Consider the following 230,831-nt stretch of genomic DNA (forward strand, 5'->3'; position numbering starts at 1 on the left):
AAAAATTGAAAGCAGGGACTCAAACAGATACTTGTACATCCGTGTCTATGGAAATATTATTCACAGTAGCCAAAAGGTGGAAAAAACCTGAATATTCCTCAACACATAAATGGATAAACAAAATGTGGTCTGTACATACAATGCAATATTGTTCACCCTTAAAAAGGAAAGCATTTCTGACACATGTTGCAACATGGATGAATCTTAAAAACATTATGCTAAGTGACATAAGCCAGTAGCAAAAGGACATGTTATATAATTCCACCTATATGGGGTACCTGGAGGATTCAAATTCACAGACACAGAAAATAGAATGGTGGCTGCTAGGGGCTGGGAGAGACAGGCATGGAGAGTTATTATTTAATAGGTAGATTTTCGGTTTGGGAAGATGAGAAAGTTCTGGAGATGGGTAATGGTGACAGTCACACAATAACCTAAGTGTACTTATTGCCACTAAACTGTACGCTTAAAAATGGTTAAAAGTGGTCAATTTTACGCTATGTACATTTTACCACATTTTAAAACATCTTATAAAAGAAATAGCTGTAAGCCATGCAAAATTGAGAAAATTCAGATAAGCAAAATGTTCCTATAATTTTAAAACTTAATATAACTACTTTTACCATTGTGGGGGAGACCCCAATACCAACGATTATGAAGGTAACATGACTATTCACATTCCTCAAGGAAAAAAAGTGAAACAGTTTAAAAAGAATCAAGTTGGATGATGTCTTAAAACTCTTATCTTTTACATATGAAAAAAAAAAAAAAAACAGAACTCCAGAGGGGTTAAGGGACTTCTCTCAAATTCACACAACTCAAAATAATCTTGACTCTCCGTTAGTGCTCATTAATGCAAAATATCTACTTTGTAATTATTTTATCTTACCTAGGAAGAAGCTAATTGAGTCCCGAACAAGTGAAATCTATCCACGGTAGCCAGTGTGTTTTGCATTTAAAGGCTTGCTGAATAGATATAATAGCACAAGGCTAGAGCAGCTGATAATTGTCAGACAGGAAGGAGGTGGGGGAAGGATTTAAATGACAGCAGAGCTTCGATCAGATGCGCCAGAGCCAGAGATGAAGCACATCTGAGTGAAACATTACTCTGACGCTCTGTGTTTTCATCTCTTTTTTCCCCATAACATGGATTACTCATTATCATATGGCTTCTCAAAAGCCTGAAAGTTAATCTCTACTGGGGAAAGAGAAATGGATGAACCACACACACGTTGACAGCATGCACATGCTCTCAATATTTCACATGGGCTCCCTGCAAGCAAAGGGAAAGAATCCACTGGAACCAGAATAGCACCTGTGGAAATCCAGCCCGACTGGAATTTTCCTTATATACGCACACACATGGACACACTCTTTAGGTGTGCACTCTTCAAAGTTGAGGGTTATTAGCAGTATGTTTCTAGTGACCACGTGACAAAGAGCTTGTGGGGTTTTTACATGCACACCTGCACTGCTTGGCTCACAAACTCACCCCAACCTGTTTCTTGTCCCTGTGGCTAGTTCCTGTCACATCCCAGAGAAAGGCTAAGTTATTTGTTATTTCAATAAAAGAAGTCATGGCTGGGCACGGTGGCTCACGCCTGTCATCCCAGCACTCTGGGAGGCCGAGACTGGAGGATCGCTCAAGGTCAGGAGTTCGAGACCAGCCTGAACAAGAGCGAGACCTGGTCTCTACTAAAAATAGGAAGAAATTATATGGGCAGCTAAAAATATATATAGAAAAAATTAGCCGGGCATGGTGGCGCATGCCTGTAGTCCCAGCTACTCGGGAGGCTGAGGCAGGAGGATGGTTTGAGCCCAGGAGTTTGAGGTTGCTGTGAGCTAGGCTGATGCCACGGCACTCTAGCCCGGGTGACAGAGTGAGACTCTGTCTCAAAAAAAAAGAATACTATGGTTACATCAGCCCAGCTGAAAGGTAGTGAGTACCATTGAGAGGAGCCGAGGACCTGACCTGAGCAGTGGAAATGAAATGGGATGGATGGAAGGAAAGTTAACGATTAGTATTTGCTCCGATTCTGTAATGATTGGATTCTAATGGGTATCACGAAGAAATTTTTCACCTCTGTTCACATGATGGTTATCCAGGAGTATATTTTTTCATATAGTTTATAAATTCCTCCACTGCGGGTACTATGGCTGGTTCTGTGTGTTTCTCTTGGAGTATCGCAGATATTTAATCAATATTATAGACTTTAATTCAGGGGTCCCCAACCTATGGCGAGTTGTGTAATTATTTCATTATATATGACAATGTAATAGTAATGGAAATTAAGTGCACGATAAATGTAATGTGCTTGAATCATCCCGAAACCATCCCCTCTGCCCCTTGGGCTGCAGAAAAATTGTCTTCCATGAAAACGGTCTCTGGTGCCCAAAAGGTTGGGGACCGCTGCTTGAATTCTCAAATCAGTTTTTACTGGTTTTATTGCTTTTTATCTTCTTCAAATATGTGCTTATGATTAATTGACAAAGTGACATTGTTTGGATTACTATAAAGTCAATAAGAAAATGAGTTCAGGCCAGGCACGGTGGCTCACGCCTGTAATCCTAACACTCTGGGAGGCCGAGGCGGGAGGATCCCTCAAGGTCAGGAGTTCGAGACCAGCCTGAGCAAGAGTGAGACCCCGTCTCTACTAAAAATAGAAAGAAATGATCTGGACAGCTAAAAAAATATATATAGAAAAAATTAGCCAGGCATGGTGGTGCATGCCTGTAGTCCCAGCTACTCGGGAGGCTGAGGCAGGAGGATCACTTGAGCCCGGGAGTTGGAGGTTGCTGTGAGCTAGGCTGACGCCACGGCACTCTAGCCCGGGTGACAGAGTGAGACTCTGTCTCAAAAAAAAAAAAAAAAAAGAAAGCAAATGAGTTCAATACGGTATTGGTCCAGGAGAGAGAATACACAGTGATTATATTATTATTTACTAAAGAACTATAAGGATGTATGTAATCTCACTTACCTGTTAAAGTCTTCCAAGGTGAAAAATGAGAATGTTCTTTTCTAAAACACTTGGACACTTCGGATTAAAAACACGAAGGAGGAAGAAGAAACAGGTCCCATCCTCCAGAAATGCACAAGGGGGAAATGAAGACAGCAATATAACAACACAGATCATTCTCTTAAACTTAGGATTCTGATATATTCTAAGTCCAGGCGATTTGAGGGTTTCTGGAGGAGACCTATGGTGGTTTAATAAGTAAATAAGATGTTGCTTTCACGTGTATTTTCTTTTACCCAGCTTCAGCTGATGCCCTGAGTTTCCACAGCTGATAGAACAAAGATTCTCAATCTTTAATGGAGCAATTGCAGACTACATCTCCAGAGATTCTGATTCAACAGAGCTGGGGTGGGGATCTTTTGTTGATCACATTCTAGATGATTCTGAAGCAGGAGGTCCATGTCCCACGGTTGGAAAATCACTTGCTATCTAGGTTTCTTAGGTCATCAATATCTGGAGTCACAGTGTGAATCTGACTGTGAGAGAGGGGTTCTGATCGAGGTTTAGAGGCATAGATGAGAGAAAAATTTGCTCGATGAAACGGGATAGCAGAAGAAGGGTAAGAGAGATCTCTAGAGAGAAGCTAATAACTGACGTGTAATTTCAAAGATGAGAAGAAATCTTCCAACTAGGAAGAGGCAAGGAGAGAAAGAGCAAGGGGAGAGGAAGTGCATGCAGAAGGGTGGCAGGTACAGATGGCAAAATATGAAACTCCAAGGACAGATGTGGGACCAGCTTATGCAGAGCTTTGTGTTCTGCTCAGAGGAGGAGTTTAGCTTGTGGGCTGGTGGTTCCCAAGTGCGATAGCTGCACCAGAAATCGGAGGCATTTATTAAAGTGTGAGTCTCAGTCCTCCAGCAGACCCACTGAATGGAATCCCTTGAGGAGACACCTGGGTATCTGGAGTTTTAACAAGGGTCCCCAGGAAGTCTGAGAAGCAGCCAGCGTGGGAACCACTTGCAGACCAAAGGATTGTTCAGCCTGAGACGTGGGAACCACTTGCAGACCAAAGGATTGTCCAGCCTGAGACTCTAGATCTTTCAGAGGATGCAGCATCTGCAAGCTGATGGCAGGGACAGATCCGGCCGGGGGAGGACATCACAGCCAGGAAGCTCCATAGCCAGAAATAGGTCAACACCAGAAAAGTTCCACAGAGAAAAGCCCAGATGACAAAGGAGAGAGTTAGGTGAATGGGCAGGCACACAGCAGGCAGTTGCTCAAAATAAAGACAAAGTAGGCACAGTGGTGTCTTACGTGAGATGGGGCAGAGGTGGACTTCCGATCTCTACAAGGTGCCACCCTTAATCTAGCTAATGACCTCCCCTGGAGTCGAAAAGCCATCCAGTTCAAGCAGCAGTTGAAAATGCAAAGCTGGGGAAAAACTCAGGAGAAAAAAAAATCAGGGTTGGAGTTGGACATTACGGTTCAGCAGAAACTACAAAAGTAGATGACATTACTCACGGAGGCAAGAACTGACTTTTAAGGGACAGAGTAGAGAAAAGAGGCACTGAATGTCAAGAGGAGAAGAGGGTAGCGTGAGCCGCCTCTCTTGGTCATGTAAATACTCGGGACGTGGAATTCAACTCAGTTTCCCCTCATCGAAGCTTGTAGAACTGTTCTTTCTGTTACCAGTAGATGGTGCCATGGTTTGGGAAAATAATAAGGGTAAACAAAGCCAATGACGTTAAGTTTAAAACCATGTTTTAAAAAACAAAACAAAATAGACTTGGGATAAGGAAAAGCGAAAACCACATTAAGATACCGGGTCAATATCTGAAGGCTGACTTATTGGCCAAGACTTTGTTACTCAGGATTTTACACTCCACTCTAGTTTTAACTTGTGGCCAATAAACCGCATAACCTGGGCCAGAAATATAACAGGAAATGGTTCACATGATCACCAAACCCATAACATAAAAACTCAGGAATATGAAATGTGGCTGTCAGTTGTAAAATATTCGTTGGCTATAAAGCAGCTAGCTGCCTTCGGGGTATGACTCAAGGGCTCTGGGCCCGTTTACCTTTATATATAATTATATTTTATGACTGCTTTGGTATATGCTCCAGAATGCATTAATTAGCAAACATCATTATTACATCTCTTTCCTTCTGAATTTAAAATAAAATTCATATATTTTTGTGGACCCCTAAAAATAACCTGGGCCCTACATATTGTGCCTAGTGGATGAATCCACACAGGGGATAAGTCTGGCTACTTTAAGCTACCAGAAGAAATGAAACTTAAACATTGAGTAAAAGTGAAGGGAGAGAATGAGTTGGAGGAAGAAAGTAGACCACGTTGTCCATGGCAAAAGTGAAATTGCTTTAAAGGTTCATGTGTTATCTTAAAATTATTTTCAAATATTACAAAAAAAAAATATGTTTTCAATTGCTTCCCATCAGGGAAAAAAAAAAAGGAAAACAAAATTTCTTACCTGATTCATTGGTTAATGGATAAAGGACAATTATAGAATTGATTTGTCCCTGAAGGTCATTACCCAGGAACTTGTGGCTGAGGGATGCAGAATTAAGTGTGTCCACAAGACATTGATCGGGTGAAGTTGCAACAGCAAGTAGAGCCAATTTCTGCCAAAGAATATTTTCATTTTGAGCACTCTAGGTTTCTTTTTTATCAGGAAGGGAAGGATAGAAGCAGAAGAGAGCTGCTATTATTTTTCCAAGGATCTAATTCTGAAAAAGGAAGTGTATGGCAGCAACGTTTGAGAACCTAAAGCTTTAAATCAGGACCTACACAGTACAATAACAGCAACTTTAAATATAACCCAAAATCCAAAAGTAGGAGAGCTGGAGAGTAGAAGGGACCAGTAATAGAGGTTCAAGGAGAAGCAAGGAGAGACATTCTAGAACATTCTGAGAGACGTGAAGCAGGGTGACGCAGCTTTGGTTGTCCAGGAGCCAGGGATCCAGGGTCAGGGGTGGGGACCACTCTCCCAGTGGATGATGCCTTTGAACCCCATCCTTGCAGTGAGAATTGCTTTAATTGAGCCTATGTCCCATCATTTTTGCTAGACTTCAGGTACAAGTATTTGATGGGGACTATTTTAGCTTTTAATTTGTCCTTAGTGGGTTATGTATTAAAATAATAATTCATCAAAATCTTTCTATGCTGTCCAACAAAAAAGTTCTTCATTCAAATTGGAATGGCATGATTTGCTTTTTTTTTGAACTCTAATTTCTCTTTCGATGTTCACACTTCATAAAGATGGGGCGATGAATGTTCATTTCCATAGCTGATTGTACCCCAAAACCTTTTCCAAGAGCTTAGAGCAAGTAAAAAAATAAAAATAAAAAAAACAGTAGAAAAGGGGGAAATAGTAGGTATCTTGATTTCCTGCTGTAATAAATAATGAGTTAAAGTAAAGTTGGGATTTATTCAAATTCTAACACAAATGATTATTAAAAACCCAACTGAAAGACTTTTGGCACAGAAGTACCCATATAGGCAGAGACCTTCCAGAACCTTCCATAGTAATAGTTCAGGAAAAAAAAAAAAAACACTTGAAGGGGTACCACTATTTATTCGGGGATAATTCTCAGAGGATGTGAGTCCAGTACAGGGTCCCAGAGAGTTGATGGTGAAAGAATAACCCCATCATACCCTCTATTTTTCTCAGAGAGCTTTATCCCCTCTTTACTCCATAAGAGCTGGAGAAGGAGGGAAATAATAGTTGCCTGCTAGTTGCAGCACTTGCAGACTTCTGAGCAACATGTCACAAAGTTGCTTTAGTGGCAGTGCTCCAGTTCCAGTTCCCAAGCCTGAGGATCAGATTTGGGGTGGGTAGGCAATAGGATGCTCAGTGAGCCCTTTGCACATTGAGAATGAGCAGCGTAGAATTTTTATGCGCCTCCAAACAATTCTGACTTTTGGCAGCTTCACTCTCCCTTGAGTAAGTCTAATGCAGGTCGTGTAGCATTTAACATTTGCCACTGTATATGTTACACGTCTGCCGTCCCTTGTGTTCAGTAAGCTTGCACTCCACCCACCATGGAGAGCGAACTCCCTGATGGCTGGCCATTAAGAGAGGTCCTGCAGGGTTTAGAATCAAATTGTCTGGGTCCAGATACGGTCGCTGCTACTTAATAGTTACATAACCTTCCGCAAGAGACTCAGTTTGTCTAAGCCTCAGTTTTGTTATCCATAAAATGGGGATAATAATGCCAACATTATAAACATCTAATGAGGATTAAGTGAGATAACCCACACATAAGCTCTCAGCTCATAGCACTTGGCACAGAATGAAAGTTCAAAGTTGGGTATTAGGCGTATTATTAATATTTGCTATTCCAGGAAGCAGCACTTCGGGACATGTCTGCCAAGGACGGCTGAGGCTTTGTGTGCTAACCGGAAGGAGCTGGGGCAGACGACATCCCCCAGTGTCGCTGCCAGAAGCAACTTGAAAGCTGAACTTCAGTCTTTGTCTATTGGCCATGAACAAGAACTCAAGGTCAACAGCTATTTCCCCAGCGATCTGGCGTGTGATGTGACATCCGGGAATTGGCTCAGCTTGTGGTAGAAACAGACAGATCTTCCTCCCTACAACCTTACATACCTACCTTTATTCTAACCCTCCTCTCTACCTAACCCCCTTCCCAAAAATATGCAAAATAATTGCCTTGTGCGAATAGACGTTGTTCAGGTATGGTCTTAAGTAGCAAGGATGCATGTCATTCTGTGAATGCTGAATATTTCTGTTTCCATTGTAGGTTTTGGTGACAATGACGAAGAACATGCTATGCATTGAAACAACAAGTAACCCCTTGATTTTTAAATTTGGCCTTTTTTCTTTTTTTGCATACCATTTCTTATTCCACAGTGCATCACTATGCTGTTATTCACAAAGCATTCTTAGTCAATATTTCTTTGGTTCAAAATCCTTGCCAAGAATAGATGTAAGTCTCCCATAATTTCCGTGCTACGTATAGTCACTGTACATAGTTTGTTTCAAACACAAGGGAAAAATCCCCATCCTCCTGCTCTCATCGCCCTTTCTAAGTGAGAATGGGTCATTTCATATGTGTCATTTACAGCAGCTCAGAGATGAAAAGTCAAGGAGCATAAGAAATGAAGCCTGTTCCACAATTAGTATCCAGCTCTTTTTCATTAGGGCTACTTGGAGAATTTTTTAAAATCCCCGGCCCCAAGCCTATGCTTCTATCCCTTCATTTATACGGCATGTCTCCTACATTGAAGTTGCCTAGATATTCGTCCTCTAAATTATTCATTCTGTCTCTCCATATTAGTAGCCTGATAATGCCAGCCGAATCAAAAAAAAAAAAAAGGGCTTGAGAAATACCATGAATGTTTCAGTAGAATCAAACAGTCACTTTGATTTATTCATTGATTCAAAAAAGACTCACTACATACCCTCTATGTTTCAGGCATTGCCCTAGATGTTGCTTATATAGTGAGTAATGAAACAAGTATCGTCTCACCCTTACGAGGCATACCATTTAGTGAAGGAATCACACGCGAGACAAATAAACACAAAAAATATGTATATAATTAAAAATTACAAGTGATCTCAAAAAAAGACAGAAAAACAAAGGGGAACATCTGTGATTAGGAAAAGGAAGTACCTAATGTATGCTGAGGGATCAGAGACAACCTCTCTAACACAGGATATATAATTTGAGGCCTAAGGGATTCACAGGGGTCAGCTAGGTGAAGATTTGGGGAGAAATTCTTCTAAACAGAACATATACAGCATTCTTAGGACAACAAAGAGCTTGGTACAGTAAGAAACTGAGAATGTCCAATATGGTAGATCTTAGTGAACAACAGGGAAAATCATATAAGATGGACTTAATATCATATAACTTCTCTGATTTTTTTTCCAATCTGGAATGTCTACTCAAACAAGCACATGGCTGGCCAGGTGCGGTGGCTCACGCTTGTGATCCTAGCACTCTGGGAAGGCTGAGGTAGAAGGATGGCTTGAGCTCCAGGAGTTTGAGACCAGCCTGAGCAAGAGCGAGACCCCATCTCTACTAAAAAAATACGAAAATTTGCCAGGCATGGTGGTGCATGCCTGCAGTCCCAGCTACTTGGGAGGCTGAGGTAGGAGGATCACTTGAGCCCAGGAGTTGGAGGTTGCTGTGAGCTAGGCTGACGCCACGGCACTCTAGCTCCTGCAACAGAGTGAGACTCTGTCTCAAAAAGAAAAAAAAGCATATGGCCAGATAATTTACAATGTCAATTTAAATTTCAAGTTCCCAGCAAAATTATACAAATAAGCATCTTCCTGGCATCTTCCACACTCTCCCACACACCACTCCCCTAAGCCCTGTCCCTGCTAAACTGTGGCTACATCTTTTAACCAAATTTATCAAGCCGTCTAAACTTAGAAGAGTACAAATATGAAAACTTTTTTTCTCTCCTTTTAACCATGATCTATAAAATTTCTCTTTCCTACATTATGACATCTTGAGCAGATGACATAGGTTGGGAGTTACTTTCCGTTATTAACGTCTAGGCTGTTCTGATCTAATTTTTAAAACTTCCGTCTCGATCCAATTTTGTGTTGGTTTCTTTTCCTCCAGGTATCAGCCAAGTTTGGCCTGAAGGATTTGGGAAGGAAAAGGGTGAGTTCTGCTCGTTCACTCCTCCCTGCTGGGTTCCTTTGCCCTCCATATTGGTGAGAGACCCTGAAGCATCTTCTAGGTCAAACTAAAGAACTTGGGCCCCATCCTTTAAAGGAGATACAGGAAACATTGCAGGGGAATGATACACATAGTTTTCCATTTTGGAATGGCCTTCGCCACACTGTGAAGAGTCACTTAGAGAGGAACAAGGCAAGGATTTGGATTATAAAAAGAACACTGGCCTCTTGAAATGTCATTGACCTGTGACCTTCATAAGGCTTTTCCCACAAGCTGCTTTTTTTTTTTTTTTTTTTTTTGAGACAGAGTGTCACTTTGTTGCCCAGGCTAGAGTGAGTGCTGTGGTGTCAACCTAGCTCACAGCAACCTCAACCTCCTGGGCTCAAACGATCCTCCTGCCTCAGCCTCCCGAGTAGCTGGGACTACAGGCATGCGCCACCATGCCCGGCTAATTTTTTCTATATATATATATTTTAGTTGGCCAGATAATTTCTTTCTATTTTTAGTAGAGACGGGGTCTCGCTCTTGCTCAGGCTGGTCTCGAACTCCTGACCTCGAGCGATCCTCCCGCCTCGGCCTCCCAGAATACTAGGATTACAGGCATGAGCCACCGCGCCTGGCCCCCACAAGCTTCTTTTAAAATGCCACGCAACCTCGTTAGTTTTGAAATACTCCTGAAATTCCTTCCTCTAAACTTGGGCAAGCCTAACCAATCACTTTCGGGACTTATTAAACACCACGATGGGCAAAGTGGCATTTCTGCCTGATCAATATTGGCGAAGGGTAGCCGGATATTAAAATAGGACTCTTTGGTCTTGGAGTTTCTTTCACCTGAGGCTCCAAAGACTGAGAACAATCTAAACTGATGTGCTAGACCACCGAAGCGATACATCCTAAGGATTGTGAAACTGATTCCACCAACGTTGCCCAAACTCCGACCCATCTCAATAAATGCTGAAGCCAAAGAAGCCTCTAGAGAGATTCCTTTGGAAAGACTACCGGGTGCTGTCGAGGAAATGAGCTGGGGGAATGGAGGAGAAAGTTCTTTCTCTCACCTCCATCCTGGTGACAGGAGCTTCCGAGAACCTCTCAAAGAACTTGACCTACAACCTCTGCAGATTGAAGACCCCGAGACTGGTCTCTGCCTTTGCTGTTGGAAGTCTGCAGACTAGCAGGGCTGGGACTAGAGCCGCCCGACAGTGAAGAGCAAAGAGCAAAGGGCTCGGTTAGATGAGACTAAGCTTCCAAGGACAGTGAGCAAAGACGTCTGTCTCTTAGGACCCAGATGTGGATCCTGGGACAAAGAGGCAGCCTAAGGTCTGAGAGGTCAACTGGAGAAGCCAAAGGTTCACCATGGAGAGATGTCTTATTAGAAGCTTAGGGCTAACGACACAGAACATTCCTTGTTTAAAGGCAACTGCAGTTTAAAGGGACAAAAAGCACCCTAACAAAAGGAGTCAACAATTGTCTATCTATCATCGTTGACACTTTTGTTTCTAATCTGTGTTTCCTGACCTTGACTCTGGGTGTGCATGTGACAAACTTCTCTCCAATAGAATGCAGCATCGGTGACATTGCAGGACTTCCAAGCTCCCACTTTGTCACCGGAGACAACAGTATCAGTCAAATAAAACCTTTCTTCTCCGGAGGAGGAGGAAATCATACCTAGGAATAGAAGAGGAAGCAGAATTAGGATATCATGAAGAGGCAGAGCATGCTTTTCCCAGTCAGGCCTCAACTGGCAGACAGGAGATCATAAATTAGATAAGAATCCTAAATTTTAACACTCTACCTGTTTGGAATTTTTACCAGCTACAATGAGACTTCCTGGTGATTGAAGCAACCCGAAAGCTATCATACCTGCCAAATATTTCATCCAGGGCAGGATGATTAAGTCCAAAGGTAGGTTTGAAAGGTAAGACTAGAAAATAATTTGTTCCCTACGGAGTCTAGCTTGTTTGATAAAATGGCAACACAAGTTATAATGTGTTTTGAAGCAGGGATAAGAAAATAACTACGGAGTCAACAGAGAGCTGGAATTACATAGAAAGTGAAGGCCATCTGGTGGCTGTATCGAGGCCAGTTAAAATTCATAGTCTGTTCAGGGTTTATATGAAATAAATAAATTAGCTAGTGCAATCATTTGGACAAGTCATGAAACCTCTCCCCCGCAAAGAAAAAGCCTGGGTTATACTTACTCTTCTTGATTTTATATTTTTCTGTTAAAAACTTATTAGAGGCCAGGCGCGGTGGCTCACGCCTGTAATCCTAGCACTCTGGGAGGCTGAGGCGGGAGGATCACTCAAGGTCAGGAGTTCAAGACCAGCCTGAGCAAGAACGAGACCCCGTCTCTACTAAAAATAAAAAGAATTTATATGGACAGCTAAAAATATATAGAAAAAATTAGCCAGGCATGGTGGCACATGCCTGTAGTCCCAGCTACTCGGGAGGCTGAGGCAGGAGGATCGCTGGAGCCCAGGAGTTGGAGGTTGCTGTGAGCGAGGCTGACGCCATGGCACTCTAGCCTGAGCAACAGAGTGAGACTCTGACTCAAAAAAAAAAAAAACTTATTAGAATTCTTTTTTCCCCCGCCCCTTTGCTGTTTGGTTTTTTGTAATTCCTAAAAGCCCAGTGGATGTTGAAGAGTGTGAGATCAAAGGCAAAAATTGTTCTATGTTGTGGGAAGACGCACATGACCAGTAGATGAGCTGGCCTTAGGAAGCCAGAGGAAGGCCCAGGAAGGCCTCTTTTTTCTGCACAAAGTCTGTCTTCTATTGCTTCCTGAAAGCAAGACAAGCGAAGCTTGTTTTTCTCGTAGGAAGTCTTTCACAATATGTTCTACAATTTACATTCTCTTTAAATAGCGATGTGTTCTTTTTTTATCATAGTCAGAAATTCTCTTGTCAAGAGAAACATAGGGCCTGTATTCGTTCTTAACCAATCGAATGCAGCACAAATGGCATTTTGTGACCTCCAAGGCTAGGTTAGAAAAGACAACACTTCCTCTGTTTTGTTTTGTGTTTTTTCTGAGACACTAACTTCAGAAGTCCTGGCTATTTGGAGGTTGCTGTTCTTTGAGGAAGCCCAGGCAGCAATAAGAGGCCATATGTAGGTATTTTAATTGATGCGTCTACTGACGTTCCAGCTGACACGTGACTTCAACCACCAGACAAGTGTGTGAAGATACCTCCGGGTGAGTCCAGTCCCCAGCCCTTGAGTCTAAGCAGGGACAAGTCATTTGAACTACGCCTTGTCCAAATTCCTGATCTACAGAATCGGTGAGGACAATACAATGTTTGTTCTAAGCTGCTAATAGTAAATACAACAATAGAAATTTTGCAAAATTTTGACTGGTCGGGCTAATTCCTAACATTCATGAGCTCTACCAGTCTCTTTATCCTATAAGTCCAATTTTCCTTCATACATCTGTTAGGACTTGAATTATGGCCCCCCCCGCCCCCCAAATTCATATATAGTCTTAACCCCTAGGACCTCAGAAAGTGACCTTATTTGAAGACAAAGGCCTTACAGAGGTAACCAGGTTAAAATGAGGTCATTGGGGTAAGCCCTAATCCAATATGATAGTGTCCTTGTAGAATGGAAATTTGGAGGCAGAAAGCCATTGAACATAAAGGGAGCTATCTATAAGCCAGGGATAGAATCCTGGAAGGGATCCTTCACTCATAGACCTCAAAAGGAACCAACACTGCCAGCAACTTGATTTCGGACTTCTTGCCTTTGGAACTGTCACACAAGAAATTTCTGTTGTTAGGCCAACCAGTTGGTGGTCCTTCATATCACATCCTGAGAAAACTAATCCAGCATGCAAGCTGGGGCCAGCAGGCAGGGAGGATCCCCAGGGGCCAGGAACAGATGGAAGTTAGAGGGAGGCAGATCTCATCGGGTCACCTAATCTATTGTTGGAACTGGACCAATGCATGAGCATCATCTACAGCAGCTCCACCGAGTGGCCTGCTACCCTGTTTCTCCCTGCTGTGGTCAGGATCTTACTATCGCCCAAAGCAGCCGTTCTATCCTTAGCCGATTCTGTTAAGAACACCTTTAGTAAGCCAAAGCCACCTTTGGGATCCAACAGACTGGACTTAATCCACCTTACATAGGACAGTCCTTTACATACTCTTGCAGATGGCTGTCTGCTTCCCCTGAATAGATACTCTTCAACAAAAACATCCCCAGACTCTTGCAAACATTCTTTCCATGATGTGACCCCACGTCCCTCCGCTACCATGATTATCCTTCTCTGAATTTGAGTCCATTTAGGCCAAAATGAGAAAGACATTTCCTATATAATAAAAACGGTCTAGCACTATCGTTGATTGACTACCTTCTAAAGAAGAGAGTTTACTGTCATTGAAGAAAGAGCTTTGAAGACTCACTTAAGGATGTTGTGAAGAGATTACTAAATCAGAAAAGACATTAGACTGATTGTCCTAAGGATGCCTTTCAATTTTCTGATTTTGTAACAATTCAGGCCCCTGACACTCAGTTTATATTCTCTCATAAACTGCATAGTAAATGAAGTACAGCGGGGACGCACAGGAGAAAACTTGGATAATAGTATATTTTAGTAAGGTTTCACAGGAAGGAAAACTGCAGAAAAAGCACTAAGAGCATTCTGAACAGGAAGCAAGCTAGTTGTTTATCACAGCATCTCACCTTCTTGCATAGCTAGGTCTTCACTTAATCCTGCTACCATAGATGCTCATGAGACTATTTTTACCAAAGCAAGTTTTATGAAATTATATCTACTTGCTTGATTCTTTGTGTCAATATTGAGATAAGAAGTCTCAGAGGAAGATTTCTTTCGTATGGCTAGTCCCATGACATTTTCATACAAACCTGTCTACAGATCCATCTCTGAAATATGGTTGTTTCAGGATAACATATTTGAACAAAGATTTTTATCCTTGAATAAATAATGAAAAGGTTAAAAAGGACTTTCCTGTGCCTGACCCGATGCCCAACTAAGCTGTGAGTGTTTCTAAGCTGCTCAGCTTCCTGCCAGTTTCCTTAAGGGAGCCGCTAAACCAGAGAGCTAGCCTACAGACTGGAGATTTCTGAGATTTTATGTGTCTGCATCCAAACTTTTATTCTACTTATAAAGTTCATAAATGAGCTTCCACTGTGACCTACAGAAAATGAATTCCAGATGGATTGCAGAGTTGACTGCGAAACAGGAAGAAAAGTAAGCTTCTAAAGGAAAGCATGGAAGAATATCTTTGAAACTTAAAGTAGCAAAAGATTCCTTAAACAGGACTTAAAGACTGTTAAAAAATTTTTTGAAATATTGGATAATATTAAAATTAGGAACTTTTCTCTTTCAAAGACACTAGTAATAGAGTAAAAAGACAATTCATATATGGAGTGAGAGAAGATATTCACAATGAATATATCTGGCAAAGGACCAATATCCCGAATATATAGAGAACTCCTGCAAATCAGGATAAAAAAAAAAATCAGACAACCCACAGGAAGAATGGACAAATGGCCTGAATAGACATTTTACAAAAAGGTATACCAAAGTCGCCAATAAATTTATATAGATCTGCTGAACTTCATTAGTTGTCAGGGAAATGCAAATAAAATCACAATGAGATGCCACTGCACACCCACGAGAATAGCTAAAATGATAGCATGTATGTGAAGCAGCTGGGACTTTCATATACTTCTGGTGAGAATCTATAAGTTGGTGTAACTTTGAAAACTGTTTAAGAATATCTACTGAAACTAAATATATGCATAGTCTGTGAACCGGCAGTTATGGTCCTGGATATAAACCCGAGAGAACTGTACACATGTTTATCAAAGTGCATGTGCTAGAATATTCAAGGCAGCACTATTGATGCTTTGATCAGGATGTTTGTGTACCTTGAAAATCCGTATGCTGAAACCTCAATGTGCTGGTATTGGGAGGCGGGGCCTTTAGAACATGACTAAGTCATGAGGGCAGTCCCTCATGAATGGGATTAGTGTCCCTATAAAGGGGCCTGTGGGAGCCTGCTTGTCCCTTCCTCCATGTGAGGACACATAGAAGGTGTCATCTTTGAAGCAGAGAGAGAGCCCTCCCCAGACACCAAATCTGTTGGCACCTTGATCTTGGAATTCCCAGCCTCCAGAACCATGAGCAATAAATTCCTGTTTTCTATAAATTACCCAGTTTCAGATGTTCTGTTATAGCAATAGTCCCCAGGGGACTGAGACAATTGGTGGTAGCTAAAACCTAGAAACTACACGTGCTCGTTTTCCAGTTAGTGTGTTCAGCTCCAAAACTACCACGTTGCCTTGTAACGCTAAGGCAGGAATTCTGCAAACCGTGTGTCTACTCTCTTGGGTAAGTCTATGTTAGGTTCTACCAAGGGAAATGGCAAAGAGAGACTAGAGGATGGGAAGAGGGAGAAGGGACTAGATTCCTTCCTGTTTTGCTCCCTGTTTCTGTCAGCATCATCCCAACAATGATTCTTCGCTCTGGCATTGGCAATCGGTTGCAGTTTCCGGTGTTTTCCACACTCCCAGAGCTAGCATCCTCTTTACCCTCAGATACATCAGCAGCACCCAGGTCCCTTAGAGACCCCTGCTCCAAGGCACCAGTACCAGCTGAGCCACAAGCCTTCTTCAGAAGTCTTGACTGCAACCCTGCCGAACTACTCCCCCAAACTTTTAGGTTCTAATAATTTCAACTTCTTGCCTTTGTCTACAAGCCTTCCAGGTGCTCCCTGCAGTTACTATCTTCGTATTACCTTAATGTTCCCTTTGTCTTTTCAGTCCTCCAACACCTATTTAACCAATTCTTTATAATTAAATTTTCTCTTTTTAAAGAACTGGTATGTTTATAGCCCACCGACAATAGAATGGATAAAGTGTAATATAGTCTCAATGTGGGAAAGTATGCAGAAATGAGAATGAATGACTTATACTGTGCCTAATGACACGGATGGATCTCATAAACAATGGGGAGTAAAAGAAGCCAAACACACAAACAGTGGCGAATATGATTCTATTAATACAAAGTATAAAAACAGGTAAAACTAGAGCAAAAGGTTTACCAGTCAGGATAGCAGTTGCTCTTGGTGGGATGGCAGGAGGGCGGGTTAGTGGCTTCAGAGCACAAGGAGAGCTTCTGCAATGATGCTAGCATTCTGTCTTGGTCTGGGTTTCATGAACAAAAGCATTCAGTTTGCAAAAATTCAGTAAGTTTTGCAATTATAATATGAATTGCTTTTCTGTATGTTTATCATACTTTCATAAAACATTTAAACACGAATGCAGCTATCAGTTGTAAGCTAAAGTCTGCAATCCTATTAGACATTGTCAGTAACTGTATTTATGTCACAAAATATTTTTATGTATTCGAAAAAGTGAAAGGATCAGGAGTAAGTTATATTTTTAAAAATTAAAATGGTCTCAAATTAAAATAGGACATAAAAATAAGCACAGAATTTGCTCTTAGCAGTCTTCTACTTAACACATCATGTTTGTTTTTGTCCTCTTGTCTCGTTTCTTTTATAAACTATTATGTGTGAACTAAAACATCCGTCATACCTTTAGAGCACCCAAGCTAGTTTTAGCACCACAGTTGTATAAGGATAGGAGAAAACTGGAGATGGTTGTAGAAATTAATCATAAATTTATTTTTGAAAGCCTGCCAACACTTTAGATCTTATTTCCTGTCTTCCCTTCCAGGATGTAGGCCTAATATCTGCTAATATTGTACAACACACTTTTTATCTGCTTTAGTTCTAGCTTTTTATATTCCTTTTCCCCCACTCCACCGGCTTAACCACACTTGTGACATATTCAGTCTCAATGGGCCTAGAATACGTTATTTAAACTTTCTGGGTCTCAATTTCTGTATATGTGAAAATGTATTAAAATATATTTCTAAAGTGTCCTAATGACCTAAGGAAAATCAAATGAGCCATACTGAGAAAATACGGGTTGTGAGGAAAAAAGCACAAACGTGCAGTTAGTACAGCTAATTGAACGTGTTTCTATTTCTTCTTTTTTCACAAATCCCACAAAAATGGAGGGAGAAAAGGGAAGGATCGAAAGGAGATAAAGTATAAGAAAAAAAAGAAAAGAATGGACAACAGGAGATGGGAAATAGCAAATTCAGTGGAGAAGGGGAGGGAGCAGAAGTGACTCATTTATTAATAGCAGTGTGACCTCAGGGTCCACAGAGAGGGACACTAGGAAAAAGAGCCAGTTTGTTCCCTGAGCTCAGGGCTAGGACATTGAGGTTCCCATGGGAAGTGGGGAAGGCTGAGGCTGAAATCAGGCCACTCTGGAAGTCTGTCTGGTTTGTCTATGTACCAAGAAGTCGGAAGTCTAGGTCCCCTTCAAACCTGATCTCACCCACCCAGGACCAGCAATTGACCCAGAGAAGCACTAGACTAGTGGAACCAAAGCACAGCATGGGGGCTGGGCAGCTGGAAATAGAAGAGGGAATTAAGTGAAAATCTGAATACTGAAAGTAGAGACTTTCAGTTGCTTTTTCTGCTCTATTTCCAGAACAGTTGTTCTCAAAACAGCAGTGAGACTTAGACACCACCTCCCTCACATTTATTCCTCCGGCCCTAATTCACGCTGCATTTAAGTATATTCAAAACAGTGTGTGGAGAGGCATGTGACAGTGACTGCCCTGAGATTTGGAAAAATCAGCCAGAGGATCTTAACAAACTTGGCAAATGACAAGCTGAGAGAATTATTAACTGCAGGAAAAAAAGCAGTATGTGAGAAAGAGGTGTGGTGTTGTGCACAACAGTGCATAACATTTTCACAGTCTCGATAAGGTACACAATGAGTGTTGGCTGAGCCAAAAACGATAGTGCAACTATGTTGGGGGATGGGGGAAGGAAAGTGGTGGGACACGGGAATGTTCTAGATAGGATCACTTGGCCATTAACGTATATTCTCACCCTTTTCATGTACTCCCTTAATCACAGAGGCTGGGCAGCTAAAAACACCACATTTCCCAAAAAGTCTTACAGCTACGGCTCTGGACAGGATTTAAATTCTGTCGTGAGATGCAATCATTCGAGATTTGGAAGGCAGAAGTGAGGCAAAGGCTGTTTCCTTGTGGCTGTGGTTGCTGGTAAACAAGGTTAGACAGATAAGAATGTTTGCTGTGGGCAAGCTGCACATTCCAACATCTCTCCAGGACTTCATGGGTGCAGGGCATCTGCAGAGGTGACAGCAGTACCTTCTTGACCTCTGTGTCAACATGACAGGGTATGGACCCAGTAGCCCTGTGGCAGTCTGTGTGTCCCATTCAACTGCTGCTTTTCCCACTCCCTTACCCCCAACAATTTGGTAATCACCGAATTCCCTACACCGAATTCCCAGCACGGTTGCAGTTCCCTAAATTGAACACTCACTGATACAGAGAGAGAAAACTAATTCCCAAATGACAAATTGAGAAAGAGCATTATGAGCACATTATTTCGAAATCCGGAATTACCAGGGCAATGAGCTCGCAGACTAGACGTGATTAACCTTGCAGAGCAAGACTGGGAATACGAAGAAGTGAATGTAATTTATAAATTATATTAATTAAATTATAGGTTATATTTAGGTATCCTAAAAGGATAACTTGGATCTGACCTCATTCATATAATCTTGTTGTAATGTTAAGAATAATATGACCGCAGGGCAGTTTTAAACGCATTCACATATGTCAATTTTCTTCTCTGAAAGTTTTTATGTCAGGTTTATTGTAGGAATATGGCCTAAGGAAGAAGTAGATCCAAGCCTTTCACAATATACGTCTCACCATACATTCCTTTACTGGCCTCTGAAAACAAAATAAATAATCAGTCTGTGTTAATACAAACACGATGTTTTGATGCTTTCTTTTTAACCCACATACGGGTAGCCTAACGCTTCCTCTGTATTTCTAAGGATTTTCAGGAAGCTTACGTTTCTCTGATCACTTTTGGTTCTCTTTCTACTGAAAGAGTTGCATTTTCTAACTCTTGTCAGCCTGGACAAGTTCACACAAGGAGCTCGGCTACTTTTCTTACTTTTCTCCATCCTACCCCTGGACCCCCAATAAAAAACACATGCTTTCCCACAAGCTTTTGAGAGAAGTTGACTTTGCTGAAGCTTTAGGAAAATGGAAGGAATTTACTTCGGAGAAATAGAAACATCTAGAGCAATAAAGTTTTAGATTCCTATTCCTAAAAAGTCTTGTAATCATTTCTGCAACTTGGCGGACAAACTCCTGCCGTGAGAAACTCAGGCTTCTAGCTATTCTTTCTTCTGGGCTCCACCCTTCATAGAAAAAAGAAAGTCATATTTTCTTATACAGAACAATTGAAGTCACTCCAACCTTCCCCTTCAAACTCATCTGATGGTCTCCCAGTACATAAAGGGTGAATGGAAACTTTGAAATTGCTGCTGTCGGGTCAGCCAAAGCACATTTTCAGAACAGATCCAAATATTTCCCCATTTTTGATCCCAAGGTAGTTACAGGAAGAGAGGTTTTAATGCAAATTACATGAAGACTGACCTCCTGGTTGTCAGAAAAATCAAATAATAAAAGTAATGCCAAGAAGAAATTATAATGTGCTGTATTTGAACATATTATGAGAAGATAAATAGCATTCTCTCCTACATGGAGCACATAAAATAAGATTAGGTAAAGAAATCCAACATTATTCTCGAAAATAAACTTCTTACTGTGTATGTTTATGCATTTCCATGTGTTTTTATTTAATCATGTCTTTAGATCATTAAAAGTTTGTCCACTTTGGCAAACATATCATCGACAATATCTCTCAATTTTGTTTGTGATGGTTAATTTCCGTGTAAACAGTCAGTGGACTATAACATAACTCTAAAATATTTTCATTCTGTAGGCTAGATTCTGAAACTGAAGAAGAGTAAATATCTTTTTCTTTTGAAAATTGTACACGTGCAATATTTCTGGATTCACTTTCCTCATCAAAGATTGAAGCATGCAGATGAAGGCAGCTGAAAACTGAAAGCTTAAACTCCTTGAATACTTATTAATTCATTTTACTTATTAGTGAGAAATATGTAAGTGAATTTGTGACTTCTGGGCTTTTTTTGTGTGTGTGTGTGGAGACAGAGTCTCACTCTGTTGCCCGGGCTAGAGAGCTGTGGCGTCAGCCTAGCTCACAGCAACCTCAAACTCCTGGGCTCAAGTGATCCTCCTGCCTCAGCCTCCCGAGTAGCTGGGACTATAGGCATGCACCACCAGCCACCATGCCCGGCTGATTTTTTCTATATATTTTTAGTTGTCCAGTTAATTTCTTTCTATTTTTAGTAGAGACGGGGTCTTGCTCTTGCTCAGGCTGGTCTGGAACTCCTGAGCTCAAACAATCTGCCCACCTCGGCCTCCCAGAGTGCTAGGATTACAGGCATGAGCTACCGTGCTCGGCCTCAAGTGAAATCTTAATAGAAGCCTTCTCAAACTTTAGTGTCCACGTGTATCGCCTGGAGAGCGAGTTAAAACATACATTCAGGGCCCCACCTCCTCAGATTCTAATCCAATAAGTCCAAGATGGGGCCCCAAAATTTGCTTTTTTTAATAAGCTCCCAAATGATGCTGATTCTGCTGGTCCAGGAACCATGCTTGGAATAGCCCTGCAAAGCATAATTATTTATTAGATATTTTTGAAGAGATGAAAGAAAATCAAAAGGCTTTGGCAAGCAAAAAAAAGTGAAAAGTAATGTATACTTGGCATTCATATCGGAAATAAGATAGTGTGATGACTACTTCAAAGGGGAAAAAAAAATCCTTCCAAAATATAGACCACATCTACCCAACAGTATGAAAACATTTGGAAAGGAAATTAATTGGTACATATGGCTGTGGGTGTTCATTTCTAACCACACGAAACATTGCATCAAAGCCTTTCTTTCAAACATTTGATTAAGTAATTCCAAGAAGATGATGCCATTTAAAAATCTTCTGTTTGGGGGTCAGGGACCCACTTGAGCTCAAGTATCTCTTCCACTTGTCTCTAAGGCCTTCTCTAGCAACTCCACCCAGACCACTGACAAAACCCAGGGAGAGTCTGTCAGTTAGGAGTGAACGAAGAGAGTTTTTTGCGACAAATAGTACAATTCAGTTTGTGGCTGTCTTTACCCTTGAAGTGGAGATCTGAGGCAATCATCTTAAAAATTTAAGCTCTTCAGTGTCAAGTTCAAAGGAAATCCTTATCCGTCTTTCAAGGTTCATCTTAGAGCGCACTCCATCATTAAACCCTTCCTGATTCCATCAACAGACTGTGAGCTACAAATCCTAATCTCACTTTCAGATCTCTTAAGATGGTACCTACTAATTCTGACTTTTAACGTTACGTGGATCTAATCATGCAGGGGGTGAAACAGACGTATAATACAAAGAATTATTAAACTCTGATAAATGACGATACAGAAACAAATACAGTATCAGAAAACTATGAGGTACCCCAAGGCCGACGGAGAGTAGCCCAGGAAGAACAAAGTTGGAAGGGGCCCTCTCCCCAAAGCTGGGGTTCACACCTCGCTGAGGAAAGTGCAGTTCAGCCTGAGGGCAGACAAAGAAAAGTTCAATATCATTAATTATTAGGGAAATGCACACATATCAAAACCTCAATGATCGGCAACTTCACATCCACTAAGATGGCTGTAATCAAAAAACACTAACAAGTGTTGGGGAGAGAAGTTGGAACCCTCATGAATTGCTGAGGGGAATGTGAAATGGTACAATCACTTCAGGAAATAATCTGGCGCTTTCTCAAAATGTTAACCGTAGAATTGCCATGTGACCGACCCATCAATTCCACTCCTAGGCATACGCAACAAGAGAATCAAAAAAAAAATGTCCACACAAACACTTGACATGAATGTTTATAGCAGCATTATTCACAATAGTCAAAAAGTGGAAACAACTCAAAAGTCCATTAATTGATGAATGGCTGAACAAAATGTTGTACGTCGCATACAATGGAATACTTTTGTGTGACCATTAAAAGGACTTAAGTCCTGAGACATGCCACACACGAAAGGCTACGTATTGTATGACTCCATTTCTATCAAATGTGACAGGAGGTGGGGAGGGAGAATAACTGTGAGTGGATGTGGGATTTGGGGAGGGAGAGACAAAAAAATGTTCTGGAAATTAGAAGAAATGATGCCTGTACACTAACAACTATTGAATTGCACACTTTAAAAGAAGCCCTGGACTTCCAATTCCTCAACTGTGAAATAGCAAAGTTGGGGCAGATGACCTCAGTCCCAACTGAGGTCATTTGCTCTAGAAAATTAGCTTTAAAATCAAAATTGCAAAGACCTTTAATGTTTATAAAGACACAAATTATAACAGGAATTATTTTCTGCCAAAAATAATTCTCATGAAGTGTGGGGACAACTGCATGCTGTGGTTTCCTTTGTCTCCTGATACAGCCCGTGTCTCTTTCTCACTGGGTGAAAATATATAATTCTAGGTGAAATATTATCATATGTGAATTTTTCGATATTATCTGAAGGAATTCTTTACCCACTTAACAACTTAGGCCTTCTAATTCTATACATATTTGTATATACTTTGATTATATAGAGTTCATTTTTCTCTGAATAAAGTTAAAAGACAGGCAGCTAAAAAAAGCAAGAGCTATTTCTGCCAACCATCTCCAGGGACTCGGCTCCCTCGTTAGACAGTTATTTAAAATTGAGCAATTTTACTGTCTTTTTTCCTAATAGCTATCATTTTTAAAACTCGTTGCACTTTTCTTTAAAGAAACACAGACTCTCAAACAAATCTCGCTCGAGCGGTCAGTGTGCTCTGCTGAAACACAGCAGATACCTCTTCTGTCTGTCTATATTTGGATTTAAGTATATATTTAGAGTCTTTATCCTAGGGAACTAAGTGATTTGCACTCTGAAAGCATGTGCTCTTCTGTTAGTCATTTTAAGAAAATTTTTTTTTCCTTCCCACTTCAAAAAAATATATATATATGGGGGCTAAGAATGAAGAAATAATTTGATTAGGAGCAGGAAGGGAGGGTCACCAGAGAGAAAAAAAATCACATCGCAGCAAATCAAGTTCCTCAATCTGTTGTATCCATCCATCTGCTCCCCACAATCCTGTTGTTCACAGCCTGCTCATCAAGCCCCCCAATTTTCCTCTGTGTCCCCACAGCATGCTACTTAATGCTTGCTTTATTCTGCTGTGTGTTATATTAGTTAAATGTCTGTCTCTCCGACTAGAACTGTATTTTCTTGAGTATTGACCAGGATCGCGAGTCAACCTGAATAAAAATCTCCTCATTTCCCAATTTAAAACACTCCTAATTCTCCTAAAATGGGAAGGGACATATATTCCTTGAATGGCCCTCTGTACAATGATTTCATAAAGTGGGGTTTCGATATGATTTGTTGAATTAAATTCACCCGTGAGATCACTCAGAACATAGGAAATGGTCCTATTCTCAGGTCAAAATCTGGCAAGAATTCTACTACCGTGGAGCAGAGGAATTTCAGAAACCTGTTATTCAGTGTTGCCTTCTTCCTCTCTTGGAAAGGAGCTCTCCTGTCAAGCACCTCAACTTCAAGGGATTTTGCCCAAATTCCATATGGTTCATTTTAATCTTTTTCACTGAAGAGTCTTAAATTTGTAGATGTATATTAATTATAAAAGCACTCTTTGAAATTAATTTTCTCCTGTCTCTTACAGATTTGACGATAAAGACCAAAACAGGGCAACAGAGGCCGGGAATTTGTGAAAAGGAACGTAAGGTAGAGCGTTGGTTCTTAGTCCTTTAGGGTATCACAGAACCTTTGAGAATCTAACAGAAGATACGGACACGGCTTGCCAGGAAAAATGCTCACATACACACTCACCATTTTGTATTTAACTCCAGCAGGTTACTAGAACTTTCTATCCCCACCAAGCCATTAATTAATAATCCCTCTTCTAGAAGACTACCCTCAGAAGATGAAGGAAGTGTTGAGCAATTGCCCAGTAATTCCAGCTATTCTCCAGTTTTAGAACAAGAAAAAAACACAGTCTATTTTGGGATCTACCCAGTCCACAATTTACCAGATGGTTGCTATTCTTTGCCTGTACAAACACAATCCAACAGGAAGAACACATAATATATTATCGAAACTGAGACAGTTTTGAGGGTGAAAGGGGCGTTGGTAATAGTGACACCAAGACAACAGAAATATGGTCTATCTAAAGGAAATATTAATTATTTGGAGAGTTTATTTTGAAAAATGTACCATATCTCTGTTTTCCAGATGACTGTCCCATTTTTCCACTTTCCATAAGGGGCTAATATCCACGACCATGAAATATAATGATCAAAGTCATATATTTCTCCCTTTTATACTTCAGTTTTGAGTCAGTTAAATACTACAGGGCTCAGCCTCCTCACCAATAAATGTATAGACAGAATAAATGTCCTTTTAAGGTTTTTATTCAAGCTCAACCATCCTCTAAATTCAATTTTAAAAATAAAGATTTTTATCAAAAATGTTTCTATTATAAGTAAATGTTTCTAAGCCTTCTGCTTGGAAAAAAAAAGATTTTAGAATCACAGTATTTTTATGAAATGCAAATGAACTTAATTCACTAAAAGTTCCTAGTAGTTTATAATCTACAATATAAATACTGTTTATAATTTTGAAGTGTAAATTTTACTGTGCTAAAGCACATTATATATTTTCTCCTGTAATGACCACAATGAGGTAGGTACCTTAGTCTCATTCTACAGATAAGGAAAACAGAACTTAGAAGCTTGACTGAGGTTACACTGCTGATAAATGACAAAATCAAAGTTAAAATCTAGTCCAACTGCAGAGCTTGGGCTTTTCATTGCTGAACTAAAGTTCGTGAATTTACCAAGTACTATCCTTGCTTTAAACTTAGCTATCATTCTACCTGTAGCCCAGATGTACCCAAAAATATCATATTTTCTAGACTTCGTAACAGATATCTTCTTGCACGATGACTCAGTTGCTTATTATCACAATAAAAGATAATAGTTTTGGGTTTAGATAGAGAGGAAAGTGTATTCAATATTTGTTAGTACATATTAAAAATATCAAGTCTGCTGAGGAATAGTTCATAATGAACTCTGCCCTCAAATATGAAACAACTGCAATTCTGAGAGCTATGACTCCGTTTGAAAATGATTTTTAAATGACAACCCAAAACCTATGCTCTGCATTTTTACATGGGATACTTAAAAGCAGCTGCTATCAAGGTTTTTTAAAAAATATCTTAAAATATAATTTTAAATATGTATATAAAATACACATATGTGTAAAACTGACAATTGCTTTCAGCACTGAGAAAGAACATTAAGAACACGTATGACTCCTACTGCTACTTTAAATGACATCAACTTATATTATCTAAATACTACTTGGAGAAAATCATAGATCTGTATGGATTTTTACACCTAACTAATGATAGGTTTAAATGTTTTAAACGTGGAGTCTAATGTTGTAAGTTAGCATGCAAGATTAGAATGCAGATTTTCCTGGAGATACACGGGAAAGTCAAGCAAAATTTGGGATATTTCATTAAATAACCAAAGTGAACCACTTCACCAACACTTAAAAATTGTTGAAGAGTGTGCCATTTTATATGCTCAGGTCTATGCAATAACCAATTAACAAACAAACAATCATAGGGTAGCTACCTGAAATTGCCCTCCTGTCCTTACATGAACCAGCCAGTTTAGGGCTGGGAAGATGGTCTTTCAGAATAGAAATCTTTGAAGACCCTAGAGATGTTCCATTAACTTATTTTGACGCTTTCTCAACTCCAAAACGTTTATTCTTAGTTGTGTAAATACTTCATCGTTACTATTGGATTTTAAGCACTTGAGAACAAGGAGAGTCTCTCAAACACACTTAAAATGTGTTGTTAGCTAGCAACAGAAAACAAAAATAAAAATAGTATAAGGTGTAAATTTTAAATTAGTCAATATTCTTGGTGACCTGAAATTATACGCTTCAGAAAAAAAAAATGGAAAAAAAAATTATTTTGTGCCTTTTATCTAGAATGTAACATAAGATCACATAAATCATAATACTAAGGAAATTATAACAAATTCATTTCCCCCCCACACACACACACAATTAGGGAAAGAGTAATATACACTTCTATTGGGAAATCATTGGATTTGTATTGAATTGCATAATCAAAACTAAAAATAGTAGACATTTGCATAAAATGTATCTAATGAAAACCAAAGCCAGAGATATAACTGTCTTGTAGACTGCATCAAAATATAGGCCCAAAACCAACGGCAATCTTTAACGCAGGCCTGAAATCCTATTAAATCAAAGGTAACACTTGAAGGTTGTTTAGCGCTACCATTCGGAAATGGAAAACCAGCTGGGTACAAGAAAAACAGAGGGAGATTTCTTCAACACCACCCACACAGTGGCTGTCTTCCTGCTCCTAGGTCTGGCGGTGCAGACCAGCTTCCTGCTCAAGCATGAGGAGCACACGGTGCATATGGACAACAGCAGAGTCAGCCAAATTCCCGCCCACACGGGCTCCTCTCCTTGGAGTCACCCTGACAACCCACAGAGACCGATCAGCTTCATGTGATGCCAAGAAGAAACCCAGGACCTGCTTCCCTCCTAAATGGAAATCTTTGGGTGCATTGCGAAGACTCAACCAACCCACAGAGCAGTTGAATGAAGTATCACAGGTTCGAGAAAGCAAAGGCTGAACAGCTACGTTTCATCAGGAAAAGAGACTTGAGATACAAAGGAATGGAGTTTTCCTAATTATAGGAGAAAGGGGCACAAGATGTTAAGCAGCAGTTGCACAAAGACAACCAATAGAAGAAATGAAATCCAGCCGGGCACGGTGGCTCACGCCTGTAATCCCAGCACTCTGGGAGGCCAAGGCGGGAGGATCGCTCGAGGTCAGGAGTTCGAGACCAGCTTGAGCAAGAGTGAGACCCCGTCTCTACTAAAAATAGAAAGAAATGATGTGGACAGCTAAAAATCTATATAGAAAAATTTAGCCAGGCACGGTGGTGTATGCCTGTAGTCCCAGCTACTCAGGAGGCTGAGGCAGGAGGATCGCTTGAGCCCAGAAGTTTGAGGTTGCTGTGAGCTAGGCTGACCCACGGCACTCTAGCCCAGGCAACAAAGTGAGACTCTGTCTCAAAAAAAAAAACAAAAACAAAAAAAACCAGAAAAAGAAATGAAATCCATCTCAGAGAAGCTAGGAAAGGAAGAAATATACATAATTGAGTGATATAAACACAAATGAAAATCTTGTCTCCCCAGAATCATGAGTGAATGAATTAGTATGACGTGCAGAGTTTTCTGGAGAGCTGAGGTTTATCCTTCAGCTCTGTGGTCCCCAATCCCCAGGCCGTGGCTGGTACCCTGAGCCTCTAAGCGAACTTCTAATTCTAAAAGTCTATGAATTATTACAATACTGATTACTATATTACTCAATGATGTCCTCAAAGCTTTTTAACGTTGGCCCTATACTAGTGGCTCCTGGACATTTTAAGTTGAGGTCCCTGCTGTCTAAAGTACTGCTGAATTCTCCCCTTGAGGTTAACTTGTCAGTGGTAACAGCAGCTGCTGGTGTCACACCTGCTCATGGCAGTCCCCTCTTCTGTTAATAAATTTGCTATTTCAGTTGCATTCTATAGGTATGGACGTCAGATAACTAAGGAGTCTTCCCATCTTCTGCACTACGAGGCACTTCATTTGTAATTCCCTGTGAGACTTTCCTGGTTCTACATTGCTTTACTTTTAGTTGTGTATGTGCTTTCTATCTCCTGTTAGGGCTTAAGCATCTGAGAACAGAAAGGATCTCTTAATATTCTTTGTGCCCCTTCATATAACTCATCTCCTACAGCGCCTTGCACGCAGAACTTAAACAATATATAGGTGTCTTTTTGCACCCAGACTGTTAGAATCGTGACTAGATTATGAAGAAACAACTCGGAGTGAGGACCCAAGAAGCATTTTTTTTTCTGCGTAGATGAATAATGCTCAGCTGGTTCCAAAGTCATTCAGAATACCTTTCGCTTAGTTCCTTGTTCTTAACTTTCTTCTAGATAGATAAGGAATTTAGATAGATTAGAGGCAGAGGTATGGAACAGCAAGATACTATTAAAGCAGGAAAAACTGACGATAATTCAAGTACACTTCGGCAGCTACCACAGAAAAATAAAAACAAGCAGTCATCTACCTTTTAATATAATGGATTTTGGACGATCTATGTGAGAGTCAAATGTGTACAGAGTCAGAAGGCTAATAACTATAAAATCTTTTAGGGAATCTCATAGGTGTGATTTGGAGATATATGTCTAGCAATTTGTATCAGCTCTTTAATTTCATTATCTTCCCTAATAACTAAAACACATAGATAAACAAGTTAAGGCAAAAGAGTGTATGTTAACACCAAACTTGTGTCACTGGGGACAGCCCTAGTGATTTTGACCTTTGCTCAACTTCAGTTAAGTTTATGAGGCCTACACCTCTTACACAGGTTTCAACAGAATTTTTATAGCACGTTGCCTTGTATGTCTATAAAAGTTTATGACAAAATCAAATTAAATACTTAAATTGTCACTATTCAGAAAAAGAAGGCTGTGAGGCCAAAACTGAGCAATTGGCTCCCTTCCTCTGATGGCTCAAAATAATCATTCTGCACCAGCTGAATACAATGGTACACATTTTTTTAGGAGTGCCAATTAATGATGTGGAAATGCTAAGTTTGACAAAATTTTAGAAACTGAGAGTTAAGGACTGCTTATAATTTAGATATCTGAGAAGACAAAGAAGCATAGAATTTTGATTTTGGTTTTTAGTTTCTAACGGGTTGCAGAAACAGAAAGGAGCTGGTTAGTATTCACAGATGATCTAAAATTTATGTCTCTAGGGGGTCTTTATGTCTCTCTATTCCCTACCAAACTTCTACCCTACATGAGTTCTTGGCTTAGCGATCATGGTCTAAGCACATAGCTCTTTCTCTATGTTGATTAAAGTTTGGCACGTATCTTTTTGCTCTTCATTTACTTAAAATAATATTGGACTTTTCCAAAGATATTTTTAATTGGAAATTAAGCAGGCTTCAGAATAAGCATAAAAATGAGATGTGTTTTACAAGGTAAGGACTTTCAGCCCAAACCTAATCAAAATTTAGATATAGCTGAATCAGCTCCAACATTGATTGTGTACCTACTACATTGATTGTGAAACAATGGGATAGTAGTGGATCCTCCCTCCAGAAACTTATAGTCTAATTAGACAGAGGAAAACAAAAACAAAGGAGTTGCTATAATGTGGCAAACACTAGGATAGGTGGATACACATAGTACTGGTTTACTAACAGGCTTGATGGAATACTTTATTTCAACCTACTAATTTTTTTTCTCTCCTCTTAGCCTTGACAGCATTTACTAGCCAGTAGTCAAGTTCACTCCCTATTCCTGAAACTTGCCTTCTTTGCCTTTCATACCTAGACTAGAATTGGCAAATCCATGTGTCTTAGTCCATTTGTGCTGCTATAACGAAATACCTGACACTAGCTAAGTCATAAATAATAGAAATTTATTTCTCACCGTTCTGGTGATGGCAAAGTCCAGGATGAAGGCACTGGGAAGTTCATTGTCTGGGGAGGGCCCAGTCTTTTCTTCCAACGTGGTGTCTTGAACACTGTGCGGCAGAAGGTGGAGGAGCCAAGGGAATGAACACTGTCCTTTCATGGTGGAAAAGCAGAAGAGAACAAACTCACTCCTCCCAAGTCCTTTTATAAAGGGCCCTAATCCCATCCACGAGAGTTCTGCCCTCATGACTTAATTGCCTTCGAAAGGCCCTACCTCTCACTACTATCACATTGACCATTACTGGACACATTCAGACCCTAACGACATGCATTATGCCATCACTTCTATCTCAATACCATGGCAATCATTCTTTCCCAATAAACTCTCACAAGCCCTCTTATACAGCATGCCAGGCAGCCGCTACCGTTAATTGGCATACGAGATTAAACCCATCTGCCTCCCTGGATCTAGACTTACGTCTGCTGGTACCCTGTTGGCAGATAGTATTTGGGATCTGATTTCTTGCCCAGCTAGAAATACATGCAGTATTATTTAATCTTGTTTCAGCTTTTTGCATTCCCTTTGAAGTCAATCACTAATTTATTTCCTATATAAGGAAACTCAAGATCCAAACCCATTTGCAGAGCAGAGATAAATAAGTTTTCCCATATAAAATTAAAACATCAAGAACACCTCATGTTATCTGCTCCACTCACATAATATTAATGTTAACTATTAGGTTTTGAGTATGAACTTAGGTGCAAATAATACCTGTATTTGCATATAAGAAAATGGATGATTAGAGAGAGCCAGGATTGGAAGGCAGAGTCAAGTCTTAGAATTGTTTTTTGTTTTTTTGAGACAGGTCTCACTCTGTTGCCCAGGCTAGAGTGCCGTGGCATCAGCCTCGCTCACAGCAACTTCAAATTCCTGGGCTCAAGCGATCCTCCTGCCTCAGCCTCCCGAGTAGCTGGGACTATAAGTGCACCACCACACCCATCCAGCTAAGTTTTCTATTTTTAGTACAGGTGGGGTCTTACTCTTGCTCAGGCTGGTCTTGAACTCCTGACCTCAAGGGATCCTCCTGCCTCGGCCTCCCAGAGTGCTAGGATTACAGGCGTGAGCCACTGCACCACTTCCACTTCTCCAGATCCTTCTAAATGTCCCCAGAGAAAGGTAACACTCCTCTCAAAAGTGCAATTCTCTTCATACGTGCAATTTTAAAAACTCATTGAGAGTAACAGACTTAGGAAAACACACATAGGAAAGCAAACACAGAAAAATATTAACAATTGGCCATTCTAAGTGAAAACTCCATGAACGTTTGCAGTGCCATTCTTGCAACTTTTCTGAAGATGTGAATTTTTTCAGAATAAAAATTTGCAGGTAAAAGAGTAATAGGCCTAATTGTTATTGGGTAAAAGGGTTTATTTCACTGAAGAGTATTAATATACATGTCTTAGAATTATAATGGTACAGCTTATACACACATCAAAACATTTAGAAAGATCTTTGGGGATGGTGACAGGGGAAAATAAGCCTAGATAATTTAATTGTGAGTGATAAAGGAAAACAATGCAGGAGAAAAGGAGTTATCCTTTTAATTTTGAGAATTAACATCTACAATCAGAACTCAAATAATTGGAATAAATGTGACAGACTGCAGCCAATACACTTTAGATCTAATACTCAGGTTAGATCTAAAAGCAAAGTCATAAAGAAATCATAGAATTTTAAAGCAGAAAGAGATTTTTCAAATTGTCTGGTTCAACCTGCTTATCTTAGTGATGATGAAATTCAGTAGCAGAGACTTTGAATGAACTGCCCCAATTTCCGCAGCCTGATAGTAGCTGAACTATTTATTTCTCTTGTATCCCAGTTTAGAGCTTGTATCATTCTGACTCCTTTTGTAAGTGATGAAAAGTCAACAGCATGGCTTATAAGGAGGAAAAAAAAAAGAAGGGCAGCATTATGATGATAGATTTACTGGCTAATGTAACTGATAAAAGCATACAGGGGTAACTGTAACTTTTGGAGTAGCTGGCTAGAATGTTCTTCTCTCAATCATGTATTCTGCTGTGTCGACTTCATTCTTAGGCTTTACAAGGTGGTCCTGCAGTTCCAAGCTCATATTATCACAGGCCAATCCTACAGACAAGACGTTGCTTTTCCTACGATACAAACAAAAGTCCCCAAATTGAGCTACATTGGCCCTAATTAGCCTGATTTGTGCCCATTCTTGAACCAATCACAGTGGCCATGGGAGGTGGGGAGTGTGAAATGCATTTGGTTTACTAAGTAAAGATCATATTGTCCACTTCTGGACCCAGGAATAGAGTCATTTCACTGAAATCACAGACTGAGAGTGGAAGAGAGATGGATCAATAAGAAAAGCTGGGGTACTGTTAACACAAGAAGTAGGCGCATCTTGCTGCATATCTGTAATAAATATGCGTTGCCCAAAAAAAGAAAGTAGGTACAGATAACAATAGCAAAAGCCAAAGTCTATGCATAAATAACAGTTGAAAGAACGAAGTGTAAAAAAAGACAGAATCACTTTGTAAAAAAAATTTGAAAGGACTATCATGAGGGGAAAAAAAAAGATTAATTTGTTCTCTTGTACTTCAGGAATGCATTAAGACCAACAGGCAGAGAAAATGAGGATACAGATTCAATTCAGTAGATGGAAAGAACTTTCTAACAAGTAGAGGCATCCAGGAATTGAGTAGGTGGTATCATGAAGTAATGAGTTTCCCAGAGTTGGAGGCCTTCAATCGGAAGGAGGTGACCATATGCCAGAAATGTTACAGAAGGGATCCCTGCATTGGGTGGGAGTCTGCTCTAAACTGCCTCTTAGTTTCCTTCCCAATCTAAGATTCTAAATTATTGAGAACAGCATGAATAAAAGATCCAAACTCACTCAAGAAACTAAATTATTCAGCAAAAGGTAATAGAACTTACAGCTAGGAAGTTGAAACAACCAGCAATCCCATTTTACAAGGAAAGCAGATACAGATCTTTAGAAATGATTTATTTTTAAGTTGCAACATTAAAATTAACTTTACAAGAAAACAGATCACCCACAATTACATCAGCCGAAAAACTGTTTTAAAAATTTGTCTTCCCAATTTGACCTATATATTCATATAATTTCACTTCTGTAATACTTATTCCCTCAGCTGAGCAAAGACTAAGTCCCACCTTACTCTTTTTACCTGCCTTGCTCCTGGGGTACGGAAGAGCCGAGTGGCTCTGCTGCTACCAGTCTTCACTTTTTCACTTAACATTATGCTAAAAATATATATTAATGTTTATCACATTAACACAAAATCTTTCCTGTTTTAAGGCCTCACACGTTTGTGCTGGTATACCATAGTTTACTCAGGTATCTTCCTACTAGAGAACATTTATGCTACTTTTAGCTTTTCTCTCCAATTCTGCCTTGAACATCTTTATACATACAACTTTTTCCCTCCTTTTTTAATAATTTTTGTTTTTAATTGACAAATAATAATTGTATATATTTATGAAGTTCAATGTGATGTTTTGATATATATATATACATTGTGGAATGATTATAGCAAAGTAATTAACATATCCATCACCCTGACACACTTACCATTTTTTTGCAGTGAGAACATTTTAAATGCACTCTTGTAGCAATTTTGAAATATACAGTGCAATATTATTAAGTATGGTCGCTACACTATTCAATAGATCTCAGAAACTTATTCCTCCTGTCTAACTGAAACTTTGTACCGTTTGACCAACATCTTTGTACCCTGAGACCAATATCTCCCCACTCCCCACCCCAACCCCTTTTGAATTATTTCCTAGGTCTGGGGTTAGTGGGCCAATGGATATGGATATCTTTATGTTTCAAAACATGTACCGCCAAAAGAATGCTATCAGTTTGCAGAGTAACTAGCAATGACTGAGTTTAACCATTTCCCTAAAGTATTGTCCACATTAGGTTTTATTCAAAATTTTAAAAGTTGCCACAGATATTAAATAGTGCTTTATAATTGTTTGCATTTTCATTTTTTTTTCTCTAGTAGTGAATTTGAATAGACTTCTTAATTTTTTTTTAAATGAAAACAACTCTTAATCTACATTCCTAATGTAGGGAGAACTCAGCAGTGCATCTAGACACAGAGAAATCGCAACAGAGAAAGTGGATAAAGCAGAGATGAAAATTAATTTCAAGAGGGTTAGATCCCCCTGATACAGCTTCCTGAAACTGAAGTGACACTAAAAGAAGTGAGGGTTCCCCAATAAGATCTTTTTCCTTTAAATTCACATAAGTTGTGCAAAGACCATAGAGTTTCCTGGATTTTTGGTTGAGATTCCAAACATCTCAAAAATAATTTCCCATGCCGAAGGCCCTACTAAATAGGAAGCAGATGAAAAATTATATGAAAGGCAAAAATTAAAGCATAGGAAGCTTATAATAAAATAACATCACAATCTGTGAAAAATCTAACTGACAAACGAAGTTTGGGGTAGTTTTCACACATAGCTGCATTTGTTTTTCTAAGATTATACTTCTAAGGGAATACAGATCTCTCTGATTTGATCATTTTTCCCTCTGAAAAGATGTACAAATGAAATGAGTAGAAGAACATTAAAAATTAAGAGAATAAAACCATGAAAGTGAGGGATTAAAATCCTTGTTTCCATAGTAACTGCACAAGCCACGTTTGCACTAGACAGGCCACTCCTTAGACATGCATGTGTTTCCTGCCACTTGTTAATTCCTAGGAAAGCACAAGATAAATACACGAATATAATCACAATTCAACTACATACAATTTGGGACCAACATGTTATAGTTGCCTAGGTAATAGTAATCTTCTATTTCCCATGGGAAACTGGCAGTTCTAGCTTTATGGGTATATTATTTATTAATACATTGTGCAGCAGAGTGAAAACAGCCATCTCCTTCCATACGATGCGCTTGAAAGTGTATTATAATCTGAGTAATATCTTTTGTGTAAAATGCTATTAGATTTGCTTAAAGAGGTGGTTCTCTAGATCTCTAGGGAAAACCAAAGTCTCTATGAAAAAAAGAATAACAGTTCAAAGAAAAACTCACTCACTAAATGAAAGGTAGATGATACTAGGAAAAAGAAGAGGTCTGACTTCAGTTCTAGGAATCACAAGATTCTGGCCACTCCTTGGTGAAAGTTCTTGGCTTTTGTCAAGAGAAACAGACAAGAATTAGGAGGAGATTAAAATGGAAGCTTCATGAGAGTAGGGACCCAGAGCTGGGTCCTAAGGACCTAAGGCCTGGTAGTGTTCAATAAATACCTGCTAAAATGCTGAATGAAAATACTTCTCAAAGAATTGAGAATCCTAAATCTACAAAAGACTGGATAGTATATTCTAGACTAAAGGACTTCTGTAAGACTTGTCCCCTAAACTGAACAAAGCTAAGTCTATATTAATCTTTTTACATTCCCAGATATGTATATTCTGTGCCTTTTGAGTCCTCATACATATAAGGAGTTTTTGTTCACTTTTTAGCCTAATTGATCATTTATCAAGTTAATAGACACGAGCCAAATGACAGAGAATTTCAAAATGCTCCTTAAGTTCACAGGATTGGCAGCAAAGAACTGATGTTCTCTGTGCCACTGTATTAATCGTAAAGTGTTATATAAAAAAACATAAGGTCATTTTTATAAGAAACATTACTAATAGACAAACTAAAATTTCAAGAATGAAAATGTTGTCATTAGAGGAAAGAAGTGAAGCCCATCAGGGAAGTTTCTGGGTTCCCATGGAGCCATTTGTTTCTGATCATTCGTATGTATTAAATACTGTCCTCTGGGGTCTTAAAGGCTTTTAATAAAGGAAATAAATGATATTCTTTTTTTCTGGTTTGTGACATCCAAAAACATATCTTCTAGTCCCCTGGGGAGATTGTGCGTGGGGGAGAGGTAATTAGAGAGGGTTTGTGTGACACAGAGAGACTACGTGTGAGAGGCTGTGTGTATGTGAGATCATGATCATATGTGTGAGAGTGTGATTATGGGTGTATGAGATCATGATCATGTGTGTGAGAGAGGCTGTATGTGAGATCATGATCATGTGTGTGAGAGAGAGATTGTGGGTGTGTGAGATCATGATCATGTGTGTGAGAGATTGTGAGTGTGTGAGATCATGATCATGTGTGTGAGAGCACAATTGTGGGTATGTGAGATCATGATCATGCGATTGTGGGTGTGTGAGAGAGACTCTGAGAGTCTCCCGACTACAAAAAACAGGAAACAGGTCTATAAAATAAGCCTATGGGCCGGGCGCAGTGGCTCACGCCTGTCATCCTAGCACTCTGGGAGGCCGAGGCGGGAGGATCGCTCGAGGTCAGGAGTTCGAGACCAGCCTGAGCAAGAGCAAGACCTCGTCTCTACTAAAAATAGAAAGAAATTATATGGACAACTAAAAATATATACAGAAAAAATTAGCCCGGCATGGTGGTGCATGCCTGTAGTCCCAGCTACTCGGGAGGCTGAGGCAGGAGGATCGCTTGAGCCCAGGAGTTGGAGGTTGCTGTGAGCGAGGCTGACGCCACGGCACTCTAGCCCAGGTGACAGAGCGAGATTCTGTCTCAAAAAAAAAATAAAAATAAATAAAATAAAATAAAATAAGCCTATGACTTTCTGCCTCTTTCAATTCCCTCTCTGAGCCTAAAAACTTTTAATAGAAGACCCTGAATAACTCTTATCCTTCTCCACACCAATGCATATTTACTTTGCATTGACGGATAGCCTGATATGTTCTCTAAATGATAGTCATTTTGTCAACATACAGGTGACAGAGACACACAAAAATTTGATATTTTATTTACATTGCGATCTCCCGCCATTTCCCTTAACAAAATGGATGGGTTAGTAAAAAAAAAAAAAAAAAATTATAGATTGGATGTGTCCCCCTTGTCACGCACTGAGACATACTCTTGCCCGTTTCTAGAAATACACACGAAGTCACACACAATCAAATAATCCCAAGGCTCCAAAACCAACACGCGACAGGAAGCGTCCGGCAGCGGGAGACAGACACAGACCTTCAGGGGGACAGTGTGAGGGGAGCCACAAGGAACAAAAGGGACAGAAATGTGTTTTCCCTGCAAAGGACGGACGGGGATGGGGACATGCAGACAGGACACAGCCAGGTGCCAGGCGACACAGAGAGACCCCGCTGGGGAACGCGACTGGGGGGCGAGGGGGGGTGTGTTTGCCTCTCTCACACCACACGCTCCCTCCTCCCCTACAAATGTCGTCTCCGTCACACACACACTGTCCTCCACACACTGTCCCTCACACACACTGTCCCTCACACACACTGTCCCTCTCACACACTGTCCCTCACACACACTGTCTCTAACACACTGTCCCTCACACACACCGTCCCTGTCACACACACTGTCCCTCACACACACTGTCCCTCTCACACACTGTCCCTCTCACACACTGTCCCTCTCACACACTGTCTCTAACACACTGTCCCTCTCACACACACCGTCCCTCTCTCACACCGTCCCTCTCACACACACCGTCCCTGTCACACACACTGTCTGTCACACACTGTCCCTCACACACACTGTCCCTCTCACACACACTGTCCCTCTCACACACTGTCCCTCTCACACACACTGTCCCTCTCACACACTGTCCCTCTCACACACACTGTCCCTCTCACACACTGTCCCTCTCACACACACTGTCCCTCTCACACACTGTCCCTCTCACACACACTGTCCCTCTCACACACCGTCCCTCTCACACACACTGTCCCTCTCACACACTGTCCCTCTCACACACACTGTCCCTCTCACACACCGTCCCTCTCACACACACTGTCCCTCTCTCACACCGTCCCTCTCACACACACTGTCCCTCTCACACACTGTCCCTCTCACACACTGTCCCTCTCACACACACTGTCCCTCTCACACACTGTCCCTCTCACACACTGTCCCTCTCACACACTGTCCCTCACACACACTGTCCCTCTCACACACACTGTCCCTCTCTCACACCATCCCTCTCACACACACTGTCCCTCTCACACACACTGTCCCTCACACACACTGTCCCTCACACACACACCGTCCCTCTCACACACCGTCCCTCTCTCACACCGTCCCTCTCACACACACTGTCCCTCTCACACACTGTCCCTCTCACACACACACTGTCCCTCACACACACTGTCCCTCACACACACTGTCCCTCTCACACACACTGTCCCTCACACACACTGTCCCTCACACACACTGTCCCTCTCACACACTGTCCCTCACACACACTGTCCCTCTCACACACTGTCCCTCTCACACACTGTCCCTCTCACACGCACCGTCCCTCTCACACACTGTCCCTCACACACACTGTCCCTCTCACACACACTGTCCCTCTCACACACACTGTCCCTCTCACACACACTGTCCCTCTCACACACTGTCCCTCTCACACACACTGTCCCTCACACACACTGTCCCTCACACACACTGTCCCTCTCACACACACTGTCCCTCTCACACACACTGTCCCTCTCACACACTGTCCCTCTCACACACACTGTCCCTCTCACACACACTGTCCCTCACACACACTGTCCCTCACACACACTGTCCGTCTCACACACACACTGTCCCTCTCACACACACTGTCCCTCTCACACACACTGTCCCTCACACACACTGTCCCTCACACACACTGTCCCTCTCACACACTGTCCCTCACACACACTGTCCCTCTCACACACTGTCCCTCTCACACACACTGTCCCTCACACACACTGTCCCTCTCACACACTGTCCCTCTCACACACTGTCCCTCACACACACTGTCCCTCTCACACACTGTCCCTCTCACACACACTGTCCCTCACACACACTGTCCCTCACACACACTGTCCCTCTCACACACTGTCCCTCACACACACTGTCCCTCTCACACACTGTCCCTCTCACACACACTGTCCCTCACACACACTGTCCCTCTCACACACTGTCCCTCACACACACTGTCCCTCTCACACACACTGTCCCTCACACACACTGTCCCTCTCACACACACTGTCCCTCACACACACTGTCCCTCTCACACACTGTCCCTCACACACACTGTCCCTCTCACACACACTGTCCCTCTCACACACACTGTCCCTCACACACACTGTCCCTCTCACACACTGTCCCTCACACACACACTGTCCCTCTCACACACACTGTCCCTCTCACACACACTGTCCCTCACACACACACTGTCCCTCACACACACTGTCCCTCTCACACACACTGTCCCTCACACACACTGTCCCTCACACACACTGTCCCTCACACACACACACTGTCCCTCACACACACTGTCCCTCACACACACTGTCCCTCACACACACACACTGTCCCTCACACACACTGTCCCTCACACACACACTGTCCCTCACACACACACTGTCCCTCACACACACTGTCCCTCACACACACACACTGTCCGTCACACACACTGTCCCTCTCACACACACTGTCCCTCTCACACACACTGTCCCTCACACACACTGTCCCTCTCACACACACTGTCCCTCTCACACACTGTCCCTCTCACACACACTGTCCCTCACACACACTGTCCCTCTCACACACACTGTCCCTCTCACATACTGTCCCTCACACACACACTGTCCCTCACACACACTGTCCCTCTCACACACACTGTCCCTCACACACACTGTCCCTCACACACACTGTCCCTCACACACACACACTGTCCCTCACACACACTGTCCCTCACACACACACTGTCCCTCACACACACACTGTCCCTCACACACACTGTCCCTCACACACACACACTGTCCCTCACACACACTGTCCCTCTCACACACACTGTCCCTCACACACACTGTCCCTCTCACACACACTGTCCCTCACACACACTGTCCCTCACACACACTGTCCCTCACACACACACACTGTCCCTCACACACACTGTCCCTCACACACACACTGTCCCTCACACACACACTGTCCCTCACACACACTGTCCCTCACACACACACACTGTCCGTCACACACACTGTCCCTCTCACACACACTGTCCCTCACACACACACTGTCCCTCACACACACTGTCCCTCTCACACACACTGTCCCTCTCACACACACTGTCCCTCACACACACACTGTCCCTCACACACACTGTCCCTCACACACACACACTGTCCGTCACACACACTGTCCCTCTCACACACACTGTCCCTCTCACACACACTGTCCCTCACACACACACTGTCCCTCTCACACACACTGTCCCTCTCACATACTGTCCCTCACACACACTGTCCCTCACACACACACTGTCCCTCTCACACACACTGTCCCTCTCACATACTGTCCCTCACACACACTGTCCCTCACACACACTGTCCCTCTCACACACACTGTCCCTCACACACACTGTCCCTCACACACACTGTCCCTCACACACACACACTGTCCCTCACACACACTGTCCCTCACACACACTGTCCCTCACACACACACACTGTCCCTCACACACACTGTCCCTCACACACACACTGTCCCTCACACACACACTGTCCGTCACACACACTGTCCCTCTCACACACACTGTCCCTCTCACACACACTGTCCCTCACACACACTGTCCCTCTCACACACACTGTCCCTCACACACACTGTCCCTCTCACACACACTGTCCCTCTCACACACTGTCCCTCTCACACACACTGTCCCTCTCACACACACTGTCCCTCACACACACTGTCCCTCTCACACACACTGTCCGTCACACACACTGTCCCTCTCACACACACTGTCCCTCTCACACACACTGTCCCTCACACACACACTGTCCCTCACACACACTGTCCCTCTCACACACTGTCCCTCTCACACACTGTCCCTCACACACACTGTCCCTCTCACACACACTGTCCCTCTCACACACTGTCCCTCACACACACTGTCCCTCTCACACACACTGTCCCTCTCACACACTGTCCCTCACACACACTGTCCCTCTCACACACACTGTCCCTCTCACACACTGTCCCTCTCACACACACTGTCCCTCACACACACACACTGTCCCTCACACACACTGTCCCTCTCACACACTGTCCCTCTCTCACACACTGTCCCTCTCACACACTGTCCCTATCACACAGGTACATTCTCTTTCACACCTAGTCTCCTTCACAGTGTCTCTCACAGTCTCACACGCGTGATGTCACCCACACAGTCTCTCTTGTGCACACTGGTCTTTCTTACGCAGAGTCACACACAGTGTCTCTCTCACACACACACACACACACACACACACACACACACACACACACACGGTCTCTCGCGCGCCCCCCAGCTCCGCGCGCCCCACACGCCCTGTTGGCCCCGCCCCGATATGGCCCCGCCCCCGCCGTGGCCCCGCCCCCGCCGTGGCTCCGCCCCCGCATGGGCTCCGCCCGGCGGCCGGGGGCGGGGCGAGCCAGTGACAGGAGGGGCCGGGCCGGCTGTGGAGGCGCCCGGGCGGGTGGCGGGGCGCGCTCCGGCGGTTCCTGTCAGCGGCCGGCGCGGCGGAGCCCACAGCGGCCCTCAGGCGGCGGTGGCGGCGGCGCCGCCGGGAGCGTCGCGGCGTGGCCCTCCGGGGGCCGCACCGGGCGGCCGGAGTCGGTGGCGGGATGTGCTCAGCCGGGGAGCTGCTGCGGGGCGGCGGCGGCGGCGGGGAGCGCGACGAGGACGGGGACGCGCTGGCGGAGCGGGCGGCGGCGGGGACGGAGCGGGAGCCCGGGGCGAGCCCGCGGCGGCGGCGGCGGCGGCAGGAGGAAAGTGAGCAGGTGAGCGCGGACGGGGGGCGGCGGGACGCGGCCCGGGCGGGGCGGCGGCGTCGCGCGAGTGCCGGCCCGGGTCGCGCGTGCGGCGGGGGCAGCACGGCCGTTCCGCTGCCGTCGGGCCGGTGACGCCCGGGGACTCTGCGCAGATGCCCCGCGTAGCGGTCGCGGGTTGAGAAACCTTACACCTGTGAACGCCTCTTTGCAACTTGCAGCGGGTCCCCCTTGTGTCGCGGCGAGGGGACAGCCGCCCCCCTCCGCCCTCCGTGTTGCGTGCGCCGGCGCTCACCTGGGTCCGCGGGGGGCGGCGGCCCCTCCCCGGGGGTCCCCGTCGCGGCACGTGGCGCGCTGCGCGGGGACCCGCCAGTCGCCGGGGCACGTGCGCAGCGGGCGCGAAACTTCGCCTGAAAAGTGAAAAGGCGAGAAAATTGCCTTCGGGTGGCGCCGAAAGGAGAGCGGTGGAAGAGGCCAGCCGTGGTAAGGAAAAAAGGGAAGTTGAGTCATTTTTTTTTTTTTTTTATAAACTCTAGAGTTTGAGGTCATTAAACGAGGTGTGATCGTGGGCATGATGACATCGCATTTGTTCAAGATTAGGCAAGAAGGTTGATTTAAAAACTTGAATTACACGTGGGGTGAATTCTGGCCAGCAAATACAGGAATTATTATTTTTTCTTATTCTTATTTCAGCGTATTGTGGGGGAAATACAGGAATTATTACTTGAATTACACGTGGGGTGAATTCTCGCCAGCAAATACAGGAATTATTATTTGAATTACACGTGGGGTGAATTCTGACCAGCAAATACAGGAATTATTAATTTTTTTTATTTTTATTTCAGCATATTGTGGGGGAAATACAGGAATTAGACCTTCAAAAATACCCGAGATAAGCCCAACTTTAGAATCACGTGAAGGGGTAGGAATTCAAGTGATTATTGGCCTTAACTGCAGCCTGTGCTATTGGGACAAGCATTAATACCTGTCTCTTCTCATCCTTCTCCATCGGTCCTTCTGGTCCCATTCCCTAAACTCCAGTGTCATCAGTAAATGCATCAGTAAAAGAAATATAACTTGTATTATTGCAATGTTACTTAAGAAACAAATGACAGCATGTGGCCCACAAAATATGCCTTGGCGTTAGGTCTGATCACCACAGAGGAGTGTGATTTTTCAGGTGTGACAATAGAAGAGATGATGACTGAAGCAAATAATTGTAGCTAGAAGATTTTCCTGATGCCCCTCCTGGTGGTTTTTCCGGTTAACTGTACCATGACTCAGTAGCTGAAAGGCTTGGTTTCCTCTTACCTAAGTTGCTCAACTGGAAAAGTGAAGAAAACAGCAACAAGAACTCCTTTGGGGGTGGGGGGGGGATAAACGTGAGCAGGAGTTTCCAAAGTAAATTTGCAAATGACTGTAAAGGAGCGTGTAAAATACAAAATTTAAGATGTGGATTTTACCAATATGACAATGTGTACAACATCAGCAGCTGTGGTCTTTCCAAAATTGCGTATGGTACAAAGAAAAAGGATGAAAAAAAAAAGGATGAAATGTATATCCTAAAAAACAGACATCACTTTGCATACCTGCTTCCTTCATTGCATGTCATGAAAATCCATTTTCCTAAACTCCTTTGAAAGTGTTATTTTTATCATTTTATTTTGACTTCATGATTTACTAATGTACTCTAAGCCTACATACACAATAACTGGAAATCACACCTGAGATAGGTATTTCCTACTATATCAGCACCAAAGAAGAGCTGCCTATCAAGAAGCCAAAAAATAAGCCAAAAATTGGTGCAACCCAAACCATTGGTGTAAGAAACATGCTTTTGTGAAAACTCATTTCTTGGTAAAATTATCACTAAGCCTTGTTTTCTAGTTTTTTTTCAAGTTCTGCAAATGAAATTTAAAATTGTTGTGCACAACCATGTAATGATAGTGGAGATAATTTTACATGTATAAAGACATGTGAGGGAGAAGTAAATGAAATTAACTATCAAACATATGCCAAGGAGTTGTGAGATGACTTTTTTGTTTATTTTGTTTGTTTTGTTGGTTATCTTAAGGATACAAGGACTCCAAATTGTAAATGGAGTATTTCTGAAAAATTGATTCCTAAGCTAGTGATTTAGAACTTAAAGTGAAACTCTCCGTAAAAACAATGACATACACAGAGACAGAAGCAAAACTAATTAGCTGGAAATGAGGCAGAGGCTGTCTTCCTGCTGGCCTTTCTGCTTGTCACGCTCACTTGATGTTCCAGAGTCTTAGTAGCCTCATGGATGTTGAGAGGGATTTCTCGGCAGCAGCCAGCAGAGCCTGCCTCCAGCCTGGGTCAGGACCACGGTGCTGGTGTGCCCTTGAACTCAGCACCTGCAGAGGTACCTGACTTGTGCTCCTTCAGCCCTCTCAATTTTGTCAGCACCTAATTTTCTATATTAAATCCCTTTGTATTCCTATTTCCTTCACAGAGTTTTGCCCTCTCCTGATAATTTGATGAAGCCGATTTCTTTCTTGGGCTATTTCCCAGGCTAAAGGCTCCTCCACATACCGATTTCCTTCACTGGTTTTTCTTTCCACTCCTATCCGAAAGGCTCATTCTTTCCCGTCAATCTGGAAGCCTCTTGTGCCAGCTTTGACTATACAGAATCTATCTTTGGCTTATTGTTTTTATAATACCAGATCAAAATGTATCTGTATTTTGGTATTTATTTTATATATTAATAATACCGAGATACTAGTATTAATACAGGTGCTCTATTGTAATAAGATACGTCATTTTTTACAATTTGTCCTTAGATGCTACTCCATTTGAGACAAAACTAAGGTTCCTTTATTCTTCTGGCCAGGGTCCTTTCAGGTAGGATGATTGACAAAGGAGGCCTGGTTAAAATCAAGTATCCAAAGAAAGGAGGCCTTGAGAGACTAGATCAGGTACCCTAGATGAGGGAACTGTGTTGGGTTTGATGTAGGAATCAGGCCTCTGAGAGAGATGAGCAAGGGAGAGAAGCAATTTCAGGGGATGCCCAAGGAACTGCAGGGACAGGACACAGCTGTTCCATGTATGTGTTGGTAACTGTGTACACGAGACATGATCCAAGTATGTTCATGATGGTGAATGCCAGGTGGTTTTATGTGTGAGATTCTGTGCCCTGCTGCATAGCTGGAAGGCCAAACATCACCAGTCCTTTTATTGTAAGTCTGTCATACCAATGGCATCTGCTCAGATGAGGCACGCAGGTCACAGCGTGAATAACCTAAGATGGCCCCGCTTACGTAGAGCACAGGGAGTTCCCATTATTCTTAGATTTCTTAGATTGACTTTAGAATCATTAACTCTAGCTTTACGGTCTTTCTTTATGATTATAAAAAGTAATATATACTTTAGAAAATTAAAAATGTAGGAAGATATAAAGAAGAAAATAAAAGCGTTTGAAATCTCACTCTGGGTAATATTTTGATATTAAATATCAAACATTTGGCATTACTACAGTATATTCATACATTAATATCTCTCCATAGGTGTATATATACATTTATACACACATATTTTTAAGATGCTTTAATATAAACAGGATTTTGTATCTTCTTTTATCTACTTGGAAGGTTGTGTCATTTTCCATGTTATGAAAATTCTATGTGAAAACTGTGTCTCTTATGGCTGCCTAATATTCATTCTCCTAACAGTGCACATTTGAGTTGCTTCAAACTTTCTCTTACAAATAATGCTGTATGAAAATCTTTGCTTATAATTCCTCACACTTATTCCTTGGAATAGATTCCTAGCAGTGGAAGAACTAGGTCACTGAGTCAAACTCTTTGAAGCTTCTTAAACATCCTAAAGAATTTCATTCAAGAAAGGTTGTACCCATGTATGCTTCCAGCGTTGGTGTGTAAGAGTGCCAATTGGAAACCATCCATGCCAGCAATGAACAATAAGATTTGTAGGTTAATCTTTGTCAATTTAATAGGCTAAAATTTTATCTTATTGTTGTAAGATACTGCTGGAGAGGTTTACTAGAACATTCATATATTTATTGGGTATTTGTATGTCTTTTTAATCATGTTCTTTGATCATTTTTTTCCTTTTGGTATTATTATAAGGATATTAATCCGTTATTTCACATTAATTGTAAATATTTTCCCTGCTTGCTATTTACCTTATAACCTTATTTATGATATTTGTAATTTAGAAATGCTTTAAATTTTTATTAGCAAAGGAATTTCTTTTTTGATAATTTCATACACACATACACATACACACACATATCTCTCTATATATTTGTTTAGAAATTCTTTCTAATCCTACAATCAGTTAAATGTCTACCTATATTTTCTTTTGTATATGTTCACTTTTGGTTTTTTTTAAAACTCTTACGTATTTAATCTCTTTAGAATGACTCTATGTATTGTGTGAGGTGTGGAGCTAGTCTTTTTTTTCCTAATCATTGAATAATCCATTTTCTCCCTTGCTTGGCAATCCTTTATAATAGGTATATATATGCTATATATAATCTGCTTAGGCTATATATACATACATACATTTATATATATATTCACTATAAGTCTATATTAAGTTTTTATATTTTTGTTGGTATTATGGAAGGGATTTTTTTCCATGTCATGTTTTCTTGCCACTGGTCTCTGGATATTGGCTTTTATGTACTCAGTTTTTAACTGGCTACCTTTCTAAATTTTATTCCAATACTAATAAATAATAGTATCTCTTAGACTTGATTCTTTTGCATTTTCTAGGTATATAATCATCCAATCTATAGATAAGAATGCTTTTGTTTCCTTTCATTACGTCTTGATGCCTCATTTCTATTTCTTGCCTTTTGCAGTGCCTGGAACTTTCAGAACAATGCTGGTTCATAGATATTTCAGTAAATAAGTGAAAGAAATTCTATAACAGCATATATCAAATTGTGTTCCACAAGATGATCTGTAAAAGAAAAAGCTAAAAGCAAAAATCAAAATGGTGGACAGGGGTTACATATCCTCTTTGATCTGTCAGTAGAAATATGATTAACAGTATGGAGTCTAGCTCAAGAATACCTAGGTTTGCCACTTACTAACTGTAGGTGATTTAATTGATCCCTCTGGGCTGCAGCTTCTTCATTCATATAATGGGAATAATAATTATATCAACCTCATGGGATTATTGGGAGGATTGCATGAGTTAATAATATATAAAAAGTGCTTAGAGAAGTCCCTAGCATGTAGCTAGCATGTGAGTGTTGGCTGTTGGACCTAACTGAAAAGAAATCTGAGAAAGGTACTTTTAAGTATCACAGCCAATGCAAGCACCCTAGGAGGAAAGCAGAATGGAATGGTGCTTCTCAACTTTAATGTGCATAAGAATCATCTCTTATTAAATGCGTATTTTGATTCAGTTGGTGTTAGGTAAGGTTTGAGATTTTGCATCTCTGACAAACTCCTAAATGAATCTGATGCTGTGCTCACAAGCCATACTTTGGCAAGGAAATAGAGGATAAGCAAGCCGATACACAGTATTCACCATACTTGCCCTTCAACATAGTATCAGTAATAGATAATACATAGGGGAGTTATTTAACTGTTTCCTCAGAAGTGTATATTTGAACTCGTGGTAAGGTATGAGAAGCCAACAGTTGTTCCCTTAGGCCAAGTGATTTGCTGTAGGTCCTACAACTCACTCATGCTAGAGCAGACCGGAACCAGGTCTCTGAACTTCAAAGCCAATGTTCTTTTTATATATACAAAGAGCCCGTCAGATGATGGGAGAACAGTCTGGCAAGTCTGCTGCCCTCCTTTAGATTGTGTAGTTCAAAACTAGATAATCGTTTATGCCCACTTCCTTTCACATCTTTTAAAAGTCGTTTGCAAGCAATACTGTAAGTGATGCTATCCTAACTTAACCTCATCTTGTTCTAGTCACTAGAGTAGCTCAAGTAATAATTTTGTGTATGGTAGGCATCCTTTTTTCATTTTTTATCATTTCCAGAGTGGAACCTCCTAAGTTAATGACTCTCAACTGGGGGCATTTGGCAACATCTACAATTTTCATTGTTAAGGCTAAGGGGTTGGACTGGCATCTAATGGGAAGAGGCCGGGGATACTACTAAACATCCTATAATGCACAGAATGGTCCCCTACAGTAAGATGCTATCTGTCCCAAAATATCAATGGTGCCAGAGTTGAGAAAACATACTCAAAATATATAAGCGTTACAGTTCTTTGAGTTGGCAAAAGTAATTACTGTGCTAGTAGATATTCCAACAGATAGGTAAAAATGGTTTATTTTCTGGAAGCCTACATTCGAAACAGGTAGTCTCCCAAGTGACCGCTTCCCTCTGTGTCTCTTCTTTCAGCAACTCCTCATGTGCACCTTGCTCTATGTCGCTCTCCCTCTCACTTTCCTTTTCTGCCTCGCTTTCCTCCTATGCCATCTCTTTTCCACCCCTGCTGAGCCTCATTCTCCCGCATGCTTTATTCTTCCCGACTCATCACAGCCACTTTCTCTTTTTCTCCATATCTTTCCCCCCTACCTCTTCCTCTTCTCTGTAGAAGCAGAGTGTTATGGAACAATGAAAAAGGGTTTGGGATGTGTGACAGTTCCAATTTTGAATCTTGTCTTTACTGTTATACTTTATTAGCCCTGTGATCCTGATTAGTTATCCCTCAGAGACTCAGTTTCCTCATTTGGTATGGGTGTACTGCTCCCCTCCTCTTTAAAGGTCTTATGAGGATTCTGTGAAATTTTGCATGCAAAACGCCTAACACATAGTAGGTATGCCCTCAGTAAATGTTAGCTCCCTATTTCTCCCTCAACGTTTTCTGTTTCTCATCTTTTTCTCTGGTTCTCCTCTTATTTTCCTCCACTAACCACATTATAAACTGTATTTTTAGTAGTAATTCTCAGATTTATAGAGTAAATATTACTTATTGAATAAAGTATTAATATTTTCTATTCTAAAATTCAGACAAATTGTTTCATATTAAATAATTTCTAAGGGAAACAAAAAAACCTAAATCTGAATTATGTTGCTTTTTATGTAGATCTTTGGTAGATTTTTTTTTTTCCTCTCTCCTTGGTAAAAGTTATTCTCAATCTCTTGTTCAAAAGAAGTGATAAACCAGTGTTCAAGGGAAAAATTAAAAGTACCGTGACATCAGGCTTGCCCTAAGAGGCTTAAGTAGAAACTGCATCTTTGTTTTTAATTTCAGCATATTGTGGGGGTACAAAAGTTTAGGTTACATATATTGCCCTTACCCCCCCACCCCCACCCCCCAAGTCAGAGCCTCAAGTGTGTCCATCCCCAAGACAGTGTGCGTCACACTCATTATGTAGATATACACCCTTCCCCTCCCCCACCCACATCTGCCCGACACCCGATCAATGTTATTCCTAAATGTGCTCTTAGGTGATGATCAGTGAAACCAATTTGATGGTGAGTACATGTGGTGCTTATTTTTCCATTCTTGGGATACTTCACTTAGTAGAATGGGTTCCAACTCTATACAAGAGAACATAAGAGATTCTATATCCCCATTATTTCTTATAGCTAAGTAATACTCCATGGTATACATATACCACATTTTATTATTCCACTCATGTATTGATGGGCACTTGGGTTGTTTCCACATCTTTGCAATTGTGAATTGTGCTGCTGTAAACATTCGGATGCAGGTGTCTTTTTTATAGACTGTCTTTGTTCTTTTGGGTAGATGCCCAATAATGGGATTGCTGGATCAGAAGCTCTGCATCTTTATTTGTACTTCCTTTAAGCCTGTGACCACACTATCTTCAGTGTCTGTCTTCTCTACAGTCACAATCTTATCTTGCAATAGCAGCCACCTATCTTCAAAAACCTTAAGAGTTCCTCCTAGTTATATTTTGGTACATTAAATGTGTTTGTGTGTGTTCAAGGGAATTAATGAGACATTTGAAGTATGGCTTCCTTTGAGCAGAAAACTGAATTTCCAATTAACTTTATGCAGGGGATACTTTCTATCTTCTGATCTAATTTTTTCCCCATATCCAGTGGGTGTTTTTTTGTTTTGTTTTTCATTTAACTTCATTGGCTGCTGAGCCTTATCTTGGCATAGGAAGAAGAAATGACTGGCTTAATTTGGTGTTGCTGGCCGGGTACAGGGGCTCACATCTGTAATCCTAGCACTCTGGGAGGCCCAGGTGAGAGGATCCCTTGAGGTCAGGAGTTTGAGACCAGCCTGAGCAAGAGCAAGACCCCATTTCTACTAAAAATTAAAAAAAAAAAAAAGAATTTGGTGTTACTGTTTTCTTCAAGCAACAATTATAGCTTATAGGAGTTCCGATCAAAGAGAAAGCATGGTGCAAATGTTTTGAACTTCGTGGAAAAGGAAGGATAAAATTATTATTAATACTTAATATCTAAACAATGTTAAAAATATAAATAAATTCCCATTTGTGGTTTTTACTATATTTTCTTTGTTATATTGTTTCTAATATCTATGTTTGTGGATTTTTTCATTCCCTCTTCCAGTTAATCCAAAAAAATTGTTTTCTGTTTTTTATTCTTGATGAAATTTTTACTTGGATGCCTACAGACCATCTACAGAGGTATAAGTTTGATGTCCCGTGAACTGCAAATTCTGTCAGTCTGACTGAATTCACAATTCCTTATTCTGTGATTTTTAGAGGTAGTAACATAGCAGAAGCAAAATTTTCACAGCTACAAATTGAAAATTGAGAAGCAAAGTCATTTCTTAGGAAAGATGGTTGATTCTGGCTGCTTTCAATAGATAAGCTCACCCATCTTGTGGCATAATCATCCTGCACACACAAGGTACTCAGCAATGTCATCAGACATTTTATTTTTTTAAAAAAGAAGTAGATTTTTGGAAAAGTACAAAATGTAGAAATTTTTTAACCTGCAGTTTGAATTAAGAGAGAGGCTTGAATTAGTCATATTCTTTACTTCATGGCCCACTGTTGTCTATCATTAGTTCATGCAAAGTCCTTCTCTTACTTAATTTATTTTTGCATTGCCTATTTCCTTCCGCTGTCATAGCCAGCTGTTTTAATATGTTTGATAGATATCACTGAAATTGAGTGTTTGCCTTTTTTAATATCTGGTGGTTTCATTTCTGTATGTTTGCATCTATCACTCATGATTTTAAAAACATTGAATTATCTTAGTTAAAATGAAAAAATGAATAAAAATTTTGATATTTTTCAGTTTATAATCATTTCAAAGACTAAGTTTCTCTTCCTCATAGCTCTTCTCACTGTTTGAAATTATCTTATTTGCTTGTTAATATATGTATTCTCTGCCACTCCCTGCTCCCCCCACCTCAGGCATACTCTAAAACACAATCTCCATGAGAACAGAGATTACATTATACAGCAAATGCTGCAGAAAATTATTTTGGCATCCCTGAGGTAGTAGAAATGAGTTTGTAAAAACTTCTATCCAAAACACACTGCTGGTAAAAACTCAGTTGACGTTTTCTGCTGAAGCAGTATGTCTTCCCACATGAAATTACCATGACAAATTAGTTTGCAAGAAGGGGAAACTTGAAATTTGTATATAACAAGGACGTACTCTGTTTTCAGAATAAACAGAAAAGAACTAGTGATGTTAGTTGTACATTGAGCTTAAATGATCCCTATGAAACAGTTGTAAAAATCGGCAAAGATTATAGTCCTTGATATGCTGTATTTAAAAACCACCACAATGTAAAGAAGATGAAAGGCTAACAAACATAGAAACTGGGAATATTAACTGATATGTAATTGGTCTAAATTTGCAATTCTGATTTTTATTTTTCTTGAACACAGGATAGTAAGAAATCCAGACAGTCAATGAAACCCAGAGCTAAGAGATAGTAAATGAAACCAAAGTAAAATTCAGGTCAACCATTTCAATTGTGATGATGTTAAAGCATAATTTTCAAAAAGAGGTAAAATTATGGCTCCCAAACATAAAATGAACTTGGGTTAAAAATTTTACTTAACTCATCATTAATGAGGGAACCCAGCAAATGTTACAGCAGGGTCAAAGGTGAAATCAAAAAACCAAAAATGTTTGCAGAGAATGTATGTTGAAATGGATTTACAAACTGGCTTTTTCCACAGGCAGAGGAGGAAGTCAGTTGAGCCTCCACTGGAACAGAAGTTATTCTTACAGATAAGAATAATTTTGCATTGCTCTCAATTATCTGTAACTTACAGACTGTGAAACAGCTCAAAGACTATGAAGGCTAAACAATGTTCTAAACAATGCTTAGTTTTCCATGGAGACAATCAGTAGTGTTTTTCCCCCTCTTATTCTAAATAGAGAAGAAAGACAATACAGTAATAGAAAAAGATAATTTCTTAAATTTGCTACACAAAGTAGATTAATGTGTGGCTGGTGAGGGTACTTAATCTCTTCCTCTACAGTGTTTTGAGCTACTAGAAAATATTAATCCTATTTCCATCTTCTTCCCTGGTATCATTGAATGCATACATTCAATATATATGTGAAAATGCATGGTTGATATATGTGTGAAAAGCAAGTATTGATTACTTTTTGGCATTCTTTCTGTTGAGTTATATAACTAAAATTAACCTGACACTGAGATCACTCATGAAAAAACAAATGTTGATGAGAACAGGATTGCTGCTCCAAAGATTCCACATCTATGTCTAGTTTTTATATTTCACAGAAATCCCAATCGCTTGTTCATGTCATCCTAGTGTATTTCTTCATGTGTTGAGTGGTAACTGGTTTCAGAGACAACTTTGTCTCCTCAAGAGTTTCACAGGAGTGTACAAGCATATTTAGGTTAAGCTTGTAAATTTAAAAAAGGGCAAGAACGAAGTGATTTTTTTCATAGAGAATTAACCAATTAGCATGACCGTCCTTGCTATCAATAAAAATACCCAGTGTGAAACACTTGAGAAAAATTATATGAAGAAAAAAATTCAATACCAAACTTTGTTTGTCATCATTTATTTTATTAGTTATAATTATTATAGTTTATTTAACAGTAATATAATGAAAAGGCATAATAGTTCTGCCATTTCTAGATGATAATACTTATTTCTTGGAGTTTAAATAATTAGCTATTTGGAAATGAAAGTCTTTGGGCACTCTATATTTGGCTACTATTTTAAGACTTCAGTTGCTCTAACCATCTGGCCATATACTGAAGATATTTTCTTTCTCCATTTATATCACATTGAACATCAATTGCTTTAACAACTGATTATAACCATTGTATTATAGAAAGATTTTTTTGTATTTACCATTTGTTCATTATTTTTTTGGCTAGCATGTACTTTCTTAATAGTTTTTCATCCATTCATTTAAAAAATTCATTGAGCTCTTATTATTTTCCAGGCACTGTGCTAGGCAGAATACAAAGAAACAAAAAAAAACAGGCCCAGATTTCTCCTCTCATTAATCTTGTGTTGTAGTTGGGAGAGAAAGACAATGAATAAATGAACAAGTACATCGGCGAACAAGCACATCAGTGGGGTTATAAGTGCTATAAAAAAAACTAAAAGCAGGGAATGTGGGTACCGGGTAGAGTTGCTATTTTTAAATTGTTATTTCTTTTTTTTATTGATGCATAGTATTTGAACATAGTTATAGGGTACATTGTGATGGGGTGATATTTTGATACATGCATACAATGCATAACAATCAAATCAAAGTATTTAGGATATCTATCACCTCAAACATTTATTTCTTCATGTTGGAAACATTCCAAATCTCTTCTAGCTATTTTGAAATACACACTATACTGCTGTTAAATACAGTCATCCCACAGTGCCACTGAAGACTGGAACTTAGTCCTTCTATCTAACTGTACGTTCATACCCACTAATTAAACTCTCTTCATACCCCCTACACAGGCACGCACACGCACACACACACACACAGTTTTGCCAGCCTCTGGCAACCATCATTCTACTCTCTACCTCCACGAAATCAACTTTTTTAGCTCCTGCATATGAGTGAGAACATGCAATATTTGCCTTTCTGTACCTGGCTTATTTCACTTTTATGTAAGGTAGTCATGGAATTGCTCACTGAGGTGATAGTTGAGCAAAGACCTAAAGGAAGTGAAAATTACCTACTTGCCGATGCCTCTTGTTTTGCTTTGACTTGGAGGAGGGTAGAGCCAAGTTCGAGGCCCAGTCTTAGTAATTGTGGTAACATATCTTTCTCCAATCTAGATTCTCAATTCTTTCTCACCCACCCCCACTTCCAGTTCTCTGTATTTTATTCATTTGTTCCTACTGTAAGCAAATGCAAGTCCTTTGTGAAACAATGAAAGGAAAAAATAAATTAATTAATTATGGACTTATTTTAGTTAGCAAATTTCATCTTTTAGAAAGTATATTTCTTAAGGAGGATTATGTAATCACACCTTATAATGAATTTATTTAAAGATTTTGCTTTGTTTTTAATACTTGGTTCAATTCCTTTGCAATAAGAGATTTAGAGGTTTGATTACGTGATATGAAGAGGTGAGGATAAGAAGGACGATGTAAGTTATTTAGATTAAGCACATTTTCCAAAAAGGTATTTTCAAAAAAACTATGCTAAAGTTTATTAGAATGAGCTCAGAATTTGTTGTCAGAATACTCCTGGCTGGCTGTCTGATTCTGGAGAAGTCCCAGAGTCTATTAGCACCAACCTCACTGCATTTTTGTGAGGAGCAAATGCTTGGAATATATGTATTTAATAAGTTTATTGAACAAATGGGTAATAAGTAAAGGAAAATGGGAAAGAAAATTAAATTAAAACTACAAAGATTTTTTTTCTGAAAACATCAAAACTATAGTTTCTTCACTGAAGCCAAGGAGTTTGAGGCCAGTCTGAGTGATATAACAAGACCCCATCCCTCCTCCAAAAAAAATAGCCAGATGTGGTAGCATGCCCCATGTAATCTCAGCTACTTGGGAGGCTGAGGCAGGAGGATCACTTGAGTCCAGGAGTTTGAGGCTGCAGTGAACTATGATTGCTCCACTCCACTCCATCCTGGGTGACAGAGCAAGACCTCATTTCTATTAAAAAAAAGAAAAGTACTTCACTAGTACTTTTCTCTTGGCCAAGGTATGATTTCAAAATTAAGAGTCTTTCAGCATATAAACTATATATCAAAAAATCATTGGAGAAGGTGAAATCTCCATCAGAAGAGAATATAGAGTAGAATGATAAGGTGGCCTACAGATAAGTCCCTGAGAAGTTTTAACACATAAACTCAGAGGGAACTGAGCCAGCAAAAATAAACCAAAGTGGACAAAGGAGATCAAGACATTTAGAATGAGTAGCAGGTTTTTGGCTTGCACTGTGGGTTGTGCCATTCACGGAGGCAGCGGATCCTAGAGGAAGACCTAATTTAGGGCAGATGATTCTGAATTTGGTTCTAGGCATGTTGAATTTGAGGTTCCTACAAGACATCCACGTGGAAATGTTGAATATGTAGCTGAGCACAGAAGTCTAGAAACCTGAAAAGTTGCCTGAGCTGAGAAGTAATGCTCAGAAAGATAATAAGAAAACTATGAATCTTTTATAAAACATGGGTCATTTTAATTAGGAAGCAATGGTGCAGCAGTGTTTTGGGCTGCGTATCTTTCCTTATACATTAAGCAGCTTAATAGGGAATATGGGTTATTTATTTTGTGCTACTGAAAAACACTTACCTTGCTCATGGTAGGCATTCAATTATTATTTGTTGAATTGAACTGAATTGACTAACGTGTTTTGTAAGCCAACATATTCTGTAAATCAAGGATTATGAATTATTGGAGTTGGAGTTGAGTAATCAAAGGTCCGTGGTACTCAGGGAGGACGTGACTCATACCAAGAACCAGAGTGTGGTTTCCTGAAAGTAAGCAGCCATCAGTCAGTCTGGCAGATCAGTCAGGTCTGTGCTGGCTTGCCACAAGCAGGGCACAACACAGCTTGCATAAAACGCAGGTGCAAAACTTGCTGAGAGGAGAGGATCATAACCTTGGAGTGTGAGTACAGACTTTATCACAGTAAGCAGAAAACTTCTAGTAATTTTCACTGTATCACCTAGTTCATCTAAAATTAAAATAACTAATATACTTTGTTTTAAAATAAGGCTTTATGTAGGTATAATGTTTTTCAAAGAATTTCTTCCATAAGAAATGTCATAGACACATCCTTTTTTAATCTAGAAGACTAGATTCCTATAGATTCTTTAGTGCTATAAATAATGAAAAGCAATTAAACTTGTTTCCTTACTTAGTCCAAATGATGGATAACTTAATAGACATTTCATTTAATAAGAATTACACAGCGGTGATTATTTCAGAACTGCAAAGAAAAAAAATTAGCCAACTCACTGGATATGACAAAAAGTGCAATGTACAAAACAAGAAGCTATTATTGTGCAGGACACAATAAACAACTCCCAAACATTTGAGATATACGAATGGCATCTCCATAGCTTTTGGAAAAATTGTCAAATTCATATGTACTGTTAACTTTGCTATGAGACAAAATTCCATTATAGATCTTAGTAAGAAATTAATGCCAAGTTAATTTTAAAGGAAACTTAATTCTAACAAGCATGATTCATGTATTTGCATATGGAAAAGATATATAACAGCACAGGCAAATAGAGTTTTCAAACTTCCATAAAGCTATACTTCTTTGTCCTAGATACAAACTTAAAACTCCTATCCTAAAATTTAATTTCGAAGAGAGTATTCACAAAGTCGTAAATGTTGATGATTCTTTCAATAGATTATTGTCAAACAACCAGAACAGCAGCATCAGTGATACACTCACTGTTTTAAAAACCAGTCCTCATCTAGTTAGCACCTCACATTCTGTGTGGTACCTATGACTTTGAATATCTTTGCTTTTCATGGTTTGGTCCTAAAAGGAAGTATGACTTGCCTAATACACAAATGTTCCAGTTCCGATGAGGATCTGTATTTTGCTTCTTTTGTCTTAGAAATTAAAAAGTATATGTTACAGTATAAAATCCTTTTTGTACTTAGATGAATGAATAAGAGGATTTAGGATTATGAATAAAAGTTAACCTTGAAATGAAATATCAATCTCTCTAGGAAGGAGTGGATAAAAGAGTGGGAAAGATTTGAAACTGTCATCAGAAATTGGATGCACAATTATCCAGAGGTGACTGAAAGGATTTGGGAGTAGAGAAAGAATACCAGGAACACTGACACGTGATTTTATTATGAGGCATCCAAGTTCAATATTTATCAACACTTAGCAGCCTGGAAGAGGAAGGAGGAAACCTGGAGACTGCTGCAAGTCAGGGAGTGGGGAAGAACATGTGACTGTGAATTCATGGTTGAAATTGTAGACTATAGATTCTAAACTACAAGGAGAAAATAAAAGCCAGAAGGGCTAACTATAATATATAACTAATCCGGAGGCTTTAAAAATGCATAACTGCTTCTTTCTTACTATATATTTTCATGTATTTATCTTCCCTTTCTGTATGATACTGTCTCACTGGTGTTTCACAGATGTAAGACTCCTACCCTTTTATAAGAAGGTAACAAGGCTTTTTTCAAAAACCTTCTCTTTGAGAGGTTGAGTAGGATGGTGGAGTGGATTAAGTGGAACTAAGTTCCAGTTATTTTGGAGGAAAAGATTTTTTAGTCTAAAAATTCCTCTGAGACTGACTGCCAACTTATTTCTTTCTTTCATTCTCCTTCCTCCTCCTTTTGGTCTCTCCATAACTATATTCAATCAAAAATTGTATTCTCTATAAAGGCAGCCTTTTCATGATCATTGGAGCACATTCTGCTCATATTATTACAGAAGTTCATTGTTCTTTGTTCTTAGTCATTAGGTACATGCAGTACTCCTCCCTTATTCACAGCTACATGTTCTCCCTACTCCCTGACTTGCAGCAACCTCCAGGTTCCCTCCTGCCTCTTCCAGGCTGCTAAGTGTTGATAAAAATTGAACTTGGATTCCTCATAATAAAATCATGTGTCAGTTTTCCTGCTACTCCTTCTGTACTCCCAAATCCTCATCAAGGGATACATTTCAAGACTTTCATTGGATGCCTGGAACTGAGAATAGTACCAAACCCTATATATACTGTTTTTTCATACACACACACACACACACACACACACACACACAAACCTATGATAAAGTTTAATTTATAAATTAGTCACAGTAAGAGATTAACAAGAATAACAAAATAGAACAATTATAACAATATACTGTAATAAAAGTTGTGTAAATGTGCACTCTCTCTGCCTGTCTCTCTCGAAATATCTTACTGTACTGTACTCACCCTTCTTCTTGAGATCTGTCAGTCTGATGGCTAAGCAACTAATGGGTGAGTAGCGTCTGCAGTGTGGATACACTGGACAAAGGGATGATTCATGTTCAGAGCAGGACAGAGTGGGATGACGTGAGGTTTCATCACACTACTCAGAATGGCCCAGAATTTAAAACTTATGCATTATTTCTGGAATTTTCCCTTTAATGTTTTCAGACCATGGTTGATCACAGGTAACTGAAATAGCAGAGAGTGAAACTACGGATAAGGGGAGGGCTACTGTACTACTAAGGCAACAAAATTTCAGGGAGAAAAACAGAGGTTATTTTCTAACCAAAAAAAGATACAGTTTTCTCTCTTAATTGGATATAGTTAGAAATATGGAAGAAAATATCCCCCTATGAAGTGTTCTAGGAGGTACTGAGTCTTTATGCCAACTTCTGTTGCTTTTCTTTTCTTCCTGGGGGCAGAGGGAGTATTAAAAGATTATAAATTGGCTTTGGGTTTTATTTTTGAGAAAAGGTGAAAAACTTTAAATCCTGGTCAAATAGTAAGTATCACAATTGAGACCAGGTGCTATATTATATATTGAGCCCAATACAAAAAACACAAAACCATTTTTTAAATTAATTATTATTTTTGCTGAAGAGAAGTCAATCAAGACAAGTGTATCTGTTTGAACTGCTATTAAAAACTGATATATTAGAACAAAAGAATATATATCATCACAAGATTGATTTTATATTCCTAAGAAAGCATATAATGTAGGGCTTTAGAGCCAAATTGCCTAAATGTGTGTCTTCACTCCACCAATTACTAGATGATCTTTACCAAATTACATAATCTTCCTTCTTCCATTTCCTTTATGTTTTGAAGATCATAGTACTTAAAACATTGCCCAGCACATACTAGAATTCAGTGAATCTTAGTAAGTTTTATTAATAAATGTGTTGTGAAATCAGTTACAAACTTCATTTAAACATTACTTATTTGTTGTTTTCAAAGCATACATATTTCAGAGCATATCCACATAGGGCCAGCCTTTCAGATAAAGAGGATTAGAAAGCAAGAAATGAGGCTTTGCAGGTGACTAAATGCTGAAGGTGTTTCTGAAACCACAGAATCAGTTTGTGGTATATCGGTAGTATAAACAGCTATCCTATTATATAACAATACAAAAGCAGTTAAACATATGATATCGCTTTTTAAAAATGTTATTTAACTAAATATTTGAAAATATTGCATTAATGGCTTTTTTTGCCAACTCTCCTGATTTTTGACCAAATTGACCTTTTTTGAACTGAATGCCAAGCATTTTGCAACTCTTAAACACTGTCATCACATTTTGCCTTAAAATATACTTATTTGTATATATATGGTAACCACCATACTAGACTGTTAACTTCTTGAAGTTAGGAATGTAATCTTATTTATCTAATACATTATATAGGCACCAAGAAAATGTTTGTTGAATTAAATTGGTTCCGTAAAATAAAAGCGTTGTTAAAGCAAAATAATTATATATGTTGTATTGAATATAAATGACAGTTTCATGTGGTTTTATTTGTTCTTAGGTGTGTTGGTATGTTTATTTCTGTGTTGTTTTTTTTCTTTCTGGGCTGCCAGGGATTTAATGTGAGGAGTAGAAAGGAGACCATTTAATGGTCACAGAGCATTCTTGACTTACTGCTGACATTTCTACATTTTTAAAAAACTTCTCCAGAGGATTATAAATAATGATAGATAGTATTTTAATTATTCTACAAATTGTTCTAAAAGACATACTTGGGTGTGATATTTAATGTATTGAAAGCAAGTAAGGAAAAATCAGGACTATTCTGAGATTTGAATTTCTGGTTAACTTTTCTTAGGCTTAATGGAAAAAATGAGTTAATTACCAGCTAAAGTACGTGGTAGGCTCTGCTGAACAAAGAAGGAAAATTGCCTATTTAATGCTATGTGTCAAAGGATAATGAGGAAGGAGAAAAAGGAAGCTGTTGGTTTTTATTCATTTAAACTTTAAGTAAATATTTAAGACTTTTTTATTTTTATTTTTTTTACTGTGAAAGGGGGAGTGATGAGGACGGTTCAATTTCTTTTTTCTTTTTTTTTTTTTTTTGAGACAGAATCTCACTCTGTTGCCCTGGCTAGCATCCTCTGATTCAGCCTTACAGAAATTGTCCTACAATTCACCATCAAAAGTTATTAATGTCCAAAAACAGCCAAGGCAGGGTTTCAAGAGTAATGAAGTAAGGAATTCAGCAGACTCTCTCCCAAGCAAAACAGCAATTTAACTCGTGAAAATTATTAAGCAAAACGAAATAAAACTATTTGTTAAAGTCTATTGGAATCATCCTCAAGGCATACAGCAAATGGAGAAACATTCATTCAAGAAAATCTACTAAATCTCAGTAAGAACAGTGAGTATTTGTGCCATTTATTTGAACCACAGCCCACTCCATTACCGCCCCCTCACCATGCTGTGTTATAGACGTTCTACCTCAGCATATGTAGCCAAAAAGAGGGAGTTCACTATCCCCCCAATTCCCAGTATAAGGCTATAGTTTCACCCTGCAGGGGTAGGCCTCTGGTGTTCCTCATCCCTTCCCCCTCTCCTCCCAGCTTCATGTTATAGAAGCTCTATTCCAGGTAGGCATGGCTGAGAAAATCAAATATCTCTTCCCACAACCAGCCCCTACTGTAGGCACAGCAAGCTAAGAACACTGAGGCCCAGTCCCCGCTGCTCACCCCCAACCCCCTGTAGGGCAGAGGTTCCACACCAGGAGAGGAAACCTAGGAAGCCCAAAACAGATCAAACATTTGCATGTAGTGCAAGTCATCATGTGCCATCAGATAACCCATGTTATGTTAATGATGCTATACTTTTGTACTAGGTGGGGATTTTAGTATTATAATTAACTAAAAGGTATTTTAGGGCAACTAAAGCAGTTCTAAAGCAGTCAGGGCTGGTTTGAGGCAGCCACCTCCAGCCAAAAAGTGCTGAAGAACATCTCCTGTGCGTGGGGTTATCTTACTCTATTGTGTGACAATTTTGTTGAATGCTCCCAAGCAACATAGTGGTTTTCTCTGTGTGGTGGGGAATTTGTATTTTTTCCTCATAGATGAAGAGAAATTAGAGGTCAGTAGAGTATAACCTCAGCAAAGTTGAAAAATAGTCAGTGTAAGTAGTTGAAACTATGCTGTCTATAAATTGTTTCCCTTTTGCTTGGCATGCATCCTGACATGTATACTGTGGTAAATTCACCTTCCTAGTTATGATTTCCATGGGCTGGCACTGCATGGTAGCTAGAGAAAGCCAGCTAAAATGGCAAGGAGAAAGCAACATCTCAGTTTTTACTCTGCATTCTTTTGTGTTGTCTGAATATTTGCAATAGCGATTTATCCATGTATTCTTATGTAGGTTTTTTTTTTTTTTTTTTTTTTGAGACAGAGTCTCACTCTGTTGCCCGGGCTAGAGTGAGTGCCGTGGCATCAGCCTAGCTCACAGCAACCTCAAACTCCTGGGCTTAAGCATCCTCCTGCCTCAGCCTCCTGAGTAGCTGGGACTACAGGCATGCACCACCATGCCCGGATAATTTTTTCTATATAGATTTTTAGTTGGCCAGATAATTTGTTTCTATTTTTTAGTAGAGACGGGGTCTCACTCTTGCTCAGGCTGGTCTCGAACTCCTGACCTCGCGCGATCCACCCACCTCGGCCTCCCAGAGTGCTGGGATTACAGGCGTGAGCCACCACGCCCGGCCTCTTATGTAGTTTTAAAAACAAGTTTTTGAAGTTGTGTCTAAAATTTTCCACTTGGCTAACCCCCATTAATTTCTTTAATATTAGTAATACATTCTTCACATTAATTATTGCTAGTAACAATAAAACCAAATGAATGAGGAAGCACTTGAGCACTGTAGTTAAGAACACAGGCTTTGGAATTACCTAAAAAATACCTACTGTAATAAATAAGATTAAATAGCATAAAGAATATAAAGTGCTTAGCACAGTATCTAGCATATGATAAACATTTGATGAATGGTAACTATTATTATTATTGTCATTATCATCATCATCTATAGTCAGAACTCTTGGTTTCAAGTGAGAAAAGTTCAACTCCTACTAGATTTTGGAAAATAGGAATTTATTGGCTCATGTTATTAAAAAGACCAGAGGCAGATGCACTAGCTGGATCCAGGTACTCCACCTGTATCAGTGAGACTCTGTGTCTATCCATTTGTTGACTTTTCTTTTTGTTGGCTTCATTCTTAACAAGCTTTCTCCACATCGTAATAAGATGCCCTACATTTTACCAGCTAACTAAGCATAGTTTTGTTTTAAAGCGTCTCTCTTTTAATAGATGTGATACAGCTTTTATTGGCCTGTCTTGGGTTACATGCACACTCCTTAATTAATCATGTGCCCAAGAAAATGAAATGGTCTTATTGGACAGACATGGAGCTAGGGAATGGGAACATCTTCAGCCTACACGTGGACTAAGAGCAGGTCAGGGATGCTTTCTCCAAAGTTAAATCAAGGTGCTACAAGTAGAGGAAAGTGAAATAAATACCAGGCAGGCAAAAACAGCAGATTTCCAATATTGCATATGTAATAACGTGAATTAATACAACGTGTAATACTAGACACAGGAAACCAGTTAAATGTGAATCTTAAATTGTTACCCACTCAAGGAAAGCCTGTTTATAGAATGTAGCTTGTGCCCTTCTAAAAGTAAGTGAACAGAAGTTCCCCATGCTAACGTGCACAAATTGTTCCATGGGTAAGGATGTTCCATTGAAAACATCCCACCTCAATTTCTATGTAATTAAATTGTCATAACAGTTGAAGAAAAATACAACTGAATTTAATTATCATGAGAGAGATGATCACTATGGTATTAATTACTCAGGCAACGTGGTACGAAAGAAAGAGAAGTAGAAATCACAAGACATAAATTCTACCAAAAATATAGTAATAATAATAGTTACCATATATTGAATACTTACTGTGTTATTCAAAAAGCTTTTTATCTGTTTCCTTATATTATTATTGCAACAACTCTATGAGGTAGGTATTGTTAGTCTCCTTTTATGGATGGAGAAACTGAGGGTCAGTGTGTAAGTAATTTGCCCAGTGTCACATAGCTGATACATGACAGAGCAGGAGTTGATTCTGTCATATTTCCTTCCAAAGCCTGTGTTTTTTGTTAATAGGCTGTGTTACTTAAACTCTTTATTCCTTGTTTCTAAAATAAGAGACTTTGGTCAGGCATGGTAGCTCATACCTGTAAACCCACCTCTTTGGGAAGCTGAAGTGGGAGGATCATTTGAGGCCAGGAGTTGGAGACCAGCCTGGGCCACAGACCCTGTCTTGGCAAAATTTCTTTAAAAACATTAGCTGGACATGGTGGTGCTTGCATGTTGTCCCAGCTACTTGGGAGGCTGAGGCAGGAGGATCCCTTGAACCCAGGAGTTCAAGGCTGCAGTGAGCTCTGATCGTGCCACTGAATTGCAGTCTAGGGCAACAGAACAAGACCCTGCCTCAAAAAAAAAAAAAAAAAAAAAAAGACTTTGATATAATTATCTTTAAGAATCCTTCCCAAAAATTCCATGATTATTTAAGGGTTCACCTTTAATTTCTCATCAGTAATTTTGGGTATCTTTTAAGAAGGATTTTGAATTAATTAGAATACCCCTTTAATCATGGAGAAAAAATATCATAATTTTTATGAAAACACTCTTCAATGTGCATGTCGTAGTCAATACTCTCTGTGTAACCATAAAGGAAACATATTTGATAAATGTTCTTCCATGGGAGCCTCACATGCAGAGAATAAAATTTGGCAAGGACAAAGTGATTCATGTTAGAACAGGGGAAAAAGCTCCATCCGCATTTCCACACCATTGTACTGTTATGAAGTATTATGGGTGGGGTTTTTTTGTTTGTTTATTTTGCCCTGTTTCAATTTTGCTAAACATCTCTTCATTCTGGCGTGGAGTCTTTTTTTTCACATTTGAATCTAAATTCTACTCACTACTTAAAAAGCTATGAAAATGTATTAACATGCTGCAAATAGCTTCACTTTGTTTAAATTTTTATAGAAGATTAAAATAAAAATTTGAGCAACTTTTCTGCTTGATAAACTTATTTCTAAGTATATTATAAACTGAGAAAAAATGTAAAACAATAAAGATATTGATTGATGTTCATTTTGCTGTGTTAAATGTTCTCATTTTGTGTAAAATGAAAGTGTGTTTCATACCTTTTCCTTTTTCAGAGATATGTAAAATTTCTCTGAAAACTGAGCAGCATTAGACAGATGTTATGTATTCACATAAAGATAACTGGCGGGTGTATAATATGGGGATTAATGATGTGGACTCTGGACTAAGAATGCCTGGTTTCATCTCTCAGATCCTTCAGTTCCTAAGTATAAGTCAATGTGTAGACACTTAATTCCTCTTAAACCTTATGGTTTCCTTATCTGTAAATGGGAAATCATAGTGCCTTGCTCACAGGTAGTTGGAAAGATCAAACAGGATAATGCATGTAAAGCACAGTGCCTGTATTGCATAGTAGGCATGCAGTGTTAGCTCTTCTATTACACCATTAATAACGCTATCACTGCTATTACTCTGAAAATCACAAACATCTTGAGAGAGAATCTGGACCCTAAGAACTCATCTTTTCATAATAGTCTCTGCTCTTCAAATGCAATGGTTTAGGGGTTAAGCTTAGCATGTAAATGTTAGCTAGCAGCTGTCATATCCTATAATTCAGTCCAGAATTTATATACAAATATTTGAAAAAATTTACAACTGTGCTTATGGGAGAATAAATATTGATGTTACATTTAAGTTTGTTTTTAATTTATGCAGGGTTTTTCTGCCTAAGATGTTATTATTGTAGACTATTTCTGTTGTTCATCCAACAAATATTTATTATGAGCCTACAATGAGCCAGGCACCGTGCAATATACTAAGTACTAATGTACAATTTATAAGACATAGTTTCTTGCCCTTAATAACCTTAACAAGTTCTCCTTACTTAAAGAGTGTATTTGTGGAGAAATAGAAGAAGATAAGGATCACTTTCCAAAGTTGTCCCAGAATTTCTAGGAAGAATTTTTTCAGAAGACATACAAAACTCATCGTTCCAAAGTGAATCACGTGTGCTTTTCCCAAACCAGCGTCTGGCAAAGAAAACGTTACTCTTAGACCTGTCATCTCTGGAGCCGTAGGTGGGATCACCTCACCTGAAGATTGTGGACTGGATTAAGATTCTGATAAGAGAAAAGAAGGAATGGATACTAAATAATGACCACATCAGAAAAACTGCTAGTCCCATAAAAATCTATACATTGTTTTGAGACTACTATAATAAATAACTCTTTGGAAAATAAAGACCCTCTTTTGTTTAGCAAAAAGTGAGCAAGGTAGAAAATCTATCAAGTATTGCCCTAATGCTTGCCAGAAAGACACATGAGAAATTCTTCTTATTTATTGAACAAATTTTTTGTTTTTTTTTTTTTTGAGACAGAGTCTCACTTTGTTGCCCAGGCTAGAGTGAGTGCTGTGGCATCAGCCTTGCTCACAGCAACCTCAGACTCCTGGGCTCAAGCGATCCTCCTGCCTCAGCCTCCCGAGTAGCAGGGACTACAGGCATGCGCCACCATGCCCGGCTAATTTTCATATGTATATTTTTAGTTGTCCAGATAATTTATTTCTATTTTTAGTAGAGATGGGGTCTCGCTCAGGCTGGTCTCGAACTCCTGACCTTGAGCGATCCACCCGCCTTGGCCTCCCAGAGTGCTAGGATTACAGGTGTGAGCCACCGCGCCCGGCCTGAACAAATATATTTATTGAGCTCCTTCTGTGTGGTGCTATTCCCAGGACATAGCCCCTGTTATATACTGATATCAGAGGATATCAGTGACCAGCAAAAATAGATATTGCCCTTACCTCATGGAGTTTACATTATGGTTGGAGAGGCATCAAATAATCACACACATATTTACACTGAATGTGAATTAAAATGCATTGAAAGAGCATTGTCTGATTATATGAGACTGAGCTGAGGTTTAAAGTAAGACTAAAAGAAGAGCATGACTTAACAAAGCAAAGCAGAGAGGAAAGAGTGTTTTAGGCAAAGAAAACACGTGCAAATCCCTGTGGCGGGCAGGAGCACGGCCTATTTAAGAAGCTGAAAGAAAGATCTGTGTGGCTGAAACGGAAAGAGGGAGGCTGATGACAGAATGAGGCCAGAGACCCAGATAGAAGCCAGACTAAGCAGGGCCTCATAGATCATGTTAAAGATTTTGGCCTTGATCCTAAAAGCAGGGTGGAGATGGCATGATTGCATTTGCAGTTTGAATCACTGTGGCTGCACTGTGGTCTATAGATCATAGGGGAGCTAATGGATGCATGCAAGAGCAGTGTTAGGAACGCATTGGACTAGTCCAGGCAAGAGATGGTAGTGCATTGTTTTAGGATTATAGCAGATGGAATGGTGTACTCACTTTAAGGAAATATTTAGAAGGTAAAACAAAGAGGATATGGTCATAGGCTGGATATGGGACATATGGAAGAAGGAGGAGGAGGTCAAGAATCCCTCATGTTTGTGCCCCTTGGATCTGGCATATGGATGGTGGTGCCATTCACTGAGCTAGGGACCACTGGGAGAGTACTGCCTCCTCACAAGTCATCCAGGTGGTTTAAATGTTATTTTAAATAAGAGTGTCTAAAAATTATTGAATTGAATGCCCTTTTGACATCTACATGAGACAGACTAGAAAAAGCAAAATGCTGTTACTTGTAGCGGTTTTGTGTCACTTACACGCATTTCATTCAATCTAACCACAGTCACTATTCATCATAAAATATTTATTTCTTTATGCAGTTTTCCATTTGTAATGTAGTGATTCTACTTAATTATCCCAACTCGTCCATTTCATAAACTTAAAAAAAAACCATAAAAATGTACCAGTTGATGGAAACAAGAGAGGGATCAAAATCATCGATTGTAAACATGCAAGTCTTTATCTCAACTTATCTCAAGTACTGTTCCCACATGGAAGTGCTGGTGTGGGCTCCTATCAGATCTTAAAAGTTAATTGTTAAATTTTCAGAAACCTTGTGAGCTGGTTGTCAATAGTTTGAAATTGGCCACAGTTGGGAGCATTAAAACTATACAAACTGGAAAACATTACAGAATTGGCAAAAAGGGCTTCCCCCCGGTCCTCTACAAGGCCCATTGTTAAGCATTTATCAGCACGCCACCAATGTACCCTTTAGAATTGTGGTATTTGAGGGACTAGCCTAGAAACATAGAATACTGTACTGATACAAAAATACTGCCCATTTTCTTTTCCCTATTCTTAATGTCTTCTTTTAGAATTGTTTCAACTCCTTGTCCAATTCATTGCTAGATATCTTCGCTGTTTCTATAGAATTTCATTTGTGGAGATATGTTACTTTTAGGCATTCTAGTGATTTTTTTTCTTTTTTTTTTTTCTTTTTACTTTTTCCTCTCTATTAGATTGTCCAGATTAAGAAATACTTCGCTAAGGAGGCAAAATTTTGGTAGTTACTGAATCTGGCTGATAGATATATAGGGGGTTATTGTATTATTCTCTCTAATTTTGTGTGTGCTTGAAATTTTTTATAATAATAAAAAAAGAAGAAGCCAGCTGCAACAGCCACAGCTTGCCCACACCAGTCCCCACTGGGTGTTCGGCTTCCAGTCTCCATCCCACGAGCTGTTCCCAGGATCTGAGATGATGTGGTCCTCACCTGGCCTGAGCTAACTGACTCCCTATCTTGATTTAAGTGTTGCAACACCCACTTCTTCCCCTGAAAAACCCACAAGCATTTGTAAACTTAATTCATTTTACAAAGAATTTAAAGTAAACCTTCAGAGAGTACCTACTGTAATCAGATTAGGGTAATTTCTCTGTACTAAAACCACAAAAATACTGAAAAAAAAAAAAGTCTTAAAAAGCTTCAGTAACAACAGAAAACCCCAAAGTAAAATGAGTGCATAACAAGAAATTGGGAAGAGTAAAAAAAATTTTTTTAAGAACTTTAATAAAAAATAAAAAAGGCCAGAAACAATACCAACAATGCTAAACACTAGAGGAGTAGGGAGGAGTAAAGGACCAGAAGAATCACAGATTAAACAAAGGACTCTGCAGATTCTACCCTGAAGAAAAGAAAGGCTTAGTATCAGGCAAGAGCAAGTTTGTTTTTTTTTTTTTTAAGGTAGTATATTATCATGGAACACATAAAAGTATAGGAAACCCAGAAACATAAAATAGACCCAATCACAGCATATTAGTGAAGGAAAAACTAATTTAGAAATAAAAGTTTTCTTTAAAAAGGGAAGATTATCAAATTACAATTTAATGGAAAACTATCAGTAACAAAAAAAGATCATATAAATACATTTTATGGATTAGAAAACCTAGGCTCAAGAAAGTGAAGTAGTCTGCCCAAGTCACTTAGCTAGTTTAAGTGCTGCAGCCTGGACTTGAACTACATCATTTTGTTTTTCCCACTCTTTTTTTGGTAGACACAAGTGAAAATCCAAAAGTAATTTCTAAAATTATATAAAAGTATAGCTCAAAAGTAAATCTGGCTAGAACACATACACTTAGCAATGATGTCTCCCCATTGAGTCTCCTTTTCTGTTACCTCATCAGTCTCCCAAAGTACTGTGTGCTTTACATAAATTACTAGTATATGGGAAAAGCCCACTGCTTATAGTCATACTGAAAATCATTTTTTCTGACTATTTCAAACGGAAGTTAAATTTTCTTCACTCTGTCTTCCCTTGAAGATGTATTTTTTTTTTTTTTTTTTTTTTGAGACAGAGTCTCACTCTGTTGCCCAGGCTAGAGTGAGTGCTGTGGCGTCAGCCTCGCTCACAGCAACCTCCAACTCCTGGGCTCAGGTGATCCTCCTGCCTCAGCCTCCCGAGTAGCTGGGACTATAGGCATGCACCACCATGCCTGGCTAATTTTTTCTATATATTTTAGTTGTTTGGCTAATTTCTTTCTATTTTTAGTAGAGATGGGGTCTCACTCTTGCTCAGGCTGGTGAAGATGTATTTTTAACTATATGTGTAGAATAGAAAATAATGCTTTTTGTAGCCCTCATTTTTAAAATGAAAAAATATTTTTAGTAATTTATTGACTTATAACTGAAATGACCAAGCCTTGGTTTCTACTAAGGGATGTAAGTTTGATTCGGATGGTTGAAGAGTGTCTTTAAAACTTCCTCGAATTCACTGGCTCTTTGTAGCATGTGATTTTTACGGCAGTCTCTTTTTAAGATAATTTTGCTCTCCTTTGGCTTGGACAGCCTAATTAATGTTATTTAACACTTACTGACTTGTTATTCTGTGAAACTCTGTATCTAAAGGCCATTTTTCAACATATGAGGAATTCTCCATCTTGCACCTACTATGAGCAAGTAGATGTTCAATAATTATTTGAATTATGACTCCTAAAATATATTTAATAAATTATAATTGCAATTATGGCACCTCCATAACATAGTTTTTGTTTTGTGACTGTACTAAGAGTCTAGTGAGAAGAGAGAAACTATACCAATTATTTTAACAAAGATAAAATAAATAATTGTTAACTAGGTATTAAAGCATGGAAAAGGCAGAAAGAAAACATAAAGTCAGTGTTTTCAAAGGATGGTCACCAGTCCAGCATTATATGCACCACTTGGAAACTTACTAGAAATGCAAATTCTCAGATTCCAAGCCTCACCCCTGACTTACTGAATCAGAAACTCTGGTAGCGGGCTAAGCAAGCTGTGCTTTACCAAGCCCTCCGAGGGATTCTAATGTATGCTAACGTTTAAAAAACACTGCACTAAAATATCACCAAGACAACAGCTGAGAGCAGCCACCACTCCTAGGACTGGGCAGCAAAGAAAAACGATGGAATTATTAACATTGAGAAGATTGAGAAAAGGCCCCCAAGGAGGTGAAATTCAGACTTGCAAGGGTGGGTCACTGCTCACCTGGTGCTGGTGTCTCTAAGTTCAGAGGAGAGACCCCATAGACCTGGGAACCAGATATCTGAGGACGGAGCACCCATGAGTTGGAGCTGATGTCTCAACAAGGCACGTGGAGACTGGTTCTACAAGCGTTAGAAAACCCTGCAAGTTGCAATTGGCTGCTGCTACTAGAAAGAACTACTGCTGCCACAGTGAGGAAGTGTTTGCTAGAGTGAGACTAACAGGATCAAGGAGCCCATCCGAAGGAAACAAGAGCAAATCCCTTCTTCCTTCTCTGCCTGTGCAGGGTCCCTGTGGTACCTGTATTGCAGAGCTAACCCGGAGGCAGAAATGTTTGCAGAATTCCAAAGGGTGGGTTTGAAGCCGGGAGACAGTAGCTTAATAGCTGGCATGATGGCCTTAATTGTAATAAGACTGGGAGATAATGGAAATAATAAATATTTTTGGTATGTATAATGAGGTAAACAGAGACATTTTTGGGGACACTAAGTTCCAGGTGGGCTTTTGGCCTTATTGTAAAAAATTATTCCTATTTAAAAACTAGTTGTTTCTCCTGATGAGATTAATAAGAGGCATTTAAGACATTTGTAGAATGGACAGGAAATTATGCAAAGGCTTACACTGGAGTCCATTTAGCTGGGCCTAAGAATAAAAGCTCACAGCAGTAATGGGTGAGGATTGCTCAAGAGTAACACCAAGACATGCTTCGGTGAACTGAGGCTTGGTTTCTTAAAGTCTTAGTGTCAAGGGAACACCCTAAAAAGCTTACTAGGACACAGCAACCGGGGACCCTGCCTCATAAAACAGGAGGGTGGCAGAAAAGGTTGTTCTGAAATCATGGTCGCTGCCAAGAGAAACATAAACATGATTCTTCATTTAAGCAGCTGTCTTTGCAATTCCAGGATCAAAAAGAACATTCCCATTGTTTTTAGTTAATAAGTATTTATTGGATAATTAACAGAAGTAAGCCCAGTGCCTTGGGAGATAAAGAACTATAAGATATAAGATAGTTGTTACTCTTAAAGACCTTTACCTATTTCTCATTTTATGTTCATTTTTTTTTTTTTTTTAAGGATGTTGAAGAATCACAAAACCACACTGGTGAGCCTGTTGGAGATGACTACAAAAAGATGGGAACACTTTTTGGCGAACTAAACAAAAGTCTCATCAACATGGGCTTCACACGGATGTATTTTGGAGAACGAATTGTGGAACCAGTAGTAGTCATTTTCTTTTGGGTTATGCTGTGGTTCCTTGGCCTACAAGCCCTTGGACTGGTTGCTGTCCTCTGTCTTGTCATTATTTATGTACAACAGTAAACATGGCTGAATGAGCTGTCGTTTCACAATTGGTAGCCATATATGTAATTGAAGAAGTTATGTATTTCACTATTTGACAACCAAAAAAGTTTGCCTTGTTTCAAATTATACTAGCTGTTTGTAATTAAATTTATATGTGGATGTTGTTTAAAACTAAACTCAACTCTTGATTATAACAGGATTGAATATATGTATTTTGAATATACATTAGCTTATTCAAAACTCTTCTTTCACTACTGTGATCTCTGTCCCCTTTAGATATCTTTATCTCCCTGCCAAATCTTAAATAACACCACCAAAAAGTGAGCAGGGAAAATAACAGGATATGGAATTCAAATCAAGCAATAGAATTCTTGTAAAAAGTTCCGGTAAAATGTTTTTGAAGAAAAAGAATGAAACAAGTTAAAAATAAGTTTTAATTGGAAAACGGCTCCCCAAGTACCCCCACCAAATAATCTCATATTATTTGGGCAATACCTGGATTTCTATTGTCCCTGCTCAGCCCAAACCAAGGTAAATGATAATTAGCATACACTACCTTAATATTGTAGTAAAAATCAGTAAAGCTAGCTCGTTTTCTAAAAGTTGAAAAGATATATTTATTATTGTCAGGGAAAGTTTCCAGGTTAAATATAACTTTTTTATAATGTAACACTGGGGCCTGGAACTACTTCAGTATATCATTTGAAGTTTTAGACAATTTTGGTGCTAATTACTTTTTGTGAGTTTTTTAAGTCTCCTAAGCCTAGTTGATTGCACCCTATGGTAATGCTATATTTTGTTTCTGACAAGTTATGTATTTTTTTCCTAGAGAGACATTTTCAGTGTAACTTTTTTTCAGAAATTTATAATTTTGTACTTTTTAATAACAATTATTCTGAGATTTGAAACAATGTATTTCCTATCTTGGCATGGATATTTTTCTGCAAAAAAATTATTTATACTTTACTGTTGTTTTCAGAAAAAAAATCAGATCAGTTTTCTTTGATATCTATATTGGGAAGTACAATATTACAGTATAAAACCGAACATTTAAATTTGGAACTTAACAGCCAATCGTAATAATAATCTTCTAAGGCTAAAGCAAACTCAGTAGTTGGCTAACCATGTTATTAATGTATCTTAATTCAGCACTTTGAGGTTTTATATTGAAATAAGCATTTCCTTAAATATACTTTGAAAGCAGAAAATGGCTTTAGTGATATTTTGGGTTTTATGGGAGCACCTAAAATCTTTACAATTTTGTCTCAAAGACTGTATAAACAAAGGACAGGTAGTTAAGATAAATAAGAAATTAAATACAAGAAAAATGGGGCAGTGTGGCATTTTTATCTTTGGTAGGGCAATAGTTAAAGCATGTAGAGTGCTTACTACCCCACTTCATAAAGTTTTTACCTAATCCTATTTTTAAAATTTATTCTCTGAGTTCTCAGTGTCTTCCCATTCTGAAGCAGAAAATAATGAGAAACATTTAACTTAGATTTCTAAAACCAGAAAATCTTAAATAGAAATATCAGTCAGGGGGGTACCAATAAATATTGTGTATTTGTATAAATACAGGCCTTTTAAAATTTGACTTTTTAAAAACAAAAGAATTTGTACCATATCATTGTGTTTTTATTGGGTTTGCAATATTTTTATAGTAACTTTTATGAACTCAGTATATGTGTAAGTTGTTTGAAAAGGTGTTTTCATTTGTGCACAGTAGAATTGTGCGGTTTTCAGAAGTCATGAGATTTTGTATATCTGCATAAAATATTAACAAATATATTCTTTTCTAATGCTACCAGGAATTTTAATTTTCCTTTGGAATGCTAACAAAGATAGAGTGTACAAAATAACAGCTCTGGTTCCACCAGTGCCTAATGTTGAAAATATTTTAAAAGTAAATTTTAATAGTAATTATTTAATATACTGTTGATACTATGCATCTGCACACTGCTGTTAATAGGGCGTATATTAAATTATATAAAGAAATACGATATTTTGCTGGTATTCTTTCTACATATGTTATTGGTTAGTGCAGTGTACCATCAAATCTTTTGCTTTGAAATAGAAAAAACAAACTTTGCTTATTTAATGGAGATAAAATATTTTCTTTTGTGATATACGTTAGAGTGCAGATTATACTAATATCCTGAAACGAAACTGATAATTTCTTTGGTTCATGGTATACGGAATTAGGTTGAAAACAATTCGTGCTCATTTCAATCTCATATACAAGCCAATTTTAGAAGCTGTTATTGCTTATGAATAAAGAAATAAAAGTTATAATGCTAAGGTTATTAGATTATATAATGTATATTCATACTTCCAGCCCTCAGTTCAAAAGAAAAGGTCAAGGTCTACAAATAAACTGACTGTAGATGAGTAAATCAATTTTTCTTAAAGTAAAAAGTTCGTATTTTGTAGAACTCAGTTCTCTCATATCTTAAGCTATCATATACAAGGTGTATTCCTATTCCTGGCTACCAGTCAGATCATTTTTAGTTCAGTAGTGCACTGTAGCCAGCTTGTAGAGGCTTACAAGAGCCAACTGCATACATTTTTTCTGCCTTTAGTGACATCAAGTTGGTAGTTTGAAACTGGCTATGATGGGAATATTTATACCAAAAAAAAATTGTCACACACTACAAATCAGGGCTCTTTTTTCCTGGAGAGCCAGTTATTAAACACACATCAGCACATCACTGATTAGCCACCCTACAGCCCACATTCCCATTTCTACTCCTACCAATATAAAAAGAAAATACATTTTGTGTAATAAGAGAAAGCACATGAGGTAAATCGCCATCGACCCATCCAAAACTGTATTTGGATCTTTTCAATGTGGGGGTTATGGGCCATGGTTATCTTCTGACCAGCATATCTCTATTCAATCACATGGGCGGTTGGGGGGGGGTTAAATAATTTTTAATTTTTTTCTTTATTTTTTCTATCAGACTCTGCTTGATATAATCACGTTTTGATCAGAGAAAATCTCTCTGGGTTGCCACTGAGCTGCAAATCCATTAAAGACTATCCAGACAATCGGCAAAGGAGAAACTGGTCCAGCACTAATGGAGGGCAAATTACAGTATAAGTAAAGGTCTGTTGTGATACAGAAAGCTCAAAATAGTCAAAGCTAGGAATTGAGCCACCAGGAGCTGTTTGTTTGGTTTGTAGATTATATTGTAAAAGTTATTTTACAAATGTTTATTGATGTAAGCTTATTTACAATGTTTTCATTACCAATTCATGGCTTTACAAGGTGAAGGAAGAAGAAAAAAAATCAAAACTTTCGTACCTATTAGTCCCTCTAGTAATGGACTTGGCCAAGAAGAATATAAGCTAGTATACAAATTATGGCTTCAGGATTATTGGTGGATTTGGGGTCTTTTGTAAGTCCTATTTCTCTGCCCAACATTTAATTTTTGGTGTGCCCACTATTTGTACTTGGTTATTCCATAGACCTCAAGTTCAGCATAGCAAATGACACAATCCTGTCCCTAACTGCTCAAGCAGGAATTGTAGATGGTATCTGTGACTCTTGTCTCTCTTATGCCGCCTACATATAACCAATTACCAAGTCCTGTCTGTTTTATTTCTAAACATTTCTTTAATCTATTAATACTTCTCTTCATTCCCAGTCTCAGTTCATGCTACCACGTCTCACCTGGAATGCTATCTCAGAATCCTGATTGGCCTCCCTGCCTTCATTTTCCACTTCATGGCTACAGTAATCTTTCTAAAACCTGACTCTGATCTCCTTGACCTAAATCTTTTCAATGACTTTCTGTTGCCACTCTGATAAAGTCCTTATTCCTTAATATGTTTCACAGGGCTCTTCATGTACCGGTTCTTGGATACCTCACCTCTATATTAGCACCCTCCGTTTCCAAGATTCAGCTACACTGAACACTTTTTTTTTTTCCAGTTCCTTGAAAGAGACATGCTTTCTTATTCCCAGAACTTTGTACATACTTTACCTTCTTTGTTTAACCTCTCCCCACCAGACTGATCAACACCCATACAGTCTTAAGACCTCAACTTAGACAAAATGTGCTCCAGGAAAACTTGGCTGACACCTTTAAATCCAGTTTGAGTAGCTCATTGTGTGCTTGGTTTCTCATTACATGGAACCCTGTACTTACCCTATTAGCACTTCTCACGTTATATTACTTCTTTGTCAGCTTCTTCCATTAAACAAGGGGCTTCACAGGGAAGAGACTATGTCTATCAAATCCATAACTGCATTGCTAGTGCCTAACACAATGCCTGACACATCATGGGTGCTCAACATATTTGTCAAATGAATAAATCAACTCCATTTACTTATGTTCTCTCTATCGTCCACTAACAAAGAAGATCCAGAGTTGGCTGTATTGTAGAGTTTCTTTGACTCCAAAAATGCACTTATGCATAAAGAGAGTGTATTGATGGATACATTATAAAGCTTATCCACTTTTGATAAAAGAACAGTGCTGTTATTTGTATACACACACAGTATTGCTACTATATACTTGCATTTTTTTAGGAGAAAATGTATTTTCAGTGTTGTGCCTGCTTGAGTCACTATTTCTTTAAAAAAAGATATTTTACAATACATACGGTCACTGCTGCTACCAAAATTTTATATTTTTTCAGTATTTTTCAATAGACCTTTATCTACTAAATTTTAATTTTTTATTTAAAAAAACTCTGAAGCTGTAATAGGAATTCTCAAGTCTGTTATACTTGGTATTTTAGGCTCCAGAATAAATTAACCACTAGAATGTCCTAGTAACCCAAACCTATATGTTAAATAATATGCATATAAAGTACTCTGTTATTCTTTCTAATAAATAATACTCTTTGACAACCCTGTATTCCGAATATCCCTTCTGACTCCCTATAGCATGTCCTATTTATCAGTTAGTGGCTGCCACATCCAGTTTGGAAACTGCCAAAGCAACAACACACCTGAGAGTGAACAGAGCTTGTCTGTTTTCCTCATTCCTCATGCTGGAGCAGAATGCCACGACCTGACATGTATGGCTTCCCAGGCAAAGAGAAGTAGGAAAAACAAGATCAAGATCAACCTCTGCCTTCAAGCTGTGTTTTTTCTTTCTGTTGCCGTGACTATTGCGTAAGTTAGAATTATTGGATGAACCCTTCAGAAGCCAGCTAAAGACCAGAACGTCGTCATTTATATTCTTGTTAAATTTATCTTTTCAGCAATTAAAGTTTTCTCATTTAACATTTTGTTTTCCCCAGGTATTATTTGTTTGTTTATTTATTTATTTATTTATTTTTGGCTTGAGGCAAAGGCTCAAAACTTTACATTTTATATTAACTCTGTGTCTTTGATTTTTTTTTTTTTTTTTTTTAGTATTTGAGCTCGGAGGATGTTGTGTTACAGCTTCAGGTATTTTGGGTTCATCTTTGATTCATCTCTGGCAGGGCCCAGAATCCAAGCACTGGGAGGAGACAGAAGCATGTGTATTGTGTTTGTTTTCCACCCTGTCCTCCACAACTGCTTTTGTGGCAGTACTTGGATATGGTGGTGCGTGGGAAGGGAAAAATGCTCCAGTTGAGTAATTTATTTTCAGATCTGGGGCTCATTCTGATCATTTAATGCTCTATCACACAATATCTCAACTTTAGCAGTTTAAACATTTGAGATGAAGAAATTTCAATTGAAGTAAAACATTTAAAATAAAACAAAACATTTTATTATGCTCAAGGATTAGATGGACAGGCTGGAGGTGAGCCAAAGGCAAGGAGCAGGAATCTTCTGGAGCTGGCTCTAATCACATACTGGCTGACTGATGCTGACTGCTGGCTGGGACCTCAACTAGGGATGACCCAGAGCATCTTCATATGACCTCTTCTCACACCATGGCAGCTATGGACTCCTTCCTTACATTACAGCCAGGTTTGCAAAGTCATGTGTCCCTTACCACTTTTTATGACCTAGCCTCAGAATTAACATGTCGTTATTTCTGCCATTGTCACAAACTTGACATTCAACAGAGGGATCATGGACCCTGCAACGCAATGGGAGGAATGTCAATGTCACATGGTAGAAGAGAATGCAAGATAGGAGGTATTGTGGAGGACATTTTTGGAAAACTCAGTCTACTACAGACTTCTTCCAGATTCTAGTGCATCCCACAAGCCCACACTGCTGTCTAAATCTTGGTTGGTTTCTCCTCATCTCCATCTTTAGCAGGCCAACTGTCCATCGGCCCATATTTAGACCAGGCATCCACTTCCAAGTAGGAAGCTGCTGCGGCTTTCTATGTATTTGCTTCATTTCTCTTTGAAAATCAGTTCATCTAGGCTCTCTTTTATTCATCACTCCTTGCTAACTTCATAGAAAAATATGACTTTAATTTTGTTGGAGTTTGTCTTGTTACCATGTGTCTTTCATGTCCTACGTATTATTAACTGGAAGCAGAAATCTCCCCATTAATTGTTTAATTTCAACACCTTTATTTTTCATTGCTATTCGTTCTGTTTTATTTTAATTAACAATTCTTTTGTATTTCCTTGCCTTCTTTTTTTATGACATTAACTATTGTAAACATGCTTATAGTGCCCATCTGATTGCTTTGCTATATTTATTCTGTAAAATTTATGGGCGTTCATCCCCCCTGCTATTCCTTAATGTCTGCCAATACGCAGTCGCAGCATTTTGTTTGTAGTATGTGACTGCAAGCTCATTTTCAGTGTGGCTTTGTATCTATGGGAATCCTGTGCAACCTAGATGGAACATACGTCCTCCCAGAGTGACTCTGTTTTTGCTTTCCAAGAAATCTCAAGGACATCGCTGCTCCCAAACCACCTTTTAGGTTAATTTTTTGGCCTGGCGTTCTAAGGCTCTGAGGTTAATATAAATTCCAACTCCTTAACTAGAAAGAAAGCAGGCCTTTTCCCCCAACCCTGATCGCATCAATATTAACAAACTTCTTTTTTATCTCCCAGTAGTGGACTGTGTAGCTTCCCCCCAGTCCCCAACCTCCACCCCCCCATCATTTCCTTAAGGCTGAGTGAAATCTAAGGGTTCTGGCTTTCCACAGGTTCTCAGTCTCAACTCCTCCCCTTGTGTGGGTCCAAGGCTTTGTCTCTCGTCCCAAAGTGGATGTTGAAATTTGTGCCAGTTATTTATTACCCAACCTTCCTTGCCCTGACTTTTGATTCTAGAACCCACTCTGCAGACAACCTTTCTCTTTTACAGGCTGGTTCTATGTTAAGATCATCCACTAGAGGGTGCTGCAGGGCCATTGTAACGGTGGAAGAAGTAACATTCTTTTTCCACTGTGCTGTTGATACAGTGGCAAGAGGATCAGCGGGAAGGAGTCCTGGCAGTGTTTCCCACTGTGGCCACAGCCTTCCTGCGTCAGTGGTGAGTGCCCCCTGGCCCACACAGGTGGGTTCACAGGTGGGCATCTTCCATTACGCTTCTCCCTTACCACACTGGCAGGCGGCATGTTTCTATGGCATCCATACATCTCAGAAACTTGAATATCTACCTTACAGGGCCTTCCTCTAAATTTTAAAATTCCTTCCTTGTTCACTTTTCCTTAGTTCAGGGACGGTAGGTGTCCCCTGCCATGGCTAGATCTGTTCGTCTTTAGAGTTTCCTCCTAGCATTAACCACCACTGACCTACTTCATGATTCCCTATGTTAATTTTCCCTGTTCCAATTACTCATGTGTTTTCTGACTAAGCAAGAGAGATATGAAACAAACTCTGCCCAGTGGAAGGACTGTATGTTAATCATATAACTGTTTCTATTTATCTCTCTCTTTGTGAAATGTAAATGTTGGGTAAGCAAAGAAGGAAGCAAATCACTTAGTGTGCACTGTGCTCAGTGGTCCTGACCAATCAATGAAGCTTACCACAAACCCAAAAGCCAGAAAAAATGGGTTGCTGGTGATTGAGCCAAGAGTTAAGTAATTTTCCCTTTTATCTTTAAGCACACCTTTGTGTGCCTTTTTTCTTGGAAAATCACTCAAATGGCCCCTTGACCATTTAGTTATGCAAAAGTAAAGAAAAAGAACATCATAAGAAATAAAGGCATTTGAGAGCAGTGATTTTAAAGAGCTAAATGCTCTGTATGGTTATGTAACAAGTTATTTACATTACAGGAAGCATTAGTTCTCTTTTTTTTTGGAGACACGTTTGTTTTTTCAGTAAGAATTTAAGTTGTGAGGTGCCTGCAAAGTGTTATTGATTGTTGTGAAAATGTGCTCTTGTACAAGCCATTATTGGGTGCTACGAGCAGCTGAAACTAGACTTAGTGCACCTAAATTCTCGCTTATAATAGAGGTAAATACATACAAAAGAATTAGGCAGTGCTGGGGCTGGGTTCATTTAAACCTGAACTGGTCCATTGATTTTTCACATGGTATTATTTATTTAAGACTGAATAAATAAGACTTTTAGAACAATAATGTTACTGGATTGTCATATTAAGATGAAATGATTCTATTTGGGTTCCCAGGACAAGATACTGCTAATTGGTAAGGAACAAGGTTTTCCCTTACATCACTGATGCCTGTGAGTTAGGAAACTTTTTTCTTCTATCTAGGCCACATTATCTTGGAGTCTAGCTTCTCAAGGAGTGGTGTGGAGTGTGCCTGGGGGCATGTTTAAGAGGTTGAATTTTGAAGCCACTAGCATTTTTCCCAGGATGCCAGGGATGCAGTTACAAAGGAAAGTATAATTTGTTGATGGGAATCTCCTTCAGTCTGTGGATAATAACAGCTAACATTTATATGTGTAGTATTATAGATAATTATAGTATGTGTAGCATACTATCATGTATATATATTATAGGAATGGTACTATATTATACTAAGCGTTTGATAGGTGCTTAATCATTTATCCTGACAACAAAGGTTAATTTTATTATCCCATTATTTCCATTTTATAGTGGTCATATCTAGTACCCTGCGTAAATTTTGGTAATCTAAACTATGCCCCAATAAAGTAAAAAGATGAGTTTATGTTCATGTTTGGACCAGTGTGGTAATGGAAAGCACAGAATTGTTCCCTGTGCAGGGACCACAACCTCTAGTACAAAGATAGTATCAACTAATCTCAAAATGATAAAAGTAAATAGGCCAGGCACAGTGGCTCACGCCTATAAGCCTAGCACTCTGGTAGGCTGAGGTGGGAGGACTGTTTGAGCTCAGGAGTTCAAGACCAGCCTGAGCAAGAGCAAGACCCATCTCTACCAAAAAGTTAAAAAAAATTAGCCAGGTGCAGTGGTGTATGTCTGTAGTCCCAGCTACTCGGGAGGCTGAGGCAGGAGGATCACCTGAGCCCAGGAGTTTGAGGTTGCTGTGAGCTGTGCTGACACCACTGCACTCTAGCAGGGTGACAGAATGACTCTGTCTCAAAAAAAAAAAAAAAAAAAAAAGTAATAAATAGCCACTAGAGAAGAAATTCTGAGCAAAGAGAAGAGATTCAGATTTGGAACCACATAATCCAGAAGGCAGTTGGAGGTACACATTGGGTCCCGACTGACTCCAGAGCGTTTATGAGAAAAACTCCCCCGTCAACTTCAGAATAAAATACTAGAGAGAAGGGAATTCTGAAAGGGATGGGGAAGGAGAGAGGTTCTGCCACCTGGAAGGTGGGCAGGTGAGGCGTCTTTAGCAAGCTGACATTAAGTGGTCATCACTGTAGCTTATCTAGTGTGTGTGTCTCTTACTGGTAAATCGAATATTCTGCCTGGCCAATCGTCACATCAATGAACTCTCTATAGGTGATGAATTAAACACATAAATCTTATCAGAATGTAGCTGACTATGGTCTTTACCGATTTTATACCCATGCCCAAACATAAGGGTTGGGTAAGCAGTACTGTACCATGGCAGGGACACAAGTCAGGAGGCCTGAGTTTCCTTCATGTTATTCTTTTAATTCATTGTATGACATTGGAAAAACCATTTAATTCCTCTGAGAGTACTCTTTCTCATGTGCAAAACAAAGGAGTTCATATACCTCACGAATATCCCTTCTAGGTATGGGGTTTCTCTTCCTGCTAATTTTGCTTAATTAATAGCAGATCATCAATCATAACTGAATGATTAAAAAGCTTAACGCTACATTAAATGAAGATAAGATTCCTGATGTCAAATTTGGTGAAAAAGTGCATGATGATAAATTTCAATAACCTCTTAGATTACCTTGGTAATTTATCTACTACATTTCTATCCTGATTTTTCCATACATTATTCAGCCAGCATTTTCCACATTAAAGTTTTTCCAAAAATATTTGATGGCTACACAAGGTTACAAGAATATACCAGCTAATTTAACCATCCTTCAATTCTTGAGCTTTTAGTTTGTTTCTGACTCTTGATAAATATTTCCAAATGATTTTTCAGAATGAGTTTCACTATCTGCAGCAGTTTAGGAGAGTACCTTTTCACTGTACCCTTGCAAATACTGAACAATTCATTGTAAATCTTTGTTACCCTGACAAGTGAACAATGACTTCTCATTGCATTTTAATTTGCATTATTTTGCTTAGTGAATTTGATTTTTTCTAAATTATTTTTAAAATGAGATTTACTTTTAATAAAGGTTTATAAGAATGCCCTACCAAGTCCATAGCTATATTTTTTAATCAAACTTATTTTGAGATAATTGTGGCGTCACATGCAGTAAAAAATAATATAGAGAGATCACCACATGTACCCTTAACCTAGTTTCACCCAATAGTAACATCTTGCAAGGCCACAGTGCAAGATCACAACCAGGATATTGACAATATAGCCAAGATGCAGGATTTCCAGCACACGGATCCACTCCCATTCCCCAACCTCCAGCAACCACTTATTCTGTTGTCCATTTCTATAATTTCTTCATTTCTAGAATGTTATATAAATAGAATTATACAACGTGTAAGCTTTAGAGATTGGCTTTTTCTTTCAGCAGTTTCCTGGAGATGCATCCAAGGTGTGTTCATTAAGAGTGTGCTTTTTTTTGTTGCTGAATGGTATTCCATAGGATGAATACACCAGTTTCTTTAAACATCTATAGTTGAATTGTAAAGACTATTTTATCAATATATTTGCCTGATTTCACAGATTGGAAGGGGAAAGAAAATGCAGTCACTATTCAGGAAGCTATTCGGCCATTCCACAAACATTCACTGAGAGCAGACCACTGGGCCAAATAATAACCTATGCTCTTGATTATAAAGATAACTAAGATCCAAAGAAAATCAAAATTAGTTAAGTAGGTCTGGATTTCAAGAAGCAAGAAAATGAGTAGTTCAAAGGACATTTTTATCATTAATGACAATTTTCTAAACTATAACAATCTCTCTAGGTTTAATTAAAACAGGCTAAAAATCGATGTGTCTCTTTAGTCCCTAAGAGCATCTTCGTATCCACTGGACTGGGCGTCCACTAAACCATGCCTTATGTCCGACTTGAAGGCCAACTGCTGACAAAAACTGAGTTTTAAAGCAGCACTTGAGGACGGGGCTGCAGAGGTCAGGTCGGAGCAGCTTTCTCTTCTCGTCTACAACAAACAGTGCTGGGCCGCAGGCTTGGGTTAGCGAGGCTGACGCCCCCGGAAAACCCCGGCTCTCTTGCCGATTTCTTCTGGACCCTAAATTATTGGAAAATGTGATTTTAATAAAAGAAAATAAGGCCAGTGGTGCACCATGAATAAGTCTCCCTACAATGTCGACAGTATGAAGACTGAAACACAAACCGGAGATTGGGAGAAAAAAAAAAAAATCCTTGGTGCGTTCAGAGTAACTTCCATCAGCTCCCGTGACTCCGTTTCCCCCTTGCGGTGCAACAGTAGCAAAAACTAATAATAAGCACGCGCCGCAGAGAGCAATGCCCCTGCACACCGCCCGTGCCCTCCCCAGGCTCTAGGCAAGTCGCTCCCGAGACTTTGGCACAAAGTCCGAAGGTTAAGCCTGAACCTTGCGACACCCGGCGCGCTCGCGACTACGAGGCTGGTAACAGCACGGAGAGGAGGAAACTCCAGGCAGCGCAAGGTCCAGCAAACAACGTCCACATCCAGGACAAAACGAGCCACTTCCGGTTGAGGCACGCGCTGGCGGAAGTGACGTAAGGACCGCTCTCCGGAAGAGGCGGGGCCTCCGGGAAAGCGCGCCCAATTGGGGCCTGGGAGAGGCGGGGCGTGTGGCGGCTGCGGCGGCGGGGCCTGGGCGCGCGGGAAGGCGGGGCTGGGCGCTCGGCTCGTGGGGACCGGCGTCCGCTGCGGGTGGAGGCGGTCACCGGGGCTGGCCCGGGAGCCGAGGCGACACGGGGCCATGCGGAGAGCGAGGGGCTCCAGTGCCCGCGGCCCTGCGCTCGTCCCTCGCGCGGCGGCGGCTCGGCTCCCGCCGGAGTAGGCGCCGCCTTTGTTCCGGGCGCCTCTTCCCTCAGGTCCCCTCGGACCCCCGCGCCGCCCTCGGTCCCCGGACCCCGCTTTGGCTCGCGCCGCGCGGATGCGGCTGCCGGGCCCGGGCCCGGGCTCCGAGCGGGAGGAGGACGAGCAGCGCAGCGCCGGGGCGGCATGCGATGGGGAACTGCTGCTGGGCGCGGTGCTTCGGGCTGCTCCGCAAGGCGGCGGGGCGGCTGCGGCGCGCGGGCGGCGGCGGCGGCGGGTAAGACCGCGGGGACGGGCCCGGGGCTCCTCCCGCTCGGCTGCGGCCCGGGAACCCCCTGCCCCGTCCCGCGGCGAGCGGGGGGTCGTCGCGGAGGCCCCGGGCAGGGCGGGGGCCGGGTCTCGGGGCCTCCCCCGGGAACACGCAGAGGACGGGCCGGGCTGTCGCTCGTGTCGCCCCCGCGGGGCTCCTGCCGGGCGCCCGGGCACGCGGGGACGGAGTCACGGGGGGCGTCACCTCGGGGAAGCGAGGGGCAGCCCGCGCCGGTGGGCGGCGGGTCCCCCGGACACGCCCTGCGTGGGGCCGGGGTTTAACGCTGGGGCCTCTGCCTTTGACCCTGTCGTCAGCCCGGGCCGGGCAGGGGGGACCCGGCTCTGCAGTCGATGCCCCAGATGGGTTTAATGGAGAAGCCGGTTGTTTGGGAGCTGGAGTAAAACAAGGCTCCAGACGCTCATGAACTCCTTGATGGGTGCAAAGACTTGCCAAGTGGCCGGGTTTGCAGAGAGCATTCAGATTCTCGGTGCTGACAGCAGGAGAGGCAGTGTGCACTTTTTCCCTATTAATTTTTTGAAATTTCAAGAGGAATGCCGTGTCCTGACTGCTCCCCACACGCTGTAACTCTAGGGGAATCGCAGTCCTGAGCTCGCTCTACTTGAGTGCAACTGGGCAATGCTTGGGTGTTTCTGTGCACACCGTACACGGAATAGCAGAATTTCAGAATTCCATTTTTGTGGGTTTTTTTTTTTATTTCGTGGGATATTGGAAAAGTGAGAATAGATTCCTTTGGGGTCGGCCTTGTTGTCGCTGTTATTAAATATCCCCCAGGAATTCAAACCCAGAATTGAAAATCTGAGTCAAGCCACTTTGGGTAAGGAATAAGAGTATTTTCACTTTCTGAAACGGATTCCTACAGTTTCGGGATTTGTCCCATTTAATCAGCATTGTTAGGTGATAAGGTGTCCAGCATAAACAAAGTAAGACTAAATGATGTATAATTTGAATCATTTGGTAATGGAGATCTTAAAATGTGATTTTCTCATTCATTCATTGGGCACTGTGACACACCTTTTTGATACAAAGTAGCTAAGGTTTTACACTAAGTATTCCTAGAATGGAAGAGTAAGGATTTTCAGATTTTGTGCTTAGTTTAATATTTTGATTTCCCTGATTTATGAGCTCTTGTTGTTCATGGGGACATGGCAGTTGTTCTATCTTGTCATCTAATATATGTACTTCTAATTTTTGTGTGTTAATACAACCATAAAGTCAAGCTGCTTAAGTAGACTTGCCTGAGATGGCACACAATCTTTGGCTTTATTATAATCTGTAGTTGTGTTGTACTGAATTCTAACACAACTTGTGTTAAATTCTAACTTTTAAAAAAGTTTCTTACATTGTAAATGGTTAAGAAAAAAACTATAGTTGGCATCATATGTTATCTGTGGGATTTTTGGCTTTTTTCATGTAATTTTACAAACTAATTATGTTTTCCTTAGAGTATAGCATTGAAATTGTAGATTCTGCTCCCTGAGCACATGAGCTTGGCAGAGTAGGGAAGCAGCAGGAGGAAATCAGTGAATCACTGAGTGTTAATTGTCTGTAGATGTGCCATAAAAACATAATACAGGTTGGGTATCTCCTATCTGAAATGCTTGGGGACCAGAAGTGTTTTGGATTTTGAATTTTTTCAGATTTTGGAATGTTTGCATTATCTGAAAATCCAAAATCCAGAATTTTCCAATTAGCATTTCCTTTGAGCATCATGTTGGCACTCAAAAAAAAATAATTTTGGAGCATTTTGGATTTTGGATTTTTCTGATTAAGTATACTCAATCTGTAGTTGGATCTATACTCTGTAGGCAAAACTCCTTGAACAAAGTCCTGTTGAGACAAAGAGAGTCTGTGAATTGTGCACACTGTCATCTAAAACCATGTAATGCTGGTATTGATCCTGTTACTTTTAGTCCATAAACATAGGTTTTGACAGTTCCATTACTTGAATCTTCTGATTAACTTATTGTTTAACATTGATTTTGATATTGTGTTAGCAGCTTCCAGTAAGCATGTAGAGACAGGTAGACACAGTTATTTACATAATAAAGTTAAACTTTGCCTCTCAGTTTAGTTGTTTTTTTTTTTTCCATCACTTGTTACCTTTGATTTTCTTTCAAGCATAGGTCTCAATAGTTAACTAGTAAACCAGTAGTTCTTCTAAGGGTGAAAAAGTTTAGGAGTAATCACAAAAACTTGATTTGGTCTTGTATGTCACTGTAGTAACCACAGTTAGAAGAGGGCATCCGTGGCTTTTTAAGCCTGATTTAAGCTGGACTTCACAGGAATGCTTTGTGATCTAGGGCCTGGTTTCTTAGCCTTGCAGATTTCCCAGGGATATCTCAAAATCTGATCACTCACTTTACACTATTCAATCTTAAAACCAGAATTACCAATTTTTTAAATTTATAAAATACTAGGCAACTCTAGTATTTTGTATTCTAGAATATCTGTTTGACCAGTCAAGATATAAATATCAGTGTTGAGGTATGTTATTTGATGATTAAAGCAGAGGAAATTAAATATCTTTAAGGAAGAAAATTTAAACATCTTAATGAGTCATACTTCTTCACTAAGGAGTTTTGCCTACCAACACATTCTACAGGGCATCGTCTACTGGTCAGTTCTGTTTATCTGGGTGAGTCTTTCATGTAGAGTTTTATCATGTCCCTTTCTTAGGTTTTTTTTTCCCTTCTCATACTGAAGACCCAGTTAAGTTTCGTTGTTTTGTATTTTAATCCCCATCTTTATATTACTGTGTAATTCCTCACAGTGGTTCCAGTTAAGATATATTACAGTTTTGATGTAAAGGTATGATCGTGTTTTATGTCCTTATTGATGTTTAACATTTGTTGGCCTTTTGGCTCCCACAGCAAAGTACCTTTCAGGCAATAGTTTACAATGATTTGCTTTTCCTTTCCTGGTAAAAGTGATCTTAATAATAGCTGCTAACATTCAGTTCTTCCTATGTGCCAGGGCTGTGCTAAGTACTTTACGTTATCTCATTTATTCCTCCCCACAATCCTATGAGGCGGATAAGTACGATTATATACATTATAGGTTGAAAACGGAAGCTTAGAAAGTTTAACTTGCCCACCATAGCAGAGCTGGGATTGCAGCCCAAGTCCCTCTAAATTCAGAGCTCTTGTTCTTAACCACTAATAGCTCGTGGCTCTTTATTATGTAGATAAATGTTTGGCTGCTGCCTCTCTCAGTGCATTATCTTGCACTTTCTCACTAGAAGATTTTAGGAATATGTCTCAACAACTTGACACTTTATGCTGTGTAATAAGCTACTCTTCTTTTTTATTTATTTACTTTTTACTTTTTTTTTCTTTTTTGGTAACTCCTAAATGGACACATAGCTATTCTCTTTTTCTTGAAGCTGTGCACTTGACCTCTGCAACATTATTTTTGTTTTCTTTTCCTGTTTCTCTCCTGGCTGTTCTTATTCTATCTGCCTATTAAATGTGGAGTTTTCCTCTGTCTTTTCTCTTTTTTATTTAATTCCCTTCACATCACCTACCCCTGAAGAAATTTCTTCTATTCTTATAATTTCAGCACCACCACTTCCAAATTTCAAACTTCTTTTCGGTTGCCTGCCGAAGACCTACTCTTGGATATTATTCAATTTAATCTGTATGTGTTCTATTCAGTCTCTTATACATACTGAACCTATCTCCTTCTTCTGTACTTCTGCCTTAAATATTGCCTTCCAAGTTGCCTAGTCAGCAGCTTCCAGACTGCTCTCCCTTCTGGATCTTTCATGCTTCAGCCCATCCTCCCTTCCTGTCTGTCATGAGTTACGCTTTCTAAAACCCATACTGGATCTCAGCATTCCCTTTCTTAACAACTTCCATCTGCTTCCTATTTCCTATAGCTAAATTTCACGATCTTTTTTCCTTCATTGACATCATGTTGAATTACATGGCATTCAAATGTGCAACATAATGTCCATTTATATACTCGGTATTATATGCAATTCTATATTTGGGTATCTGTACTATCACTCTTTGTTCTGTCACTCAGAAAAATCATGTCAGAATATAAATCAGTGAGAAAAACATTAAAAGATTAATATTGAAGCTATTTGAATTTCAAAAAACTTAACTCAAATAGATATTAGTATGTTAACTTTTTTCGTAAATTATTACCCTCCAATAGATAGTATCAGGTTGTCTTAGTCCATTTGGGTTGCTATAAAGAAAAACCTGAGGCTGTATAACTTATAAAGAAAAGCATTTTATTTGGCCCATGTATACTAATGAGTTCAGTCTTCTCAGTCTGAGCTCTGAAATAGTTAAGCGTCTCCTTTCCTCTCCCCAGTTGTTCTGCTTCCCCTTCACTTGTATTCTCATCTTTACCCAGGAGCAAGTAGGGAAGGATTGCTAAGTGCCTCACTCCTCACTCTAGAATAAAACTGTTGAGGTAGAAAATGTGAAACATCAGGGTAGTTTATTATTGACTGCACTCGTCTGGGGCTTCTATGCAGGCACCAACAATGTTTGAACACATAAAAAGTAGACATCCATAATTCATAAATATATAAATGTATTAAAACACTTCTTAACTTATTTCAGATAAATCACAGGATAAAGCTCCTCTGATAGAAATGTTGCCCCTGAGTTTGCCAAATTGAATATTTACATTAATTTATCAATATAATCTTAGCTTTCACAGTTGCAGGAGTCAGTATATACCTTTTGTGAACAAGGTTTCATTCAGTCTGATCAATTTTAAAAGGAAAGCTTGGATTTTTTTTTTTCTAAACTTACTTTGCTTTTTTATTTATCTTCCATTTTAATTGTTTATTGCTATTCTTAATTTGCTCATTTGTCATTATATCACTTAGACTTGTTTGTTTATTAGTTAGGACTTGGGTTGTGAGGACAGAAGCCCAGATCAAACTATCTTAGGCACAGGTAGACTATATTATAGGGATATTCGATTTCTCAGGTAATAACCACAGTGAGCAGGGCAGAGTTGCCGCTGGCCCTTAGGGGCAACTTCAGTGCTGTCAGCGCACTTTTTCAGTTGATTTCATTCCTCTCGTTGCACATTGTCAGGAAGCTCTCTAGAGCTCCCAGGAGCATATTGTCTCTCCCTGCTCAGTTTCCAGATAACCGAGAACCAATCAAATGAGGTCTTGGGGACTGACTGTGGTCTAGCTTGGTCGGGGTGTTAGAGTTATGTAAGAACATGATTGTCCTCATTGTAGCTGGGTATGGATAGAGGGGACAGGAAAGGGAGACACTGGCAACAGATAACCCTCTTGGCTTCTATTAAAGTGAGCTTGTAATATCTATGTATCAGTGGAAGAGAACCAGAGTGTTCTGCAGTCTGATGTGAGCGTAGTGCCACTGTTACTTCCCTTGAACAGTGTTCACTGTAGTAGTCAAGTCATACTGACGGCTTATATTAAGATACTTAGTATTACTGAACTTTATTTCATTATTCAGTTATACCACTCAGTAAACCTATAATTTGAGGAAATAGATTAATTACAGACAGATTTGTCCTTCAGGGAAGAGAGTGATGATTGCTAGGAGAGAAGCATACAGCACTTACGTAGCAGTCCTAATGCGAGAACGCAGTGCTACTGGAAGGTTCAACTCATTTCTGTTTTTGTTTGAGAGGTGAGGAAGAAAGGAGAGTAGAAGCACTAGGTAGTTGGAGAATGAAGGATATGGTGTTTATGTTGACTGCATTCCATGAGATCTATGGGATGCCAGTACCAAGTTCTTTGCTTTTTACCAATGATCTCTTAATGGACAATAACACAACTTTGCATCTATCAGCAGATAAAGATTGTAGCAGAAAAAATAGTGCCTATAATTTCACTGCTATTTTTATTTTTCAGTCGTGATAATATGCCTTTCTTTGTCACTAAATCAATCCCCTCCATACTCACATGTACACATAACACAAACCACTGTGACCTGTCCTAACCCAGGGGTTCTTCCCATTTCTTTTTTTTTTTAATTTCTAATTTTTAATTATTATGGGTACATAATAGTTGTATATGTTTACAGGGTACATGCAATGTTTTGATACAGGTATACAGTCTGTAATAAGCAAATCAGTAATTGGGGCATCCATCACCTCAAGCATTTATCATTTCTTTGTGTGAGGAACATTCCAGTTCCACTCTTGTAGTTAAAGTGTACCATAATATATTGTTGACTATGGTCACTTTGTTATGCTATCAGATATTGTTCATTCTGTCTAACTATGTTTTAGTACCCATTACCCATCCCTGCTTTATCCCACTTTCTATGCAAGAATCCTAACATGTTAAGAACCCCTAGTTTGAATTTGGGTCCCTATGGGTGAGGCATGGGGTGGGTGGGTGGAGTTCTCTGCCATCACTCTTGGCAGCTATGACGGGAACCACATTATGGGTGAAAGTCTTATAATCTGCTGGCACTTCCAGTAGTAAAGCAGTTTGAGTGGCTCTATCCTATACCCACTTTGATACTGTAGTAGTTAAAGTACAGACATATCTTTGGAGCAGGTATAATAAAGAAGATTGATGCTTGACTACATGTAAGTTTCTCTAGTAGGAGCTGAAGAGAATGATTAAAACAAAAGTCAATAATTGGCCCTAGTTGGAAAAATTAATGTAATGGATTGTTTGGTTGACATGTATATGCATTGTTTTTCTTCTTTTATTTGTGAAGGCATGGGAACAGAATAAAAAGCCTTGTATAGAGATATATGATTCCACCATCCGAAGATAACTACTCTTAGCATATTGACATATATCCTTTTAGTTCTTGATGTTTTATGTATGTTTAACAAAACTGGGAATATACTTTTATTATATATTATTTAACAGATCAGTATTTTTAATAAGGTATTTTACTTTATATAATAAAAATAATGAGATAAATTTTAAAATGTATTCTGTTCTATATAGTAAATAAATTAATTTGTTATTACAGGTTTAGTAAATATTAGTACCAATAGAAAAAAATACTGATTGACTAAACATTTAAACTCATAACAGAGTTTAAATATGTGGCCCGTTTTCTTAGGTAAATTTGGTTATTCCTTTTTATAAATATAAGATCCTATATACTAGAGAATTTAAAGTTGCTCTTAAGAAATGTTTTTGTGCCACTGTATTAATTCCATTTTAGAGTCGTGTTTCTGTTTTTCTTCCCAGATCCAAGTATTTTAGAACATGCTCAAGAGGTGAGCACTTAACTATAGAGGTAAGTAGTCATGAATTTGATTGGATTAACAGTAGCTTCAGAAGGACAGAAGGGACCTTTTTGTTGTTGTTAAGGGGGGAAGGATCTGGACCCAAATTTAGTATGGACTGTATTTCAATATTGCTGGTGCTAGTGAAGAGAGAAAGAATTGTGGCAGTGGGAAGGAGGAGAAAATAGGGAGAAATCTGCAGATGAAGGTCCTGTTCTTCTTAAGATTTGATTTTTGGTTTTATTTGTTTTCCCCTACACAAACCAGGCTGCAGGTATTCTTCTCTCAGTCCTAGTGGCTCACCATGACAGCAGTTATAAGGAAAGGTAGTTGGCCTGCTCCAGCAGGGAGATGTAGCAGAATCAAAGCAGCAAATTGATTTAAGCAACTCCATGGCAGAATCACTAAGTCACTTTATCTTTGTATATAAAACATAATAATAGATGCTGTCATTCATTCTCTACTGTGAACCAGCTACTCTGGTTCCATTATAGGTTAGGAATGTCATTGCACATAATTCTTACTACAGCTCTATTGTAAACAGGTGGTAGTCACCCTCTTAGTGGATGAGAAATCAGAGGCTTAGACAGGTGGAGAAATTGGGCTACATTACAAAACCTCAAAGTGGCAGAACCTAAATTCCAGTCCAAAACTGCCTGGCTCCAAAGCTTGAACAGTACTTCACTGCCTTCTGTTTTAATAAGGAAGCATGTAAAGCAGGAATTAGTTTTTTAAAAAATCACAACCAGTAAAAAAAATAAAGATGGTAGTTTTGTACAGTTTTATCATCTCTTTAGAGAGATTCTTTCATTTTCTAAACCTTTTGAATTCATTGTTTTCTCTCAATCTTCAAACAAAACAATATTAACAATAAAATACTCTTCTTTCTTTCAAGTGGTTATTTATCAAGTATATTTAAAATGCAAATATTTTAATAATATAATTTAATACTAATGACTTTCATTAGGTCATCGACATAATAGCATTAATTACGTTACAGGAATTAACATTACTATCTCTAGAAAGATTGTATATGAGGACAGTGACTACCATCTAGTAGATTTTCAGTAAATAATTGTATGAATGACTAGATGAATAATTATAAACACTTAGAGAAATTTTTATTTGGTTATCTTTTTAGCCCTTGTTTCTTTTATTTTCCTTCTGACATTAAATAATTTGTTTTGAACTGAAGTGGAAAATTCTGATAGTGTGGATTTAAGATACCTGTATGAAATATTCAATTCAGGTGAAAGTTTCAGTTCTGATTTATGTAGAAAATTACTGTAATTCTCCTTTTTGATTTTCATTTTTATAAAGTCATAAATATACTATTGTATATTTGCTTGCATTGGCCATTTTGTAGGATTGTTTAAAATATCAAATGAGATGATATATAAAAAGGCACTTGACTTAAATATCTTATAAAGGTATATTATTTTTAAGGTAAAAAAGTGATATAATTTCTTGTGAGATATGTACTGTAGATAGATATCCCTCCTAACACTTACTTTTTTGTTCTTTCAGTTTGAGAATCTAGTAGAAAGTGATGAAGTAAGTATTTCCATAGTAGTGTAAAACCTGTATTTGTTATTCTCATTAATCATCTCATTAGTTCTAATAATTAATAATTTTTACAGTATTTTTAAATTTTGTTTCAGAATTTTAATTTCTGTTTTTTATGTTTACTTTTTAGTCTTTTCGTATCATTTTCTTCTTTTACTAATTTATATTAGCAAATAATCCAGAACTTTTTACTATGTAACATATATAATAATAGTATATACCCACACATACAGGTTTTAAAGCATTATATAGAACTCGAACTTCAAAAAGTGATATTTCTAATCTTTTGCCTTTAGGTAGGTAAAATACCTCAACAATCCAGAATAGACTCTTTCTTTAATTATAATTTTCATGTATTTCTGGGGATGGAATTTATGCATGTTTATTCTACAGTCGGCTTCTGACCATTCTGTCTTCTGGTAAAAGTACTACAAAACAGGATGACACTCAGCTACACTAAACATAAAATATGACATGAGAAAGGAAAAAGAAATAATGGTTAAAGTCAGAAACTGACTGTAGAATAAGCATGCATAAATTCCTATCAGTTATCTTTTATGTTGATTTTCTATATTTCATCTCATATAAAACTCAGCCAGTTTTAAGATGTAGCCCCAAAACAGAAATGTTAAAATATGAAAAAAATAATACATTTTAGAATCAGCAGAATGTAGTGTACATGTCTACACTTGATCTTAGCCAAAAAGCCGAGAAGCAATGTGGTGTATATCTCTTAGGCACTGGTATAGCTGGAAGAGCTCTGGTTTGTGTGCTAATTTCCACCTTCACTGATTGTATGAGTTTGTGCAAATTACTTAACCTCCCTGGAGCCTATTTTCTACATCTCTAAATTTAGTTAGACCAGAACACTGCAAGTTCTGACCTTTTTCATCTTTGTTTCCTAGGGAAAGAAGAACATGTGTTAAATCTTTCCTTTAAAAATTTAAATTATTGTTTAGCCCAGCACTTCTCAGAATGTATTTGGAATATTAGTGTCAAATCATAAATTAGCATATAAAAAGGCTCTGAGAAGAACTGTGGTTAAACAAAATTATTCAACTCAGCATTTCCCAAATTAATATAGGTATAAATTCTTTTTTAAAATAATAATATATATTTATGATCTCGTAGAACACATTTTAGAAACCATTTTACCTTTTGTTTTCTCACTAAAATATCACCCATTTTCATGGGACCTATTTCTTTCCCTTTTCAAAGCTCACTTTAATCTCCATGTCTTTTTCTTTTAAAGAGTTTAAGCAAACACTGGCCACATATTTTTAAAGCTTCTGACAAGTGCTAAATATAAGAGTTCTTCCAGCCTCCAGCATAGTTCATTCCAGCATCATACTGCTTTTCATAAGAACTTGTGATTCCTTGTGTTTTCCTAAGATGCTTTTTATTTGGTTGGTTGATTGAGAGATTTTTGTTGTTTTTGCTAACCACTTTTTCCCCTCTCATGTCACATTTTGTGTTTAGTTTAGTTGAGTGTCATCCTGTTTTGTTGTACTATTTCCTAAACTAATGTGGACCATTTGAAATTTTATTCCTGCTGTTAACTTAGTCGTATATTTTAACTGTCAGATGTAAATAAAGTAGTTTAAATGTGTTAAGGAATATGCATAAACCTGAATCAATATTGAAAATAGTTTATGCTTTTATGCTTTTTGTGGAGGACAAAACTATAGATAATTCATAATCCTGTTAAAGAAAACAAAAAGTTGATTTTTATTATTTGTTGGAATTATGTTCTATAAAGTCATCATAAATGCTAAATTAGTGAACACTGAAGCATTACTCCCAGGGGAAATGCAGGGTTAGGATCCTGTAAGCCAGCGGTCACAACATTTTCATCAGCCAATCAGTATATAATATAAACTTGTTTTTTGTGTGTTTCTGTTTAAGACACCTTATTTAGTATATATTGTTGATTCACTAACTTTGAACTTACAGGCAACAGCACTAACTCATCCCTGAACGAAGCTTATTAAGATTTTTCACTACTTTGGGCATGTCCTCCAGTGGCCAAGAAAGCTTACAAATATGTTTTAGCAAGTAGGCAAATTTGCAAATATGGAATCCAAATAATGAGGATCAACTGTAAATGATGAAGACGTAGAGAATATGTTGTCTAATACCATCCTGACCCAGTTCATTTGGTATATAAGAAATAATTGTTAGAAAAAAATTAAGAAATATCCAGCAAATGGTTGATACATAATTAAGCTAGATAATAAACTAAATTTCACCTTTGAAAAATAGTAAAATTTTAAAGCTTTTTGTTTCACTTTCAATAATGAAATTTATTTACTGTGATAAAAATAGGTAAGTAGAAAATTTTTTAGCTAAATAAAAATGTAATTGTCTTAAATAGAATCCAGCTAGAGAATTCTTTTAACTGTTTAATTAATTTTTGTGCAGGGGGAGAGCCCAGGAAGCAGTCATAGGTAAGACTTTAAAAAAATAATAACTTTTATATGAACTGTAAGAAGTTCTGTTAGAGTTCAGGCTCTGTCATTTACTGGCTTTGAGACATTGAACAGTTTACATTTCAGAACCTTAGTTTTTTTCTTTCTGAAAGGTTGAGGCAAGTAATGCATATCTCAACAGATTGTTTTGAACATTAAAGAATTTAATATATGTAAGTGCCCAGGTGCTTTCCTAGAACCTAACTGTCGTGTGTTTTTTAGTGTTCTTAAAACCATTTACTATTGATAAATATCTTTTTAATTTTTTAACTTTTCCCCCCTTTTCCTTCCTTATGACATTCTCAAACTAGATCTATTAAATCTTTTTACATCTTCAATAGTAACTAGAACCTTGATACTATAATTTAAGTAGCTTTTTTATATTTTTTTACATGCACTACTTGAAAAAGAAGCCTCCATCTTTAAATCACAAAAGAGTTCTTAATTTCAAGAGAATATTGTCATAAACTGTATCGTATTTTGAATGTATGTTCCTTTTTTAGTGTACCAAAGATTTATTAAGAAACTGTCATATGCCAACCACTGTGCTAGACACTGGGATTTAAACCCCAGACATAGTGTCTACATTAGAAGAAAGATCATCAGTATTAATAGCTGAGCTGGTGATTCTTAAAATTCTTATAATTATCAAAAATGGGGGCCAGTCGTGATGGCTCACACCTGTAATCCTAGCACTCTGGAAGGCCAAGGCGGGAGGATCACCTGAGGTCAGGAGTTCAAGACCAGCCTGAGCCAGAGGGAGACACTGTCTCTACTAAAAATAGAAAAAAATTAGCCGGGTGTGGTGGCGACGTACCTATAGTCCCAGCTACTCAGGTGGCTGAGGCAGGAGGATCACTTGAGCCCAGGAATTTGAGATTACAGCGTGCATTCTAACCCAGGCTACAGAGCAAGACCCTGTCTTTAAAAAAAGAAAAAGATTAGAGAGAGGTGCTAATTAATATAGCAGTGTCCCAAAGAATTCTCTGGAGTGGGGCAAGGGAGGTGGCCTCAGTGATGAATGTATCAAGAGTGTAAGTGTAATAGGGACCCTCAACGAGTTAAGAAACATTACCTCTTTAAAGGACGGAGGGAAGAAAGTGGGGGATAGAATTAAGTTAGTAGGGGAATGGCAGGAAGTTGAGGAAATTATGGTTGATGCTCCCCATTTCTTAAAGTGGGGTGAAATTGTCTTTTAAAAGTTTGAGTAAGGAACCTGAGTATGTGAAGATTTTGAAGCTGTTAATGTAGGATGTGAGAGGGAGTTGCCTACGTGTAAGTCAGTGGACTGTTGCTGGGGGCTGAGGGCCAAACTGACCTTGGTTTTTCCCTCGCAGCCCACGGCAGAAAGGGCTAATCGTGGGAATGATCCACGGTCGTAATATGAGTAAACTGCGTGAATGTGGTGTAGCGATGGGAGTGCGTGACGGTGGGTGTGTTGGTAATGAACTAGGTCAGCTCCGCCAAACTGGAAGGAAAGGGAAGGACCAAGGGCCTGGGGAGACCAGAGGGATGGAGCAGGGTATGGATGAGGGTTAAGAGTCCAGAATGGTGTGAGGGCTGAGGTGACAGTGCAGCGTACTGAAGTTTCTATTTCGTGACAAGCATTTTGGGACACAGTTCATTGTATGCACCCATAGGCTGGATGTAAAGCAGAGCCAGAGTGAAGTTCAATTAAGTTCACTTTTCTTAAAAGGTGGTTGTAGTGCTCAAAACTACTCTGATAATATAGCATCTTCTCAGTTTATATACTAGCATATAGCAAGTATTAGAATGTATACTTTACTCTTAACTATTGAAGTTGTATCAAATTGTTTGAATACATTTTTTACAGCAAAATTTCAGAATTTCACTAGCTTTCTGGGTGTTTTGTGTGGACTTAAACTCATCAGAAGTTTTTTGTTTTGTTTTGTTTTTTGCTTTTTCTTTCTTTTGTTCCCCTCCTTTTTCCCCTAGGCCTCTTACTGAAGAAGAAATTATTGACCTAAGAGAGAGGCATTATGATTCTATTGCTGAAAAACAGAAAGATCTTGATAAGAAAATTCAAAATGAGGTAAATCGTCTTTTATGTGGCTTAAATATATGTTATCATAAGGCTTCATTTGTAGGGGAGAGTTGTCATTACATATTACATATGGTCATTGGATCTGTATTTAGATACACATATGAAAATGATTTAAAAGTAAAATTATTCCAGCCTATTATAATTTCTTATATAGTTTGATTTAATTTATCAGAAATCATATGCTGCCAAAAAATGAAGATAGTACATTCTTTTAAAAAAATAATTTGTTAATTCACAAGTAGGAGCTTTGGTAAGAATATACACCTTTGTGTTTAAAACCAACTTTTAAAAATATTACTGTTTCACAATAAGTAGTTTTTTTTAAAGTGTTTCTGTCTTGGGTTTATTTGTTCTCAGTGAACCAAGTGCTTCTAACAGTCATAAGTGTTATTTAATATATTTATAGAAGTGGCCTGTAATTATAGTTTTGCTATCACTAGACTAAATGGAATTAATCATATTCTATTATACATTTAAATATCTATTTAGTACCAATTAGTGATTTCAAAAACATTAACTTAAGCTACATAATAGATGCTAATATTAGTCTAAGGAAAAAAGACTTAAGACTTTGAAGTTAGCTTTGACATGCAGTAGATACCACTAAAGCAGTTTGTATGCTGTTATAAATGGCAAGAACTTAAATTTGAAGGTAACTTTTGAATAATTTTATAGTAATAAAATTAAGGAGATGTTAATTAGATGGAGAGACATGAATTTTGTGAAAGCTTAGTTCACTTTGGCAGATGATGGTGTGATTGGTCTTAGTTTTAAAGATCTTGCTTTGGACTTATGAGGGCCAAAACCATTAAACTTGTCAGGGTGATAGGTGTTGGAATGATTGCTGAGAATGAAGATCATTGTATCATGCATTCTAAAGAAACTGTTCTGTATTTATACAAATTAGATGCTACTGCTTTGTAACTCAATTTCTAAAGAATTCGATAATGTGTTTCATATCATTTGGGTTATTATGTAAAAGGAGACATTGAAATGAACAATCCCCAAAATTTCAATTCTGTTATGCTTTGTAGAGATCAATTGTTTTTTAATACTTTTATTTTTTATTTTATAAATAGAAACATTTTATTTGTAGAGCAGTCAGACAGGTTCTGATTTTTGTTAATCCTTATCGTTTTGTTCATGCACAGTTAGCCTTACAAGAAGAGAAGTTAAGACTAGAAGAAGAAGCTTTATACGCTGCACAGCGTGACGCAGCCAGGGCAGCAAAGCAGCGAAAGCTCTTGGAGGTGAGGGGAAAAGACCCCGACACACATTAGGGCTGCTTTTCTCCTTATTTTCTCTGACAGATCTCAGGGCTTTTTTTCCTCTAGAATCGAGGGCTTCTTGTTTAACAGCCGAATGTATTTATGCATATACTCTTAGGAAGTTTAAAGGCAAATTAGTCAATCTTTAACATGAAAGAAACAAGAAAGTACATGCTTGATACACGATGCAATTTAGCTTTAGATTAGGAGTAGCTAATTCCTGTTTATCCTAGAGATATATTTTAGCGCTACAAAATTCAGAATTCTTTTCCAAAAATACATGCACTCTTAGAGTGAAAACATTGCAAAACTAGCCTTTAAGTATAGTTTCCAAAGCATTTCATAGTGTTGTGTGAGGTGTTTTTTAAAAAAAACTGCTTAAACTGCTTGGATTTCTTGTGCTTCCTAGAATTGGACAAGCTGTGTGATTTTGCCCTATAAGGATTTTGTTTATTTCTCATCTTCATCTTGTGTCCTTGGGGGATGGGGAGTTTGGGTCTGGACAGATCTTTGGCGTGTTATCCGGGAAAGCCACAGATTGCCCGTAGCTTCCCATGCTGCATGGTAACATGGCAGTGTCATAATGCCTCACAGCTGTGAATGGCAGACATCTGTGGAGCCCTGGCTAAGTGTCCAGGACTGTTCTAAGCAGTTTATGTGCTTTACCTTGTTGAATCCTCACAGCAATCTTAGGAGACAGTGTTTTTAATCCCTGTTTTACAAATGAGGAAACTGAGAGGCAGATATGTTTTATAACTTGCTTGAGATCCTCCTGCGGCTAGTAGGTGACAGAGCCAGAGTTCAAGCACAGCAGTGCTTAGCCTGTATCCTACTTAGTATCGTCGTCCGTACTTTGCCTGTGTGGATTCACTATTGTAGTGTTAACTGACGTAGGACAAAGATCATGTCACCTAACAAAACTTAGAGAAACTGAAAAATCACGTCTATCATATTATTATGTGATTTCTGTGTGAACTGTGTCTTCTCTCTCTCTCTCTCTCTCTCTCTCGCTCTCTCTCGATGTTTCAGAAGATCAATTAAATTATATAGGGGAGTGTCTTTTTTTTTAGTCAGTTCTAAATAATGGAAAAGTTTAAAAATTAATTTTTACCTTCTACTAAGCAATAAAAGTATTTTTCTAGTTATAATATCAGTCCTCTTTTTAGTGTAATAACTTGTTTACTGCCTGCCTTTTAAAGACAAAGCCTTCCCTATGCAGCATCCATTTGGGTGATTTCCAGGGTTCTCTGAGTTTTTTCTTCCCTGACTAAATACTTGAACAGGAACACATTACAGTCTATATGACATACACTGACACACAGACAGACGCAGGTACCCACTAATTCATTTGATTTTCATAATAACCCTGAGTTTGCTAGGTCAGTAATATAGCCATCCGTAATTTACAGGTAAACAAACAAAAGGTAAAGGCCATGCCAGGGATATAAAACTAATAATTGTCAGATCCACAAGTCTGACAGTTCTTCTAAATCCTGGTCAGTTGCTTTTATTATTTTGGAGTCAACTTAGCCAGGTCTTATAAATCCTTTGTTTTATTGCTACTTACTTCACCCAGAATAGAACTTCATGTATTGTTTTAACTATTCCTTTTCTGCCCCTCATCCTTCCAGTTAGTTGTTAGGAAGTTCTTAGGTATACTAAGAATGTTAAGGACATCAGTATGTATCTGTTTAAAAAGTTAACTTTTTTTATAATATTCTTCATGTTCTGACCACTTAGGATTATGCACTGCTAAATTGAGAAAAATTCTACCCATAAATAAGAGAATATAGAATTGAATAGTGATGAATTTGAGGAAAAAGAGTTCAGCAGAATAACTTTAAGATTATTTTTTTTTTTATAAACTAGAAAAAACTAGAAAAAATACTTTTTGGTATCATGTGAGTGGTTTTAAAAAATATAATTTAACAACAGAGTGATTTTGTATTACATTATGTTTCTAAAGCAAGAAAGGCAGAGAATTGTGCATCGATATCATCCTTCTAACAATGGAGAACATCAAAGGTAAATAGTGAAACACACTTCTTCTTCCCTTTGTGGTAGAAAATTTTATTTCCACATACAGCACAGTTCACCTCGGGATGTTTTCATACATATTCATATTTATGCATTTCCTAAAAATTATTGCTTCTAAAAGACACTGTCTTGGAAAAAGTGAGAGTGTTTTAAGTTGAAAAGTGATCATGGTTTATTTAAATTGTCTTTATTGCATTTTTAAGAGTGATCACCTCTTCTATGTAGAAAGTGATACAATAGCTGAATTCCTTCAGATGACTTGTTTACGACTTAGTTGTTGGTGTTTTCCTTATTCCCTCTCTTTCTTTATGATAATGTTTATGTGTGAGCATTTTTTGGAAGAGATGTTTGAATGTCATGTTTCCTTGAGTATCCCTACCAGTCAAAGAACCTTGCTCATGCTTCATTATTGTAAATTGTAAAGCTGGACCTATGGCTGAGCTTTGGAGACTTGACTTCAGGATTACCCCAAATTAAGACCTGTTTTCATTAGGTTATTCTAACTGTACAGCAGTTAGGAGTTTGTGTGAGCTAAGTCTTGAAACCAAAAGGCCGTCGTTAACTTAAGCATATGTTATGTTGCATCTGCTATGAATATATACAAAAATTATTTCACTTTTATTACAGTTCAGGACCAGAAGATGACTTTGAATCTTGTTTGAGAAATATAAAGTCACAGTATGAAGTTTTTCGAAGTAGTAGTAAGTCTTTTAAAGTATTTTCTGTACATTTAAGTTTTTTATGCCACAATAAACAGATGATGGCAGATTCTGGCTCTGTTTCTATAGAAGAACTTTCTGCCCTTCAATTTGTGTTGCCCAGATAGATCAATTAAGTAGTCATTAATTATACAACATCATCCTCTTCCCTTTTTAAAAAGGAGTTGGAGCAAAGAAAAATCTCAGGCTTTTTCTGTAGATCCGTACAGGGAGTCAAGCACACCTTTCTGTTCTGATCCCACCCCTCCCCTTTCCAAAAAAAAAAAAAAATGGTGAGAGGAAGAATAGAAAGGTGTACTTATATTTTTACTTATTATAAATTGATTTATAAGATTAAAATATTTCCTCGAATTTCAAAGTCAAAGCTCCCGTGCTTCCCAGTAATGGAAGCATAGTAGTAGTGGTTCCTTTTGAAAATGTAGGCTGCTTTTCGTTTATCTTTTTTTTTTCTTTTTTTGGTTTTTGTCCCCCTTCGTAATTGGCTATTAAAAATACTACCTAGAGTTCATCATATTTGAAAAGTTTATAATTCATTTAAATTTGTGTGTTTGTTGTGCTTAGATGGTAAGAAAGAAGGAAGGAGGGAAGAGGAGAAGGAAGGAAAGGAAAGGAGGGAGGGTGGATGGGAAGGTAGGAAGGGGGGAAAATAAAGAAATCAAACCCTTATACTGTTTGTAACACAAACTTACCAATGTCATGACTTTAAGAAATGTTTCTTATGACGTTAAAAGGAATAGTAATATTTAGAGAGAGACAGTTGTTGCAAAAGGAAATGGCTGTTATGATAAAAGCACAGATGGCAGCATCTAATTGTATTTGGCGTATATTGTAGGACTCTCCTCAGATGCCACAGTTCTGACACCAAATACAGAAAGCAGTTGTGATTTAATGACCAAAACTAAATCCACTAGTGGAAATGACGACAGCACATCCTTAGATCTCGAGTGGGAAGATGAAGAAGGTATTTTATAATTCACAATTCTGCCTGGAAAGGTTAACTTAATCGGCATATGTAAATCTTCTGTCTTGGTCTTTTACTTTATTTAATGGAAAGAAGTGCAAGACCTTGAAAAATCATATAAAATTTTTTATTGTATTAGTGACTATCACTGTTGACAAATTGTTTAGAAAGTTGCTTAATTTTTTGTTTCTTGAAATTTAGAAAATATATGTTCGTTAAGTTTTTTATATTCCAGCCCATGATATTAGTCAATATGAAGGATTATTGCTCCCTTGTGGGCAGTCCACAGCCAAAAGTTAATTAACTTTTGGTTCATTATAAATTAGTGATTTAATTGTTAGTACTTTTGGTAGAACAGAAGCTGTAACTCAGATATGAGTTTAAATTGTAGCTGGCATGTCTTCATAGCTGTAGTACATTAGGCAGGTTACTTAGTTTGTTGATCATAAAAAGGTAATACTAAACCTACTTTAAAATATAATTTTTCGCTGTTATATATTTAGGGTCTAAAAATGCCTGGCACATAGTAGGCAATCAATAAATGTTTGAACAAATGAACGGATGAATGTTGTGAGGATTAAATTTTATATATATAGATATATATACACACAATTTTAATGCAGCGTATAGCACACATTAAGTACTCAAAATTGTAGCTAAAATGTTGATTTTTTTTTTAAAAAGCTATTTTATTGAATAATGCCCAAGTTTTTATTTTCGCTTTAAGAAATAGGCAATCCAAAAAAGAAGACTCGGTTATAGAATGTAGAGCCTTAAGAAAAATAATAAGCATTAAACATTTAATAGAATTTCGAGATAGAATGGACCTTAGATATCCTCTAGTTAAGCCATTTGTTTTATCAATAAAGAAACAGATACACAGGGAACTTGAATAACTTTATTCAAGATTGCATCAACTTTCTTAAGTCTTCTCAGCTAGACACCATTTTATCAATCCTGTACTTAACATTATTGCATGTTTGGATCCCAATCATGAGACTTTAAGTTGATTATGATTTTAGTATCTTGTTCAATTGTTCTAAAGCCTTTCAGATCTTTTAATTACTGTTTCTGTCATCCACATTGTCAGATTTGAAGATAGCTTTCTAGGTCGTTATTCAAGCTATTATCAGACTTATTAAACTAGACTAGGTAGAGAACAGAGCTCACTGGAAATCTGCTTCTAGGCTGATGTACATAAATCCACAGAAACAAATCCACAAAATTATATGAGCATCTAGCTCATATTTTTATCTTGTCAATAGAAATAACTTGCTTTACTGGGTTGAGTGTGATTTTTCAGGAGGGACAGACGACAGTGGTACAGATATAAATGTTCTTTTACTACAGTAGGATCTGATTCTTTATGGTCAGAAAACACAATCATTAAATGTATTGAGGGATGTTCTCTTATCTCTTTGCCAATCCTAGATTTAAATTCTTTTACCAGTGTTGATTCTGTACTTAGAAATTCAAATTTCTTTTCTGTCCCCTCTCGCTTCCTTCTGCCAATAAAATGACATTGTTTTTTTCTTCCAAAATTTTTTACACTTTCACTTTACCAACCAGTTTCATTCTGTTCAGAATTAGATCTAAAAATTTCCCATAGAAATATCTCTACTTTGTTGTGGTATAAAGTCAGAAATGGCATAAGACCATAGACTTTGGAGCCAGAATGGATTAAAATTCTTGCTCCACAACTTTTTAGCCGTGTGACTTTGCACAAATCACTTAACCTTTCTGCCTCAGTTTCCTCACCTACAGAATGAGGATAATGATAGTACTGTACTTCACAGAGATGTTGAAGATTAAATTAATTAATATATGTGAAGGGCATGTAACATTAATGGAAACCTAGTAAGTACCGGGAAAGTGTGTGTTGTTGTTATTACCATTAGAGAGGTTTTCATTCTCTGGGAAATGAAATAATCACCTGGGTAGAGATACCAATTTGGTCATCTAAGACTAATAGCAATTGAAATCCTTCATCCGTTCTGTAGTATTTATGGCTCTTCAGAAATTTCATCTTATCAGATGATCAATGTTGCATCAAAACTGCCTTTTGGTGTATTAATATTTATTTTTATCTAAGGCATACTTCAAGATTAAACCCCAACAATTTCCCTTAAGAAGGCCTCCATGGGACTGGCTCTAAGTTAATTCACAAATCAAGTCTGATAGTTAAATAAGAACTGTAATGCTAAACTAGGAAGTTGCTTAATATAGCTTTTTGTCTTCACTGAGATTTCTAAAAACTCTGTTCAAATCATAGGAATGAACAGAATGCTTCCGATGAGAGAACGTTCCAAAACAGAGGAAGACATTCTCCGGGCAGCACTGAAGTACAGCAGCAAGAAGACGGGAAGTAATCCTACCTCGGCCTCTGATGATTCCAACGGGCTGGAGTGGGAGAATGATTTCGTTAGCGCCGAAATGGATGACAATGGCAATTCCGAGTATTCTGGATTTGTAAATCCTGTGTTAGAACTGTCTGATTCTGGCATAAGGCAATTTGATGCAGATCAACAGACTCGATAGGGTAAAATAGTGTGACCCTGTGTTATCAGTTACGACCAAATGTTAAAGACCAACTAGAATGTATAAATGGTTATGCTGAGCCTTTTTGTACGGGGAAGGTAAGAAACCATGTTGTAAATGCTTATTTTATTAGAGAGGAGTAGGGATGATAGGATAGATCTGAATTGCTTCAGAATTAAGTGCAATTTCATCATCTGCCTTCTGCTTTTCAAGACCACTTTAATGGTCCTGTCACGTTACCAGTTAAATTTAACTCTTTTCTTTGTAGCATTCCTGTTTACCATTAGAGATTTTCACTTTTAAAAAAGTTTTTATTACTTTGAATGCTTTACTAAGCCTATTTCATTATTTAACTATGAAAAATATTAAGACTTTTTTTTGTTAATTCTCAGCAGACGTGAAGGGAGCGTGAGGAAGGATTGTCAGAGTCAGATTTAGAATAGTGTTCCCTTTTTCCAGCATTATATTTATTTCTATGACTTCTTTGAATTTTATTATCTAACAGTAAGCACAATTAATTTGAGTAGATGACTCTAAGAAATGCTAAAGTGTTGGCTTCTTTTTATACTTATTACGCATCCTAGTATGATAATGTTGATTCAGTCTGAACAAAGGATAATATAAAAATGAAGTTTCAGAATTTGGACATTTCAAGTTGGTAATAATCATAAATAATATTTAAGAAAATATATATATTTAGGTTTTTCATTTCATCTTACATGCCACTATATTGACTAAGTTAATTGATATATAGTATTAAGTTTCTAGGTACCATTATTTTTTAAAAATTCTATATTTCCAATGAATGATCTTAGAAAGATTTTACACAGAACATATTCTCTGCATGATTAAAGAAAGGAAAACCTAAAAAGGTAATACGGGTATTTCAAAGTAAATAAAATCCTTTCTGGTATGAAAGGCTCCATTGATTTTATTAAGCTTTTCTTTGCCTTGTAGTACAAGGTGATTTAATGGGATGAAACTAAACATATCAATATATATAACTGCATTTTGTGATAGGCAATTAACTCTTTTCTCTAAAATTTACATATCAGTATAAAAGGCCAGGGATATAAAACACTCCCTAATTGCTTTCCTTGATTTTGCTGAGGACTGAGTATGATTTTAGTAAGCAAACTGTTTTTCAGTTTTTCCTTAGTGTTTTTTTCTTTTCTTTTTCTTTCAACAATGACACTGCATGTTTTCAAAAATATAGGAAGGTCCAGATATAAATAGTAACTAAGAGTTCTTGCTGTACTTAAAAAAATCATGTGGCCCTTTCAATATTTGAACTGCTAAGCAATGACATCTGTAGTTTTATCTCCTTTTTTATCTCCTAGAAATAAATAGGACTTTAAATATGTAAATATAATACATTAGGTAATGCTATTATTTATGTGTCTTAAAATAATTTAAGTCGTAGCTATGTCAGTGGAAATATTTTAAAGGTATTCTATATTCACATTGCCTGTGTTAATGCTTTTTAAAGTTTGTATACATCAGATGTATATTTTTGGTTTGGCATAAGCTACTACTGTAATTTTTCTTGGCTTTTTTGTTCATAAAGAACTTTTTGAAGGAATGGTAATTTCTCAAGGATTGTGAATAAACACATTTTTACATTTAAAGGTAATAAATTATTTATTACTGGTTTTACTCCACGAATAGGCAAGTATTCTGTTTCCTGACTTACAATTATTTTATGAAGCCACTGCTATGCCCACCATAGGGAATAAGCAGGAAAACTAGACACAGGAACTGAAATAGTTGTTCAGGCCACTTTGTGTGGTAACAAATGTGTCACTGTACTGGAATAGTCCCAGGATTGGGGAATGGACGTCATATACTACAGCCCACGAGTGACCAGTGTCTGAATCAAGAAAAGGTTTAAAACTTCTTTTGTAAGAGGTTGGAGAGTTTTTAAAATATTTTAAACAGGTTGTTACAAAAATGTGGACCCTTACTGCAGGAAATTTTTTATTTACCTGGAAAATTGTACAGGGAGCCTCACTACCTGATAATGCTAGAATTTAACTTAACTAAATGGTTACCATTATCTATTTAACATACCTTAGTGAAAGTGCGTTGAATGAGAATCTTTTAAATAAAGACAACTTTTTCTGAAGATAAAATTTTAGAAATATTTAGGCATTTATTATAAATGTTCACATATATTTACCTATGTGAAGTGGCTTAAGAACAGTTCTTTCCCTTCTTTAGAAAGAGTTTCAAAGAAAATGGTTAGCAAATTACATTTAGACTTTATTATGAGCGTGGATGCTATTAAAAATGTTTCATGGAATTTTAAAATTGTATTTAGTACATAAAAATCAAACATCAAATTTGGTAAGAAAATTCTAAACACAGTGGTTCTTTAAAATGTTTACATATCGGTTTTGAGTGATGAATATAGACAAGGAGAACTGACATCGTAGGAATAAACACTCTACAATGCTATAGAAAGAAAATCATAGAAAAGCAAGGTATTATTTCTCAAATAGGTCTTCCCATACTCAAACCACAATGACACACAGACACTAGTCCAGAATGCATTCCGGGACTCGGGTACTGCAAGTACCAACAGGCTACAAACACCAGTAACAACCAGCTTGGAGCCTTGACCCTGAAAGCCAATGGCTGCTGTGAAATGGCGTGACCAAACCCAGAGACGGTTCCTTACAAAAACAAAACAAAATACAGGACGAAAATCAAGCAGAAAGAGAAAATAACATAACCTTATTTTGAGAACACTGTTTTATCACAAAGGATTTCTTTTTTTTTTTTACATTAACCCTCACAGGTTCGTTGTAGATCCAAGAAGGCAACAGGTGACTAAGTTGATGACTAATATAATGTACAGACTTTAAAATGATACAACAAAATCCCAAATTTGACAGCAGAGCAGATGACTATAATTGACTGCACTAATAGACTCTTAGTAAGCCGTGTCTGTAAAGCGTCTACAGAGCTCGTCATCCTTCGTGTTTCTCATCCCAGGCCCTGTGTGCAGGATTCGTTTTCATCCATTTCTTCAGGAGAAGAGCTTTGGGGGGAACAGGATGAGTAACTGCCGTACTCGGGTATGGGAGTGTGTGACGGCCAGTTGTTTTCTTGTAAGAGCGATATTGAAGAAAAAACCAGCTGCGTCTCAAAATAGTCCAGTGACTCTCCATCCTCCTTCTCCATCAGGAACTGAAACTCCCCAAACCTGACCATGCACTTGTAGGGCAGGTCCAATTTATTTAAGTAGCCCAGTTCTCTATTGTCAACGATCAGGCTGGTCTTCTTACTCATATTTTTAATTTCAAAAGACAGAACGGAGCTGTCGAACTTTTTAAACAGCTGCAGAGAAAACTGAACTCGGGAAACCTGTTTGTCCTGAAAAGTATAAAGACAGGCCTTAGAATTTCGGCCGAAGTTCACCACTGCGCTGGAAGGGAGTTTCTGTCGGCTACCGAAGTTTATCGATTGAAATATGCCACTTTCCAGCTGCCCGGGATGGTACACGGTCATCCGGAGACAAGTTACTGTCTCTTCTGTGTCAGCATCTTCAAAACTGGCCATGATGTGCACAAGACCCACCTGCAACAATTAAACCACAAAATTAGTTCCTGCCTGTACTGGAGGCGTTGAGAGCTTTGATCCTAATATTCTGCTGAGCAACTTCTGATAGGTGATTTATTTAGACCTTAAGAAAACACATAGATTACTTTAAATTAACTAGCAGATATATGAAATCTTATACCAAGAGCCCTGTGACAATTGGTGTATTACCTTTTCCCATCTCTTTATTTTTCATGTCTAGTTTTGATTCTAAAACCATGCTACAATCTGGACAATAACAAGGAATGATCATCGACAATAAAATTATTTGGGGACAGCATAAGGAAACCTTAGTTCCTTTCTCATTTAGATAGAGTAACTTGGGCCCAGAGAAAATACGACAGCTGTGTTTTAAAAAGAAAATCAGGACATAAAAAATCCTTTTTGGTTTGAATACCCTCAGAGGATCTATACATAAAAAAAACCTAGCGTTTATTTATTACCATTAGTTGTATTACGAATTGTGAAACCTGGTTAAAGAAATTTAATAATTATAAACAAATAATTGTAACATTTATCCTTTATGTCTTCAGTTAGATTTCTAATAGGTAAATGATTAAAAATAATAAATGCTTTAAATGGTTATTTTATTCTATAATTTTAAAATTTAGACACTACATACTTTGAAAAAAATAAATCTTCACGAGGTAGTTCTAAATGTCAGAGCCTGCACTGCTATTGGAATTATTTCTTTTTATGAATGGTTCCTAGTGACTGGGTGGACAAACCATCCTTAACCACCAACAGCAAATCTAACTGCCATTAGCTGCATTGCTCTTGGAGTGGCTGGCCCTGAGCTGCCCACCACCTCCACTTCCCTACATAGATCTTTGATAATTGGTGCAGTATTTATAGGCATATAACAGGATAGAAGAATGAGTTTCTAACATTTTTGAGCAGTTATTCTGACATGGAACTGCTATTTGAAAACTAATTTATCTTTTTAAAATGACATGCACACGATTTAAAAATTCAAACAGTCATAAAGGATTTAAAAAACATGTCTCTCCTCCCCAGCCCACTGTAACTCTTTGTCTTCCTCTCGTGGAGTCAATCATGGTAGAAACTGCTTTCATCTTTACAGAAATTTTCTTTACAAAACAAGCATAACTGTGTGTGCACTCACACACACACACGCACACAAACACACATCTCTCTACAGAGAAAAATTTCCTTACACAAACAGAAACATAGTATGTTTAGCTCTGATCCTTGCAATACATAGGGATGGGTTTTTTTTTTCCTTATCTGCATATATAAGTATACCTCATTCTTTAACAGCTGCATAGAATTCCGTTTACTTTAGTGCAGTGGTAAACTATACAAGTACGAGTGCTGCCCGCATTCCTCAGACGACCCTCGCATGCTCGTGCTACTGGACTATGTCTGCTTGTACTCATTTGGGGTTTTGGGGGTCAACAGTCTTAAGTGAGGTTAATCTGTAGTTTTATGGTTTTTTATTTGCCATCTATATTAGATGTTGGTATCAAAATTATGCTGATTTGAGGCCGGGCGTGGTGGCTCACGCCTGTAATCCTAGCACTCTGGGAGGCCGAGGTGGGTGGATCACTGGAGGTCAGGAGTTCGAGACCAGCCTGAGCAAGAGTGAGACCGCCGTCTCTACTAAAAATAGAAAGAAATTATCTGGACAACTAAAAATATATAGGAAAAAAATGAGCCAGGCATGGTGGCGCATGCCTGTAGTCCCAGCTACTCGGGAGGCTGAGGCAGGAGGATTGCTTGAGCCCAGGAGTTGAGGTTGCTGTGAGCGAGGCTGACACCATGGCACTCTAGCCCGGGCAACAGAGTGAGACTCTGTCTCAAAAATAAATAAAAATAAAAAAAAACAGGTGCGCTACCAGGGGCTTTGTCTCTGGAGCACAGCACAGAATGCCTGGGTCCCACATTCTTGAGTGTCCAGCTCTGTGCCGACACCGGGAAGTATTCACATCCTGGGAGGCTGAGAAGAGAAGGGTTAGATTCAAGCGGAGGCTCCTAAGTCCTCTCAGGGGAAGGAAGAGTGCGTATGTGCAGAGGTGTTGCCTGCAAACAATACCTCCACCTCCCACCCCTGCCCTGCCACACACGCACACATGCACATACATACATGCACACACAATACACACATGCACGTGCACACATGCATGCACATACATGCAAGTACACATGTGCACATACATGCATGCACACACATGCACATGCACACATACACACATGCACACACATGCATGCACACACATACATGCACACACACATGCACACACACATACATACACATGTGTGTACATGCACACAGACACACGAGCTCTACCGTCCTGCAAAGCCAAGGTAGAGACATACCACCCTCGCCTCGCAGAAGGGTGTTTGGTCTTCGAATGCCAAGAACAAAAATACCTACAGATATTTTTCCTAAAAGGAGCCAGACGTCTGAGCAGTTTCACAGAAAGTTTGGTGGCCCTGGGTGACCAAACTGCAGCTCATGCTCTGTTTTTTGAAAGCAAGACTGACTGCCGGCAACACTGGAGTTTGCTCTGGACAATGTATCAGGGAAGGTTCCCCTCCAACACTTTCACTTTCATCCTCCCACCTGTGTCCCCTCCTGGGTCCCCCCCACGGATGTTCTCGAGAGACAGTCTGTCCTTGGGCGTTTGCAGGTGCGAAGTTTCTGTCCTCCCCAAGTGGCTTTTCTCCCCAGCAAACCGCAAACCCTGCGCGAACACGAGGGGAAGAGGAACTTGGGAGCAGGGGCGAGACACCGTTCACCTCTGGCCTCACCCCTGTCAACACGGTCACCCTGCAGGGTGGCTGCCACGACATTTGTGACAACTCTGTTATGTAGAGCGCTGTTCGGCAGAATCCAAACTTACTAAAAGTCACAGGTCTTGCAAAAAAAAATAATTGGTGACAACCGAACACCAACCTTAGGGGAAAGCGGGACGTTTGTCGCGCGGGTGTCGCCTTTCGCCCCCCCGTCCCCTGGGCCCGACACTCGAAAGCGCAAGTCCCACCCCCGGTGGCTGCGGACGTCCGCCCTGCGGTCCCCAGCGGACGTGGGAAATTCCTCCTTTCGATCCGAAAGCTTGAGAAAGTGCCAGAAAACAACGGATGGTGACGTTTCTCCCAAGGCACCAGCCTTTGCAAAGGACACAAAAGCACAACGGCGACACCCGCACCTCCAGTGCTTCCTCCCGGTGCCCCCCCCATTTATAAACATTCATGTGTTTTGTAAAGCTGGGGTCACGCTGTCTGCGATTTCGGGGACACCGGGGGCCGAGCCACGCGATGGCTTTGCGTGCGACACCCCGAGGCCACCAAGCCGCTCCCCAGGGGGACAGACATCGCAGGGACAGTCCCCACTGCCTCCACCCCCGCCCGCCGCCCCGCAGGTACCTGCGCCCGGGGGTCCGGGAACCTTCCTGAGCGGCTTTGCTTTCCCGGCTCAGAACCGGGTCAACCGGGACGACCAGGTGACAGCCAGGCGACAGCCAGGCGACAGCCAGGCGGAGGCTCCGGGTCCCGCACGGTCACCGCCCCGCGCCCGCGCTGCTGCTCCGCCGGCCCCGTGTGAGCCCAAGAGCGCGCAGAGGGGACAGAGCCAGGAAGGGGGCGTGTCGCGACCGAGCGGGGACGCGCGGGGACGTCCCGCCCCGGCGGGCTGAGCGCGCTCCGGCCCCGGGGACTTTGCGCCGCTGTGTGACCCGCGCGGCAGCGACAGGGACCGCACCTGCCCGCACAAGTGGCCTCTCCGCCGAGCACGTGCCTGGCGAGCTGGGTTTTGCACGGAGGGGACACTGGATCTCTGCACCGTTAAGGGCGACTTTCCCCCAAAACGAGAGTGGCCCTGGGGCGGGGGACAGGTGGGGCGTGGAACTAATCTTCAGGTGACTCCAAGGGTACCAAGCAAGCCAGGTGCGTGGCATGCACGAGCTCATCCAACCCTCAGAGACTCAGAGTGGGTCCCCATTACAGATGAGTAAACTGAGGCCCAGAGAGTGGTTTAAGCATCGTGAAGCGCAAAGAGCAGGCGCAGGATTTGAACCCGCTTCAGGCTGTCCCGCCCGTGTCCCCCGCAGGCCAGGCGCTTCCTGCCCTGCCCCATCCACCCGAGGGGACTTCTCACGCCATGCCCAGGGTCTGGGGTTCCACAGAAGGTTCCTGAGTAACCCTCTGCCCCAGGGAGAAGGTTCTGGATGAAATACACGTGGCCGAGAGCCTAAAGGTGTCAGAAGGAGATGCGAGTGCGAACCTTGTATTAAGAAGAGAAGGGACTGCGACCAGAGGAAGGAGGACAAAACTTGGCTCAGGTCTTAGTGCCTCACTTCTGCGTTTGGAAAACCCAATGCTGGTGGGTGACAATGAACGGGAAGCCCCCTCATTTGTACCTATTCTGTCCTTGAGTTAGGAGAGTGGCATGTCTGTGGTCCAGGTTCGGTGGCAATAAAATGACATCGATGCCTCGCCTGATAAAGTTCTGCGGGAGAGGTCAGGTTTGGACCCTGGAGAGTTAGGTACAACCGGGAACAGCAAGCATGGGGAAGGAAGGGTGCACCTAAAAGTGAGGTGGATTCCTGTAAGGGCTGCAATTTGGTTCATTAATCATCAACATTTACTATTTCTTTTCGGGAAGAGGGACAGCCCGGAGTATCTTCTTTCTGCTGAAGAACATTACAGCAGGTGGAAGATAAAACCCGCAATTCGACAACGCCTATGAACTCGTGCAATAAAATAGTATTATCAGAATTGGAGTGTCCGATCTCTGATCTTTCAAATGAAATCAAGTCAGATGTGAAAATGTCTTATAAACTGCCAAGGACTATAGAGGTAGGGGTTAATTATTAATAATACTAATAGAGAAAAGGGCAACAGTTGCTAAAATTCAAGGTGCTGGAGATTGTTCTTTCTTTGTTTCACTTAAGGTTTCACTTGATTTTCTAAATGACCCAAAGTGAGATTTAAATAAGCTCTTCATTCTATATTAGAATCTAATGTCAGTAACAATTGTCTTCCTCTGACAACTGGTTAATGGACCTTAAAACTGCAGGTGGCTCGTGGAAAATGAGAAACAACCAAGCGACTTGACAATTTCTGTTCCTTACAGGTTTGAGGGGTCACTTGCTCATGGCTAGAATTGCCTGTCTATGTTATTTCTTTTCAAATAACAGGCATGGACATTCACAGCAATCTGGCTTCCAAGACTTTTTTTTTTTTTTCTTTTTTTTCCATGGTGATTAGGAAAGGCAAATTGTCCTCACTTGATGTAGGGGCCCATGTCTTAAGCCCAAGACTTTTTGAAAACGGACAAAAGGCCCAGAAAACTTCTAAAAGCTTGGATAGGGCCAGAGCAAAAAAGAAACGTGTTTATTTCTCCTCTACTTTCAAATTTATTGAGCTTTCTGAACATCACCAGGGGACATTTATAAAAGAAGCAATTTGAAATCACTCATATCTAAATTAGGCAAAGCAATCTGTAATATGTGCTTATTTACTGTTTGTGTGAAACCATGAAAAACAGTTATTTTTAAAAGAAGAGATTATTTTACAGCCTTAATACAGATTTAACTTGTTTTATTTCTATTCAAGGTCAAAGTTTAAACAAACATAGTAACGGGAGCTTTCATAGAAAAACATTTGCCATTCTTTAATAATGAAAATGTCTTTGCTGTTAAACACAGTAGGACTTTTAAGTATGCAATGAAAAGTTACTAGACATTTCAGGAAAGAATTTCTACAAATATTCTCATCTCAGGCTATGATTTATCTTTAAACAAGCAAATTACTAAAGTCTGAAAGTACTTCGGCCAAGGTAACATCAGGTGGAAGAAAGTAATACTTCCAGCATGTGCTACCATTTCCAATCTGTTGATGAAAATCAGTTGCTGAAAATCAGTTTTGAGGCCCTCCTAGTTGCAGGTTCCCCTTTTGAAAAGGAACAAAGAAAGTTTCTTTCGGTTTCAATGTGATTGTGTCATTTTGACAAATCCATCTTTTGGTCCTGAAGTGGCCTTAATCTGTGAAACTTTCTCTTGCACTTACAACTACTCATTTTTATTTCCTGTGACCATAGACTTTAAGTATTAAACTTTCTTAAAGATTGAGTTGTGCATTACAAATACTATTTATTCATAATTGATTAAAAAGACAAAAATAAAATTATATGTGTGTATATATATATATTTTTTTAAACAGGGTCTTGCTCTGTCACCCAGGCTACAGTGCAATGGCGTCATCATAGCTCACTGCAACTTCATACTCCTGGGCTCAAGCGATCCTCCTGCCTCAACCTCCCAAATTGCTGGGACTACAGGTGTGTGCCATCATGCTCGGCTAATTTTTTTTGTAGAGACTGGGTCTCACTGTCTTGTTCAGACTAGTCTCGAACTCCTGGCCTCAAGTGATTCTCCAACCTCGGCCTCCCAAAACGCTAAGATTACAGACATGAGCCACTGCACCTGGCCTAAAATGTTATATTTTGTAGAAAATTAAACAGTAAAATTCATTTAAATGCATTTCTCAATGAGATTTATGGAGTTTTAAAAAATTAGTTCATGGATGAATGTTACTTATAGCTACAATAAAATAGTCTTCTACAAAAATGCGTATGTAGAAGAAGAGAGAAACCGTTTACATAAATAAATAGAGATAGAAAGAATTTTGTGATAGCAAGGCTATTGGGTTATTTGAACTTTTTCTAAGGTCATCTATTACGAATTACATAGTGATCTATCAAAAAAAAATGTTTTGCATGGTCTAGCTGCTGACTACTTAATTATTTCCTGCTATTTTGTTAGAAACCATTCAAACTGCCCAAGGATTTGTTACCCAGTCATTCATTCTCTCAGTTTCTGGGAAGTATACTAAAGGCTTTACCAAAATATATCAGATTGTGATTAATGAAACTTGTTACTCCTTCACTCTAGAGAAAACTTCGTTCAGGTTCAGAAAGGATTGAGAAAATTAAAATAATATTGTTAGCATCAATAACCTTTCTAGTAAAATATATTTTGATAAACAGTTTTAAATCCTCTCGTGTACTTTTGGCATTTTTTTGGCAAAATTTGGAGCTGCGGACTTGAGTTGTTCAACTGAAGAGCCATGTGCACCACGTGACCCAATGTCAACCCAATGAGCCCCATCAGATTTTCTATCAGAAAAGTGCTAACTTGGCTTTGCAAATCAAATAAACCTGGTAATATGTGCTTCCCTGTGACAAGCTCACTCTGCACTCCAAGAGCACAGAATGAAACCTTAATGTGAGTCTGTCTTTGGATAATAGAGCAAAACAATGCCATGTTCATTGTTTCTTACTGACATTCTCTTTTCTTGGTTCTCAGGGGAATCTCCATTCTTAGCCCAAATAAGAAATTTTTTCTTGCACTTTCCTTAAGAGGAGGAAGTTTTCTGGAGTAATACAACTCCCAGAATACCTTTCAGCCAAGCAGTTCCCAAAGGGGTGTGTCTTGTGGTTCAAAACTGCTGAAAGTCCCGGGCGTTGAATTACACAACCATCCCCTGAGACAGGGATGGGATTTTTTTTCTTTCAAATTTCTACTTCCTGAAACTGAGGCTGTTTATGAGAAACAGTGTATTTCGGAGAGATTGTACTATAATTAACTGTCTGCAGAGTTAGATTTGCTGGCCTGAAAGTGGTTTTTCCTCTTCTTGGAGGTAAAAGTGAGTATCAGTCTTTATATGACAGAAAGCAGGAGATGGTCTAATGTATGAGGAAGTGTTTTCTTAAATCGTAGATTACGTAGACAGGTGGGCCCTGTTTCCACCTCCTGATCTTGTCTATATTTAAAGTTCTAAGAAGAAATTTCCAGAAAAGGGAGGGGGGTGGGGGGGACGGGGTAGGGGGACAGTGGGGACAGAGGAGGGAAGGGCCACCTACAACTGTAAACCCCAGTTATTCTGAAAACGAGAAAATGAGCCAGTTTTTTGTAAGGTTTTAATAGCAAAGTTCTTAAAGCATTTAAGACTAGACCATTCTGGTCTAGTCACTGAATCCAGAGGTTTGATTAAAGCATTAAAGGGTTGTTGGGATTATTTATTTTAAAAATAATATTCCTAGGGCTTTTGCCTAGGACATAGGATGTTGATGACAGAAGCTGGCACTTTTATGGCCGTGATAATAGAAACTAGCACTTGATGATGACATCAGTGATTTTGCCAGGAAACAGATAGATAAGGCGCTAGAATTACTCATCACCCGTGGGAAGAACTGACAGGAATTCTGGGCACGGAGACACCTTGTTTGCACAGGAAGCATCTAGAAAAATGAAATTCCTTGGTGTGTCTGTTTAGAAGAGTGCTTTCATTAAGAAAGTTCAGTGTTTGAAATTCGGGCTCTGGATGACTTTGCAAAGCCCCAAATGAAAACCTTTAACATCGTTTGGGATTTGCAGGCGGGTGAGGTAGAAACAGAGGCAGGCCCAGAAAAGAGGATTTTGTGCCACATTGTGATGGCATCTCTGTCCGTAATACTTGCTTCTGTCTCCCTCTAGGCCTTTTATTTTCGTTTTACTTAGTGCTGCTAATACTCGTATGAGAGATCTCTGAGGGTGAGGTTTCTCTTCTTTATGGCAGAACTATTGCAAAAGCCTAAGAAGAAATTTGAAATCCCCTCCTAAAGAAGGGAGGAAACCAAAACAAATTTGTCCCCAGAGAAGCACTGTGGACAGGATCTGGTCTGCTTTGATGTGACATTCCTCTTCCTTGTATAGCTAAAGTGATGGAGACTGATGATAACTTCTCCACTCCCATCTGGAGCTCAGGTGCACGGGCTTCTTCCTGTTTATTTTCTTATCTGGACATCTTAAATAGCGTGCATGTGGCCGGGCGCGGTGGCTCAGGCCTGTCATCCTAGCACTCTGGGAGGCCGAGGCGGGAGGATCGCTCGAGGTCAAGAGTTCGAGACCAGCCTGAGCAAGAGCGAGACCCTGTCTCTACTAAAAAAATAGAAAGAAATTAGCTGGACGACTAAAAATATATAGAAAAATTTAGCCGGGCATGGTGGCGCACGCCTGTAGTCCCAGCTACTCGGGAGGCTGAGGCAGGAGGATCGCTTGAGCCCAGGAGTTGGAGGTTGCTGTGAGCAAGGCTGACACCACGGCACTCTAGCCAGGGTGACAGAGTGGGACTCTGCCTCCAAAAAAAAAAAAAAAATAGCGTGCATGCAACAATGCTTATGGCATAATGCAAGAAATAAAGAGTAGAGATTATTCCTTGTTGTGTTTGTTCTGTAATTATAACAAATGTCTCTGTGTTTAATGTCTTTTTCTTAGGTAGAAAGCTCTCCAAAATCAGGAATGGATTGAAATCTAATGAGCACAGACTTTGGGTAAGTTTTCTTTTGAAACTTTTGAATTAAGTTATTTTTTCCTAATTATAGCAATACATAGCCACTGTAAGAAATAGGAAAAGAAGGGGAAAATACTGGAAAAGTGCCACTTAGAGGCAAACACTCAACGTTTGATTTTTTCTGATTATGCTTCATCAATTTTTCTAAATTATGATGGCATACACATAACATCAAATGCGCCATCTTAGCCATTTTATGTGTACATTTTAATGGTGTTAGGTACATTCATTCACACTGCTGTGCTACCATTGCTACCATTCATCCACAGAACTCTTTTTATCTCACACGATTGAAACTCTGTGCCCATCAAACAATAACTTCCCTCTTCCCCCTCCCCTGACCCCTGGCAACCACTGTTCCAATTTCCTTGTCTATGAATTCGACTACTCTGCGTACTTCATAGAGGTGGTATCACACGGTATTTGTCTTTCTTCCCTTAGCATAATGTCCTTAGGTTCATCCATATTATAGCATGTGTCACGATTTCCTTCCTTACTGGGCTGAATAATATTCCGTTGTATGTAATACCAATTTTGTTTCTCTGTTCACCCACCAATGGCCACCTGGGTTGCTTCCACCTTTTTGCTATTGCAAATAATGTCACTATGAACATGGGTGTACAAGTATTTCTTAGAGACCCTGCTTTCAATTCTTTTGGGTATATACTAAGAAGTGCAATTGCCGGGTCATATGGTAATTCTATTTTTAATTTTTTGAGGGTCTGCTATACTGTTTTCCATAGCAGTGGCGCCATTTTGTATTCCCACCAATAGGGCACAAGAGTTCTAATGTCTCCACATCCTCCCCAATATGTTATTTTCTGCTTTTTTTTTTTTTTTTTTTTCTTGGTAGCCATCGGAATAGGTAGAAGGTAGGATCTCATTGTGGTTTTCATTTGCCGTCCCATAAGTGACGATGAGGACTTTTTCATGTGCTTATTGGCCATTTGTGTATCTTCTTTGGAGAAATGTCTATTCAAGTCCTTTGCCCTTTTTAAAATCAGGTTGTTTGGTTTTCTGTTGTTGAGTAGTAGGTGTTTATATATGCTAGATATTCATTCCTCATCAGATATATGATTTGCTAATATTCTTTCTCATTCCATAGGCTTTCTTTTCACTCTGTTGATTGTGCTCTTGGATGCCCAGTTTTTCATTTTGATGTAGTCCAATGTATGCATTCTTTCTTTTGTGACCTGTGCTTTTAGTGTCATATCCAAAAAGTCATTGCCAAATCCAATGTCATGAAGCTTTCTCCCTATGTATTCTTCTAACAGTTTTATAGTTTTAGCTCTTACATTTAGGTTTTTGATCCATTTATTTTTATTTTTAGAGATAGGGTCTCACTGTGTTGCCCAGGTTGATCTCAAACTCCTGACCTCTAGCAGTCCTTCTGTCTTGGCCTTCCAATCCCTTGGCTGGGATTACAGGTGTGAGCCAGTACACCTGGCCTCTTTGATTCATTTTGAGTTAAATTTTGTATAAAAGGTAAGGATCCAGCTTCATTCTTTTGCATGTGGATACCTGGTTTTCCCAGTACTATTTGTTGAAAAAACTGTCCTTACCTCATTGGATGGTCTTGGCACTCTCGTTGAAAATCATTTGACCCATATGTGATAGTTTATTTCTGTGCTCTTTATTCTATGCTATTGGTCTATGTGTCTGTCTTTATGACAGAAATACTGTTTTGATTATTATAACTCTGTAGTAAGTGTTGAAATCAGGAAATGTAAGTCCTCTAACTTTCTTCTTTTTCAAGATTGTTTTAGCTATTCAGGGTCTCTTGAGATTCTATATGAAACTTAGGACAGATTTCTCTATTTCTGTAAAAATATGTCAGTGGTTTTCAATGATTTTTTAAAGAGTTGCTATCATGCTATATGAATAATTTTAATATTTTTCTTTTTCTTACTTATCATTATTATATATTTATACCACTGCAAAATAAAGATGACTTCTCATTATTTAAACACTTCATAAATATTCTTCCAATGACTACATAAAGGAAATGTACAAATGAAGTAGAACTGAAAGCTTTGAAAATATTATGCCTCAAACTACAAGTACTTAGATACTATAGTCATAAAATTGTGAGACATTTCCGAGTTTTAGGATGAAATATTTATGCTAAGTGGATAGAGGAAGGGATAAAAGCCCAATTATATTAGTTTAAAATACTTTTTTAAAGTATATAATTATATTACTTTGGACTAACTACAACTCTGGAATTCATTTATTTACTCAACAAACATTTACTGAGTCTCTACAGTTTTTGAAGTCCTGGGAACCTAGATATAAGTTAAATAGGGTCTTTACACTCGGGGAAGAGAATAAATACTAAAATGTAACGACAGTCTAATACGTGTCATGAACTTTTACTTCCTTACGTAATCTGGGCACCAGGCCTAGGAGGGAAGTGGTATTAGCCCCATTCAGAGATGAGGGAACCAACATTCGTTTCAGAAAAGCTGAGCTACATATTGAAGGCGACACAGATAGTGAGTGTTGGGCTGAGTGACAAACCCAGGGTTCTCTGAATGCCTCCAAAGCTTCCACCCCTTTCACTCCCCAAGGTTGCTTTTGGCATTTATGACCTAACACAGGACATAGGAGTGTATACAGCTAACTGGAACATGAACAAAATACTGCGATAGAAATGAATTCTGTTGGATTAGAGTCAAGGAAGGCTTTAGAGGCCGGATGCGGTGGCTCATGCCTGTAATCCCAGCACTCTGGGAGGCCGAGGCGGGAGGATTATTTGAGCTCAGGAGTTCAAGACCAGCCTGAGCAAGAGCGAGACCCCATCTCTACTAAAAATAGAAAGAAATTATATGGACAACTAAAAAATATATATATAGAAAAATTAGCTGGGCATGGTGGCGCATGCCTGTAGTCCCAGCTACTTGGGAGGCTGAGGCAGGAGGATCGCTTAAGCCCAGGAGTTTGAGGTTGCTGTGAGCGAGGCTGATGCCACGGCACTCACTCTAAGCCTGGGGAACAGAGTAAGACTCTGTCTCAAAAAAAGAAAAAAGAAAGAAAGAAAGAAAGGCTTTAGAGAAGTGGTATGATAACCTAAGCATTGAAAACTGAGGATTTCATTAGATAAAAATGGGGAGAAGAACATTCAATCATTCATTCATTCATGGGCCCATCCACGCACCTGCATTGGGCTTCAGCTGTGTGCTAGTTATGGCATCAGATGCTGGGACACAAAAAAGCATGAGTGAGACACTGGTCACCCGCGGGGGTCGCAGTGTACTGAGACACTTAAGTAACTGACTGATGATAGAGCATGTGCCAGTCTCTGCCATGGGTTTGAAAACAAAGCATTGGGGACACGATTTCAGGGTACTAAGGGCAAGTTCACAGCGGCAGAAGCTGCCCTGAGGGTAGGTAGTGCGGGGCATGGCAGTTGGACCCTCCCTGCCGAGCTCAGGAGTTTGGGTTTCACTCTGTAGGCAGCAACAAGCCAGCTGGAGTTTTTAAGTGGGAAAGCGACAAAGCCCAGCTTTTTAAGAAGCTGTCTGGCAGCAGGTGATGCATAGAGTATAGACATTGAGAGAGGGACAGGTGGCAGGAAGACCAGCCTGGGGTCTAGAGGTCCGAATTGAGGAGGGACATAGCCTGCAATAGGGAGCAAGAGGCCATGTGTATGAGGTGAGGTTGGCAGACATTGTGGTCTCTAGGCTGTGTGCCGAGATTAAGGAAGGAGACAAGAGAACAACATGAACAAAGGCTTTGACCATGTACACGTTCAGAACCACCACACTGTTTGCAAGGGGAAAATTCCAACAAGCATTTAATAAATAGATAAGCCTCTTTTGAATTATCAATATTTCTCTTAATGTTCAACCATTTTAAAATACTTTAAGAATTTGATAGATATTTTTTTCCTCGCACAGTTTAAAACATACCCTTGTCATGCTATTTACGCTATTAGTTTCGTTTGCAAGCTCTTCCTCCACCATAGTCCAATGTAAATTTTTTTTTCCCTTTTTTTTTTTTTTGAGACAGAGTCTCGCTTTTTTGCCCAGGCTAGAGTGCCATGATGTCAGCCTAGCTCACAGCAACCTCAAACTCCTGGGCTCAAGCGATCCTCCTGCCTCAGCCTCCTGAGTAGCTGGGACTACAGGCATGCGCCACCATGCCCGGCTAATTTTTTCTGTATAGATTTTAGTTGGCCAGATAATTTCTTTCTATTTTTAGTAGAGATGGGGTCTGGCTCTTGCTCAGGCTGGTCTCGAACTCCTGACCTCGAGCGATCTTCCCACCTCGGCCTCCCAGAGTGCTAGGATTACAGGCGTGAGCCACCACGCCCGGCCAGTCCAATGCAATTTTTATCATTGCTATATTGAAACATCAGACTTTGAGACAGTAGATGAGTGAATTTTTCGTAAGATGAAATTCAAAAAGATTAATGGATTTTTGCTGAAAAAATTCAAAAAAGATAATTGGTCGGGTGAATACTATGCATTGCTATTTTAATGTTTCACAAAAACTTTCCATTTCCCCAGGTCATTACTAAGTCCTGTAATTTATGCAGACCTTTTTTGTTCTGTAGAGTGTCGTATTTGTTGTCATCAATAGGTAAAATTAAAATCTAGTTAAAAGTGATATTGCTTATAAACGTGCTGCTAAATGCCACCAGAAGAGGGCAGCAGTGAGGTGCTAGAAAGAAGAACTAATTTATAGGCTCTGAAATAGCAGAAAAGCAGCAAGACCTAGTGTCACGTGAATGACAGCAAACATTTGTCGCTGCTGGCATCCTAATTAACATCCAGAATTGACTTATTTTCTGAGCCAGAAACTATGACGTAAACATTGCCACAAAATTTTCAGAAAATCCGATGATGTACTTGTAATGCAACAAAGTATTAGCAATAGATTTGTGGAAATTTCTGGTAAGATTGATGAAGATTGGCACACTCGGAGAAATTCTGAAAATTTTACATGAGTCTGAAGGAAAAAAAGATTAGAAGATGAATTAAAATGAAGCATGCTCTTTCTTGTCTCTTCAAGAGTGTAGACAGAGAATTTGACAAAGACAATAAAAGGTATCTTATCTTTTTTGAACGTTAGAAATGTTCAAAGCAGGCTGAAATAAAACAGATATTTCCAGCTTATCAACAGTAAGCGGTGCATAGAATTAAGCAAGTAAGAGAGGTTGCCCATATTCAGCCTATATCTGCTTTTATCAACATTTAACAACAACAAATATTTTTTTGAGCACCTAGTATGTGCCAGAAATTATTCAAGGTACTGAGGCTGTAGGAGACAAACACATTCCCTGCCTTCTTGGAGTTTATATTATAGGGGGGAAGACAGACATTAAACAAAAGTGCCCAATGCATTCATTGGTTACAAGTTAAGTGCTCAGTGAATGGTGAGTATTATTGGGATTGTTTGTGCTTTTGTACTAAAAACCTTCATGAAAAGTGTATGTCTATGTTAACCAGAAGCGAGTGAATCAAATATGGCACTAAAACACCATTACCTTTTTAACATAAATCGCTGAGGGGTGGGGAAATGTAAAAGAAGGGTCTAGTAAATACCTAACCAGACAGTAGCTATGCAACAAGTAGGGATCAATTGTGGCATCAATGGACAGCTGGCAGCATAAACTCCCCGAGTAGGAGGCAGGTGTTAATAATGCTCACATGCCATCTTCGGCAGACCTTAAAAGCAATTTGTGAACCCTATGGCCTGTAGATGGCGAACTTGGCTAGGGAGAATCTGAAGCAATGACCCTCTAGAGAAGAGAGCAGTGGTTTTTTGTTTAGTTGAAGAGATGACTAAGTAAAATCCATACGTTCATAAACTCCATTCATGACACCAGGCCCAAAGGATTCTTAGCTGACACACGAGGTTGCTGCTGAAGGGATTATCAATCTGTCTGCTGAACTGAGTCCACCCCCACCACCCCCCCTAGGGCAGGCATGCGCATTGTTCAGGGACAAGAAAGCATTGGCTTCTGGAAAAAAAAAAAACATTTTGGCTGAGTGTTCACTCTGGCTGCTAGTCACTGATACAAGAGAAAGGAGTATCAAGTAGGAAACAGAAATAGCTCTCTTGGGAAGTCTCTTGAGAGGTACAGAAATGTTACTGTATCAGAATATGCGTATGTAACACTATTTGATTATCTGCATTCTGCATGTCCAAAGTATCCAATCCACAGCTTTTGATCTGATAAATAATTATATCCTTCCTTGCTAGCTTGTTGCCACTGTGGCCTGTTTGTTCTTTGCACTCCCCAAGGCAATGCTTTAGGGACCAATGACTGTCTTTTATTGACATCATTCCACTGGCTGATGGAGATTTCTAGCACGCCACGCTGGGCATTCAGGGCTCCTAAGGGAGCTCTTTGGTACTTTTACAAAATCTATGTACCCTGCTTGAGCAATACTGCTTTTTTCCTTAAAATTCTACTTTGGAGTACTGGTTTTGTCGTTCCAAGACACAACTACGTATATGTTGGATTTGTGAGAAAACCAGTGTGACTTTGCAAAACTGTGCCCGGTCGTGCTCTGGCCCGAGAGGTTTTGTTGGTTCTTTTTCAGCTGTGAAAGAGCTCAGCAATTCACCCATCATGATAGATTGATGACCTTTCGCTGCATTATAAAGCAGGGTCACTGTCCCCAAAGAGCCTCTCAGTGTGTGGGTCAGGTGAAGGGACATCGCTGGGCTTCCATGGTGCCTCTGCGCTGTCATTTGTCACAGGCTGTAATTATTATCTACACATTGACGTGGCCACATGTGCGCTTTGGAGTCCAGGAACTGTGCTGTATTCATCTCTTTATCCTTGGCATTGTGCCTGACATATAGTAGGTGCTTACAGAAGCGTCGAATGGGTGAAAGGGTAAACATATATATGCACTTGGGGAAGAACAAGAAGGCGGGAAGAAGGAAAGATCAATTTCAAAAACCAGAAGAGGAAGCTAAGCCAACCACTTACGGGCAATTGTGCCTATCTGACACAAATATTACTCCTAAAGATTAGAAAAAGAGAAAAGATGAGTAGATCGGGTCCAGCCCAATCTATTTATTTTTACCAAACTCTCAAGAGGCTGACTTGTAACTAAAAGGCTAGTTTACCGATTCCAGTGAGGAGCACATCTTTCCAGAGAGTACGAAGTTTGTGTTCCCTGACAGCATTGCCCTTGCCCAAGTTCCATGTGTTTTGTGTCTTTATTTCAAAACAAAGAAAGTTCACATCCCACGGGATGAGGCAATTTTGGACTTTGGGTGGCTTCTGAAATCTATGAGGTTGCAGTTGACCTAAGACACGGTAAATATAAAAGTGTTTAGAGAATGATGAAATTGTAAGATGTTCTCTGAGAGTGGGCTTGGATATTAAGACACCCATTGATGACAGGTAGACTTCAGGGGACGGGAGCGAGGGACGATCAGAAATTGACTCTGGAAGACACATAAGAGCAGCAGCATCTTACCCCAAAGTGTCACCCGTGGGGATTCCAATGGGGCATCTGCCATGAAATAAAAGCTATGGTCAAGGACACAAGGACATGCACAGTATGGGGGGGACAGGACTGTCATGTCGGTACGCAGTAAGCACTCAATAAATGTTGGTTGAATGAACAGGCCATTGTGTGGCCGAGCTGCTGTGGGCAGCCGTGAACTGCTTCACCGAAGGCAGGGCTTATTTATTTACTTCTGTATTTACTTAAGTACATACAGGAATCGAGGCGACATGCACTGTTAAAGTGAACATAAACCAGTGTAGAAAAAGTTAAAATGAAAAATGCTGATCAGAAACCATGTAGAATACAGGCAGAAGGCAACGTCCTGGAAACCTGAGGTATCATCACAATAGAATTTACCAGAAGCTCTGAACTTCCTGAAAAACCAAATGGAAAGAGACCTGGGCTGGATTGTCCAGTTCTCATCAGCCAGTGAAGGGAAGCGTGGAAATTCATTCATCGATGCCGACTTATTCTTGGAACTTAATTCTAGGAAGAAGTCATTGCATCTTATTTATTTTAAATAAGAGAGAGAACATGATTTTCGGTAACAGTTTTGTAAAAGCTACGTCCAAGTTATTCACAGACTGAACTACAAAGGTAATCGCCACCAACAGAGCCTATATTAAGTAACAGCCGACAGAAAGAGGGGGAAAAAGAAATGGGTGAATGTATGAACACATGCACTACCGCACAAGCAAGGAACGATAAATATGGGTAATAGTCCCTATTTTGGGAACTGGTTATGAGGCTAGATTTATAATCTTGTAAATCTGGTCCTCTCAGTAAGGAGGGGGGAGAGTAGTGTGGGAGATTCCACTCCTTTTCTCCTTTGATGCCCGGACTCACGTGACCCGTCCTTGGGTGAAACACCACCATGTGTAGGTTATTGACTCGAAGCATAGACCATTTTCTCTAGACCAGCACCCTCTGCCTCGTCAAATGTCCTCCAGCTGGCTCTGAAACCGAGTCTCCGATATACTATCGCACCATTCCACAAGGCCAGCTGCTCCTGGGGCCATGGCAGGCCCAGTGAATCCCGTGGGAAATGGCCCCCAACATCCTCGGCCAGAAGCAACGTTGCATGGATGACTGTGGGTGAATTAGGCTTCGGTGAGCAGTCACAGAATTTGCTGCTAACAGCAGCATAGCAGGGAGGTACAATCTACACCCAGAGCAAGTATCCATTCTAGAAAGAAGAACTGCTGCGAGTCCACGGTGAAAGGAGGTCAATACAATCAGTCCACGGGAGGCCAGCCATGCCACCCCGTCCCGCAGGGGCACAGCATCTCTGCTGGTGGCACTTTAAGCATTCGATCGATAGTGGCAGTGGTCAGATCTGCACAGGTGAGGGTAAGCTCGTGTGGTTGAGCCCATGCATGGCCATTATCTGTGTCACCAAGGCCATTTTGTCCTTGAACTCATTGAGGAACAACGATGAGGGTGGGGAAATGAATCTGCACTGAGAGTATCTTTCCTTCCAGGCAAAATGTGCAACTAGATGCTCTGCTCAAAGTTCTGCTTCCTGGGAAGATTTATCTTCCCACTTGTCCTTCGCGGCCAACAGCGACGAGAGCTCTACTGCTGCGTCAGTTATGCATAATCATCAGTAAGTCAGTCTCAAATATTTTCTTCCCTGGGCCATAGAGAAATTCCCTTTAGGCTACGTCCGTGGGTCTAAGGAGAGGTAGCATTGCAGCGAGATTAGTGTGAGAGTTTGAGCCTCTTTCTCGTGAGACTTTTTTGCACCCTTAGAGCTTGCTTGAGTCTAGTCTTATGTCTGCCATTTTGACTGGGTGATGGACAGCCGCCATGCACGTCTGAATTTTAAGATAGGTCAATCAGAGAGCATCTAATTCAGATGGGCGGCTCAGATCAATAAACGGTTCATTTCCCATGACCAGATATTCAGTCTCTACCAAGGCCTAATAGCAAACGCTAGGAGATGCTTCTCAAGGAAAATAGCTACTTGGTGAAAAATACGGCTTTGCTCCCAATTCCAGGGCTGTCCTGTGATTCTTTCATTCGGAAGTTCCAGAAGCCCAGTGGAGTATCCTGATCTATCACACACACATGTGCATATTAGAGGTTTGGGGTCACAAAGTCTAAGTGGAAAGAGTGACTTATTTTTTAAATTGAACTAGCTAAAGAATATTCTTTTGGCCAGGTGCAGTGGCTCACGCCTGTCATCCTAGCACTCTGGGAGGCCGAGGCGGGAGGATCGCTCGAGGTCAGGAGTTTGAGACCAGGCTGAGCAAGAGCGAGACCCCGTCTCTACTAAAAATAGAAAGAAATTATCTGGCCAACTAAAATATATATAGAAAAAATTAGCCGGGCATGGTGGCACATGCCTGTAGTCCCAGCTACTCGGGAGGCTGAGGCAGGAGGATTCCTTAAGCCCAGGAGTTTGAGGTTGCTGTGAGCGAGGCTGATGCCACGGCACTCACTCTAGCCTGGGCAACAGAGTGAGACTCTGTCTCAAAAAAAAAAAAAAAAAGAATATTCTTTTGTTTGGGGCCTTCCTTAAATATAGAAGTTATGGTTTATTCAAGAAGTAGGAAGGAACATCACCAATATAATATTGTTTTGCCTGTGTAATACTAAAAGCTCACCAAATGTTTGTGCTTCTTTCTTCCTGGAACTGGACACAAGGTGCAGCAAACTGTCTTTCATTTTGAAGGACATGTCTCACTATATCCCAGATCTCTGGACTCCCAGAAGCAGTAGCGAATTAGTAAATCTCTGAACTTCGATGGAATGTCTGCTATCCTCAGTCACGTATGTGCCTCACTAAGACGTCTTGTGTCTTTGCTGCTTTATGCTCAGAAGATCCATTGACTTGTCCCGTGAAATGGTGACATGATCAATGTCCCTGAATACACAATTATGGCACGATACTGTCAGGGAGCCGAAGTAAAAATACTGCCAATTACCAAGGAGGTCTTCTCCAATTCTACCTACAGGAACTTGGAAAACAAACACAGGATGAAAGTTGGGACCCAGAATGACCGCTCTGAGGTGGATTTCACCCCAAATTCCATTTATCACCCAACCCTCTTAAGCCTTTATTCTGACTGTTGGATGAAAGTGGTGTTATATGACCCTAGGGTTAACTGTAGCTCAGAGACGATTCCAGTAACCCTAAAGTATCTAGATATCTTACTTTCTCCTCTGCACATTTACCCTACAAAATCACTGCAGATCACTTTGGAGAATGCCGGGAGGAAGCCCGGTGAGGCTATTTCAAGAAACTTCTTCCAGGGTACCCAGCCCCCCTTTTCTTCAAAACGCTCTGGGTCTGTGGACCACGTCAGTTCTGGGAAGTAAGTGAGAGAACTCACTGTGGTCACTCAAGTCACAGTTCTCTTTGCCAGACCTCAGATTTTCAATCACATGGGTCAAGTAAGACCCTAGTGGACTGCTCATATATTTAAGCTGAAGCTAAAGGTCCCTGCAAGTCACACCATTCTGATTACTGATCTGCTACTACCTAACCGGGCCCCCCTGGCTTCTTAACTTCTGCCTCTCTGATGGCCTCCCAGTTCCAAAGAGAGGATATTATGGGTCACATTCCAATAGAAGCATCTTCTATTTCATCCCCAGACAAAAAACTACAGCCTCCATCTTGCTTTTTAGTGACAGTGTCTTCGATACAGTGTCTTCTGTTATCTTTTCTTTCCCCACAGTCTTGATCAGCTATTAATAAGATAGCATGATGTCAGTCTAATAAAAATAACTAGGAATGGTTTTTTCTTTTTTCTTTTTTTTTGTTTGGGTTTTTTTTTTTTTTTTTTGAGACACAGTCTCACTCTGTTGCCCGAGCTAGAGTGTCATGGCGTCAGCCTAGCTCACAGCAACCTCAAACTCCTGGGCTCAAGCGATCCTCCTGCCTCAGCCTCCCGAGTAGCTGGGACTACAGGCATGTGCCACCATGCCCGGGTAATATTTTCTGTATATATTTTTAGCTGTTCAGATCATTTCTTTCTAATTTAGTAGAGACGGGGTCTTGCTCTTGCTTAGGCTGGTCTTGAACTCCTGACCTCAAGCGATCCTCCCACCTCGGCCTCCCAGAGTGCTAGGATTACAGGCGTGACCCACCGCGTCCGGCCAGGAATGTTTTTTATATTTTTCTATTCTCTGTAATAATATAAATATTTCGGAAATGACATATTTCTAAAAATTTTGGTGGAAATTGACTCTTGCAAAATCTGAACTGGGCACCTTTCTTGAAAATAATAGACAAATTTTTCCCTGATCTTAATTAGATCTTGCTTTTTCTTCAATTTTAATAGTCTCTCAAAATTGTCCTAGAAAACATAGACTTCATGCAAATTTTCGCATTTTTAGATTATATTTTGTACATAATAGTTTCTTATGCTTCTAAAATTTGAACTGTAATAGTGTTTTTGCCCCTTTTCCCATTCTGAAAAGATTCCCTTCTCTTTTTTTCCATTATATTTTCCTGAAAGCCACTTTACTGGCCTTTTTAACCAAGTAGCTTTTTGATTTATCCACTATTTTATCAATCATTTTTTTAAATTATGTTTATTCATTCCCCCTGACTTCCTAAAGCTTAGTTTTTCTCTCTTTCTACTTCTTTCAGATCACAGTATGGTTGTACTTCTTCATTTTTATTATTAAAGATTATAAAGCTGTAAATTTTCATCTGAATATAGTTTTGGTTGCATCCCTTAAGTTTGGAAAATGACAATAAGATGATTTCTGAGTGCTATGGAAATTTCCTAGTTGCCTGGCTATAAATTTTAATTTTTTTATTAATAACTTAGGGCTTTTATGCATTGTGATCGAATAATTTTTTTTCTTTTTGAGGATTCATAAAGTTTCCACTGAATTTCTGAAAGTGCCAAAGTGGCCCAGAGGAACAAAAAAATGGTTCTAGCTGCCCACCTGCCTCGCAGTCACTAAATAAGGAGCCCTACTGTGAAATGTACTTTAACCTCTACGCATCTTCAAAAATATTTGAAATTACCTACAATGAATGACGTAGATGTGTCTAGAACTACTAAACCAAGGATTAAAATATGTGAACCAAGTCATGAAGGTTTGGGTTAGTTTGCGCCAGATTATTTTGGCACTGAGCACAAAATCTGACTCTGAGCTTCCTGGGAGTAAAGGCACAAAGGGACAATATGATGAGGTTTAGGGGTTCAAAATCAAATAAAAAGAAACATACTTGGTTGGCATAAAAACATAAGTGTCTCTTGCTTTGAAATCATAGGAGAATTTATGATGTAGGCCTTTAAGTAAATAGGCGTTAAGTAAACCAACAGTAAACAGTATAGTGGATATCTTCAATAGCAATTTTTACATAATAATTATTTTCAAAATTAGAAATGACTTCTACACCAATTATTTCTTTATAAATTAGCTACCATAAAACAAGAAAGAAAAAGAAAATCAGTCTTGTTGACAATATAACGCTTTTCTTAAAAAAAAATAATTTAAGCATTATTAAGGGAGTGTCAGTAAAATAGTGGACTTCACTAATTTTCCTTTGTTTTTAACTCCAATAATATATATAAATTTCCTGCAATGTGGTGCAACTTTTAGCTTGCTATCTTTTGTTGAAATTGGATGGCTGTGTTATCCCTTTGCTACTTAGTTGGGTGTTGTCATCTGAGTCGCTTGTCTGTGGGAAAGTGACTAGGAACTACGGCATCTAAATGTTCAATGCTGTCTTGTAAAACTGCAACATCCCTGCGTCCCTTCCCTGATTATCCAAGATCAGGCTTCCTACACAGAAGATGCGGTTAGCACTCCATCCTAATCAAAGGACCAAAAAATCCTGGGATATAGTTCATTGTAATCTGAGTTGAAAAGATCGTGGATAGACACTTAGGAGAAAGTGAAATCAGCATAATATATCTCTCCTCTTCAAGAGCAGCCCAGCTTTCAGAATTGGCGACTTGGATTTCGGCCTCCTTGTAATTCTCCTTGATGGAAACAGAAGGATTTCACAGTTTATGAGGCTGGGTGCAGACGGGACACACAAGAGAACTCTGTTCCTCGTCTTCAAAGTGAGGCAGAGATGGCCCGGCTGCTGCTGTGGCCACATGTAATATAGCCTGTAGCTCTTTAAAGAGGATTAGCTGCGAGCATTCAATGCCTGAGTTCACGTAGAGCCCAATATGCTAATGAAATGCAAATGTCTACAGCAAACATTGCGTAATATCCCAAACCCTCAAAACTGAGCTTTGTGTCTTGCACAGTGGGAAACCCAACTTGATCATATCAGAAGAAAACGTGAAAGAAAGAAGCAACCTCATACTTTTCTGTCTTGTGCGTCTGCTTCTAAAAAAAAAAAAAAATGAAGTTAAACACACACACACACACACACATATTTATATTTAAACTAAATTAAATTTCAGTGTTAGTAGAAATACTGATTTCACTCATTCAGAAATATCTTGCTAGATCTCTACCCAGGGGTAGATGTGAAATAATTCATCTTTGTAAGAAAAAAATACATATGATATGGATTTTTTAAAACAAACACTTTTATTAGGATTACAAAGGGCTCACAGAGTGGTTTTTCTCCCATTTCACTTTAAAATTCCCTATTTGTGATTTGTCACATTTTGCCTGCTCAGTGTCCTTCAGTTCCGTGTTGGAAAATGCCATGTCTTCATCATAATTTTCCAGATGGTATTTTTACTACTTCGTAGGAGGTTACTGTGAGATTGGATCAGTTTCTTAAAACTGCACGTGCACTTAGCAAATATCAAAGCTATTTGCATTTTAGGATTAGAATTTCAAAACGTTACTTGGCATCGGGAAGGTGAACTCATTATAAAGTGTGCAACCTGCTATCGATGGAACGAACGACGTGTAGCATCTTGGAATGCATGCACGTGGTTCCCAGAGGTTGCAAGCTCTCTAAAGATTTTTATCTCAGTTGCTGGCTAAAGATCCCAGCAAACACATGGAACCAGGTGCCCCTGGCTTGGTTTCCAGCGCGTGATCTGTCATTAGTTACTAGTATTGCACTACACGCAACCGAGTAGCTTAGGTTCTCTTGGTTTTTGTTGGTCGGTGGTGTGTGTGTGTTTTATATCTCAGTTTTGAAGGGTTTGTCTCTGCAGACACGGAGGGCGGGTGATACATATTCATGAAAGAGGGCTCTTTCCAGCCCCTGTTAAAGCTGACAAAGCCTTGGCTGTTCACCCAGCAAGCCGACTGCCACCGTGGGTTGGGGGTGCACGGCCAGATTAGTGCAAACAGCGAGCCCACTCCTCTGGCTGTCAGGCCTTGCCTTCCTGGCAATTTCCCCAATTGTCCCTTGTGACAAGGCTGTCATTAGGTGATGGCTTCTTTTGGCCATTTTCAGATAAAGATAATTTCCTTAACTTCCATTTTATTTGACAACAAGCAGCGTGGGAGAGAAAAGGAAGTGCTTCGGTCGTTTATGGATTAGGGTTTTGTCACTTCAAAGGCATCTTTGATCTAAAAATATGTGCTGTACCAAATTCATTATGTCTTTTTTTTTTTTTTTTCAAGAGCTTTTAAATTTATTGATCTGCTCCTCAATTCTTCTCCTTTTACGTCCAGGAATGATGTGTGAGATGGTAGTGTTGGGAAGAGACTAAGGAGGAGTGTGGGTGCAGAGACGCAGCCAACTGGTCACTTCTAAGGTCATTACAAGAACGAAACAACAGGTGCTTTTGTTCAGTGCTCATGCTGCTCTTCTGAACCCCCGTGTGGGACAAAGACCCCTCTGCTGTTTGTGGCTCAGCATAGCGATAATGACAGCAGTGCCACCAGAATAAGACAAAGTCACATCTGGTGTTAATAAAAAAAGAACTTCCCAGTTTATACAAAAATCGTGCCTATGATTGTTTCCCCCCTCACATGGTGTCCAGGGGACTGTGAAGCTGGCGTGGGTACCGTGGGGAAAGAGCAAGGTACTACTTTGTCAACCAATATTTTGACTTCCTCTAGAAGTGATCCGACATCGTCCCGGGACTCAGCTTGCTACAGTCCTTATAACTGGGTTGTTTAAAATCATACAGAGCAGAAGGCAGAATAAGAACCCATATGGGAAAATTCACTTTCAAAAAGTAGCAAGTTGAGTATTTATGGCTCAGATGCTAGGTTCTCTTGTGGAGAGGGTCCCCTTGCTCTTTTTGCCCTCCTTTTTTTGTTGTTGTTGCTGTCGTAAACCATGGTGATGTGGAATTACTGTGCTTTAAACAACACCTAGCACAAAGAGATAAACAGTTTACATCCAAACCATCATGATTAACCATTGTCTTCCAAAACTTCATGTATAATAACCAATTTGGGACAGATCAAGAGATCCACTTCCATTCCTGCAATCAGAAAAAAGAGGTTAAACAAACACCTTCATTTCATTTTTTTTGGTCTAAATGCATTATTCTATTTGCCTCTGGACAGTCTATTTTATGCTTTAGAACTGTCTAGTTTCGATATGTAGTAAATTCATGTTAGCAAATCATAAATTTCAAAATCTTATCTATAAAAGGCAAGAAGCCATTTTTAAAGCGTGACCTTAGACTCCTAAAAGCAATGACAGTCACTTCTTTTGAAAACCCAGTTTTCTGAGTTTTCAAAAACTGCTGTAACATAACACCTTTCATTTTGCAAAACTAGTGCAGAGATTTGGGGTTCTGTCCTCAGACCTTCAATACACAGTCGAATCAGGATAAAAACAGCCCTCCCAGCGCTGTCAGGAGCATTTTCTATCCGGGATGTGGTTCCATCTTTGCTGAGCAGTGGAGAGTGTTGTTAGCTCAGTTTTACAGACAAGGAAAGTGAGGCACAACGAAGTTAAGTGACTTCCCCATTGTGTCAGATCCGGTAGCAGTAGAGCCACCATTCAGACTTGGCTTCCTTTGACCCAAAGCTTTGGCTCTTAATGCTGGGGCCTGGAGTGCCTGCGTAGACCTGTCCTGATTGTCCCGGTGCTGATCGGGTAAACAGTAGTTCGCATCCTTCCCCTTCCCAGTCCTGGTCCTTGCCCTGCACGTTCCAAACCAAATGCCAGAGCATGCAGGAAAGGAGAGGTACCAAAGAGAATCTTATCTTCTGCCTCAGTTTCTCCAGTTTTCCTTCTGCCTGCCCGTTAAACACGGGGAAACTGACACGCTGAAATCTGGTAAGTTCGGACAGGACGGTTCATGTGGTTCACCATGCCCGTGTCCCTGCCAGGAATCCTCTGTCACTTCATTAAAGAGCCCCAATGTCATTTCTCTTGATCTCCTTTTAACCAGGAAACCCTGATTTCGATTTCCTCGTGCAATCGCTACGAGGAAAGAAGCAGATTTGGAGGAAGAGTGTTTTGGGGGAACGGTGTCGGTTTTGTCCCAGAGTTCACCTGCGCTGTGACATGTAAATGCACTGCTGAAAGTGGCAGACCACGACCCCACCAGCCTTTCTTTGGCAGAGACAAAAGTAAACAAGCGTCTCAAGGAGATCTGGGCTGAAATATGATATCAGCTGCAAGAGAGGGCCATCTCCTCCGGTCAAATGAGAAAAATCATATTATCCTCAGCGAGGTACCCAAATAGCTTGTAAGCCACATTCACCGTTTGAATGGCGACAATGAAGTGCTAACCTCTGATCCCATCTCCAAACACAAACACTTCTGCCTGGGTCTGGGGGGGCAGGGGGCCCGAGCTGTGGCCTCCCAACCCCCCCCAGCTTTCCCCCCCTGTTAATTGGCTGAGACCACCAGAATTTGGAGGACACAGATGTCACTGATAGTTTTCCTAGGGAGCACATTCACGCCCATCTGTTAGGGCCTAGACGGCTGTTCCTATATCCACAAGGCCTTCATTTAATCCTTGTCAGAAAGCAATGTAAATCCCGTTTACCTCGGAGGTCGGCAGGCGAGATTTATGCCAACGAGCCCCCCTGCAAGTTACACACACTGTCGTTGTATAGGATGAAAAGAAACCCTTTCATGTCGCTGCATATTAACAAGAAAGCCCGCCTGCGAGAGAGAGAGAGAGGGGCTGATTGTGGCTTCTCCTCATTTCAATCCAGCCCATGCCAGTTGGGGTGTACCCAGTGTCAGAGAAAAAAGGAAAAGAAATCTAATCTTCAGACTAAAGTTTCTCCTTTGCTAAGAGCTGAAAGCCAGAGGGAGACCCTGGCTAGTGACACTGCCACATCTTTAATTATCTGTTAGGAGACAAAACTCCCCCACACTTGGAGAAGACAGAGTGGGACAGGAGAGCGAGTTCTGACCTAAACGATTGCAGGGATGGAAGTCTGGGGAGATTCGGTTGTAAGCGATTATCTTTCCAACGTGAAAATATTGGGATGGACCAGTTGAATGCATCTTCTTTTCCAGTTATCTCTTTCTGGTATAATTAGAGGAAATTATGGAATTTGATCAACTCTCTTTGGACCGGGCTAGGGAGAAATGGATTCATCAGTAAAGGAAAAGAGTACTTCTGAGACGTAGTCATACATTTTTATAGCATTATTTTATTGGAAGTCTAAGAGCATTTAAAAGGACTCGCCTTCATCCTATCTTTCAATGTCTGGATGCATTTTGAAATATTCAGGACTGTGTCAGTAGATGCTTTTAAAAACAGCCTTGGGGTCAGAGTCTTCTTGAAATTCTGAATATACCCCTTATTAAGCGTGTGACCTTGGGCCAGTTACTTAACCTCCATGACCCTCAACTTTCTCATCTCTAAAGTGGGGCTCATAAAGTCTACATCATGAGATGTTACGTCTGAGTTGAGCGCCATAGTACCTAAAGTACAGAAAGGATTTAACCAGTGGCAATTTTCCCTCTCCACCCTGCCTTTCAGAGGTAGCTACGGTGGCAAAGTGTATTAAAAACTAATATTCAAAAAATATTAGTTAACTTAGTTCAGAAACGCTAAGCATCCAGATCACCAAATGATTTTTTTTTCCTATTTAAAACATCTTTAAAGACACATGAAGTTGGAGATTTTCTTTCCCACACTTTGGAATTTTTGCTTTCAGTTGGTTAACTTTTTCATTTGGTAGAAAGTAGAATGACGGAAATGTAGTAGTTTTGGTAAAAGCAGGCCTGGCCGCCTTGCTCGTTCGCAGTTATGGCCTCTGATTTCCCAAGATGTGTTCACAGGGGGTGTCATTCTCGTGTTTCCCTGTGCTAATGGCTTTCGAGTATATGGCATGATCATTTTTGCACCCCATTTAACTTTTTTTTTTTTTTTAAGACGGAGTCTGGCTCTGTTGCGCGGGCTAGAGTGCCGTGGCGTCAGCCTCGCTCACAGCAACCTCAAACTCCTGGGCTCAAGTGATCCTCCTGCCTCAGCCTCCCGAGTAGCTGGGACTACAGGCGTGCACCATCATGCCTGGCTAATTTTTTTTTCTATGTATATTTTTAGCTGTCCAGCTAATTTCTTTCTATTTTTAGTAGAGATGGAGTCTCGCTCTTGCTCGGGCTGGTCTCAAACTCCTGACCTCAAGTGATCCTCCCACCTCGGCCTCCCAGAGTGCTAGGATTACAGGCGTGAGCCACCGTGCCCGGCCTCCATTTAACTTTTCATTTGTATTTTGCTTAAGATCAGATTAAAATTCAGTTGTGCTTTCTAAGCACATACTAACAGGACGAGGCAGCAGAGTAGCCTAGAAGTACTATTTGACGGGATGTCAGTGCAGTGAGGCCCTGGTTAAAAATACAGTGTGTTGTTGGTAACACATTAAGCCCATACTGCCAATGTGCACAGTCCGGCAATTCCAGAATTGGATGAAGCAGTAGCTCCATTTTGCAGACTGGTGGTCGCATTAGGGAGGTTAGAGCCCCACTCCGTTGGCTGTCTGAACTGGGACTAGCAGATTTAAAATAACTTCAGAATTGTCTCTGGCTGCTTCTCAGAGTTCAACAAGACCACTTTGCTTTTCGCCTGCAGTCCTCAAAACAGAATTCTTAAAAACTTTTATTGTTAAAAATTTCACACATGCACAAAAGTAAGAGGCGGCAGTATGAGAAGCTTCGTATCACTTTTATTTAGCCTCAACATTTAACAATCCATGACCAAGCGTGCCGAATTTATACCTTCATCTTCTCTTCACCTTCATGCCCCAAATCATTTTGAAACAAATCTCAGACTTCATATAATTTCACCTCTAAATATATCAGAATATATCCCTAAAAGATATGAGCTTTTTTAAAAAACATAACCACAGTACTATTGTCTCGCCTTAAAAGTTAACACTCATGTCTTAATGTGACTTATTATATTATAGGATCTATATTATCAGTCAGGAAACAAGAGCCTTTTTTATTAAAAAAAAAAAAAGGAAATTGTTTGATCCTCATGTTACAAATGAGTTATTTTGCTTCCATGATACTATGGTTTCATGAAGACTCTTTAGTAATGACTTTTATAGCGAATTTATGTGGTTGGCATGTTTGATGACATGTGGGAGTATCATTTAGAATGAGAATTTGTCATCTTATTGAAAAGTAAAAATTACATCATTGTTTTGCTCCTACCCCTCCTTCATTCATTCATTTGGATCAGTGGTTTCCAAACTTGTTGGCTCCCATGACATTTTCTGTGGATGCCACCATGCAGAACAGACGGAAGGGAAATGGCTCTGGGGCCATGCTGCTTACCTTCTAAGCTTCCTACCGATAAAAAGAATATTTGACTTACAGTAATTAAAATGTTTATTGTAATGGGAAAAATCCAGTGCGCTCCATGAATGACGAGCCCATTCTCAGTGGACTATATTGGGGCCTCTTGGGAGGAGACATATTTGCTTCCTGTCAGTGTTAATCTGTAAATGCGATCACCGCTTAGACCCCATCAGTCCCCTCCTTGCCCTTCATTGATCCCCCTGGAATTAGATCGTAGCTTGAATAAGGTCAACATTAGGATACTTTTTTTCCCCCAGGAAAAATACAGCAGTTGTTATTTCAGTGCCTTAAAATTTGAGAATCAAAGCTTAAGAGTAGTTCGTTTAGATAGACTAGAACATACATTCTACTAAATGTCACAGAATCAGCAATCTACTAAAATAGTGCTTACTGGTTTGCAGTGTGGTTATTAGTTTCTTCTGCACAAAAACCAGGACACAGAGTGGTCTCGTTTGAAACCACAGTGGATTGGATGCTTAAAAGCTTGCATCTAACTCCTGGTACCTAACCCTAGTGAGTTGCCATTAGAACTTGGATACATCACTGAACTTTTAACTTCCTTTATTGTCAAACGGGGACCATATTCCTTGCTACTTTCCTCATTGTCATCTTATCAAGTAAGATGATCAACCCAGTTCTCCTGTTTTCTTTGTCAGGATCCAATGATCAAGGCCTTTTCTTCAAAACAGTGTCATAGTAGAAAGGATGGAGTGACTTCTCCAACTTGTCTAAACGGAAGTAAACTCATCACCCTGTGAGCCAGTCAGAATGTTGCTTTAGGATTTTTCACAAGTTCAATTACATATTGATGTTTCCTTTCTCCAGTGAGGTTGTCTTAGAGGGTCGGAAATGTTCATTCTGTTTTCCTGGCAACTTTCAAAAGTACCAAGCACAGTAAACAAAGGACGCTCCATAAATGCTTAACTACCATGGAGGAGTTTGCAAAGCCTGAACATCTCATTTTATATTTTAAACTTCCCTGCTAGCTAGGAAAGCCCAACGTTAAGGAAAGAGTAGGGAACCAACAGTTATCTTTTGCCAGCAGCAGATTGTGCCGAAGCTAATGGGTTTTCCCTTGCCTCTTTTGATTTAGTCATTTTAAAAAATTTTCTGTATCACTGTTAGTTCTATACTGGCAAAGACGCCTTCATTAGCTAAAAGCACAGAATGGCATGAACACCCAGTCTCACATCGCCATCCTCCTTATTAGAGAAAGGAGAAAATGAGAGCTCTTCCGCTTGAAGAGCCACCAAAGAAAGTAAGCGGAGTGGCTCAAAAACAATAGTTTCCCCCCAAATCAGGTGATTGACGCCGTGAGCACATTTGCTCTGTGACTGAGCAGTGTTTCACGCAGTGACAGAACTCTTATAGAAAGTATAGAATTTTGCAATCCTAAAACTGTACTCACCGTCCAAATCAGCCTGATGAAATGAGGGCCTAACCCGGTGGGTTGTGGAGAGAACACAAGGGGGCCTGGTTTTCTAATCCAGCCTTTTTGGCTCTGAAGACCAGCTGTGTCCGGGCCTCCAGGCCTTTGTGTGAACCGTGAAGTGCTTTGGGGCCGTGTCTAGAGGTGAGAGAGCAAAAAATGCAATGCGCTATCTTTTCTTTTGGTGGACACTTTTTTGTTTTGTTGTCCTTAAGATAGCGCAGGAGCAGTAAAATCCTTCTGGGAACGCCTTGTCCTACAGTGTCCCTTGCCGCTGGGCTGTACGTGGTTGTCACTACGGTGTGGTGTGTGTGTCTTTGCCCCGCGAAATGACACTTTCATTGCGCGGACACCCAAGCGCTTCTCCCTCACAGTCGCCTGCCACTCAAGGACGCGCGAGTTGCTCTTTGCTCCCTGGCCGCTAGGAGGCTCCCTGCCAAGCCCCGTCGGGCGCCGGGGACACTCACGCGCTGTGTGAACCGCAAAGCCACAGGGTGGGCTTTTAGGATGTCAGCCCAGGAGTGCGGGCTGCCAACCCCCAGGCGCCTTTGACATTTGAAGTATAAAATACATAAAGAGCTCTGTGCGTGTCTCAGAGCGAAGGAGACGATGAAGGGGTATTTCTGTCTGATCTGCAATCCGGAGGGCGCGCTTTCCTGTCACCCACTTCAGGGCACACTTTTCTGTCACCTCACACCGAGGCCAACAGCTGATTAAACTGAATCAGCCCGGTTTGGGTTTGTTGGTGTTTTTTTTTTTTTTTTTTTTTTTTTTAAGCAAATAAAATTCACACATTTCTCCCTGAAAACGTCTTACTCTTCATACTATTTCAATTCCCTACCAGAACTTCTACGCATTAATTGAATGTAGGTCTGGAGATTTCTTTAGGGGCTAATCCCATCCTTACAGGGCTTTATGGCTGCTGAGATACCAAGAACTCGGTAGACTTTGCATAGCCGAGCAATTTTCTTCCTCGAAAACATAAATGCTAACGAAGGCAACGAGGAAACCAAATCCAAACGGGGTAAACTCAGGAGAAACTGGATGACCCTTTAAAAAATAAAATATCATTTCTTAAAAAGTTTGTTGATAGCAATAATCGATAGCTCTATGAAGCATTTGCTGCGTGCTAGGCAATGTTTTTTGCATTTTATATGCATTGATTCAATTGGTCTTTATTCAACTCTGTGAGATTGATCCTATTACTACCTCTTTTTACAGATAAGGAAACTGAAACAGGATTTGCCTAAAGCTACTCAGCTAGCAAGCAGCAGGGCTGAAATTTAAACCTAGAAAGCCTCGCTGCAAAGTACTTGTGCTTAACTCAGCTGCCTGTTGATGACTGAGACAGTGAAAATACAATTCTTCCTTTCAACAGCTTCATTTTCCCGCTCTTATAATTCCAGAGCCCCTCTCTTCCCTTTTCTCCAAGACAGACTGCTCCTTTGTGGGCACTCTAGCATCAAAATCGACATAGTTCTATGCAAAATAAATGAGCTATCCTGGCTGTGGGAATCATATAGATTTAAAAATACTTTGTTGCAAAATTAACCGCCTCGTAAAAACTATGTGATGCTTCACAGCCCTGGTGATTTTATATTACAGTATGCATCATGCTATTTCCATATATGTACCATGCTATCACCTGGCTTCCCCTTCTACTCCATCCATGTAAACATGCAGTTGGCCATCCTGACTCTATTGCTATAAACAGAGCATTTCCATTGCTTCACCCATGACAGTATAGACTAAATAAATAGTCAAGGCTACTCCATTTCTTTTAAAAGTGAACTGTTTCTCTTCCACCAAAATTACTCTTACTGGGTTTTTCTCCAGAACTCTGGTCCCATTTAATGGGAACCAAAATGGCCATGTGTTTTGGGGACTAGGCAGGATCCTGAACTCTTGTCCTGAGCTTCTCGGCTTGGTGGCTTCTGGAAGTCATTCAACCCCCTCCCACCCCCTCTTCACTTCTGTGGCTCAAATTCTTTGCCTGGAGTTTAGGAGGATGATATCCGCCTCCCAGAGAGTACGCCTCTAATTGAAGTCATCGAAGGCCCGTCAAAGTTTACAAAATCTTTTTTTCCTGCTCTGTGAATGCCTCCTGGCATCGTGGTGGCTCTAGATTTGGGGACATATGGAGTGAGTATATGAGTGCTCTTCTCTCATTTAGAGTGAGAAATGCAAAAAAAAAAAGAAAGAAAGAAAGAAAGAAAGAAAAGAAAAGAAAGAAAAAAGTGCTGCAGCTCTCCTGGAAGTACCATTTTGAAATAATCAGTGCAGGAGCCCGGAGCCAGGACCAGATGGCAGGCTTGACTCACCTTGACCTGAGATGTCACTCTTCCAGCCTTGGGGGCCAGGCTAATAGTTCATCAGATGTCACCGTGTCTGATGGAGTGGGTAACCATAGCCGGAGAGTCTGAGCAGCAGCCCCTGCCATGATGGTCTTTTCTTTTTCCTCTTCTTTCTTCCTGGGGCCGGCAGGTAACCCATTCGTGACCCGGAACGCTCTCATCGCACTTTCTTGCGAAGTCAAGTTTGGTAAACACATTCAGCTGCAGGGAACTGGCGAGGGCCAGGCACAAGGGCACGGGGACACAAAAGGAAGGGACCCCTGGACAGCTTTGGCATCCGATTTTCCATTTTAATCAGGTGTAGTCCTCAGGCTGGAAACGTTGACACGAAAGGGACATAGCAGAGGACATCATTTTCACTTACGCCACTTTGCATCCTTTTCAGAATTTGCTAAAATCGATTTTGCTTTTCTGAAAATCAGAACACATTTTTTTTTCTTCTTCTATGTAAATTAAAGAAAAAAGAGAAGTTGAGCTTCTTGACAATCCAGTGTTTGTCAGACTAATGCTTCAAACTGCTCATCTCATCAATAGCCTGTGATTTCAACAGCTTGTGCTTGTTCAGGGCCTCAAGACAAGACGAGGATCTCCATCCACGGGTCTCTGCTCATATCCTTCCCCGCCTAGAATTCTTTTCCTCATTTCCCCCTCCAGCTACTCCAAATCCTACCCCCTCTGGAATTCCCAGTGCCCCTTCCTGCTCTGAAAGGCTGTGTCTCTTCTCATCTCCCAAAGGAGTCACCGATTCCAACTCTAAGGACAGTAACTAGTATTTGTCATCTATCCAATACAACTAGGCTTGGGTTTCCAATTTACGCTTTTTCACTTTTTCATTAAATGTTGAATAGCTATCAAGAAACTATAAAATAGACATAATATGCCCAGAACACAATGCATACCCATAGACCAGTCAATGTAAATAAAAGAACACACCACTAGCTTTGAAGTCTTTATGTTCTCTTCCTTCCCACCCTCCTCCCTCTCCCCTGAAAAAAATCCACGACTCTGAATTTTTAATTTACAATTCTCTTACTTTTCTTTGTAATTTTACCATATACAGTCATCCCTTGGTACCCATGCAGGACCGATTCCAGGATCCCTCAGGATGCCAAAATCTGAGGATGCTCAAGTCTCTGATATAAAATTGGGTAGCATTTTGCATACAACCTGTGCACATCCTCACGTATACTTTAAATCGTCTCTAGATTACTCGTAATACCCAACACAGTGGAAATGCTGGGTAAATAGCTATTATACTGGATTAGTTTCTTATTTGTATTGTTTTTATTATTAAATTGCTATTTTTATTTATTTAGTCTTACATATTTGATCTGTGGTTGGTTGAATCCCTAAACGCAGAAACACAGGTATGGAGGGTAGAGTGTGTATTTGTATCCTGTAACAATATATTGTTTGGCTAGAATGTTTGTATATTTTATGCATGTATTCATCTGGGACTGCTTTTTTTTTTTTTTTCTTTTTTTTGAGACAGAGTCTCACTCTGTTGCCCAGGCTACAGTGCCGTGGCGTCAGCCTAGCTCACAGCAACCTCAAACTTCTGGGCTCAAGCATCCTCCTGCCTCAGCCTCCCAAGTAGCTGAAACTACAGGCATGCACCACCATGCCCGGCTAATTTTTTCTATATATATTTTTAGCTGTCTGTATAATTTCTTTCTACTTTTAGCAGAGATGGGGTCTCGCTCTTGTTCAGGCTGGTCTGGAACTCCTGACATCGAGCGATCCTCCCACCTCGGCCTCCCAGAGTGCTAGGATTACAGGCGTGAGCCACCGCACCCGGCCTATACCTATGTTGTTACATGTGACTGTAATTCATTCCTTTGATTGCTTATTCTACCCCAGTGTATAAATGGCCTTCAATTTTCTAATCCACTCTCCCCTTGGTGGACATGTGGGTTGTTTCATTTTGTTTGTTTGCTATTATAAACTGTGTCACTATGAACATTCTTATACATGGCTCCTAGATACAGATCCAAGAATTTCTCTAAACTGGAATATACACCTAAGAGTGGATACTGGGTCATAGTACATGTACCTCTTTGATTTTACTGGATAATGTCCAACTCTAGGTTCCAATAAGTGGTAGATAGGAACAACCAGCACTGACTATTGTGGACAAATGTTATTATCCAATTAATTTTTTTTTCCCAATCAAGAAGGTGTGCAGGGTTTTTCACTGTGATTTGAACTTGTGTTTCCTGATTACCAATGAGGTTGGAAACTTTTCATATGTTTATTAGCCATTCATGTTTCCTCTTGTGTAACGTGTTCAAGTCTTTTGCTCATTCTTTTCATACTATGTGGTTGGTCCTTTTCTCATTGATTCAGAGAAATTCTTTATATATTCTGGATGGAAATCTTTTGTCAGTCACCAAAGTTACAAATACTTTCTCCCAGTTTGTGATCCGTGTTTTCTCTTTTTTATGGTGTTACTTCACTAATCAGAGGTTTCTCTTTTTTAATTAATTAAATATATCGATCCTTTCCCTTATGATTTGCTTTGTTTTGCAAGGGTTTAAAAAATTCTTCCCTAACCAAAGATGATAAGAATATTTTCTTTTAGATATCTCTTTTATAAGTTGCCTAGTTTTATCTTTCATATTTAAATCTTTAATCTAACTAGTATTGATTTTTTTAAAAAAAAAATTAGCTCAATGCTATATATTGAGCTTTGTAATAAATCAAGTTTTCATATATATGTGAGTCTCTTCCTATTTTATTTATAAGGTCAGTTTTTCTAAGTGACAATAACTTTTGTACCATTCAATATAATATTCTATTAATTATTGACATTTGGTATAGCACTCTCCTCTCTTTCCTTGCTATTTTGCATTGAATGTCTTGATTATTCTTGAACTTTGTTCTTCCACATAAATTTTAGAATCTACATGTTAGGTTACACACAAACACACACAGACACAAACAGAGCTGTTGAGATTTTGATTACAGTTGCATTCAAGTTACAGATTAATTTGGGGGAAAATAGATGTATTAATAATATTGAGTTTTCCAGGCCACAAACATGGAATGTCTCCTCATGTATTTAGGTCATCTTAAATGTCTTTCAATTAAGTAAGTTTTATAATTTCCTCTCTGAAAGTCTTGTACATTTTTAGAATTATTCTTAGATACTTCATATATATTTTTTATTATACCTCGCAAATTTTATGTCATTGTAAATGACATGCTTTCATTAAATTACATTTTCTAACCATTTGTTGCAAATTTAAAAGATATTTTGCCTAAGATTAGATGTATTAGTTTGTTGAATTATTGGTAAAATTTTGTTGGCAAAACTATATAGTCCTGGTGTTTTCTTTGCAGGAAGATTTTTCAACTACTGATAAAATTTGTTTAAGATTATAGGACCATACAAGGTTTCTATTTCTTCATGGTTTTCTTAAGCAAGTTATATTTTTGTAGGAATTTCTCATTTTGTCAAAATTTTCAAATTTATTGGCATACAGTGTTTCCAATATTCTCTTATTAGCTTTTTAAAATCTATAGTTTCTATAATGTCCCCTCCTCAAATTTTTATTCCCACTTCTATTTATTTGTCCTCTTTCCCTCAATCAAGTTTGCCAGCAGTTTGTCAATTTCATTGGTCTTTTGAAGGAATCAGTACTTTTTTTTTATCCACTTATTGAATGCCTTTTATTTCATTAATTCCTACTCTTCATTTCGTTTCTTCTACTTTCCTTTAAATTATTTTTTCTATTAATTTTCTTTGTTATATGAGCTTGCCTCATTAATATTCCATCATTCTTTGTTACTATAAGTATTTAAGCTATAAATGTCCTTCTACATTCCACTTTGATTGAACTCCACAAATTTTAATAGGTAGTATTTGTCATTCCATTATAATATTCTCTAAATTCCATAATGATTACTGCTTTGACCCATGAGTTATTTAGAATTGTGTTTCTTAATTTTCACGTATATGAGTTTTTTCCTAGTCATCTTTTTGTTACTGACCACCAACCTCCTTGCTTTTTGGTCATACAATACCATCTGTATATTAATCTTTTGAAATGTGTTGAGATTTGTTTTATGGCACAGGAGATGTTAAATTCTTGTAAATGTTCCAACTAAGCTTTAAAATAATGCATGTTCTTCAATTGTTGGGAATGTTGTTTCATAAATACCTCTTAGGTCGAGTTTGCTAATTGTATTGATACAATCTATGATATCATTAATCATCTTTTGGTCTATTAGTATATTAGTTCCTGAGAGATATGTTATATTTTCCCACTATGCAAATATTTGCATATTTTTCTTTATATTTCTTTCCATTTTTGCTTCATGTATATTGAATTTATATTACTAGATGCATACTATGTTATCATACAATTGCTGGTGAACTGAACCTCCTGGTGAAATGAACCATGTCTTATTAAGAAGTGATCTTTTTATCTCTAGCAATGCTTTTTATCTTAAAGTCTGTTATGTCTAATATTAATATAGCTACCCTAGCTTCCTTTTACATAGTAATTTTCTAATATATCTTTTTCCATCTTTTCATATTCTTTTTGTATCCTTCTTGTATTCTTATGCTTTAGAAAATTCACAGAGCTATTTCTTAATCCAATCTATCTTATCTTTTAATTGTAGCATTTAGTTTATTTATATTTATTGGAAATACTGATATAGTTAAAGTTATTTCAACCATATTCTTTTGTGCTTTGCATTTACTGTATTTATCCTGACACTGCTTTGTTTTTTTTTCCATTTTTTCCTGCTTTCTTTTGGGTCCTTTTGTTTCTTTTCACTTTTTTTCCTTCTACTAGTTTTAAAGTTATGCCTTTGATTTCAACTATTTTAGAGATTATCTTAGAAACTTTATCACCATCTAAAGTTAATATCTCTCTTCCTCCTGATCAAGGCAAAGTCTTAAAACACTGTAGCTTTACTCTCCCCATGATTCAGATGATGCTTGTATTTGTATGTGTATTTTTTCTATTTTTTGTGGGGCTTTTTTAGTTGACAAAATCGTATAGAGTTATGGTGCACAACATGGTGTTGGAAATACATATATACATTGTGGCACAGTTGAAGGAAACATACAATCACAAACAATGATCGACTCTAAAGACAAAAGGTTTGGTCCAAAAGAACTCAGCATAATCCAATTACTGTGAACAGTTTCACTGAGTAGGATTAGGATATTGCAGGTGGAGTAATTTCCCAGATGCTCTTCTGTTCACCAGGGGGGCTGCTTGAGGGAGAGGAAGACTGAGAGTCTTCTGGAGATGTCATTGCTGGACTTGAGGTTGAAGTCCCACAGCCAGAGCCTGGGCCACCCATTCCCACCCGGCGCCTGGGGACGACTCATCAATGCTTTACAAAGGCTTCTTCTGCTGCCCTGGTGTTTGCTTTTGTTTCCTGCAGCTGCTTGTCCTGTGGCCCAGATCGTTCCTCTAGCTCCATTACTGCCTTTTCTTTCCACTCTGCCCCTGAGAATTGATCTCAAGGGCTTCCAAGGGTTTGCTCTTCTCTCCACTTAGGGATACTTTTAGGCTCTGATTGCAATTCTTAACCAACCTAATTAACAAATAGATTATCTTACATACTTACCATTTTTTTTAATGGTGAGAACACTTAAAATTTGCTCATTTAGCAATTTGCAAGCATGCAATACATTGTTATTAGTATTAACTACAGTCACCGTGTTGCACACCCGATCTATTGAACTCATTTCTCCCGTCTAATTGAAACTTTGTATCCTGTGACCAGCATCTCCCCAATCCTCACCCTGTACCCCTCAGCCCCTAACGACCACCACTCTACTCTCTGCTTCTATGAGTTCAACTTTGTAAGATTTCACATGTAAGTGAAATCATATGGCATTTGTCTTTCCATATGTGGCTTATTTCATTGAACATAATGTCCCCCAGCTTCATCCATGTTGTTGCAAATGACAAGATGTCTTTCTTTTTAAAGACAAAATAGTATTCTATTGTTTATACATACTGCATTTTCTTGATCCATTCATCCGTTGATGGAAACCTAGGTGGATTCCCTATCTTGGCTATTGTGAATAATGCTGCCATGTGCACAGCAAGCAGACATCTCTTCGATACATTGTTATTATTGTAGCTTTATACAATCAATGTTTGTTTAGATTCAGCCAATAATTGATCATTTTTATTCCTTCTTTCCTCCTTGAATCTCAAGACCTTCATCTGTGGTCACTTTCCTTCTGTCTAAACTACATACTTTAGAAATTTGTTTAGTAAGGATCTATTGATGTTTATTTTAAAACATCTTTATTTTGCGGGATTTTTTTTTTCCAGCATAATGAAGATAGCCTTTCACCGTCTTCTTGTTTCCATTGTTGCTTTTAGGTAACCAACTATAAATCCATTATTGTGTCTTTGAAGGTAATCTGTCATTTCTATCTAGCTGCTTTAAAGATCTTCCATGTCTTTGGTGTTCCCTGGTTTCACTTTGATATTTCCAGACCTGGATAATTATTTGTTTATTCATCTTGCCTGAGGATCATGGTTCTTTGATCATAGCTGGCCCTATGTATTCATAGGTTCCACATTCATGGATTCAACCAACCTCCGATCGAAAGTATTTGAAAAGGAAAAAAATAAAGAATAACTATACAACAATAAAAATAACACAAATAAAAATATAGTATAACAACTATTTCCGTAGCATTTACCTTGTATTGGTATTATAAATAATCCAGAGCTGATTTAAAGTGTACAAAAGCATATGTAAATACTACATCATTTTATATAAGAGACTTGAGCATCCTTGGATTTTGGTATTAGAGGTAGGTCCTGGAACCAGTCCGCTGTGCAGATGGAGAGAAAGTTGCATTCTTTCTCCTATTCCCAAAGGGTCCCAATCATTATCTCTCCAAACCTTTCTTCTGTCTCTCTTCTCCCCATCTAAAACTCTGATTAGACATATGTTAGACCACTTCTACCAATCACTTCTTGTTTTTTTAACCTCTCTTTTTTATCTTCTACCCCTAAGTCTTTTTCTATTGAATTCTAGTGACATATTTTGATTTATAACCTAGTTCAAAAATTCTGTCTTCTGCTAGAGCTAATATTTTAGCAAATCATTCATTGAATTTTAAATTTTTAATTATTATATTTCTTATTTCTAGAAATTATATTTGGATTTTTTACTCAATCTGCTTAAACCTTCACTATAGTTTGTTGCTGTTTACTTATATTTTTTTAACACACTCCTTCAGCTCTTTAAGCATATTAAACATGTATATTTTATGGTCTGTATCTGGTAATTCCAGTATCTAAAATCTCTGTGGATCTGATTTTACCCTCTGTTGTTTCTGCTTTCATTCATAATTTCTTTTTACCTTATATATTTTGTGAGATTTGACCAGGAGCTCATACTTCTTGGTATCTTATAGGTAGAAATCCTTCGAAGTTTGGATTGAAGTCAGATTCCTTTAAAGAGGATTATCTTTAATTCCACCAGTTGGCTGAGAACACTACTAACCTAGGGCCATTTTAAAATAATTTATTTCAAATTAATTATCAGTTAGAGGTCTTATGGACCTCGTGGCTTCAAATTCTCAAGGGAAAAATTTTTATTTCCCTCCATGAAGCAACATGTTTTGGCACAGACAATTTTTCCAGGAGATGAGGGGAGAGGATGAGGATTTATTTTCAGCTCTTATTTTCAGCCTTTAGGGCAAACTTTTAGGATCTCAGTTTTATGAAGGGGAGACAGTCTCCACTTCACTTCCTGCCTTGCTTAGGTCTTTGGTTCTATTTTTTATCCTTCCACTCTCCAAGATAATGAAAACCAAACCTGAGGTTCACAGAATTTGGCAAATACGCTCAAGGCCAAGGCTAGCTTTGTGCTCCTATTCACATTCCAGGTTCCAGCTTTTACTCGGGTTTTGTTTTCTGAGTAGTGCCTACTCTCTTGTCATTTCATTGATGCATTTTAGAGATTTAAAAATGTTTTGCCAGCATTTTTAATTGTTTTGAGTGGGTGTGTTGGTCAGTCTTCAGTACTGCTAGAAATAGAAGTCTACTCTCAGGTTTTTGGAGGACTTAAAAGTTACCTTCTCAGCCGGGCGCGGTGGCTCATGCCTGTAATCCTAGCACTCTGGGAGGCCGAGGCGGGAGGATCGTTTGAGCTTAGGAATTCGAGACCAGCCTGAGCAAGAGCGAGACCCCCGTCTCTACTAAAATAGAAAGAAATTATCTGGCCAACTAAAAATATATATAGAAAAAATTAGCCGGGCATGGTGGCGCATGCCTGTAGTCCCAGCTACTCGGGAGGCTGAGGCAGGAGGATCACTTGATCCCAGGAGTTTGAGGTTGCTTTGATGCCATGGCACTCTAGCCCGGGCAACAGAGTGAGACTCTGTCTCAAAAAAAAAAAAAAAAAAAGTTACCTTCTCTTTCTCCCTTTGTATGCAGTTTTACAAGGCTAACAACTGTCTGTTACCCAGAAATACCTTTCTGAGCCTCATACTTGCCTTACTCTCCCATCAGATTTCGCTTTCTCCTTCTGCTTCCCCATGTCTACTGCCAATCAGTGCACGAGCCAGCATGTCAGGGTTTGTCTCCGGGGCTGCTCAGAGGATGGTGAGAAGGTGGGACAGGCTGGATTGTCATTGCTGGTGCCCGGTGAGGGAAATGTATTTTAGGTCTCATACGTTGGCGGTCAGAATACATTTTCCCATGGAAACAATGTGATCAGTTATTTTGAATGCAAAGTTTAAAAAGTCTTTTTAGAATAATTATCCAAGTACGTATGAATTAAATAGGCCCTGTGGGCTTGCTTACGAATCTGACCAATCATTACTTGGATTCAAACACAAATAATTTAAGGGGAGCTTCTGAAATACAATTGTGTGTGATATGCCTTGTATAGTTAATTGGTTTTTTAACGTATTGGTGTCTTTTCCCTTTAGTTAGATTGTAAACTCCCTGACATTATAGACCACCTGTTATACTCCTTTATGTCTCCCCATATCTTGTAGCTTGGGGATTCTGACTAGTTGGCTGGCGGATTATAATAGAGGTGGCAGCCAATAGACCATAGAATACATTTGGAGTCATTTATTTTCTCTGACTCACTCCCTAATAGAGGTACTAATTGTCCAGTGAAAAAGACTCCAAGACAGATGCCAAAAGAAATGGGGGCTTTGAATAATTCAGTGGTTTTCTTATTTTTCATAATGGCTGACTTGTGGATTACCCTATAATTTAGCCACTCAACTAAATTCTTGGTTACTAACAGAATGGAAGAATTCACGTGTCGAAATGAAACACAGAACCATGAACACGTGACCAGTTAGCTATGGGTGGGCATGTGTGCCTTCGAGTGTAGGATTCTAACTTTGTTAGGTATCTACTGTTATTCTAGAGTTATCTGTTTGTGTGTTTCATTGCTTTTCCTATGCCCTTTATTACTTTTTTAAGAAAAAAATATATAGGGGTGGATGTTAAAATAGAAGAAATAATCCATAGCTTACAAAACATATTGGGAAACTTCCATTATTCAACTTTACAAACAACATGCAGGTCACAGAATGCCACAGTTCAGAGGAGCAAAATTGATACGTGCTGAAATTGAAAAAGATTCTTTTATAAAGGAAGTTTACCAAAATTTCCAGCAGAACTGTTGCCCGAAGGAAAGTTCCTGGGCTCCAGCCTCTGTTATGCCTAACAATGAACCACACAAGTCTGGACAGATGGTTGGATTCCAAAGCGCTTCTCATGTTACAGTATTTTCTTCCTATTGTCTCTCCTGGAATCTACAGGAAAAAGGGGAAAATGCTATGACTTTCAAAAAGTATAAAAAAGTATCTTGAGTACATTTTGAGGGGTCACACGTAGTACACATTAATTATCTTGGAAATCTATCCTTTTTCAAAAATGTTTTCTTGGTTAAAAGGTGATTTGTTATTGTGGGCAGTGTGATTTATCTTCCTCACTATCTTCATAGCTAGAAATACAAAATAGGAGATGTAGCTATATTTTTTCCTAGATTTTTTTTCTATGTTCTCTGTCTCCTAGGATGGTAACATTCAGTTTTGAGCTATGGTGAGGCATAGCCGGGACTCATTCTTAACACTACCTATATCCATCCAATGCTGATACTGCATTCAGCCCCTAAACAGCTCTCAAACCCTGTCCAGTCCTCTACGTCTCTAATGCTACCACTCCAGCTTAAAGTCTTGACATCTGTCAGCTGGATTATTGCAATAAGTACCTAACTGATCTACCTACAGTCACCTCCCCCCATGCCCCGACCCCACTAGGCACTACAGTCAAAACAGAGTGATTTTTTTCAAAGGCGAATCTGGTCATAGTGCTACCAGTAGTTTCCTATCACTCTTAGAGTCAGGACACAATCACGTGCCTGGCACACACCTGCACAATCCCTGCTTACCTCTGCAGCCTCACCTCATGTCCCCTTTCTCCTTATACCTCTAGATCAGCCAACGTGTTGCCCTTTCGTTCCCTCCCTATTTCCATCTATGTATGGCCATTCCCCACCATCTTGACTTCACTAAACCAAACTCCTTTTTCAGAGCAGATGCCTGTAATTCAGGCATTGAATGCTCAGGGAAGCCTCCTTGACCTGCTGTAGATTTACCCCAGTGATTAGGTCAAGTCCTGCTGTTTGCTCTCATGGAGCCACTATCTTACCTCTCTGTCCCAGCACTTCGATGAAAGAGAGAGACTTACGATCCTATACACCAGGACTTGGGGTTCCAAGTGAGGAAACACAAGCAAAGAAGTATATTTATTGAGTAATCAGCTTCTAAAATTCAAGCCAATATGTCTAAACCACACAAGAAATATACACAAAGGTATTATACTTAAGGCTTCTCAAAAGAGCTGGGGAATTTCTTGATAAACGAATATTGGATATTCTTCAGCAATAAACAACTTGGGCTCTCTAGACTGCTGCTGAGTTTGTGATTTCAGAGCAAGCAGCATCTCAACAATTGTTCCAACCCACCCCCTCAAAAATACAGATGAGGCTGGGTGCGGTGGCTCACGCCTGTAATCCTAGCACTCCGAGGAGGGAGGATCGGTTGATGTCAGGAGTTCGAGACCAGCCTGAGCAAGAGCAAGACCCCCGTCTCTATTAAAAATAGAAATTATCTGGACAACTAAAAATATATATAGAAAAAATTAGCCGGGCATGGTGGCGCATGCCTGTAGTCCCAGCTACTCGGGAGGCTGAGGCAGGAGGATCGCTTGAGCCCAGGAGTTTGAGGTTGCTGTGAGCGAGGCTGACGCCACGGCACTCACTCTAGCCTGGGCAACAGAGTGAGACTCTGTCTCAAAAAAAAAAAATACAGATGAGCAAAGTAAATCTCAAAAGTGCATCTCCGAGGTCTCACAAATAGTGAATGATCGAGTATGAAGTGGAATTCATATAATATGCCTGAGTTTCCTTTTTTGGGGTCCTCTTTTCATTGCTACATGCTATCTCTGCTTACATCATTTACAGAAATAGAGCAATTAAAATTTTATTTTTCGATATAGAGACTATTTTCTTTTTTAATTTCATTTTTTGATTGATAGATAAAAATTGTATATATTTATTATGGTATACAACACGATGTTTTGATATATGTGTACATTGTAGAACAGCTAAATCAAGCTAATTAACATATGCATTACCTTATATACTTATTTGTTTGCAGTAAGAACACTTAAAATCTACTTTCTTAGCAGTTTTCAAGCATACAATATATTGTTATTAACTATCATAACTATGATGTACAATAGATCTACTGAACTTATTCCTCCTTTCTAACTGAAATTTTGTAGCGTTTGACCAACATCTCCCCAAGCCCCTCATCTCCCAGCCTCTGGAAACACCCCCCTACTCTGCTGCTATGAGTTCAACAAAAGAAAACTACTTTCTGCCTTAAAGGAATGACACATCGCCAAGAAAACATTACGATAGCCTTTAGACAAAGGGATGTTGAGCCATTAAAATTATATTGTAATGCAGTTTGGGGGTTTTTTATTATTATTTCAGCATATTGTGGGGGTACAAAAGTTTAGGTTATGTATATTGCCCTTGCCCTCCCCCTCCCCCGAGTCAGAGTTTTAAACGTGTCCATCCCCTAGACAGTGGGCATCGCACTTTTTATGTATGTATACACCCATCCCCTCCTGCACCCTGAACTTCATCTTCAATAACTCTGTTTTTGTTCTTCATCAAGACATAAATGATCATTTTTAATGAAACAAGGCAGTAACATCCTAAAGCCTGACTTCGGCAGTTCTAGCTGTGTACTCTGTGTGTGTGTGCATGTGTGTTTTAAAACCAAAGCACATAAAGTGTATCTGCTGGGTTTAAATGAAAAATACAAAATTTAGATTACACAGTTAGCTCATATTTCATTTTGTGTCTTTGTTAAGTCATAGAAGAGAGAGAGAGAGAGAGAGAGAGAGAGAGAGAGAGAGACTTTCTTGCTATCTCAAAGTCAAAACCAACTTTTAAAAGTAAAACCATTGGAAACCACATTGAAGCCCAACACCAACACAACAATTCACAACTTTAATATTTTCAATGACTACATCATCGCATGGATAAACTCAGAGACAGAGGAACTAGAGTCAGTCATCCATATATCTGTTACTTTCTTCCCTTTCAGACTCTTTTGCTTTGGTGATAAAATTCTGTGTGTCCTACAGGTGGGTCTAAACCAGACAGCAACTCCACTAGCATTCTGGCAAAATCAGGAAGAGACTAACTTCCTTGCTTTTGTTTACAATGTACCGCTTTAATAAAGAGAAGACAGACAAATGGATTTGTGAATCGAGTAAATTTTTCTCTATTTATTTGCCAGGCGTTTTTGTACCGTCAGTAAGTTATTGTGTTCTTGAAATTCCCTTGATTGCAATAGCTCATTATGTCACACTCGTTTACAGAAGGAATCTCTCAGCTCTGCATATGTCAAATGACAATGTAAGGAGATCCATCCATCCACATGATGGATCCATTCATACGATAGATCTAGGATACTGGGTCTTCTGAGATATCGCTTCTCTGTTTTACTGGGCAGCAAAGAGCTTTAAATTTGGCATCTGTCATTGCCTACGTTGGTCCGAATTATGTTGTGCTTTATAAATACCATGAAGACACTGTACAGGGGAGATCAGCAGTGGGTTGCAAGTGTGGTAGACTTCATATTACCATGCGCTTGTGCCAGAACATCAGAACTGTTACCAGATGCTTCCTGTAGACTTCCCGAGAGGAAGAGAGCGCGGTGCCAATGGGACACAGGCACCGATGGACAGTGTGCGGAAGATACATAAATCATGGGGTATTTCCATGTCACTTGGCCCCGTGAGACCCCAGTGACATCACCGTGAATAACTGGGGTCCGCACGAGGACCCTCTGCCTCCTGCACTCCGATGCCTTCCAGGTGCTGCTCTGCCGGACCAGGCCCTGCAGAGAGTTTACACACGGCCCTGATCAAGTCCTCGGGGACTGTCACATATTTCCATGCGTTTGCTCTATTATCCCTCCCTGCTTGAATCTTCCAGATAATTGATGATCCTTCTGTTAATCATCTTTCCTTCTCTTTTGTTCACCAGGTATCTCAGCCTTCAAGGGGCTCCTTTACTGAGGATCGATGTCCCCTCCTAGGTAATTGATCACCGTGGACCGAGGGACACCCGATTCATGGTCGAGGGAGGGTAATTATCATGAATAATCGGAACGCAGTGGCCTCGCTGCTGCAAGAGTGCAAGCAAGTGCTGGACCGGCTCCTGCTGGAGCCACCAGATGTGTCAGAAGAGGACAGGAGCGAGCACCAGCGGTGCAGAGGTGAGGCTCTGATGGGGAAGGCACAGGGGTGACCCGGCAGGCTCACCCTCCTCTCCCCTGCCCGAATGACACATTCTCGCCTCTGCCCTATTTTTCTTCTCTTGGCAGATAACCACCGAGAGATGAGTGGATTTCTGGGGCATGAATGGGACGTGGGCTGCGGGCGGGCAGGCCGGGGAGGAAGCCCACTTTGTTGCAGTGAATTGCTGTCAGTTCAAATTTTAGGCTTCAGTAAACACGAGGCTACGAGAAACAGTTTAGTGCAAGAAGAACAAAGGGTCCAAGTTGGCTGGTGCACGTAAATTTCAATTATTAAAAAAATGGAAGCAACTTCTGAATGGTGACACATACTTTTTTTTCAGACTAGGATTTTGTGCCTCATCAGTTTCCATAGACTTCTACGGTTTCCATAAATATGTCATCGCGCCAGTCCAATCTCTGGTTTTTTTTGGATCCCCAAGACATGCCTCACGTTGTATTTTCACGCCACTTGTACAATAAATCCACTCCTACTCAACACCGATCGCCTCATTTCAGGGTTTAAGAGTTTGGCTTTTTGCTCATTTCATAGTTTGTGCCATTCATAGTTCTAGATAAGTCATAATTTAGGAAGTTTCGATCACAACGTCTAGAAAGTGAAACAACTCTTATTTCATCTTAAGCTAGTTTAGAAGAGAGGCAGCCCTCTTTCTTTAGATTTCTTTTTAGCATTCAAATAAATTTGTCTCCATTTCCGTAATTATCTGCCTTTTACACGCTTTTAATATTTTTCCTTGTAATTTTAGTGCTTTGCTCTTCCTTACAGAAATAAGATCTCCAAAGAAAATGTGCATGCCTCGTCTCTTTTGTTGTTGGTCATGAGAAAAGGTTCTAGAAGAGTCTTTTTTTCCCCAAATTCTTGTGCATGGGCACATACATTTTTACAGAGGCACTTTTAGGTGTCTATGTCATTCTTAATTATTTGTAAGCTGTCATTTGTGTGCCTTTCAAGATAAAATCCCCTATGTCCAGTCATTGCACGACCTTAGTGGATGTGTTTTCTGTCTTAATAGACGTGTGGCTTCGCTTGCTAGCAGATGTCAAGATGGCAAGAGCTTGGCACCCATAGAATGTGCTCTATGGCCGGCCCTGTTTCTCGCCAGGGGCAGTGTGTCGCGTTCTGTCCTTTCCACCCAAGTCTTTCTCTTGTCCTTTTACTATACCCCACCCTTTGTCTCCTCAGCCCAAATTCCTTTAACCTTTGTGTTCTGCCCAGCGAAGACCCTGGGCCCACCATTGAGCTGCATTTTCGTCTTCTTTTTCCATCCCCCAAGTGCCACAGAATAGGAGAAATAATCAGTTTAGTTCCAGATAAGGTAAATCAAGGCTGGAAAACCACTAAATTAGACACGGCCCTTCAGGTAAGCTGCTTGGGGAAGTTGGTGATCAGAGAGGCCAAGGAGGCCACCGTGGGGCTGAGCCGGGTGAGCCCAAGCTGGGGGACCCTACGCAAAGCCACCGGCGGTCACAGCGCTGACTCCCCTGGCAGGTGGCTTCGGAGCTGCTCCAGGGGGCAGGTCACCGCTGTCGTCACCGCATGTGCTCAAGAGAAAGGCATTATTAGTACGGGGTCACTTCGGGCAGCAGGGCGAGCTGGCAGAGTCGGGGACACAGATACTGTGGTTTTTATTCTTTCCCCTCCTCCTCCCAACCCCATCCTTTTCCCGCAGAAATTGTCCTCGTTGCCACAACACTGGTGACTGCCCTAGCAGCTTCCCCAGAGCTGGAGCAGGAGCTGAAATCCAAACAGAGATACATGTTAAAAACATACTGCAGTGACATCCTTATGTCAATATGCTCCAGGTGACATTCTGGCAGGACCCCCAGGGAGAGAAAGGGTGGCGGGAAGGGGACAGAAATGTAAAGAATAGACTTTCTCCATGACGATGAAGAAGTGGGAAAGTACTAAAACGATTCCGTTCAAGTATCAGCAAATTCTATGAACCCAGAAATTGTATTTCTGTTGTCGCTTGGCTACTCATGCTCATTCATAGACGGAGGGTCCAAATAATATATTAAGCAAACGGGGACATTTCTGAAAGTGAGAAGGAGCACTATTCGGAAGTTGAAATGAAGTCAGTGGCAGAAAGAGAGCAAGGCCTTCCAGCTGAATGTGACCTTGGAGGTCCCGAACCCCATGGCTCTGCTGTCACCGGGGATGCCATCGCAGGAGGTGCTGAGTGGGGGCTGATAATTTCAGTGTGACGCTTGGAAGTCGTCCTTAGTGATGGATGCAGATTATTCATTGGTGTGGCCCATGTGACATCTCCTCAAGGCCAAGCACTTCTTCACCACCCAGAAACTTTCTTACAATTGCCCAGTTTGGGGCAAATTCATAAAAAGGCAGAGTGATATTTTCTTTCTTCTATTTGTTTTTCATTTTTTCTGTCACCTCTCTTTTGCCCTGTGTAGTATGTCTCACATAGACGTAAGACGAAGCATGTCTTCCAGCCGTGATGGTCTTTCACCCATTATGGTGTGATTTATAAGTATAAAAGTGCCAAGACGGGGAGCTTGTCCTCAGCGAGCTCACAGTCTGGTACAGAGTAGTAGGACAGAGGCTGACAGGGGCTTGCGCTGTGGGTTTGTCAGTTCTCAGAAGGGACATCTCAATTCCGCTGTGAGGGTGTGGCAGGTGACGAGAGGTGACAATGTTGTCACTGAATGCTGAATGACATCAGTCAGTGGGCCTGGGTTTGATCACGAAGGCGTTGGGGGAGGGCATTGCAAACAGCCAGAATGTTCTTGAAAAACATTCAAGAATTTCATCCAGGGCAATGGCCCGCTCTAACTTGTGTTTAGATAAAAGAGGATCAACAATGTGGAAGGTGGAGTGGATGGAACAAGACTGAAAGCAGCCATTTAGGCCAAAATTACTGAAAAAGAAGAAGAAGAGAAAATGGAGTTTAGAAGCCACAGGATTTGATAACCAATTAGAGTTGGGGAGGGAAGAGAGAGCAAAAAGGAGACCGACTCCTGGGTTTTGGATTTGGGTAACTAACTCAGTGAGGTGGTTTCATCCATCAAAATATAAAATATAAAGGCAATCAAATATGGAAAAAGGGAATCAGTTTGGTTTGGGATATGCCGAGGATGAGATGTCTGCAAGACAAGTACTTAGAGGTGTGTGGCTGGCAGTCGTATACACAGACCCACGGTCCCTTACTGGGAACCCTGGGGTTACATGTGCTTCAGAATTCAGAACTTTACCCACATTAGGAGGGTCGTATCGTATAGCATGTTACACTCCTACTCCAGCAGAAAGTCAGGCAGCCCCTAGAGTCAAACATCAACATTTTTTTGCAGCAAAACTTTTGGGTCATCTCACTAAGCCCTTAGACTATAAATAGCCTCTAGGCAATTCAAGTCTGGTCTGGGTGCCAAAATTTAAAAAAAAAAAAAAAAAAATTCCAATTTCCAGAGCCTTTTGCATTTCTGAAGTTTGCATAAGACATTGTGGACCAGTATACGTTGGTTTGGTGCCCACTAAGAGATTTAATATATCTACTAATGTGAAATAAGACCACTGCACAATTAATTCCCACCATTTCACATCTTATATGTGCTTTTTCTATTTATTGTCTGAATTCAATTGTATCCATGGTGAAAGGATGAGCTAAAGTGAGGTCTTGGAGAAGCACAAAGAGCTTGTATGAGTTGACTTTTTGCATTGACCAAATGCCATTCCGGTGCAGTCCCTTTCTCATTTTACAGGGAAAATAATATTTCCTTCATTCCTTTCTCTGACTCTTCATGCTGAGATAGTCACTGGAGTGCTTTACTTCCTGCTAAAAACCCTCCTTAATGCCTGACTACCCCAATTTACCTGGAGGGCAGAGTAGACCAGGGCCACCCCTGACTGATGGCACGAACCAGCAACAGCTTAGAGCAGCCAGCAAACGGTAGGGAAAAGTTTTTTTTTTTTTTTGCGGTTTTTTTTTTTTGCGTGTTTTTTTTTTTTTACCTTTTTTTTTTATTTTTTTTTGCCACTGAGGTGCTTCATCATAACATTGGTTGCTCAGCAGCCTTTTCTTGAACTGCAATTTTCTTACCTGAACTCTGACCTTTTCAGCTTCGCTCCCCAGTGAGTTAAGGACCCTGCTCCAGGAGGCAGAGGAAATGAAGTGGCCCTTCGTCCCTGAGAAGTGGCAGTACAAACAAGCCGTGGGCCAGGAGGACAAAACAAACCTGCAGGATGTGATCGGCGCCGGCCTGCAGCAGTTGCTGGTAGGGAGAGCCTCGCCACCTGTCCCTCTGACCCTCCCAAGCGAGGCATTTCCCCGCTAAGTGGTCTAATAGATTGAATTTCTTTGAAGCACAGGATAGGCCCCTACCTTTGTGGTCAGCTCTGCCAGATTGATGAATGTGGCTGTTCGGAAAGCGTTGCTCACCCTTAAGGTCTCGTGCTGGAAAGGCAGGCTAGTAAAAGTGCAGGAGGGTGGTCAGTGGTCTAACGTGTCCCCTGTCATCCTGGAAGATTTGTGTTTTCTTGGTGGGCCAGAGGAGTAGTTTGGATTGCACCATGACTCCCAGCATTTTTATTCTTTTTTTTTTTTTTTAAGACAGAGTCTTGCTCTGTCACCTGGGCTAGAGTGCCGTGGCGTCAGCCTCGCTCACAGCAACCTCAAACTCCTGGGCTCAAGCGATCCTCCTGCCTCAGCCTCCCGAGTAGCTGGGACTACAGGCATGCGCCACCATGCCCAGCTAATTTTTCTATATATATTTTAGCTGGCCAGATAATTTCTTTCTATTTTTAGTAGAGACGGGGTCTCATTCTTGCTCAGGCTGGTCTCAAACTCCTGACCTCAAACAATCCTCCCGCCTCGGCCTCCCAGAGTGCTAGGATTACAGGCATGAGCCACCGCGCCCGGCCTAGCATTTTTATTCTGAGATGCCAATTTCAAAAAGTTGGGTAGCTTAAAAGAATAAATTCACCATTGTTTCATCAGTGTAACTTGCTGTTATGAGAAGCAATGACACTATCCTCAAAATTTTACTTCATTGGTTTACATGGGATTGTCTTTTGGGGCCATTTCAAAAGAAATGGATAGACATTGTCTTTGCCTATGGAAGCAAAATCTAGGAAAGACCCCCCGATCTACAGACAGACAACAGCATCTTTAGAGAGTAAATAGAAACAGTAAAAAAATCCTCCTCTCTCATCCGCCCAAAAACCAAACAAAACAGGGTTAGCAAACTAGGAAATGCAGGCAAAGGAAAGTGAATACTTGGAAAGAATGCAATGGTGAGTCAGGGTTGAAAATAAATGTGGTCAGTATTAGTGCAGGAGTGGAATGATATCACAGCTACAATTTGCATATCACTGTAGCGTTTGCAAAGTACTTGCACGTGCATCATCTCATTTAATTCTCAAAATAGCCCCACAGTGATTGAGATGCTCCTCGACTTTCAGTGAGGTTGTGTCCCAATAAACCCATGGCAAGTTGAAAACATCCTAAGTCAAAAATGCATTGAAGGCCCGGCGCGGTGGCTCACACCTGTAATCCTAGCACTCGGGGAGGCTGAGGCGGGAGGATCGCTTGAGGTCAGGAGTTCGAGACCAGCCTGAGCAAGAGTGAGACCCCGTCTCTACTAAAAATAGAAAGAAATGATCTGGACAACTAAAAATATATATAGAAAAAATTAGCCAGGCGTAGTGGCGCATGCCTGTAGTCCCAGCTACTCGGGAGGCTGAGGCAGGAGGATCGCTTGAGCCCAGGAGTTTGAGGTTGCTGTGAGCTAGGCTGATGCCACAGCACTCTAGCCCAGGCAACAGAGTGAGACTCTGTCTCAAAAAAAAAAAAATGCATTGAATATGCCTAAGCTACCAAACATCATCGCTGAGCCGAGCTTACCTGAAATGTGCCCACAACGCTGATGTTCGTGCACAGGTGGGCAAAATCACCCAACACGAAGCCTATTTTATAATAAAGCATTGAGTAGTTCATGTGCTCTACTGAACACCGTACTGAAAGCGGAAACCAGAATGATTGCATTCCACTAAATGTGTGTCACTTTCGCTCTGGAGCACTTGAAATGTCACTAGTGTGACTGAAGAACTGAATGGTTAGTTTTGTTAATTTTTTTATTAATTTCTTTGCCAATAGCCACCTGGGGCTGGGGCTGCCGTGTTATTGGACAGCGCAGCTCGAAAGCTGTGGTTGCTAAGGTGAGAAATCTTGCAGCTACAGCATCAGTATCACCTGGAAACTGGTGGGAATTCAGATTCTTGGGCCCCAAGCAAAACCCCTGGGGTTAGACGAGCTTTCCAGCTGATTCTGATACATGCTGAAGTTTGGGAACAATTGCGCCAAGCAGCATGGGGGGGTGAGAGAGGGGGAAAGACAGAGGCTGATGGGGGTGTGGGTGGGGAGCAGCCCGGGGTGAGGGGGCACAGGAGAATCCAGTGTGAAGGTGGTTGGTGACCAGCCAGAAAAGAAATCCCTTTGTCATCTATTCTGGGAACTGTGGTTTGGACGGGAGCTGCCCTGGGGGAGCTGATTGTTGCTTAACCTGCTTGGAGACCCCCTCGTGTGGCTAGACCAGCGGCACACAAGAACTTTGCAAGCCTTCCAAGCCGTCCAAGGGCAGCTTCACCCAGGGAGCGACCCCCACGTCGGGCTTGGCAAGTTTCTCCGCCTTCTGAACACAGGCGGAGAGGCTGAGATATCACATCATGATGGCTGGGTTTGCTCCTCTCGTTCCACCCTGCAGTCACCAGGTGCCCCTTCCTGCTTTCAAAGCAGCTGAAAAACTGAAGACAATGTGTTTAAAAATTCAAGCCTTGTTGCATTTGGGGGTTCATGTGAGTTGGGAGACAGGCTGCTCCCAGTTGGTAGACTGGGAGTTGTCTACTCATCATTCCTCCCATTCTGCCTCTCTATAGAACGCACAATTGGGGAAACAGAGTCATGAGTGATTTAAGAAGTTTGTGTCCCAATCACGAGGTCACTCGGTGGTGGCTCTAAGAAGCAGTCCCTTAGGCCTTCTATAGTCCCTAATGTCTTGAATCGGGGAGCTTTCTGAACTCTGAGCATCATTTTCTCTCGCTTACCCAGTAAGCTATAAATTAAGCGACCCCACCTCCCGAAGACTTTTATGATGCTCTCCTATTGTGGCGGACCCCAAGTGCACGATCCCAATGCCACTCTGTTTTGTCAACACAGAGAACTATGCACCCTGTGAGCTGGGCTCTCCACGGCTCTCTCGTTACTTTTGATGTCTTGGCTTGTTAAAAGTAGCTCCAGTCCATTCCATGATTCCCTTTTGTTCCATTAGGCTGTCGGTTTTCACGTTAGACTTTACTGAAGCTGGATGCTCACATTTTCATAACCGATCCATTGTGACATTTTGTTCCTACGTGAGAAATAGTTAAGGGCCACTGAGTTTGTCTTTTCAGTTCTTACTGTTTTTACAGTTTGTTCATAAACATGAGGTTTTGATGACATTGTTTTCCACCTTGAAATGAATCCTTCCCATTAAAAAGTTTCCCTTTCATTGTAAAAATTAGCAGCCCACTTAGAGCCCAAACACCGTGTCTTTAATTCCACAAGCAACAGATTAGAGTTGAACACAGAATGCTTAGGTAAAAAGCAAGTCATCAACAATTATTTTCCACCGTTCAGAAGTTGGTTGACATTCAGGGTCATTTATAATTTGACTGTCTTAGGCTGAAGTTAATCAAGAAAAATGACGGGTGTTTTGTGCTCTGCTTTCTGGTCTCTACTGTGTCCCCCGTCCCTCCCTCCCTGTGCTCTCTCCCTCCCTCCCCTGCCACTGTCCCCAATCCCTTCTCCTTTTAGTGTGTGGCCACAGACAGAAATTTATGACAGGGGCCAAGCTCTTTTACACTCTGCACAAAGCTGGCTGGCTTGAGAGAGCGCATCCGCCCTCTCCCAGCACAAACACCTGCAGCAGGGCCCCCCGAGAAACCTGGGGTGATGGGAGATTAATGTGGCTGTAATAGCCGGGCAGTGTTTTCGGTATTATGCCCTCTCCCCAGGTAGATGGGTCTTTTCCGAGATGATACCAATTATTTATTGCGGAAACATCTGTTGACAACTGCAGCTGCCCCTGGGAAAACAAAGCATATCATGGGGTCACAGGCTACGGTGACCCCAAATCCTACCTCATGCTAGTTTCAGCCTATTCAGCAACACCCTCCAGTCCGTGGGTCACCCTCATCTTTAATGTCTCATCGTGCCATAGAAAATACTCTGTAAACACCCCCTTCCCCTGCCCCACCGGCTTTGAAGTATTATTTTCATCTTCATTGGTAATTTATATTCCGGGGCCATTGTACTGTGGGAAAAAAAAGAGGGGGGAACCCTTTTTTTGTTTTCCATCTAATTGTATATCGCCTGACACTTTGACCTGTATTATTAGTATGAGTCGGAAAAAGGATTTTCTCCCTCTCTTATTTAAAAATAAAATTTCAAGGGAAAGCAAGCGCTCCCTTGAGCTCTTTTCACTCCAAACAATGTTTACACTCGGAGAGGGGCCAGATGAAAAGCATGAGCAAGTTTTTTCAAGTGGTGGAGAAGGGCATTTCGGGTTTTTGAAAGAGAACAGTAAGGCCCTTATAAATATCATTCAGCCAAAGCTTTGATGGATTTTGCAGAAAGGACTGAAGGCATTTAGCATGAGCCTCTGGGGAGCGGGCTCCAGGCTATGGCAGTGGCGTGGCCCGGGCTTACTAGGACAGGCCTCTGTGCAATGCCACCTTTTGCAATTTTCTTCAGTAATGTCCACGCTTCTAAACAAAAAAAGTGCTGCACAATTGGAAGAAAATCTGAAAATAAAGCGTTAGGGTTTGCTTGTCTCTGCAGTTGGAAGCACATCTAGCTGCAAGACCAAGGATTGTGTGACAGACCCTGAGTCTGAGCGTCCCCTACCCAGGTCTGGGGCTCCTGGTGCAGGTGGGGGGACCAGTTCTCCCTGGTCCTATTTCTGTGGAGGGAGGGACCCTCTCTGGGTCAGCCCTGAATTTATTGTGGTGCCTTTTCAAGGCGACACAGGGTCATTTCTATAGGTTGACCCTGAAGTACAGTCTGTGGCTATGAAGCAGGTTGAGAATGAGGGTTTTCTCCCATTTCCTTTCCAATTCTACAACCCTGAAAATAGGTAATCTGGTAGTCTCTATACCATAAATAGTTTTGGAAAATATCTGTGTGCTACCTTGGAGTGATTTAAAGAGAGAGAGAAAATAAGTCGATAAATATGTAGTTGTTTTCTTACACGTGTGCTATTTTGGGTGGTAACCTTTGTGGAATGAATAGTGTTTGATACATTTAGCTTCCAGAATCGTGTTTAAATATGTCTTTGCAAATAATCTTGGCCCCTTTAACTTGTTGATATTTTTATTTTGAGACTCACTTTAGACATCAAAGGGGCAAGAATTAAAACATAAATAAGCATGAGTAAATCTAAGAGTTGGCCATTGCTAGATTGCAGGAAATGCTTTAAAAAATACCCAGTGTAACTGACTTGAGAGCACAGAGGGTGGAGGAGAATCTTTATCAAAAGAAACCAAAGTATGAATTTAGACCAGGCGCGGTGGCTCAGGCCTGTAATCCTAACACTCTGGGAGGCTAAGGAGGGCGGATTGTTTGAGATCAGGAGTTCGAGACCAGCCTGAGCAAGAGTGAGACCCCGTCTCTACTAAAAATAGAAAGAAATTATCTGGACAACTAAAAATATATATAGAAAAAATTATCCGGGCATGGTGGCACATGCCTGTAGTCCCAGCTACTCGGGAGGCTGAGGCAGGAGGATCGCTTGAGCCCAGGAGTTTGAGGTTGCTGTGAGCAAGGCTGACGCCACAGCACTCACTCTAGCCCAGGAAAACAGAATGAGACTCTGTCTTAAAAAAAAAAAAAAAAATACAAAAAAAGAAGATGGTCCTGTGAAGACACAGAGACACAGGAAAGTGCCACATGAGGATGGCGGCAGAGACCGGAACTTCACAGACGCAAGCCAAGGGGCACCAAGGATTGCTGTCAACGTCAGAAGCCAAGAGAAACACATGGAACAGATCCTGCCCTGGAGGTTTAGAAAGAGCATGGCCCACTGGCACCTTGCCTTGACTTCGGACTTCCAGCTTCCAGAACTGTGAAACGATAGATCACTATCGTTTTAAGCCACCAGTTTGTAGCCGTTTGCTGTGGCCACCACAGGAAAGCAACACATCGAGTGCCTATGTAGAATATGCTAGAGCCAGAAAGCTCTCAGACGACGTCGCAACTCTTAGCGTGTGGCCCCACGGCTCTGCAGGACAGAAGGCACCAAATCCCAGTCCGCAGTAAAGAACAGAATCTGTCCAGCAGAGCATTTCAACAAAAACAGTTGCTACAAGGAAAAAGCGAGAAGGCTCTAGTATCTACTATTAATATATTATTGCATCTTTGAACATGACTAGAGAAAACAGATTGGGAAAAGCACATCACTCTTCCTACTCTGCTCAGTTTGGGGGGCCATGGTGTAGCCAAGAACCCCCTAAATCTCTCCATTTGGATGACCCATCATCTCCCCATGTCTTCTCCCTCCACCAGACAAATTTATCCTCCTCCAGTGATCACCCTACCAGCAAATAGCACCACGAACCACCCACTCCCCTGTACCAAGACCTAGGAATCGGCTCCCCAACACTCACACCTCATCGGCTACAAACCCCTACTGATTTTCTTCTTAAATGTCTCTCAGATATATCAATGGAGGCTCTGTTCTATGTCATTCTCCCCTGGGGACCCAGCTTGGTGGATTACCTACCTACCACCCAGAATATCACTGGCTGCCATGGCAGGGGGACAGAAATGAGGATGTGCACGTTGGATTTTAGATGTGGCCATTGGTCAAGAGAAGCCTGGCAATCGTAGCTCTCTTCAAAGAGCCAGAGAGAGAAAATCCTGCCACGTTCACAGAAAGAAAAGACCCAGACACATATTGACGTGGTCTGCCGACCTTCCTCCACATGCAAGAGCATCTTTCCAAACTAACAAGCTGGCATTTTTTTCCTGCTTAAATTTGGGGGGTAGGGGGCTGGGCTCGGTGGCTCACGCCTGTCATCCTAGCACTCTGGGAGGCCAAGGCGGGAGGATCGCTCGAGGTCAGGAGTTCAACACCTGCCTGAGCAAGAGCAAGACCTGGTCTCTACTAAAAATAGAAAGAAATTATCTGAACAGCTAAAAATATATACAGAAAAAATTAGCCGGGCATGGTGGCGCATGCCTGTAGTCCCAGCTACTCGGGAGGCTGAGGCAGGAGGATCACTTGAGCCCAGGAGTTTGAGGTTGCTGTGAGCTAGGCTGATGCCACGGCACTCACTCTAGCCTGGGCAACAGAGTGAGACTCTGTCTCAAAAAAAAAAAAAAAAAAAAAAAAAATTGGAGGGAGTGGGGAAAATCTCAACTAATTAGAAACAAAACAGAAAAAAAAAACCCATGTAGATCTTCCAAAGGTACCTAATGCTCATCCTGAATAAGAAAATCTTCTAAATATATTTGGATGAACGTTTTCATTAAGGTGATGAGGTTACTAGTGACTTTTATTCTTTGTACTTTGATTCTTCCATCAAAATAAAGGAAGAGGAGAGAAAGAAGAAAGAAGAATATTTGTCAAGTGGTGGCCCTGAAATCTAGACAAGGTCAAATATTCAAAAACAAAAATTTCCCACCGCTTCTCTGAGAGCAGGCACAAACACGAAGTGCACACGTCTTGACGATGGAGGAGCAAAAGTCAATAATGAAGTGACTCAGGCAATGCGTCTTTTCACCGAATAAAATAAGGATTTGAAATGCAATATTCCTGCTTCCGAATCTTTTCTCTTCCCTTTTGGCAGCCTGTTGTAAGCTAAGCATCGTTATTCTCCTGTTACGTATTTTCAGAGATCACGTTAACTAACATATATGTGCACACACACAAAAATATAGACTATATAATCGGTATTCAACACGGTTATTTCTCTGTCGTGGTAGGACCTCCAAGCTGGAGGGGAACTTAGAGGTCCTCTTTCCAGCCCATTATTGGATAGCTGGGGACCCTGAAACTGGAAGAGAGTGAGATGTGGGTCACCTCTGGTCACACAGCCCATCGGGGGACATGGCAGGCCCACGACAGCCGGGTTTCCTTACCCTGAACTTGCCATTTCCTCCCTGAATGTTTGCGACTCCCTGGACAAGCAGCCTCTGCCCGGGGCTGTCACAGGCCTGACGCAGATTGTCTTTGGTGGCATCCTCTTCTCTCTGCTGCCCCGTGGCCCCGCCCCTCTACCCCTTTTTAATGGGATCTGACTTTTTTATTCGGAGCAGAATTAATTAAACCAGAAATTTTATAATTTCCCATCATCAGCATTTAAGACTTTCATTTCTTCTAGTTCTCGTGGAGAAAAGAAGCCAGATAAAAGGTTTCAGGCTCTTTCAAAATAAATTTCATTTAGCAAATAAAAATGAAGCCCAGAGAGAATGACACCTTTAGGAGGACAAATATTAGCCCCAAGGCGGATGTATTTTCAGACTTCAAGATAGATGATTAAAATTGCCAAGGATTTAAACCCTGCTCTAAAACTCTGCCAAAAACTGTCCTTTTAATATGGGACTTTCAAGTTTCAATGGAAGATAAATTAAGATGGTGGCTTGTCCTTCAGATTCTACCGAGGAGACTTTGGTTGCCACAGAATCAGGCATGTGAGGTATCCCTTTGATGATGGCTAACCCCACAGTGTGAATTTCGTGTCTCCCCATAATGAGGCCCGAAGGCTCAGCCAAGTCCCGGGGGAATCAATGCGACCAAGACAAGTGGGCAGAGTGGCCCAGCTCAAAATCACTGCCAGAAGACGGGCAGGGTCACGTGCAGGGTGGACAAAAGAAAGTGATGACCTTCAGAAGATTAATCCTAGGGCTGCATTCATTCACTCCTACCAGCAAGTAACAATAACATCACCTCCCAAATTTTATGTGTTAAGTAAACAAGGAGCTTGAGAAATAATGTCATCTCCGTACATCTGGCACTGTAGGAGGTGGAGCCACATGAAAATATCATCTTTGGGTGTCAGCGAACTTCAAATCCTGGCCATTTCATCTGATTCAATCTGAAATAGTCTTCACAGCTTATAATCTTGATGACAACCCCGCAAAGAGGAATTTACGATGCCCATTTTGCAGAGAAGATGACTGGCCCGGAGAGTTTGTCCCCAAGCCATGCCAGAAAGTATAGTTTGGCCAGGATGTGCCCAGATACCCCCTCAGCGGCCCCCTCCCTCCGCCAGCCTTTGATCTGGGGTGACCACCTGCCGACCTCACCCACGAGGGCAAAAGCCAAGCTTGTTTAAGCTCAACAGATTCATAGATTCTTGGAATTAGTACTTTCTTTTTTTAAGATATGTTTGTATCTTAACAGCCTGAGCAAGAGCGTGACCCTGTCTCTACAAAAAATAGAAAAATTAGCCAGGCATGGTGGCGTGCACCTGTTGTCCCAGCTACTCGGGAGGCTGAGGCAGGAGGATCGCTTGAGCCCAGGAGTTGGAGGTTGCTGTGAGCTATGATGACGTCACTGCACTCTAGCCTGGGTGTCAAGGCGAGGCCTGGTCTGAAAAAAACAAACAAACAAACAAACAAACAAGAGCCCTTGGGACAATAGGGTCCAAACAGTTCTCTCTGTGTTACGTATCTGCCACTATTCTAGTATACTTGGTAATGACAATGACAATCTTGATAAATGTAAGGCAGTGGGTTGAGGTTAAGGAAGCTGACTTGGAGCTAGACTATTGGGATTCAAATCACGGTGCATCCCCTTATTAGCTTTGTCATTTGGGGCAAGTTACCTAAACTGCTGGCTTTCATTTTCCCACCTCTGTAATGTAGTAGTACTAATAGTACCTACTTTCTAGATTATTTGGAGGATTGAATGAGTAGATACAAAGAATGCCTAGACCAGGCCTGGTACTCAGTGCATTTCGGCTGCTATTATTGCCTGGGCTAATTGTCAAAAGGACGTGGCTTAGGGCCAGACAGGATTGTTTTAGAGTCATGAGGTAAGACAGTCAGAAACTAAGATCAAACAGAGTAATCAGGCCTCTAATGAAATCTTGCTATCAGGACATCAAAAAATGACTGTGAGATATTTTCAGAATTGTCAGTTTACATGTATAGGCAACCTTTCAAAGAATGCAAACAACTTAACATTCCGAATAGCATGGTTTTTTTCTTTTTCTTTCTTTTTTTTTTTTTTTGACAGAGTCTCCCTTTATTCCCCGGGCTAGGGTGAGTGCCGTGGTGTCAGCCTCGCTCACAGCAACCTCAAACTCCTGGGCTCAAGCGATCCTCCTGCCTCAGCCTCCCAAGTAGCTGGGACTACAGGCATGCGCCACCATGCCCAGCTAATTTTTTATATATATATATATATATATATACACTTTCAGTTGTTCAGCTAATGTCTTTCTGGTTCTTGGTAGAGACGGGGTCTCGCTCTTGCTCAGGCTGGTCTCGAACTCCTGACCTCGAGCGATCCTCCCACCTCGGCCTCCCACAGTGCTGGGATTACAGGCGTGAGCCACCGCACCTGGCCCTGAATAGCATGTTTGTGAGTCTGACAGTTTGAACTTATGAGTCTTTCCCCTAATATTGCCACTAATTAAAAAAAAAAATAAAACGGAGGGAAGAAGTAATGAATAACTAGCAGTGAGAGAACTCCAGACTGCAGGGTTCTGATCACCAGACTGGCCACTTCCTCTGTGACCACTGACAGCTCCAGAGATAGAAGCAGCCTCGGGTGGTGGTGACCAGTATTCTGGATTGTTCCCTGAGTGCCTTTGGGGCCAAGCCTGGGACTTCTTAGCCTTAACCTTTGGTGGACCGGGCTAGTTGTCACAGGAATGCTGTTCCGGTGGGGTGGACTTAGTTTCCAAGAAACAAAGAGATCGTCATCCCAGGATCAGGGCAAGGGTCTTCAGATTCCACATTAGATGAGAAGAACTTTTGCCTTTTGATCTGACGTGGTTTCCCCAGGGGTCCAGGTGATTGAGACGTGGAGGAAGAATGCATCCTCTTCCTCCTCAGAAAACTCTTCCTCTGGGGACCCATCTTTTGGACTTACGGCGAGTGGGTTGACTCAGGTTAGAATTCTAAACTTGTGGTGCGAATACTAGGTTTTTATTTTCAACGCTGACATTTGTCTCCTCTATTTAATATATTTTTGCATGCTACCCAATCCATTTAGGCAAGAATTTTCATCTTCAAAAAGTTCACAGAGCAGATAACACCGTGTCTCTCTCGATTATTGTTGCATCTGCAATGTCTGCCAAGATGTATCTAGGAGATGCCAGATAAATGTTTTGTTCCATGAATGAATTCCCACTATCTCTACCTCCAAATTTCTGGGAGATTCTATACAGGGGTGGGCGTATGTGCTGGGTGCTGCTGAGTTGAGGGAAGAATGTGAGAGGAGAAGAGCCCCAGACTTGGAGTCAACACTCCAAGGCTTTGTCGTGAGCAGATGCGTGGACAGGATGGGATCACTGAGACAGTGATGCTGAGAAATCAGCCCCGAGGGGGAGAAGGTAGCGCTCTGCATTAGACGTGGCAAGTTGGGAACCTAAGTGACAGCTGGGCTGGACCATGGTGGACAACTCCCTCCACAAGTCTGACTTCAGGAGAGAGCACAGGATGGCATTTAAATTTGAGATCCTCCAACAAAGATGATATCTGGACCTTCAGCATTCAGAAGCTGAGAAAAGTGGATAATCCGGATACTCAGAGTGAGGGGTAGAGCAGGAGAGTGCAACGCCACGGTCTCTTCCAAAAAAAAAAAAAAGGAAAAGAAGAAGGATGGATTGGCAACAATCACATGCTTCTAGAAGTTTGGATAAGATGAGGGTTAATAAATGGTCCCTGGATTTGGGGGCAACCTTGAAAAGAATGGGGGCACAGGGGTGTTGGGCATGAAAGTATAGGTTTAAGGAAGAGTGGGAGGTAAGGAAGTGAAGACAGTGAGTTCTGCCAGCTCTTGGGGGCTGTCAAGGGGGACAGAGAACTGGGACAGGAGCTGGAGAGAGATTTTGTGGCTGAGAGAGAGAATTTTTTGAGATGGATGGTGCAATAGCGTGTTTGTGTCTTGAGTGGTTCAAACGCAGTCCCTGTAACCCAAACATTTGCACCCTCTTAATATTCTGAAATAAAAAAAAGAAACAGGCCGGGCGCGGTGGATCATGCCTGTAATCCTAGCACTCTGGGAGGCCGAGGTGGGAGGATCGCTTGAGCTCAGGAGTTTGAGACCAGCCTGAGCAAGAGCAAGACCCCATCTCTACTAAAAATAGAAAGAAATTATATGGACAGCTAAAAATATATATAGAAAAAATTAGCTGGGCGTGGTGGCACATGCCTGTAGTCCCAGCTACTGGGGAGGCTGAGGCAGGAGGATCGCTTGAGCCCAGGAGTTTGAGGTTGCTGTGAGTGAGGCTGATGCCACGGCACTCACTCTAGCCCGGGCAACAGAGTGAGACTCTGTCTCAAAAAAATAATAATAATAAAATACATAAAAGAAAAGAACACGGTCAGTCTCTTCTCATTGACTCTTTCCCCAGTGAAGGAAGAAGCAAGGTCATCAGCTGGGAGCCAGAGGTCAGACAAGTTTGGGCAGGTTGACAAGAGCAGACGGTGGGAAGGAGGCGGGATTTTCAGGTAGCGCCGAGGGCCAAGTTCAGGTGTGGTCATGAATTCCAGCTGTGACGGTTGTGTTTTTTCTCCAGCCGTATTCACTCATTTAGGCAAAAGCTCATGCCAGGCAGAGAATTAGACATAATTTTGGAATTTTAAGTGCCAATAAATAACGCTCAGCTTACCCTCCTGTGTTCAGAACCGACCGAAAGATGGATGCAAAAGAGCAACTTTATTATAAAGCTGAGAGGGAAATGTCGCTTTAGGGATTCACTCACATGGGTTGGAGCTTTGCTGGCGGGCCCTGCCTTCAAGACTGCAGCCTCCCCGCAGGAGGGAGGACTGGAAGAGAGGAGAGAGGGTGGTCTGAGCCAGGCATCCCCCCATCTCGCCCCCCATAACCCATCCCACCTCCAGCAGGGAGCAGGAGTCAGGGGTGGGGACAGAGGCTGGAAGGGCAGGCCGGCTCAGGGATCCCCAACTCTGGCAGTTCATTGGAAACACTCAGGGGTTGGTAAAAGGAACCAGTGCCTGGGTACACTCCCGGAGATTGTGACATCCACTAGGTGGTTCTAATGTGAGCCCAGCATTTCCCCCAGCAACAAACATGGCTGGAATTTGCCAGATGGATACGACAGAGGCAGAAAGAGGCAAAGGAGTCAAGGATGCTTTTTTGAAAGTCATTACGTCCATGCACCACGGAGTTTAACGAGGCCAGTGAGGACACAAGAGGACTCCTGGGACGGTAAAAAGATAGAGTCAGTGGATGGTGCAGATGTCCCCAAAGGGCTGCAGAATTGCTGGGGTTGGGCTGTCACGGAAGGAAGCTGGGAGAACAGGAGAGAAAGCTCAGAAGCTTGGGTGGTTGGATGGAGATTCTGACCAGGCTGCTGTAGAAGTGGCAGGTCCTAAGGTGGACCGACCATGGGAGTAGGTGACTTAGGTTGAGTGTAGAGCAAGAGACAAAGGAATCACAGGCAAGGGAGACCCGTGTGCTGATGAATCACCAACGTGGCTGCGAATTCACCAAGAATGATGACTGGAGTCGTGGTGGCCACAGCAACCTGGGGTCCGGAAGGAAGGGCAGGCACGCAGGGTCACAGCTCCCAGGGGCTGTGAGATTCACAGGATCCTGGCTGGGTGGTTTTCTCTCTGGGGCTGCCTGCTTTTGCCTTTAACAGAGAGCCAGCTCCATCTGTAGTAGACTTGAGAGAGGGCGAGAGGGATGGCAGGGAGAGAGAACCCAAACTATTATCTGTTGGTATTGAGATAGAGTAAAAACTTAACAGCTATTTCTCAAAAGTGTTTGAATCTGCATTTTCCATTGGTAAAATGAAAGAAAGGCCAATGAATTGTTAACAAGCCCTGGGCATAAACCTTAAGCAAGTTCAGTTTTTTTTTCTCACCTCCTTGTCACATCTATTGGGTGGACAGACATGAAGGCCGCCATGTTTGGTTTTCCATCAATCAACCTTGAGTAGGCCAGTTGATGGGTTCTACTCTTTTTTTTTTTTTTTTTTTTTTTGAGACAGAGTCTCACTGTGTTGCCTGGGCTAGAGTGAGTGCCGTGGCATCAGCCTAGCTCACAGCAACCTCAAACTCCTGGGCTTAAGTGATCCTCCTGCCTCAGCCTCCCGAGTACCTGGGACTACAGGCACACGCCACCATGCCCGGCTAATTTTTTTTTCTATATATATATTTTAGTTGTCCAGCTAATTTCTTTCTATTTTTAGTAGAGACGGGGTCTTGCTCTTGCTCAGGCTGGTCTCGAACTCCTGACCTCGAGCGATCCTCCCACCTCAGCCTCTCAGAGTGCTAGGATTACAGGCGTGAGCCCCCGTGCCCGGCTAATGGGTTCTACTGTTACTCTGCTTCTGCTGCCGATGCACAGCTATGCGGGCATCCATCACTTATTTTTTTTACTCTGCTCACTCCTCACTTCAGGACATCCCTACCTCCTTTCCATCTTCCCCTGTCTTTTTCAATCTCCCAATTTGCTATGCAGCCATAATTTCCCTTTGCACCGCTCCTGCCAATTGCAGTGCCAGATGGCTTCAGCGCTGAGCCCCCTCACCCAGCCCCCCTTGAGAACAGCTGCCATTGTCATTGACACATCGTGGCTTTGAACCCGTAGCTGGGACCCCCAACTCGATGCTCGGCACCGGGCGGGGCTGGGGCAGAGCACGGAGCCATGAACACACACTCTTCCTTGCTGCTCTTTGGTGAAAGCCCTTAGAAAAGGCTCTTTAGCCTTTTCTCAATCATCTGTGTGTCGAAATCTCATTGTGGAGCCTAATTCCTTTACCACCTGTCTCAGCTTCCTACCCATGAAGTTCCCTTTGTGCCCTAAACTCAATTAGAACCCTGTGTTTCCCATCCCGGAAACAGATGTGGAAACACAACTGTGTGTGTGTGTGTGTGTGTGTGTGTGTGTGTGTGTGCATCGTGAGCCTGGCTCTTCAGACACCCAGCATATTCTCTTACCCACATCTACACATTTTTATTTAAACACGATCACTCCCCAACAGCAACAAAAACCCACTTTGGTGGCCGTTGGGACAATCTTCCCCTCCACTCAGCCTCTGAGGACAGAGAGGAATAGAATTCCCATTTGGTTTTGATCATGGGATAAGCTGTGTCCATCCCAACGCTAAAATTCTCTTCCTGCGACGCTACCGAAAAGGATAATATTTTTGAGTCCCCTGTGATGGCAGGTCAGTTGCGGGCCTAGAAACCCAAGTACAAAGAATCCCGAATCCAATTCCCGTGTAGACCCATATGCATTTCAAAGGCATTGCCATGTCGTCAGTGGGTTGGGGTTTTTGTGTTGTTTTCTTTTTCTTTCTTTTTTGGGGGGTGGAGGAGGGAGAGGGGCTCCCTTTCATGTTAATCTAATTGTGCATAACCCAGGCACATTTCGCCACGTAGGGAAACTCTCTGTAGTGTCCCTTCCCTGCCACACACCCCGGCCCTCTTTCATTCCTGTCCTTCTGATGTGGCAGTGTCCCCCCGGCGTAGGTTTTGGGAGGATTCCCAGGACGATGATGTATTCTACTTTCCTGCTGAGGAATGTGCTATCCTCTCATTTGGCAGCAAATGAAAGTGGGTATTAATTTCTCAGAGCGCTGGTAGGGACACCAGAGAGGGGGTGCAAGGACGTCGTCGTACCCACCCAAATCCGCATGTCGCACACAGCACGCGGCCAGTTCAAAAGACCAGAGAGCAAAAAAGAAAAATGCAAAGAAAGAAAAGATCTCTCCTGAGTTGACTTCTCTCTAAATTTTGCATCTTTAGGTTTTGGAGAGAGATGCGAGAGGCCTGGGCACCACCCCCACCCCAGCAGTGTTAAATTATGCGGGGGCCGTGGGGATGCCAGGCCCTCCAGAATAGGATGCTTCGTTTAGATTTTCCACAATGCTATTGAAGTGCTTATTTTCCTCCTGAAGAGACACAAACAGATGCAAACTTCTGTAAACACTTTAGAAATGAATTCAGCGAGTTTGGCCTCTCAGCGGTGCTCAATAGCTGACAGAAAAATGTCTAATTAGTGCAAGTGGAAATAATAGGACCACTTGGATTCCTTCCATCCTCCTGCAACTCTCCTTTTCCAAGGAGCTCAAAGGCCCTTTTGTCTGGCCGGTCACCCTCTCTCAGGCTTTTGTGCTCCAATCTATTAAGAGGAGAAGGGGGGAAAATAGATTAGCCAATGTTCTCCGCTCCAATGTATGGTGTGTTCGTGCAGGGTGCAGAATGGGCTGTTTGCGGCATGAGTTTACAGGTGCTCGGGGAGGGATCCTGCCATTGGCACCAGCCAAAGGCAGCTCGCACGTGCGTGCTGAGAAGGCCTCCTTCCAACCCACCCTCCAAGCACCATGGCGCCTGTTCATTTCCCTTTTCTTCCTCCCTCCAATACCATCAATGCTCAGAGTTGGCGAAGAGAAGAAAGGGATTTGAAGAGATGAGAGGTCTGGGGGTTTTCTGAGATGAGCCTTATGGATGGTCTATGTGTGGCCCACTCCTTCTGTCCTATTCGACTGACAATTCCACTGACACTGATTTTGGGAGCCTGTCTTTGCCTGTCGTTGACAGTTTGTCATGCGAGTGGCAATGAGTGACTGACTTCTGTCGTTCTGTTTTCTTCTTGGCGGTCCACGTCATTTATTAAGCACTCGCCATGTGCCAAGGTCTGGGCTGAGCATTTGACCCACGTGCCCTCTAATCCCAAAGCAGCATTGCAAATCGATATTATCCACATTTCACACCTGATGTCACCAAGACTAGAGAGATGAAATGTCTTTCCATGGCAAATAGATGGTGGAGCTAGGAAACAAACCCCGATACCTACGGCTTCATCTGGCACTTTATATGTTTTTAATCTCTAAAAGTTCGATGTAGATCATTTTTTATATCTTCCGTGTCTCTACTTCATATACCTAATAGTTACTTTACCTTCTTGAACATAAAAAATACAGTTATAACTGTCATTTGGGGGCACTTTCTATTGATTTCTTTTTATGCGCATTATGGGCTCCTTTGATGCCTGGCAGTTTTTTTTAATGGTTGCCAGAGATTATAAATTTCACCTTATTGGATGGCAGATACTTGGTGGGACATATTCTTGAGCTTTATTCTGGGATGCAGTCAAATTAGGAAATAGTTGGATCTTTTTGAAGCTTACTTCCAAACTTTCAGAGTTGGACCAGAACAGATTACTCTAAAGCTAATTTTGTATCTCAACTGAACCAATACCCTCTGAATTATCTACCCCATGCCCTGTGAATGACAGGATTTTCTACTCTGGCTGATGAAAACATGAGGTTGTTTCCTCTACTCACTTCAGGTTGTTCTTCCCTAGCCTTGGGTGGTTTCTTTCCTTGCAATAAGACGATCACTACTCTATCACATTACCAGACTTTAAGCTATACTATAGTTCACTATAACAATACTATAGCTATAATAACCAAAACAGCATGGTACTGGTATAAAAATAGACACATAGACCAATGGGAAAGAACAGAGAACTCAGACATAAAACTATCTACCTACAACCAACTGATCTTCAACAAAGCAAACACAACATACACCAGGGAAAGGAAGCCCTAGTCAATAAATGGTGCTGGGAAAACTGGACAGCCACGTGCAGAAGGATGAAACAGGGCCCCTATCTCTCACCACTTACAAAAATTAACCCAGGGTAAATAAAAGACTTAAATGTAAGTCACGAAACCATAAGATTTCTAGAAGAAAATGTAGGAAAAACTCTTTCAGACATCAGCCTAGGCAAAGAATTTATGAGTAAGAGCCCAAAGGCAATTATAACAACAATAAAAAATCAACAAATGGGACTTGATTAAATTTAAAAGCTCCTGCACAGCAATAGAAATAATCAGCAGAGCAAATAGACAACCTACAGAATGGGAGAAAATATTCACAAATGATATATCCAGTAAAGTGCTAATATCTAGAATTTACAAAGAACAAATCAGTGAGAAAAAAGTGAAACAACCTCATTAAAAAGGGGGCAAAAGACATGAACGGAAGCTTTTCAAAAGAAGATGGACAAGTGGCTAACAAACATGAAAAAATGCTCAACATCACTAATCATCAGGAAAATGCAAATTAAAACCACAATGAGATATCACTTTACCCCTGTCAGAATGGCTGTTACTAAAAAGTTCAAAAACAATAAATGCTGTCATGAATGCAGAGAGAAAGGAGCCTTATACACTGTTGGTGGGACTGCAAATTAGTACAAACTCTATGGAAAACAGGATGGAGATTCCTCAAAGATCTAAAAGTAGACCTACCCTTCAATCCAGTGATCCCCCTACAAGATATCTACCCAAAGGAAAAGAAGGTTTTTTGAATCAAAAAGACACCTGCACTAGAATGTTTATTGCAGGACAATTCACAATTGCAAAGATGTGGAATCAACTTAAGTGCCCATCAATTCATGAGTGGATTCACAAAATGTGATATGTACACCACGGAGTACTACTCAGCCATAAAAAAGGATGAATTAATGCCTTTTGCAAAATTTTGGGTGGAACTGGAGACCATTCTCCTAAGTGAAGTATCTCAAGAATGGAAAAACAAACACCACATGTGCCCACTATTAAATTGGAACTAATCGATGGGCACAGAGAGAAGTAAAGTTATTGGAAATCAAAAAGGTGGGAGGGAAGAGGGGGGAAGGGGACTTGTTTAATCAGCATAGAGTTTCAGATTTGCAAGATGAGTAAGTTCTGGTGATCTATTTAACAGTAATGTGAATATACTTTAAACCAGCAATCCCCAACCTTTTTGGCACCAGGGACCAGTTTCATGGAAGACAGTTTTTCCATGAGGTGGGTGGGAGGGGACGGTGAGTGACGGGGAGCAGCTGTAAATCCAGATGAAGCTTCCCCCTCGCTGGCCGCTCACCTCCTGCTGTGCTGCCCGGTTCCCAACAGGCCACGAACCAGTACTGGTCCACGGCCCCAGGGGTTGGGGTCCACAGCTTGGAACTACTAAAATGTGCACTTTCTGGTGGGACTGCAAACTAGTGCAACCTCTGTGGAAAGCAATATGGAGATACCTTAAACAGATACAAGTAGACCTACCATTTGATCCAGCAATTCCATTATTGGGCATCTGCCCAAAAGAACAAAAGACAGTCTATAACAAAGATATCTGCACCCAAATGCAGCACAGTTCACAACTGTGAAGATGTGGAAACAACCCAAGTGCCCATCAGTACATGAGTGGATTAATAAAATGTGGTATATGTATACCATGGAGCTCTACTCAGCTATAAGAAACAATGGTGATCTAGCACCTCTTGTATTTTCCTGGAAAGAGTTGGAACCCATTCTACTAAGTGAAGTACCCCAAGAATGGAAAAATAAGCACCACATGTACTCACCAGCAAATTGGTTTCACTGATCATCACCTAAGAGCACATTTAGGAATAACATTGATCGGGTGTCGGGCAGATGTGGGGGGGGAGTGGAGGGGTGTATACATACATAATGAGTGAGATGCCCACCGTCTAGGGGATGGACACGCTTGAAGCTCTGACTCAGGGGGGTGGGGGGACAAGGGCAATATATGTAACCTAAAATTTTGTACCCCCACAATATGCTGAAATAAGAATAAAAAAAAATGGTCAAGGTAGTGAACTTTATGTGACGTTTTCTACCACAACGTGTGAGAGAGAGGGAGAGACTCGAATGCCTGCCTGGCTCTGACCCTTTTGATTTTGCAAGTTTGCAAAGTCACTTAACGTTTTGGCTTCAGTTTCCTCTTCTGATTTGCATTTTAGAAATACTACGAAGTTTAAATGAGATAAGGTGTGAACATTTTTCCCAATCTAGACGGTGCTGCGCAGGTGGAAATCATTATTAGCAGTGAGGAGAGAGTGGGTCCCCCATGGGGCACAGCCTGCCTCTGAGCACTGTCCCCAAAACTGCAGTTGGGCCCAGGAGAAAGGAGGGCAGAACTATTAACAGACACTAAGCGTGTGCTGAAGTGTGACACGAAAGGAGGGCACTCAATGGCTTGCCCACAACCGTCCAAGGTCCATAGTCATGAGCAGAGTGAAAAGAATAAGGTTGTTCTTTCTAAGTAAAAAAAAAAAAAGAGAGAGGCCAGCGGTGACAGAAACTGCAAGTTCTGCGGAGAGCAGCTGAAGTTGCAAAACAAAGGATTATATTCACGTGTCCCTAGAGCAGGGAGGACCCTTGCTGAGAGACTGGCCTTATTAGACAGAGCTGGCCACATGCAAAAACGTCAATTTACTTTCCCATCTTTGAGTTTACGTTTTATGAATGTCAAATGACTGAACTGTTCTCATTTTGAAACTTGTGGTTTTCGGATTGATGGTGTCTTTGACAAACCTCTGTAGAAGTTGTGAGCGTTTGGATTTTAGTTAGGCTTTTTTTTTTTGGTTGGAAGGAACAAAAGAAGCTCATTTGAGTGAACTCATCAAAGAGGGTGGACATTATTATGATAACACAAGTGGTACAACAAAAGAGGCATGTGCCTTCTAGAACAGCACTCATGAAAAGGTGGATTTGGAGTCAAAGCCATCGTTCTTGGATTTTCCCTGGTGTTGCCCATAAATGTGGCTAACCTATAGTCCACTTTCTACCTTTTTCTATCCTACAACAACAGACAAATTCTTTATATATTTCTTAGTTCAGGTTGATAAGTCCATTGTTTTAAAGCCAGGCCAGAGGGTCATGGGGTCAGGTATCGAGTGGCTACTCTTGCTCAGGTGGCCTTGATCTGGTGGGGGACTGGGGGGAAAGATGTCAAGGCCAAGGAGCAAACACGTGGCTACTCCAATGACAGCGGCTGTGGGCAGAGCAGTGTCCCTTACAAAGGGTTATGGTGTGCCTTAAGAAGTCAGTGGTTAATGACAGGGTCTTTGGGAGGATCCAACAGATAGATAATAGCTTTCTTGCTTTCCTGGATTCTGAGCAAAATTGAGGAATAACACAGAAGAGGCAGACAAGAGACAAAATATTACCTTTAATTCTGATAAAGTCTGACCTGGAAGATACGGCTTTGTCTTAGAGCATAGGAGACCTGCTGGCTGAACCCCAGAATTACATAGATTTCCCGGTTCAATCACAGGGCTCACTGCGCCAAGCAGAGCACCCCATGTAGGGTGGCTTGTTAGATAAGACTTATGAGACAGAGAAGCAGGAAGGATCCCTGTTTCCTGTAGACAGCTTGTTTCCAAGAGAAAGAAGGGGGGTGCGAAGCTGTACATGCCCAGTTGATTCTTCTGCAATTTGCTGATCAGCCTCTCTGCCTCCCATGGAGCAAGGCGGGCAAAGGGACAGAGAGAGGCTGAGGGCAGGACGGTCACTGAGCTCCCTTCACACGGAAGGAAACATCAGGAGAAGAGAACAGACATTTCCCCCCTAACAATTGGCATCTCTGTCACCATAAGAGCAATGCTTGGCTTAAAACAAAAGATAAATACTGTGAATTGTTTTCATAACTTAATAAACACATTGATAGCTTACAAGTCCTAACGAGCTGAGAAAGCATCAGTTTGAAAAGAGAAAGGTTATCGTGCCGGTTATTGGTGGGCATTACCTGATTGATAAATGCTTATAAATAGAAATATTCTGTATACAGTGCTGGAGATCATTAAACCAAAAAAAAAGGAAAAATATAAGCAAACCATATGAATAAATACCATAGATAGGATCCTGGAATGGGCCAGACGTAAAATTTTATGGTGATTTTGCTCAAAAAGTAGGCAAGTGTCTAAAAGAGCTGTTGCAGGCATATTTTGAAAAGTAGAGATTCCTCTCTCCCTAGGTGAACGTATTTGTTCTCCCTTTCGGTTTGTTAAATGAAACCATGCTAAGACCTGCGCCTGCAACAATATCGATTGCATATATGGTATTTATTAACACAACTATGAGTATCAGATAATTGATACCCAACTCCTCTAGCTTCCCTGGTACAGAGCGTGCACAAGGGACATGAGCATGGGGGACCCGGACCTGTACCTCTTGTGTTCAAACCCGTCCTCTCAGTCACAGGTCATATGACCTTGGCATGCCCCTTAACCTCTGCATCTCAGGTTTCCCATCTGCACAATCGGAATAATAACAGAACCTGCCTCTCAGCATTGCCGTGAGGATTGAGAGAATTAGTGCACATGAAGCACTTAGCAGTGTGACTGTCACCTGGCATTTCCCAGTAAGTGTTAGCACGTAAGATGACGTGAAGAAAGCAGCGTTTGGTGAAGCAACATTGCAATAGGAAAACGTTCAATGCTTACAATGCTTCCTACGGGGACACACATGCCCAGAAAACACTCAGCTTGATTGAGTTTCGCATATGAAGATAATAGCATTGGGTGACAAAGTCCGTTATGCCACTAGCTGCATAACCACTGAATCAAAGGTCTTTAGGATAACCCCCAACACAGCCAAAGATGATGTTTTTCCCTAAAAATGTGCCTCTTTTATCTCCGCCTCTCACGCTTTAGGTTACATCTTCATGAATGCCTGTTTTCTTCTTTTCCTTATTTTATTGATGATAGAAGTCAAAGTTAAAATGTTACCTAAAATTCTGTATTTCTTCTTAATTAAAATGTAGGCAACAGGCCGGGCGCGGTGGCTCACGCCTGTCATCCCAGCACTCTGGGAGGCTGAGGCGGGAGGATCGCTTGAGGTCAGGAGTTCGAGACCAGCCTGAGCAAGAGTGAGACCCCGTCTCTACTAAAAACAGAAAGAAATTATATGGACAGCTAAAAATATATATAGAAAAAATTAGCCGGGCATGGTGGCACATGCCTGTAGTCCCAGCTTCTCGGGAGGCTGAGGCAGGAGGATCGCTTGAGCCCAGGAGTTGGAGGTTGCTGTGAGCGAGGCTGACGCCACGGCACTCACTCTAGCCCGGGCAACAGAGCGAGACTCTGTCTCAAAAAAAAAAAAAAAAAATGTAGGCAACAAACGAAGCAGAGTGTCATGAGCTGATGTGTCCTCCCAGATGGAAAGATGACAGGGTACAAGGCACCCCAACCATACAGCTAGTGTGATCTCATTTCTAGAAGAAAGACAGAGAGGGAGGCAGGGGGAAAGAGAGAGAAAGAAAGGGAGCAAAGCGCAAAGCCAGACAAGGAATCGGCTCATGCCCAGGTACAGATAAAAGGGCAGACGTTCTGGAACATTCTCTCCCAAACCATGATCAGAGAGGGAGACTAAGACTGCTGGCTGGTGGGGGGCGATCGGGGAGGGAAAGAAACAGCATAAGGGCAACTGCGGGGCATTTTTGATTTCCACCTAGATATTTTTGTTTGAATCTTTGACAACAGGAAACAGGCATTTGTGCCTTGTGTCATCTTAGAAACGGATGGGCAGCTGAATCCGACTTTTCTTTCTTTGGGGTCAATCGCCCAATAAACTGTGTTTCTCCCCCACATTTGCGGGTTTCCCTGTTGTCGCTGTAAGGAAAGTTCCTACGAGGCTCAGGGGTCCCTGAACCTGCCTTGTCTCCCCCCCCCCCGCCCCCCGCGGGTCCCCTCGGTGGCCGCGCGCGCGCTGCAGGCGACACTGCGGGCGTCGATCCGCGCCCGGGACTGCGTGGCCGCGGCCGCCGTCGTGTTCCTGCTGGACCGGTGTCTCTACGGGCTGGACGTCTCCGCGGCGCTGCTGCAGGTCGCCAAGGGGCTGCACAAGCTGCGGCCCGCGACGCCCATCGCCCCGCAGGTGGTCATTCGCCAGGCCCGCGTCGCCGCCAACTCAGGTAGGCCGGGTCGCCGGGTCCCCCCCGCCCCGAGATGCGCGACCCCCGCAGGCACTGTGCCCCGGTGCCACCTCCCTGCACCCCAGTGCCACCTCCCCGTGCCACCTCCCCGTGCCCCCGCTGCCACCTCCCCCGCGCCCCCCCCCTTGCCACCCTCCCCGTGTCCCGCTGCCGCCTCCCCCGTGCCCCGCTGCCACCTCCCCCGCGCCCCGCTGCCACCTCCCCCGCGCCCCCCCGTGCCACCTCCCCCGTGCCCCGCTGCCTCCTCCCCCGTGCCCCGCTGCCACCTCCCCCGTGCCCCGCTGCCTCCTCCCCCGTGCCCCGCTGCCACCTCCCCCGTGCCCCGCTGCCTCCTCCCCCGTGCCCCGCTGCCACCTCCCCCGTGCCCCGCTGCCACCTCCCCCGCGCCCCCCCGTGCCACCTCCCCGCGTCCCGCTGCCTCCTCCCCCGTGCCCCGCTGCCACCTCCCCGCGCCCCGCTGCCACCTCCCCCGCGCCCCCCCGTGCCACCTCCCCGCGTCCCGCTGCCTCCTCCCCCGCGCCCCGCTGCCACCTCCCCCGCGCCCCCCCGTGCCACCTCCCCGACCCCCCCCCCGTGCCATCTCCCCGCACCCGGGTGCCACCTCCCTGCGCCCCCCCGTGCCACCTCCCCGCGCCCCGGTGCCACCTCCCCGACCCCCCCCCGTGCCATCTCCCCGCGCCCCGGTGCCACCTCCCCGCGCCCCCAGTGCCACCTCCCCGACCCCCCGCCGTGCCACCTCCCCGCGCCCCCACTGCCACCTCCCCGCACCCGGGTGCCACCTCCCCGCGCCCCCCGTGCCACATCCCCGCTGCCACCTCCCCCACCCGCCCTGTCCCCGCCGCTGCCCGCACAAAAGCCCGGGCATAAAGGGGTTCGGAGCCAAAAGCGGCGGAGAAAATTGTGAAAGGGTGTGGAAAATACTAATTGGACCTTTTGTCTCCTAACAAATCCGTCCTGCCGCTTTCAAACAGGGGCATCTGCATCCCCATCCCTCTGCCCAGGGGCCTTTAAAAAGCGGATTAGAACTCGACTAGTTTCCCTGAGGTCCCCTGTCTCCTTTCTGCAGGGCCACTTGACTGAGCCCACAATAGGGCTGACAAACCCACTCAAGTAATTTGAGGGTTTTTTTTTTTTTTCTCCATCATTCAGAGCACCGGGACAGTACCTGATTAGGTCTGTAAGCATCTTTCTTTCGTCCTCCCCTGGCTCTGAATGCAATGAAAGTGAGGCTGACATGCGGACTTAAGGCGGGATGCCCAGGGGGTCAGAGGGGACAGGGGCCCTGCGACGCGCTGCGGCCAAGTCCCCTTGCATAGAATTCTCGAATTCTGTAAATTGCCAATAAGCATGAGATTGAGGAGCCTGCAGCCCGCTCTTCGCATTTCCAAGAAGTCAAAGACCAAAAGGGTGGAAAGAGAAAGCAAGCTGCCCCCTTCCAGACACAGGACTGGCTCATTTTTTGATTGGTTTTACCTATTGCTATTATTTTAATAACTCTTGATTTTATTTTTTATTTATTTTTATTTTTATTTTTTATTTTTTTTGAGACAGAGTCCCACTCTGTTGCCTGGGCTAGAGTGCCGTGGCATCAGCCTCGCCCACAGCAACCTCAGACTCCTGGGCTCAACCGATCCTCCTGCCTCAGCCTCCCAAGTAGCTGGGACTACAGGCATGCGCCACCATGCCCGGCTAATTTTTTTCTCTATATATTTTTATATGTCCATATAATTTCTTTCTGCTTTTAGTAGAGACGGGGTCTTGCTCTTGCTGAGGCTGGTCTCGAACTTCTGACCTCAAGCGATCCTCCTTCCTCAGCGTCCCAAGTAGCTGGGACTACAAGCATGCGCCACCATGCCCGGCTAATTTTGTCTATATATTTTTAGTTTTCCAGCTAATATCTTTCTATTTTTTTTAGTAGAGACAGGGTCTCGCTCTTGCTCAGGCTGGTCTCAAACTCCTGACCTTGAGTGATCCTCCCACCTCGGCCTCCCAGAGTGCTAGGATGACAGGCGTGAGCCACCGCGCCCAGCCAATAACTCTGATTTTTAAGAGGTTAAAATCTCTTTACTTCATTTCATTTGAAAAGGAACTGTACTAAGTATAGGAAACGGGACAATTGCGGAATGCAGAGAGGGACAGAGACAAGAAGGACATGGGAGACATCAGCTGGTGGAGGGTAACTTTTCAAAAGCCCAAGTTCATTCACTTTGAAATTCTTGCAACTGTGCATAAATTGTGCCCATGTCTTATTATTTACTTTTCTGGAGTAACTGCAGGGACAGAGATGAACACAGGAAAAATTTCTTCTTTCAAATGTGGCTGATAGTATTTACAATGTTTGGGACAGGAGGGAAACCTCACAACCAGTGTTCCTTCTGCTGGTGTCAGATGGCAGTGGAGTGTAGGGACAGCATTCTCTGGGGGGAACAGAGTGGTGAAGGCCGGAGCATGCAAGGCAGGCTTCTACCATTGGTTCTCATCAAGAAAAACTTGGAACAGAGTGAGTGTAGCATATTTTGTGAAATACAGAATTGCTGAGGTGTGGCAGGGAAACTGAGGTCAGATGGTAAGCAGGTATGTTGATAGGTTTGCTTTTGCACAACCACACCAATCTTTTAAGTTTCCTTTTTTCGTTTTTTGTTTGGTTATTTCTCTCATGTCTCTAACCAACATGGCATAGTGTTTTTCTCCAGTAACAAAAAGACACAAATAGGAGTGTTCCGGAACAGTGCTTCCCAAATTTCCACGTGCTTCTGAGTCCCTGGAGATCTTATTACAATGCAGATTCCAATTCAGTATTTCTGTGATAGGGCCTGAGATTCTGCATTTCCAACCAGCTCAAAGATGAACCTTGCTTGACTAGCAATGGAGGATCTAAAGGTTCTAACCAGGTGCCTGGCTGTCCACCTGGGCCAGGTGACTGCTAACAACCTTAAAATTAAGATAAGTTTCCTAGGGCCAGTTTCTCAAGTGTTCTAACCCCCCAAATGACCTGCCTGAAAAGTATTTCAGCAATAGGTCTAACAGAGGTGGAGAAAATTATGAAATTGGAAATGGTATTTAAAGAAAATATTGAGAATGAAGCACAGAGAGTTGTCAGCAGATGAAAATATAAAAGGGAAATTTTAAAAATTCAAATAGAATGGAAAAAGCATGGAACTATAATAGGACTTCCGGGATGACTGCCTAGATGCAGAATTGGAGAAAAATATGTCTTTGCATTGAAAAAATATATTAAACCTTGAGCAAAAAAATTTTTTTTAAGAAAATCCGTACCTAGACCATACCTAGTGTGGCGAAACCATAGAAAATCAAACAATAAGAAAATCTTAAAGGAACCAGAGAGAAAAGACAGATTAACATAGGAAGTGTAGTTAGACTGACAAAAAGTATCTTATAAATAAAAACAGAGTCCAGAAAGCACTAGAATCTTCAAAATAATTGAGTGAAAGTAGCTTTCAACCTAGAATTTTATACCTAGCAAAATTATCATGCAAAAGTGAGAACAAAATGGACATTTTTACACAAAGACTAAAAATGTTAATTATTCTCAAGACATCTGTCTCTCCATCACACACACACAAACACACACACACACACACACACACACACGAGAATATATTTCTCTACGGAGGGAATTGAACCTAGAAAGATGGGCTGGAGGCTGCAAAAAACAGTGATGAATAAAGAATTTGGTAACTACACAGGTTAATTTAAGTAAGATTAAAAGAAAAGGAAATTAATGGCAATATCACTTATACAAATTATAAGATGCCAAAATCTTAAAATAGCAAATTGACCAGCATTGTATTAAATCAATGATACATTTCAAGGTCAAAGAAGTCACAGGATCCGGATCATACAGGGCTTAGAGACACGTGGAACAAGGCATGGTTGGGTCAAGGATAAATGATTGCATTTCCCAGTTATGGACAACGGCTGTCCCTAGATTTGGTTTGGAAACCAAAACGAGTAAAATGTTGAGCAAGAATCTCCTCCCTCCCTACCTCCAAAGTCCTTCCTGATAATTCTAGAAATAGTCCTGTTCACGGGCAACTGTATTCCTCATCTTGAAGGGTAGCTTTCACAGAGAGGAGACACAGCCTTTTGCAGAAGTTTGGCTCCACTACTCAAGCCCTGCTCTGTGCGAATGAATTACTCATATCTACACACACACATACACACGTATGAGTTGAATTCCCGTTTCAGATACTATCCAACTCCCCACCTTACCAACTCCGGAAAACTTCATCTTTCTTTTTCAGTTTTATATATGATGTAGTTATTGATTTTAAGGTATTTTTGTTTTTGTTTTTGTTTTTTTGAGTCTCTCTCTGTTGCCCAGGCTAGAATGCCGTGGCGTCAGCCTAGCTCACAGCAACCTCAAACTCCTGGGCTTAAGCGATCCTCCTGCCTCAGCCTCCCGAGTAGCTGGGACTACAGGCATGCGCCACCATGCCTGGCTAATTTTTTCTATATAGATTGTTAGCTGTCCAAATCATTTCTTTCTATTTTTAGTAGAGACGGGGTCTCGCTCTTACTCAGGCTGGTCTCAAACTCCTGACCTCGAGCAATCCTCCCACTTCGGCCTCCCAGAGTGCTGGGATTACAGGCGTGAGCCACCACACCCGGCTGATTTTAAGTTTTAAAATAGAATGTGTTCAAGAGTGGTTATGGCCACTGTTACAGTATATCCACCTTAGAGCATAAACAACTTGTAATAAAGTACTCGTTCAGAACTAATATGTGACCTTTGGTCTCTTCAGGAAAACTCTTGAAAGCAGAGTATATTCTGAGCAGTCTAATAAGCAACAACGGAGCAACAGGTAGGTCGTTTCATATCTCACAATGAGCTTTACCCTCATTCCCTACCAGAGTTCTAATTTAGTGACAGCTTAGTGACTTCATACTTACTCTGCATTGAATGTTCCATGGCTCCGCCACTGATGAATGGGGTGACTTTAACCAAGCAGCTTACTTCTCTGTGTCTCTGTTTTCTCTAATTTAGAAAATAAAACAAAAGCAAGGTGTCTAATATTTGCCTGCCTTGTTAAAGAGTGTAGTCTCTAATGGACAATAGCTGTCAAGCTGGGTAACTGTGAACCTCAGAGAGGGCTCAGTAGCAGCCCTTAGAAATACTGTGATTGGAAAGGGATGAGACAATGTTGAAGATGAAGAGTCCACATCAACTGTCCATGTCAGCTTACGAGGAAGAAATCCCACTCATTTCCTAATTGAAGAGGACCAATGATTAACTGCACATAAAATAGCCAACACCATGGACATCTCAGTCGGTTCAGCTTAAACAATTCTCACTGAAAAATTAAACTTGAGCAAACTTTCCACTCTGGGTGCCCAAACCACCGAACCCAGATCAGCTACAGACACGGGGAGAGCTTTCCATGGAAGTTTTAAACAAGTCGGATCAAGATTTTGAGGCATTTCCTTGAAGAATTGTAGCAGGAAATGAAATATGGCTTTACCAGGATGATCGTGAGGACAAAACGCAGCGGAAGCAGCGACCACCAAGAAGTGGACGTGTCCAGTCAGTCGCAGCAGACGCGGACGGGTCCGCTGTATAGTCCTGATTTGGCTCCTTGTGGCTTCTTTTTGTTTCCTAATCTGAAAAAAGTGTTTAAAGGGCACCCATTTTTTTTAGTTAATAATGTAAAAAGGGCTGCATTGACATGGCTAACTTCCCAGGACCCTCAGTCATTTAGGGATGGAATGAATGGCTGGTGTAGCACTTACAAAAGTGTCTTGAACTTGATAGAGCTTATGTCGAGAAATAAAGTTTATATGTTTATATGTCATATCTGGGAGGCCGAGGCGGGTGGATCGTTTGAGCTGAGGAGTTCGAGACCAGCCTGAGCAAGAGCGAGACCCCGTCTCTACTAAAAATAGAAAGAAATTATCTGGACAACTAAAAATATATAGAAAAAAATTAGCCGGGCATGGTGGCGCATGCCTGTAGCCCCAGCTACTCGGGAGGCTGAGGCAGGAGGATCGCTTGAGCCCAGAAATTTGAGGTTGCTGTGAGCGAGGCTGACACCACGGCACTCTAGCCCGGATGACAGAGCAGGGCTCTGTCTAAAATAAATAAATAAATAAATAATAAAATAAAGTAATCTGGGGAGGCCTTTGAGGGAATAGCGTTGAAGCTGAGACCCAGGCAGGGGGAGTAGTGTGTGCAGGTTTCTTGAAGCAAGAGACCACTCCTGTTGTAAGGAACACAATGGTGCCAGCGAGGACTGAGCACAGCTGGTAACGGGGAGAGTTGGAGACCAGACGGGAGTCAGTTCCTGCAGAGCTGAACTTGGACTTGTACCTTATTCGAAATCAAGAGATGAGATTGTCTGACAAATCCATATCACGTGTGTTCATGGACGCTTTTATATAGTTTTACTGTAACCAGCTACTTCTTTCATACTTTGAGGCCATTGTTCCTGTCTTTTATTTTAGGTAGCTGGCTTTACAGAAACGAAAGTGACAAGGTCCTGGTGCAGTCAGTCTGCATACAGATCAGAGGACAGATTCTGCAAAAGCTAGGTACTGTCATCTACCACTTGTTCCTCTCAGGGCTCATTGACAAAGTCTGGCTACAGGATTTTACTATGGGATGTTCTGATGGTATCTGGCTAAAATTGTTAATCCCCAATTGCCTTGGTGCCTTCATCAAAAAGAGAATGAAGCCTGGGTGCGGTGACTCATGCCCGTAATCCTAGCACTCTGGGAGGCCGAGGTGGGAGGATCGCTCAAGGTCAGGAGTTCGAGACCAGCCTGAGCAAGAGCAAGACCCCCGTCTCTACTAAAAATAGAAAGAAATGATTTGGGCAGCTAAAAATGTATATATATATATATATAAATTAGCTGGGCATGGTGGCGCATGCCCGTCGTCCCAGCTACTCGGGAGGCTGAGGCAGGAGGATCGCTTGAGCCCAGGAGTTGGAGGTTGCTGTGAGCGAGGCTGACGCCACGGCACTCTAGCCCGGGCAACAGAGTGAGACTCTGTCTCAAAAAAAAAAAAAAAAAAAAAAGAGAATGACATTTAAGATTCTAGCAGTGTTATGAACATTCATAAAACAGTATATTTTTTCTGTTGAGTTTTGTTGGAGAAATTCACAGTTGTATACTGTAGCTATGAACCGTAGGGTTCTAGATATTATTTCTAGCATCTGAGCCAGTTCAGCAGGACTCCATGTGACACAGTGACATCTTACTCTAAACCTACCACGACACATTCCTCATTCGTTCCTTGGGGTAGTCGTGAATTTTTCAAGTTCATAGAACCTTCCTACTACTTTAAAGTGCAAACTAAAGGGTTTGAAAAATTTTTAACAGAAGGTGGCAAGTATTATTCTTATAAATAATGGAAATAGCTATTTATGTATAACATACATTAATATATATTACACATAAAAATATAATAATTCTTACAGTTTTCCAGTGAAACATAAAAGCTGTCTGTATTAACACAATTGGGAAAACAGATTGCTGGCAGTCAATCTAACCTAGCCCTGAGTTTTTCTAACAGAATCCAATGAATCTTGTTTCTATATTAGTTTTCAAATGTATTTTCTAACACAACAGTGCAGATATTAGCTGTTCTCCTCTGTATCTCTCTCCCCCTTTTTTTCCAGGGATGTGGTATGAAGCGGCAGAGTTAATATGGGCTTCCATCGTGGGATATTTGACACTTCCCCAGCCAGATAAAAAGGTTGTTTGTCTAGTGCTTCTTTTTCTCCTTTCCTATATTTGTCTTTGGACGATTATGTCTCTGTGACACAACGAGTTTATCATTTATCTATTTCATCTACCCTACTTTTATTTATTCTACGTGAGCATAGGACCAGGGACGTTTAGTAACTTCCTTCTGTGTCTTGCTTCATCCTTGGCATATTTATAGTGTTTCTGTAATCGTGTGTAATTATCCATGTGTATATTTCTGTCTATTGGTCCATTCATCTATTTATTTTGTTATATATTAATTTTTAGCTTATACCTGATTTCGGAGCAAAGTCAGGATGGCCAAGTTGCTTTTATGTAAAATCATTTTTCTTGAGTTGAGTGGGCAAGGACGTCGATGAATTGTTTATGTAGCATCTTTATTCAAGAAATCAAGAAGCATCATTTGCTTTCCTACTTGATGTTTTTATTTCCTATAATTCCGTGGGAATATTCTCATTATCTGAAGCGTCGGGTTATTACATTTTCCTGAGTTATGTCAGCAGTGTTGCTGCTACGAGCCTTTTACAGCATGGGTAGAATGTGAGGGCCAATTACTCAGGCCGTAGGAGTGTGGACAAGTTAGCATTGATGATCAGTGAAACCCCACTAAGACATAGCTGTGTTGACATTAGGTCCATTTACCCTACGATGTGATGATGTTTCAAGCCCCGTGACATCTAGTTTAAAAGTACCCCCAAATCAGGGTATTGATCATTACATAATGTATATGTGTATCAAAACATCACATTGTACCCCATAAATATGGACAATTATTGTGTGTCAATTTTTTTAAAGTCACTCCAGTGTCATACTAATAAAAATAATAATAGGCAAACAGCTCACACGGAGGGATAATCAATGCCTTTCGACCATGAGATAAGAGCAATAATCAACCATGAATTCTCGACCTGTGATTTTTTTTTTTTTTTTTTACTTGATGAATCATTTATTTGGACAAGACAGAAACATCTCCACACTGTTTTCCTTTATACATAAAGTGGAACATTTCAAATATATTAGTTTTTCTCTTTTTCAACAGAATTCATTTCAGTCTGGTTTCAGGGACTGCTTCTCATTTTAGGATTCTCGTTTTTGTTTGTGTTTTCCTTATAGGGCATTTCCACGTCGCTGGGTATACTGGCAGACATCTTTGTTTCCATGAGCAAGAAAGATTACGGGAAGTTTAAAGACAATCCACAGATTAGCTTGGTAATTATCATTTGTCAAAAACGTGGTGCTGAGTGACATCACCCAGAACACTGTCAACGTTATTCTTGGTGGTCAGTCAATCTCTTTCTCAGGAGATTGGACCTCGTGGAGCAGTGTGTCCCCTCCTAGATTAATGGGAACAATCTTGGGGACGGCTTCCATGGTATCCTCTCTGGCTTCATTATCCCAGCAGCTAGCACAGGGCCAAACACACAGGAGTCCTTGAAAGTTACTGGCGAATGAATCAATCAATCAATATCACCAACGGGATTTTGAGCTCCACTTAGTTCCTTTCAAATCATCACAAAATTCAGTTCCTAACTGGGCCATCTCAATGACAGAGTGGCAATGATTTGAAAACTTTAATCACCATCTCTTCAAATCAGAGCATCGGGCTCTTTTTCTTGATAATAATGGTTACTAATAGTTATATATGACTTTACAACTCAAAAAGTGTTTGTATCCACATAAAACTCTACGAAATAGGAGGAACAAAATGCATCATTCCCATTCGAGAGAAAAATAAGATGTAGTGCAGAGAAACTAAGTAATTTCTGCAGTTTACACAACCAGTAAGAGAGACGTCTAGGACTAGAGCCCAGGGTCTCTGATGGCCCAGAGAAATGGCAAAGATGTTCAACGGCTCTCCACACTGCACTGAAATTGAGGTGTTTATTATTATTATCCATATTGCCATTTTTGTTAAATATCCCAAGTGGCAACAGTATCCATGTTCCATACTAATGAGTGTTGCAAAAGAACGTTGTACAGCTTGCTGCTAGTAAGCTGAATCTAAGGTGAAGGTCGTGTCCCTTGTTCATCGAAGTTGTCACTGTTTAAAATTGCAAACTTCCTTGCTGCCCTGGATCTCCCTAACTCCTTCTCCACTTAATTTCTCTCCAGAACACTTATCATCATCTCAAATACTATACATTTTACTTATTTTGTATATTGACTGATCCATCCCTCCCCTCAACAGTAAGCTCATTCCGGGCTCACTGTCTACTGTCTCCCTTGTGTCTAGAAGAGACCTGGCACGTGGAGGTACTCAATACATATTTCCAGAATGAGTTAGGGAATCCTAATTGCTGTAAAACCATAAATCAAAGGACTCTTTGCCAAGCAGCAATGCAGAAATTATCAATCTGGCTGCAAAACGTGCAGAAATCCTATGAACAAGGAACTTCCACCATCCTCCAAAGAAGCTCCTGTGAATTATTCTGCACAGGCAGGCATGATAAAGCTTTGCTCAAATTAGGTCATCCCTTGGGTGTGGGTGGAGGATGGAGGGTGTATGAGCTGGGGACAAGGACAGTCAACACCTGGGGGTTTGGGGACCTATTTACTCTTTGTTGACACTGTTCTGAATGGGTTGGGATGAGGAGCAAGGGTTCCCCTGGAATCTTAAAAGAGAAAAGCAAAGGAACATCATAGCCTGGTTTTGGCTACTGGATAATTAACTATCGCCCTCCCACTTTGCCTCCTGTTTGCTCACAGGGCCTGCTGAAGGAGTTTGACCACCAGTTGCTGTCGGCCGCGGAAGCCTGCAAGCTGGCAGCTGCCTTCAGCGCCTACACACCCCTCTTCGTGCTCACAGCTGTGGTAAACAGAGTCAGCCCTTCCTGGTACCTCTCCCCAGAGTGCCCTCTGATGTGACCAGGGGGAGGAGGTCTAACCCTAAAGTAGGATCTTTGCCTCCTTGTTGGCAAAGGTGATGAGACTCCACCTGTGGAAAAGTTTTTTCAGCCAGAATGGCGACGTCCTGGTGGGAGCTAAGCTAGTCCAGCCCGAGGACAGAATGTTGACCATTCTAGAGCAATGGTTCCCCAGCCTGGTGCACAGCGGAACGACCCAAGGAGCCTTTTCAAATGCCCATTTCTGTGCACTGCTCTAGACCCGCCAAATGCAAATCTCTGGGACTGGTACCTGGAAATCGTTAATTTTGGAATATTGCCCAGTTGATTCAAATGCACGGGTGGATTTGGAAACCACTACTCTATTGTTCTGACTATTAAATGAATGATGTGTTCATATAAGGTAACCTTACTTGCATAGAGAAGCTTATTGTGTCCATTCCTAGGTATAGACTCTGCTAAAACTAATAGCAACAATCACAGATCTACCATCTTTAATCAGAAGGTATCAGGGCTACAGCAGGATGGTAATTGAAGATAATTTCTTCTCCCTTCATGCCAACCAATCACTTACACCCCAGCCCCTCCTTCTGATTCGCCAAAAAGACCTCAGGTCCTTAACTCAGTGTTTGCTTGTGTGTTTTCCTTAGAATATCGGTGGCATGTGTCCACTTTCCTACAATATTTCAAATGACTGTCCTCCAGGAATGGAAAGTTTGTCCTGATTCACTTCCAGTTTCCAATTCGATGTCTGATTTTGTGTTTGGTATTTTCCCCAGAATATCCGAGGCACGTGCTTGTTGTCATATAGCAGTTCTAATGACTGTCCTCCTGGAATGAAAAATTTATATCTGTCTGAAGCCAAAGAGGCCTTTGAAATCGGCCTCCTCACCAAGAGGAGAGATGAGCTTGTTACCGGAAAACAGGAGCTTCACAGTTTTGTCAAAGCTGCCTTTGGTCTCACCACAGTGCACAGAAGACTTCATGGGGACACGGGGACAGTCTGTGTGGCCGGTCAGCTCTGTAGGGAAGCTATGGAGAAGCTGTACACGTTCAGTACTTCCTCCAGAAGTCAGGAGAGAGAAGCTTTGTCTCAAGAAATCATGTCTCTGATTGCCCAGGTGAAGGATCATTTACAAGTTCAAAGCTTCTCGAATTTAGATGACAGATCTTATGTTCCAGAGAGTTTCAAGTGCAGGTTGGACGAACCCATCTTGCATGGGCAAGTGGATTTCCAAACTATCCTTGAAACCTATTCACAGCACCACACTTCAGTGTGTGAGGTATTCGAAAGCACTTGTAGAGACAGCAAAAGTCAGCAGAAAGATACAAAAACGGGAGTCTGTATCACTGCTCTAAAAACAGAAACCAAAAGCATAGATACTGTAAGCACTACTCAAGACAGACCATGCTCTCAAAAAGGTACGGGACTCCCTTCCTCCCAAATGGCTAAAAATAGTCAGGAGACACTCAGAAGGGTAGGAAGGAGAAACTGGGCCCATTCGGATGCATTTCGAGTGTCCCTGGACCAAGATGTGGAGGCTGAGATGGAGCCACCAGGCCACAGCAATGGTGAGGGAGCCATCTTGAGCAAGTCTCTGAGTGACAGCCAGAGCTCAAGTTCGTGGAGCAAGTTATCGGGGTTTAGTTCTTCCACAAGCTGGGAGGAAGTGAATTATCACGTTGATGATAGGTCCCCAAGGAAAGAACCTAGCAAAGAAGAACACCTTGTGGACACGCAGTGTTCCACCGCCTTGTCGGAAGAGCTGGAGAAGGATAAAGAAGGTAGAGTTGTGCATTCGTTGTGTTCAGAGCTTCGTGGTCTCGCTCTCCAGGAGGACAATTCAGAGCCTTCTCAAAGCCAACTGCACAAACACATGCCCTTGACAACCTTCCATCCTCACGATACAAAAGGCACATTCTTGGCGTCTGGCTCAGGCCTGTTAGAAGGAGCTCCAGGAGGTATCCAGGAAGTCAGAAATGTTGGACCCAGAACTCCTTCTCCTCACTCCAGACCCTCCTGTGGTTCTGCTTCTTGGTCTTCTGATTCTGGTGGGCTCCAGGAGATGGTCACAAATCCTCCAGTTCAAGAAGAAACCTTTGAAATAATTGATGAGTTTCCGGAAACCAACTGTGATGCCAAAGACAGGCACAAGGAAGACAAGGAAGAAGAAATCAATGAAAGAAGCACAGGCCCTACATGGAAAGGTGGCCCCTCCTGGGTTGACCCGGAAGGAGAAACAGCAGAAGGCACAGAAGACTTTCAGATAGTCATGGACAATGGTCTGGGCAACAGTTCCATGATGGCGGCATGTAGCTCTTTCCCTCCTCCTTGGCGTGTTCAAAATCCTGAGTCAGGAAAGAGTGGTGGTTCCCTTACAGAGCAGGGCATTGACCCCGATGCCTCCACTGTGGACGAGAATGGCATTGACCCCGATGCGTCCACTGCAGACGAGAAGGGCATTGACCCCAATGCATCCACTGTGGACGAGAAGGGCGTTGACCCCGATGCATCCACTGTGGACGAGAAGGGCCAAGAGCTTGACAGCACAGATGTTCACTCCATGGGAGGACGTGGCTCTCATAGACTGTGTGCTCTGAGACAGCCACCTGGTCACAGTGCTGAGCCCCCCAATTCCTTTGTGAGCAGTAACGTTCTCTTCCCCGTCCTCAACGAGGACTGCACTACCACCGAGGAGGGAAACGAACCTGGAAACGTGCTAAATTGCAGTCAGAACTCCAGCTCCTCCTCAGCGTGGTGGTTGAAGTCACCTGCATTTTCCAGTGGCTCTTCTGAGGGGGAGAGCCCGTGGTCCTATTTGAACTCCAGTGGGAGTTCTTTTGTTTCCCTGCCAGGAAAGACAAGGCAGGAGATCCTTGAGGCTCGCACCTTACAGCCTGATGACTTTGAAAAGCTCTTGGCAGGAGTGAGTCACGACTGGCTGTGTCAGAGGCTGGAGAACACAGGAGTTTTTAAGCCCAGCCAACTCCACCGAGCGCACAGTAAGTATAACCTTTCCCATCAGTACCGCCCCAAGAAGCATCTGTGTTCCAAAGAGTTTGTCCTGTAGACCACTTAAGGCTCCTGGAAGACACAAGCCCTGGTGTGCTTTGTGAGCTCACAGAGAAATGTATACTCCGGGGGCCTCTCTTACTCTGTGTGGGGAACCTTCATGGTTGCAAATAACAGAGGTTCCCCCAGGTACCGCACCTACTTAGACGTTTGTTCTAAAGATCCATGAGGCCATGAGGGAGATGAGATCATGGAGGACTCAGGCACAGCCATTGTTGAGGGTCTAAAGCAGCTCCTGATGCCATCTTACCCACTCAGCACCTGTCTTTTCCATCGGTCCTCATGACCAGCCAGCTGGTTTCGAGAGTCTGGACACCATATTACCCACTCCACATCTATCGTCTCCTTGGATTCTCTTTCCCAACCAGCTGATTGCTCTCTATTTTTTCCCCTGTTCACGTTCTAGGGGGATGAAGTTTGATCTAGTTAAATGTCATCCTTCGAGTAGGCAGAGATTTTCACACCTGTCCTCCTGAGTGGTTTCTGGCCAGCCAGGTACCAGTCCGGTGACCCCTTGCCTTAGTCCATTCATGCTGCTATCATAAAATACCCAACATGGTAGCATGTGAACAACAGAAATTCCTCAAAATTCTGGAGGCTGGAAGTCCAAGATCAAGGTACCAGCAGATCTGGTGTCTGGTGAGGGCCCATTTTCTCGTACATTTACTGCAACTTTTCTCTCTGTCCTTACATGGTAGAAGGGGCAAGGGGTCCCTCTGGGGTCTCTTTTATAAGGGCATGAATCCCATTCATGAAGGCTCCACCCCCATGACCTACTCACCTCCCAAACCTTTCACCCCCTACCTAGCACCATCACCTTGTGGCGTTGGGCTTTCAGCATATGAATTTGGAGCAGGGGGGACACAAACATTCAGACCCCCACTCTTGCAATCAGCTGCTACTTCTTGCTTAAGGAACAGCCCAAGGTCACCGCCCATAGCAGGGAGCCTGAGCCAGGGCCAGGGAGCAGTCAGTGCATCTAACACATCTTAGAAATGGCAGAGAAGCTGGGAGGAAGACAGGAGACTCTTGTCTCAGCCCAGAGAATCATATCCTAATGCTCTCCCAATATACAGAAGAATTACTTGAATGAGAAAAATGAGCAAAGTGCATCTCAGAAGAAACGAACTACCTGGATTACTAAGCACAGCACACTAAATAGTAGCTCTCAACTCTTGTCACCACAAACATCCCCTGGGGAGCTTTTTAAAGCTTTTGATGACTCCCCCCAGAGATTTCCATCTAATGGGTCTGGGGTGTGGATCCAAGCATTGGTATTTCTTAGGAGTTCTACAGTGATTCTGTTTAAAGCCAATGTTGAGAACTTCTGCTTGCGAGTATTCCAGTGTTTTGTCTGCCACCTTGAAGTCAGGTTAAAATACAGATGAGGCTGGGCTTGGTACCGTGGGCCTGTAGTCCCAGCTGCTAGGGAGGCTGAGGCAGGAGGATTGCTTGAGCCCAGGAGTTTGAGGCCAGCCTGGGCAACAATGACAACAACAACAACAACAAAAACCTTGTTTTTAAAAGCAAAATTGTCTAGTAATGGGATTTCCTTATTACTGTGAGATTCCGCCATTTTGAAATCTGATTTCCTAGAGTTGGGTAATTGCTGTATTGTTGTTTATTGTTATTGTGGGCCAATTTGTGGATGAAAAAACACATTGGATGAAGCAAGGCCGAAAGTTGCAGAAACAGAACCATTGTACCCTTCCTCCTTTCTTCTCTCAATTCACTGCCCTTCCTGAGTGCATGCAAGCAGCTCACCTTCCATCTTCCTCCCAGCGTCTCTGATTGTGTCACCCAACCCTGGTCACCATCTTCCCCAGCCCACAGGCATCCCTTCCCAGTCTGTGCGTTTGTCTGACTTTAAGTATTTCCTCTCCTGCGTGTCCTCTCTGTTTGTCCATTATCACCACCTAGACACAGGAGGTCTTTGTCTACTTCATTTTAACTTTAACCAAAATGTTGCGTTCCTTCCTTAGAGTTCATGGTGATCTTTCCTCTCAAACAGACGCTGTCTTGCTTAGCACTGTTCTTCCCTTCTTTAAGGTGGAGATTGCCCTTACTTTTTCCTTTTACCTTTTCCTTTTCCAGTCGAGTTTGCCTCTGTGTACAATAACTACGTTTTCTCAAGTAATTTTGGAACTTTCCCAACTTAAAACAATTGAGATAAAATTAAGACATAATTCGATGACAATCTAGGATCCCTGGAGCTGCCAGGAGTCTATCAAATAAAATTATTTAGTTTATTTCTATTTATGTGATCTGGCATAGGTCGTAGCCTCTGTTATTTGGGATCCCCAGATAATAATATTTAATAAGAAGTTGCAAGCTTATATGACCTATCCCAAGGTGGCCTCTGGGGGTTTCTGGTTTAAAATTGCCTTTGTTCTCTACCATTTTTATATAGACACTCTGGTTTCATTGTATCCCTTGCCTTCACAAATAAGAGATTTTGTGAATCAAAGGTTATTCTATGTTGTAATTTGTAAAGCATCACATTTTTATTACCCATCACTCACTTTTTAATACCATAGTGGTCATAGAAGAGGCCAACATTCGAGAGAATGTTTAAAGAAGCCACAGGTTTCAGATGAGCTAGTTTCAACTCTATTCATGGATCGTAACATCCTTTTGAAAATAAGATCCGTTTTCGTCTTATCTTTTTCCAGCTGCTCTTTTGTTAAAATATTCCAAAAAATCTGAACTGTGGACAGCCCAGGAAACTGCCGTGTACCTGGGGGACTACCTGGCTGTGAAGAAGAAAGGCAGACAAAGAAATGCTTTCTGGGTTCATCATCTTCATCAAGAAGAAATTCTGGGGAGGTATTGCTTAAAAACACGTGCATGACTAATGTAAAACGAGCTGAACTTGCCCTTCTGTTAAGGAATGACTTAGGAGATTTTGAAAGGACTGAAAAGTCGGCCAAAATGTATATTTTCTGATTTCTTCTCTTCCTCTTCATCATTCATTAATTACTAACAGTTACCACGTATTGGGGGCCCACATTATGTCAGCTGGGCTGCTGGATGTTTTAGACGCATGATCTCAAATCCACTAGGAAACATCATTAACCACATTGTACAGATAAGAAAAATAGAATTCCTAGACATACAACAGGCCAGGGAGCCTTAAATACTCTCAGGAAAAATGCTGGCAGAAAGGCTAAAGTAAACTATGAAAGACACACTTTTAAGTAAATGAGTAGGCCTGGGACAAAAAGGCAGAAAAATCCTCTGAGGCCAAGGATGAAACATGTCTAGGGATGTAAATGATGACTGAAGCCTTCCAGGGTCCTCCATAGAAGTCTGGGGCAGGGCAGAGTGGGAAAGCAGCCAGTGCAAAAGTTACACGTGGAAGGAAGTGAGTTCAGAGGCCATGCGTTCAAAACAGGGTCTCAGAAATGGCTACATCCTCAAGGGGAAGGTTATCTCTAAAAATCCCACCCCACTGAAGCAAATGCCTAAAAAGTTTTCTGTTTGGCCTTCATTTTTAATGAAAGCTTTAAACAAAAACTCACCTGAAAAATTAGTGCCCCAAGTAGTCCTCAGTGGGTTAGAGACCTAATTTTACACCATTGACTATTTTAAAAGGCTGTTAAACCAGTGTTTTAATTTAAAATTGACCCTGTTCTTTACCCAAATCCAAATAGTGTAGGAAATAAATAGAGAGGAAGAGAAAGACAAAGAGAGAGACAAACTGGGCAACTCTTTAAACAGTAAAAATTACATTTTTTGAAAAGTGTGTTTATTATAATAATAATAATACTAGTAAACATGAAAATGTACTTACTAGGTGCCAGACCCTGTTTTAAATAATTTACATACTAATTCAATTAATCTTCACAAAATCCGATGAGGTAGATACTATTATTATGCTCATTCTACAGATGAGGGAACTGAGTCACAGAGATGTTAAGGAACTGCCCAAAGTCACACATCTAAGCAGTTGAGCCAGGTGTTATAGGTTGAATTGTGTCTCCCAAAAATCTCTATGTTGAAGTTCCTTGTACCTCAGACTGTGATGTTATTTGGAAATAGAGTCATTGCAGATGGAATTACTTAAGTTAAGATGAAGTTGTACTGGAGTAGTGTGGGCGCCTGATCCAATATGAATGGTATTTTTATAAAAAGAGGAAATTTGGAGATTGTCACAGACACAATGAGAATGCCACGTGAAAATTGTAATTATGCTGCCAGAAGTCAAGGAACTACCCAAATCACCAGGAGACAGGCCTGGACCAGATCCTTCCTTAGTGTCTTCACAGGGAGCATGGCCCTTCTGGCACTTTCATCTTGGATTTCTAGGCATCAGAACTGTAGCAGGTTCAATTTTTGTCATTTAAGCCACCAAGTTTTTGGCGCTTTGTTACAGCAGCCCTAGAAAACTAATATACTGGAATACATCATAAGAGGATTTGAGATGAGAAATAAATTGAGAATCAAAGACATGGAGAATGGAATGAGAAGATTCAACATACATCTGATCAGAAGAAAATAACAGGGCAAATAGAAAAGAAGCAATAACCGAATAGATAATTTCTGGTAATTTTCCAGAATTGCCAAAATACACTAATCTTCACATACAGGGATCACAATAAATCCCGAGGAGGACAGATAGGGAAGGGGAAAGAACTAAAAGGAAGGAGGAAAGGAAGGAAGGAAGGCAATCGTAAATCCACTAGTAGTTACTTAGTAGTCAAATTTCAGAACACCAAGGAAAAAGAAATAATCTTAAAAAGCAGTCAAAGAAAAAAGGTTACATACAAAGAAATGTCAATTAGACATACAGCTGATGTCTCAGTCGCAACAATGGAAGTCAGAGACAATGGAAGTAATATACTTAGTGACACTAGCTTTCAAGGAGGAAGGCAAAATAAAGACATCCGCAGATTGAAAGAAAAAAAATGACTGTGACAGTTCTCCACTAAAAAATCCTTACTAAAGAAAAATGATCCCGGAAAAATGGTATAAGATGAGAGAAGGGATGACCTCTCTTCCCAGATTGATTATCTTATACCCAGGGCTGGAGGTCCTCTGGAAAAATGTTCAGGAAATGCTCCAGTATGAGCACCCATACGGTTTGCTCTTTTGTGCACACTTCTGGCCTCAATCAACAAAGTTCTGAATTAGTTCAAACACTCTGCAGGTCTTGGGTTGTCTCCATAGCAGAACTGCCTGAAGCACTAGTAGAATATCCCTGTTATGACAACTACATCTCTGTAGGCTGCTTTCCAATGCCATGTAGTCTCTTCTTCTGCAGTCTCCACTGTCAAATTTCCTTTCTGATCCTCAGGAGTCAGGATGACCAAAACCATAGCCTTCTTGCATTCCATTATCACATTGGATTCAGAAATTTCTGGAGAGAGATTTTTCTGGTTGAGGTCTGTGACTCAGGCAACTCCTTTTAATTCTCAGAGGTCACTCTGAGCACAGGTGAAATTACTCATAAATTCACACCAGCTTACAGCAAGTATAAACTACAGTAAAGTGTAGTGCTTACTGTTTCACTCCTTTCATCACTTGATCATTTACTGCCTTGTGTCGTCCCTCTTCAACTGTGCTGTACGCCCTTGAAATATACAAATCATGTCTCACACTTTCTTCAAGATGCTCGGGACTATCACAGTGTTAGGCACATAATAGGTGTTGATGGAAAATAAGTATTTGTAGAGAGGAAGTAATCATAAAATCAAGGGACATAGAAGGCTTCAGATTGATTAATTGATCTGTGTAAGCCACACTGCAGGGGGTGAAAGATCTGACTCCAGAATCCCCGCACATTCCAGTACACCACGCTGACCTTCTTGTCTTCCCAGGGGTCCGGAGCTTCTACATTCACTAAGTGGACACTTTCCCTTTATAATCAATATCATTCTGGGCCAGCTAGTATGAGCTGTGTTCCATTGTTCAGGGGGCTTTTACAAAATTATTGGAATCATGAGATAAGTCAAAATAATTAATATTGACTGTCTAAGGCAGAGAAAATGTAACATCTTTCAAGCATTTTTTGCATCTCTCCTTTGAGTTTCTCCGTCTTACTCAATGGTAAGTTGGATGACTTTTGCATTTTGTTGTGTGGATTTTCTCTGTTCGTAGATATGTTGGGAAAGAATATAAGGAGCAGAAGGGGCTCTGGCACCACTTCACGGATGTGGAGCGGCAGATGACTGCACAGTACTATGTGACAGAATTTAACAAGAGACTCTATGAACAGAACATTCCAACACAGATCTTCTACATCCCATCCACAATATTACTGGTAAGATCAAAGGAATCGAGGATTGGTTCAACATGTTGTATATGTGTATTAGATTAGATTTCTGTTACTAACCTATATACTTCTACCATTATTCTGGTAAAATCCAATAAACTCCATTACCAGGATCCCTCATCTACTTCATCTGCTTCATTTGCTTCCATCTGCTTAGATTTGTAATAATATGACCCTCTGTACCTGAATGCATTATTTGGATCTTCCCAGTCACACCTGAATATCAATTGATCTAAACACCTTTAGTAAGAAAAATTATTATTACCATTTTACTTTTGAATAATTTTAGTTGTTAGGAAGTATGTACATTTGGCCCAAATCTATCTTCCCCTAACTTCTATCCCTGGATTACAGCTCTGTCTTCTGGGACCATTGAGACCAGTCTCTCTCCACAAAGATACCCCCTTAAATAGTTCAAGACAAATATCCCCATTGAGTTTTCTAGTCTTTGGATCAAGAAAGCCCTGCTCCCCCAAACATATTAGCTCCTTAGTGCATTCATAGTTACAGTAATTTTTTCACTGGCCAGAGACATTTTTAGACCCATCTTTTATCACTCATAATAATAACTATTACTATCATCCATTTTGTACCTTCTTTTTTATTTTTAATTATTATGGGTACATAATAGTTGTATGTCTTTGTAGAGTACAAGTGATGTTTTGATACAGGTATACAATGTGTATGAATCAAATCATGGTAATTGTGGCATCTATCACCTCAAGCATTTATCATTTCTTTACGTTAGGAACATTCCAATTCCACTTTTTTAGTTATTTTAAATTGTACCCTAACTTATTGTTGGTTATAGTCACTTTGTTCTGCTATCAAATAGTTTATTCTATCTATTTTTGTACCTATTAACCATCCCCACTTTATTTTCCCTGCTACCCTTCCCAGCCCCTGGTAACCATCATTCTACTCTCTGTCCCCATGAGGTCAATTGTTTTAATATTTAGCTCCCACATATGAGTGAGAACATGTGAAATTTGTTTTTCTGTACTTGGCTTATTTCACTCAATGTAATGTTCTCCAGTTCCATCCATATTGTTGCAAATGGCTTTTTATGGCTATATAATACTCCATTGTGAACATGTAATACAACTACTTTATCCATTCATCCATTGATGGACACTTAGGTTGATTCCAAATCTTGGCTCTTGTGAATAGTGCTGCAATAAACATGGGGATGCAGATATCATTTCAATATACTGGTTTCCTTTCTTTTGGATATATACCTAGCAGTGGGATTGCTGGGTCATATAGTAGCTCTGTTTTCATAGTTTCAGTTTTTCGAGGAACCGCCATACTGTTCTCCATAATAGTTGCACTAATTTACTTTCCCACCAACAGTGTACAAGGGCTCCCCTTTCTGCATGTCCTTGCCAGCATTCGTTGTTGCCTGTCTTTTTGATAAAAAGCCATTTTAACTGGGGTGAGATGATCTCATTGTATTCAATAGTTTTGATTTGCATTTCTCTGATGACTAATAATGTTGAGCATTTTTTCATATACCTGTTGGCCATTTGTATGTCTTCTTTTGAGAAATGTCTATTCAGATCTTTTTCCCTCTTTCCTTTATTTTTTTTTTTATTTTTTTATTTTTTTGAGACAAGATCTTGCTCTATTGCCAGGACTAGAGTGCAGTGGCATCATCATAGTTCACTGCAGCCTCAAATTCCTGGGCTCAAGTGATCCTCCTGCCTTGGCCTCCAAGAGTACTAGGATTACATGTGTGGACCACCATGCCTGGCCTTTTGCCCACTTTTTAATTGGATTATTTGATTTTTTCCTATTAAGTTGTTGGAGCTCCTTATATATCCTAGTTATTAATCCTTTGTAAGATGGGTAGTTTGGAAATACTTTTTCCCATTCTTTTCACTTCATTGACATTTTGTTTGCTGTGCAGAAAGCTTTTTAGCTTGATGTCATCCCATTTGTCCAATTTTACTATGGCTGCCTGTGCTCTGGGGGTTTCATTCAAGAAGTCCTTGCCCAGACCAATGTCCTGAAGCATTTCCTCAACATTTTCTTTTAGTAGTTTCATAATTTCAGGCCTTAGATTTAAGTCTTCAACTCATTTTTATTTGATTTTTGTATATGGTGAGAGATAAGGCTCTAGTTTCATTCTTCTGCAATATGGATATCCAATTTTCCCAGCACCATTTATTAAAGAGACCTTTCCCCAATGTATGTTCTTCGCAACTTTGTTGGAAATAAGTTCACTATAGATGTGTGGATTTGTTTCTGTATTCTCTTCTCTTGTTCTATGTGTCTATTTTTATGCCAGTACCATGCTGTTTTGGTTACTACAGCTCTATAGTATAATTATTTGTACCCTCTTTATGTCACTTGCTGTACCAGGCATTTTATAAACATTAACCTTGGAAACAACTTCACAAAATAGGTCACACTGTACAGAAATGCTTGAGCTGATATTCCAACCCAGAGTCCCAGTGCATGATCTAACTTCATGTCCTGGTAAGTTAGCCTCCAGGGTAGGTCACTTCATGGCATAATTTTTAAGTGAGCAATATATGCCTAATAATATGTATACCTAATAATAACTTTAGGTTCTATTATATGCCACATAGAATGTTAAGAACTTTACACGAATTTTTTTACATAATCCTTTTAACAAATCCAAAAGGTTGTTATGATTATACCACTTTTCAGGCGATGACATTGAAGTCTAGAGAAGTGAAGTAACAAAGCTCTCAGGTGGCAGAGACTAGATTTAAACCAAAACCTACCCAAGTCCAAGGTCAATGGCCTTTACCATTATGCTGTACTGGTTTCCATTTCTATTTTTCAGATTTTAGAGGGCAAGACAATAAAAGGATGTGTCAGTGTGGAACCTTACATGCTGGGAGAATTCGTAAAATTATCGAATAACACAAAAGTGGTGAAAACAGAATACAAAGCCACAGAATATGGCTTGGCTTATGGCCATTTTTCTTACGAGTTTTCTAATCATAGAGATGTTGTGGTTGATTTACAAGGTATGTGAAACCGGGAATTATTTTTTATTTTTAATATTACTTATATGTAAATGTGATATTTTGTAACTAGCTTCATAATCATTATTTAATAATTGTTCAGTACATAGACTACTATTTAGAATTAAATTAATTGATTCAGAAACTTTGGCCTTCTAGGTTCTTAAGTGCAGCCTTTTGACTGAATCCAAATTCTACAGAACAAATCCTTTTATTAAAAGGGGTGCAACAGAAAAAGGTGAAGTTTTTCTCGCCTCCTTTGGTGCTTAAAAAAGAACAATCTTGAAATCAGAAGGCCACAGCTTCCCCACCCCTGCACGATGTCTCATATTAAGTGAGAATCTGGTTCATATTCAGTTGTGCTTAATCCCAAAGGAAATCCATAAGAGCTTTTTTATTTCACTCAAGTAGACTTGAATGATATAGCTTCAATATTGTTGCATTTTTTCATCTTCTTTCTACTTTTCCTTTTTTTTTTTTGAGACAGAGGTCTCAGTCACCAGACTAGAGTGCAGTGGAGTGATCACAGCTCACTACAAACTCAAACTCCTGGGCTCAAGTGATCTTCCTGCCTCAGCCTCCCGAGTAGCTGGGACTACAGGCATGCGCCACCATGCCCGGCTAATTTTTTGTATATATATATTTTAGTTGGCCAGATAATTTCTTTCTATTTTTAGTAGAGACAGGGTCTCACTCTTGCTCAGGTTGGTCTCGAACTCCTGACCTCAAGCTATCCTCCCACCTCGGCCTCCCAGAGTGCTAGGATTACAGGCATGAGCCACCGCGCCCGGCCAAAAAGTTATATTTTTATTCAGCACTTTAAGGCATTTGTAGCAGAAAAATTTGGCATTAACTTATTCTTCCATATTGTCTCAATCAGAATATTTTTAATTGTATCTTTTAACTCAGGCATTTACATTTTTCCTTCAAAACAAGAGGTTACAAAGGTGACAAAGATGGAGTTTTTGAATACCAATTTGTTGTTAAAATATTTGTTGAATAAACACAGATATGTACGTGTTAATGAGTAAAGCACTAAAGCAAATTCTGAATAATCATGAAAGAAATACTCAAAACCATGATTTTAGTAATCATTCTGTACATTTATTTTTGGCTCTCTAATTCCTTGAAAATTGGTAATCTGGGTATCATATTTGACAAATATAATTGCCCAATATTTCATTCTTCTCTTTAAACCAAATTATTGGGATATGCAACCCAAATTCCTTAGTGGAAATTAGCTGTGTATAAAACCACAGGATGACCAAGTTTTTAAAGTATCTCTTTAAGTATGTGTGTGTGTGTGCGTGTGTGTGTGTGCATGTATGTGTGTGCATGTGTGTATGTTTGTGTGCATGTGTGTGTATGTGTGTGTGTATGTGTGTGTGCGTGTGTGTGTGCATGTGTGTGTGTGCGTGTGTGTATGTTTGTGTGCATGTGTGTGTGTGTATGTGTGTGTGCGTGTGTGTGTGCATGTGTGAATGTTTGTGTGCATGTGTGTGTGTGTGTGTGTATGTGTGTGCATTTGAGAAAAACACTTGCCTGACGTTTGCAGGGGATTTGATGCCCAGGTGTGTTCATCTCTCTTGCAGGGTGGGTGACTGGTAACGGGAAAGGGCTCATCTACCTCACAGACCCCCAGATTCACTCTGTTGGTCACAAGGATGTCACTACCAATTTCGGAAAGAGAGGAATTTTTTACTTCTTTAATAACCAGCACGTGGAGTGCAATGAAATATGCCACCGTCTTTCTCTGACGAGACCGTCCATCAAGAAACCAAACACGTCATAGACGACTCGGGTTGGAATTGCGACAGACCTCAGTGACGCTCGACAATGTCAAACGCTCCTTTCCCTCCAGGCACAGGAAATACGACACAGCCTGGTCCCTTTGGGCTTGGGTGAGGCCGTGGCACTGGTTCTGGCCAATGATTTGTGAGAGGGATTGACGAGTGTCACTTGCAGGCCTGCATGTCATTGCCACCGTAAGATCCTGCAGACTTTCTTCCCTGTCCCTCGGTCACCAAGGATGTGTCAGGAAGTACCTGCTTCTGAGTCGAAGTCCCCCAGTGCAGGGACCGTGGAAAGAGCCCCAGGTGACCCCTGATGGGCACAAGGCACTGCTGCGGGGGGAAAAAAAAAACTTTTGTTGTTTACGCCATTGCAATTTAGGAGCTTTTTGTCACTATCAAGACTGATACTATTGGTGCTTTTCCTGTGGATTTAGGAATTCTTCATAGATTAAAAAATTCAGATCTTCGGCCAGGCGCGGTGGCTCACGCCTGTAATCCCAGCACTCTGGGAGGCCGAGGCGGGAGGATCGCTCGAGGTCAGGAGTTCGAGACCAGCCTGAGCAAGAGCGAGACCCCGATTCTACCAAAAAATAGAAAGAAATCAGCTGGACAACTAAAAATATATAGAAAAAAATTAGCCGGGCATGGTGGCACATGCCTATAGTCCCAGCTACTGGGGAGGCTGAGGCAGGAGGATCACTTGAGCCCAGGAGTTTGAGGTTGCTGTGAGCGAGGCTGACGCCACGGCACTCACTCTAGCCTGGGCAACAGAGCAAGACTCTGTCTCAAAAAAAAAAAAAAAATAACACTTTTGAGGCAATTAAGGATTTTGACTGTGGACTAAGTGTTAGACAAAAGGATGAGGTGATGTGTTAGAAATACTCTAGACAAAAAACAAAGGCAGGTGCAGAAGGGAAAGAAGCTTGGCCCCTCTGTGTTGAGGGTGAAGCAGAGAGGGAGGCCCCTGGGGATTCATCGTAGCTGTCTTTCTACTTTTGTATATGTTTTTAAATCTCCACAAAAATGTTTCTTAAATGCAAAAAAGTCGAAGAAAGGAGAAAAGACCAAGGAAAGTCGGAGAATGGTTAAACAGAGACGATGAAAACCGAGACTTGTATCAAACAAACTAATTAGGGGAGAAGGTAAGGGGGAGTGGTCAAAGTGTAAAATCTTGCAGAAAAATCTAGAAAACATAGACTATTGATTGAGTGAGAGACTGAGGACATAGAAGAAAGATCACTGACAGCAAAAGAGGCCATTATTTGGCAGAGAGACCTTTGAGATGTGGCTGAACAGGGATCAGGAAACTATGGTCCACAGGGCAAGGCCACTGTCACCTGTTTTTGTCAGTAAAGTTTTATTGAAACACAGTCACCCATTCAGCGATGCACTATCTATGCTTTTGTGTTACAATAGCAGAGTCGAGCACTTGTGACATAGACCGTATGCCGCAAAGTTACTATAAAAATATTCATTAAGTGGACTTTTACAGAAAAAGCCTGTAAATCTGGGAAAACCTAAAGGAGAGAGAAGCAGAAGCCACAGTATCTTTTATAATCTAGTCTCAGAACTCACACACCATCCATCACTTTTATATCCTTCGGGCCCCGCAGACCAACCCTCGTGCAATGTGGGTGTAGACCAAAGGGACATGAATACCAGCCAATGGGGATCACTGAGGTCACCTGGGAGGTGACACTATCCTACCAGCCTGAACCTGGCCTTGTGCCTCTTCCTACTCCCTAGCCCTTGCTTGGTATACAGTCTGCTTAACAGCTGGTGCTCAGTGGTTTAAATAAGTAAATGAAGGAGTAAATGAGTGTGAAACACCAATAATCATTTTTTGCATTTTAGATGATCAATAAGTGCTTATTAGCTCACTAACTCTTGCTACGTAAGCTGGGAGGCAGTAAGGAAAGAATGTCTAAGTTCTCCAGACTTCAGAAAACCATTCTGCAGCAAGGTGAGATGTGGGTAGATAAGTGGATGGATAGAAGGATGGAAATTTGGAAGAAAAAAAATAGAATTTCCTCAGTCCCACCCCTAACTTATAAAGAGACTGATTTTGCTTTCTTAGGCTTAAACTTTTTAAATGTTCTCCCTCTATTCTTTAATGTTTATTTCTCATTGCAAAACGCACATTGAAAACTTTAAAAGTAATTCTTAGGAAAACTTCATTATCATTTTTCCAAATTGAACTAAACAGTTGATTTTTGTCTTTGGCTTGTGGAGTGAGTAGAGCTGTGAAATGACAGTATTTAAAAAGCTACGTTTCAGGAGTAGAGTTCAACTTCAGGAGACTTTATCTTTGTTCCTTCAGGTACCGAAAATGTCAGACTTTTGTTACTGTCTTTTCGCAGTACTATTGTTTTGAAGATGATGTTTGTTCTATGCAGTTTGGATATACAGATGTCCTCTGGCTGAACCGTTCGGTGGAAACTAGGTGTAAATTGTAAGAAGCAAGAGAGAGTGAGAGAGAGAGAAAAAAAATAAATCTCTTTATTATGGTGCATAAACCTTCAGCGTGAGGGAGCCTTGCAGCTGCACGAGGAGAAAAATGCATTCAAAAATATAATGCAAGTGTGAATAATCCTTTCTCGAATGCTGCTTGCAGACTGCCCCAGCTTTGTCAGGTGAACTTGAACCGGGCCATCAGATTTGCCCCGGTTTCCATTGCACTCTCTGTCTATCACCCGGGGGCATTCACCATCTTGACTGTTGTTTAAAGAGAACAAGCAATCCATCATGGAGCCAGGGAGTCACTTTCTCATAGAAAAGTAAAATCAGCATGTGACACTACTCAGCCCTCGTGTTTTGCAGATTAAAATGATACATGGCGGCTCACGTGTTACTAGGAAGATTAAGTCGGTTATCTTGTTCCACTGCCCAGACAAAAGAATTCCCCTCCAGCAATAAGTGGGAGCTTTACAGAAGCTAAAAACATTGGCCTCCACTCTACGGTGGAAAGACAGAGAATTTAACAAGAGAACAGAAGAAGACTGTTATTTTACATCTAAGTACCTTTTTTATTCTCTGCGTGAGATGGTACAAAGAAGAATCCATCCCAAAAGGCGAAGCTGTGAAATCTTTGTACAAGTCTCTGCTGTTTCAGATGCCAATTTTATTGGTAGAGATGGACACACAATTTATTGTCTGACTGCCCCACAATTGATTTAAATATGGTGAAATAAATGAGCAGCCGTTGGCCCTGAGGCAGTCAGCTTTCTAAGAGTAGCTGCAAATCCTGCAGCTACAGTATCAAGTTATTAACACCATTATTCCATTGTGTGACCCACACAGTAATAAAATGTTAAATGAATCTCATAGAGAAATGAGCTCACAAGGAAATGTTAAGATACAACCTTTAACTTAAAGACTGAGGCAAAGAGTTAGCACATTACAGAAAAGATTATTTTTTATCTAATTGAATCCATAACTGTGTTCTATTTGTTTTTAAAAGCAATGTTCCAAAGGAAGGCAACAAAAATAAGTACGAAAGTGTTTAATTTTAGGTTAAATAAGTGCGTTCGCTGAAATTAACATAAAAGTCCATTTGTCTCCAACTATTTTTCAAAACTGAAAAGAATTTTAAAGTTTAGTTTGTGTTTTGCCATGGAGACCTTACAATGGAAGTGACACGGTTAGAGAAAAAAATCCTGTGGTTTTTTTTTTTAGGTTCCCATGCATTGTAGACAAACCTGTTGTTAGAAATTTCTTTATTATTCACACTTTGCCCATAATTTGCCATGCCAAGCTTTTTGCTAATGCACAGATCGTTTTTTTAGTCGAAGGGATTTCAAAATCAAAGAATGTCCTATTTTGTTATTTTTAACTAAGTTTTCAAACATTACTTCTCTCCACCAGCAATGTGTACCATAAGAATATGTAAGCACTGGAATATGTAAGTTTTCTCTGCCAAGGACAGACACTAGATTTAACCTTTTTTCTGCACAAACCACGACAAGGAGAGGGACTGTTGAAACACTTTTGTTAGACATTTGACATGGTCTTTTCCAAATAACAGAAGGACCCACAGCGACTGGCTTTGAAGGGCCACGTTCCCAACGTGATTTCAATAGGGATCATTCTCTCTGGACGGAGCACCTGGATCGTGTGCAGCGTCCCCTGGGCTGGGCAGTGGTCCCCGAGCCACCTGCATCAGAGAGGATGGAGCACCAGAGACAGGAGCCTCTGGCCAGCTGTGTCCTTCCCCAGCCCCCAGGGCACGTCCTCGCAGAGGAGCCAGGCCAGGCTGAGTGACGGGCCGGCCCTTTTGCCCCATTAGAGACCAGTTAGTGAGATCCTTCAATGGACAGAGATAAAGTTGAAGAGCCATGAGCCTAGCAGACTTTGAAACATGCCACGTGCAAAGACTCAAAGCCATAAATTGTTCTGACAAAGACAATTGCAACTCTCAAAATCCTAGGATTTTCAGACAAGTGCCAAGGAAGCTGAGCTGAGATCGGGGCAGGATATTAGAGAGAGCTCTGTGATTCAGCATGACCTCGACAACCTGCCACAAAATAGACGTGACTTTATCCGTGTCCTGCCTCATCTGCCCCCTCGCCCCCTGCAGCAGCCTCCGCGCCGTCTGAGCTGAGTTGGAACACACACTCGACAAAGTTATTCCTAAGCATCTGTAGACAACATCTAAAGACGAATTAAGCTTGGCATCTCCAGAACTCTGCATTGCAAGTATCAGCTTTTATTATATTCAACTCGTGGTGACCAGAGAGAAGGGGAAAAATGCAAATGATCGGAAAGAAGACTATTGTTTAAGATCCACTCTTTTTGATAAAGGCCATTCTCACTGGAGTTAAGTGATATCTCATTGTGGTTTTGATTTGCGTTTCCCTGATGATTAGGAAAAAAAGCGAAACCAAAAAAAAAAAAAAAAAAGATAAAAAAAAAAAGGATCCACCCTATTGAGGCCAGTACCAATTTTTTATTGCTGTTCAGTGGCTACATGGTAGCTGATGATTGGGGGAGACAGACAGCTCCCAATTACCCTAGATGTGAAAGGAAGGGCCAGACTTTGTCACCCAACAATTTTAAAATTAGATTTGAATATTCAAATACAGCCCAAGATGCATTGACCATTTAGTATAGGTCAACTGCTTTACTTTCAGTTACTTCAAAACTGTTTTTGAAGATGTCCCCAAAATGCCACACTCAGAACATCTGCGAACCAGTTTGTATCTCAGATGCTGAAAAGATGAACTGAAAAATATACGTGAGGAAAGTTAACGTCTTGTGAATTTTCACAATCATCCCAGTTGTCAAGAAAATATTGTTTTCAGGAAGCATTTTATAGTTTGGTACGATTGACTCGGGCAATTACTAGAAGGGAGAAGAAGAGACCCTGCTAAGTGATTTGCTTATTTACTGTTACATTTTCCATTGGACAGATTAATTATATTCCACTCTGCTGAAAATTGCTTCCCTTTTGCTCCTGCAAAATAATCCTCCAGTTATTTTCTTTTTCAGACCCTAACAAAATCATGTTTCTTATGAAAAGAGGTAAGACTGAGAGAACTACAGTCACCCACATCTAAACTCAAATTTGGATCTTTAAAGAAATAGTCACTTTTTTTTTTTTTTTTTTTTGCTTTTGAGAAAACTGTTTAAAGATCCAGACTATGAATGGCTTCTTCTCAGCCAGAAAGGTCACTCTGAGTGTACTGTCCACAACATTGACTAGAAATGACCCTTTGTCATCACTCTCAGCATGTGGGACAGGAGAAACAAATGCAAGGACGCACCCAAAAGTCGGTTTCTCCAATCTGCCACCTGGATAATGTGAGAGGCGCTGTGCTCTTGGGTCACGTGGGCCTCCTGGGGCATTGTCCCCACTGGGGACTGTGGCACGCCAAATGGCTTCCAGACTGCAAAACCCCGGGGAAACTGCAGGGTCTCCTCCACTGGACCGCCGTCCCAAAACGATGACAATGTCGCCTACCTTCGAAGTTTAGCACCACTCTCCTTGGTAATTGGTTTCCAATTTTAATCTTGTATTGTCTCGATCACCTATTCCTTCCCATGCACATCTTTTAGGGGACTAAATTAAGGAAAATGTTTTCATCCTAGGATGTCCGCACAACTTCTGCCCCCTGCAACATAACCATTGTTGAGACGGATTTCACTAAGCAGAACGAGCTTTGTTCTTGCCTCAGTAAACAAAGAGTTAAATCCCGGAGCCAGCTGATGCCCTGCCAGGGGTTGGGGAGGGAAGTGGCCTGTTCTCACTTTTCTCCAAACTGCTTGTTACATACTCCCTCCCCCCTCTTCCATGCCCTCTCCTCTTCCTCCCTTCCTAAGGCCAAAAAAATTGAAAATATAAAACCAGGACACCTGACACTCTGGATTAATTCCTGGGGCTGCCTCTACTATGCGATCTTGCCTCTTGAGGGCAATAGCTTTTAGATTTCAGCTGGTGGCCACGTCGTCTCTAGGTCTACAACAGTCACTTCCATTAAGCCTCCTTGAGGGAAGTGGCTGGTGAGTTAGGGATGAGTCCCAGCTCTGCTGCTCACTGGCAGAGTGGCACTGAGCCAGCCACCTGGCCGCTTAGAGCCTCACAGTTCCCATACGTGAAATGGGTATAATAAGACTCATTTGGGGTTGCTGTCGTGAGGATTAGAAATGGTGCCCGTGAAGGACTTAGCGCAGTGGCTGGCCCATTTTGATGTTTACTAGAGGACAGGGTTTTATTGCCATTGTTACTTCAACTCTTTCCCCAGTGCAGTCCTGCTGAATTCATTTTCCCGATCCCAGTCTCCCCAGCTGTGGTGGCCAAGATTGCTTAACCACACACAAACTCATAGTGTCCCCAGACGCAGGGGACACCTTGGTCCCAGGGAAAAGCCATTTCTGATCAGGGTAAGGAGTGGGGAATGCAAATAATGACAACAATGATAATAAGTGGATTCTGTTCTTATGGTTATTTACTGATGCTCGTTCATCGTTATCATGTCACCTTGAAATGTTCTTTAATTGCTGTTTTTTAAATCAAAATAGTCTAATGTCTGTAAGTTCATCTGATTTGACCTCAGACGTGATTCGCTCGTTCCATGTCTCTCCGAGCTCATCTTCAGGCAGTTCCCATCCTCCCAGCCGCATGTGACAGCCATTGCCCAGATGGGACACTCCTTCTCGTGGATGCTTCCCGGGTCTCTTCCTGTGCCTGGAATATATGTCCCTCCTCCCTTGGAACATCCTCCCCTATGTCCCCTGGGGAACTATGACTTGTTCTTCAAGATTCAGCTCAAGGCCGGGCGCGGTGGCTCACACCTGTCATCCCAGCACTCTGGGAGGCCGAGGCTGGAGGATCGCTCGAGGTCAGGAGTTCGAGACCAGCCTGAGCAAGAGCGAGACCCCGTCTCTGCTAAAAATAGAAAGAAATTATATGGACATCTAAAAATATATATAGAAAAAATTAGCCGGGCATGGTGGCACATGCCTGTAGTCCCAGCTCCTCGGGAGGCTGAGGCAGGAGGATGGCTTGAGCCCAGGAGTTTGAGGTTGCTGTGAGCGAGGCTGACGCCACGGCACTCTAGCCCGGGCCACAGAGTGAGACTCTGTCTCAAAAAAAAAAAAAAAAAGATTCAGCTCAAGTGCCATCTCGTTAGGGAGACATTCTCTGACTCTTCTACCACCCCCCTACACACACACACACACACACACACACACACTCAGGCTCCATCACACGACCCCAGACCTTTACAATGGGACCTCAATTGCACAGCACTGACATGTTTCTTTCTCTGCTTCCCCCTCTCCCCGTTAGATTGTGAGCACGTGAAGGCAGAAATGGTGAGTTCACTTTGGCCGCCCCAGTGCCTAGCCTGGCACTAGGCTGTTAATAAGGCCTTGTTGAATGAAAGAATTGAATCATTAAGAATCGCAAGATTAATTAAGAGTATGATTTCATGATTGACCCACTGTGGCATAACTCCTAGCGTAACACAGTACGGAACACTGTGCCTTGAATGTAGCACGTGTTCCATGGATGTCTGTGCACGGAATGAATGAATGAATGATGGCAGGTGAAGAATCTCTTAATTAGATCCAGAGGGTCCTCTTTATTTGTACAATCCAAATAAGAAAGGCGTCCTCAGACACTGGAAAAAGCTCTGCTGACATCTTTGTCTTACAAAAGACTCATCTGAATGATAATGAGTGTGGAAAATGGATTAGCTCCAGGGTGGACAGGGGTTTTTTTGTTGTTGTTGTTGTTTGTTTGTTATTTGCTTTTGTTTTTTTTTTTTTCTGGCTAAAAAAAGCAAAAATGCTTGAGTGTTCCATCACTTAGAGAGATTCAGTCCTCATTTTCCATGATTTTGATTGTAGTGCCTATTTAATTAAGAAAATAAAACTATAGTACATGAAATAAAATTGGCAAAAAAATCATAGTTACTAGTATTATTGTTGATTTTTATCACCATTTTACATATCTGCAAACCAGATAACAATGGAGAAATTACTTACCAACTGTCATTTTTTAAAGATGATCAATAAATGTTTTTAATCCATATTATATATATTAGACCATGATATGCTTCAGATAAAGCATGAATTATTTTAAAAATAAGTGATGAAGGACTAATTTATCGGTTTGGGCTCAGAAACCAAAGTGTTTTAAGCACACTGAGAATGGCATTTTTCAAGTTTCATGAATTAAAGGCGGTGGTTCCTCTCTTACCCGGAGCAGCTAAGAATTATTGAGACTCCAAGGTTAAGGCATATCATGAACCTAAAACAGGCACTTTCATTACCTGCGCCAAAACGCTGCCCTCATTTCCTGTTTCTTTTCTGATTAATCTCAATAACATTCTTCATGACCACCACCCAAGGGTTAAACAATTTATAGTATCAACCTCACAAGCTTTGTTAAGAATTAGAGTTGCTAGAACAGTGCCTGACAGAGTAAATGTTCCAGAAATGGGTGTTGTTGCTATTGTTTTCATCATCATCGTTATTATTATTTATCCACCATGTTTTTATCCTTTAAACCAAAGCAGAGCTAAAATTGACGGTCTTAGTTTTGTTTTCCACTTGAGCTAAGGTTAGTCCCTATCTGAATGCCGGCTGCTCTCGTTGTTGTTTACCAATAGAATCTGCTTTCTGTATAGTAACCTCCACACTCATTTGGGTTTTATTTTCATGGTATTTCCACCATGTTTTCTACGATCAGTCTCTGCTCTGGGTCCATTCAACATCTCCAATCTTCCATCTTGATTATGAAAACATGGTTTTCCAGAAGCATCTGATTCTGACAACACAGGCTCACAAAATCATTTATAATCAGGGTTGCTTGCAGCACACACAGCTTCAGAGGGGTTCATCTGCTTGAATTAAACAAGTATTAGTTATCTATCGCTGCGTAACAAATTGCCACCAATGTAGCAGCTTCAAACAACACCTGTTTGTTATCTCACGGCTCTATGGGTCAGAAATCCAGGATGGTGTGGCTGGGATGTCTGCCCAGGGAATCACAAGGCTAAAACCAAGTATCAGCTGGCTGCGTTCTCATCTGGAGCCCAGGGTCCTCTTCCAATCTCATTCCCGATGTTGGCAGAATTCGCTTCCTTGTGGTTGTAGAACTGGCGGCCATTGCCCTGCTGCGGTTTGCTCTCAGCCACTCTGTGGTCTTTGCACGAAGCCTGTCCACTTCGAAGCCAACGACAGCACACAGAATCTTGCTCATGCTTCCAACCTCTCTGACTTCTGCTCCCACTCATAGAAAACTTTCTGCTTTAAAAGGTGTAATCCATTGAGTCAGGCTCACCTGAATTATCTCCAGAACTTAAGGGCAACAGACTGGAGACTTTAATTATGTCTTCAAATGCCCTTTCCAGAAACGTTTATATTACTGTTTGAATAACGAAGAGATAAGACTCTTCAGGGCCCATCTTTAGAATTTTGTCTGCCCCACAAAGTGAGTTCGTGCTCCTGATTCTGGGATGCTGGCTTGAAGGTTTTAAGGATTTTGGTTGCAAGGAACACAGACTGCTTTAAGGAGAGTTAATTAGGACACCAAACAGATAATAAGGGAAGTGGGCTCACATGAAAATCCAAGACCAGGAGCAAATGTGGAAGCTCACGGCAGGAAACAGGAAAAGCTCTTGAGTTCAGGATCCTGAGCTGGTATGGAGAGGCGTACCTCTTGAAACAGACAAGTAACTCTGGCCCAATAACCTACAAGTCAGAGTTTAAAAAGGTAACAACGTATTGCAATAGCACAAGGGATGGCATGATACTTTTGTAAGGTTCTTACATTAAGTGAAATGATATTATGTGAAGATACAAGGTGTTAAGTTCAAGATGGAAATTGTAAACCCTAGAGCAAGCCCTATGAAAAAAAATTATCTTTTTGAAAACATTTAAATATGGGTATAATTAATACTGAATAGCAACAGGCCGGGCGCGGTGGCTCACGCCTGTAATCCTAGCACTCTGGGAGGCTGAGGCGGGTGGATCGCTCGAGGTCAGGAGTTCGAGACCAGCCTGAGCAAGAGCGAGACCCCGTCTCTACTAAAAATAGAAAGAAATTATCTGGCCAACTAAAAATATATATAGAAAAAATTAGCTGGGTATGCTGGCGCATGCCTGTAGTCCCAGCTACTCGGGAGGCTGAGGCAGGAGGATCGCTTGAGCCCAGGAGTTGGAGGTTGCTGTGAGCTAGGCTGATGCCACGGCACTCACTCTAGCCTGGGCAACAGAGTGACACTCTGTCTCAAAAAAAAAAAAAAAAAAAAAAGATACTCCATAGCAAATTTAAATTGAATCATAAAAAAATATTCAGTTTATCAAGAAAGGCCACCAAAAAGAGGAAAAAGGAGAAAGAAGGAACATATGGGGCAAATAGAAAACAAATAGGAGGATGGCAAATTTAAATCCAATCATATGAGTGAAAGTCAAAAGATGGGGAAAAAAAATCTCCAAGCACTACTCAAAAGAAAACTGTCATAGCTACATTAATAGCAAACAAAGTAGATTTCAGAATAAATAATATCCCTTTACCAGGGAATAAGAGGAATTTTAATATGAATAGTGTTGAGTCTATAGACTCATCTGTGTGATTAGAAGTTTAGCAGTTGTCTGAAAAGTATTAATTATTCTCCATTTTATTTTCTGTTTTTTATTTCATTGATTTTTGGCTCTGCTTATTTTCTTCTATCTGTTTAGTTGGGGTATAATTTTTTTTATTATTATTTTATTGGTTTTTTTGGCAGCACTGTTCCAGAATGCAATAGTTGGGGTATAATAATAAAGTGAAAGCTTAGGTCATTGATTTTATTTTATTTTTTTTTATTTTTTTTATTTTTTGAGGCAGAGTCTCACTCTGTTGCCCGGGTTGGAGTGAGTGCCGTGGTGTCAGCCTCGCTCACAGCAACCTCAAACTCCTGAGCTCAAGCAATCCTCCCTCCTCAGCCTCCCAAGTAGCTGGGACTACAGGCACGCGCCACCATGCCCAGCTAATTTTTTCTGTATATATTTTTAGCTGTCCAAATCATTTCTTTCTATTTTTAGTAGAGACAGGGTCTTGCTCTTGCTCAGGCTGGTCTCAAACTCCTGACCTCGAGTGATCCTCCCACCTTGGCCTCCCAGAGTGCTAGGATTACAGGCGTGAGCCACCATGCCCAGCCAAGTCTACCACTTTTTACATGTTTTATTTTTGTCCCATCAGTTCTTTTTTCCTTTTTTCTTCTTTTCCTAGCATCTTTCAGATTAATTATGTTTTTAATAATTTCATTTTTATCTTCTTTATTGGCCTATTAGCTATTCTTCTTTGTTTTTTCCTAGCAGTTGCTTTAAGGTTTACATTACATATAGTCTACCTTCAAGTAATATTATACCTTGTCACATATTGTATAAAAACCCAAGAGAATATACTTTATATTCCTCCTCCCACCCCTGGCCTTTCTGCTATCATTATCATGTATTTTACTTCTGTGTATGTTATAAATTCATAATATATTGTTATTATTTTTGCCTTAAATAGTCAATTACCCTTTAAAGAGATTTTTTACAATAAAAGTTTGTTGTGGTTCCCCAAATATTTACTATTTCTGGTACTCTTCATTTCTTTTTGTATGTCCAAATTTCCATTAGGTATCATTGTCATTCTACCTGAGGAACTTCCTTTAATATTTTTTGTAGTACCGGTCTGCTGCTGATGAATTCTCTCAGCTTTTAAATGCTTGTATTAGTCTTTATTTGAACTTCATTTCTAAAAGATTTTTTGCTGTATAGAATCTAGGTAGAGTTAAAAAAAATATGTCATTCCATATTAAGTATGTCACTCATTACCTTCTGGATTCACTGTTTGTGACAAGAAGTCTGTTGTCTGTCTTTGCTTCTCTGAGCTTTGAGGATTTTTTTTTCCTGTCATTACTTTGAAGACTTTATCTTTTATCACTCATTTTCTGAAATTTGCTTATTATGTGCCTTGGTGTACTTATCTTTGTATTTTTTATGTTTTTAGATTTGTTGAGCTGCTGGGATCTGTGATTTTATCATTTTCATCAAATTTGAAAAATTTAAGGTCATTAGTTTTATATTTTTTCCATCCCTCCATGTGTGCCTAATTCCCACAGTTCAAGTTCTCATGTTATATATTTCCTCATATGTGGGAAAGGAAGGAGGGAGAGAATTCAGTCTTCTTTCAGGCACTTGGATACCCACTCACTGGTGGTATAAGCTGGCAAGGCCCCTCCAGCCCAGCTTTGACAAAAATAATTGACAGAAAAAAAGAAAAATGAATGCCAGGTTTTGAGAAATATGCAATTTAACACAAAGTTCATCTGCAAAACTTTTCTTCTGGAGATTTCCACACATCACCAACTCCCCACCCACCGATAACACCACCTGTCTGGGTGACCTTGAACAAGGTATTTAACCTCCCGTGGCTTCAGTTTCTTCCCATGGAAAATGAAAATAAGAATAACAATGCCTGCTCATAAAGGTTTTGCTAAGAAATAAATTCGTAATGGTGGTAAAGCCTCTCACACAGAGAACCGTTAGTGATTTTATCTCCCGGACTTTACCAAGTGCACGGCCATTACCTGCCAGAAAAGGTGACAATCTGGTGGGACTTCTATTGCTCTTGGAAAAACTCGAGAAGCCCCTGCAACTGGCAAAGTGCTTTTTTTAGTCTCCAGTGCGACGCAGCCAGGCTCAGTGGCAGAAGTTGACATTTGTTGGCATTGAAACTCCCTGGCCATTCTAGGAATGGGAGTTCCTGGTGACAGTTACAGGCAGCTATGAGCTGATGATTTGTTAAAGAGAATGAGAGAGGAGGCAAGGGGGCACCAGTGGGAGGACCCGGCTCCCCTGGCCCAGACATTGCCTCGACAGAATTCATTCTGCAGGGCCTCGTGACATAGCTGAGGCCTGCTAGGAATCTCACGGGGAAGAAGTGGCCTTTTCCAGGCAAACTTTCAAAGAACAACACACAGTGTGCAGCCTCTTGGACACGGGGACTTCTTCTCACCTGGCTGATAGTGCCGGCTCCTCTGTTGCTAGCTTGCACTTTTCTGGTTGATGTTTTTAAACAGAGAGGAAATCGGGGTAACTACATAGTACACAGTGAATCAACAAACCCTCATGGGCATTTCTCACCGATCTTGGTTCTTGGCAACTCGGAATACCCTGCTGGACCAAATGAGCCCATCTGAGAGACATTTTAGTCTCATTCTTAACTCACATTACCACTGGAAAAACCACAAATGGATTTTTAGAATTTCCCCCAAAGAACGTCACAAAGTGTATGTAGGCTGCTACGTTAAATAAATGTGGGCCGGGCGTGGTGGCTCACACCTGTAATCCCAGCACTCTGGGAGGCTGAGGCGGGTGGATCGCTCGAGGTCAGGAGTTCGAGACCAGCCTGAGCAAGATCGAGACCCCGTCTCTACTAAAAATAGAAAGAAATTAGCTGGACAACTAAAAATATATATAGAAAAAATTAGCCGGGCATGGTGGCACATGCCTGTAGTCCCAGCTACTCGGGAGGCTGAGGCAGGAGGATCGCTTGAGCCCAGGAGTTTGAGGTTGCTGTGAGCTAGGCTGACGCCACGGCACTTTAGCCCGGGCAACAGAGTGAGACTCTGTCTCAAAAAAAAAAAATATGGTTGAGCATCACCAAAATAACACACGTCATAACTAAAATGACAGCAAAAAATTGTCTACGTATTCAGCATATTGTCTTTAACTGAATGAATATCTAAAAATAAACCATAAGCTCATAAGGGACAAAAGATCATTTGTTGACTTGGATCTCTCAAAGTCTTTGTAGCGTATGGGGCAGATCAAACCTTCGTGCAATACCTTTGCAACTTTCATGAAATTCACTGACAGAGTCGTATATTTCATCCAATCTTCTTTTAAAAAAAAAAAAAAGCATTATTCTGAGTTGATGCTTCCTAACAGTGAGGCAGAAATCCAAGCCACCATGCGTGGTGCTGGTTTCTTCAGATTTCACTCTCAGCTCTGAGGCCACCTCCCCAGTCCTCAGCACAGCAGACCGTCATGTTAATATGAGCTGATTTGTAAATAGCGTCTCCCTCACCTCATCTCCACCCCCCTTTGGCCAGACTCCTACTTTTCTGCTCAATGGCACAGATGCGGCTTTGAGCTGAGTGGGCCCAGGCAGCTATTAGCAGCAAATCCAGGGAGGGAAATTAATGAAGGAGACAACTAATAAAAGACAGCTCGGGCCAGCCAGACTAACTTGCTCCGAGCACAGTAATTAACTTTTTTTTTTTTTTTTTTTTTTTTAGCTCATGAAGGTAAATATGCCATCAGCACTGGTCCAGTCTAACTCTTCTTTATTAAAAAAGAGAGCAGAGCTAGTCATGGGGGGGTGGGGGGCTGAGACTTAATCTGTTTTCCCCGCAAGAACAATTTTAAATGACTCCATGATGTGTTTATAGATCCGTGATGCTCAAATCAAGAAACACCTTTAAATAGCAAGGAGAAAGGAGGCAGATGAAGGAATATGAGGCTCTGAACAAAAGAAACAATCATCCCTGGCCTGCGAGCAGCTTAAAAGAGAGGACTCTTTTTTTCAAGATTTGCTTTTCTTCCCCACACACGGTGACTGTTCAGTGCAAAAGGGCTGTATGAAAAACAAAATTGAACCCAAGGCACAAGGCAAATCTTGGATGTCAGTGTTAAATATTCGCCCAGCTTGAGGGACGCTGCAGTAGCCTTCCTCAGGCTTCTGGTTTTCATTTTTAAAGACGTAAGAAGCAACTTAGAATTTGGTTTCTCTGGGCATGTTTGAAATTAACACGGTCTCTTTGAAAAGGAAAATCTTTCTGAAAATCTATTGAGATAAGTCTGTTAGGTTTTGCCTAAAAGTGTCTCTAAAAGCACAACTGTTGTGCTTCATAAAAACATTGAAAATTGGAGCTAGAAGAGACTTTGTAAAAATACCTAGTATAGGCCGGGACGCGGTGGCTGACACCTGTCATCCTAGCACTCTGGGAGGCCGAGGCGGGAAGATTGTTTGAGCTCAGGAGTTCGAGACCAGCCTGAGCAAGAGCGAGACCCCGTCTCTACTAAAAATAGAAAGAAAATTAGCTGGACAACTAAATATATATATATAGAAAATATTAGCCGGGCATGGTGGCACATGCCTGTAGTCCCAGCTACTCAGGAGGCTGAGGCAGGAGGATCGCTTGAGCCCAGGAGTTTGAGGTTGCTGTGAGCTAGGCTGATGCAGAGTGAGACTCTGTCTCAAAAAAAAAAAAAAAAAAAAAAAACAAATACCTAGTATAACATAAATGTCTGGTCTAACCTTAGCCTTCCAGGCTAAGAGACTTACAGTCACAGGGCTACTCAGTGACAGAAAGAACTCTGGCCATGAATTCAGCCTCCTGACTCATCCAGTGCTCTGGCTTTTCCAAAATGAAAAAACCCTCATCACATACTCTAATAAGCTGATTATGGTACTTCAGTTTAATGTGTTGTTTAACCACACTGTCTCCTTTTAGGCTTGGGTACAGCAGGATCGATGACATGTCACAGTGAATTTTATCCATGTTGTCGCAAGAATCAATCTACTCTTCCAACTGGCCTCTAGGCCTACGTCACTACCTCAGGCCCATTCTGGAAAGAATGGGGCAAAAACATAACTACCTGCAGGGCTCTCATAAGAGTCAATGGCTTCATTCAGGAGAGGCAGGTACCCAGGTAATGGTGTCGTCCTGCAAAATTGTCCTCAATCTGTCAATGACACCATGCAACGGAGAATACAGCTTTGTATTTCCCACCAGGTAGCAGAAAGACCAGGTGTTGGTCAGTGACAGAATTTTACACAAGCTGACTTCTACATCAGTAGTGTAATTAATATTAACGTTTATTAAAATGAGATAGAGAAAAATGGGGACAAGGGCCCTAAATGCTTTGAAAATAAAAATATCTATTGCCGGGCGCGGTGGCTCACACCTGTAAACCCAGCACTCTGGGAGGCTGAGGCAGGAGGATCACTCGAGGTCAGGAGTTTGAGACCAGCCTGAGCAAGAGTGAGACCCTGTCTCTGCTAAAAATAGAAAGAAATTATCTGGCCAACTAAAAATATATATAGAAAAAATTAGCTGGGCATGGTGGCGCACGCCTGTAGTCCCAGCTACTCGGGAGGCTGAGGCAGGAGGATCGCTTGAGCCCGGGAGTTTGAGGTTGCTGTGAGCTAGGCTGACGCCACGGCACTCACTCTAGCCTGGGCAACAAAAGCGAGACTTTGTCTCAAAAAAAAAAAGAAAGAAAGAAAGAAGAGAAAAACAGCTCTTATTATATGAGATATCTAACGTCATCCAATTTACAGAAACTGAAGGTAGAATCGTAGTTGCCAGGAGCTGGGGGGAGGAGGAAATGGAATGTTTAATGAGTAAAGAATTTCAGATTTTCAAGATGCAAAAGTTCTAAAGATCTGTTGCCCCAAAATGTGAATGTACTTAACACTACTGAGTTGTACACTTAAAATGGTTTAGACGGTTTTTAAAAACCACTTTTAGGACAGCTGTAGATTTCAAAACATTGAAGTTTTCTTGCATGGCCCAAAATAAAAATAAAAATGACAGAATTTTCAAACTCTTGAGAGGTCAGCTACCAAGTATTAATGAATGTATAAGACTTTACAAATAAGTTATATACCCTTCAAATAGATATACATCCATATTAATCAAGGTATGCTGATTATGCAATAACAAACAACCACTTAATCTTATGGCTTATGTCATAAATTTTTTTCTCTCCTGCAACATCCGCTTTGAGTTTAGATGACTAATGAGGACCACTGGTCTCTCTCTGGTCACTCAGAAGCCCACCCAGCTTTCATATTTTGGCCTCACTATCTCAAGACAAGAGGAAGATGGCGACCAGAGATGGGGGCCCCACTCAACTGTAGGGATCTGAGCATGCCCAGAAAGGTTTGAGACCCAGACGTTGATAAGCACTAGAATGTCCTCCACAATACCAGGGGCAGTGCTTTGTCACATGGAATGCAGCCGAATACGGTGGAATGAAATGAAATAGCAAGCTTTAAAGCTTTAAATAAGAGTCTAAAGACAGTGCCAAAGAAATTGTGTTTCCTGGAACACGTAAGAATATTGCCTAGTGCATATGAAATAGCGATGTTAGGACAAGAAATAGTCCTGCTCAGTGATGTCGTGCTGAAGGACAGATAAGTGAATGGTCTGATGGCTATGAATGTTATCGATTCTGGGAGACGCAGGGAGATATTGTGTGGTGTAATCATTGCTGCCTTGTTTAATATTCTTTTGAGACTCCTAATCCCTTCAAGCTTGCTAACAAAATTTCTAGATTTGGAAAGTCTGTCACAAATACAAAAAGGTAGAGGAGCCCAATGTTTACGAACACGCTCCTTACCAAAGATCTGGAACATATGAGTCAAAATTTCCCTGGAGAGGGTTTCACTCATTTTGCTGGGATAAGAAAAGGAAGCTATTGAAGAAACTGGAATTTTTGTCTCTTTTCCATAGAAAGATAAAGTAGTAGCAATTACCTGGAAAACCATGACCAGTGTTGTCACCATAGGAATTTGCCAGCCTGCTTTGCAAGGTCGTTACCATCCTATTCATGCTGTTAGGAACATGTCAGCAAGATGCAGAGTAATGTGGAGGTGAGGAGGGTATCGCTGGCCATTGCTCTCTTCAGTTTGGCTTCATGTCCTAAGTTCTAGAAAAACTCCAGGATGTCTAGAAAACTCTTCCCAATGAAGGAGAGCAGAGACTTCCAAGATGCCAGAGCAGTTCTACTCAAGGAGAACTGAGGCCGGGCGCGGTGGCTCATGCCTGTAATCCTAGCACTCTGGGAGGCCGAGGTGGGAGGATCTCTTGAGGTCAGGAGTTTGAGACCAGCCTGAGCAAGAGCGAGACCCCATATCTACTAAAAAAAATAATAGAAAGAAATTATATGGACAGCTAAAAATATATATAGAAAAATTAGCCGGGCATGGTGGCGCATGCCTGTAGTCCCAGCTACTCGGGAGGCTGAGGCAGGAGGATCACTTGAGCCCAGGAGTTGGAGGTTGCTGTGAGCTAGGCTGATGCCACGGCAGTCTCTGTCTAAAGAAAAAAAAAAGGAGAACTGAAACCCTTTTAAATTATTTGCTCACAGAATAATAAAACTCACTTTTCACTATACACTTTCTGATACTTCCCAGACTGAAGATGTCAGATGAAGTCTCCTAGAGCTACTGAAAATGACAAGACAGGGACTTCTGTTGCAGATGCCATCGGGAACTCTACTGGCCATGTTTGCCTGAACACATAGCCATTGTCATGCAAATATGGTCCAAAATGATCTCCTTCCAATTCAAGAGGAACATTAGATTCAAACTCAGGAATTTGGAGTTCTTGACTGCCTTAACCAGAAAAATTATGTTTTTTCCTTTATCTGTTTCCTATTGCCAAGCTATTGCCATGGTAATTTTGAGAGTGAAGGAAAATAGTAATTTAGATTGGTTTGATTAAAAAAACATTTTTGATCATGTTCTAGGCATTGTGATGTGGAAGAAGTATTAACGTATTCGTACAATACTTATCTAAAGTTTAGGGTTAGATTTTCCTCTAGTTTCACAGGTAAGTTCAAGATTTTACCTCCCTTGACTTCTTTTCCAAAATTATCTGGAAAGTAAGACAAGAAAAATTAATTAATCGTATCCTCACATCGAGTCAATCTTCTTGAATTTGTTTGCATGTGATGGTTCAGTAGATGCGAAGGTTGCAAAACCACAAAATCAAATTGAACTCATCCCAGAAGCCTTCATTTCTGATTACTTCAATGCGTGAAAGTGAGATTTATGTATTACAGAAAGAAAGCAGTGGCAAGCCTGTTACTCTTTTGACACATGGGCACTAGTTTGGCTTCTTCCAGCTATTCTCATGCCAAAGAGGCAATAAACCCCTTTGAGGGTCCCAGAGCTGCCCGTGGAGCCCTGACGGTGGTGAGAAGCTTTTATGCCAAAATACAATACACAAAGGGATCATAAACACGTTTGAAAAGGAAGATGACCTCTTTGTCACTTAGAATTAGGCTTTATTGCAAGCCGCTGCCATGGAAACCGGCCCCCAGTTCTCTCTACATTTTAAAGCTTTCCTGTTTTCCTTTTACATGGACTCCAACACTTTTATGCAATTGTTTCTAGATCAAATAAGACAGGTGAGGGATTTTGGTTCTCTGCTCTATTGTTTAATGTCTCCAGGTATGCCTTTAAGTACAGAGCAAAAGGGAGTGAAATTGGAGTCGAAATCTGAGTGCAGGTGGAAATAAAGAGAAGGTGAGGATGAAATCCTTCCAAAGGAAGGGGAAGTGGAGGAAAACCTTGGTTGACACAGCCTGAGGTATAATTCAACAAGGTCTATCAGAGAACATACGCAGTTGTGATTGAATCTTTTAAAAGCCAGCCACAGTCCAGACAAGCTTCTCTTGGAGATGTGTCCTTTGGAAGTAACTTTTTGCCTCTTGATTTCTTACATCCCTGGAATTCAATGTGCGGTTAGCAGTGGCTGCCAGGTGACATAAATCTAAAGAGCTGTCCCCAAAGTCAAACCTTACAAGTATGCTTCCATTGGGAAGAACCATGGATCTCACTCAGGTCCTGTTATTTCTTAAGAAATATGTAACTTTTGTTTTGTAAGGAAGTTGATAGGAAGAAAAGCGAATGCTTATGGAGTTACAGCCTTGAAAAGTACAGGGAAAAGAGAACCAAGTAAAAAGAGAATTGCTGGCCGGGCGTGGTGGCTCACGCCTGTCATCCTAGCACTCTGGGAGGCCGAGGCGGGAGGATCGCTGGAGGTCAGGAGTTCGAGACCAGCCTGAGCAAGAGCGAGACCCCGACTCTACTAAAAATAGAAAGAAATTATATGGACAGCTAAAAATATATATAGAAAATATTAGCCGGGCATGGTGGCACATGCCTGTAGTCCCAGCTACTCGGGAGGCTGAGGCAGGAGGATCGCTTGAGCCCAGGAGTTGGAGGTTGCTGTGAGCGAGGCTGACGCCACGGCACTCTAGCCCAGGTGACAAAGTGAGACTCTGTCTCCAAAAAAAAAAAAAAAATTGCTGAGGATCTAACCACCACTGAAGCCCTGTGGTCCCAAAGCTGGGGGGGGCGGCATCTTGGGGTCAGTTCAGTGAGATGTGGCGCTGGCGGGGAGGAGTGGGACCCTGGACGAGCAGGTGTGTCCAGCATCCTCCTTTCCCGCTGCCATGTCGCCATCCATGTCCCCTTTGCATCCCGGGAGGCCGGGCGTGGCTCCCGCGGTGGACGCCTCCCCAGGCTGGAGCGCCTGTCGGTGCCCGATGAGGCCCGTCCTTTCCCCCGGTGTCCCCAAGTCAGTGATGCAGGCCGGCATTTCCCCCTTCGGGCTCGGAGCAGCTGGAGCAGCCGGAGAGGGAGAGCCAAGGCGAACAGCAGCACCCCCACCGCCCCTCCCCCGACCCTGGCACCGAGAGGGGGGAAAACAGTCACTTGTCGCCGCGCACACACCATCAGGATCCTTTCCCACTGCGTCCCCCCGACTCACGCCACCTTGCAGGGAAATAAAAGCTCCGGCCACACGGGCTTTCGCGTTCTGCTTTGCGGATGACTGGATTTCTTTGCTTGCTTGTCCTGGCGGGAGCATCTGAAACTGTCCCCAAGCTGCGTTCCCGGGGAAAACCCCCCCTCCCATTCCACTTGGGGACTACAGCGTCCTTGAACCCCATCCCGGCTGCATAGACCACACTGGGGGAAGAAAATCGGGGGTGAGGGACAGAGCTGCTCCTGCAGACCTCGCCCCTCCTCGGCCCGGGGGTGGGGGTGGGGACACCCCTGCGGGTCCCCACTCAGAGCCACGTGGGACGCCTGGAGGGAGGCGACGCCGGCGCCCCCAGCCCGATCGCTTTGCAAAAGAAACTGCAGACAACAATGAACCCTGCGGCCAGACAGAGGGACAAAGGGGCGAGGCCACTGAGCCTCCACCCCTTTCTTTTTTGGGGGGACATTCCTGAAGTTTAATCATTAAAGTGGATCCTTAAAAAAAAAAAAAAAAAAAAAAAGGAGGTGGCAGCTTCCGTCTGTCCCCCACACCGTCCGCGGAGGGAAAGATCCGGATCCAGCTTTGTCGCTTCGCTGCCAGCAGCGGACTCGGGTGGACCCAACCTCCGAATTCCGGCCACATCAAAGCCCTGATTATGCAAATACCCATTTTTCTTTCTTTCTTTCTTTTTTTTTTTTGGAGAATAAAAGAAAATGGAGGGGGGATTATTTATCGCACAATGAGCCCCCTGCCAAGGCGGGGGACAATGGCTCAGCCCCCCGGGCTGGGGGGAGCGGGCAGGGGGGGCGACGCTGGGGCCATCACGTTTTATTGGTGTCACCTAATTTCATTAATTCTCTTTGCACACGTTTCTTTGGCGGATTCCGAGGCCGGGACTCCGCCGTCCGCTTTATTGAATTCATGGGTTCAAAGCTGGCCCGGGAGCCCGAGGGCGGCGGTGGCGGGGCGGGTCCCCCGGGCCCTGTCGCAGCCCGGAGCCCCGGGTGACCCCGCCCGGCGGGGCGCCCTTGGTGGGCCATCGGGCTGCAGACTCTGGAGAGTTCCACCCGGGCCCTTCCGTGGCGGGGACGGGGTCTGAGTCCCCTCCTGTCGCCCGCCGGGCCCGCGTCCCACTCCCGCGGCGGGCCCCGCGTGTGGCATCCGCCCCTCTACTTTTCTTTCTCCCCCCACCTCCTTCTTGACCCTCATATTTAAAATCTGGTGAAGGTAAAGCGAGCTGTGACAAGGCC

General features: G+C 41.1%; 4 protein-coding genes and 1 long non-coding RNA gene across 5 annotated transcripts; 3 read left to right on the forward strand and 2 right to left on the reverse strand.

The window, feature by feature from the left end:
- The first annotated feature begins 41,821 nt into the window (after positions 1-41,821).
- FAM241A (family with sequence similarity 241 member A) lies at positions 41,822-73,672 on the forward strand. Its single transcript, XM_045537488.1, has 2 exons — positions 41,822-42,077; positions 71,448-73,672. Exons 1-2 carry the CDS (start codon positions 41,922-41,924, stop codon positions 71,691-71,693), a joined length of 402 nt encoding a protein of 133 aa, XP_045393444.1. The 5' UTR covers positions 41,822-41,921; the 3' UTR covers positions 71,694-73,672.
- Positions 73,673-82,942: 9,270 nt separating this feature from the next.
- Positions 82,943-83,742, reverse strand: LOC123627764. The gene is made up of 2 exons (XR_006731480.1): positions 83,397-83,742; positions 82,943-83,291 (listed from the first exon to the last, which is right to left on the reverse strand). It is a non-coding gene; the product is annotated as an uncharacterized LOC123627764 (long non-coding RNA).
- A 149-nt stretch (positions 83,743-83,891) lies between these two features.
- AP1AR (adaptor related protein complex 1 associated regulatory protein) lies at positions 83,892-106,813 on the forward strand. The gene is made up of 10 exons (XM_045537490.1): positions 83,892-84,306; positions 91,526-91,574; positions 93,091-93,117; positions 95,551-95,576; positions 97,554-97,650; positions 98,814-98,912; positions 100,897-100,955; positions 101,595-101,668; positions 102,519-102,647; positions 104,920-106,813. Exons 1-10 carry the CDS (start codon positions 84,221-84,223, stop codon positions 105,183-105,185), a joined length of 912 nt encoding a protein of 303 aa, XP_045393446.1. The 5' UTR covers positions 83,892-84,220; the 3' UTR covers positions 105,186-106,813.
- A 523-nt stretch (positions 106,814-107,336) lies between these two features.
- TIFA (TRAF interacting protein with forkhead associated domain) lies at positions 107,337-112,370 on the reverse strand. Its single transcript, XM_045537491.1, has 2 exons — positions 112,179-112,370; positions 107,337-108,767 (listed from the first exon to the last, which is right to left on the reverse strand). The coding sequence occupies exon 2, from the start codon at positions 108,747-108,749 to the stop codon at positions 108,174-108,176; it is 576 nt and encodes a 191-aa protein (XP_045393447.1). The 5' UTR covers positions 108,750-108,767; positions 112,179-112,370; the 3' UTR covers positions 107,337-108,173.
- Positions 112,371-116,319: 3,949 nt separating this feature from the next.
- On the forward strand, positions 116,320-209,058 carry ALPK1 (alpha kinase 1). The gene is made up of 15 exons (XM_045537492.1): positions 116,320-116,459; positions 118,070-118,125; positions 155,631-155,862; positions 159,974-160,128; positions 183,605-183,803; positions 188,591-188,650; positions 190,287-190,373; positions 191,465-191,541; positions 192,666-192,761; positions 194,259-194,363; positions 195,175-197,398; positions 200,141-200,294; positions 203,568-203,730; positions 206,558-206,744; positions 208,334-209,058. Exons 3-15 carry the CDS (start codon positions 155,742-155,744, stop codon positions 208,531-208,533), a joined length of 3,828 nt encoding a protein of 1,275 aa, XP_045393448.1. The 5' UTR covers positions 116,320-116,459; positions 118,070-118,125; positions 155,631-155,741; the 3' UTR covers positions 208,534-209,058.
- The last annotated feature ends 21,773 nt before the right edge of the window (positions 209,059-230,831 follow it).

Source organism: Lemur catta, chromosome 26, assembly GCF_020740605.2.
Source record: "Lemur catta isolate mLemCat1 chromosome 26, mLemCat1.pri, whole genome shotgun sequence".
NCBI classification, from domain to species: domain Eukaryota; kingdom Metazoa; phylum Chordata; class Mammalia; order Primates; family Lemuridae; genus Lemur; species Lemur catta.

What these genes read in the sequence shown, in the direction of transcription:
- FAM241A (XM_045537488.1), top strand. Translation starts at nt 41,922, where the DNA reads ATGTGCTCAGCCGGGGAGCTGCTGCGGGGCGGCGGCGGCGGCGGGGAG. An exon ending in GGCAGGAGGAAAGTGAGCAG is followed by an intron (nt 42,078 to 71,447) that starts GTGAGCGCGGAC and finishes TTTTTTTTTAAG; the next exon opens with GATGTTGAAGAATCACAAAA.
- AP1AR (XM_045537490.1), top strand. Translation starts at nt 84,221, where the DNA reads ATGGGGAACTGCTGCTGGGCGCGGTGCTTCGGGCTGCTCCGCAAGGCG. An exon ending in AACAATGGAGAACATCAAAG is followed by an intron (nt 100,956 to 101,594) that starts GTAAATAGTGAA and finishes CTTTTATTACAG; the next exon opens with TTCAGGACCAGAAGATGACT. An exon ending in TGAAGTTTTTCGAAGTAGTA is followed by an intron (nt 101,669 to 102,518) that starts GTAAGTCTTTTA and finishes CGTATATTGTAG; the next exon opens with GACTCTCCTCAGATGCCACA.
- TIFA (XM_045537491.1), bottom strand. Translation starts at nt 108,749, where the DNA reads ATGGCCAGTTTTGAAGATGCTGACACAGAAGAGACAGTAACTTGTCTC.
- ALPK1 (XM_045537492.1), top strand. Translation starts at nt 155,742, where the DNA reads ATGAATAATCGGAACGCAGTGGCCTCGCTGCTGCAAGAGTGCAAGCAA. An exon ending in TCTTCGTGCTCACAGCTGTG is followed by an intron (nt 194,364 to 195,174) that starts GTAAACAGAGTC and finishes TATTTTCCCCAG; the next exon opens with AATATCCGAGGCACGTGCTT. An exon ending in CAAGAAGAAATTCTGGGGAG is followed by an intron (nt 200,295 to 203,567) that starts GTATTGCTTAAA and finishes CTCTGTTCGTAG; the next exon opens with ATATGTTGGGAAAGAATATA.